The sequence below is a fragment of the Chelmon rostratus genome, chromosome 24, assembly GCF_017976325.1.
Source record: "Chelmon rostratus isolate fCheRos1 chromosome 24, fCheRos1.pri, whole genome shotgun sequence".
Classification (NCBI taxonomy): Eukaryota; Metazoa; Chordata; class Actinopteri; order Chaetodontiformes; family Chaetodontidae; genus Chelmon; species Chelmon rostratus.
The window spans coordinates 9,969,930-10,243,840 of NC_055681.1; the positions used below are offsets into that span (position 1 = coordinate 9,969,930).

Genomic DNA, 273,911 nt, shown 5'->3' on the forward strand with positions numbered 1-273,911 from the left:
ATAATAACAAATGCACAGAGATGAGAGCAGCGTCAGATTGCAGTTGTCAATACAATGCAAAGCTCGTGGAATAATGTGATCTACAGTATGTTGTGCGACTCATTCAGTCGTTATGCATTCACCCTGTGCTCGCTCTGTATTATTGTTCATTGGGGAGCTATAAAAAGTGCCGTGTCAGGAACAGAAGCAGCTTATCTAATGGCTTTGCTCTGCTTTAAAGGGAAATGCACACACTTCCATTCGTCACAATTATAGGTTTCAGATGGGGAGAAGATTTCGACTGGGGCACTTCAGGGGCGATGTGTGTGATTTTTATCACGACGGAATGAGCCACACATCACCCGGCTTTCGCCATAATGGTTCGAATTGGGCCCTTCCCTCCCAGCATGCCTTGCGAGGGACTGAGTCAGCCGATGTGCAGGATGAAGCACGACCAGCAGATGGCAGCGTTTCACTTTGAAAATCCTGAGGTGGCCAGTTTTCTCCCTGCATCTTCTAATTGGAGGCCGGAAACTGCTCAGATTCAGTGTTGCACCCTTTTATTCTGATTATAAGACAAACATTACACATTATAATATAGAAGCTGATGTTTGCTGCTTCGCTGTTTTTTGATTTGTTCAATCAAGACATGAAAGCAGCGGAGGAGTCTGCTTTGATAAGCCAGCTGCAACCACGATCAAATCGATATCCGACCTCAGCACACACGCATCGATACTATCGTGAAATAATAAATGATTCAAGATGGAGCCGCTCTTGCAGGAAGTAGCAGTAAATTGGGCTTGGTAAGTGATCAGCGATCCATGACTTGCATCTTTCACACACACACACACACACGCACAGCATGCACAGGCAATTATGCCATGCTGAACCATGGTGAGTTCAGAATTACTCCAAAACTGGGTTAACAGCTGCCTGCCTCCACTCTCCAAATGCTTTCAGCTCTCTCTCTCTCTCTCTCACACACACACACACACACAGACTGCCTCCACTGCCACCTATCCATGCACAGACAATTGGCCTGGTTCTTCGAGTGGAAGACATGTCACACAGGGCGCAGAGCTCAGAGCTCCAAGTAACAAGGCCCTGTGGGACATGGAGGGGCATGGTATACCTGCCAGAGTGAGTAATACTCTTCACCAGTAAGTGTGTGTGTGTGCAGGCAGAGGAAGAAACAAAACATCTGTGCGTGTGCACGTGCGCTCGTCTCCGCTTTCCCCCCCTCGTCACATGCTTTTGTTCAGGGAGCTTATTACGCTGTGACACTGTAATGAAGTGAAAATGATTTCATTTGGGGCGAAAAGTCCCGCAGCTTAGGAGCTCCCCCCTTTCTCGCAGACACACACTCGTGCACCATATGGCAACATGTCGGCTCAGATGAAAACGTCTTGCGGCCCTCCGTGTTCACATGGGCACCGATGATGAGGATGTAGCTTCATGTTATAGCCATGATGGAAGAAAAACACGACGGCTATAGGGAACATCGTGCTTTCTGTCGTTCAGTACGAGGCGTACACACATGTGGTGCAGCGGGGCGCAGCTGCTCAGCTCATCCACCACGACTTATTTCACTTGTGGGGGGAAAAAAATGCAGTTTTCTTTACATTTGGCTGCTGCATTCTGGACCCTGAGGGAAAGGTTGCACATAATGGAGATCAAAAGTACAATCACAGCAATGTAATATTTGACACACAGTAAGTTACATAATGTTGAAGTTGAAGGGAACCACACTGGACTGGACCAAGTTGGCAGACATGGCATTTAGGTGTCACATGTCGCATTTCCCTTTTACCTAAAGGAGTAATTTGATATCTTGTGCATGAGTGCATCTCTCCAAGACATTGAGCAGCACAGTTGCTGGTAGGTAGACTAAGCTCGCTGTCTCTCCTTGTCTCCAGTCTTAATGCTAAGCTAAACCAACCTGCTGCATCCTCCACTTTCATATTTGAGAGCGGCGGTATCGATCTCCTCATCTGACTCTCTGCAAAACTGCAAGTAAGCGCATTTCCCGAAATGTCGAAGAATTCCTTCGACTGCGCCAGGGCAAGCGCGCATTAATTAATGTCACCGTGTGCGTGAATGGGCTGACTTGGCCAAACGGCTGGCACGTGGACGCGTGAGCGCCACGACCGCGGCCTTTTCCGGGTCATTTCAAGGGTCAGAAATCAGCCGCGTTACCTCCCGTTTTATTTGACTGCACATTTCTCTCGGTCGGGCCTGAAGCCTGGCATTTTGGAGCTGCAGCATGAAAAATGAGACGGTCCAGCAGGATCGTGGCTCCAACCTTTGTAGTGAACAGAAGTATTTCTTAGGGGGGGAAAAAAGGGGATTTCCACAAACTTTTCTGAATTATTTAAATAAGTCCTCACTCATGTAACATGATGCATATGGGAGTCTTCAAATTATGCAATTATGCAGATTTTACTGGGAGTAGCTGCAAGCAAACCTCAGCTAGAGAGCTCGACAGTGTTTGTTATGAGTCACAGTATTACATTCCTAAATAGTTCAAGAGCATATATATATATACATGAATATATACAGTTCAGCTGCACTCACCTGCAATATTAAGGAAATAAATGTACTTTTTTGCAACCAAACTGTGACCAGCTTTTCATCATTCAAGAGGAGCATTTCCAGGCTAATTAACACTGTCTGGCTGTATTTTAAGATTCTTCCCCAAGTGCCTTTGGTTTTTCTTTCCTCTCCAATGCTGTTGCTTTGATCGCAGCAAAATAAGTAAATGGCTGCACTGTGGGCAGAGCGCTCTGAGGCTGGGGGAGGGGAGAGGGGGAAGGATTGTTTATCTGCCTTCAAACATGCTAGAAAAAAAAGGGTTTTTTTTAGACACCTTTTAGATGACAAACTCTTAAATATATTCGCATGATCGTGAGGAATGACAGCCGCGTCTTCTATCTGTGCCAGTTGTTAGCGTGATGCCGCCGTAAGTGCACTAAGGTCAAACAACAATCAGGCCGAGAGGGTTTTCAAAGTGTTTCTCAATGCTTCGTCTCTCCTGATTTAGTCTCATTCTAAAACGAGGCCGGGCCGATGCAGTCTCTGAGTGGAATAAGGAGACGTATTGATTGTTGTTTCAAGGTTTTACGGGAGACGGCAGAGTTATGGCGGTTGGGGCTGCGTCGGCTCCCCGCCAGGAAAAGGGATCCGGGCATCGTCAGCAATCTATGCCGCTGCTCCATAAACAAAGTGAGCCGGGTGGTTTGCTTTTTTTTTTTTTTTCTTTTCTGCAAACAAATCCTCTCACTCTCCCCACACACACACACTCTCACAGGACTGAGGAATCACATTACCATAAATGTGGTTTTATTAATAATAACAGTATCTCTTTTAATGAACATTGCAGATACATAATAGAAAATAAATCAGAAACAGGAGAGACGTCGTCTCAAGAGTCGTGAAAGTGCCTGGAATAATTCTGTGCTATATATTGTCATTATTCATCATCATCATCGTTATCATCATCATCATCGTGGTTATCGTCAAGCCAAGTCGCCAGAAATTCTCAATTCATCATGAAACTAAAATGTGTGTCGCCCCGCCGAGAAAATGCAAACATTTGTATTCACACGGCCTCCCGAAGCCGGCGCGCCGATGCCAGACTCCTGTCAAAATCTCATCGATTCTGCTGTTCACCTCCAGCCAGGATTAGTATTTCTGCTTTGAGAGGCCTTGTGAATAATGACCACTGGCTTCATGAATATGGCTCGATTGTCTTCATCTTCGTCACGTTTTTTTTTTTGTCTTGATTATATTTACACGCCGCCACGTCGTAGAGCACAACACACTCCTCCGCTCAGAAATGGTGCTCTTGAATGCATCTTGCCATATCTTACTTTTCTTCGGGGGGTAAGGCCTGATTGAGGTGGATAAAAACAAGCCTGGCTTTAATGATCTATTGATTGATAGGTCCCCGCGTGAAGAGGGCTGTTCCTCCAAAATTCTAATCTGTCAGCTGACGGCAAACACTTTGAAGCTTGACACCGTTTCTAAAACCCCAGGCCTGTTCTGAAGTCTTCTGTAAGAGCAAGATCAGAAAGCAATAACTGGAGGTTGCAAGAAGATAAAGGGGGAAAGACACGATTCCTCATTTATTGTTTACAAGTTCCTCACTTTGCATATTTTATGGCACTAAATGAAACACCTCCACGTTATGAGATGCTGCAGGTGTTTTTAGTATGAGGTTAGTCGCTTGAAAAACAAATAATATGGCACAGCTGCAGGAGGAGTGAGTGCCTTCGCGGGTCTCAGTGGATGTGTGAGAATAGCTCTTGTTTCGTATGATTCGATGAAATCGCGGCGAGCGCGACGGGCGCTTCCCTCGGAGAAGAAAAGACCGGTTTGTGAATGGAGGATGGTTCGCTGTGGCTTGCTTTGGTCTAACTCGCTCTAACTAGCATCTCTATTGTATAGTTACATATACTCCAGGATCTCATTTGCATTTTAAAATACTTTCTTGCCACTTTGAAGCAGTATTACATCTTATTTGGAAGGATTTCATTCTAAAAGGCTATTATTTTGAGGACTACACGCCCCGTGATGATTACTGGTCAGTAGGTCAAAAATATAATTGATTACATCCTCTAAAATGTTACTTCTTCATATTAATAACTAAACATTAATAACATTTCAAGTTCGACATGAAGTCAGCAACTGTTTTAAGGTGTTTCAGATGTTTTCAGACTCATTTTGGAATGAAACTCTTCGTCATTATGATGGTTTTAGTTGACTCAAAGTGTTCATGACCGCGATGTGAAAGCCCTATTATATAGAGTGGACCTCAACTGGCAAATCATTTCCATTGACAAGGGGGATGGCAAAGAAATAACAGAGCTGTCGTTGAAGAGGAAATGAAGAACAGAGATAATGGTTTAGCCCTGGACAGCCTTGTTTGGTCCTACAGAGGAAACCAGGTACAGTAAATGCTTCAGGTGACACTGCACGTCAAGGCTCCTCCGCCTGTGCTGACATCATCGATGGCGTAGCTCCGTCCTTGTGGAATCAACTGCGAATCGGCGGCCACGAAAAGCCCGCCGAGCTGCAGCCGGTCGTGGTGCGTTCGAAATGTCAAAACTCCTTTTTTTTCTCCTTTGATGATGAAAACACAAAACTTTTTTTCTTGCAGTATAAGGGTAAGACATTTAGTGAATGACCTATCGATTTTTGTGAGCTGTGCAATTCCACATAACAAAAAACATTTTTTAAAATCATATTTCCCCAATTCCTTCTCGCAGAAACTTCATAGGTATAACTTCTTGAAGCAAACATCCCTCGGTTACAAAAATAGACTTTTCTTTTTTCATAAAATAATACACATAATTAATTTTCGGTGATATATTCATCTGTTAAGGTAAAGAGCAAGGCTGTTTTTTTTTTTAAAGTAAATGTTATGTGAGAGAAACAGAGACGTGAGGCCTAGCACCATATTCTTCATATCCCCCTTCACAGATAGGACTTTTCCAGTGTTGGGGAGTAACTAGGTACATGTAACTGCCTTATGTCATTACATTACTGAGAAAAATATGCAATTAAATTACAGTTATTCAAAATGTTGGCCATTACAACGGGGTTACATCTGCATATATTCTTTTCAGTGAAAGCTTATATGTAGAATATAACATCCATCCTGCCGCTTTGTGTCTCCTCGCCGTGTAGGAATGCCTTCTTTTGGCGGATTTCTCAGCAAAGCTGGGACAAACGCGTGAGTGCAACGCCATCGAGGGTAGGATGGCTTACGGGGAGCCGCCTCCACGTCGGGTAGTGTGGGCTGGGCAGTGCGCGCTCGACTCTCGAGCGCAGGTTTTTGATTGGTTCTCCCGTTTGAATTTGCGCCGCCTCTCGTCTGCCGATCGTGCGGAATCGGCGTCGAGTATTGCGGTGAGGTGTTCGGCTTTCCTGCCCAGTTTAAAACATTTGTTAGAAAAGTAATCAAAAAGAAATCAAATGTATTTAGTTACTTTGATAAAGTAATTCAAATGGTTACATTGCTTGTTACATTTTTGACAACTAGTAACCTATTACATTTGAAAAGTAACCTTCCCAACACTGGACTGTTCTGAAAGCATTGGAATATGATCAATTTGGAAAACCCATCTTTTCTCAGCTCTCTGGACGCCATATTTTGCATATTCTGGTTGAGTCCAGATTCTCAACCCCTACAGCAGCCGGCGGAGCTGAAACTCCCAGAAATCCCAACCGCATCGTCCTCGTCTCCCAAAGGCTGCCGCCTCTGCCCCGGCCCGCCCGCCCCTCCCCGAAAAAAACAAACAAACAAACAACCCAAAAGCTTTATAAACTACACCGGCCAACAAATGAAGATAAAGGTAACAACGGTTTATCCAAAACATCGCACAGGCCATTGCTTCACTTTTGTACAAACTCAACCAAAAGAAAACAAACGGAAAAATAAAAGAGTCCCAACTGATGTTAAAACATAAAAAGAAACGAGTCCCAAACACTGATGCTACAAAGAATTAGAAAAAACGTATGTACAGGACCCTGTATTCCTTGACCTTCTGGGTAAATGATCGTAGGTGTTGGCTTGTGTTACGTGAGTGTTTGTACAGGCATACAAAAAAAGTTCTCCTTGCTTCTTTTTTCGTCGTTCAGTTTCAATAAAAGCTCTGACTGGACCAAAAAAACAAACAAACAAACTAAAAATCTGCCACCACCTCCATCACCAACGTGTCCTGTTTGTCTGACGCCCCGCCCTGTCCTCCCCCCGCCCTCCCCCGGTGTTTCCTGGTGCAAATTCAACAGCAGCAAGTAGCTTAGTGCCATTCAGGTCCATCTGGCTCCGGTGCATTCAGGGTCCAAGTGCCAGCGGTGAGTCCTCCCTGTGACGGACGTCGCGTGGAGCCACAGTCTATCCCGCCCGGCACCGTCTCTGTCACCAGATGACGCTGGATATACTGGTCTCCCTGGGCAGCAGCGGCAGCATGGCGTTGTTGCCGTGGGCCTCCTCCAGGCTCTGCTGCCGCGGCGACTTGGACTGTGGCCGCTGGCCGTTGATGAGCGTCATGGGGATGTTGCAGTAGGTGTGCTGGTTGCCGAGCGAGGAGAGCGGCGGGAGCGTGCCGCCGGGCGGCAGGTCGTAGTCGTAGCTACGGTAATAGTGTTTCTGCCTCATCTGGGTGTGGCAGGAGTTGTGGAAGGTCGAGCGCAAGTCCGGGTGTGCCGTCGCCATGGCGGTGGAGGTGGCCGCCGCCATGGAGATTGCAGAGACGGTCTGGAGCTCGCTGAAGGGGCCCTGCTCGCTGACGTCCAGCACCTGCTCGTGGGAGATGCTCAGGGGCTCCATGCGCTTGAAGGGCATCTCGTAGAGCAGCTGCTTCCAGAACTTGGAGTTGAGCTTGTTGCTGGACGGCCCGCGCCACTTGATGACCGTCAGCATCTTGATGGTGTGTTTGAGGGCCTCCACCTCCTGGTAGTTCATGATGCCGCGCAGCTCGGCGCACTCGATCAGGATGACCTTGATCTCGCCGGTCACCAGCATGTTGCGCAGCCTCGTCTCCAGCTCAAAGATGCTCCAGCCCCTCCGCACGACGTAGCTGGGCGTCATGACGATGATGAGGCGCTTGCTCTGGTCCACGCAGCGCGCTACGTCCTCGATGTAAGCTAAATACACACACAAAGATAGAAAACTTGGCATAAATGGCAGTACAAATGGAAAGCGTACTCTCTGTCTGTCTGATGTATTCCTACTTGCTTGAATATATATTTACTAGATCACTTTAACTGGACATGAAAGTACACAGAGCTAGTGGCTGATGGAAATATGATGAAACATATCACACCAGCTGTTTGAAAGAACTCTCTTGGCCTCATAGCGACTGCCAACCAAACTACTCCCTTAAATCAAAGTTTCAAACAACCAAACCCAATGAATTTTAGATGGACAAAGATTTTTTTTTAAAATAAAGATGGAGGCCCTTTCATTTAAACATCGGACGATTTACTCCACAGCCTGGCACGAGGATACTGATACATAAAATGAAGAAGAAGCAAATATCTTATCGCATATTCTGACTTAACTGAACATCTAAAGCCTGTGCGGCGTTTCATGCCACAAAGTCTTCGTACAGAACAAAACAAGATGAAGGGGATCAATTGGTTTTAAGATGACAATGAACGGAAAACACTCGAAAGCCAAAACAATTTTAACACCTGATTCTAAACACCTGAAGATAAGATAAGCTGCAGTTTACAGTAAATACAGTATTGTGCTCACGTCCCTAATGAGGAGCTCAGCTGCTTGTGTGATAATGAACGTGATTAACTGTTTCCCCGGGCCTGTCCTGGGTGTCAGGAGGGGGAGGGAAGTGTGTGTGTGTGCGTGTGCGTGCGTGCGCTAATGCCTGCTCTTAGCCTTTCTTAGCAGAGACAAAGACTGAGTGGCTCCTCGACAGCGGCGAGCCAGGATTAACTGGGCTTCAATTCGCAATCAAAGTTTATGACCCTCGCGTGTGTGTGTGTGTGTGTGTGAGGACAAATTTCTATTTTCCTTCCTCCCTGTCTCCTTAAGTCAAGACACTGTGTGTGTGTGTGTGTGTGTGTGTGTGTGTGTCCACTCTCTCCTGCTCTCCATATGTCTGAGAATGAACCCGCCTTTCTGCCTGATGCTTCACCGTGAGAGAGACCTGATTAGCGTAAATTCGGAGGTGGCGTCATGCTTTACTTCATCACGACAAGCCGATCTCTTCGCCGTTCGGTAATTGGTCCTCATGCAGCAATTCGTCACAATGCGTCCCCGAAGCCAAAACTCCCCCGTAGGCTCCGTGCCTGTTCGGTTTAGGCCAAACCAATCAGGCAAAAACAAGTTTCTCTTTTATCTGATCATGAATAAAACAAACGGGAATGGGTAGATTGATACTATATAATTAGCTAATGAGTCATAGTTTCATTTTATGTTTTGAACTGATTAAACTGAAAGTAAATCTGGCCTCTCGGGGTCCGCTCTGGTAACACTTTATCGTTTTATGGATTCCTCCTTTCAGAGACCTCACAAGCTTTACAATCAAAGAGTTGAATGTGTAATTGATTCGGGTCGACATAAAAACAAAATCAACACTAAATTATATGAGGCAGAAAATCGCTGTTGCCCTGCTCTCAAACGTGTTAAAAGGGAAAAGCCCATTGTGACAGCTAATCAAGACATTTTGGAGGCCAGAAATTCCAGCTTCCCACTAAAACCATGACAATCTTGTTAGCAACGCATTCTCCCATATTTCATCTCTGGTTTTCACCAGTAACCCACCAGCTTCCAGCTGCTGGCACCTTCAGTAACCGCACTCTGTTGTCGCCTTTGTTGTTGTGACATTTCGCTTACAACCCCCCTGAGCCGCCACGCAACAGCCTGAAAAGTCATCAGGAAATTCACGCCGCCGCCGCCTGTCAGTCACGACTCGCGCCTCTGTCATCCCTGACTGGGCCTTCGTGGGATTTTTAGAGGCTGTGCTTCCACCCGGAAAGTTGTGACGATTGCAAGACGCCATGAAACATCTTGAATATATTTCTGGGACTGACAATCTGTGGTTGTGATACAGTAAATCCCTTGCATCAAATTTCCCAAGCTGAATACATGAAAAAAAAAAAAAATATTAAAACATCGTGTAATTTTTGTTTTTACAAAGGCTTGTTTAGTTGTAATAATGGCTTCATAAATGAGGAATGTTCCACAACATGGCAACCCCCAGACCATTATCTTATTAACCAGCCATACAGCCATTAGTAACAACTTACAAACCCTTACATACCCTTCATTATGACTTATTACAAAGTGTCACCAGAATCAATTTCTACTTTACTGATTTGGAAATCAGTATCAGTGTGTGTGTGTCGGCGTGAGCGTTAAAAATCTGGGGAAAAAGAAAGTACCTCTAAGTAGTCTTGTGTCATCCTGGAAATGATCATTGGTGAAACCTAAACATAGATATTGGCATTCAAAGTATGATCAAAAGATTTGCAGAAAAGCATTGAAACAAAAAAAAAAACAAAAAAAAAAAACAGTTTTGTCAATGTGGGGACATGGCTCTGGCATAAACTGTGTTTCTCCAACTGGCGGCCCACTGGCGATTGTGAGACGGTAATCGCGCCGACCAGTTTATTCCAGTTTAATATGGGACATGCAGCATAAAAAAGACAAGGAAAAGCCTTTTTATTTATGTGGCAGGAGTTCAGCCAGGTTGTTTTCTCCTATACGTTTCAAAAAATACACACTGAGTGTACACTCGACATGCGAGGAATCTATCAGAGTGGTGAGGCGTTAAAAATAGCCCATCATACTGTGGAATAACACTTATCAGCAGCTCGGGAGACGGATCGTTGACACATGTTGAAACCCCAAATGGCCAAACGGTGTTTATCTATAGCCGTGGATTATGCTTTATTGCATCAACTTTTGAGATGCTAATGCATTCCCAGTGGGAACGCCATGTTTATGCATAGACACAATAAGCCGGCGAGCTGGAATAGTGACAGACGCACTTTAGATTCCTCTCAATCCTTGCATTTTTATGCCATCTTTCCCATATTACAACAGTCCCCCCGCATCGAGCACATAATCACAGCAAGGGATTCAGTTTATAACCTTGGCACAATGCCACTGAGGAGGAACATAATTAGTAATGGCGGCATGTGCGGCAAGACGGGGCAGATGCAAGTATTCAAATGGAGGCTAATAACATAATGATATTATCAAACTCATCTGTGCGATGGGTTAATCAAAGATAAGCACGGGCCATGTGAGACGCTCCGTTAGAAATATACTGTGGCAAAACATGCATTGATATCCATGCATAAAGAGCTTTTTTTTTTTTTTTTTTTTTTGATTGTACAGCTGACATCATTGCACAGCAGCATGCAGAGGTACGGTTTGTATGGAGCTGGATCGGGAACATGGGCTGTGATAATGGGGTCGGTCCTTTCCGCCAGTTATGCTGCATATGTAAAACAGGCTTTTATGCCTCCCACTGGCTTCACACAGTGTAGATAATGCACTGTAAATACTGAACTTGAGCACATAAAGAACCAGCTAATAAGTCCAGACGTGTTCCGGCGCATGAGTACTTTTCAAATTACAACGTGCAGGTTTTCATTATTCCCCATTCACGGCTGCAGGGACCGAGCGGCTGCTAAAGAGCAGTTGCTGAACATTTTATACAATGGAGAGCAAGTTAAACTATGTTTGGAAGTAGTGAAGGGAAGCCTCCTTTCAGTGAAATGTGAGGTGGAGGTGGTCTGCTTCAGGGTGGTTTAATCCATCACAATGTGCCATATTTTCTGCTTTGTGTGAAAGAATGGAGAGTTAAGAACGGGACAACGATCCTGCTGGTACAGTACTTGAGTTAATGTATTTAAGTTACTTTCCTTTGCTTGTAAACTCATAAAAAAAATCCCAATTAAGTTACTCTCACTCAAGCATGACTTATCTACTGATCTATTCACATGCAGCGTCTATTATATTGTCTCTTCCTCAAAGCTATCGGTCAGGTGATTGGAAACGATCCGGCTCGTGAAGCACTGGTACATCTAATCTGTTGCTCTTCAGCTTCTCCTTCATATACGGCCTCCCTGCACAGCATGTGCTCTACTGCAGGGAGGAGCCATGAAAACAAAGCCAAACTGAACTTCAGGGGTTCTTCAGAGGCGCTGCTGAGAACACGGGGATACTTGGAAGACCCAGAAATATTCTGACAATGACCTGAGGTTCCTTGAGTAGCCACATGAATGAAAGCCATGAGTGGAACCGTTGTTTGGAGGATTTTAGCAGTGGTTCCCAACCTTTTTTGTCAGGTGAACGTGTGCTCAGTTGAACTGCACATGCACTAAGTTTAAGGTTTTTTTTATTAGTTAAGATACTCTGCAATCTTTCCCGGCACAGTGAAGCAAATAGCCGCACACTGCTGTCTTGCTCCCGGGCTTTACCTTCGCAAAACAACGCCCATGCAGATTTATAGAAGAGAGGGAGCAAGACAGCTTTGTGCTGAGACCAACACATGCAAAAAATGTGTCGCTGTGTGTGCACCTCCGATCTGCAGCAGTACCTCTGGCATACAACTACCCCCGGTTGGGAATCACTGCTTTTACGACTGCAACTCTTAAAAGATGTGCAACTGTTGGAATTGTTGCATGTTTGTCTCAGGGTAATGAGATGTCTGTTGCCATGTTCCATAATTGCACCTTTCCCACCGTTATAAGCAGGTCAAGATCAGTGGAGACTGTTATCAGCAGCTGTGCTCAATTAACTACTGAAATGAAGGCAACAATGCAAAAACATGACTGTTTTGTTTCCTATTCTTTTCCGCACAACTTAAACTGAAGAACCCCCAAATGCCGGCTGATCCCCGTCACTTCAGCCGGTGGTTAGAAAAAGCTCTTTCCACGATGATCGGATTAAAAAACGGTGATGGTCTCACAGGTCTGTTTCACGCCACAACACAAAATGCAGGAACAGAAAAGCCACAAACAAGGCATGTCACCACTGCACTGACAACACGAGCAACACCAAGCGACACAACATTCGACACAACTTGACATCGCCGTGAGAGAGAGAGCTTACTTCCTGTGGGGATCAAGTCCCTGTCTGGAATGAAGAGTTTATACCCATAATGCTTCTCCAGCACGTCGGGGAGGATCTCCAGGGCAAAACGCTCCTCCTCTCGGGTCTCCTGGCTCCACTGGTCCGGGTCCACTTTGGTGTAGGACAAGTAAGCGTCGTAGTCCTTGTTATCTGCAGGTAGAGGGGAGAAGTGGGGGGGGCAGATATGGAGATGGATGAAATATCATTGCTTCTATTATCTACCAGGCACACCAGCGAGGTTTGTTAGCAGACTCTTAATGGTCCTCAGATCCTTCAAACCCTTTCATTTAGTTTTATAACCCCTGCTATCAAGCAGGTGCAGAGAGAGAAAATAAAGCCTCGCTCCGAACTGAAGAAATGAAAGTCTGCTCCCTTGAACACTTGCATCACTTCATGTACGGGCATTAAAAGGCTCCCAAAACCGCTCCGCTTCAATTAAATGCATATAGGTTTTATGATTTGGACATAATGTTTCCTGCTTTGGTCAGCAAAGTTATGCGCTGCTGTGCCCCAGATGCTCACAATCTATTTTCATACTGTTGCACAGAGAGCTATTCATTCAGCGGGGGAGTTCATCGAGACAGGGCGCCTCCATTACACTGACCTCCGGGCACCTCTGCCCATCTGAGTGCTTTTCATTACAGCTCCGTCCCCGCTGACGAATAATGTTACCTTGATAGCTACTTTGCCCACTGCGGGCAAAACAAATTAGGCTCCAGCCTGAGCTAAATGCCCGACGCCGCCCGCTCGGCCGAGTGCGCGGCGCGGCCCCATCACCCACACCAAAGCTCTGATTGATGACTGATTTGAGAGGGCCGAGTGCACACGGACAGCGAGAAGTGAGGGACGCACTTTAATGCTTCTTCTTGAGGCGGAGCGCTTCTGGCGGGTGGAGATGGAAGACGTGCGAGCGCGATATCCCAGAGCTAGGAGATAAAAGCTTCTGGCTGCTGCAGCAACAGATCAAGACTCAAGTCTGACGGAACAACCCGACTACTTCATCAATTAGAGCGAATTGGTCCTTCAGGGCGTTTTTTTTTTTTTTTATTATTTGACATTTTTTGGTAATTTTGCCGAACTGGCCCTTTAAAATCACAAACATACTGATCTGCCATCAAATCAGATGCAGTATGTCATATTTTCGGGGTCACATTCATCAAAAACCAAAATATCGGATTCTGTGTGCTTCTTTATTCACTAAAACCCTGATATCTGTGCCACGCAGGCAGGGAAACATCTGAACAGGGACTCTTTGAGGTAAACTCAGCAGAGACGGCTCCTGCCTCGGTTACCACGCTACAGCGGCCACCTGCGGTGCAAGAGCCGCGAGGTGGCGTTTAACCCGTCAAGACACCGGAGAAGAAGAGCGCTGAGGATGAGAGAGTCGGGTCAGAAAAAATCAGAGGAGCAGACGGGATTCAAGAGGGGGGATTTGGGGATCAGTTCTCGGTACAGTGTCTCGTTTTTGAAGCCTTTAATATCCTCTCCATTTTCCACTCCTGCCTCTGTCGGGGCTGTGACACTGTCAACAAGATTCACTCACTTCCCGGTGGGTAATCTTGATATTTGGCAAGTGCTCACCACTCTTACACGACACCATGTAATTAATCTAACTCATTTTTCCAAGGCGCAATTCATTTGAAAGCATCAGGGACATGTAAAAATAATTGAAACGTAACCTCACTCAGTCTAACTAACTCTGAGGGCTTACAGTGTATTCTGCTTCACGGTGACATAAATCTCCCTCTCTGTGTTTTTTTTTTTCTCTGGGAGCTTTTAAACGGAGGCTGCGGAGGCAGATGATTCACTTGTCTGTAGTGAGACAACAGCGAGGAGGGAGAGGGTGGATCTCGAAGGCGGGATGACCCTCTCCTCTTGCGTCTCGAGGAGTCGCTCCACGCCAGAGATCGGCGAGGAGCGACTCCTCGCACCCACGGAAACTGCATCCTGAGCTCTTCCGTCCCACACGCCAACCGCGAAGGGAGCGGCTGCACTGGAGGGGCGTTGGGGGGGGGGGGGGGGGGGGGGGGGGGGGGGGGGGGGGGTTGTGATGTATGCATTTGCATACAGAGTCCACAGTTACATTGTGAACTCTTGAACTTGCGGTGGAGAGCACCGTGAGAGTTGGAGGCGTAATCTCTGGGATATCTCTGGGCTCCATTGCATTTAATGGAGAGTAGATTACAGGTAACACACATACTTAACTCTGAAGCTACAGAGGCGCATGGGGTGGACTGCTAATGAGCAGCTGAGCACTCGTTTTTTTTTTTTTTCTCCATAATTTAATTTAGCCAGAGGAAAGTGGCTTTGCATCAGACAGTAGAAAGCAGGCTCTCTTGTTGGTTTTTTAGGTGCACAAAGCTAATGGTGGTCAACTCTCATTGAAATGAATGGGGTACACTGAATATTAGAAACATCTTTCAGCACAATGTAATTCAACGACAGCCATCAAAATGACCATAAACATAAACTGAACATTATAGTTAGTTGTAGCTAGGTGTAACTGATACACCGCCATGCATGCACAGGGCTGCGTTTGATCATTCTTTGCATTGTCTATTAATTCTTGAGTCAATTGTCTACATGCAAGCAAACCAGTCAACATATTGGAGATTAAAGTGTTCAACAATAAATAAATGGTGAATGTTAACTCTGGATTAAATGGAGCTCTTCTTTCAAGGAAACTCACATTTTCTCTGTAATTAGAACCAAATTACAAAGGTTGTTCTAGAAACAGCCCAAAACTCAAAGGTGCTCAGTTTGGAGGAATATTAAAGAGAGAAAAGCAGCAAAAAAATAAAAAATCAATGAAGGTTTGGCTTTTCCGCTTGATAAATGCCTGAAACATCAATCGATGAATGGACTCTTTTCAGCACCTGGTATTTTTCCTATCTGAACATAAACTGCGTCCACGTGCTGATCTGCGACGATCAATGTTTCACCCACACAGGAGCCACTTAGTGTAAACTGTGCACCCTGCCTTTTATTAAATCTGACAAAATCACCTGGCAGAAACACAAAAGCGCTTGACCTTCTGATTGCAATCGAGCTACCTCGTGACGTCTACCCCTGCGTCCGAAATGTGCAAATTCAACGGGCTGCATTACAGTTTCCGTGCATGCGAGACGGAGGAACGGTTAATGCTCGGCGTGGCCAAACTGCACCGAAGGCAGACGGAGCCTCATAATTCCACGCCACGCTGACATTCGTATTAATGGCGAGAGTGTTGATGAGTTCCCACCTCCTTGACAAGCTCGCTCGGCTGTTGTCATCATGAAGCCTATTATTGATTCCTCTGACACCCACACAATGTGACAACTGAGCGGTCTTTAACTAAATTGCGCCGCTGACAAATAGCTGACAGCCCCTCCTATTGTTACGTAAAGCTTACAATTTTACATCTGGCAGAAGAGGGAGGCAGACGCTCAATTAGTTGTTCCGAGTGGCCACAATGAAACACAAGCACTTTCTTGGCAGTCTGTGTAGATTTATGTTTGGAGGGGGGGATCTGTGTGCATCCGAGACACCGGCTTAAGGGCTTTATTAATGAAAAATGTGTGTGTGCAGCTATACAACTATATCTTACATGCAGCCCCTTCTCCCTGTCAGTGCAGCGGTTACCATAGAGATGGGATCTCGGTTAACCACCTCCTGCCAGCTCTCAGCGACTGTTTTGTCTCTGCTCAACTGGCAACCGTTTCCAGTTTGCTCGCTCCCACACATTCACCTGCGGTGCGCCGTCGCTGGGAGGACTCGCGGGCTGCAGGTGCGAGCGCGTGCCGGAGGTGGCCGCGCAGCGATCGAATCGACCGCGCCGTGGAGGAAAGCATCAGGGGTCTCCTGAGAGCCTCCAGAGGCAGCGTACTGTGTCTTATTGAACCTGATCCCCTTATACTGGAGAACAAATTGAAAATCTGTTTCTCTCTTCAAGCACTCACTCGGGTGGCACAATTAAAGGAGACAATCGCTGTTTGGCATTAAGTTCAAGGCCCGACATTTTATTTTTCCTCCCCTTTTCCAACGCAACTGCCTCTGGGCCATCCATTACCGCAAAGCTCCCCTTTTCCAGGGCCGGAAGCCCAACGCAGCCGGAGGTAATGACTTTCAGCTAAACGTCTGATGTAGCAGCCGTCGCAGTTAAGCAGAGCTGGAAGCGTGTGAGGAGAGGAGCAGGGAATGGAAGACTTTCTACCGTTTCACGCTCATAGCTCTCTCGCTGTCTCTCTTTCGGCTACGTACAGTCCCTCAGCCCCTCTGAACTAATCTCATTCCTCCTGAATCCGCTGCTGCGCTGGTACTTGAGAGACTCATTACGGGGGAATCAAATTAAAACTTGCTCCTTGTCTCAGTTTGATGCATTCTCAAACCAAGACTCATCCACCAGGCCCAATCAGGGCTGTTCTTTTTTTTTTTTTCATTTGCTATTGCTGATGGGGCCTCAGAGTTAATGTTTTTGTCTGGCACAGGGACCGTGTTTTGATTCGCTTTATAGAAAGTGTTCAGCAGAGTGCATTATCCTTTCACTCTCGCACCGGCTCCTGTGCAGTTTGCTTGCAGGTGCATAGGAATCCATCAACGGTAGACACATACATGTGCAGAATCCCAACCCAGCCCCTCTAACTCTTAACCAGAGTTTGTAATGGAGTGTTGTCCAAGTTTAGCGTGTAAAAGAAAGTTACTGGATTTAGCAGAGTTGGGCCAAGTTTTCACCAAAACTTCCACTGCAGCCTCCTCATGATTCTACTGTTTACTCTGTACAACAGAGAACAAAATAACTGTCAGCGTGAAAGCGTTCCAGAGTTGGAAAATTGTGCTCAAATAGGACTTCCTTCCTCCTCCGTTCACCTGCAGCAAGATGCTCAAAATAAATGAAAACCGGCAGCTTGTGCGGGTGCAACAACTAAACAGGAGGGTCTGCCTCACTGTGTACCACTGCCTTTCCCTTATTCACCCCCAACTCTGTTGCAGCGTAACAAAACAGTAATGAGTGATCAATAGTGCGGCGTGTCTTCTGTGAGTGGCCGGTAATGACGGCATTGTGGACTAACTGTGCTGACAGTGGTCTTCAGATTTGCGGGTCTTTTTGAAGCGATTGTCTGGAAAAATGGCTCGACTCGAATGGATTGTGATTGAAGCCATTGCCGCTTGATTCAGAGGTGCTGACGGCAACGCGTGATGGCTTTCTGCTATTACACTCCATTGTAGCAGGAAATATACAGGCGGGATGGAATAATATAAACACCTCAGAGCAAAGCACTTAGACTCTCCAGTGCCTGCATTTTGCTCCTAATGTGCTTCATATTAAGTCAAACGCAGGTTTGCAGACATCTGGCAATCAGCAAGTTTACTCAGCAAGAAATTTGTGCAACGCACAACCCAAAGAACAGCAGGTGCATCGGTCAGTTACACAGCAATAACATCATAACCAGGGCATATACTGTGCAGCAAATGTGGCACATTTACAGCTTGACAAATGCTTTTAACTATAATACATTCATGTTATTTTGTTTGCCTGTGGTTTTGCTGGTTCCGTCCAAAGACGGAGAAAAATGCACAGCTACCACATGTACCCTGAAGTACAAAGCGCATCACCAGCAGCTGCTGTATTCACAGTGTTTTAGTGATCAAGGCGGCATTTTTCTTTTAAAGCTAAACTTGGCAACCTTGCCTGTCGGGGGCTCTGAAACGCAGCGAGAGGGAACTGTTTGAAAACCTGAACTTCATTACCAAAAAAAAAAGTCCTGCATCGTGATGTCAGGAAACAGCACCCAGCATGAGCGGCTTCGCGAGGCTGCCTTGTGATTAGCTTCCACGAGGATGCAAATATGACAAGAAAAGGAAGCACATCAAAGAATGGCGAGTCCTTTGCAGCTGTTTAGGAGACAGTTTACGGAATATTTTGCATTACATTTTCTGATTTGGCTCTTCCAGCGGGTTGAGAAGACTCCCTGAAATTGACAACAGAGTTTCTGAGCAAGGAACGATGGGAGGCTCTTTTCTGTGTCATTGCGACAGATAAAACAGGTGCATATTTACATAAAAATCGTGCCACATGCAGCTTTACGGTATGAAAAATAGCCCAGGTGTTTTCTGAGTAAAAATAAATATGCACGCAGAGCAGCACTGATACTGCTCAGGCTTGGGATTTGATTCCTTCGGAGGACAGAAAGGATGCTTTCACAGCAGTGGAAGGCGCTTTAGAAATCATCGCTAAATGCTAAACACTGCGGTGTCACAGATTCTGGAAGATTGTAACGGTGAAAAGCAAATTCCGTCTTTTACCCTGATCTCATCTTACCTCCATCTATGTCCTCACTGCCAAAGTGGTTCCTGTAGAAGAGCATCAGCTCGATCCTGTAGCACTTGTACAGCGTCACCAGGCAGATCAGCAGCAGCAGGATGGCCCCCAGACCTCCGGCCAGCTCCACCGTGTACATCAGCTCCGCTAATGTGGCGAGAGTGAGGGAAGAAACAAGGAACAGTTCAAGTGGTGTCAGGTAACTCGCCAATCACATAAAGCCCTCAGTGTGAAAAAGGCCGTGGTATGGGCTGGGATTTCAATATTTGGTTGAATAGTCTTACTGCAGCTATCTGACGCTGTGAGACTGAATTCACTCTTGTTGCAATTACGCCTCACACTCTTTCTTGCTCTTATTTCTCAGCTCTTGTGTGCATTAAAGTCAAAGTCCAGGTTGCAGCGTGCACCATTGCAAAATCTGTCCCCAGAACATCAATACGTGTGAAATAAAGCATAATGCGGTCACAATGGATAAGAAAAAGTTGCACTGCTGTATAGGCTTATATGCGTCTGTGGCTGTATCCATTCAGGGCGTGTTGGCATTTTTCTTGCTTTTCCCCTTCATCTCTTCATGTCGCTCATACTCTCATTGTGGCTGGATTGTATCCAGTTGACCGGAGTGAAAGCGCAACCACTTCCATACCTGTCACTTACTGCCTCCTGGCTTGATTGGACAATAAAAAAAAAAATCACACTGAGGTTACCGGTGCAACAACGGCATGTGACAGATCAAACCACCACACTTATGATGATCATTCACATGTGTGTACGGCGGCAGCGAGGTACAAGGCGAGGGAAAGCTCCAGGCTGTTAGCTGAACCGCCTGTTCGTCGACAGGTCGAAGCGGTCCGCTCTCCCCCGCCATCCGTCATCGTTGCAGCCTGATGTGAACTCGTAAAAAACATCAGTGGGAGCTAAATTCAAGGGACTGTGGGACTTCGCTGTTGATATTTCAGTTTCACGCCACAGATTAGTCTAAATCGTGTTACTTGCGGACCTTTCTACAAACACCACAAGACAAGACTATTAAGTAGAAGCCAGACTAGTGGTGTTATTGAGGAGGATGAAAGGTGATATTTTACACTACAGGACAATAGACTCAACCATGAAGCGTCCATGGTCTAGTAGCCTAACTTTCCTTGAGAGCCGTTTGCTTTGTTTTTTCATGATCTCGTCTCTTTTTCAAGGCTTTTTTGTCTTCTTCTTCTGTTTTTTTTAACAGCGCTTTCTGTCGGATGTCACTCCATCTTTTGCAGTTCAACATTTCCCCCTCGGCTACGCCTCGCAAAATCTGGGTGGTCAGCCTTCATTGGCTGACTAATGGACAACAGTAAAAGGCTGGAATCGCCGCAGTGCCGCACATACACACACACACACATAAACATGGACGGAGAGGACTCGCGCGCATCACCATCCATCACCAATGCACATTTAACCTCGTTGGAGTGCGCGATGCCCATTCCGTTGCGGCGGCCATCAGGCTGACAGCTCCCATGATGAAAGATGATGTTCTACAGAGCTAACGAGCGTGGCCCGCGCCGCTTCATCACGCCTGTCTGGGCGACGACCTTCAGCCAAAGCTGCGGACGGACGGACGGGCACGTACGCAAACAAAAGAGCAGATGAACACAGGTTTAACCGTCGGGCCCCTGCCCACCTCCTCCTCTCTCACTTCCTGGGAATCATCCTGAACTAGTTTACTTTTCTGAGAGAGGTGTTGCGTCTAACGAGCACAGCGAGGAGCTGCATCCGAGCAACTCCCTCCCTTCCTCCTCGCTGTCCTCTCCACCTCTGCTCTGCCCTCTCGCCCCAGTGAACACCGCTCCTCTCCTCAGATATCTGGACAGTATAACGAGCCAGCTGCTCCTCAAGCAGCGGAGATTACGGCGGAGGAGGCCAATTCCTCTCTGCCTGGCATCCATATTGTGGCGATGCTGCAGCGGGACGGATTAAGACAAATTAGCTCCTGACGACGAGAAGGCTGGATTTGATGGAGCCACATGGCATCGGGCGATTCATCACCCCTTGCTCTTCCTCTATTTCTGTATCTCTCTCCTCTCTGTCGTCTCGGGAGGGAGACGAAAAGACAGATGAGGAAAAGGCAGAGTAGGGCTTGGATGGTAAAATAAAACAGGAGAACTGCAGTGAGAATTGTGGAAGCTGAGTTTTCTTGCTGCTTTCCATGTTCACAAATCAACAATCGTGTCTATACTGTACAGGCAGCTGTCTGCTCCTGCTGATGTTGCTGCTGCTGTTATGAGAGAAAAAAAAGATAAAATCTTTGGATATGCTGCTGCTGAAAAAAAGTTGGTCACTTGGAGAACCACAACTTCTTTGCCGCAAGAAGCTGCACAAAAAGTGGAAATAAGGCCGTGCTAACTTTACACACGAGTGAAGACATATTCTGATTGATGCCGCGCTGCGACGACCAATTTCGTTTGAAGTGTCGTGTGCTCGCTTTCACAAGCGAGGAAGACTTTTGAACCGTTTTGAACGGCAGTGTAAACACTGGCTGGCCTCGTGCTGCACAACACACCATGGATGCAGCAAATAAAAAAACATGGGAACCGGTTGATTTCTCGTAGACCCGCAATGCTGCGAGGACCAGGCTAATCTTCTCCGGTTTATTCTGAGATTCGACTGTGCGGCATAAACCCCTTTAATATAGCAAATGGAGGGGAACTGGGCTGCCATCAAAGCTGGATCCAAAGCCGCGAGCTTAAAAGTGAGGAAAAATATCTTACTATGTAAATGTATTCAACACTGACAACTTTAAGGATGCAGGGAGCCCCCCCCCCCCCTCCCCGCCCGTTCCTCTCCCCCCTGCCTCACTAAAACATAAAAAAAAAATCTCACTTATATAACCACACAGGAAAGTGTGCATCTCTATTTGAAATCAGCACAGAATCAACTTTCAAACAGCCATTCTCAGTGAGGCGAAATCAGAGGAGAAACTCAAAAATGTTTGCTGTAATAAAAAGACATGGCGGAGCGGGAAGGGCAACAGTAGCCGACGATGGACGATGAGGATGTGTGTGTGGACGTGTGTCACTCGCGGTGTGGGGACACAGGTCTGCTTACAGACTCACGTTGCCGGGACTCGCCTTCCTTATGGGGACAATGTCAATCATTACATTTCAGGATGAAGACGGGTTCAGGTTAGGGTTGGATAGTAGTCATTATGGCTGAGTAGTAACACTGTGTGTGTGTGTGTGTGTGTGTGTGTTTGGGGGGTTCACTGACAGGCAGTCAAATAGCTTGTCTGGCATCACACCAAAGGCTGCCTCTCTCTCCAAAAGCGCTCTTTCTTTCTTTTCTGTGCAAACTAATACTTCCTCGGGCTGAGGTGGATGAATGGACTTTCTGCACTATCTACAATACTGTCCCATTTTTTTCCCCTCCCCGAGGCGAGAAACAACTGGTCAATTCCCACAGTCCCACTAGTTGTTCTTCTTTGTACTCCATAAATTGCTGCTGAGAGATTCACTCTGTTGTCAGAGCAAAGGCCTGTGGTATTAAATGGTGTTTTTCACCTCCAAAGCTGTAACATACCATTATTAAATATCAAGGCTTCTATATCCATCAGTTAGATTCATGGTAAAACACTGCACATGCTTTAAACAACGTTTTTTTTTGTTTTTTTTATCGAGCAAATGAACCTTCGTGCTTGTTTGTGGGCTCGCCTCACCTTTCTTGGTGAGCTGGATGCTGGCCTGTCGTCGCCCGTTGCCGTTCTCCACGTAGCAGGAGTAGTTGCCCAGGTCGCTCTCCTCCAGACAGTCGATGGTCAGAGAGATGGAGACTTCCTGCTCCCCCAGGTGCTCCCGGATTGTCCTGCAGGGGGTGGCAGAGAGCACAGGAGAGGGGATGCATGCATGTTGGTGCTGGTTGGTGCAAATGAAACATTAACATTACCAGAAGGGTCTGCACTGAGTGCCAAAGAGAGGCCTGGCTTAGCAAGTGTTAATGCGGTCATGAAGTGAATAACACATTTACCATTAACTTCAAAAGGGGACAAGTGTGTGGTGTTTACAGCTTGGTGTGCTGCCCCTTGCCACTACATGTTCCACTCACCAGTCTCCGCTTGCTGCCAGGCAGGTAACTTTTTCAGAGCAGGTCATTAAATCAAAACAATGAGTTAAAAGAGACCACTATGCTCCAAAGACCTCAGTAGAGCTAAGTGGGACTGCAGGGTTGGGCGTCGCGGAAGTGATCAATGCTTGTTTCAATATGAAGCTCTAAAATAAAACAGAAAACCACTCTGAAGTTAAAATAATCTGCTTTGTGCAGTTTGATTTGGACCCAGACAGATCAGAAAACACTGGAAATATGTGGTGTAAATGAAAGGAGGATTTGCTCCTTTGAGCTTGAGCTAAAGCTGCTGAACATGAAGTTTCTGACGGTGGATGGAGGCCATCGATTAATCAGGAAAGGCTGACTGCTGCCTCAATGTTTGCTCAAAGCTGTTTCGAGTTTATGAGTCTTCATAAGTCAAACAATACCAACATACATAGAAGCTATTTGGTTTTACGTTACGCTTGAACACCGACATGACTTCAAACAGCCCAACTGCCTCATTACTGACTGTGATGGTGTACATCAAAGTAGCCTCTGACTGCCTTCGTTGAAGAAGCCTGATTGGGATGAGAGAAAAAGCACGTACGCCAGAGCGATCACGCTCAGAACATCAGAGAACGTAAAGTCAGTTTTTCTATTTTGCAGTCAGGTATGCTGTGCGACTACGGATTCCAAATAACAATGTCAGATCAAATTTTTCTGAATCTGTACCAAGAAATAAATAAATAAATAAATAAACTAAAGAAAACAATAACTCTAGACTGCAGGCAGCCAAAAAAAAAAAAAGTCATAAGGAGAGAGTATTGACTCAAATAAAATATGGATTTTTCTTCCAAAAAAAAAGTTTGCCCCAAGGAAATTTGAGTTGTGTCTACAGTATGCATCCAAAAATCCATAAATCATGACCTTGGAATCATAAACTTCCATCTGGGAGGAGTGCAATTCTGAGACACTGGCGCTGACATTTTCTGGGTAAAACTACTTTGCACTTTATGCCTTTACACCTTCCTTTCTCCAATCATAAATATGCAGATAGCTCCATCAGACAGATCCTTAGTTCAGGCTCTACGATCTGCTGACATGTGCGGCAGCTTTTTCTTTTCAGATGTAACTTTTTAGCTCATCAGTCAAACAAAAGTACATAACAAAGGTGGGAGGCGACAGGCTGTGACTGACAGGACGCCGGGATCATATGTGTCATGACAGATTTCCCCCACGAAAAATACTCCTTTGTTGACTCACTGAGGTTCTTGATGTCTATTGGTTGTGACATGTTGGTACAGGGATAATAGGGTGACTGTCATGATGCACTACAGCACCGACCTATCACACAACATTTGCCACGAGGGTTAGTGAGAGAGAAAAAAAAAACCTCTTTTGATGTTTTTGTTCCATGGAATTCAACTACTTTCAAGAAATCTAAACTTCCACGACTACAACACATGCAAAAGCCACTGCTTTGACTATCTGATCACAGTGACTGTCCTGGATGGACACTTGCTGCTTATATTCCTTCACTGGATACTTGGCAGGGCACTGTGTTCATTAGCAAAAATGGATTTAGCAGGTTCATTATCGGTGATTCCTCATTTAAATAAGCAGGAAGAACAGCATCAAGCTGTAGCTAACTGGCTTCAATGAAATACGCTGACAGCACTAATAAGCCATCAGGAGGCGGTGGCACCCAAACCCTCAAAATGTCAAGAATATCCCTTCAACGCTTTAGAACAAATGAAGTACTTCTCAACAAAACTTTTCCTGGCAACTCTTTAAGAATCTGTGGTGAAAGGTTAAGCCTTTTTCATCTTAAAACTTAGACAGCGTGGCTTCTGTCAGACTAGGTTTTTTGAATTTTCTTAAAACTGCGAACGGATACAGCTGACCTGACAGGGAGTTTGTTTCAGCGTTGAAACCCAAACGCTGAAGTTCCTGCGCAGTACAAAGCAGATGGAGCAAAACTCTTAATGCGCTGATTGAAGTTGAGGTGTGGATCAATGACAACAAAGTTGGCTTTTAGCCTCCGAGAGGACAGGTACTACTCGAAATCCAGAACTGAAAACAGGACTGACCCCAAGATGGCATGTTGCCGTGACGTTGCGTATGTGTCACGCTTTTTCTCCATCCGGGACTTCCTCACATTTTGCTTATTTGTCTATTGGTAATATACGATCGGGAGTCTGCACAAGGTGTTTTATTTTGAAAGACTCTCTATGCCGTTTTTGTATCTGATGATCTGACAATGTCGTCCGTCATAGATGACATTAATGCGAACATTGGCACGCTAACATGCTAAGACAATGACAATACTGCTGATGATTCATGTTTATGATGTTAGTTTAGCGTGTTAGCATGCTAATGTTTGTGAACAGCTGAGGCTGATGAGGTAAATTAAATGTAATCAATCAAGTTAGGAGTTACTCAGTAGCCTGTAAAAGGAGTGCAGACGTAGCAACAATGCCTCAGAATCAGCTAATGCCAGACAGACCCAGTCCTACTAGCTTGGTTAAAGCATTTGCAAGAAACCCACATGACGAGAGGAGAACAACAGGAAAACAATGACGGTTAAAACAGCTGAATCTCTCCTGCTGGGCTGCTGTGCAAAAGCCGGAGTGATGTATGAGCAGATAATCTTTTTCAGATTACAAAAATTGCAGCTGTTTCAAAGCCGCGTTTAATGATGCATGGGGCTAATAGCGCGAAAAGGTACGAGTGCCACTTGGGCATTCATCTGCTGCCTGCCGTGGGGCATCTGAATATGAAAACTCGTCTAATTCTTGCTGATCAATGAACAGACTAAACAGAGCGGATTGTGAAGTGCTGGGGAGATAAAGGCAAACAACAATACAACCACGGCTGCCATGGCAATATCTTACATTGGCTTTACTAAGTGCTGCTGATAATTGGTATCCCACATAGAAAATAACACACTAACACAGTCAAATTTCTTTTACTGACCATGCACAATAAAGACCCATTAGAGGTAATCATTTTGTAGGTATACGGACTGCGTGCTACATAAAACTAAATATTTTAAGTTGGTTTTCTGCAGGGAAGCACAAAGGTTACTTCCTGGGTTAAAGATGTGTATGAATATGTGTGTGAGAGGGACATTAATTTAGCCTCTTTTCGTAATTCCTGTGAGCTTTTCAAACACTCATCCTTCTCCATTGTGCTGCCAGTCATGCAAAGACACAGGGCTGCGCAAGGTTGGGCTATAGATCCGTGCTGATGGCTTTTTAAAGAGGTGGCATCCATGTGTGACTCAACATAGACTGTAGGTGTTGGCAAAGGGGGAAAAAAAAATCGATCTTTGTTTACAAAAAGAGTCACATCCATCATACTTGTTAGTGGAAGTTTTTGAGTGGTGGAATGCATGTGTTTGCGCATACGAGTGAGGATTTATGCGTGTGAGAGCGATAAACAGGAGCTGGAGAAAGCATGTGTTCCTGCAAAAGAGGAACCACGAAGCGTGAACGCACCCACGCAAGCATCTGACAGGTGGTGCGCGTAAAGGTCGAGGGCAGCGGTAAACTGGTGCTGCGTAGCTGGATGGAGATGAAAGTGCGCCGGGATCCTTGATGCTGTACACAGCGAGGAGGCAACACGATGACTCACTGAGATGCTCAAGGCAACACACGGGCACACACCTCTTGGCAATCTTGAGAAACATCCTGGCATCTGAGGTCGGTGTTGTGACTTCACGTGGTAACATAACCAAAGATCCAAGATCAGTCTCGCTGGAAATCCTCTGGGTGTATAAGCTGTTTCCTCATTTGGGCAAATTCAAGAAAGGCAGACCAGGATTCAGCTGAAGTGTAGCAGGGATGAAAACACCCTGCTCTGTAGCTGAAGGGCATAATATTACAGCAAGATTATTCACTTCAAACATGAACAAACAGCTCACGTGATCCTGAAACCTATGAGTCGCCCCAAAACGCCTTTTTTGAACGTGCTACAGCAGGAAATAGGATTCTATTGTTGCCTCGAAACAATGCAGTGACAGTCTCTCCGAGCAGCCTCAACGTGACAGCTGAACTTTTGAACTGCACCATGTTGTCATGCTTTGCTTCAGTTCTACATGCCTCCCTCGCTGTTGCTTGTTATAATGTATTTGCTTGCTGTCGACACCTCCCCTGACTACACCCAAAAGGTAGATTTGAGCTAGATCAGAGCAGACACTCTTGCAAACTGGTCCAGTTTTCAATACAGCTTTTCAAAGATGAGCCATGTGTCTCACTTAAACAGCAGACTGCCAAAAATGTTAAAGTACTCTCTGGTCCTCGAGGACTCCTGCTTTTATGATACATTTATCCTCTGACCTTCCGACCTTCCATGCACCCCAAGGGGACTTATTGGGTCTGGCGGATAGGGACCACCCCAGAAAACACTGAGGGGAATATATCCACACTACCGCCTGGAAATGCATGAACAAGCGCTTGGGGCGCCGGACAAATATGGTTTAGAGAAGGATGTCCAGACTGCTGTGCTTACCCCCGTTGTTCCGTGACCCCGACCTGAAAAGAAAGTGGATAAATGGAAAATGGGCATGCTGAGAATACCATGTGTTGCTCAAAGTAAAGGTCAGGGTGGGTAAACTGAGGAGGAAAACTGGCAGTACAGTGGAGTAGGAGATGCTTAGCTTTATGCTAAGCTAAGCTAAGCAGCTGCTGGCTCCACCTTCTTATGTGCTGCGTAGGCATGAAAGTGGGAAACAGGAATAGTGAGATAAAGGCTCACTCCACAAAGATTAAAAACCTCAATAGTTTTACTGTCTATGATTATTTGTCACTGTGGCATCAATGTAAGACTGCAAACTGCTAAGAAGTACTGGGTTTGCAGGGCTAATAGGCAGTGGAAGCATTGCCGGACTCTGTAAGTACCCTGATTTCCCGTGAATATATCTGTAAGGGAATTAATTAGAGCTAGAAAATGAAATTTTACATTTGAACTGCTGCTCAAAAGGGTGCTGCATGGCCATGCACCAGGGACCGAAACTTCCACTGCTGCTCGACTTCAGCAGCACGGCCTTTGTGGCTGTTTTCCACGCTGCGACTTCACCTCCGAGATCCATGAAGTCTTGTTCTGCAGCCACAGAAATTTTATATCAGCCCCGGAATCTCAGCGGTGAAACATTGTGCCAAAAGCTCCATTTCATGTATTACAGGCAGCCCTTCAGGGAATACTCCTGTGTGATTAATTTCCATTTCAAAGCTAAAAGCTCACGGAATGATGTCAGGGAGTGGGTTTGAAGTGGTGCACATTCAAATGGGAGCCAAAAAAATAAAATAAATAAAAACACACGGGGAGACAGTATCATGCGGTGGCGCACAATAAAAATCTGCGTTTGAATGAGCTGTGGGCACGCCGGCCTCCTCGCTTCTGCCCCTGCACACACATGAACACACACGCTCTTTCAAAGTAGCTCAGGGTCACAGTTTGGATCTCTGGGCTAGTTACGTCATTGGACGATCATATGAAAGCAGCGCTTCGAACTGCGTGTAACACACTCCTCAGTATCCTCTCTTCTCATCTCTATTATACCACCAGCCCGATGCCGCCACCTGTCGCCCCCTCCAACTCCACCACCCCCCGAAATCCTGTAGGCTCTAATTGGCCTGGTGTCCTTCACAACAGAGAGCGGTGCTGAGAGCTGGACGGAGCGCTAATAGAGACATCTCGAAATGCCAGGTCACCGACTGGGCTGCTAGCTCTCCACCCAGCCTTGTCACGCTGCTTACAGTTAACCTTTTCATTAGACGGCATTTGTCGACAACAGGGGTTTCCTGGTTCCAAGACTTCCAGGGGTTTGTCAAAGGAAGTTCAGTGGGTCTGAACATGAAAGGGTGTGCGAATGTGTGTGTATTACAGTCCACACACTTACAAAAATATCTATCTGTAAAAATATCTGGATGCTGGTCATTGTTAACAGTCTGATCAGCTATTGGACTTTCAAACTCGACAACAGCTCAATATAACTGCTAATCTCTATGAGCAGATATCCACATTCATATGCAAAGAAATTAAGAAGAGGCTAAATCATCGTCAGATAGCAGCCAGTTGTTTCCGAGATAGCATTTTGGGCAATGTGTTGCAATCACAGCCCGTTCAAACGTGATTGGACAATAGTACTCGGAATACAAATGGAAACCAGGATGCTTCCAAGACCAAAATCTTGTACCTACATGTTCTGAATTCACTGGGTGGCTTTTACTGTGAAGGCATCATAGGAAATGCAATGAATTTGCATTGTAATTGTATTTGCTTCACAAAGTAGCTGCTCTAGAGTGCTTGCTGCACCAAATTCCATCTACTTAATTTGAAGGTACTAATAACTTTTCTTCTCTTAGATGACTGTTTTACCCAGTTTACAAAGCATCATATTTTCTAACTTAGTCCTGAGGTATCTAATCATGCAGCTCAGTTGTATTAACCCATGTTTGGGATATCTGCAAGTGAACAATGGAATTTAATTTGCAATGCTTAAAATCCTGAAAAACAGCATTTCTGTGCCGACGAGTCTGGATGATACACATGCATCTCTGGGAACAGCTGGACTTTCTGCCTGAACCGAGGTCTGCGGACACAGTACATTTGTTCTGGAAAAAGATATCGCTCATACATTTCTTCAATGCAGCCACTGCAGCGCAAACAGTACTCTCACAGACATCCGGACAAAGAAACCAAAACCACTCGATTCCACTAACCCGGGGACACTTTCTCATGATTTTGTTCCCTTAGTTGTTGCATTTGATACCCTTCCTCCACATTATTTTCTGAGATCCCTTGATGACAACAACAAAAATGTAAAAAACACATTCTTGAGGAACAAGAATTTCCTTTTCAATCTTAAAACTCAACAAAAGAGTATTTGTTGCTCTCATCTTTGTCCCAGCATCTGGGAGACGGTGACCACACCGCCGCACTAATACGCGGCAGCTTGGTTACTTTATGTTAATTTCGAAGCGACACCTTTCCCACGCGGACGTCTGTCCAGGTATGTATTTTGTTTATTTTTTGATTTGATTTTTCTAATCCTCTTTTCTTCGGAAGTCTCTTGCCTTCGCTGTGCTCCCACTTCATCCGCAAGCAGACCATAATCAACCTGTCTGCGTGGATGAGGGATGAACACAATACATAACAAACTGTGCTGGTGCTGGTGTGTTTTTGATCAGAGAGGGTTAATCGGTTGTTATCTACCACTAGCAGGAGTATCAGGAGTTTCACACATGTATTGTCATGATGATCACAGCTGATTATGCACTGACATGAAATTTAATATAGACACTCATTTCCATTAATGAAGAATTCTAATGACTTTGGTGGTTCCTTAACTTTTCTAATCTAGGTCAGATTTTTCATTTGTCCAGTACTTTGGTTTTGTGGCTATAAACAAAACTAATGACATTTCCATCAGCTTCAGCTAGTCTTGTTCATCTCTGTTTGAATTCCATAAATTATAATTGCTCTTGGTTAGTGCAGCTGAAGAGAAGCAGGAAAGAGAGAGAGAGGGGGAGAGGGAGCAGTAAAAGGCCCTGGGCTGGACTCAAATCCGGGCCACTGCAGCAAGGACACAGCCCGAGAACATGGGTCGCATGCTTGAGCAGGTGGGCCGCCGCGGCGCCCCAGTTTGCTCACGGTTAATTTTCATTTAATCAATATAAATATTCTGGATGAGTTCCACATGTCGCGCACTTTGTCCTTCTCTTCTTCCGCTTTTTCCAATATGATCTGAATGTGGCGCGAGCCAAAGCAAAGAGCCCCCACTCTCAGAAAACACTTGTCATTCAGCCAAGTGCTGAATGCAAAGTTGGAATAACCTGAAGCTGTTTTCTGCACAGTCTGGCTTCTCCTGCTCGACATTTCTTGACTTTTCTCCACACGAAGCATCGCTGCTTCAACCACAAAAGAAAAATTCTACTTATTGCAGAGTTCAATAAACTAGAGATCACATGTTTTATATAGCATATATAGCATAGAGAACACAATATAAACTTGTGTTGTTTTTCCTATAACACTTGAACGCATCATGACCTAAAGCGACAAAAGCTCCTCTTTAAAAAATCTGCTTCCTACCAGCCAATTAGACGGCGCTGCTGGATGGTCAACCAGCTTCAGGCAGTGTGTGTGTCTGGCCGTCAGGTTTTCATCCGATTTTGGAGTAAACAGACTGTTTCCAGTGATGGGGGTGAGCCAAAAGATGGAGGTCACCCAAATGGAAATGGTGGAAAACACGGACATTCAATTGGAGATTCCATCTGCTGTTATTGCCTCCGCTCATATTTCCGTGCACAGTAATCACTGATCACTGGTGGAGCGATGCTTGAACTGTGCATATATATTGTGCATGATAAAGAATGCATAGCTATCTACATTATTAAACAGCCACATAAAACATTCATGAAAATCTTTTAAATGATGGCTTGGAAATGAAAAGTTCCTTTTATTGTTCTGTCTGTTGATGTGTGGCCACACAGTTGTGCTAACTGGGTTTAAATAGGTGTTTACTAGTTCAGCCCCGGGGTCATTTACTGCATTTGAAGTACCTCATAAATTTGTTGTAACGTGTTGTTCGAGCTCTTCAGTAACATTAACACGTTTAGAAAATATAAGTATATGAGTATGCCATAGATTTGTCTTATAAATCCCAATCGCCATGGATTAATTAAACCCAAGATCAGCTCAGGTCTGACGCTGGAAGTCTTACTTGATGTCACTCTCCTGGACCCGCTCCTCATCCAGATCCTCGATGAACTTCTCCCCCTTCATCCAGTAGATAAGTGGACTCATGTCTCCGCTGTATCCAAAGAAAGCTCTGCACGTCAGGTTGACAGGACTTCCTGTTGAGGCAAGAGACAGGAAGCGGGAAGAATGTTAGTGGTTTTCATCTCTCACTCATAAATAGCCAGATTTTGTCATCAGTTCCCATGAAGTGATTGTAAAGGGCAACACACACCAGCCACATATGATGCACCCATTGTTTTCTGTAGCACTCCTCACACCCTCACAGATGCATGTTGATGCATTAAGATGCACTATTCTCGCATTTCCCAGCATCACCGAGACGGGAAGTCACCTTGTGGGTTTTGCACCACCATTGAAATCCGCTGTCTTAAATAATTTTTATGGTATAAATAAACAGATGAAAGCTGCGCCGCAAACACTTTTTCCCCCCTTGTGTTATTCCAGCAGCATCCAAGTGGCGTTCGCTGGACGACAGGTGTTGCCTGAAACTTACCTGGCCTGCACGCGGCCAGCTGCAGACGGAAGATCAAAAAAATAAAACATCACAACATCTGTAGTTTTCCACCGTGCCCTCAGGTGGTGGACATCTGGTCAGATCTGATGCTGAATCAGTTAGCACCAGCCCTGAACACCAAGCCTTACATGTGCTTTGTGTTATTACAACAACATTTTATACCCCTCCAAACCTCCATAACGGCCTCCTTGATTGCATCACTTCTGAAAACAGTCCCTCACTCTCCAGAGGTGCCATCTCGAAACACCCCAGACCCTTTTTTTCACTCCCTGACGGCCTCTTTAACTTTAAAACACTCTCTTGAACCCTCTTTTGCGGCAACTTCTCGGCACGGCTGCACCTTCATAAAAGCTCTTGTACTCCTCAGCCGCCCCATTCTCTGTCAGGCTCTACTTTTAAATTTCAATCACTATGTTCTGCAGGAAGTACTTTGGAAAAGTGCAAAAGTACAAAAAAACACACAAAAGCACGGCACAGCTTTTAAGGACGGTGATTTGTACATTTATAGCTGATGTAAAAAAATACTCAATTCAAACTGATTTCTCCCTTTTCTGTGCACACTAAGTAGGAGTTCAAATTGCACATGATCAACTCAATTATACTTGCAGACCCTGACGAGTATTTCTTGTGAAATAAGTCAGGGTCCACTGAGCTGGACCGTGATTAGTCAACCCTCATTCCACAAACTACACAGATGCTATGCACATTGCTTTCAGTGCGCATGTGACCTCGGAACACATATAGATGGAGATAAAAAAAGGGAGATATTTCAAAAAGAAAATGGTTGAAAATCTGCACATTCTGATCCAAGCATGCATGTAAAGAAGCAGGATTTTTCAGGCTGCATTCATTTTACAGTTAGCAGACCCAGAGCAATATTAGCATTCATGTGTTCCACTATTTACTCTGTATTTAGCTGTTGTTTGGTCTTCACTGACTTCTGTCCATTTGGTGCTGGGCAGTTGAGCAGTGAGACTGATGCAAAACATGAAAGTTGCAGGCAATTTCTTCATTTGATCCATCGCTTTGGCAAAATTACTGATCAGTGCAGCTTTAAAGTTTGCATAGAATCTCTGTCACCCACGTCCCACACATGCTGCAGCTTTAATTAGCTAAAATGTTGATTCTGGTGGCAGTACTAGCTGAAGCTGAGGCGGCTGCAACAGAAGCACTGAAAGAAATCCCAGCTAGCAAACGCAAGACTGCAAGAAGACTGAAAAAAGTGGAAGAGAAAGACTATAAAGACATTCGAGGTCATCTTTCTGTACTAGAATGTAGTGTGATGTACAGATAGGCGTCCTGTGATGATGAGAACTGTGAGAACAGAGGGGAAAAGTGCACAGACAACACATATCAACAGACGAGCCCCCTGCCTGAACATCAGCGGGGGTCCTCCTCACCGCTCGGCTCGTTTTAAACACACATCCTATGTGACTGCAGACAGATAAACCTCTTTTAAACCTGTCTTCTCTCTCTGCCGTGGATTAGAGGCCTCTCGTTCTTATCGCATGCACGCCGCAGCCGACGGCGCATCCACGAGTGTGTGGCCTGCGCTGCGACTGGCTCACTGAGGGGAATAAAAGAAGCATATCATCAAAGCCTGGGAATGACTCTGATCCATTAAAAAAAAAAAAAAAAAAAAAGCTGGGGATGATCAAGGGGGCTCCGCCAGTTGTGCGTCCAGGAAGGCAAAAAAGGTGATTCAGCATCTCTTCATTAGCACTCCTTGCTCATTGGCCCTGTGGCGAGGACTCAGAAGTCTGTGAGATGGGAGATAACTGTGGCGTATAATTGGGGACTTGCTAGTTCAAAGATAATAGGGATTTTATTTTACCAAGGCCTGCTCTAATTTGGCCCTCTAGTGCAGTCTAGCAAGCTCAGATGATAGCGAGAACGTTAACAGGGAAAAAAGGCCCTGAGTTAGAGGACGGTTTTGCATTTTGTCTCATGGCTGAAGCAAAATATTGCCCACAGCTGAGAGACAAGGGGTGTGTGTGTGTCTGTGTGCGTGAGGGAGTAAGAGGTAAAGTGTTTTGAGGATACTTGGATCTGTCCGGGACCACACGCACGCACGCACATACAGATATTGCTGTACTTCCCACATTGCTATACTTCCCACTTCCACCAGGGGTCCCTGTGGTGCTGCAAAGCAGGAGGGCCGGTGTGCAGGAGGAGCACATAAAACAACAAACAACAAAAAAAAAAACCCAAAACACACCATTTTGACAGGTGCAGACAACAGTAAAAGGAAACACGGATCTTTTTGTGTGCCACCTTTGATGTCAAGAGGCTTCACCCGTGGATCCGAACAGCATGTTGTGTTGTAGCACTGACAGCTCCACTGCCGTGCCGACAACAGCCGCGGTGTCACTCTCCGAGACTTATTCCACGGGCCTCTTCGTGCATATGACTGCATATCGTTCCCTTAACGACGTCGTGCTAATTTGTGCCGGCTTTGCTGCGAGCAGCTAAGCCTGCGCGGACAGAGGATGCGTGCTCAGTCTGGGAAATGCACCAACAGCCATGCAGGGATTTAAGTGCACAGATTCAAATCCCAACCTCTGGTCTTGGTCAGGGGGGTAAAGTGAGTCTTAATGCGATTGTCTCCTCTCTCTTATCTCCCTTCGCCTCTAAAGCATCTCTCTCAGTAGCTGGGGCTGCAGGACGGAGACGTCAGCAAAGATTCCCGTGGCTAAGCAGACAGACTGGAAGCTATGAAATCGTGAAGCACCGCAGAGGAGCGGAAAGCGAGGGGAAAGGGAGGCAGAGGAGGACAGAGAGTGCAGGCATGTGCGCATTTCTGCATCTGTGTGCATGTGAGTGAGATGTAGGCGAGCGTGAGAGAAAGAGGGCGTATGTTCACGTCAGCGTGGACGTGAAGGAGAAGAAAACTGGGCAGGGGAATCACAAACATGGGAGAGAGCGAACCATTCTTCATGGGGGATTGAAAGACTTCCCACACAGAGTGAATGGAGCATCCCATCGCCCTTGTGCATTGAAGATTACATAGATTACAGATCAGCACATCCGTATGCAGTCCGTGCACCATCCATGTCGAGTTAATCTACCGTGTTTCCCATTCAGATCCAAACAATCCAGCTCTTGAGTGGGGAAACCTTTCTTTCGTTTTTTTTTTTCTCTTTTATGCTTTTAACAGCCTTGAATAAATTAAGCCCTGCAGCGAGCGGGAATAATACTTCAGAGGGAAGAGACTAAGCTTTTCAGAGTTTTTTGGGAAAGGGCATTTGCAATCGTAACAGGAACGAGGACACAAATAGCTTCTGTTTAATGTTTTTGCTGAGATGCGGAGCATTGGAGCTCGCAATTAACGACAAATCATGCTGCACAAGAACAGCACACTATCTAAATTATTGGTTATCTGTGAGCAAATTTGAGTTCTCTGCAAGCTGCCTTTTACACTATATTGATATTAATGGAGGCCGATGGCTGCGAGGAAGATTGAGCAAGACAAACGCATGAAAATCTAAAGACACCGATTTAAGATTTAAAGTTCACTCTTGCAGCTGACAAAAACAATCTTGCTGCTTCTGTTCTGGAGCTCACAATCATATCAAACGGGTGAGAGGTCCGTTAAGTGCTCAGAAAGATGGAAATCTGAATCTGCAACTCCATGACAACTGGGCAAATCTGCTGAGGAAGACTGTGTGGCATGATCAAAAGCTCCAACACAGCAACTACATGGACCTGGTGAGATTTAGTCAGACAGGGAATCTATAGCAAACAGCAGTGAAGCTGTCCTGGAGGCTCACGGTGCTCCAAAACCTGACTGGGGCACTTTATTTGGGGATACATTGAATCTGTGTGTACTCCTAAATTGTATCAAGGTAGAATGTCAAAGGTATTTCTTCAATCATAAAAGGCCTCAGCCTTTTTGCTTTGGACAAGCTAAACAACACATGCTTTTAAAGTGCAACCCAAACCTCTCTGCAAAATGCCAGAATGACATTTCGGTCACTTCTGGCATTGGTGGAAAACTCCTCTTTTCCGCCTTCATCCAGCCGAAATGATATTCCCTCTGCTCTCTAATTAGTCCTTCCTTTAATGCAACAGTCTGGGCTCCGCATAAAAGGACTTGAAGATTGCCCCGTAGCTTGTGATCAGCGGGACAGCGGGCGACTGATCTGGACCGAGAAGAAGCCCAGGAATCGAATCAGTAGATAATGTGATTGTCGACGGCGAAAAGGGTGGTTTCCCAGATTCAGCGGGGCATCTGGGCAGCGTGAAGCGATTCCAGAAAACACTTGTTGTGAGCTCTGAATGAGAGTGTGCGTTATCTTCATCGTCGGCTCCGCGACTTCCAGGCATTGAAGGGTTACACGAGTAATGAAGCAATGCAACTGCAGAGGCTGGGTTGCATCGGCATTGCCAGACGCGGATGTTTAACTGTCTCTCTATTCAGAATTCACTTTGTTTTGTTGATTACAGCCCTTCCAATCATGGATTGTAAGGCAGCCCCCCTCCCCCCCTTGCATATGGTCAATCTCCTTTCATTCATACTTGGCACTGCACCTCATGATTGCTAAGCAGGCAAACTGCTGCCACGGCCCCTCTTGATTTATGCAGGTAAAGCAGTATTTAAAGCGTATTTCTGAATTGTGCAAGCATGTTAATTAACATGCGGCAATCAAATGCTCAACAACGTGTTGTGAAATCACGCTGCAAATGATATAAGGGAGTCCTGTTGAATATTACAGGGCTGTAGGAGACAAGCAGGCTGGGGGGGTTCGGTGAATAGCAAGCCCAATTTGAGCCCTGTGGAACAGAGCATGACATTTGCAAAGATCAACACCCACTCTTTGCATTGATGTTCTCATAACACAATGTTCCTCAGCACAAAAGCACGCCCTATTATTGCCGCCCAATCCAGCGGGGAATCGTTACCAATGTTAAACCTCGTGTTGCTTATAATCTTTGCGTGGAGAAGTCACAGTTGAATTCTCCGAATGAAAAGCTAATTGGACATTAATGAAACACTTAAAGGGTACTTTGGAAAACATTAGACAAATGCCAGGTTGAATGGAGGTTATAGCACAATGTGAAAGCTTTGTGTGCTGCGCCCTGTTGTGTCTTCACTGGTTGTTGTTCTGCATCACTTGTTTCTCGTGTGTCCTGGTGGTCTCTCATCCACCGTCTTACTGATCCAAGTCTATGTCCTGAGACAAAGAAATGGCTGGATCTGGATCTGAATCTTGGATGCAGGTGCAGCTTCCCTCACAGTGTGAAGACAAGCTTTGGATACCAACAGGTCCTGGAAGCTGATTGGGCTCTGCTGCAAGGCTATGCAGACAGAAGAGGGACTCCTGGCGGGCTGATTGCGGAATGACAAAAGCCATCTAATGAATTGCTAAGCAGCACCATGCAGTTTAGCTACTGATGGAGGGCCGGAGAGCTGGGGGGGAAGTGGAAAATGTAGTGGAGAGAGAAGCAAAAGAGACGTAGAGAAAGAAAGAGACTGATTGCTCTGAATAGCAGGCTCCTCGAGGCCTTGCTGGGTCACCTTTGAAGCGTGCCCGCACCCCCAACAGTCCCATTTCCTAGCTGAAGCTCCCCGTGGTTCGATGCTCAGATTGGGCCCACTTTAGCAATACTTCCAATGAGTTTTTCCCTTAACTATCATCCAGGAGAGCTGAAGTATTTTCCACCTCTGGCGTGCTACATGGCTGCAGACCACCTCTACTCCTGTGAAAAGGAGGTTTCCTGCTCGAGGAAGTCTCAGTCTCCATCCAGCCTCGCTCACGTACACTCGAATTTGCTTGTTAGTGATGAAATGTTGTGACTCATGGCAGGAGCACGGCTGACTTTCACGGGCTGCCGAAACTACCAAATGCTATTTCTGGCCCCAGTCTGGCTCATTCGTGACAAATTCCAGCAGTGTGGAATTGTGTTACTCACACCAACGCATGCTAAAACAGGTCAATGCACTCCCAGCGAAGGGAGTATACGAAAAATCTCAGCTTACATTTCAGATGCTGCGGATGGAGTTGCCTTCATGCTGGGGTCAGATGACGCAGTGTCAGTGCAGGATTGACCTGATGCATGGTCATCAGGACTGAAAATGACTGTCAGGCACCACAACTGCACAAAGGAGCCACACTGGGTTCAGGATACGTTAGGAGGCCTGATGGAAAGATTATCATGCAAGTTTTCTCTTTGGGGCATTTTATATCTTTAACAGTGAATGACCTGACAGGAAATGAGAGAAAAAAGGCACAACAACCATTGCAAAACTATGGGCATTAATCTGCTGCAGTAATGGTCTCCATTTGGAACTTGGCTGGAGTGATTTGCTCCCATCCAACCATAAAAGCACAAGTGAGCTCGGGCATGGTGGCTCGCTGTTGGCGTTCCAAAACGACCCCAGCTGTGGACAGGCCTGTAAAGCTTCTCCACGCTATAACCAAGGGGGCATCCGTCATGTTGAAACAGGGACCGAACGGCTGCCGCAAAGTCGGAAGAGACACAATTCACTCTGAGCAACATCCCTGTACAAAACACTGTAGGTTCACATGTTCAGGGGTTCACCAAATCGATTGATGGACCCTATTGCGGCAGAGTGGCCCCTGTCTCCGAAGCCATCAGTAAAAAGAATCTAGTCCCTAAATGGTCCAGTGGAGCAAAGTCACCAGCCAAGATCAAGACAGCTTTCTGTGCTCAGTGAGCGAGAGAGAGAGAGGAGCGAGCACTGCTATATCCATACTCTCTCCTGGGGAGTCTGTGTAATGAAAACAGGACACAGCAGAGTGGTTGGGACTGTAGGTGCTTTTCCCAGCGTTTCAGCAGGGCGCCGTGTTGGATATCTGCAGCGCATGTGAGCCGAATGAACGGGGAAGTCAGGAAACCTGAGTGAGGCGGCGACCTGAAGGGAATGAGTGGAGCGGGTTCGGGGAAAGCTACTGTTACTGATCACCACGAATCAAGCCGGGGGGAGAAAAAAAGGGGAGGCAGGCATTTGAGCTGGTTTGGAAATCATTGCATCACATTTCTCTAGGGGGACGCGGGAAAAGTAGAGAACTGGGTTTACACGGTGTGGCTGTGGCACTCCAGTGGTGGCGACGCATGTTCCCTCAAAAACATGTGGAGATGAGATGCATCAAACTCCCCTTGAATTTTTTCCCCCCAGTTCCAGACGTGCGCGAAAAGCCAAAAGCCTGCTTTGCCTGCAAGCTTTTCAAAGGGATTTCGAGCGAGGCGGCTGCACGTAGATTTTAAAGCAGGTATGCAGCAGCAAATGGTGATTTTAATTATTGATAAAAGCGGCACTGATATTTTTTTCATGTTTACAAAGAATCAAATGAATGTGTAATGTGAAATGCGTCGCCTGCTGTGACAAACATCAATATCACACGACTCTGCGCTCCTCTGCGGAGTCGTTCGAACCTCCTCCTCGGGTCATTATTTTGGTTTCATCCGCTCGCCGGCCTCGCATTCGCCGGCTCCTTCAGCAAAAAGCTCTGATAAACCCACGGCGCGCCACATGTCCGCCAGCAAACAGCGGACAGACAAAACGAGCAGCTAGCTGTTGAACAAAGTCAAACTCAGCGAGCTGAAGACCAAACGAAAAGCCGGAAGGTCTGTCTGTCTTACGCTCCTCCACGTCTGCTGGGTGTGTCAACATGCAACCGTTTGTGTTTTCATGCTTGTTCTGCACTTCCTTTGCCCCAAAGTGGCAAAAACAAAGAAAAACAGTCATAGCAGCTTTATCTGTCGACAGTAATTCTGATTAACTGATTAATTGTGTATAAAATAGTGAAAACATGAACAAAAGTTGGCTTTTTCTGTCAATTTCGGTCTTGTTTGACTTACTGTTTCAGTGGTTTATAGGTACATTGTCAAACAGCATATCAGCTTTTTTGAGTGCTCCATTTATCTGCGTCCCTCTTCATTGTTCATTCTTTTTTCCGAATTGCGCCTCACCTCCTCCCGCCGTCGTCTCCTCCCTCACCTTTCTCCCGCCTCTCTCGCGCCTTGCAGCGTGTCTTCTGAGAGCCTCGCGCATAAACAGGTTTCTGTAATGAGCGTGCGAAGCAGGACGGGGAGAAACAATGGGACTGTGTGACAGAGGGGCCGCGAGGAAGAAGAGACTCCGCAGGAAGGACGCTGAGGGAAAGGTTAAAGCTCTGGTGGGAGCAGGCGTCATCTACACGGCGTCCTGCTGCTTTCTCCCTGTCCGTCATGTTCACAGGAAAACACAGTGTGAGATGTCTGCCTTTGTGTGTGTGTGTGTGTGTGTGTGTGTGTGTGTGTCTGAGTGGCACTCTGGTGGTTCAGGATATGTGGGCTGATTTGTGTCACCTCTGCTTCTGTCCTTCCAATTTGCATGAACACGTGGAGGTAATTAAATTCATGTTCACATGTACAAAGAGGGCATTTTGGGCCATTCGGGTACCGTCTTGTTCCAAGTCTGGCAACAATGTAAAACTGATAATGTGTATTTAATAAATACATGATGAGAGAACATGCTTAAAAACCCTCCACGCATCCAGCTGGATAAATTACCATAAGATTGACATGAGCGTCTGGGGACGACAAAATGTCACCATGATAGGAAATATCTGCCGTGAAAAAAAGGCGACACGAATTCTCCTTGGAGGGGGCGGGCGCTGACACGACTGGTTGAATGGTGCCTTTGCAAAAGAAAAGATTTTAATGTTGTAAGGTCGGGGGTGGGGGGGGGGGTGGGGGGGTGGGGATTGTTGAATGTCAGATCGCCACCAGAATGAAATCAGAACCTTGTGAACGGCTACCTTGAGCAAATAACCTTTGAGGCGCACTCTCCAATGACCTGATATACGGGGAATCACATTTAACGCCAGTCAGAAAGAATAAACCCTCGGAGTCCATAGCTCACCCTCTGATTATTCAGAAATACATCTCAGCTTGGACTGTGGATAATCGAATTGATTTCCTCGTTCCCACCCACGACTCCTTGCTGCAGTATATTTTCCTTATTAAGCACTCTGGTGGTCCGACCACTCTCTTGCACGGTTTGTGCTGCAAGCAGCGGACGGCGTGCACGCACAGATGGTGGAATAAAGCAATTAGACGGGACACTTTGACAATTTTGAGAACACGAAATTATCCTAATTTCTTGTAATCTTGTTTCGTGAAACATTACGTGCGGAAATGTGGTTTGATTTTGACTGAGGGGAGCCTGCTGCGACGCCATTTAATTTAAAAGTTCTTCCTTATCAGGGCGAGCATCTCTCTAATCCAAGGCCGCTCCTCTCTGATCCTCTGTGCCAGACTGAGAACACACGAGCCAGACTGCTGGAGCCCCGAATCTGTGGTGTCCTGATGGCTGTGAAGTTTGCATGCACCGCTACCAAGCCGTCGCTTTATTATCCCCACTCTTCCCTCCTAAAGGTGACATTTGTCTAACTGTTCAATCCAACCAAACACAGTGCAGCAGTTTGGGACCTATTCAGCTTTATAGTCCCGCTTTACAGTAGGTGTGCGCTGAATTTTGAATTCAGATAAGAAATGGCACGTCTTGGAACTGCTGCGCACTGAACCCCCCTCGCCATCCATTTAATTAAAAACAATACAATAAATTACAAGCAGTGCTATCAAGAAGTGGGAGGGAGGGAGTGAGAAGAGGAAGTAACTGGAGGCAAAGTAAATTATGACCTGATGCCGGAAAACATTATAAAAGGGGGGATATCATGGTGTGCGCATAAATTAAAGTGTGCAAGTGCTGATCTGTCAATCATGCGCTGTTCCCTGAATGCAACAGTGGGGGGCTGGGAATTAACATGCAGCCATATTTCATGGTTTATGTCATGCTTTAAAGACCACAAAAATGCAGATTTGTGCTTACATGATGAACAAGACGTTTCCGAACATACGTGGTCTGGCCCAGTGGAAAAACACACAGTGACCTTTCAGTGATGGAATTATAAGATACAAGAGGCAGAGTAATGAAGATGTGGTCTGATATGAAAGGAAAATCACCCCCGCAGTGCCCAAAATTGCAAAAAGCATGTCTTTTTAACACAGTGACGTGATCCACGCTCGTCACCGAAAGCCCTTTATCGCTGTTTGCAGCCACCACGTTTCCCCACCAAAACAGACTGACAAACATCTGTTGTAATCTGTAAACCAGCAGGCACATTAGGAGCTTTTGGGCTTATTCGCTTCATCCACTGTTCGACTAGTAGCTCCTCTACTGTACAGACTTAAGCAGCGCTCCCAAATCCACCGTGTGATCGGCGCTCAGCGATAATCCGCAAAATATCGCAAATGCTGTATCAGCCCGATTTCCAATAAAATCAGAAATAATGCAACATATCAGATGCTCTGTACATGCCCTTATAATCCATTCAGATGAGGCTTTGAGGCAGAGTGAAATGAGCAAAAAATATTTTTTTTCAATTTCGGCTGAAGGTGTTTAAGTGTTATGTGCTAGAATGAAAGGGAATTAAACATAAATCTCAGTCATAAAAAGTCATGCAATCTTATGAAAACAGTTGCAGAATGTCTTCTGTGGCTCTGGAGGTGCTTCATCAAGTCTGCAGTTGCATTATGGGAGTTGTGGGATCCAGCATTTTCGGAGCTTGAGCCATACTGGGGAATAAAAGTCATCTAGTTTAAAACTCTGTCTCAAGCAAGTGCCAAACTTTATGAAAGTGCAATACATTTGGAAGGAAACTGGATGTTCTCATGACAATAGTTAAATAAAAGTATGTGATATCATCAATGATATCGGAGCCAATACTAATAATCCCAAGTTCCAGCACCAATAAAATGCTTTTTGGATATCCTAGTTTGTGGAACATAAACATATTTGAACCTGTTTTCCTGATGACAAATATGCAAAAGTGCAAAATGCATCAGTTTAAAATAATTAAATTCCACCTAATAAAAGTTTCCTGAATTTCCTGAAGTTAGGAAGTAAAGTTTTGCCACTTGTTGACACATTTAGTCCTGCACAGAATCACAAGTCCAACACTCGGCCCTAAAAATAAGTGAAAAGCAAGAAGAGTGCAAGCTGACATGAGCGTCTGGGAATGACTTGAGTCACTGTTCATGAGTATTATGACAAAAGTGTGTGTGTGCGTGCGTGCGTGCATGTGTGTGGCGCAGGAGGGGTGGGGGCGCACGCGGGCAGCATACTGATGAGTTCCCAGCATGCGCCGATCAAATTACACCACCTGCCTCTCTTCCCCCTCGCTTGTCTTTCAGTCAATCTCGCCTGTTGGCCCTCCGCTACCTCGCTTCGCTCTCTGCAGGTAAACAACTCGGCTGTTCCACAGAGTGATGCTTCTGACCGGCTGCTGCCACAGTATTTGAATTCTTGATGACCTCGGGGCCTTGCCTCGACTGGAGGATAGCTATCAGATGCACCTCGGTGGATGTTCTCAATCAGACATACAGCGGCTTAAACATACTCCCCTGCTCTTTCTATACTTTCTATTCCTGTTAGCCAGAAAACGACGTGGACCTGTATCCTCTTATTTTCGGGAGAAACTGTGTCTGGAAGCTTCTGGATCGCAACAAGTCGCATTTTAAATGAAAACTTTAAAAACCGTCTCTGCTCACTCAGTCTGACCATTTCATTTTCATCTCGGTCATCTCTGTCCTGATATCTAACGGAACTAAAAGTGTTTGATATTAAGTAATTAAGACAGGATGAAATTTTTAAAAAGTCATTAGAATAAATAAATAAATATATAATGTGAGCATGAATGAATGAGAACTTGAAATGTTTTACTATCCTCATTCTTTTCACAGCAGCAGAGCTCACTGCAAGTCAGTTTCATGTCATTGCAGCAGGTTTTATTTCAAAACGTCCTTTTTTTTTTCAATATAAGAACACACTGTATTATTTTGCATTGTTGAAGCGGAGCCCCTGCAGAAGTTCGAGACCCCCCCTGCCCCCCTGAGGCTGCGGGGGTATATACTTTAAAACCCAGCTGCTAGTGCCACTGGCGCACCTCGTTCACATCACTTAGACGAAGCGACTCAGGGATGATGTAAATTAAACCTCATGAAGAGAATAAAGCAAAGTGAGACGAAGGGAGATTAAACAAGACTGAGGGTCTGCAGCGATGCTAGCGGCTCTGTGAGGCTGAGCTAAATGCTAACGTCAGAATACCAGCATGCTCACAATCACAATAAAACTGATGTTTGCAGGTAAATTGTTTATAATGTGAACCATCTTCGTTTAATGTGTGCTAATTAGCAACACAAAGTTAGCATCTAACGCCTCGCTGAAGGCTCTTTGCTGAATGCGATGTGAGCCGAATAAACAAGTGAAATGTGCGTCTGTTCCCCGCTTGACTTGAAAACTTTTTTTCTTTTTTTGGAAAATGCTCACAAAAGTTTGGAGGATTTCTCATCGGGGAACCATCTGTACCATCTGGATCTTGTAGATGTTGAGATATTTCACTGGATAAACAAAAATGTTGACCTTCTGTTGGCACTGGATGAAAAGCGAAGGGGATCAGCAAAATCAGTGCACTTAATCCTCTGGACACTGACTGTTGGGATAAAATTTCACCGTAAGCCATCCAATAGTTTTTTTGGGATATTGTAGTCGGTGGACCGGGCGAGCGTGCCACCAATGTTGCCATCCCTTGAGCCAGAGCGGCTGACAAACTAGACTTTACTCTCCTCCTCTAAAAGAGAAGTGAAAGAAGGAGGGATGGAGCGAGACAGACTGAGTTAACGCAATAGATCGATCAAGAGAGTGAGACAGCCTGAGTGAGAGAAGAAAGAGAATCCATAAAACACAGATTATGCTTCCTAAACCGGTCGAAAGAAGAATCTTTAATATCAGTTGCTGTGCGATAACACTGACGTGCAGAGCGGAGGCAGACTCCTGCCGAGTCTGGGACACCGAGGTGTTGCTCTGAATGCCGATTGGCTCGGAGCGGGGCTGGACAGCGGGGTCGAGGTCAACCGCTTTCAGGGGCGAGGCGCAGCGGGGCTGCTTGACCCGGAGGTGGAGGCAGAGATGAGGTGGAGTCAGGGCGCAGGAGGAAAGTAAGTGGGCACAGCTGTTCCAGTGGCTGCACTGCGGGATTTTTTTTTGTTTTTTTTTTAAGATGGAGCGAGGTAGATCATGCGTCACCTCTTCAGGGGTCTGTCGCATTGACGGCCTCAACTAATGGTTTTTTAAAAATCATTTAATCTCTAGTCTAGTCTGTAAAATGTCAAAAAAAATATTCACTTTATAGTGCTCCTGAACAAGGAGAAAAGCCCACTTGTGAAGCAGGAACAAGCGAATATTTGCCATCTTTGCTTTAAAATTGACTAAACAACCAATTATCAAAATTCATTTTCTGACAAGTGATTAACTAATGGAGCCACAAATTGTTTCAGCACTAATTGCACCTCTCTTGCTTAAGCAAATGATTATAAAGGTTAATAAAAAACACCCCAAAGCTGATAATGTGGGCACTGAATGAAATTATAATAATAATAATAATAATGAAAACAAACAAACCTGCAAACACCCAATGTGTTACAGTCCTGTTACTGGGCGGCGACCTTTCAATGCTGCGAGCTAATAAGCTGCATGTGAAAAGAAGAGGCACCTTTGAAGGCATCAAAAGGACAATGTACAAGCATCGAAAACAAGAGGCTAAACTAGCATGGTGCAGCCCTGATCTGAGGCGGGGGGGTGGGTGACTGGGGGCTGGGGGTTAATCTGAGGCTGGGCAGTGAGGCAGTAATGCCAGAGCTCATGGGGAATTACTGCGGAGATTTGGAGGAAATCTGCTGGCAGCAATTTCCCTGTCGCTTTTATTAGCCTAGATGTGCAATTTGCTGCCGGCTGCTTTAATATGACAGGCTACGTCTTGCTCGTGTTTTTAACCCCGCACACGCACGCACGCACACACATGCACAAGCCGGGTGGTGAGTCAAGTTTAGAGATGCGCGGAGAGAGAAAGGAAAATGTGTCACTGTATGTTTGTTATGTAACCCAATCTGATACTGTACTCCCCCCCACAGGGCAGTTCCTCATGTGCTTGCCCTGCAGTTCACAGGTCACACACTGGGATTAAGTGTCTTGCTTAAGGGCACTTGAGCAGGGTGAACTCTTGTTTTTAGCCCCTGATCCACACACGGCCTCTCTGCTTTGTTTCGGCTGCCAGGCATCACAACCTGTTTGTGTGTGTGTGGTGACAAATCGTATCTGTACCGACCCATATACCCCTCACCTCCCCTTAGGATGCATGCACACATCAAAGCATCCCCCAGGCAACATGCTATACGTGCACCTAAGCACATATTGTCTGTTTTCCCGTCACACTGTCTCTGTCCAGGCCCACAGGCCATCTGCTGTTTAGTATGTAAAGGATACGGAGGTGACCGACGCTGAACGTGCAGAGGGGAGCTGAAAACATACTCTCACAGCTGATTGTAAGACATCATGTCCAAAACGGAGGGGAAAAAAAGCAGCAGGGTAACCAGGTGCGACTGTTCCTGCAATAATATTCAGGACCTGCTGACTTGCTTAAACATTACTTGTAGGAAAGTCAATAGCTTCAGATAGAGAAGCATGCTGGAGCTTAATTACTAAGTATTGTGTCTTGCTGAGTGCTTCAAATTAAGTTTGTTTCATTCAAAGCAAACACTGAGCGCAGTGAATTATTACAGCGTGTGAAGACGTGAACGCACAGAGGGTGCAAAGCACATGCGCCGCACCCTCGTTCTGATTGCCGCATCTCATTAGGCGAGCAGGCAAACAGCAACGAAACCCGGCGAGCCCCCTGCGTTCGCCTCTTATTGCTGAGGGGGAAGCCGGGGACGCTCGGCGGGGCTGAGGGAGCGTCGCGCGGGAGCCGTGCGAGGACGAGTGGGAGAGAAGGTGGGAGGAAGAGGAGCTGTTTCAATCAACAGCGGCTTTGGGTTCTGATCCCGAGTCGGAGTCGGCGCGAGTAAGTGCAGATAGAAAGACGGGGAACGGTAAAGACGACACACATGAAAGTTTTAGCCGGATCATGTATTTACATTCTCTGCTCGCTGCCATTCAAATACTACAAAATCTCTGCTGGCTTCATATGTGACTCTTAAGATTTGGGGTTATATTGGTTGGATTTTGTCAAAATAAGTAACCAGTGTACAAAACTGCTGTGTGAGTTGTATAAGAGGGAATCGCTATGTGGTCATGAAGTCACATGTGGTCGAGGCAATAACAGGTGAAGCTCTGACCGTGATGCACGTGTGCGGCTCTGCAATAAAGCCAAACCTGGGGCCAAACATCCTAACCGGCCCCCAGCATTGGGCCCCCAGGCCATAGCATTCAGGCGTCGGTCCAACAGCTCTGGACTGACTTCATGAGGACGCCTCCGACATCTCAAACCGTGTGTGTTTGTGTCGACGCATTCACATTCACATTCACATCCACATGCATCCTGCCCAAGTCTGAGTCTTCAGGAGCGTGCTGCTCCGCGGGGTAGTGTCTGATGCGACCACACATCTTTGGGACCCAACGAAACATTCAACAAGCAAGCTGTCTAAATCAGAGGGAACCAATTAAGAAAGCAATGGGTGGTAAACACAGTCAAAGGCAACATGGCTGCCATCGAAACCCATCTTCAAGGCAGAATTCTTGAATACCTAAAAAAGAATTTGCTGTTTGTTTTTTTTGATACGCAGACAAGAATCACACTGTGTGTGTGTGTGTGTGTGTGTGTGTGTGTGCGTGTGTTGACACACTGGAGGAAGCATCCGACTGGATTTTAACAAACAGCAGTTGCTGAGAGGATGTTTCCCGCTGTGACGAGCCTCTTGTTTTTTTGCGCAGATTTCACACACGCCGGTTGTTGAATCTGAATATGTACGAGGAGGCAAGCTGGATTCCAGTGGAGCAAGACACACACACACACAGCTGCGTGCATGATTCTGATTTTCTCTGTGGACGAGGCGAAGTGAAAAATCAGAATTCGCTGTTCAGGTGTGTATTATACAGAGAGTTTAATAACAGAAATGGTGGTTTTGTTAAATACTTTGCTTAATGCACAGGCTGCTGCACTGGTGCAGGAAAATAATACCTCTAATGGCTGCCAAGGGATTCAACGGTTGAAAATGTTCCAATAAAGTGATGATTTTGCCATTCTCTCTTTCTATAATGGAAAAAGGTGAGACTTTGTTCACATGCTCAGTCACGCAGATCCAGTTATTCACTCTCCTCTGTGGACGGTATTTTTCTGTTCTGAGGTAAAGCCCCTGAGGGACATTGCACAGGAAAGTGCCTGTTTGGCATTCTTTGGTCAAAAATGTGGCGTTAGAGGGGGAAGAAAAAAAAAAGGAGCATCACAGAAGAGGTGGCATACCTTGAGGGACAGAGCTAATGAAGCAGGTAATGAATGAACCTGCTTCCTAAAACATCAGCTAGCACAGCTGGAGCGTAATGGACTGCAAAAACAAATGAGTCACTCATCAGGTAGGCTGTGTCTCGCCCACCGATGTTGTTGGCGTAACGACCAGAAACTATTAGTGTCCAACTCATTATAAAAGAAGACAAACAACTCTTTGACAAATAGAAGCAAAGGGGCGGGTGATTATGAAGCGGTTGCAGACCTTTTTTTTTGGATGGAAATGGAAAAAAATGAGTCATTTTTGCAATCATGTTCTTGGAGAAATTGGAGTGAGTCAAACCTGCATTGGTGTGCTATCTGAATGGGCCAATGTGTGTGTGTGCGTGTGTGTGTGTGCGTGCTGGCACTCCATCGGGATCCTCCAGACCTGGTTCTCCACACGAGCTGCCATTGGTCGTTTAAGGCTAATTCTTGAATCAGTATTATGTTTAGGGAATAAATAGAGTTTATTCAAGTCATGCAAACAAATTTTATGCAATACTACTACACTTCCCATAATGCAACTCCATAGCAGCTTCTCCTCCAGAGCCACTAAAGACGGTTTTTCTCCCCAAGATCGAGAACATATGTTTGTAACATGTTTGTAGTAATACAAACATGCAGTGCGTGTATCTGAATACATGCAGTTACTCTCCTAGCAGCCAGGCCGATTCATCACAGGTGAAACGGAGTGGCATGTCGCCTCCCTACTGGCCCGGTCCTGTTGTCCTCTGGTGTCCCGCTGCCCCCGCTCTTGGCCAGATACGGCTCACCCGCCTGCTCCCCTTCTGGCCCCAGTTATGCCCCATCAAGCTGGGGAGCCACAGCGAGGGGCCTGGACCTCCAACACCCCTGCCTGAAGGATATGTGTGTGTGTATAGCTGTGGACCTTAAGGGCGTTTCCGCGTCTATCAGCACAGCCCCCGCTGAGGGTGACACCTGCGAATAACAGTTTAATAGCTGAGTTATGTCTCTGGCCTCCTCCCTGGCTGTGCAGGGGCGGCCTGGTGGGGCATGAGGCAATTGAAAAGCCTTTTCTCTCTTTAGTGTAATCACGCGGACGTGTCCATACACACACATGTACACTGTAGGTGTTTTTTTTTTGTACATACAAACACACTGATGTGAGCTGATAAAACAGTCAGGAGGCTGTAAAACTGGGGCAGAAGAGCCAGCCGACGAATGGGCTTATACGTCATATATCTTCAAACTCCACCTGCTCCTAATGCTAATGTTTCCCCTTCCATTACAGGGATGTGTGGGAATCATACCGTGCAGTACAGTGCAGTCTCAAGCTGTGCAACGCCTGCAGACGAAACAGCTTCATTGTGGCGGTGAACATCCCGGGCTGGAGCAGAAAACCGCTCCTGCCTGCGCCGAATATTGATTCTGCAATCTGATGAAGTGTTTCTATTCATAGAGCCCTCTGATTATCCGCCCAATGACATTATCAAACAGCCTAAGTCAACCGGACTCAAATTCAAGAGATGCTGGAGGATAAATATTTAAAAGTGTGAAATTAGAGATTTTCAACGGTAAATTGGCCACAGAGGCGCGCGCAGCTGAGCAGAGGCAGGTTTGCTCCTGTTTAGTTTCTGCTTGCATCTGTGTCTCCGACCGGGCCGACCTCATAAATAAGCATTTTTAGCCAATGCACATGCAGCAGATATTTTATCTGTGAGTACACAAAGTTTAAATTGCCCTTTCTGTCAGCGTGTGAAACTTTGTTGGGGGGATTTTAACTGGTCCCGAAGATACAGAACACCGAGCGCTCCTCAGAGAACCGGGGGGGATCAGTGAAGATGTTACAGCGAACCTGCTCGGAGGCTGAATGAAAGTAATGAAAACCTAAACCGCATGTTATGAAATCTAAAAAACACACCGACTCTTCTCAGCGACTGAGAAAACGATTACCTCGAATCAAATCTCCGGCAGAGTTCCTGTCTTTAAGAAAATAAAAGGCATCTGCCACCTCCTTCCCACATAAAATCTCTCCCATTACGGAGATAATATTCTACTTGATTGATCCAGTCTCTCTCTTGCCCCACATCAATAGATACTGTGTGTAATTCTCCTCGTTAACTCCAGTGATCTTGAAGTGATGCTGCAGCCAAAGTCTTCCAACTGCTCCCCTGACTCCATTCCTGAGGACTGAGAGGAGCTTTTGCTGCCTTTCAAACCAAACATCCTGTAATAAACGTGCAACTGTGGGTGAACTCTGTGCGGCAGTTTGACATGTTAACCACATATACTTTTTTTATTGTTTGCAGGGAGCTTTATTTTGAAAGCCTAACTTGATTGAGAAGTTCCTGAGTCAAACTGATAACCAGGACAAGAAAATGTGTGCACATCACTCCTGTGACAAGACAACCACGGGAAACTGGGCTTTCAACAATGGAGAAGTAGAAGAAGAAATAATAGCAATGATAATAAAAAAAAACATGCTTTCTTCGCTCCCAGAACAATGCATAATCAGCTGTAACATATTACTCATACATATTAACCACTGGCTATAAACTGAAGAGACCCCTCAGCTCATCAGGAGTCAGGTCTCATGACTGTACTTACAACAGAAGCTGAATCAGTTAAAGCTGCATTTAACCGTTACAGTCGTCGTCTCTGGAACAAACTGCGTGATGATATAATGATGTCTTGCACAGCAAATGCAATACTTCACTTTCTCATTTTGTGCATATTTGTGTGCACGCTGTATGTATATTTAGCTGTGCTGTTTTCTGTGTGGGTCAGCGGGAGCTTTCAGACCAAAACCTTCTCGTGTGGTTCAGACTAACCTTGCTGCAATTTGCTGCTTGCCTCAGTTTGTAAAATAGGAAGTCTGGCGGTGTGGCGTTCTGCTTGCGGCTCGAGGTTACATTACCAGCTACTAACATAACAGAGCTGTGTGGAGGTGAACCGCTGGCGGTCGAGTTGCATCATGCAGGCAGTAGCTTTTCACAACAAAGACGAATGCAGGGAATAGAAAAGAAATGTCTGGTTCTGTCACATCAATTCTTATACTTCTGACAATGTTAAAGGAGTGCAATGCGTAAGTGACAGAGGACTCTCAAAACTTGAACTTCAGACCAAACAAAAACATCAGGACTCCTTGAAAAGCAAAGGTCCTAGTTTGGTCTCAGCACTGGCAAATGAGGCAACGACCCACCCCCTCAGCCTCAGAAGGCTCAATAACAACAACATAAGCGTGTCCATATCGCCGCTTTCTCTGGCATAAAAGCTCTGGCAGAGAGCTGGGATGAAGCGCTCGTGCAGTCAGAGAGAGAGAGAGACCAAAGCTCTGAGGCTGCTGTTTCAAAATCAAACAATACTAACCAGAACACTCATATAAGAATGTAGCATGAATGAATACCGCTGAATTACGCTTCCTCGCGTAATCCCGCACCAACTTCGACTGACCGTGGGAGGCCAACAGAAATGCTACAAGCTGTCCTAAACAGTCGGTGGGATGTGACTTATTAGTGCGTTTGTCCTAAGCCGCGCTCCTCCCTGCCTCACATGTTGATCTGTGAGGATTTACCCCTGAAGTCCAGCTTTGTGACGAGGATTAGCTTGAATTAATAATAATGAGAGTGTGACTCATCTTGCTGCGCGCAGGATAATGGGCTCTCTGGCATTTGCCTGCATGATTTCGGCTTTCTCAAGCAGTCAGACAGACATCGGCGTGCGGACTAAAGAGACAGAATGCTGGGCTCACCCATCTTCCGCTTTGCATGGAAAGAATATCCATCCAGCGGCCTAATTATTACTGACAGATGGATGGCAGGGTCACAGCAGATGCACCCACTTAGTACTAAAACCACCACTGCACCAATTGATCTTGATGTTCTTGTAATGTTAAAACCTTAGAGGGCTGAAATGAGAGTGGCAGCAGTGAATAATGGCGGCGGAGAGAGAGAGGGGAGCAGATAGCACGCTGGCCGAGCAGACTAATTAGCAGGGAGAGAATGAGTAAACTGGAGGAATGAAATGGGTTTGATAGCTAATCACAAAATCTTGTGATTTCCAGCGAGCGATAATAACCCTTGGTGATTTCTCCAAGCTGCGCGTTCCTTCCATGGAAGACAGAGAGGGGAAGCAGTGGGAGTGCTTCTTTGCATCTGTCAGCCGTGGGAGCTGAGTGGCGTTCATCCTCCCCTCCGCTTTCACCGGCCTGGTCAGTAAATCACAGCCTCTTTCTTTCTTTTTTTTTTTTTTTTTTTGCCTTTCCTGCCTTCTGCTGAGGTCAGCTCAGAGCGGTCCAGACGTAAGGAGGAGGCATCCATCACCTTTTTATACGTCCAAAGCCTCGGCCGCTTAATGCAGCCTGAGATAGAGCAGAAGACAATCCAATCAGCCGGCTGAGATCCAATCCCGCCACGTTCCCGTGATTCCGCTATTTTCGGAGGGGAAAATGCAGAGAGTTGCAGAAAGGGGGCTTTTGGAAGACAAGAAAAGAAAAAAAAAAAGAAGATGCAGAGACAAAAACAGTAGCTGCGCACTGCCTGGGTCGATACATTTGGGATAGATAGAGGTAAGTATGGGCAAGCCGAGCACAATGTTTGTTGAGAGGGAAATAATTTCCCAGGAGAGCGTCCTTTAAAGTGACTGTGATTCAAAATAAACAGAAAACTGATGAGCGCTCTCATCACGTCTTGGTGGAGAATTCCCCTCGCATCAGGAAGTGGAGCAAGATAAATTTAGGAGCTGTTTTCTGGAAACAGCCTCTCGGGACTAATAAGACGTTCTCAGAAAGAGAATTAATGTCCGCTGCATTGTCCCCCTCATCCTTCAGATGTGTGCGCACTGTCAAAACAGGGAGCGGGAGAGTCGCTGTAAACAGATTAGAGACAATGGCGGACGGCCGACATTACGCCCCAGTGCCGAAAAGAGCCTATTAACCTCAGTTTGGATGCCAGGAAAGCGGGAGATAATCTAGTGCCTCACCAATTTTTAAACCTTCAAATCCTCACACACCCGATGGCGACCTAACCTCAGCTTGGTTGTCCAAAACTGAGTGGTGGTGGTGCAGGCAGCTTGGGGCTGATCCAACAGATAAGGACAAGATCTGGGAGGATAAACTGGTGCATGGCAGCCCCCTCCAAACCCTCCTCCAAACTCCGCCTGTATTACCTGGCCATTAAGTTGTTGCCAAGGTATTGCACAAGCTATAAAGGTTGTTGCCAAGACAACCTGACACAGATTGAGTAATGCGGGTGGTGCATGACTCCAAGGAGGTTTACAACAAAGCAAGTCTTGAGTTTCAATGCATAAATCTTTTAAAACACACGTGTCTGTCGTGAATGTGTGTGTGCCGAAGACACAGGAAGGACAATTGAGTTAATTGGACACACTTTTAAGTCTTCAGACGGCTTAATGTTTGCCGTGTCACGCAGGTCACCGTCAATTATGATGGCCTTTAGTTTTTCAATTTGTTTTCCTCCTGGCATTGCAGCTCCGCCCGCTCCTGCAGCCACCTGTTGGTTTGCAGCACTGCTAAAGGCCAAAAAAGTGACATCCAACGCGTGAATCATCCATTCCCTGCGACGGCTAGCGAGCAGCATTTTTAAAAAGCATCCACCAGGTTTATATGAGATCAAACCGCGCCGCTGCTCCGCTCGCTGAATCACCATCCGTTCGCCAACTCTGACTTTCAGAGAGTAGGAGTCGAGGAGTGGAGTGTTTGGCCGCTGACTCTACATCCATAATGAAAGGCTCCAGAAACAAACCAACACAACAAAGCTGATATGATAATCATCATTTTGGATTTTTTTTTTTTTGGTCCTTTCTTTCATCTTAAAAACGGAGCGTGAGCAGGCACGGAGAGGCAGCGTTCGCCCGCATGCACTTGTTTGTATTCTGCCGCAAGGACGCATTAAGATTCAAATCATGTCTCCCTCCCATCTTGATAAATGGAAAGAGTCTGCAAAAACTTCCCTAAATGGCCCTCTGGCATGGCTGGGGAATAAATTGAGCTAATCAAGGGTGGCCTCACAATCACTGCATCCACAAAGTAATCAAAGAGTTGAAAAGGAAACACACTGCGCATGTAGATGTGGGGGTGTGAGTGGATGTGTGTCGGAGCGAGTTTCAAAATATCTCCTCATCTGGGCACTAAAAGCCACTTCGGAGCATTGGGGCCATAATTGGTGTTTTCCCTCCATTCATTGTACATGTGCGTTGTCACGGCGCATAACAGCCTCTCCGTCACGGGCGTACGGACGCGGCGGGCACGCTGGGCGAGTGTCTACATTAATAACCGCCTCATTCAGTTGACGGGTCGCTCAGGGCGACCCCGGAGAAATGCAGATGTGCGCAGCCGCGGCAAAGATGCACAGCGAACTAAATGTTGACCCTCGATAAAAATTTGCTGTTCTGCTCAAAACGGCTCCTTCATGTCAAGATCCAAAACCTCGGCGGACGCAGACAAATGACAGAACGGGGGGATGACTTTGCAAAGTCCCGGTTAGCTTAACCCCCCCCCCCCTCCTTCCCCACATGGTTTTATTCTGAAATGAAACAAGGCCAAATAACAATCTATTCCTCTGGGCCTGATGACCGTGGAATAAATCCTGGGATTTGGGCAAAACAGCGCACCTGCTTTCCTTGCTAATGGGCACACTCGCACTCCCTCCAAAAAGTGTTTCCTGCAGCCAATTTAGTCGCCGGCGAGGATATTCTCAGAGGTGGCTATCGCAGCAAACAAGCAGCGAGTGTGTGTGTGTCTCTTGACCGGCTCCCCCTGTGGAGAAGACCACTCGGCCGAGCCGCTGTTCTTTTCTACCAGCCTGGGTCCGGTCCCAGGGGCGTCGCTACAGAAAACTAGGCTGGAAAGGCAAATTCCGCACAGATCCCACCTGATCATCTCATACATTTTGAGCTCGCAGCTCGGAGCGGCACTTAAGCTTGAAAGTCTGCTTTATCTGCAGGCACGGACTCACTTTTAACACCCTGCTGGTGTTTAAAACGCCACTTATTAAGCTTGTGTCTCTGTTGCTTACGCTCATTTCCTCCAAACAAAGCCTTTTCCTAACGAGCACAAAAAGCAGCAGCCTAAAGGTAAAGCACTCTCTAAAGGTGAGCCGGGTCTAAACACACATGAGAACACATTAAATCTGTGAGCAGGCATTTTCCACATAACCAGAGGCAGCCCTGTCCATTATCATTCAAAGGTTCGGCTGCTCTTAAGTGCCAGCTTGTGCCAGCATTACAATTTCGCACGCTCGCTCCAGCGCATTTCAATGCCCTTACTTACCACCAATGTTAAGCATCGACTAAATATGTAAGTCACCTTCTCAACTGTCATCAAAAAACAATCAGTTCCACTAAACCAACAGGCAGCGTTCAGCTGCCGCATAATGAAAATGTGACATTGAAGTCTGATGTGGGAAAAGTCGGAGGAAACTGAACCAAATCGAACTGTCTATAGGAAGGACGAATGCAAATGTCTAATTTGAAATGGAAAGTATGCTCCACCTGCAACCTCCAAATCTCGCTCACGGAAGAAAGGGAAATGTTTAAGAGCTTTCCCTTAACCACTCTTCATCAAATACTCTTAACATACCAAAGGGCGCAGATGGATCGAGTCAGGCTGACATCCTGCGAGACGCAAGGACACAAGTTTCTGCAGGTAGCGCTAAGGTAGCGGCCTAAGTGCTCAGCCAGGCTGCTGTAACAGCCGCCGGTGAGCCGGTGTAATGGCTCCATGACGGGAACATAATCCCTCTGTTTGTAGCAACACAAGGGTGTTTCATGAATACGTCAGACCGGAAACAACTCTCTCGTCCTCTCCGCTTCCCCCCGTGAAGAGCTCTCGTCAGAGGCCTGCTGGATGAAGGGAACTGAAGCGAGGGAAATAGGCTTGCGTTTGGGAGGGAATTACACAGATATCCTGGATATCCAGAGCGCAGAGGGCAACTGAATCTGTGTTGGGATTAAACGCGACATACCTTCACAAATCTCCTCTGAATGTAGCAGGACTCCAGATATACCCGCTTTTTTTTCAAGTGCAGATGGATAATTTGCCTGTTCAGGACATTATATATTGTGTTTTCATACCTGGGTGCAATCATAGATGGTCAGACAGGAGGAAATAGAACTTCCTGTCTGTTGCTCAGCATTACTCAGCTGGGAAAATGAACACGGTATTAGATGCCGTTGAAAAGACAAGACAGCGATGGGCACACACAAGCGCCACTGACCAGGTTCGATTGTTCGCGCTCCTCGCCTCCGCTCCCTCCCTCCGCTTCATCCCCCTTTCACCGGCGCCCGACACATCTTATCTCTGCCGACCCATGCCTCCCCGGCTCGCACGCCGCCGCCTCTCCTGTTAAGAGGTGGGACCGCTGTGAGTGAGCGGGCCCTTCCTCTGCGCGGCGCTGATAGAGCCTTAATCTGAGGACTGATGCTCGGGAAGAGTCTGATTAAAAGGGGAGCGGTGAGAAAGAGGCAGGGCCTTATCACGGCGAGTGAAAGCATCTTAACTCTCTGGGCTAATTGGCCGGGGAGCGAGCGGCCAGCTGCTGGGCAGAGATTGGGTCACCTGATGGCTCCCCTTTCACGCTGTCGCTGGGTGTACTTTTACGCACTCTCTCCCTCGAGTTTGCTCCCATTTAATGAACTCGGCCTTGTGATCCGCCGAGCTCTCTCCAAGCTGGGCTGACTGTGCTCCGGTGAACCACCACATGGGGAGAACCTGGTCAGCCAGAAGTCATTTTTTGAAACCCCAAACTCAAACGGGGCTATAGCGCAACAACACTTGGTAAAAGGATTAATTAAGCTTAACAATGCCTTGTTTGCAGAGGAACACTTCCTCATGACGCCCACTTGATACTGGCGATAATTTATAACATGTCCAAACCTTCAGGTCTCGTGACAGTGTTGGTTTGAACAAGAACTAGGGCAAGAAATTAATTACATCTTTTGGGTTGGGGGCATCTCCAAGCAACCTAGAAGCTAGGCCTCGATGCAGCAGCAAGTACTCAGCATGAGAGAAATAATAAATGACAGTGTGAGACATAAGAAAGCATGAGTGCATTTTCTATGCTTTATATATGCATGCTCATCAAGACAAGAGTGAATTTCTTACTTTGTCCATTTTAGTCCCTGAGGGAAGGTTAGATTTGCACAAAAGTCCAATTTAAATAAAACGTAACCTGACTTGACTAATAGGTTATGTTAATTGGTATTTATGGTAATTGGACTCCTTCTGTGTTCCTTAATCTATGTAAATTTCACTGAGATATGGGAAAAGACAGGGACTACATTCCTTACAATCTCTCCAACCCTTGTACTTTACATTGTTACTTTCTGGCAGCTCGTGTATAATTAGGCCTTAAAAGGAGCGTTTTGGACATAAAATGAAATAGCTTAAACCTCAAATGAGGCGAGGAGCTCTGCTCTACATGTTACCAGTACAAGATGTCTGTTGGATAAATCCTGGTCCCTTGTCATCACCCCTCTTCACTGCCCCCCCCCCAACCCCACCATCTCCAAACTGCTTGCATTAGCATAAAACTCTTGTCAGACAGCGTGTGGGATTGAGCACAAGTGTGATCGGAGAAGGAGGGCTCCTCGAAAAAAAAAAAAACAGTGAAAAGGAAGAGTGCTAGACTAGCACCGAGTCTGGGGGGGGGGACTCATTTCCCCAACTCAGATCTGCACCACAAGCAGAATGAATGTGAAGCCCTTAAACGTGCCAAGTTCAAGGCCATTTCAATATTCGCTCTTCAGCAAATCTAATACCTGTGACATTAAAATAAAGCTGCTTTCGCCGGATTTGCGCTCTAGTTTCGCTGATAAGATCAACAGGCCAAGGCAACACTTGAATACTGACAGAGAAAATTGGCTGCCAGTGCACTTCAGATCCACATGGAAGCGAGACCAGGCGCTCAGTCCCCTTGTGCACGCGATTTTGAGCAGAAAATCACTGTGAAAGTCTCGAACGGGGAGCTGATTGCTAAGATTTTTGCGTTATCAGAGGTGATATAAAAGCACTTGTCAGCTGTTCCACAAAACAGTGAGATGCGGGGATATGATGACAAACGTATGAGCCGACTATCTTGGGGATCATTACTGACATATGAGAACCTCCGAGGTGCGAAGCCACATGTGCTGCACCCAGGAAGGGTTGGCTCACTTTGTTCTTACAGCAGGTGATGTGAGGTGTCGTGCTCAGTGGGGATAAGGAAATGAAAGGACATCTTTACGTTAAGCGCTGACGTGGAGTTCTTCTTCGGGGGGGTGGGTGCGTTGAGACGAACTCCAGCAATTCCCCCCGGTCAAAGCCGAAAAAGTGCAAATCAGCAGAAAAATCCAGAAGAAGACATCAAAGATGAGACTGTCAGATTTCTGTGATTTAACAAGCGCACTGCTGCATGTAGCCGCTCGCTAAACCTGAGTGATAGCTGGAGAGTAAGAATAATGAAAGCACGCGGGTATCCACAGAGGGTTACACGGCCGCTCTGTATGCACAGAGGCACTCAGTGCTCACAAGCGGGATCATCCGACATCACACTCACATTGAGCAGCATATATATGCAGAGCTTCCTCAGTGGTGAAGCTAATTGAGTCTACAAAGAGAAAAGCATACATTTACACACAAGCATGCTCTTCATCGATTCCTGATGAACATATCAAAAAATAACACCGGTGTGATTGAAGAGAACAAATAATATCGGCTCCTGTCAGAGCCCGCAGCTTCAGATGAGGTGACAGTGAGCGAGGCGCTCTCCAAAATGCCTCTGCTGTTCAAAGTTTGCAGTTTTTCTGCCCCGAGGCGCACTGAATCACTACGCTGGAAGGTCACAGCGTCTGCCAGCGCAGGTAAAAGGTTGCCATCGGATTCAAAGTTTTCATCTTCAAAATGTCAACTTTTCCAGGATTTATGAAAAGAAAAAGAAGAGGGGAAAAAAAACAACCTGACACCAAAGGAGATGTGGAACGACGTTATTTGCGACACATAGTTTCAATGAGACCTTCGGTCGCAGCACGTCCTGAGGGCATTAAAGGACTACCTAAAAAGTCAGTTGAAGAATTTGTAACCGATCTTCATTGCAATTTCTGCAATAACTCCAGGATTTATCTACTGCATGCATTCAGTGTTTTTATTCAAGGACACTTCAACTTAATGTACTACTACTGGCAGCTGCAAGACAGTAACTGATGATATATTTCAGTTATCTCTACTCATTCATGGGGAGGATTCATATTTTGGTGTCTGAGAATTGAGAGCTTGCTGCCAAATAACAACAAACCTTTATTATGCCAGAAGCCACTAAATTTGCATTGTTATATTCACCCCCACCCCCCCGCAGGTTTGCCGTAACAAAGCCGAGAGAGGCGAGAAAGCTGAAGCTGGAGATTCCCAGCAGCACTTGAATACACCGCGTCGGGAAACATGTCATATTCGTCTGCACACGCAGCCGTAGAATAATCCCGCAACAGGGACAAAAATAGAAGACGTCTCTCCCTGCAGGCATGTTGGTGCGTGACTCGTGGGGTGAAGGTGGCTGGCTCAAGCAAATCTGGCGATTTTTCGCTCGTCCGACAAGAGAACAACTTTCTTGCGCCGCACGGGCCTCCGGTCAGGGCAGATGGGCGCCCACCCACAGTCTGCTGCTGCTGGACGTTCCTGTCTGTTAAAAAGGAGTTTTTTCTCGCCACTGTCACTAAGCGCTTGCTCATTGTTGGGTCTGGTGCTTTATAAATAAAACTGACTTGACTCTGACATCCTGATACCGCTCATTCAAACTATTCCGCTTCTTTCTTGATTTAACTTATAATGACATCCGAGACCCAGCGTAACCAAGCACCCTGGCTGGCTCTTAACAAATGACATTATGACGCCTTGGCGAGTTCGCCTTCGCGGCGTTCTGATCCACCGTGACACGAAGCCATGGTTTATGCAACAGTGAGTGAAGAACCGGCCCCGGTCAAACGCGCGTCTTTTGCGCTTTGCCGGGCGAGGGGAGACGAGCTGCGAGAATTAGACGGGCAGAGACGCTGAAAGAGGCAGACATTAAGAATTAGAGGTACACAGAAGCTGAGCGAGACAGAAAGAGAGGGAGAGAGCGCGAGGCTTTGCGTGGTGTAAATCACTGGGCCTGAAGCATGGTGCCAGGCCTGCCAAGCAGCTGTTTGGTATGCAGTGTGTAAAGCCTGTTCTCTATCGGAGCTGACATCCCGGGCAGAGGAATTATGATGAGAGATGATTGTATCATGACTGTAATTGTAAATGTAAATCCTGCGGCGCGGCCACCCTCTTTTTGTGCATAACGATGAGTTGCCCAAACAAAATTTACATTCCACTTCATATCATGCAGCGACTGCATTACTTTGACAAACAATAACCATTGACAAATGAATAACATAAAAGGAGATGATTAACTCCAGAAAAGCAATCTGGGTGGATAATTTACGCCGCGTGCACGTGCTGAAGCTTCCCCAGGCAGCACTTGTTTTTTTTTTCTGCGGCTGTATGTGCATTGCTATGGCAGCAAAGATTTATATTGTGTATGGTTAGTGCGCAGGAGGCCCACACGTTCACTTATCTCTGTCATCAGAGCACTTTGTGCTTCAGCCGCGCATTAACAAATGCTACAGTGCGGCCAGCAAACTTAAAATATCTGAAGTTTTAGTCCATTTAAAACTAAATGCCACATGTGTGATTGAACAGCTGCTGATTTCTGTCATTATCTAAAAAAAACAAACAAAAAAAAAAAGCAGCAAATATGTGCCACAGTAATTAGAGCGGCGTAATCACTGGTTTATGGTGATTATACACAGACAGAATAGAAGGTGTATGGTCTATCGCCTTCTCTATGGGACTCCAGAGGCATCCATCTCATGCAGGCAGTGCAGGGAGACTCGACGCTGCATTGATACAACAACCGCAATTAGCATACACAAATAGCTGTGTGCTGCTCCTCATTTTTCATCAGCTAAAGAGGTAAACGAGCGCAACAAAGTTGCCTCAAATTAGCCTAATTAAAGAAGCTAATTGATCCGACTTCTCTTTACACTGGTCTTCCTGTCTGTGGAGGTTTGCACACAACTAAACATACATGCTGGACTTGGAGGCCCGTGTTTTTCCAAGCACCTCAGAAACACGGCGAGGAATCGTGTGTTAAAAGGTGAGTGCACAGCGCCTAACCATGGCCGCAGCTTCTGTTTCATCCTCTCTCTCTTTTGCCACATCTGACAGCAACACAACACAGCAGAGGTACATGGAATCTAATTCATGCTGCTCGCAGTATTAAAAAATGACATTTGAAAGATTTCTCCCTAGAAACAAAATCCAACTGCGATTCATTTCAATTGCGTTCCATTTTTAACCAAAAAGGAAACAAAAATTATCAAGATGTAATGAGGTGGCATCAGGAAACCCGGATCATGTGTGCAAGGTGAGAAAATGTTTTGAGTTCTGACTCTTTCGGTCAACTTCAGCCTATAAATGAGAACAAACTATTGTTACCACTGTTCAGACTGCAGCCAATAAGAGCACACCACGACAGACAAAATCTGCAAATTGGTGCAAAATAACAGCATTTGCAAACTGCTATTTGCCAAGCTGAAGGCTTGAGTGTGCTCAGTTAACTGAAACACAGCCTTTTCTTGGCTCTAGCTAACTAATTAGCCAATAAGCTAATTTATGATGCTGCTATCCAATGATAAATGATGTGTGCGAAAAGCATAGAAATTTAATGTGGATTTTCATTTTGGGTTTGATGACATGACAAGTTGAACATTTGGAAAAAAACTCAAAAAAAATCTCACTGTGTCACTCGAAGCCTGCTACCTATCAGACACCACAGTCCAAAAAGAGACCCCTTCCATTTTCTCCACTTTACTTTCTGCCCATATCCCCTCCCAATGATGTGATTGGCAGCTCTGGTTTAATCTGCGACCCAGAGTCCAATTACATGGAAGGGGTGTGAAGTATATGAGTCCGATTACGGGCCCATCTTCCCAGAAATAAGGACTCTGTCACCGGGGAGCTGTGGGCCTCACAGAACCAGCCAAGCCTGGCCGCAAACGAGAGTGGTATTCTCTCCTCTGTCACTTCTCATTGTTGTGAAGCAGCTGCTCCGCATGTGAGCAAAGTAACCTGCAAAGGGGCAGCGTAGCAGAAAATGCAAAGACGTAGTCCAGCATTTACATTGATCAAACGCATACGCATGTGCGCTGACATGCAAAAGCAAAAACACAAACACAAACGCTGTTTTTTTTCCTCAAGAGACGTGCACGACTGCACATGCATGCATATTTGGACATTAAGCAGCCTATTTTTAAACATTAATAAACTAAATTCCAGAGGAGTTCCGCCTCACATCCCCAAAACACAACACTAACATCAATAATGCAGATCCCATCACACCGGTTAGTCTTATCTACTTATAGAAGACGAAGCCCATAGCATACTGCACCAAGAATGCTAAAAAGCAATTATTGCCCTCAGCTGTGGCGAGCACCAAATTAATGAGGGAGAGTGATACAAGGGAGGTTTGGGTAAAAAATCTGCAGGATAATTTGTTTAGAGCGCGGGGGAAAAAAAAAAAAGTTCCAAGAGTCGAGTTAATTGTATTCTTCTGGTAAAGTTGGGAAAGTGCAAAGGTAAGAGTGCCCCTGGTAGAAAGAGACCCAAATCTGAACGTGCACAGCTCTTTTTAGGACCGCAGCATTCATTCTCTTCGTAATTTGCATACAAATTATATTGTTTCACTCAATTACGCAAGAAAGTTTTTTTTTTTTTTTAAGAGATGCATGATGAAGCTGCAAAATATGTCTTCATTTGAGTGATGTGAGGATGGAAAAAATATGTAGTTCTGGACTTTAATGTGCAAACAAGTTTGCATGCTCCGCCGCGGTGTTTGGGAACGTTTTCTTCTCCTCTGCACAACATGATAACGATTGCGCTCCCCTTCTTGCTGACACAGGAGTCAACCTCTCCACAGCGAGAGTGCCTCCCATGGTGTGGTACCACTGGGGCCAGAGGAGGCTGACTTTCAAGAGGGGGCATCAAGTCAGGGCTAAAGCCTTCTCCGGGTCCCCTGGCTCTGAAGCTTAGGCTGCACGCGCATGTCAGCGCATGAGCGAGCGAGTGTTCATGTGGGAGGGGTGTGCATTGAAAGGTCAAGAATCAGCCCACGTCCTCCCTCAGAAGGAGGAGAGGAGAACAGAGGAGAGCTGGGCGCTGGGTGTGCGTGGGCGACTGTATAAATCCTGTAAGCAGCACGACTGTTCTCAAACTTATTTATCTGCAATAAACGTGTACATAACGTCGATGTGCATTCATTAGTTTTCACAGCTGGAAAAAAGATACTGACATTTGACATGGTTGTATATAGGAGTGATTAAAAAAAACAGTGTCCTACCACCATTAGAATAAAAACAACAGAGAAGCTTCAATGAGGACCGCATGGTTCCAATAATGGAACATGGGAGTCCATTCTCTCAAAAAAATAATGCAATTCGAGGCCCATGTAGTAGCCTTTTACAGAGCCTCTTCATCATTGGATGGAGTTAGTGGGAGACAACAGAGCAGACTGCATCCATTGATGAACACCATAACATAATCACACTTTTTTTTTTTAGCTGTTTCCAATAATTATCTTTCACATTTGACACTTCTAATAAGTTGACATACGGCTCTAAATACAAATGTTTGGAAGTCTGGTGATGTTCTGTGTTTATTTACAATGATCAGCAATGCCTTTTTTAATTCTAACAAGTGCTGTCGGTGTTGCCAAACCTTGATATAGCTCATTCCTGTGTGCCACAGATCTCCAATGTCCAACAACCATTAAACACATCATTCTAACCACTCTGGAAAGTTAACGGCCCATCGTGGTTTTAGTTTTCACAGTAATCTCCACTGCACAGAGGTGATCTCAATGTCAACTCTCAGCATTGCTAGAAAACACGATGGGTGCAAGGTGAAGATTGCTTTTGCGATGTAGCGATATTAAAACTCCACTTTTGTTCAAAGCGGCACTTTCCGGCAACATCCGCATCTCTGCAGACGTGCCGTGCTGCGCTGCCTCCCGTCTTGAAAGCAAACGCCGCCATTACAATAATCTACTTTCTTCGGAGCAACTTTGTTTTCTCGACTGCGCCGTAATCTCTGCAAACCAGACTCCCACTGTATATCAATGCCACCCTGCATTACCCCTGACACTCAACGGTGCTGTGGTAAAACATGAAATATTGCCTCATAAAGGTCTTATCAGCCAGACAAGTGGACCTAAGAGTTCCAGACGAGTGCGCTTAAAGGCTCATGGTGAGTTTAAAGGATTTAATGATGTCTGGCCTTAGAATAATTTCAGATGGATGCAGGCTGCAAGACTCTTTGGTAAGCAATTAAACACTCTGGCTTGCCCTCCAGTACAGTTGCCAGGTAACACTTATTAACAAATGTCAAACAAATACAAAAACATGCTTCTCTCATAAGATCATGTCTTGAGTCAACAGCAGATTAAAATTAGGGGGGCTTCAGTGTTTTAACTCAATTTCAATCCAGGCTGTGGCGATGAGAAGCCTCAGCTGCCATCTCGCCTCACACATGAGACTGCTTCCAGTGGCAGAATTCGGTCTCATTAAACAGTGGACAGCGAGCTCGGCTCCTGCTGTCCAACCGCTCGCTGTTGACCTGTCCTCTAAATCAGCTTTTATTCGTGTGGACTTTCCCAATAATCGCTAATGCTTGTTTCTCCCATGCCTTACCTCCCACTTCCCCACTCACCAGGCACTATTCAATCAATTCACCGTGAGGCAAATTAAAAAAGAAACACAATTACTACTCACCGGGGTGATGTTCACTTCTGCTAATGCTTTGCTTTAATCCTGCACGTATCTGCCCGCGACAGCCACGGCATAAAGTCACACAGATATGGAGATTTTCTTTCTCTCCCGCCAATATTCTTTCCTGCTGAAACGCCTCAGCAGTGACGTTACAGCTGCGATACTGCAAGGTGAATGAAATTACAAAAGCTGCGACGAAATCTTCTCCTGTGTTGTATAATTAAGACTGACACGCCACCCTTTGTGTGCTCCTTTCTAAAGAGAAAACAAGTTCTGCTCGAGCTCTGGCCTCGGGCTGCCAACATCAACAGTGTGACGGATAAGCAGGTTGACAATCCTTGGTACTACAAAGCATCATCAAATGAGACCTTGATCAGTTTTTAACGCTGCTGAAACTCCTATCATAGGCAAGGGGCTCTCATATAAGAAAATGATGGACCAGGTGGAGGCAAAAATGGCTCCACTAGCACTATCTAATTACCCTTATGCTGCTTAACAGAGCAAAGCTACTCTTTGTAGTCACTTAAAGTGACAACATGTAAGTTCTGCATCGCCGTTACATTGACTGGGCAAGCGAGCGGAACGGGACCACAGGCAGGAAATAGAATGCAGAATTATTCCTCGTATGATTAGGCGTCTTTGGATACATATTTGCACCCCCACAGTCCTTTTCATGGCATGACTGCAAAGTTAAAATCCATTTCACGTTTACAGTGGCCCATCATTTTTTTTTGCTTTGAGCTGAATTGACACTGTGCGACGTCTGTACAATCTCATCAGCTCCCAAAATTGCTTGACCCACAACCTACTGAAATTGCAAACAAGCTCCCGTCTGCACACATGCCGTCTGCGGACAACTGCTGCAACACCTACGGTATAATCTGTTAATTGGAAATACTTTTGTTTGCCCGCTATCTCCAAAAAAAGGTTATTACAACAATCGAGGGCTAAATTATTGGTCTGGCCGAACCCAGTGAGCCCTTTGCGCGCCTTATTGTTCGAGAGACCGCTGTGTAATCAGCTCCTGTGTGGATTCATTCATTGTCGCTGTATCTGTGCTCCATAATAAGAACTTCGGCCATATTCACTATGCTGCTGCAGCAGCGTTTGTGAAGGAACCAAAAAGGGCTATCCAAAAAACTGGGTCACTTTGAAGTTCCACATTTCCAAAGCACTAACAATCTACTTAGACCATAACTTCAACACATTTTTTCCTCCAAGTACACCAGTGGATATTAAAGTTTCTCTTTTTCTTGTGCCTAAAAGCAACCAGTGTTGACCAAATGCATTCACATCAATATGGATTTCCTTCAAACACCTCGGGTCTTGAAGGGAGGAGGAAGTCAAAAATGTACAGTGGGGGACTTTTGACTGGGAGAAGACTGGGAAAAATTCAGTGTGGTTTTCAATACAATATTCAACAAAGGCACGAGTGGCAGCTGTCGCAACTTCATAGTGTTGAGGACAGCAGGGTAAACCTCAATAAATCTCCCATACATCTTTTTTGATTATAAGGTGCTAAATACTATGAAATTAGCAAAATGCTCAAACCACTGAAAAATGCACACAGCCTGTATGCAGAAACAATAGTAGCTGTGCCTTTAAATGAGCCATCAGGACTTCCGTAAAGTTGTGATGTCACAATGAAGCAGCAACCGCCCTCAACACACCCAAACGGACGTGAGGACGTGGTTGCAAAAACATTAGCAGAGCTGATGCTGTAATCCAGTGGTTGGTGCCTGTTCAGTCCTGTGAGGGCTGACCAATCACAGCAGGGGCTTTTCCAGAGGGGGGCCTTAAAGGGACAGTCACAAGAAATGAGTGTTTTAGGTACAGGGTGAATAGAGGTGCCGCAACAGGGGAAAGTATGAGAAAAATAAAGTGTTTTTTGAACATCAAGTATGTAAACAATTTCTAGTAGACATGCAATTAAAGTATGAACCCGATAATAAGCATAATACAGGACCTTTGAATGTAAACTGCACTGCTGTCACTGCTTTTAATGAGGAAAACAAGTCTACCAGCCCTCACCTACGATTGCACAGGGCCCTTGAACATACTGCATGTCCCTCAACTGCTGCAGTGGGGTAAATGGAAAACACTGTCGGAGACTTGGCTTGTAAAAGTCAGTTCCCATGTGCGAAGGTGTACAACAATGAATATGAAGCAGGATGCTCTGAAAAAGGACAGGCTGAATACAGAATTGCAAGTCGGCTCAGGAATCAATGACGCTCTTTTGGCCTTGCCATTAAACAGAATACAAGAGGAGACAGATTTGTCAAATTTGAGGCAACAAAGCACATATTTTTCAATAACTAAAAAAATTGGGTAAAATTCCACCACATATTATGTGCCCATTATTTGGTGGAATACACCTCATAACATACAGGAGCATGTGAAGCAGTGATGGACAAACAAGACTACAAAAATTTGAGTGAATCATAACAACAAGCCTCTGTACTTTTATTTCATAAAACGAGCCCAGAGTATCAGATCAAATTACACATGGTTCCTACAGTGGGCAGACCGACCTCGGGGACTGCTGCACCCTTATCACTATGAATTACTGTTATACTGTAATGCAACTGTAAAGTGTGGACTGCATTAGAAGGGGAAGCCATGAATGAGCCATTCCCCCCTGGGCTGAAAGATTATAACCCCGTTGCTAAACCCAGGGATAATCAGATTTTTCTGTCCTTGGGTGTACTCTGCTCGATAGAAAAGTCCTTCAAATTCTGTCAATCTCTACCTGTGGCTATAGAGAATTCAACAGAGTTGTCACAGCCCACCATAACTGCTGCCATTGAACCGCACTGTGGCATTGTGTGTTTATGATGTTGAGGTTTGACAGGAAAGAAGCGACTTGCAATTTCACTGGTTGACTCTGTAACAGAGAAGCTTTCAAGAGAACAAATGAGAAGAAGGAAAGTTACAGCCAAAATGATAGAAGTCCAGTTTTGGATGATAAGGAAAAAGATGGCAACAATGTTAGCAACATGTTAGCATTAGCTGTGTGAGGGTGAATTTTGGACTCACATTCATCATGTGGCCAGAAACACTCCATGCAAATGCTAAAGTCTCTGCATGTTGCTGGATGTGCAATTGTGTGCTAACGGTAGCAACTTCATTAGCCGAAGTGTTGTGTTTCCAGCTTGCTCTGGACTCCTCAGTGGCCACAAGGAAATCAATGGATGCAGGATTAAATTTTCAAATCCTACTCTTCAGCATGGGTTGTGATGTGTGGGGCTGCTTCAGTGTCAAAACCAATCAAAAGTGAAGCCTATGGGGGATTTTGGTTTTGTTGCTCCTGCACGAGCAAAGCCAAACCACTGCATACTGTATCTTTAAAAAGCACAGTGAAACTCAGCTTTCTTTGGCTCACTCTTGATTTTCAGACATATGTTTGATTTATAAACTCACTTTATATTGATTCTTGTTGTCTGTCTGCTGTATAGATTAATATACAAAGAAGGTTTGTCCCTGCATTAATAGTGCAGGGTTTGTGATAGAAAAGAGTCAACTTTTTCCCAAGTCTTGGGGTTGTTGACTCTCCTGATTGTGTATTTATGTTTTGTATATTACAGTCAGTGAGTTATGACCTTGATCCAAAGCTGAGCCTCAATCTCCATTTGCCTTGTCGGAGGAGGACCCGCGGAGCATGCAACTGACCTGGATGCTAAACGGAGCGCTAAATCTGAAATGATGTACATTTAAAAAAAAAAAAGGCGACGTATCAAGAGGCCCACCAACATGCGCCGAAAGAGAGGGAGAGTGAGTCGACTCCAAAAAAAGGAGAATAAGCAATGAAAATAGACCTGCCTTTGCATGTTGGCGTTAAAACAGACATTCCTCTCTACCCAGTCCAATGTGAGTTAGAGCTATTTGTCCCAGGTTAGTGGATGATTTACCCGGCACGCCTCGCACTGACAGCTGAAACCTTGATCTTACAAGATCGCACACATGTCCCAGGAGGTCTTGGCGAGTATCATAACAACACTGATGACTAGATCAATCTCAATCAATACCCATAACGAGCCTCCTCAAGGTCCCATCATTTGATTGTCGCCCATATTCATCTTCGGCGTGAACCCATCGCCGCAAGTTTTCCTGCGTGCTTGATGGATGCTGAACTCCCTCCCTCCTATCGCTCTCTAAATCAGTCGCTGTTGTGTCCTTGTGACGCTCGCACCCGCCCGAGCACCTTGAATCGATAACCTTGGCTGTGTTTTAGCAAAAGTCACGGAGACTGTAATGATGCTTAACAGCCCATTAAGGTGATGGAGACCTCCAGTGTGGTGTGGGTGGCATGTCAGGGGCGAGCCGTGGCGCTGAACACCAAAGCGAGGTCACGTTCACAGAGGCACAATGTACTTCACAATACATACATTTGTAATTTCAGATTTATTTACACCTGATTGTGCAGCTATGAGGTAAAAGCAGGAGAGTTACATCTTAAAAGAAGAAATAGGGAGAAGATGGACACTTCTCTAATATCTGCAATTACGTTAATTGCAGCGCAAAATAGGGACTCCTTTCTCTGCATACACACAAGGTGGTTATGACGTATATTTAGCAATTCATGAAAGCACTCCTGTTTCCCAGCTACAGTGCCTAACAACTGACTACGTTTCTTTGGTCTTCGCTCCATTGTTTCGCGACCTCAGTTGAATAAGACGCCTTTCCTCCATTGTTTGCCGATGCAGTGAAATTGATTAACATTGAGCTATAATTGCATCAAAGATTTGGAGACAAACATTGGGCGCCATTATCTTTCGCACCGAGTGGCAAAATGGAGCCGTAATTGCTATCAGCCGGTTCGGAAAACAACGCGCCTAAATCCGGCGGAAGCGCAGGCCATTAGGTTGCACGCGCGTTTGCACTTGCATGTGTAATTGATGATTACCCCTTGCTGATCAAAAGAGACTGAATGTCGCAGCAGATGGCAATAACGGAGGAGGTGGAAGAGGTGGGAGGGGGTGTGAGCCAGGCTGCATAAAAGCCAAAGAAAGAGAGCAAATATAAGGTTAAGAGCAGGAATAGTTCAGTGAAGGTTCATGCATGTCAAACAATATGATTTGTTAGCTCAGTGTGAATTAACCTGGTTGTTAGAAATCACTTGGCTGCCAAGATAATCCCTGACATAATAATTCAGTGTCCATATGTTTTTGCAGAAATTCACAAGAGGCGACTTCTAAGTCCTGCTTCACTTGTTTGCATTGTGCGCTGGCTGGGTTTGAGTGCTGCAGCAAGAATGTGTGCTTAATTTAGACTAAATCGCTTCACTTTAGGCTGCACTTGTGCATGCATCCAGACGTGCACACACACACACACGTACATATGTACATTAATATACACAACGCACACACTCTGAGATTACACAACACAACACTCAACTAATCCCACATGACACGAATACATCTGGCCGACAGGCAGATTTCACAGCCTTCAAAAGCCTCACTGGTGGGGAGGGGGGCACTACAGCACGCAGACCTTGGATGTTCCTTTGAGTCTTAGCAGCCAAGTAACACACACTGTAAATAGCACCCATTTATTTCCAGTCAACACACTGTGTGGGTCAAGACTCTGCACAGCATAAACCAGACATTATACAACTGGCTGACGACTGTCAGCAAGGAGATGTGAATTGGGGGGGGGTTTGAGTGCAGATATGTCTCAGAAGTGCACATGCCTTTCTGCACACAAACACGTATACACAGATATACAAAGACAAACACACTCAAGCAGTCTACTGTGCCACTCTTTGCCTTTATGCAGGTTGACACACTCATTTCGCTGCTTCAGGCCCTGACCGCATTTCACTACTGGGAAAAAAAAAAAATCTCCATGGCAACAGCTTCTGCAGTTTGTAGGTTGTAATGCGTGTGATGACATCATCCGGACATCATCCAACAACACAGATCAGAGGTACCTGCTGATGCGCATCCCCACGCCAGTCAATCAAAACCTCATGTGCCCTCAGACAAAAAGGCGAGGAAATCCACCGCAGAAAGGAGATATCAGCCCTCCGCAACAACAGCCGACATGTTCGCGAGATGAATCATGCAATGAGGCATTTAGCGTGGTGTGCCAGATGTTAAAAGAAGCTTCTCTTTTCATACAAACATTTACCATCAAAAGAGGAATTAAATGAGTGTCAGCACTCGGCACAGAGGCATGCCAGAGGCTGGCCTTATGTTCTGCTGAAAGGGGAGTGCTTTATTTAAGTCCTCATCAGACAAAATCCATTTTCATACAAGCAAACTGTTCCTTCTGTATTTAAAGCTCCACGAAGGAAAGTCTGACCACTAGTGGGCAGAGAGACTCCAAAAACGAACTCCACAATTGTCTCGACATATCCAGCAGACACTGAAAAACTTGCATACCTGGCACACTTGTGCATACCTGGGCTGCCCCATTAACAACAAATCATCGCTTTTCACTTTGAAGCAGTGGAAACAAGTTGTAAGTACAAGACATGTTGACATATGGCCTATTTTAGATATGGCTCAACTATTAGCAAGAACAGTCGCCTGAATAAAGGCAGGAAGTAATTTATCTGCTTTGTAACCACATGGTTTCCTGTGAATTATGCATGAATTTACAAGACAGACTGGCTGTTTTCCAGTGTAGGAAACACTTTACCCTACAACAGGTGCACTCATTCCTTTCACCTGAAGGAAATCATCACAGTCAGGAGGACAGCAGTCACATTACAGGCACACGTGGAGCGTAACTGTTGTCAAATGCCACCGGAGACAGTGAAAGAGAAACTATGAATGCCTGTGAGAAAGGAGCCACAAAGGCTGTTAACGATGGGAAAGGCAGTAAAGGGAACGCTACACAAAAGGGAGCAAGGATAAAACGTTGGGAGAGTTGAGATGAGAAGAGTGAAATATGGCAGGGAGGGAAGACAGATAGAGAGATGCCACAAGCATGAACAGATGGCTGAGGAGGGAGTCGGAAAGAGCGAGAAAGGGAGAGAGGGAGCGGGAGAACGACAGGCAGACAGAGAGAGAGAGAGAGAGAGAGAAAATCTGGATCAGGCTGAAAAAGGCCTCGAGTTCACTTTGGGGAATGCTGTAAGTAGGACAGGCAAAACTTAAATTCCAAAAAATGAGACCCAAAAATAACCCAAAGGAGAACAAACCACAGAAGCCTGGGAGCTATGTTAGATGGTCAGTCAAAACAGAGCCGCCTCTCCCGCTTTGAAGAACCGTCCTCTCTTTAGGATTCTACCTGAGGATGAGCAGGAAAAGGAGGGGGGGGGCTGGAATCTTAATGGCAATCCATGCAATTTCAGCTATGATGGAAAAATGATAAACAGGGACAGTCCTGATGCAAATTCAGTCTCCTAAAGGAGGCAGACTCATCCATATGGATGCACAGGTGCAGCTATAGCATGTGCTGTGTATCAGTGGTTCCCACCCATTCTCCTGAAGGGACCCCTGACTAAGTGACACATTTCATGGATATTTCACACTATATTTAATGCATCACAATCATAACATGGAGCTGATAAACTTTATGCTTCACCCAAATGGTGAATGGAATAACTGCAGGGAGTTTATGTAAAATGATTATTTCCTGTGAAAACGTTTTGTGAAAAAGTTTTCCGGATATTTTATGCAATTTTGTGTCTGTATCAAGCATTTTTTTTATTATTCTTAACAAGCACACAGGCATAATAGGCTTCTTTTGACAAGTGCAGTGTTTTCTCCTCCCTGACACTTGCTCTGTTAGCTCTTTGGGGGCTTTTCTAATGCAGGATGAGGTTGTTCAGCAGAGTGAAGGCTCTGTGAATGTAGCTTGTGCTCAGGTCTTCAACATGCCCCTATCCTGTCCTGTTTTTTTCTTTTTAATTTTGCTGAATAGTGCTGAGATCATTCTGTGATGCATTGGCGACCCCTAGTTGGGGTTGCCAGGTTGGGAACCTGTGCTGTGTTGTGCACAAGAATGGAAAGAATCTGCTCCACCTTTTTGCATCCGGCCAGTAAAGGAACAGTCCCAATTCTTTCCCTCATGCTCAAGGCGATGGCAATATACAGTAAGAGCAAGTCATTAACTCAACAATTCCTTTATATCGTTTAATTCCTGAGAACCCCATTTGAGCATAAGAAATGATGTGACTCATTAAGTGGGTTGAACCAATACCATTATATTGTAATATGAAACCAGCCCCCATGGCCGATATAAAGCGGGCCTGTGGCGGCCGTCTACCCTTCTCCACTAAACTCTGTGCTTTCCCTATCTCTTCTGAGTGTGCTCCACACACTGCTCCATTATGCAATCTCTAACCCAGTGATCTCACTCATGCACACACACACATCTTCACGCGCAAAGCACCCCAGGAGGTAGCGTGCATTGGTATTCTCCACCAGAAGTGGGATGAGAGTGGAGCGGCTGGCAGACTGACAGCTGTTGGATGAGCGGAGATACACGGCATTATACTCCCGGAGAGAAACGGCACGGAGATGTGAAGATGCGACGCCGCCTCGTACGTATGCAGCCGTCTCAATTAAGGCGGAAACCCTGCAGAACCCCCGCGAACGACGGCACGATCCAATTCGTTTCCGTGTTTACCGTCCGTGCCTTTGGGGATGTGTTGGCTCTGCCTTTCACCTGATGAGTCATCCCCTTCTGTGGATAGAAAATGAAAAAAATGACGTCGTGTTTGAGCGCAATATGATGTACGCCCTTGATTTGTATGCCCTCCGGAGAAAGAAGATGTACTTGTTGCAAGATGTGGTTCCTTTGATGTGTGCAGTACACGGAGGCTTCTCTTGGTTCGTTTCGGTGCTTTATTCTCAGCAAAAGTTCAAAATGTCAGATCACTATAGATGCATGTTGATATTAGAGTTACTTTGTCCAAAGTCCACCTTAAATCAGAATTAATTCAGTCAGTCTCTTTGAATGGGAACAACTCTTACCCAAGGCCAAACAGTGACAATCAAATCGTCAAGCCTGCGCAGGATTTACATGCGGCTGATTCATTGCTATTGAACTGCTGTATATTCATTTCAATTTCACAACACTTGCAGTCAGTTCTGGTCAAAGGTCTATGCTTATGAACACGACCACGAGAGCACGTTAATGTTTTAAGCCAGTGGAGCTTTGGCACTGAGCTGCCGGCAGTCAAGCCTTCACCCCGGCAAAACCTTCCACCCCTAACTCCAACCCTCTTTTTTTCTCCAGCATGACTGACGTTTAGCTGACATCATTACCCACCTTTGGAAAATAAGCAGTAACATTAGCTGGTAAAGGCCAAGTTCAGATGGTAACAATCATGACAGCCCGTCAGAATGTGTCCACTGGACATCCTGTCTGACAGGGAAAAATCAATACAGCAAAAGCCATAACCTATTGTCAGATTCTGACAAATTCTGTGAAGTGTGTGTGTGTGTGTGTGTGCATGTGTGTGTGTGTGTGTGTGTGATATCTGGCTTCTTCTCAGTCAGCTGTCAGACATGCTACCTTCAGGTTTTGTCGGAAACACGGGACTGAATGGTACAGATTGAAACATGCCTCAACCAAGAACAACGCATCCATCCTGTACAAACACGTATGCATGCATGTGGCCTGTGTTTCAGGTCAGATTTAATGCATTCATTGCAGCACCTTTCCTTTCGAACTAACCAGCGCAGAATGAACTCAAAGCGACAGTGCCGCACCGTAAAAATGACAAGATATATCTGTGACTGCTTTTTAATGATTTAAATCTACAATAGGCACTAATGCACTCGAAGCTGAGTGCCGCAGCCAGTGAGAAAATATTGAGAGACAGACTAGCGCATTGTTGGTTTCTTTTTTCTTCTAACTCGAACTGCTGTTGGTTGAAATCTGCAGCTCATACAGGACAAATCCTACAGGGAACTATACAAAGTGTTATATGAAGCCATAAAAGGAAACCTGTGATGCAGGTTGTATACAGTATATACAGATTAAGCACGCACGGAACAGCTGCCTCATTTAAGGGAAAAATACATAATAAGGCGCAATAGACATAGACCAGACCCCCTCAGGTCTCTGTGCCTGTGCCCTGCAGTCTGGCTCTCCTTTCTCAACAATGAATCCATGTGTACACGTGACATTTTATTTTCTTGCTGCAAAGGCCATCAATTCAGGTTGGCGCAATCATCATCATCTGTTCGAACAGTGGAACTGGCACTGCATCCACACCGATAAAAATCAATTTTTTGACATAACTCTATCTCTATTAATATCCTACTGCTTTGGGTAAGGTCACTGTACACTGATGCCTCACACTGACATCCCATGTCAACAGAAAATAGGTTAAGGATGGTAAGATACTACTTCATTCTCATCTCAACAACTAATGCGCGAAGTGATTCTGTTGTTTATCAGTCTGGGTAAGTAGCTAAATATAGCGTTCCTCTATTATTCTCAATTCTATGCTGGAATGAGTCCAATATGCAGAAATTGGACTCAGATATATTTAATGGAGTTTTCTGCAGGACACTGATTATAATGTAAACTGTATTTAATGGTGACTAATGAACTATAAGCTCCGACTGAACAAACACTCGGAGCAGAAATTAACATAAATTATTGTCTCTGCCGGTCTTGCGGCAGCCACGTATGTAGCATCAAGAGAAAAGCATCAAACGTTGCCAGCGTGAACATCAGTTGGCAAATCGGCGGCCGCTCGTCAACAGCGCGGCTCCGGCGCTGCCGCGGTTTGTCAGGAGAGACAGATAGGGCGAGAGGGAGCAACACGACGGCCGAGGGCGGCTGAGGACGCACGATTTACATTTGTGACAAAGGAGAGGTGGATGCAACGCTGTTTATCTGAGTGCATTCGCTGCATCGATGAACGGAAGCAGAAGCGGGAGAAGAAATGTGTGTGTGTGTGTGTGTGTTAGTGTGAGTATGTGTATACAAGGGCAGCAGGTACAGTAGTTAAAGCAGTAACACAACTGCCCCCATGGCTCCTAGTCACTCTTGCTGTGCTTTTTCCCTTTATACACATTAAAAAGAGTGCACACACACACACACACACACACACGCACACACACACACACACATAAAAAAATCCTAAACACATAGTGGCACACAGAGTCATGCAGGCATATTGTGACTGTCTCTCTCTCTCTCTCTCTCACACACACACACACACACACACACACGTGCACACACACACACACGCACTCCCCCCTTGCCTCTTCCTTTATTAGTTGATGAGTCATGGCTCTGGGTCTTCTAAACTGGGACAATCCACACACTGAACACACACACACAGCTTATACAATACAGCACCACAGACACACCTACATGCACACACAGAATACGCTCCCATACACACACACGCATACACACACACACACACACACACAGAGGGGTGACTTGGCAGCAGCTAACTTCACAGCCTGGGGACTCTGAAGCTGCCTGGTGTTGATAGGTTAGTGCTGTTTTTCTTTCACACATCCAAAAAACTGAGAGCGCTAAATATCAGTGCCACCTGCTTCTTCCGTGAAATGGGCTAATTAAGTTTATCCGGGGAAAACCTCACTTATCTCCACTGCCGACCACTGAGCGGAGACAGCTGATTGATTGCGCAAATGGACTTCAACTCAGCATCAGGAGGCGGACCCAATATTTAGGTGTAAATGTAAAAAAATGCATTTCCCCGGTGGCATCAATACAGTCCGAATTTTGCCTCGGTGATGCTTTTCCTCTCGAATTTGATTTATTTATGATGCTTTGATGCCGCTTTGAATTCATAATCTGTCTGTCTGTGCAAAAGCAAGACCACAGTAAGACGGCTCGGCCAAGTCCGACACCTCGCTGCCAAATAAACGAGACATTCGCCGGTGTAGCTTTGGAGCGCAAGCGCTGGCTTTCACGCTTTTTTAGCGAAGTTGCACTGGGCACTTTCGCACTTTGACAGCCCCAAGTGGCAGCGAGAGATAAATGTTTGAAAAGTTGAGGGGACTTCATTACCAAGAAAATATGCACACTCCTAAATCTTTAAGTTTTCTCTTCTTAGCGGCTGCTCGGGGAGGAGATGGGGAAGAAAAAAGCCTTTGGCAGTGCACTGAGCCATCGTTCTGGTGAGTTTGGTTTCTCTGTGTCGTCGCTCTTTGACTGCTGGATTGGGGGAATGTTTTGTATTTCGCTCCCGAGTTCTGATCTGTCAAACTCTGTGTGCGGATTCCCTGACAGCGCCCACACTCAACAGCCCAGTGTTGATCCAAATTGATAAATAAAGCAAATTTATTGCATTTAAGTTCACACAAAGAGCTGATTGGTGCATTTTTCTTTATCTTGAGCACTAATATATACATGATATGCATATACATACACAAGCACATGAAGAGGTAGAGAGAATGAGTCCTCCTGCATGTTTTTCTGTATCTGTGTCCACGTGCAAGGAAGTCAACCTTCCCCAGTCACACAAACATGGCGCCGATCCTCCGGCAAAGCAGCGTGTAAAGCAGCCAATCACGGCTGAAGACTGGCAGAAGAAGAGTGAATACTTGGACGGACCTCATGTGACTGTCACCGTGAAAGCGACCTTATGCCTGACCTTTACCGAGGAGCTCTATTTGCCTGCGCTTACCCACACCGCCGTGAGGGAGCTCAGACGGTCACGTGATTCCACGTGGTCGTCTTGTGTTTTTATGGCTTGTGCGTGGTTTGACATTTCACAGTGGACCTGTCAGGGGCATGTTAAACACCTGAAGACACTGCATGTGGTGGACAATAGAAAAAAAGGCCCAATCCAGTCCTGTTTGGGACAATTCAATTGAAAACTAAAAGAAAATTGGGATAAATCTGTTGGTGCCTTTTGAATAGCTGCAGCGACTGATGGACCAGGGACCCGCCGATGCACGAGACCTCTCAAAGCCACTCTGTCTTAACTACGTCAGAGTCATAATTGAAATCAATATAAACCCTCTGTCACTGCATGGAAGGCTGCTCAGTATCTTCTATCTGGCCTGTGGTTGGCAGGGAGAATGAATAGTCTGGAGTGTGTTTGCTAAAGAAGAGAGGGAGGCTTCCATGTTCCGGTTAGCCTGAGTCTCAGAGATTAAATCCGAGCGCTGCCAAGGCAGCTGGCACGGCGGCTGTGGTTTCTCTCAGCAGGCGCCGGGAAAAGAAACAAACTCTTTCCACAATAAAATATTTTCTGGGCACTTTGGTTTCATTGTTGGGAACATTTCGGTCCCGTCCAAAAGCGATAGGTTGAACTGTGAAGTTCACGTTGGCAAGTGCGTCTTGTGACTCTCACCCAGAATGCTCGGGGAGGAACTGCCTGGTGGTAAGCTACGTCCCAACTGCACGCTGATCTGCGTGCTAGAGTCTTTTCCATCCATTAATGTTTAAAGCATTGATCATATATATAACAATTATCATTTATATAACCTTTTGAATCACTATATGCCAGCCAGAGCTTTTATATATATATAGGGTGGAGTTAAACTGATTGTATTTCCCCAATGATGGAGGCAGTTTACAGTTTAGAGTCACAGTTTTTTGAGGGGAATGTCCACTTTAAAGCTGCCGCTTCTGATCCTGGATTAAAAAAAAAAAAAAAAAAAGATTTAATATTGAGCCACACACCGATCGGACAGCTCTCCACATTTGTACATATCTTTTAAAATAGCTCCAAATACAGAATTTGATTGCCAAAACGCAGCACGACTCTGGAAATAAACTGTTTCTCTCACCTTTGGAACGAAAAAAACACATTGAAATGAAATCTATCCTTTATTCACTGTAACTTTCTCACACCCACGATTCATCAGACTGGCCTTGCACTAGCCAGGCAGGTTCAAATATTTACAATACAAATGCTGATCCAGAGCCTATATTACTCCAATTAGTATTTCTGATGTAGATATATGAGAACAGAAACAATTAAGTGGTTAAAAAAAACCATGAATGACACAATAATTGCTAATAAACAGTAGAAACGTCGTCATGTTGCATATCAGGAGGCTGTACAGATGACGCAGCGTTACTCTCTACTGTATTATATTGTTTTATTCTATTCTGGTCCACAGAGGTCAGGGCCTATCTGAGCGTGTCATAATCCCTCCCACTGCTGAGGAGAAAAATACCGCCTCTCTACCCAAGGTATAGAAAGGTGTTGCCTGACTCACAGCGGTTATGAGACAAATATCCGCAACGTTTCTATCTGACACTTTCATATTCCCTGTTGCATGACCGCCCACGGACCAAGCGAAGGGGCCGCAACTGTAGATACAACGGGCGGACGCGGAGCGGGCGAACGCCGTATATGTGTGGAGAAAGACAAACATGACCAGACCAGATTGCTTCAGCACATATAACTCCCTGGAGGCGGCAGTGTGAGGTGGTAAAAGCTGCATAAGACCTTTGTGTCTGTGTGTGTGTGAGTGTGAAGGCTGAGCGTTTGTTGGCGTTACTGCTTGTTTGAAGAATATTGCATTTTGCTTGTATGTGCACTAATCTGTGTGTGTGTGTGCAGCAGCTGTATCATGACATCATACTGTAGATCCGTGTTCTCATGTGTTCTTATGTGTCACTTCCCAAAGTTTGCTGCCACTGCCTTCTCCCTCCCCTCCCGGCCGTGATCCTGGCCCACTAGCTCTCTGGCCTGACATCAGAGGCCGCTCTATCTCTCCCTGTCTCAAACACACACATGCAAACACACACAGCATGTACACAATCAGAAGTTGGCCCAAAAGACCACTGTGAGACCAAAGACAGTGCAGGGGGAGCGACGCCAAACCAAGGTCACGCTCCGGGCGGAGAGGAGACACTGTCATCTCTGTCCAACCTGGATGCACATTCGCATAAATGCAGCCAGAAGGAAACCAATATAGCCACCTGTTTGGCTGGAAATTAAAAAAAGGGGCAATTAGTTCAACCAGGCAACACACATGCGCTGCCAAGGGGATGACGAGGTGGAGAAAGTTTGCAGGGTTTGCATTTTGGCTGTGGGTTCTGCTGCAGAGTTGGCTCCGCGGGAGGTGCGGATAAATTCTTGAAAAATAAAAATTCAGGCCACAGCACTGCTCTCGTGGCATTCAGGGGCAAAAAAGCTCGACAAAATCCACGGACGGAGAGGAGAAATGCCTCAAACGACCTCAGATATTAGACAGAAAAGGTTTCCCTCGAGTTGCTGCAGCAAATTAATGTTTCCTCTGCCTGCTAGCGGCTGAAGTTTGTGAATAGCGGCTCACAAAAGAGCAAGGTGGCACCGGCCATGTTCGGGTTAAACTGAAGGCTAATCTAATGGCTGTAAAAGTCGATGTGCTAAACTGCCACACTAAAAGGTGAGTTTAATTCTAAAGCAGGTGGCTCTTGCGTACCAAGCTGTCACACAGTGCCGAACAAGTCGCCGAGCGAGGCTTCCTGCTGTCGGTAGTCCATATGCCGGTGCTTGAGTCGAGTTGACTATCAGACGATGTGTATCGGCGCTGCAGTGCAGAAGCTACTGGTACATGACAGCACTGGAAAGAGCACGAGAAAACAGAGAGGAGGCAGTGTGTGCGTGGGTGGAGGAGGAGGAGGAGTGTTTTCAGCTTTAGATTCCAGCCTGGGTTTGAAGCGCACAGCTGCTGATGGAGAAACAGCTGGACGGGAGCAGCGCAGACTGAGCTCTGTTAATACGTTGTGCTGCGGAAGCCGAGGAGAAGGGTGTCAGAGAAGGGCTAGACGAGGCGAAACGAGAAGATAAACTTTAAAGTTGTGCTAAAACAAACCCAACAGCACCAGAGTCGCAATCACAGAACAAGCGCCTGAAGGGGCTGTTGTACTGAAACATAAGGTCCAGCAGCTCTGACAGCCTGAGCAGCTAGTGCACAGATGTTGAAACCTTTAAATGTGGTGAACTGTAGTTTATAGCATAATCTAAAGAAGAAGATGGAAGTCAAAATGCCAGCAGGACTGCAGCAGTATCTCACTTATAAACTCATGCAACAACACTGTAGCTGTTCTTGCCCAGTGTTCAAAACTCACCCTTTAATTTGAACTTTTTTGCAGCTTTTGCCGAGAAATGAGTTGAGAATATCTCGTACAACCTGCTACATGCTGTCATTGTAATGCTGCTGAAACGGCAATAAAGCAACAAAGCATATCTATCTGATTTAATTACACACCTAAATGTCTTTGAACTCACCAAGAGCGCATCGGCTGCTGCTTTATCGGCCTACCTTTGGGCTGCCCTGTATACCGATGAATCAGCCCACATTCATACTGGATGATTCTGCAGTGCACAGTTTAGGTTGTTCAGCGTGGGTACGTGGCACCGCAGAATTTCTTGTGTTCAGTCCAACAATCCAAAAGTTTCATTTTTGTTGAACTACAACCACAACCTTTCCAGAACTTTAACCACATTTTAGCTGCTGTGCGCAAACGCTGCAAAGAGAAAGTGTTTTAAAACCACAGCATTGGCATTGAAAATTTCAAAATGTCATTGAAAGTAAGCTTCCTGACACACAAAGATGCTCTTCGCTCAGATCTCTTGACCTTTGCGAACTATCTTTTTATCGTTTCACGCCCTGATCTTGTATGAGGTGGCTGGTGGCCCTCCGTCGACGGTTTCATAATCTATTGATTTGCGAGACGGTACAAGTCTGACGAAGGCAGAAGGTCTTGTGACCTTCCCGAGGGCCTACATGCAGGTGCGAGGCAGGAACGCTTTCTCCCTTAAACATAAAAATAGAAAACAACAAAGCAGACTTTCTCTAAACTACATGCCAAAGCCCAATTTATGATTAATAGGTCTACCCAGAGACGGGAAGCATTGCTGGCACAGACAAGAGGCAGTATATCTTAATACTCAAGTGCCTTGGCCGGCTCTTGATGCTATTTTCTGCTAAGGAGAGCAAATGCCTTCAGCCATTTTTCCTCTTGGTTTGCAGAGACAGGCACAGGGCTGCAGGTGGGAGCCGCTGACAGGAAGCAGAGCTGGGGGGGTCAATGTGGGATGATAGCTTGCCTTTTCAGGTCAATCTCCATCGGAAAGGTGAACCTGGTATCGGCCCTGCGGTCACACTCTGGCGAGCTTCCTCAGCTGTTGGGGGGAAAATGATCCTCCTTTGGTCCAGTGGGCCAATCGGGCGTCGTGAAGCACTTGTACAGACAGTCCACCTCATTAACGAACTTATGTAAAACACTAATGGGAGCGTTTCTTTACCAAGAATCCCTTCCAATCACCACCAGCGACCCCCCCTCACACTCTAATACGACAGTCAGGATTTATGGCTTGGCGCTGCAGGGCATATTAACCATTTGGGACAGTGCGCCGTCTTGTATCCACTTTCATCTGTAATAACTCAAGGTAAGACGCCATCATATTTCATCCCCTCTGTGAATCTTAAATGATCTCGCTCACTTTTTCTCCCCTGCTCCAACTCTTCGCCCAAACTCCCTCCACCTTCATTTCTCTCTCATTCTCTAGCCTCCTCTCTCTTCATCTTTATCGCGCTCTGTCTTCCTGTCCCTCCAGGGCCCCGGCGCTCGTGGAGACTTGCCAGGAATGCAGATAGGATCACTCGCAGATGTACAATAACTTGAGGGGAATAAATAATGCCCTAATTGAGAGAAATGATGTAATATTGATCCGGGGGCCTCTCAACCTTTGGCATCGCTGAAGCGTTCTGCCGAGTCTGTGACATTTAGAGGGATGAATGGTGTGCATGTGAGAGCGAGTGTGTGTGATGCTGGGTAGAGGTGTTGCTGGAGCCGTGCTTTGTGAGACTAAAATGTACATCGTGGTTTCATGAGCTCAAAAGCTTGAAACTCCCCGAGAGCGAGCCTGACCACGATGCTTCCCTTCCTGCAAAATGCACCGAATACAACGCAGAGCTGCTACATCGCACGGGGTGGTGCGAGATGGTCGGAGATGCGTTTAATTGCAAACTTGAGTGGGATATTATCAGTGCGTGCCGTCTGTACCTGTGCCATAAAGGCTGGTGAGTGGCTTTAACGCTCGAGTCTGGTTCCAGGCCGCCTTTGGGGTTGAAGTGAAAACAAACACAAGCAGCCTCATCGAAATTCTGCACGCATCCAAGCCAAATTGTGTGGGTTTGAGGTTCAAATGTTTTATGTTTTCATTTCAAAGTTATTTTTATTGTACCGTTATGTAAATTAGGCCAAATAATTCTCATCCACGTCCTTCGCTGCAGACCCTTGGGTGCCTTTGCACCTAGCCTATCTGGTGCCTTTGCTGGTTTGGTTCTGTTTGTTTAGACTGATATAATGCTGGTGCAGAGTAAATCGCCTGACGAAGAAGGCCTTCTCCGCCCAGTTCCAAACAAATATGTGGCTCGCAAACTAAACAAAGCAAACACAGGATTTCATGAGTAGATGTGATTTTAGCATCTACTCAAAAGCTTAATCACTATAATATCCAACTTAAGATCAGAGATCAGACAGCACTATATAAGGAATGTATATATTTATGCCAGGTCATCTGGTTACCATGGTAATACCTACACACATCAGCGCGAGCATGGGGTCACCTGTCAATTCCACTGTCAGCCCTGCCGGCCTTGTCAAAACATGTCAGATTTTTGCATCTCGACATACATTGCGTTTATTCCTCTTCTTTCTTTTTCATCTGTTCTGAAATCCTTTCCATCCTTCCAGCTTGTCCTTTAGTGTTTTCTGCTCTATTTCTGATTTGATGCATTATGTAGAGCACTTTAAACTGCCTGCTTGAAATGTGCTTAAGTTGAGCTACAAAGTGGGTAGCTGTCATCTGACGACTACACAGGATGTAACAAGTGAGAAAAACAAAAAACATCAATAAACCCTCATGTGATCATTATGTCTTCCTGACGCATCCTTTCTCCGGGGGCCTCTTGGTATTTACCTTGAGCATGATCTATCACACTTGTCTACTTATCTGTGCCACGGGTTGCCTTCATTGCACAGCAAGACATCGATGCTAATCATTAGATATTGAAAATGGTACCCGGATCAATGCGAGGAGATCCTAAACATCACACCATCAGGAGATCAAATCCATACAGCTACAGGGAGAAATCTGCTCCGGGGTAATGGGAAGATCGACATTCATAGACGGTAAAGTCAAGTAAAGGTTATTCATTTCAAAACCATCTGTTGGACTGAGTTTCAACCACATTCGAGCAGTCTGGTGAAAGTTGACATTTTGTCTGTTGTCGGCATGCAGTTCATCATTTCTTTCATCATTTACTTCCAGAAGGATCTGAATTCATCAAGTCTCTCCGTTTAGATTTTGAGCTTAATGTGAGGCTTTCAATGTCATTTCAGAGCAAACTGGAGTCCAGGCAGCCTGACATGCACCAGAACAACAGTACATCAATGTGGCTAACCTCATCATTACATAAGGACCGCAAATTATAATTTGTTGTGCCGGCCGACTCCGAGTCGATTCAGGATAATGATGGTTTTGTTCTGAGGTGTCCTCTGTTCATATCATTAGACAATAGAACCCCTTCCAATGAGCGACTGAAGAACAATTTCCCGTTTTATACTGTTATTATTCACCAACCGACAAATGAGGAAGCCCAACCTCTGAGAGGAGAGCAGCCTGTCAGACTGCTGCAGAGAGGCAGCGTGGAACAATGAGGCATTCTGAGAGGAACTGATACCGATTTCCAAACTATGTAATTAAAAGAATGGCTTTTGTATTGCTTGGTAGCGGTTCAAAATCCATCAGAAACATGTTTGTCAGCATGTGTGTACCACTAACATGATATAAAATCGGCATTTCTTTACTAATTTATTCGTAATCTCTACTAATTCTGTTCTCATAATCCCAAAACTGAATGATGCCAGAATGGTGGCCAAAGGTATATGGACACCCAAATATTACACCCATGTGTGACTGCTGCTGATTTCAAAATAAAAAAAACGCTGATATAGCAGCCCCGACACTTGCAGGAACCTGCAGGGATTTGCCCCCAATCAGCCGCAACACGATTGGCCACTGACGCTGGGCGATAAGGTCAGCGCTCAAGTGTGCTAAAGTCAAGACCATGACTTTGTGGCCCTGGCTTCGTGCATGGGGGGGCGCTGCATGCTGCAGCATTAAGATTTAACTTTGTTGGGAGTCAAGGTGTACATGAAAAACAGCCCCAGACTGTACCATAAATATGTGGAGGGGGGGAGGGGCACATACCTTTGGCCACACAATTATGGCTGCAAGTACAGCATATGCAATAATAAAAATTAGATAACCTCAAGACAAGCAGCCATCATCTAGTTTTGGTGTTGATTAAGGAGCAAAATTCGACTTTTTGTCACAAACTTGACGGATATTTGGGTCATATTCCTATACTTTGATAAGTTTGATTACACACATATATTCTGCTAATAGTTAGATTACATGCATGTGCTTACATTAATGATAGTTGGATCCTGATATGTTGATCTTATTCATATTTTCTGCTGATGGATTGTGTGACTGAATAATCAACAGAAATTCTACTTCTCCTGGTTAAGTTTTTCCTTTATTATTCAAAGAAGTGATGTAGACGAGGAGTGATTCTTTGTATGCAAAATATATCTAAGGCCAGTGTGACCTAGAACAGGAGGTTTTGACATAGAGGCCTGGCATGGGAGACATCTTGGGGCCCTCTACTTAAGATAGAACAGGTTGGCGTCAGGGATAAGGGTGTCTCTAGATTTGTCCTTGCAAACAGGTTGCTGCGGTGACGTTGGATTCTCGAAGATGAGCAAGCAGAGGAGAGAGAGAGCGCCCGACGGCAACGAGGAGGAGCCTACGACTGTTTCAGCATTTCCTCATGTTCTGTCTATAAAAATACTGGGTCAGGGAGAGGTAGTGTGTCAGACTGACCCAACTCTGTTGTGGATCAGGGAAAGGTTAAGCTCTGTAACCTGGTACATTCTATTGATGTTAGAATAAAACTGATTTTTTTGGACTCAACATCTTCTCCTATTGCTTCATTAAAAGAACCCAGAAGATCAGAGAGATTTTTTGAGAGCAGCTTAAATGGAGGCGGTGTATGTGTGACCTTTGACCGTTCACAACTTGTTGCCGCGACAGTGCCCATTTTTGACTGCAAACAACAAATTCACCCCTATCCCCTGAAGGGTCCCAAGAGGCATTGTGGGAAACAAAGCAAATCACTGAGGCGCAAGGACATAAAAAGACAAGGCCCTTTTGGTTAAAGTGAACACACCAAAATAATCAATGCAATAACTCTGACACAGAACAACTCTTGAGATGGTGCACTGCACTGTATGGCTCCTCGAGGTAAAGCTGAGAAATGAATTACGGAGGAATTTACCAAAGAGGCTCAGACATCACCGCCTTGTTTTCTCTCCGCCGCAATTTCAGAAAACTCGCTGCGGTGTCGTAATGTCAAGTGTCAGGGGATGAGGTGTGATATCCCGGGGAAGGAGGCAGTTGAAAGGGCTTGAAGTTTTAACAGCCAATCAAGATCACAGGGGAACTTGCTTGGTATTCCCAGAATGAACATCACAAACAGAGCGCCACAACGGTCGCAAATTCAATCTAACACGAAATAAAATGTCAGGATGGGCGGGCGAGGGGGGCCGCGAGTGGCACGTCGGCCCTGCATAGCAAACAGCATTAAAACAAATCAAACCTGGCAGCGGAATGAAGGCGGAAGAAGCAGGTTTTTGCCTGGAACTTGGTTTGAATCCCTGGCTGGGTCGCGTTCAAGAGCTCAGAAGTGGCTTTTTTTTTTTTTGCGCATTCAATCGTTCACCGGGGAAAACGCAAAAAACGCCGGCGTGCATTTCGGAACAAGTCACCCCGTTGTCAAAGTGTTTACAAATCGCCCACATTAGCACTGGACTAGAAACAGACTTGAGCTGCAGTTAGTCTGCTCACTGCAGTCAATTATTCTCCATCTGCGCAAGGCAGAGTGAACGCAGGGTGCATCGAACTGTCAGACTGAATTACAGACCCAAACTGCATCCGATCTGTCCCAGCAGTGGAAAGACATGCCCGCTGAGAAGTGTGCATCTCTGCAACCAGTTTTAATCAAGCATTTTTAACATCATCAGTCATAACTGAGCAAACACATCCATTTGGAGACAAATAAGGGAGGGAGGAGGGGGCGTGGATGCTGATTAACTAGGGCCACCCATTTCCAGATCCCTCTGTTCTGCCTGTTCATCCCTCGAGTTCCACAACAAGAGCTCGAAGAGCGCCTCTCCACGTTCGCTCCTCTTGTCCTCTCCCTCTCACCTGCCTAATTAGCTGTCAGCCCGAGCCATTTGCGATTCCATATTTCTTCGGAGAACGAATATTAAAATTCAGGCAAAACTGCCACAACCCTCAAAGGATGTGCCGCGTTTGACTGGGCTCTCTGCGGATGACAAGAGCATGCTAGCCAAACACTGAGAGGAAGTGATAGGGGCTTGTACAGCTAGAGAATCAAATAGATGTTCATATATTATGTACACAGAGCTGCTGACTCCGTGTGGAATATCAATGAGTGCAGAGGTGGAGTGCAAAAAAAAAAAAAAAAACACAGTTCCTATTAATCCTCATGCACCGAAAATCAAAATCAAGATGAAAATTCAATCTGATAGAGTTACTGAAGCTAAGGGGATGAATGTCTCGAAAACTCAGTAGACTGAAAATCCCAGCTAAAAGTACTTTTACAAAACAGTCCAAATCAACCCCAAAACAAGAAAAGCAACATGTTTCTTTTCTTTGTACCAATACGTGCTGTTCTCTCAGCTATAATGGGTTTTGAAACTCACCATCATCCGCTATGAAACACTTAATCAGATGAGAAAAAAAAAAGCTTTTATCCGTCATCAATTTAAAGCCACGATGATTTGCGCCTATTTTCTGATTGCCACCTTTTACCTCTGCGAGCCAGTTGTGTTCATCGCCCGTGACAAATTTACTTCAAAGGAAGCCTTCATCATGACCCATTTTCCGTTCCACCAACAGCTGAGCTCTCGCCCAATAAGGCACAAAGCGGGAATTTTCCCATGAGAACCCTGTGCATCAAAAGCTGGTAAGGCAGACGAGGCAGAGCCTGAAATGCAGGCGATCATTTGAAGTAACCCTAACATCATAAACTTGAAGGCAATGCGCGGGACGGATGTATGGTTTCTCAGAAGTGCCACTTCGATTCATTACTGACTCATTACCACGCTGCCCAACATCACCAAGATCAGTGATCAGTGTGATGATAATGAAGAAGCACTCCTGAGGAGAGGAGGAGGAGAAGCAGCAGACGTGGCTTTCATACCCACTGAAAGGTTGACAAATGTGTCGAGTGACTCATCCTGTTTTTCTTCTATCGTGCTGAAACCTCAAGGTCCATTCACAAAAGAGGGCAGGCCTGATTGAGAATCTCGCACTGAGCGCTGTTCAGTTCCGTGAAAATGAGGCTCATCGGAAGGTGCGGGAGGTCAGCGCGGCCCAACGCTATTCATTGCAGTCCATACACTTGCACTGGTGGGAGCAGAAACCGAACCTCTCAAAACCTGCGCAAGTGGAATCAAAAACATCTGCGTGACGAGACACCAGCAGGTGGTGCAGCATGTTTCTAGAACTGAGCAGAAAAACTAAATTCAGAGTTGCAGAACAGCAACCTGCCACGAGTGTCACATAGCAAAAGGTGACATGAATTCAAATAATATGACAGTCACATGGCACATTCAGCATAATCTATATTTCCGCAGCCGTAATTCCATTAGCACAACAACAGAGTCATGCTAACCAATCTGCCGAGTCTCCCTTTGTAACAGAAATACGGTTTTCACCACATTACCTCCCGTCGCTTCCACATCGCCATTGTTTCGCTCGGATCTCAGCGACTCTCGGCGGAGCGCGACACCTCCGGCAGATGTCTCGCATTAAGGGCCTGCTCGGAGAGGAGGCGTTATTCAACTTAAGCTGCTGAGAGCCCTTTGTGCAAGGTATTCGCGCGGGAAGTGTTGAGTAGCTTAACGGCGATGAGGAAAACGGCAAAGCGGGAGCGATTAAGCGGCCCTCGGAAACAGTGCGTCTTTCAATGAGAGGAACGAGGAGCGGCGGAGGGGGGTGAGCGCGACACGAGCGCGTTGCTGCGCTGATAGAATTAGCGCCGATTATCCTGAAACTATCAAGACAACAGGTGAACACAGGGGACATGTTAAATTTGTGGTACCAACAAATTAAAATAGGAGCACATCAGAGAACAGGGAAGACTGTATATCTAGAAAAACTGCAATAATAAGACTCATAATACCATTTGACCCAAAAATGTCCAACATGTGTGCACAGCAAGGAAGAAACTGACATATATCGGTCAAAACAAAGCCGCAGTTAAGTGGAACAGGACCTACTTTGAAATGGCTTTGATTGACTAATCTAGAAATTTGAAGCGATGCCATTGCGGCACCACACGTTCCATCAGCGGACAGAAAACACAGCCATCAGCGCGGGGGGAGGAAGCACGTTCCCTTACCTATTGCCATCTCGATGACGCTCACTTGGCTCTCCGATGGGAAGAGGATTTTTGGCGGCTTGTCCGTCAGGGGAGCTGCGAAAAGACAAACAGAGGGAGAGGGAGAGCACATTAATTTCCACATCTGTCTCCCCCGTGGACAGTGGGAGTATGATTTATTCATTAAAGACCCCAATAAAGGCCGCATTAAAGCAGGAACAAACGCATGGAAATATAATATTTAAAGAGTGGACAGAGAAAACAGGGATGCATTACTATGACTCAGAATCACCCATTCGAAGCTTTAAACATCAATGCACATGCTTTCAAAGCAGCAGCTGCTTCAATACGACTGCCATTCATGCCTTGCAAAAATGACTGTGTTAAATGATGATATGGCTTCGACGTGGACTGCAACGGAAGCGGCGCTGCATATATATACAGCAGCTGTGCAACTAGTCAACCATTCCTGAATCTACAGCACACCCTCAGGTGAACATCTTTCACAGCTGCAGTGGGCATGGGAAGGTTATGGGCTGCTGCAGGAGATGCAGCGCTTTCAGCTGTGCACAGCTCCTGTGACGGGAAAATGGGAGTGTCTTGAAATGCTCGAAAAGGGCCGAATGAGCGTGCATTCGAATGCTCAAATGGATAAAAACAAGGCAGAAACAAAACCTTTTGGTACGTGTTGTCAAATTGGTCAGCCACAAGTGAGGTTTTGATTTAAAAGTCCCTTCTAAAACACACTAACTCCAATTAGACAGCTGCCGGGTAACAAAAGACATGCACTTAGAGGCTCCTCATTATAATGGCTCCCTAATTGGTTCTAGTCTTCAAAGTGGCATCAGAAAGGGTTTTCTATCTCCGCATGCTTGGAAATACACGGAGGGACGAGGCTTGTTTCAGTACAAATGACTTGCGGTTTGACTGGAGTGGTGATCGATGAGCTGAACCTTGGGGAAAAAAAAAAAAAGGCGAGTTTCAGTGAGAGGAGCGACAGTGGACGGAGGGAGGTTTGCTCGAGTTCACGCTGAGCCGGGCTCCTCCACACTGCAGCTCTCCGGTGGTATGACTCACCACAGAAGCGAGTGTTAGCCACAGTCGCGCGCTGATAATTGACTGTTTTGCTAAAAAAGCCTTCCAGCTAGTTATCATCCCGACAGCTGCAGATTAACAGAGCAGACTCCAGTTTTTCTGGATCTCTCTTTTCCTCATCTTCCATTTAGATATTCGGTCGATTGTGTCATATGTGGCAGCTGGGAGTTTTATGATGCCACAGCAAGACCCTTGAAATTCACTTTTCTGCTGCTGAGCTGGATTTTGTAGGTGAGACTCTCTCTTGACGAGTCCAGTTAAAGACAGTTAAACAGTCAACGACAGGCCTCAGTTGTGTTTTTCCGATGCCAGCAAAATTGTGTGCACAGGAAGGCTCAATCTTTTAGGTCTACCTGCAGGTTTACATTTGCACTTAAACTTGCACAACGAGTCCGCTAAACTAAATGAAAAGTGGGGGAAGTAAGTGTACAACACCTTGATCATTTCTTCATTGAACATATTTCTGATGCATTTAATAAAAAGGTGTGAGAAATTTGAATGACGCAGAAAAAATCTAGGGAGCACGGTAAGAAAAAGCTTGATTGATTCCTGTGCTAATTAGGATCAGCGGGGTTAGTGCATATCGGTAGGACATAACTTCCACTCTTTGAAAAAGGGCTGTCCACCTCTGACTGCAAGTAAACAAACAAACTTTTGGCTGATCAACACCTTTGCAACACCAATGATCAGCAACACAGCAATGGCACTGGTTACGAACAGATTTCTCAACTCCGAAATGTCCCTAAAAGCACCACTGAGGCCATTTTCTGCATGTTAAAGGAGCATCATCGACTGAGCACACACAGGAGCTCCTGGCTGGATTTCAGGTTTAAGGGTGGTGAGAAGAGTTCCACTGGAACAGAGCTCCAGCTCCTTGTAGGAAACGGGACACGAGTGATGGTCTCCTGGGTCAAAGTCACACCATTTGCTGACCCATCCATCGTCGTTACACTGCTTCTGCATGGTCTCTAGAAGTTCTCGACAGGTAAGCCTAAACATAGGCCAGTTCAGGCATTTCTCGAAGCTCCGCTTGCAACGAAGAAGCACAAATGACTTGATTGGCTTGATGTATTTTTAGACACTGTGTAATCAGCGAAAGACGTCGAGACTTTCAGCCTTGCAGACAAACAAACCGCTTTTAAAAGCATCACAGAGAAACGGCGAGCAGACACGTCTGATGAGCAAATCAACTCAAAATGTCAAACGCTGTTGGTGAAATATTTCAAAACACTTGGACCGTGTGCAGCGTGCAGATATCTTGCCCTCAGCCTTCCTCTGTTGGCACCAGCTTTTGGCTCATTTCAAAGGTACTCAACCAAAGATGCAACTCCTTCCATGGCGTCCACTCACTCGTGCTTGCGTAATAATGATGATATTGTGTTCCGAGTAAGATTCCTACAAAAAGTGCACCCCTATGCCAGAGAAATGGTTTGGGCTGGAAGGTTGCACTGGAGGGAGATGAAGGGGGTGAACAGATTTTTGTTAATTTCTGCTTTTCCACATAATGACTACAACACAAATGCACTTCTACTGTACAGTCAATATAAGTTCTGCAGTTTCAAGTCTAACATATTAAATGCGACGTCACCTGTTGCATGTTGGTATGGGCAAATGATCCGTTCCCTCTCAATCTCAAGGCAGAGGTGCGCTAACTAGGTGTTGCACATTAAATAGCTGTCCATTGCATAAGGTAAGCTGAGGATGCAGGCTATATAATGTAGATTTAGTGTAAAATAACACTCGTTTGTAGCAACGTGGTGTTTAAAATACAGCAAGCTTTGTGATCGCCATCCTGAGATCTGGTCAGATTTATGTTGCCGTGTGAGACAGTATTGAATGCACATATGTCCATGCACTGTGCTTGACCTGCAATGTGAACGAGGATTGTGGCAAGAGCCTTATCGGGTTGCAGACAGGAAGCTGTTCATGAGGGTGCATCAATCACTCATAATCACTCATGGCCTGTTGTATGCTGCGATTGCGGGTATGTTGATGCTAATTATTATTATTATTCAGTTATTTCTATCGATGCTGCATTCTTTAGTGTGCCTTACCGTCTGCTCAACGACGTGGTGCGATAATCATAATAATATTGTAAAATACACATACTGGGACAGGATATCAATTAGGAAAGCACTGGAGGAGCGCTGTGTGTCCTGTGGGCTCTTTATCAAGCCACAACAGCATCAGTGGCAACACTAATGAAAGGACGCTTCCATCATTCTAATGTCCAATCAATTGACAGAAAAAGCCATAACGTGGTCTCAGATAAAGGATTGGAAATTTATGAAGAGGTGCAGGCTGAAAGCGGGAAAAATAAGCGCCTATGTGAGCTCATTAATTACAAATTCAAAAAAAAAAAAAAAAGCGAATTATGCCCTTCCCTGTGCTTGCCGTGTTTCAGCGCTGTGTAAAGAAATCTCATTACCTTAATTACCTTTCTCTTGATGAAATATGCTTAGATTATATTGTTTCATTAGGATTTGAAAAGAAAAGCAAGTTTTTCCACTCTGACGGTTTTCCGCAAGACAATGCTGGATTTGAAGGGAGAAAATGGTGCACGGGCAGCGACGTGGCTGCGTGTATTTATAGCAACATGAAGAGAGGACTCAGCTGGGGATACGAGCATCAAACATGGAGCAGCTCATTGCTCATACTGCTGAAGTGAGTTTAAGTCAAAAAATACATATTTGCATTCATGATAAAGCAGTCTTAATCCTTCTAAAAATTATATAAAACAGAATCATTGTGATCCACACTTTTTTTTAGTGTGGAATGGACATTTTAATCACTCCCTCTGCTCAACTGCTGAGATTTGATTGACCAAGAGTTATGAATTATAGAGAAGCAGCTGCCTTTGGTAGCACCTGGAGGTAAGAAAGCGTGATAGTGTTTGAAGTCGCACAACCGACTGCCAGGATGTTAAAACCAGGAAAATGGAAAACGTGGCACAGGTTGAAAATAACCTGAAAGCTGAGGAGCTGCTCCTTGCAGTGGCGTGCACAGACTTTTTGAAGGGCAGGGGTGAAAAGGACTTCACTTGAGCACGCATTTTGGCGTCCCAGATAGCACTTTAACACGCGTTTTGGCATCCAAGAGGGCACTTTAGCACGCGTTTTGGCGTCCAAGAGGGCACTTTAGCACGCGTTTTGGCATCCAAGAGGGCACTTTAGCACGTGTTTTGGCGTCCAAGAGGACACTTTAGCACGCGTTTTGGCATCCAATAGGGCACTTTAGCACGCGTTTTGGCGTCCAAGAGGGCACTTTAGCACACGTTTTGGCTCCCAAGAGGGCAGTTTAATGCGCGTTTTGGCTCCCAGGGGGCAGCTTAGCATGCATTTTTGGCTTCCAAGAGGGCACTTTAGTGCACGTTTTGGCTCCCAGGGGGCACTTTAATGCGCGTTTTGGCTCCCAGGTGGCACTTTAGCACGCGTTTTTCAACAATTGGGCCACAAGGGGGGGCAGTCGCCCCCCCCTCTGTGCACGCGACTGGCTCCTTGCAACTGCTATACCCCGGATACCAGTACATGGCAACTGCACAGCACGTTCATATTCAACAAACCAACCGGCCTCTGCTACTTTAAAAAAAATGTGTCTCCTTCACAGTCAATCGATTCCATTTCAGAAACTCAAAATAACATATTGCTCAGAGAGGAAAACTGTTGTTCATCAAGCCTTCCATGTCTCGTGTGAGCAGCAGATGTGTTATATGCTGTCAGAACTGCACGTAAAAGCGCGTGCATGAGGGAAAAACCAGCAAATACACCAAATAAACGTGCAGCACGAGTTCAGCTACGTGTGCAGACTCAATCTTGACGTATAGCATACATGATTACGTCATATAGATGCTCTCCTGTTATTTCACAGGGATGTGTGTGAGCAGAACGATGTGTGTGCGGTCGCAGTTAAACTTTCGAATTGAGCGATATTTGCATATTCGCAGATTAAGGAATCTTTTACTGGATGATTGAACTTTTTCATGGAAAAACCATATCAGACACAAATTATTATTCAAAGCAGAGTTTGCATATGTTTGAAAACATGCCTGAATGGGTTCTTTAATTTCCTTCCTTGTAATGTATTATTTTTTTTGCTTGTTTGGTTGTTTTTGCACCATGTCACCAACTTGAAACGTCCTTTGCGCGCGACAGTTTCCAGCTCCAGAATTTCACAGGAGCAGGATTACTCGATTGAGTCTCAAATAAAAGGGCACGACACAATGTTCACTGAGCGAACCTCACTTACTCTAACCTGAGGAGATGAGTGTATTTTAAGAACAAAAAAAAAAAAAAAAAAAAGTCGTACCTGGACAGGTACCAAGAACATGACAACTCTCCCTCATTCAAATGTGAATCCTTGCTTTGATTTGCTGGTTGCACCGAGCCAGATGAAGGTGAAATCCCAAAGTTAGACTGTAATCAGAGTTCTGGCACATTCTTTAAAAAGCTCATTTCGAAGCTCCACGTAACAACGCAGGCGAAGGCTGTCTAACTCTTCATCCGAATCAAGGGCACGCCGCTGATACGCCGTTCATCAGCGGGATCCCACGATGCTGGAAGGCGCGCAAACACACACATCCACAGACGGACGCACGCATTCCAGATGCATTAGTGAAGCTGGCTGGTATTCAACTACAAAACCACTATTCTGTGGTGGGTTATTATGAGTGGGAGTGGGCAGGCTTTTTCGCTGAGGGGCTAGCAACACATTCAGCCTGACCTGCTTCCCTACACACGAACACACAGAGTACAAGCACTTCACACACACACACACACACACGTAAACACTGAAGAGCCTGACGTCGGCATCAGCTGGGGAGAAAAATCTTTAAAGTGTCCCTCACAGGCCCTGTGATCTGCTCTCGCTGTGATCACATGATGATGGATGGGGAGACGGAGTAATGAAACAGAAAAAAAAAGGACCTCGTTCTCTCCCATTAACTCCACCATCTCCTTCTCTCCGTCTCTGCCCCGGTCCGTCTGTCTGTCTGTCGCCGGCCGCACGCCTTTGTCGCTCTGTCCGTCTATGTCTGTCGCTCTCGGGGGTGAGGGAGAGGGAAGATGAAAAGGGCGGGGGAAGGGAGGGAGGGAGGTAGAGGGCTGTGGTCCTCTGTTCACACCTCATTAAAGACCACTTCAGCAGACATAGATTAAGAGGAGTAGCGTGTGCGCCCCTGTGTGCGGGAGCATGAGATCGTTAAAGGAAAGATGCGCTGTAAGTTCCACGGGAGAAAATAAATGAAAGCTGTTTTAGAGCAAGTTGAGAGGCAAACCTTGTTAGTCGCAGACATGTCAAAAAAAAAAAAAAAAGAAAAGAAAGAAATGGTTTGGTGCAGACTCCTGCCACCTTACAAGCAACATATTAAACTCTGTTAAGTTTCTGATTCAGTCTCTTGAGATCAGAAAGCAGGATCGGACTGATCAGAATCAGTGACTCATTAAAATGCTAATGTGCGCATACGTTCATGAATATAGAACACACATGTGATCAACTGGAGCCATGGCCGAATTAACTTGAGGGGCCAAGAGCACTTTTTTTTTTATGGCCGCAGCTGACCCTGAGTCAAAACCTGGGTTGTTTGGGCTCCTGGGGGTCTGGGATCTGAGGGGAATTGCCTAATTGGCAAGCCAGCCTGGATAAATTATAAAAAAAAAAACTGACATGCTGCTGAATGACAAGTCAGTTTGCGAAGCAGTCGCAGGGAGATCACGAGTTGAAGCTAAAAACACGACCAGCGATCCCCTGAGTTCGACACCTGAGTTTGCCTGACCCATCCATCCACACCACCTCCACATGTAGACTTTCCCGCTCTTCATACTACGTCACCTGACTTCCTCCTTTCCTTCAGTCGTAATAACGATCACAAAAATGCATCGTGATAAACTGCTTGCACGATGACTTATTGGGCTGTTTTTCTGTCGAGGAGAGGCTGAAATTAGAACAGCAACATTACAAGAGTACAGCGGTTTAAATCAGATGATGTCTGAAAACCAGTCCCAGTGCTGTTTTGTTTGCGCATCTATTTCCCAACGTCAGAAAAACATGAAGGAAGATGCGCAGCAGTGAGTGGGACGCTGCAAAAAAAGACGGCTGCAACAGCTGATGGCCTTTAAATGTCCCTTTTTTTCAAACACAATTCGTCATTTCAGTATAAGTGCGGAAACCGCCCCGGCTGAGACCTGATATATTAGCAGATATGTCATTCAAGTGAATCTGACAGACAGCGGAGGGCTCCAGGACGTTAATGTGTTGGGCGCTTTGGCAAGGATGTCTTCAGACTGGACGTGAGCCGAAGGGAGCTCCTGAGCACTGGGAAGGGGGGGAAATTTGTCAGCAGCTGTCAGGGACTGTTAAAGTTTTGAAAAAGTAACTGGCGTCCTCCGGGCACCGGGGATAAATGGACCACGATCCCACATATCCAGCAAATTGAACTCACTAAGCCACTTTGTCAAATACAGTTTCTACAAGTAGATAATATAACCTCTTGATAATCAAAAGGCAGTTAAATTACTATAAAAACACTTTCAGGGAACAATAATTGAGCCATTTTCTGGAATTAAATGCGATTAGTTACTGCACATTACTACATCCTGTACTTACTGTGCTGCTTTTGGAAGTATGTTGTATTTTTGAGAGGCTGTCATCAAGTACTTACAAGCTTTTAGTGTGTACTTTTCCTTTTCATGGCGAAACATACAGGTCAATAGACTGGAAAAATGCCATTATAAATTCTTAATGGGACCTCAGCTGAAGGAAAAGTGGTTTCATTACCACACAACGCGACCGGTGCAATGTTCCCTCGGCGAACAGGTTTCATAAACAGCAGTGGCTGCAGAGAAAATGTGCAGAACAGCTCGGAGTCCACGAGTGCAATGACGGCGCTGTGCCATACCGGACATACCTGATGAGGGAGATGGAGTTAGATTCCTTCAGAATCCCAGAATGCTTTGATAGCAGCAGTGCAGGTGGTCAATTGCTCACCCTGTAGGTCTTCAGCTTCTAGGCTAACATGCTGTGCAGGGGAGATACCATGATGACCAAACCCCTCTGAAACAGCCAGATCTGCACAGATGTGTCACGGAACAAAAGCTTGTCACCCGCTTGTGACCCTCCCGCTCCGCCTCCTGCCACAGCTCCGTCGGCTTCACATCGGCACACTGTTATCGGAGTAAACTGAATCCGCTGTCATGTTCCTGGAGCCGTCCAGAGGTGACGAGCGCTCTGTGACATGGCAGGTTGCGCTGCTGGAAGTATCCATTTACTGTGCCCGCAAAGCACAGTGAGCAATATTATGAGTAAGATGCGGCTTTCAAATATGGCTCAGCGGGCTTTGAGGCGCCTAACGTAGGCCCGGAAAAGTCTCTTCACATTATTACATTGCAGGCAACAATGCAGGATGCTTTCATGGATTCATGTTTCAAAATTTGTCCTGCAATGCCACGTTTTCTTCGCCTCAATTGTCTAGCTGTGCCCACATGTTCCCCTGCACACCTCTGACCTCGGCTTCACCCACAGGACTGCTGCTGGACATTGTACCGACTAAAAACACCACAGTCATTCTGCTGATGCTGCAACCACCACATCGGGCACCAACGGTCCATCGAGTCTAATATGCAGCCTAAACTGTAACTGAACTGTGTCCTTTGTTTAGTTGCAGCCACTCTTCATGATGGATATCTTTCAAAGGATAAATCTTGCAACTGAAAGACGATGCTTGTTAAAAATGAGCTATATGCTCCGGGAGACTGCGGGAAAGCGCTGGAAAATACGCTATCGGAAAAAAATTAACCCTAAAGAAATTCCGAGGACACTTGTTGAAAAATACCAATATAGAAACCCTGAGCAGAACACAATAACGGTGTATTTTCTTATATTTTCTTATTGAAAATGGTGTTGTTTTAGAAGATCCATCAAAACAATTGAATATAAGATGGGACGATGCATTCAGGGGAAATCACATAAATCATATAAGTGCAGGCATTGGGAATAGCTGGAGTGACTTCACTCTCCAGCTGAAAAATAAAGGCACGCCACATAATTACTCACAATGGTCATATAGTGTGTGGCGCAATGAGGTCTTCGTTGTAATGAGACGTCTCTTTGAATCTGTCACGGACTTGTTGAACCGCGAGCGCCTGCAAACATTTGCAGCGCTGAACAAAAACTGCCCGCACGTGGATCATGCGCGCCTAATCATGCGCGGCCGAGAAAGAGTTGCCTGTTAATTAGAGAGGCCTGTACTCATTACTCACCTGTTTCCTCGGCGGGGGCCGCCCGCCTCAGAAACATGTTATTCGCTCGCTGATAAAGAGGGAAGAGGGAGGGTGGTGTGTTCGGAGGCGCCTGGGCCTGAAATATCCCAGAGGGGAGGAGTTGAGGATGAGTCAGAGAGGAAGGAGATGGTGCTGGAAAAGAAGCGGAGCTGGGGTGCGGATGGAGTGGGAGAATGAGCTGAGAGGAGAAAAACGGACGGAGAAAGAAAGCCGATGGGAAACATCAACATGTAAAGACGCTAATTGCTGCTTCTTAAACAACAGGGGGCAAACACGTGTGTGTGTGTGTGTGTGTTGGGGTGAAGTTTGGGTCATTGCTGGAGCGTGAACGGAAAAAGCGGGCCGGGTCAACACGCGTACTTGCACCTTGCCGGCAGCTTCCTTGCTGAGTGCCATCCCATCATAGCTGCGGGCCTCGTATCTGAAGCGGTCGTGTCAAAGCAGGGTGGGTAAACGTTATCAGCTGACTTTGCTGTGCAGGATGTCTAAAACAGATGTTTCCACAGTCAGAACATGTTGTGAGTGTTTGGGGATGGGAAAACGATGCTCAAAAATGATTTACAGCCGACAGTTTTGTGCTACATGAATCATTTGGCCCCTGATTGGATCACCCAATCTGACATACGACAACTAGACTGTATTAAAAGACACTGATTTGTATCATCACACACACATGTGCTTCCTCCTCGGTTTGAAAAAGAGATGCTCGTTTGAGACGAGTCCTTGCAGGGGTCCTAAATCACATGCGATTACATGACACCTGGCTGAGCTGGTCCTTTACAGCATCAGGAATCAGTTGCGAGAACATGTGACTTTTGACTGCAGGCTTAAATGCCAGCTGGCCTTCAGGAAAGATGACACGGCAGCAGGAGTGACGCTGAACTCTCCGTGCAGGTGATCAAACAGTCTGGATGACCGAGCTCTTTATGTGGAATCCAACATTTTCGCTTGAAATAGATTAAATAAAGTGCTCCAACAGACCAAATTACACACAACATGCAGAAAAATAATTTAAAGAAGCTCTAAAAAAGAACTATGTTGTCCTTTAAACCTCCTAATAGCTCATCTTTAGAATGTCTCTGGTGTGAAAACGGACTCAGGAGATGGTCGTCCCATGCTCCGGAGCGCTAAACCGTGTTAACACGCAGGTTTCTGCTTTTTGTGCTGCCTGCAAAACGCACCGACATCCCGGAAAGCTTTTTCCTCGGCAGGGGAACTGTGTTCCTGCTGCATAAAAACAACAGACAACCGAGCGAATTAAGACAAAAAAAAAAAAAAAAAAAAAGAAGCCCAGAATGGTAGAAATTATGTACAGTCATAGAAAATTCATGAAGGGGTTGGTGCACAGAATAGTCAGCTTGACAGCTTCCAGGACGGATTTATAAAAATAAAAAAAAATAGGAAAAGATGGAGTTAAACCACTTGTAGAAAGCAGATCTCCCTCCATGAGCATGAATATGCTTGAGAACCTAATACAGACGCCGGCAGTTTCTGTGAGGCAGAGTCGAGGAAAAATGTACTATTGATTCATACACTTTCTTCCATATACTGCGTTCTCAGCAAGCATTGCTCGCCGTTTGTCTTCGCTTTAAATTTAACCACTTGACAGGCAATACCTATGTACTTCCCTGTAATTAAAAAGTGAATTAATCTTGAGCACTGGCTGTCATAAATTCCCCCATTTTTCCCCACAGCCTGCTTTCCGGTTCCCCTCAATAAATATATTCGGAGCAATCAATAGGGGTATTTCTATGTATATATCGCTGTGGGAATCAGCTTGGCAGGTTGCCTTTGGCGGCGCTACACTTCCTGCTCTGCCCGTGTTATCCTTCAAAATGGCCGTTCTGCATGAGGCGTTCCGCTGCTGCTGAGGGGACGGCGGGAGCGGCGAGCGTGGGACTCTTTGGCTGGAATTCGCTTGAGGAAAAAAAGTTGAAGAAACAAAACGGCGAAAAATAGACTCCCGGCGCCCGTCTGGGCAGGAGCCCACCAGAGGAAGAGGGACGGGAGAAGAAACGCCGCTAATGTGACAAGTTCTGCTTACTTGAACATTTGAAATAAAAAGTGAAAGAAAGTTGCAATTAGGCAGATGTGTAAACCGTGGCTGTGTGCTGTAATTAATCATGATTGCGTTAATTACACTTTGTTTTTGCCATAATGAGGACAAAAAAAAAAAGGACGAACAGCAGAGGAAAATATAGAAAATGAAGGATCTTATGCCAAATGACACCGCCGCCTCACAGTTGCAATATTGAGATTTCATTGCTGTGGATATTAAAAATGCCAATTCTCTCCCCGCGGCAAATAAGTTCTCTCTCATTCCAGCTACCCCAGCACAGTGAATTATTTCTCTGCTCCGTCTGTAAAAACTTCTCTTTTAAGTCCATTATTTCTCTATTTTCCATAAGCAAAGCCGTGTCTGATACAATCTTTTAATTAAGATTTTACAAGTTGCTTCCTCCAGCTCAAAAAATGATTTTTTTTTTTTTTTTTTTTTTTTTAGTGCTACAGCACGCTTCCCAAGGACAAATTATAATATCTTTGTTTGGCTTGGCAGATCACTCATCTTGCAGATCTCATCTCACGGCGAGGACTACTTTTTTTTTTTTTTTATTTACACCGCACTGCAGGAAGTTCATATCACACACACAGTATAATGAGCATCCCTATAACCATCTATTGTTTAGAGGGACGGTGCTTCATAAAGTTGTTGTTGGTGGAATCGCACATTACAACTTTGATTGCAGATACCAGCTGGGCTGAAGTCGACTTCTGAGCTGTCTGCGTTGCGCCCGGTTTGAAGCACAAACCAAACCCTGGACAACATTCACATCAATTTTTTCCATTCAGTCGCAGCCCAATCAGAGTGATAGTGGGTGATGATGGGTCATTGTGCTCTTAGAAATCACAACAGAATAAGTTAGAGTTTATTTTGTGACTTAATTACAAGAAAATACTGACTATTCGGGGTTTGGATGCAATTGGCACTAAGTCACCATGTGCTGTTCAGTCAGTATCATGTGTTTCATGCTATATTTTTTGCTAATATGCTAATGCTAATATTATTTCCATGTTCCATGTTCAGTACAATTTGGTACTCACACATGCATGCATGTTTCTATTGTTATACTTAGTGCTCTTCTCGACTCTTATATGTTTAAATGTACTGAATTTCTACTTTTTAATGTTTAATTCACGCCTCCTTATAAACCACCTTTGCTTCTTCCTGTTAACTGTTATTTGGTTAGAGTTTCATTGCCCCAATTTGACCCACTGTTGCAGCTGAAGAGATGAAAACGGAATAAATGAAATTGTACGCTTTCATAGTACAATATGACGACTTTTTCTGCTTTTACTCACAATTACTAGTGTAAAAAAAGAAGTAGAACAAGATGAAATACATCTTTTTGGGAAATTATTTCAGTGCAACTTGAAGTTTTTTGCATGATCAAGAAAAACATGAGACATTGCTGCACCTGAAAAGAAAATTCCTTGAGAATAATCAACTGGCAAAAAGACTGTGTTCATTAATAGAGCATGGAGCACATGGGAAATTATTCATGGGGCAAGAGTACAAGATATCGCTAATGCCAAGTTAGCTTCAACTATTCATCAAAGACGACTGTACTAATCTTGTTGCAATGCCAAATCTTTTCCCTCTTGCGACACAATACATGCACTTTGTGTGTCTATAGTTCATATAATTCACACTGTGCATATACTGTACAAGAGGGTTGGTATTAAGGACTTTGTCAGTGCTCACACAAGCCACCTCCAGCTTGTCAGCCTGAGTGCCAGTTATCAGCATGTGTCAGCTTAACTGGCAGTCGCCACTGTTATGAGCTTTTAAAGCAAAACTGATAAAAACTTGTTTCATGTGGCAGAGGGAGTCGTCTGCAAACTCACAGCAAACACTCAAACATGGCGAAACAGCAGCGGCTGCTGCAACCGTGGCGGGCGGATGTTGAAGCCAGTGGGGGTGGTGCCTTCAAACGCAGCTTCTCTAAAGCCAGGAGCTGCTAATTTTCTTGGTTCTGGATATCGTTTGTATCCATTTTGATGGCGCTTAGTCGTTGGAAACAAGCCAACGTTTTATCAAGATGATTCAGACCTCTTTATTTAGCGGACAAACCAAGTGCGACCTTCCAAAATCAGCAATAACACCTCAGAGATTAACTACAGATAACAACAAAGAGACCAATATTTTAACAAGATGGAACTATTCTCCAACATCTGTCAGCTGTTAATCTCAATTCTTCTTGGTGGCAATATCCAAACACTTTCTTACATGATGGGCAAATTAGGACTGGGGTGATATTGCCCCCCACTGGAATCTGACTGTCCAACCTTGGCGACCCCGTACCACATTCATATTATGTTAGGTAATTGGCTTGTCATCGTTAATGGAGGAAAAACATGTTGGCCCAGTGAGAAAGGACCTGAGTTCAAAGTTGGTTGTCAGCCTCCAACTGAAGCAATTACTTTGAAACGTTTGCAAGACACTTTGCAAAAAGCAAAATAGATCCCAATCATACTCAACCCTTGAAAAAAGTGGTCCAATATCCCTCTCTGCACAGTTTACACTTTGATTACAGCAATCTATCCACCCCTTGTGTGTTAGCCACCACTGTTTAAAATCCATACTGCGCTTCAGGGCATGCTTAAACGTGACGGTGATGCAATAGCTACTAGGTGCAGATAAGTGTTATTGCTTTAATAGTCTGTACCTTAGTAATACAACACAGTCTGCAACAGTTTCTCTGCAGCCCGCTGAGCAAATCCAACCAAACTGGACTCGAACAAACACGTTTCCCTCCCAATGTTCAACAAACCGGGTTGATCAAATATTGGCGTTTGACTTTAACCACTGCGAGGTTTGATTGCTGATGCCCGAACTGATTTCAGCCGATGTCTTTGGCGCTCAGCTCGGCGCTCAAACATCCTTTGGAATGTGCACTGAGTGGAGCGCAAACCCCCTGCATTATTCATCAAAGCTGCCTCCGACATACCTCTGGAAAGAAGAAAATATGATTAAACCAGTGGGCTTAAGCACTTCCATAAACAAGGATATGATCGTCTTTAATAATAAAAAGCTCTCAAATGGATGTTGCATAAGCAAAAGAAAAAAAAAAAGAAATCCTTGGCCAGGCGATCGGCGAGGAGGCTCGCATCTCAGAGGTGGCATGACATCATCATCTCCTGAAAAGCAGCCAGACCCTGCTGGTCCCCTCAGCAGCGATTTTAGCGTGAGCGATACAGTGCTGCATTCATTATTCTGTGCAGCTGAATCTGCGCCTCAAATGCGACACACTGACCCTTCTCCTCTCAGGATATTCTAACAGCCTTGTGCAATATGACTAATAAACTTGACAGAATCATTGTGATCTGTGCAGTGCGAGCTGAGCAGATAGCGCCTCTTTCATCTCTCTCTCAGCCTTGTACCCTTCCTCTCGCTCAACCTTTCTTATCACAAACACGCACATCTGACCTTCCACGCAGCCCTCGGGTGCTGAGGACCGTCATGTGAACCCGGGCTGTCATTGACATCCTCTTGCATCACCATCGCGAGCTGGAAATGACACCGCGACCCCGGCAGGTGCGTGATTGCGATCGAGCAGCGACGCAAGGAGAGGCTATGACCATGGGATATCAACTGGTTTGCCTCCGTCTCAGTCAGTCGCTGCCAGTGCACAATGCGCTGCAGTGCAGAGGTCTCAATGGTTCCACGTGCTTCCTGGTGACCAAGATCTGAGTCCTCCTCATTAAATAACAACATATGTTGCATCTTGCATGCCTGCTAGGACCACAAGCAGGAGCATATTCTGATCTACTGACCCCTACTGGCAGAACAACATCACCTATCTGATGTTTTGGTGACCCATCCATCAATCAGGACTTCCCTGAGCTCTACTAAGCTCCTTTGCAGCCACACTTGTAAATTCTGGATGTGACACAGAGTCTCCGACATTTCCACACGACACAAAACCCACTCATCTGACAGCTCTGCCCCCGACGTACCCCAACTCCACCTCCGGCCTCCAGCCAACTTGTCCCCTTAGTTCTGGTTAAACCCCATGCCGCAAGCTACTAAGCGCTCCCTTGTGTGAGTCAGTGACCCCCCCACGCCCCCAACACGCAGCCTGAACCCCTCCAAAACACAGAGGCTCCTTTTCCCTTCATGAAAACAAAACAGTTGACATGGAGGCTTCTCAACAATCTATTTATTATTTGTCCTGATCACCCATTCATTGCGCTCGCCAACCAGAATGAGCCCCCTAACTTGAACTTTATTCCAGCCTCCTCCTCCTCAGCTTGTTGCCAGTGGCCTGTTTAATTCCTGCTTGGTGCCATTTCTGCACAGTGGCCCCCTATTGCCGAGCTATGAATCCCTTCTCCCAGCTCCGCCGCCGTGCCTCCCATGCCCCTTCCTTCTCCCCTCCCCCACCGCCTCCCCCTCTTCCTTCCTCTCAACCCTTGTGCCAGTGGCCCTGCAAATCTCCGGAGGCAGGCAGTGCCAAACGTTCCAGCTGTTTAAACAGGTCAGCGGTTGGTGCCGTGTGCCAGCAGGGGTAGCTTTGCCATTGTGGTGCCCTACATCGCTGGTTTGTGCTCACCTCCCCCTGAATCCGTTGTCCCCGAGGGAGCTGCGGGGCCCAAGCGGTACCAGTGCTCAGCTGAGAGATGCCACAGCCCCCCTTTGTTGTTTCCGACTTTTGCATTGTTGAAAAGAAAAAAGGCTTTGAGGCTTGATGAAAACAATCAGAGCTGTGTCACAACAGCATTAAAATACGTTAATTTGAGCTGGCGGCGTAAAACCACAGAGTGTGCAAAATGTTAGGTCAGACTGCTCTTTCCACGAACTATAATGATCCAGGTGAGAGCTGCGAACCTTTATTGATTTCACCTTCTAAATCTACTACAGTCATTCAGATGTGCTTTGCATAGATGAGGGGGAAGAGGGAGAGACATTTATGCAACATTCAAGCATGTGGAAAACTGACACTCGGGTTCTGCAGAAAGAAAATAATGGAGGGTAACTCATTACAGTGCAAGCGAGCCATTTCTGACATTTTTCTTCACAAAACCACATTGTTATTCCACAATGGCATGCAGTCAGAACAGTGGAAGAGTGGGGGAGTTCTGCACCCTGCATTTATTCCACTTTCTGTTCCATTCAGTTCAAGATTTTAAAGGACCCCTTAAAATTTGGAGTTGAAAAAAAAAAAAAACCCTCCTGCACACTGTCAAAATGCTTTTTAAAATATATTTTCCCTCTGTAACAAGACGGTCAGGTTATGCTAACCTGACTGATGGACTATTTTTTTTTTATATATATATATATATCTGTGATAAAAAAAGGACAGTTTGCAGACTTCACAAAGTCAGACGCTAAAATATCTTAAAGGTCAAAGCAACGGCCAAATTTTTATGTTATTACAGTGATGTCCTGTAAGCTGATGCATTGAAGGGCTTTAATAATGCGAACAGAGTCCAACTCAGTTTGATCAGAGCAGTCTGACATGCACTCTGGAAATGTAATGTCGGTGGAGAGCTGAAGATCGGCTCACTGAGATGCAATTTGCTCGATCTTTTCATTGCTGAGTTACAGTCACTCATTAAAAGACGACCCGATGCCCTCTGAGGCTCCAATTGCTTTTCTTTCTGTTAAAAAAAGCTGTTGCACCGGCGTAGAAAGGGCTAAAAGCTATGTAGTAGCAAAAAGATACAATCACACATGTCTTGGGCATTTGCACAAATGCATTAGAAGGATGCGAGCATATAAAAAGACTTGCCGTCCTGTATTTCCCTGCACATGCATGGTCTCTGAGGGAGATGCATACAAGCATTGTACAGCATGTTTTCCAGTAGCATGCAGCAACCCCTGCAGGCTAATTAGCACAGAACACCACTGCATTCATTCATGTTGTGGGAAAAAAGAAATTCATGGAATATATCACACAATGCATAAGCAATCAGGGCTGTGGGCACGTAGATGCCTGCTGCTGGAAACAAGGCCGAAGAGCGCTGAATTTGCGGGCCAGGGCACCAACACAATGAGCTAGAAGAGGCTAAAAAACTCAGCAGGGCTGAGACAAGCGCAAAATATTGATGAGCGCAGCTTTAGCCGCAGAAATGGCAGATTCGAGACGGCTCGCGTAACTCATTTTTGTAAGTCACTGACAAATTGAAGACAACACAAGCAGCTTTTGAATGTGACCAAGGGGGGCAGTCGGAGCTAATGAAAGGTCGACCCCTGTATATATTGCAAGAGATAGTTCATTGAAATTACGACCTAATTTAGACGTGCTCCAGATCTGTCACAGAGGGAGCTGAGATGTATTAAAGCTAGCTCTGTAAGCCCACAACTCCATGCGAGTTGAATGTGAATTAAGCATATTTGAAGTAGACGAGTGACTCCTCATTGAGCATATGGGGGTGGCTCCTCGCTCTCCCTCTATCTCTCTCACACACTCCTCCTCTCTCTAGCTCTCTTTCATAGCTCTGCAGGTGGCAAACACATTTCGCCCACAGACGCAGCTGACCAGCCACCTCTTTCCCCCTCGCGGACCTGAGCCGCTCGCCCACAGACATCCCGCATCAAAGTTAATTTCCGGGCTTGTTCAGATGATCGAGCAGTGTGCGAGCGGGGTCTCGGCTCTGCTGACCTGTGTGATGAGGCCGACCGCTGCGCACGGCGGACCCTGACGCCGGCGCGGCCAATCAGCACGGCGGGCGCGCAGGAGTGCTTGTGTTTGCGATTTTGCTCAAATCCTTGGCTTGATGGCTTCGCCGCCGCCGAGCGCCGCAGCCTCGCTCCTTCGGGCCGAATCGCAAGATCGGGATCTCACAATTTCAATCAATACGCCGCCTGCACATTCCGTCCAACTCATATATGTGGTAATGATCGCTCACGGTGGGCATTGACGGCTGTTTCAGCCGGAGTGCAGGATTTTAATTGGCTGCTTTAGCTGTCAAGGAGTGCAGGGACCTTTGATTTGGCCAGACTGTCACACAGCGAGCCTTAATTGGCCTGCGGACAAAACATGAGGGGAACACATTACTCGAAGTGCTCATGCATGAGCCATTGTGATTCATTACAGAGACATTGCAATCTGAAACGCCATTAAACGCAAAATGCCATTAAACTTGAAAATAAACGAGGACCCGATTGTGTTATGAAGCTCTTAAGTACTCATCGCTAAGACGTATGCGTCTCTTGCTCTTCAGTCATTTTGTTTACCGTGTTGCAGCGAAAGAGTGGGAAGAGGAAAAAGCCGCGGGAAAATAAAAGAGAAGAGAAAACAGGATGGAGGACTGAAGGTAAACAGCTTCTGCAGACGTTTGCCCATTGCAAAGAACAGCGTAGTCTCCTCTAATAATACGAATGCACACGTCAGCAAGCGGCGGACGGCCTCCGCTCGGAGTTACCTGAATGCAACTTGTTGACAGGACATGACCTCACCTGTGGAACAAACAGTGCCGAAGCAACGGCAGCAGGCTACGGCCTCCGTCTTTATTATTGCTGTTGTGTTATTTTCTTTCCACGAGGGGAAGGAAAGAAAAGCTGCAGGCACAAAGAGAGCCCGGAAAGTTCCGTCCCTCACAGCTCCTGTGTTGCAGCCATTACCTGTGCGAGGCCAATAAACAACAGATTTCATCTCTGCTGAAGATTTCTTCCCTCCATGCTTGGCTGGTTACTACGGGGATAAATGGGAACATGCAGTATACGGCCTGTATGCACTATACTGTGCCGTCACAGAGCTGACACCTAAATGCACAGAGAAAAACATAAATCATTCTTTAATTATAACTTCTTCGGCTCACTTCAGCCACTTCTGAGGTGCTAACTCTCACGCTGGCAGGAAAATGGCTCTGAACCGTCTCCCCCGTCACCCGTCCGCCCCCATTATTTTCCTCTCACTCTGTCACTGTAAACTCCCTGTCTTTACTCTTTCTCGAGAAACATTGTGCTAACTCATAAATAAATAAAAAGCCTTCGCAACGCTGCAAATATGCCCCGAGTCATTGTTCTGCCCCGTCCCCTCCCCTCCTTTTAAACTTCAACATAAGCCCGCTTTAGTGCCATTAAAATAACTTGTCATGACAGCGTAGCCTGGGAGCAGCGCAATCAATTTCCATTACATCAAGGCCCAACTGGGCATCGCCACTGAACTAAGTGCTGGTAAGCAATCTCCCCGACCGAGGGCTTGTGTGGTGGCGGGTCTCTGCGTGAGTGTGCGCTGCATTGAGGGTGTGTGTCACTGTGTGAAGGGAGTGAGGGGATTTAGTTGACTAACACAATCTTTCATTTTCCTTCATAAGTTCCATGCCTTACCAGTAGAATTTAGTTTTATTCCCCCTGTTCTATTCATAGGGCCTGTTTTGTCTTTAGAAAACATTGTAGTCACATTCTAAGTAAGGAAACAAGCCTAATTTTCCATCATAACATCTTGTGAAATCATCACCAGCTGAACAATTCGGCCTCGTCTCGGTGCAGCGAAGTCTCTCCCTGAAGTGATTTCGAATGCACCTTTTGTAAAAAGACCAATCTGCAACTAATTAACATCGGAGTAATTTATGCCACAAAATTGATTTTTGCTCACTATAAATTATGCAAGAGGCCCATCCAGCGTCCCTTCCCACCTCCCTATCTCTCTGGTGGAATCAGCGGATTGACGTGTGGCTGAAGTGTCCTTGATGGGGCATTTCTACAAACTGTCAGAGATAGGAGAGGCAGGAAAGGAGGGAGAGAATATCTTCAAGGCTGCAGACACATGTTCTCGTGGCCTTGACGGGAGCTATAAATCACTCAGAATCAACATAACAGCAAGTACAGACACTTAAACGCAGCATTTAGGTCAGAAAAACACGTCAAAATGCGGATTTTCCCGAAAATCTGAAAGCAACAAGGATTTCTGCTTTTCCGCACCTCTTACTTTCACCCCTTGCTCCATCCCCACTGTGGTGTGGAATTACATTTAGCACAGATTTTCACATCTCCAAAGCAGAGGCACTAAGTGAGTGCTAATTAGGAGAGCGAAGGCATTAATTATGTAACACGTCATCTTAATTAGCAATCCCAGATGTACGTCGTGTCAGAGGAGCATTTGTAAGCACAGTTTGCTAATTGATAGATATTTGACAAGATGTATGACAGCAGCCCGCTGCAAAGGTGACAGTCGGTGTGGGGAACCTGAATCAGCGGGAATAACAATGAACTTCTTTGTGGGCAAATCATTTTAAGTTGGGAACAATTACTTCTTTCTCCATTGTTCATGCTGGGATTTTTTTTTACTTGCAGTGCAGGATGTACTTTCATTTCAGACTTATCTCTTCTTGTAGGTGGTTTTCAAGCAACATTCATCAAAAGCATCAGTGTACCTGTCAAATCATGAGGAAATAGCTGCCCACTGTCAGCAATTAGGGCCCATAAGCTCTTGATCCTACTTTCATGCAGGGGGATTATTGTCAGGCATTCTGTCTTCCTCTTAAAAAAAAAAAAAATAGAAAAAAAAAGCCAAATCAATGTGGTGCAATAGCAGCACAGGCCCCGGACCACCTGACCTTTTTGCATCTTTGCACCATCTGTTCAAACCAGCATCACATCTGTTGCTCGGCTTCACCTGCTCCACGAAGACCTCGTCTCTTAGGCGAAGAGGTTTTTGTAAATGTTCACTCGAAACAGGTCTGGCGTCTGATTTCCGTCGGCAGGCTGATTTAATCACGCGTTCAGACCGGCGCGAGCGACGCGCCAGGAGGACGCAAACAATGAGGGCTAACCGGGCCATTTTGGGCATCCATGAGCATCAAGGGCAAAAGGATCTGGCAAATGTGGAGTATGGTGTGGTGCTGGGTGTGGCGATGAATGCTTCTGAAGAACTGTGCTAATCATGCATGACAAAAAAGTGTCAAAATAAGAAGAGAAACCAGGCTGAAACCAAGTAAAAGGAGGCCAGCGCTAACGTTCCTCCACACTGAAACCCACACTGGACATTGGACATGGACGATTCTGCTCAATCCTACATTCTTGTGGCATTTGTGGCACATACACACACCTCAAAACACACGCACTCTTTACTGCGTGTTAAGCCACGCACCAGTTGATGTGTGTCAATTGTGCACTGCTGAACCGCCCCACAGCATTTCGAGGGATCCCGGGGCTTCGTCGTGTACCATGCGCTCAAGTGATAAGAAAAATGGCATTCAGAAAGCCTGGGCTGCTTCTGTAACACACGCAATAATGATGCCACTGTTGCCAAAACTGTGAGTGAAGCAAGGGAGACAAAGCTCAGTCAGTTTACTGTAAATGACCGAATCATAAACTTCATGGTACCTCCCATGCAGTGCACTGGGTATAAAAGCACCTAACAAACATGCTAAATGCATGTCAGTGACAGAAAACTCCAACATGTGCAGCATGAGGACATCTTTGCAAAAGCAATCATTTGTTTTCCCCATTCCTGATCTGCTCAGCTACACAACCCTAACTGTCCAGATACTTAGCACTAAAAATGCATTAAATCCTCCAGTCCACCCTTGCTCGGCCCGTGTCCTAAATCTTGTGACAAAAACGCCAAGGGAGATAGTCCTTTGTTTGCTTAAAACAGCATTTGTGCCCAGAAAGTGCCACCTCATCAAACAGGGGGACACTGATCAAAGTCATCTCACCTTGTGGAAAGCCGGCCAAGTCAAACTAATTCCTGGAGCTCTTCCTCGGCTGTTTGTTCACGGGGCTCGGATCCGCGAGGCCCGGCCAAAAAAGCAAACAAAACAAAAACACATGCGCGCGCGCGCACACACACACACACACACACACACACACACAAGCATCCAGGAAAAATGTTGCCAATTACCTGTCACTTTCACAGGAGCAAACAATATCACACAAACACTGTAGATGGCTGCGGGATATCGAGGGAACAGGTGGAGGGAGATAGCTTTCGAGAAGCTAGTATCCATTCATTCTTTATCCAGGGATTCACGACTAAATCATAATGCTAAAACCTCCTTTTCGTGCGGTTTTATATGCATACATTTCAGTAAAATTACAGCCTGTGATGATACACAGTAACCAAGTAACCACTCCAGCTTGGGATGGGCAGATATTCGCTCTCGTGTTTCGCCCACTTCCTCCCCTGCTGCAAGCCCTGCAATCACATCTCCTGTGTGCTGCTCCTTTGATGGCGCCAGCAGGTGGAAGCCCGTCGGGATGCTGAGTGTGCAGTGCAGTGCACACGGTTGCCGCCGCTGGATTGATCAGAGCGAAGGGTTGCGTTGACTTGCCAGGGTTGGGTGGCGGTGGCAGGGGAACAGTGGAGCGCACGGGCTGCCAAATCGTGGCGGGGGACAGCCGGGGGCATCGCCGAGATGCGCATGGGAGTTATGGCAAACAGCTGGATGCAGTGGAGAACTGCAGCACGGGCGGGGAGAACTGGAATACGTGGAAAATCTACAGAGCAAAAGCACCGAAGGAACGCTTGGATACAAGGCTTGTAAATTCAAATCAGCTGGAACGAAGCCTCTTAGCAACAAGTTAATAGATATTTTTTTAAAAAAAAGATAAATAAGTGCTATTGCATAAATATACAGTCATGTGATGAAATAATGATCCCAGCAGAAGGAACCAAGCAACAGTAGCTGCTTTGCCCAAATATACATCATGGGAGCATTTACTGGATCATTTCCTATGCAGCATGTAGCTCAGAGTCCCTGCATGGTTTCTGTTTGACCGTTTTTAATGACAATAAGTCATGCAGGCGTGCCTGCCTGCTCCTGCAGTGTCAGCTACGTAAAAGGAAAACTTTGGATGCGAGCCTAAAGTATCACAGGGACATTGTCTGTCGCTTCTGACTGTACAAACAAGTGACTTGCTGTCTCTAGCTGTGCGTGGCTGCATAGCGTCTGACATTATAGTCTAAATAAATTTCAATATGTCATTGTTTGGGGGTTTTTTTGGGCAAAGTTTTGAGCTCATGCTATTTCTAATTAACTTTAACCTTAGCTCCCACAGCTGCAATTATCTGCTGCTGCTACTGCTGGTCGGACAACACAAGCAATTTGAAGGCGTCCTCAGCCTCTGGGGAGTGAGTTGCTGAAACTTTACAGACAAATATCAGATCATTGGAATGAGGAAAAAAAAAAGCTGTAATCATCACAAGGATAAGCGTTCTTGGTGATTGAGAAAAAAAGGTAAAAAGTGAGTGATCCACATTGAAACACACTGATCATCCACGAAGCAGCTTTGTCACAGATTTCTCCGGCTGAGGCGCCCCCAGCAGAATAAAGCCGCACCAGAAAACGCTTCATCTAAAAATACGCCCGGCTCATCAGCCTAAATCACAAATAAGAGCCGCAGCGGCGGGGAGCGCTCATTCCCCACCGTAAATGAGACCCAATTATGTCATAAACCCAAATTAAAACTCTGACATGTGGTGTGGTCAGTGGTGGGAAGCGACTAATGAAATGAAGCCGGGTGAAAACGCAGAACTTCCGTGTTAATGGTGGTGAATGAGTGAGCTGGTGCGTGACGCCTCTGTGAAAATAACTTGCAACCTCTGGCCTTTCGAGCCATTAAGAAAATAAAGCGGCGGTCACGTGACCTTTAGGTAATGAATTCCACCACGTTGTTTCAAAGATTTGCCATTTGGGCTCTCAAAAGAGCAAAGTGGAAGGTTTCACTGTTTTCTTCCATTACTCTTAGCTGTGCTGTTTCTACAAGGTAAGAGTCCACTGCTAAAGCTCTCTCTGCTGACCTCTGCTGTTTGTCTCTGTCACAGTGGGGGTCAAGGACAGTTTATTAAAAGGAAAAAAGCCAGAGGAAGAGACTGCTTGGAAAAGACATCCACTTGTATTGAACAGAAACAATAAATGTCGTTGGTGTGGATTTGGGGACTTTTTTTCAGTCCATGGATATGACTGTAAGATAGAACTCAGGTTGCAATTTCGAACAGTAAATCCAGTAATGTCCTTTTTCAACGAGGCCTTCAATTTGGCGCCAAAGTCCAGTATACAGTCGAAATGGTTGAAGGAGAAGACGAAGAAGACAGAAAAAGCCACTGCCAAAGCCCTCCTTGAGACTCCATTATTGGCTGGAAAGGAAAGCCTCAGGTTCTGCCTTTCACCTGATTGATATTTGGTCTTGACTGGGGTGTGAGAGTGTGGCAGTGTGACAAATGGCGAGACAGGGCAGAAAAGGGACGTGATAAAAAAGACGTTTTCAGATTTGGCATTTTGTTTATTTTGCACACTCCTGCTGTTTGCTTTAATTTAGTGCATTTTTTTTTCAAAGACAGACAAGCACCCTCATCCAGTACTCCATTTGAGAAAATAAGCAGCAGGGCGCATGAAAAAAAGCCAAATAAAATCCAGCTGATCAAGAGCTCTTCACTTAGGCTCAAGTGCATTTCATAACAGACTTCCTCCTTGCAGAGAATCTGCACGGTGACAGTAAACTATGCATCTCACTGATGACCATCCTTCCTTCTTTCCATCCAGGTTCACCATTTATCGCTCTGTCACTCATTTCTATCATGTTTTTTTCCATCTCAAGCTCCCAGCACTTACAGCATAAATAAATAAGCAGATTAAATAACACACACAAAAACTAAAAACAAGCGAAGTACATTCAAACATAAAGGTGCTGTCTAATGCACTACTGAATATAGATTGTTTGCATTTTCTTTTGAGGGTAAACATAATGCTATAATCAATATTTTCTATTAACCATGGGTCAAATGTGTATGTGGAAAAGGCTGCTCAGTGACCCACAAGAGCTTTTTAGCATCTTTAACTTTTTTTTTTTTTTTTTTTTTTTTTGGTTTGTATAACTCTCACTGCTCTCATCATTATTTCCAGACCCAGCAGGAAGCTGTTTTCAGCCAAAAAGCTCTTAAAAACCCACTGGACGCTACCTGCTCAGCAACAAATAGCAAGTTAGAAAACAAGCTGGTGAATATAGTGGAGCATTTAAGTGCTAAAGAGCCAGTCAGAGTGTTAATGGAAGCGTACATATTGGACTTACATTTGAGGATGCTAATTCCTCTGCAAGTTCCCCTTTTTTTTGCTTAAAAGGTGATAATATGTCAGCGTGCAGCTTCTGGGTTGTTTCTGCTGCCCCCAAGTGGCCATAAAATGAACGTAAACGCATTCATGCAGCTACTGTTATAATTTTAATGCACTTTTCCTTTTGGAAAGAATATTCCTGGCGTATTTCAAATGCAGCTCAGCAACCTTTTATCAGCTGGCAAAAACAGTAGTTATAGTCATGAGAGACAGCTATTTTTGTGCAAATTACTGAGCAAATGCAATTATGGAAATACCATTAAAAAAGCCAAATAATTCTAGCAGCTCCATCACCCACACTGTTAATATGGGTCTGCCCATTCAATATGCTTTAGTAAGTGCAGTGTGAGCTTTACAGTCTGGCAGGCACGCACTCTTACACACAAACATATTGTGTCATTGAATGCTTCCCTCCCCCACAGTTTCCCATCACGCTATTCTATGTATCATCAAAAGAGATGAAAACAAGCCTGGTCCAAGCAGCCGCGGAGAGGCAGAAGGTTAGAGAAGCACTGTGAGGCGCTCGTGCCGCCTCTCCCGAAAAACTGAACCAATCACTGAGACCCGCCAGATGCCTTCGAGACAACCTGCACGAATTTGCATCTATCGGCTGCAGCACGAACACGAAACACAAAACGGCAGCTTTAAGTTTAGCAAGTTAACGAAGCCCTGCTGCAATGAATAATTCTCACTCTTGAGGATTCAGAGTCGAAATGCACCACCAGCCACAGCGGGAGGCGATGAATTCGAATCACAGCGGAGTTACGGAATAATGACAAGCTTCATGTTTATTTATGAGCGTGTTCTCTAATAAACTGACAAAATATCAAAGGTAATGAAATAATAAAAAAAAAGATGCAAAAAAAAAAAGTATAAACCTCATCAAACACCTGCTGATTGCACGGCGTCTGAAATTCAAAAGAAAAGGATCACTTTCCGAATAGACTCTGTGCACCGTCTTCACTTTGGCCAGATTAATTATCTTCCATCAATTAAAGGAGCAATTATATCCCAGCCGTCTTCATATGCTAACGAGTCAACTCAGGGATGAGACTGGAAATTGATAATGGCCACCAAATGGTGCTGGCAGGAGATACACTTTGCAGAATAGAGGCATAAGAGAGGCGGCGGTGTCATATTGAGCCGAGGAGGTAAACAGTTTATTAGGATTAACAAGGACATAGAGGCCCTGTTAACATTTTAGTGTTCACCAAATGAGTTCATACTGTGCACCATTTAATACCGGAGTGATTTAAACTCTTCCTCTCACCGCCGCCACCAGAACAAATGCCACGTTTATTTTTACTCAGCAAAACTGAAGTCATTCAGCGGCTCCAGGAGAACAATGGACCCGGCCGAAGTATGAAAAGATCAATATGTTTCAGCTTCACCGGCATTCATCACGGTGACAGGATCGCATATATTATTGGTAATGACAGCCACGATGCGCCAGGTCAGGAAGGAAGGAGACAATGATTCCAAAGAAAGCAAAGCAAAGTCTAGCCCCCAGTCTGTGATGCTCACATTGGAGGAACGTGTGGTTGTGAGAGGCTGCGCTACTGTTTTTTTGACAAGCGACTTGACAGGAAGCAGGAAGCTGGGTGGGAGATCAGTGCCAGCCGGACCCACTGCACGCATTTACACCCTGCATTAACATGCAAGATTTTCAGACAGAGAGCACATTAATACCATACCATGATGGCACCTGTCTACCATAACTGAACATTATCTCACCCAAAACATGCTGAAACGTGCAGTTTTCTGATGCTAATTCATCATGATGACTAAATGCGGTGTGAAAAGTATCTTTAAAGTAATGGCCACATTTTCTTCTTTATTGCACTCAGCGAACAATTTGTTTCTGAGTTTGTCCTCATCCTTGTAACGTTCCAAAAACGGTCAATGTGAAAGCCACAAGCAGTCTTGTTCTGTTCTCAAAAATCCATGTTCTAAGCTTGCACTGCGTTTCTGTTCTCCTTGATTGTCGACATTCGCAGAAAACAGCCTCTAGCGCACAAATGCACAGCAGAAAACACGTATCAAGGGAAAGGTTCCGACATCGTTCAAGAGCAGTGGTGGAGCTGAGGAGGCAAAACACTTCCTTTCCTCTCCAAGCCGGTCGAGTCGCTGTGCAATAATGCTCAGTGGTAAGCAGGACACCGAAATAGAACGGCGCTATCCAGCAAGAAGCCAGACTGTCGGAATGAGCTTTGCAAGGAGAATGACTTAAAGCCACAAAGCTGGTGGAGTATCACATCCGTCTATTTAAAACGCTCAGTCTCGGAGGACATGACAAATATCAACTGAGTGCATCAGTCAGTTTAAGGAGGAGGGTAGAGGCATTTTCGGGATTGTTTTCCACCTCTCAGGCTGCGCGCTTATTTACACACTCTTGCTACGTGCCCTCCTCTTCCGAACACACCTCACAGTGCGCCGATTCAAAACAAGAAAAGCAGGTTAACAGCATCAGTCCCAGCTCATTAGCGACGCTGACAGTCTATTTCACACACCAAAGTTGCTGCTCCCCCGTATATCTATTTCATCGCCGCTCCTTTATTCTGCGGTGTTTCATCGAAGACATCAAACGGCGCACCTCACAAAGAAGTCGTAAAACTCCAAATTTCATTTAAAAATGAATGTCGCCTGCAATTACCCAGCGAGGGGGCTCATTATGATTTTAGCGGCGCTCATTATAATCAAATGGGATCTGACCTTTAGTCCCGCTGCACCGCTGTGAGAGGGCCTGTAGGCCGCTGATAAAGAGGAGAGCGGCAAGGGTTGGGACGGCGAGTTGGATTCATCTGTGGGAGGTTGATGAAAATATTACATAAAGGTTCATGTATGCTTATTCCGTAATCTGAAAAAGACAGAATCCCAGAGAGGTAGGTCAGGCCTGAACCACCGATCCCTCTTTGGAAGCCACTTTCCACTGCAGGAGTGTGATTGCAATGTAATGTGACATAATGTTTAACCACTATGACATGAACAGCAATTTCAAGCCAACTTTTAACACTCTGCACCACAAAAGTTTACCAAACAGCACATAAAAGAAGACATTCTGTCAGACCTTTTGCATTTTCAATGGCCTATTTCCCAAATTTCCCACCTCACAAGTTCCCACAAAAGGACAAATAAACATGGTGTTTAGTCTATTATAGGTAACGGCTCACTCTGAGTTAGTGGAGCATTTTTTTTAGCTTTTCTGATGCTGTGTTATACTCCCTTTTAATTGCATACTTCGTCTGCATAATGGGGATAAATGGCGGACAATTTCCTCAACAAGTGAACCCTAGAACGCTTGTTATTGTGATTAATTGTGAAAATCAGGCAAACCAGAGTGTTTTGCACGAGTCGTGAGAATTACAACGGCTGAGGACGAAATCAGCGAAAGTGGATATCCTGCAGACTGACAGGGCGTTGTGTGTTTAATTGTGGTGCTTTTCAGGTGTGTGGGACTAAAAAGTGATTGCAGCCACTTCATGGAGGCTGGCGGAGGAGCTCTTTCCAAGAGTGAAACCTCCTTCCTTGCAGGGACGTGATGTGTTTTCGTGCGCGCAGAGGTGGCAACAGCGGACAGAAATAGAACAGATCAAAATAATTGGGTAGCTAGCATGATGAGTGCAGCCACCGCGGCAGCACAGAAGGAAACACCATGCACACACAAAAAAAAACTTCAACGGAAAACAGAAGAATAAAAGCATAAATCCAAAACTCAGAGGGAAGCAATTCTGCCTGAAAGGAAAGCAACCAAGCCAAAAAGCAGAGGGAACGCTGGCATTGGTCTCCTAAGATGAAAAGCACTCCAAGTTCAGAAAGAACAATGAGAACTCGTGTTAAACTTTTCTTACCTTGAGCCAAAATTGCATCTCACAGTCAATTTTGGTTGAAGTTATATATTTGCATCTGTGCATCATAAAACATAAAAAGCATACCAATAAACTACTGTACCCCTATGCAACCTGCTACTTCGGTGGATTATTTTAAAGAGCCATTTTCTTTATAAAAACTATGATAAATTATAGGACTGAAATTCTGCCAAAAAAAAAAGCAATCACTTCCTTTTCTTTCACACACTGACAACTCTTAAATCAAACCATCAAATACACTTGCAGCTGCCCACCCATTTCCTAAACCGCTGCTGGATTCTGAAGGCTGGAGCCTGTCCCAGCATGCACTGGGCGAGAGGCAGGGTAAATCCTGGAAAGGTTGCCAGTCGGTGAAAGAAGCGAGAAAAAAAAAAAAGACACTCCTTCACACCTACGGGCCGGCTGGATGTGGGAGACAACCCACACAGACACAGGTGGAGGAGCATATTTCTTTCTAAAAAATCATAAATGTCGCTTCGACTGCCGTTGCCAATCATCAGTCATCTTTTGCCCCCTGTTTTGAAATGCTGAATGTCTGCAAAGTAGATAGAGAGATACGGACGGTTCCCCCCCGGGATGACATTTCGAGACTGCTGAGAAAATGATTTATGGCTTCGCTCGGCCTTCGCCGGAGTCTGTCTTTGTGTCTTTAAAGGGACTATAAAGTGTAATCAGGTGGCAGTTAACAGCAAACACTTTGTCTGAACCTCACACCCACAACGTGCGCTGGCAGCCGCGCTAACAGCCCAGCGATCCGTCGAAAACCCCTCCGCCTCTCTCTGTTTGCCGTCATGTGCACTTGTCCGAAGCAGCGGGACACTTTTAAATGACCTTTTACAACCGGCAGATAATGGGACGGATTCGTAACGTATTTGATCATTTTAAAATGCCGCTGGTGCTGTTTCTGTTTCTCTGGGGGTTCAATATGTTAAAGTAACAGGAAGCATCACTCATCTAGAACTAATTCCAACCTAAAAAAATAAAGGTGCGTATAATTAAGTGGTATGTTTTGTGTTCTCCCTGTCCATAGTGTCTGTTGTGTGAACCTTGGCTTTGACAGTGTCAGTGGCAAACAAAATCTGTCACCCACTTTAGATTCAGGCTTAACCCTCCTGTTGTCTTCAGGTCAATTTTGACCCGTTTTCAAGTGTTTGCATATCAAACTATGGTTTTCTTTCATATAATTGCTTGAAAATGACATGGACTGTTCCATACTATGCTCTTTGCAAGTAAAATTAATTATGACTATATTCTTTGAATTATGTGTGTTTTATTAAAATTTATAGCATCTGTGGTCTTCCCGGTCAAATTTGACCCGGCCACAAGTGGTATAATGGATCACACTATTGTGCTTTCCAGTACAATAAACACACACACACACACACACACACACACACACACACACACACACACACACACACGCACACACACACATTTATACTTCATGCATTAAAAACAGTCAAACCACAGCGGGTCAATTTTGACCCAGGAGGACAACAGGTAAGACTATTTGCTGCCATTAAAAAAATTTACATTATTTCAAAACAGTGTCCTGACTAAACTTTGACATATGCCAGTCTGTGATAATACATCAATTTATGTGCCTCAGATCATAACCATAGTCAAAATAATCAGAATTTCTCTTTTTTTTTTAATCAAAAATGAAGTGAAATTTTTTATAAATTACATCTATTATATCATACATTACAAAAATAAGTGTAAAATATATGTTGATGTGTTGGAAACAAGTTGACTAAAAAGGTTCAACACAGAATTTGATGACTATTTTATACTTCATGCTTTACAAGCAGTCAAACCAGACTGGGTCAATTTTGACCCGGGAAGACAAAAGGTGCATAGTAGATGGGAAGACAATACGAGGGTTATATTTCAGCAGCCTTAAGAAAAAGTGCTGTAGTGGCTTTGTTCGAATTCCTCTACTTAGCAATTAAAGCAGCCGAAACGTAGCAGAGACCGCCATTGACCGCGACGCTTCGGCAAAAAGGTGCAGGGATCAGCTTTAAAAACGACAACCTGGAGCCACATTTGACAGCGTGAGAAGCGCGACCTGCGGAGGGCGGTCGCCAGGCGGCGTGCAAATGAGCAGCAATGAGGATGCCAGCCTTTTGTGGAAACACCTTTGCTTTGCAGTGCATTAAATATGCATGTATATCAGCGCACGCTAACTGTACCTCTTCCCGTAAATCTCTTCCAGTAAATGCCAGTGTTTTAACATCTCAACACAAGGAAGCAGAGATGGTGCAATCAAAGAATTTGCAGCATTTAGGAAACGTAGGTTGCTCCTTACCTGTGACGGACAGCTCAGTCGTCCTCCGCACCACAAAGTTCCCAAACTGCAGCTCGCAGGTGTAATTCCCAATGTCATCTTCCCGTACTTCCTTGATGGACAGACTGTGCCTCCTCCTCTCTATAGTTTGTCTCCACTGCTTTGGCTTGCATTCCTTTATTTCAAACACAGGAACAGACCACGGGGATAGGGAATGTTAGCATAAGCAACACCGTGTCACTGTTGGCATTCAAGTGCAACTAATGTTTGAAATCAGCAAGAAACAAGCTTCTACTCGCACGCCTCTAATCGCTACCAGCAGAGACGAGACTTTACATTTTGTCTTATCTTTGAGCATATTGAATGAAAACAAGCCAAGTCCATAGAGAGCCTCTTGTTACTGAGCATCCTTTGATAAAGAACTACAACAGCTTTCCACACAGTTACATCAATATACAAACTCTCAAATTATGCCAGATTTCCCTCCACAGACACAAATACTGTTTTAAATGGTGATTTATTGGATTGAATTGCTGAATTATGCACTATATTTACAGCACAGTATCTGCTGCTGCTAATTAGTTGTAAAGAATGTAACTTGCAGGAGACAGGGCTTAAAAAGGAAGCTACTTTAGCAAAGCTGTCACAAAACTACCAAAAATAACACTTTTAAGAGGTTGAATCATATATTAGATTTGCTATTCCTTCAGAAAAGCAGGCATGAGTTTGTCTTATCTTTGCATACACGGAGGAGTGCCTGTCGGAGTTAAATATTTAGGAACAATTCATCTCTTTTGAAGTCACGTGGGGGAGAGGATGGAATGTATCTATGACGACCAGCGGAGGAGCAGAGGTGGAGAGGAGCCGTGTGGCCGTGTGAGAGATGTGATGGTAGGTAACAGGGGGAACATAAATTGCACATGTATGTTCAGCCACGTGCCTGTTCCCCCTCTGTTGAGGTACCTAACACATTGATCTGGTGTCTAAAGCTGGAAACACTGCAGTTCGTTAATTGGCCAGAGAGAGCAGCCAGAGTCGTCTCGTTGTCTGCGCCCTCACAGAGCTCGCCCTTTTGTTGCAATAAACAAACACATGCAGAGAAGAGGGAAAAATGAAGCGTTCGGCGCGCTCTGTTGTGTTTGTGCTGTTGCGAGGGTAAATGTCCAGTATTTGCTGTCGGCTGGGTGCCGTTCAAGATCAAGAAAAGGCTCGTCTCACGGTACGGGTCTCAAAAAAGTGTTTGGTGCCAAATTGTTGGAAAGCTATTGGCGACAACTGCTGATACTAAATCAAATATTATATTTTGACAGATTAATATGAATTTCCACATGCACTCAGGTGACTCTTTGAGGGTTGAGAACTCCCATTCTATATTTCCACAGCATACAGTCACGTAGGTGGTGAGTATGAAGGACTGTAAGTATTGACTTCGAGAGACAGCCAAGTCCTTTCTTTGCTTTTGGGCCACAGAACACCTGAGGCAAAGGAAACTGGGGCACCGTGGGTTTGGTTTGTGGTCCAAGACAGGCCTCCAAGAATTCAATCAGCCCCCACTGACAAAGCAGGAGCCAATAACTGGAGGGTGTGGAGCCCACAGCCATTAGCCGCTCTTTTAATTTGATTCAGTGGGAAACCGAAGACGCATTGTGGCCACCTAATCCAGCACGCTTCCGGCCCCCGAGCGGCCTCCTAACAGCTCTGTCAAAGTGGCCTGTCGGGCACGGGAGGTCTGACCGGGCCGGTCGCACTGTGGGCGCCACAACTCTCCGCGAGGAGGGAGAGAAAGTTTGAATTCGGGATCGACTTATTTTCGCCTGTTACATATTCATTTTGTTGATGCTTTTAGTTTCACAAGCCGGAGAGGAGATGATACTTGAAGCTAATTAGATCTGAATATAGCTGACCTTAACTGGGTTATTCCTCAAACACATGAACGAATCTCCTGTGAAGTAGCTTTTCAATTTTAATTGAAAAGGTTCCATTTCTAGAAATGTGCATGATGGCTTTCAGGTATCAGACAGAAGCCTTTGTTTTGCTACATCTGGCACCTCTTCATTTATAAAAGATATTAAATCAGTGGCTATTTGTGGGAACCGCAAATAAAAAGGGCGTCTCTTACCTTGTACCACACAATCTCGAGCTCCTCTCCCGGCTGTACATAACCCTCAATGCCTGGACAGGTGATGTCTTTGCTTTTGCTCAGCTCCGCCTTCTCAAAGTACCTCATCTTGGAGTTGTAGCAGAGGTCTGTATCGTTCTCCGCCACTGTGAGAGACATGGACACCTTCATGCAGTATGTGGAGTTCCTGCAAAAGTACAAAGTTCACGAATCAGCGGCGGGAAGATGCAAGCAGATACAGTTCCATGTGAAATCCGTGTGTGTACGTATATATATATATATGTAAGGTACACATGTGTGTATAAGCAGGGACACAGGCAGTAATATGGAGCACCAGCTCTGCATGTCAGCAGCACTTGAAGATTGATTGAGCCTTTTGTTATGTGTCATGTGTTCGGCAGATACAGTTCGAGCTAGCAGAAAATTACTTGCTACAATTGATGTACTGTAGCCGCTCCAGTCATACACATAAAGAAGAGAATTTATAACGCGAGCGAGAGGGGGCGTAAAATGCAAGATTACTTGTGATGTTTGGAGACTACATGCTTGCCTGGGCTCGCAGATACTGGTGAATATTCATCCACGGCGGGATAAACATTTCATTTCACCGCCCGGTGCTGCGGGATGCCTTCGGTGGATATGTGCCGCCCTGAACGCTTGTCTCGTAGATACTAAAACCAATCTGAGCCGAGCGTTGTTGCGTGTGCGCGGATCCTTGCAGGGGATCCTGATCGGATCTGCAGAAAGGGCCGTGCGCCGCGGACACAGGAGGGGGAAAAGGCACGGCTGCTGCGCGCTAGCCTGTTCGGTTCATTAAAGGAACAGTGATTTTGAGATTGGATCTGCTGCTTGAGTAATTCTTAACAGAACATGGGAATCAATGAAAACATTGATTTGCTGTGAAAGTTGCGCCATATGAAGGAGGGAAACAGAAGCAAAGGTCCTTGATGATCAATGAATTCAATAGGAGCACCTTTTCTTTGCCCAAACTGGCTAATAAGACTGTCACAATTGACAAGTACTCCGGCCTGACTGCAGCAAATCCCTTCTGGTTAAAAGACCAAACAAATTGGCAGTGTTTAGGAAAATCTCATTGCTAATTTTCCAACTAAAGCTGGTTACACAAATTGAGCTGAACCAACAAACAATTACAAACATGTTAAATCCTTACATAATTGCGCAGCATTAACTGCCTGGTGGATTAGCACAACACACACTGGTCTTTGCTACAGTGTCGGCAAACAATCCCTCGGCCCTCGAAGTGGCCGGCGGCGGCACCGGCGTGCCTTTTTTTTTTTTTTTTTTCTCGTGACGCCCGGATGCAAATGTGACATGATGTGGAGATTATCCCAGACAACTCCTACCAGATGGACACCTGTGCAAATGAGATCCCACGGGTGCGCTCTCTTTCCCTGTTAAATATTCTGGGCAGCGCTGATAAACTCGCCCGCTGGAGGAGAGAGAGAGAGAGAGAGAGAGGGGGAATTGTGTCATCTGCTCCGCATGAGTGATCGATGGTGTGGGCCAACACTTTGTCCTACGATGTCTTTCCAACATTTCACATCCATCACGCTGCTTTTTGAGCCCGAGGAGCCGGGTGATCTTTTGACTATTCACTCAGCAGGCATAATATTCATAAAGCCCAATCCAAAGAGCGGGGCAGGAGAGTGATCCTGCTGCTGCACGCTCCAGAGGCTCCACTGTTTTCCACGCGCTGAGCACTCACCGCGTACTGCAGATGCAGTGATAACAAGCCCGGTAATACCGCGGCATTAATGGGCGAGGGTGTCTGTCAAAAGTGCCAAACTGAAGGGGATATGCAATGTCGTGGCAATGATAGATAGCATCCTCAATACATCAGCTGAGAGGAGTGCAGGGCTGACAACTGCTGCATACAGCTGGAGGGCAGGCAGAGGACTTGAGCTGCAATGTGCGACAAGCACGGTGAAATTATGTGCAATGGTCAGGGAGGAGTTAAGCACCTTGCTGTAAGGATCATGATTGGCATACTGTGGAAAAAAAAAAAACAGCAGTTTCTACTTATTACAAGATGCTCCTGGGATTTAGCATTGGTTATATTTGCTGGTTAATTTTGAGATTTTTGCAGCGTTCGCTACTTTCAGATTTAGTGCTGTCCTAACCAGAACCATCCGCCATCTAATCCATGTTTTTCTTTCATTCTATCGTCTGTCAATGCATCTGCCCCACCAGGGGTTGAAACCAGACGGAACCTGCCCTTTAACTCGGCAACCGTTCGCTCTGATATTAAATAATAGGCAGCAGAATTGATTTGAAATTCTCCCGAGTATCCACAGCACCTGGGGGGGAAGTAATGAACTAACTTAATGAATCTCTTAATTAAAATAACTCCTCTCTAATAGAAACTGGATGATGAAATAATTGCCGATCGCTCATTACAGCTTACTTTTCGGCGAACAATGGCGTTCTCTGAGAATCGTCTCAGGGTAAAGGCACGCATCACAAGGCGGGAGGTCCGAAGGTTGATCGAAGGTTGCCTCGCCATAATATTATTGCAGGTCAGTGAAATAAACCCACCACAGACATTAACCCTGCAGAGATTTAATACAGCACATTGACCTGCTGGACTCAGAACACCATGAGCATTTCAAAAGGGATGGCCGAGCTTTATCTGAATGCAGATGTCATGCAGAAGGTGCTTGGTTTGGTTCGCAGCACTGGGAACCAACTTATAACTTTAGCAATAGCAACAGCTTAAAAACTAGCCTAGCGTTGCTGCTAATTGTAAGTGAATTCTACAGGTTAAACTCAGCCTCAGCTAAAGGAAGGAGTCCTAACTGGCACCAAAACAGGCCTTTCAAATCACAGGAAGAAACATGGGCAGTAACAGAACTTCTCTTTTTAATATCACCTCTGCAATCAGATGCCCCAGCCCCAACAGGACATGTCATAGTCAGCCACATGTATGGATGCAGATGGATGGATGGATTTTCATGAAAGAAACTACATTTTTTTTTTTTTTTTTTGGACCAAGTAGCGCACATCAGAAACAAACACAACTATCAGACCAGGCAGGCCAGTTGGGGATAATTCTTACCAACTAGACTGAGGACGAATCTCAAATCTGCTGTAATTTACAGCATTTACATTGCAGAATGGACCCAAATGTGGCTACTTGTATGTTAAACGTGTGATTTCTGTGTCAGGCCCCGGGAAGACCAGCTGACATCATGGCGTCAGGTAATGGGGATCCTATCTTAGGTTCAAATCTGGCTGCTGAAGGCCACTGCATACGACTCACATTGCTTTCCGACTCAAACCATCGACTCTTAATGCTCCTAATTGCGTCAGCGTTTACCTGAGATCAGATCTGAATGTCAAACGAGAGTACGTCAGGACGTGGAGGGCAGATGCAAAGCCGGCCAAGATCCTTCCCGGGAGAGCACATACGCGGCGGTTAATGCAGCCTGGCATGATTGGATGTGCCACGTCCTTTTAGTGACGGATGCAGCGATGGCTTTGGACAGCCAGGAAAAAGTGTGGTCGACATCAAATAGCGGCTGAGAGCAGGATGGGTCCAAGCTCAAACTGGCACGAGGCTGAGGAAAGTCCGAGGGGTCTGAAAAGTGGTCTTCACGCTGAGCTGGAGACGCAGACAGGACACAGGTGTGAACCTACATCGGCCCCCAGGACTACCTCGCCTGTCCACCGAGCCAAAGATTAACCCACATCGAGATAGTGTCGGCCCAGTTATCCTAAATCAGTATTTTATTGTCCCTGCATTATTTATGGGGAGAGCGAAGGTCATAGTGAGCAGTGGGAAGAGTGGGGCGCCCACCTGTAGCGCCCGCTCATAACTCACCTGTCAACTCTTGCACCAAGCCCGGGATGATTAAGCACCCTGGCTACCCAAATCTGACTGTGGGCCAACTTGCTCCTACTTAGCCTCTGTCTAAGAGTGTGGCACTTGTCTGCCATGCTGGAACAATCGACTCCTGCCTCAATTATAACCCATCCACCTCTCCTCCCTCCCTCTCTCCCTCCGCTTGCGGTTTGTCTCCGTCCCTGCCTCCGCTCGCCCTTTTCCCCCTCGTCTTGATGTACACATTTTTCAGGGAGGAACGCGCACGCCTCTGTGGATTATTTAGCTTCGCCACGCTGTGAAAAACACGTGCTTGCGCCAGACGACACAACTTGCCTCCACAAATATGAGCATGCACCTGCAAACGCTAAATAAAGATAGACACAGAAGTAGGGCTCAAAGAATAGCCTCACATTCACAGATTATTTTCTATGAAAATATGAAATCATGGAAAGTAATAGCAGACAAATATAACTGATTATAAAACTCGGTTCACATTGTGCACACATTTCCATTATTCCACCCTTTTTTAGATTAAAAAAAAAAACGGGAAGCAGATCAGAATATTTCTTATTGTGCTGCAAACAGACTATTTTTTTTTTTATCCAGATGGTTAGAAGATGGATGATTCTGCTGAACAGGGGTAAATGTTGTTTAACAATCTGGGTTTGGATTTATTGTTCAGAAAAACAGATGCTAAGATTTGTGACTTCAATGTAATGGTAATAGATGAGAGGCATAAATCAGGGCTGGTGCGAGCATAGACTTTAATGTAACAGAACTAAGATGAATTATTGTTTTTATTCTGTATTTTCATTGCAATTGCTCGAAACCAATGGAAGCCCCTGAAGGAACCAACACTGTTGAAACTCCTGCTCGACAAAAACACAACGCAGTAGATATACATACCGCTCCGAAAGCAATCATCTCATCCCAAAAACCTACATTAGCCCAAGAACTTATTCCCTATCAAGCCTGAGAGTTCCTCCAAGCCTCCCCTGGAGTTGTGTGTCTCAAACTGACAGCAGCGCTTCTTGTGTGCAAACGCATTAGTCAGTCATTTCCCACTCGATGCCTTCGGGGAACTCATTTTCCATTCCACGACACCCTCAACTCATCGTTATGCTAGTAACCTGATTTCATAACAAGCATAAACAATTTGTCTCCACTGTATTCTCTCCTAACTCCGTCATGACCTTATTCATTGGTTCGTGGGCCATCTGGGTGTAATGTATGAGCAGCCATACGGCTATGCATATCAAACGCAAAGCGTCTCCTGCAGTGCCGCTGCCGGAATGGGGCTGTTGCACTGAGGGTCAAACAGCCTTCCAGAAGCTTGCGTGGTGCAGCTTTACCGGTGGCTAACTAGCCGGCTAAGAAGATGCAACTTGCAAATAAAACAACCTTTTCGTTCCCACTTAGAGCTTCTTTTTTTTTGCTGAGAACAGTTGCCGCGGATGACGTCATGAGAGCGGTGAGTTCAAAGCTCTGCAAGGCCGAGGGAAGCTGCAGATTCAGGTGATAATTCTCTGTCGGTTCATCACTGCAGATGACCCCTATCACACAGCCACACCGTCTTCTCACTGTTTTTTGACATATTTTTTTCGAAAAATACCAATTATGGCCATTGTAAAGGGTGGTGTTTACGCTTGGCAGGCAGCAGTTGGCTCATATTTTGCAGCAAAAGGTTGTTAAAGGTATGAGCAGAGAATCTTTGTCTGCTAATTTTGAGATTTTTGATTATGGGTGTGCAAGTTTTTTTGATTGTGTTGGAGATATATCAGGAAATAAGCTAAAAAAAAAGTTGTTTTTGACTGATTTCAATGCAGAATGTTAATTCTGTACAGAGCGACAGTTTGTAGCAACATTAGATTTTGAAAAATAAATGAAAAAACAGCCCAAAGGTGATAATTCCTCATCAAATGCATACACAGAATCACCCCTTTCCTATTCTGCCCTCACCCTCAGGATTCAGGCGAGCTGTGAGTTCTCTCCTATATCACAGTTTGACTGATAGCTGCGGTATTGCGGATGTCTCGCTTGGAGCTCCGGCATTCACAATCCAGGGGGAGAGAGGGAGGGGAGGCGGGGTGGGAGGGTGGGGGAAGCGGAGGAAAAGTTGGCTGTGGTGCCAAAGTGATTGTGCTTGGGGAATGGTATTTCTGACATTTGTCTGGCAGATAAAAACCACCATCAGATATGAGGAAGAGAAGGTCAGTGTCCCTGCTATCAGATAGCAATGGTTTGGCATCTTGTTTGATGACTTCCTCCGCTCAGCGTGGACCAGGGGAGCCAAGAGGCGGGATATGTGGGGAGGCGACGCTGAGGATATGACTGAATCAAATCTGTGGAAATAGTTAACCTGGATGCTATTTTGCACACCCTGGCATGTTAAAAAAATGAACTAAAATGCCAAAAAAGGCCTTTGTGTGCTGCCTGAGTGTCTAAAATAAACAGAAGATGCTGAAAATAAACAAATAAAATCGCCCATATGTGACCTTCTGCTCAATTGTCCTGGTTAGTCATGCAGATTGTGATTACTGATCTCAGACTCGAGGTTTCGCAGAAAAAAAAAGGGAAAAAAAATACATCCACAGCCAACCTTCTTCCCCTTTGCTCCCTGTAGCCAGGAGCCATTTGAGCTCGGCTTAATCAAATGGAATCGAGCATGGGACAAATGTCCAATCAGAGGGAGCGTGAAGGGCATGCACTGAAATCGGGTGAGGCCGTAATGCAGGCACACGGAGGATTACGCTTACATTCCAATTTCTCCAAAGGGTGCCCCGCGTACATCAAAATGAGCACATGCAGGGATGGTTAAAATCAGGAATGTCGGCCACTTTTGCCGAGCAATTGAATAAATACGCCAAATACCCACTCAGCATATTCGCTGTTTGATTCAGTCCATAAAATCCCCTTTTACAGAATGACACATCTGTAATTTAAGAATATTTCTTCCATGTTTAGTTTTCAGTGTTAAAAGAGAACCACTCTTTATTTTCCTTTGCAAAATCCATCATATTTGTAATTGGCACATAAAGGAGATCTTAGATTTGGCGTCCAGGTTGTGATTATAACCAGAAAATGACTACCGCAGCAAGAAACACGACTTTGCAGTTTGGGCTTCAGCTTCTGTGGCTTATAAAAAAAAAAAACAGTGTTTCTGCCAACTCTAAACGATCCGCCTGGAAATGAAAGAAGAGGAAGCGCTAATGTTGATCTTGTCTTTTACTTTGAATAATTCAGCGTTGTGTCTTCCTCACATTGACAGCGCAGGCCAATACGCCTGCCTGCTCCTTCAAGAATATATTAAGTGTCAGCCAGCGTTATGGAACGGAGCCGCTCCTCTGAACATCTGCAGATTTAGGTTAATTCGAAAGCTGAAATGTCCGAGTTAAGTGGAAACAAGCACTACAGTGAGAGCGGGGGCTTCACAGGTGAATTATAATGGTGCCGTGTGAGGCTTAAATACACTGGAGCTGCGGTTATACAAGCAGTGAACGAGTTTCTGAGCAGAGAAATGAAACAAAAGCAGAGAATGCAGAGTTGTTTTTTGTGGCTATAGTTTGATTCATGTTATAATCATGTTTTCTGGCTCTGAAAGCACACATTCAGCCTCTCGCTCTAGCCTTTATTTGTTACATCTGTTACCAATACAGCACTTCACACGCTGAAGACACTGATGTGCTATAATGCACACACTGAAAAAAAAACAAAACTCATGTGCACCCTGTTTTCAAGTTTCTGATCCTTTGCTATAATATTTCTGGAATGAAAGAGTTTGAATGTGGATCAGCCCTCTGATTTAAAAGCAAACAAATTAAAGCATTTTGAATGCATTCAATTCCCATTTGAGCGCTATGATGATGATGAAAGTCTGTTACCAGCCAGCATCTGGCCCCAAAATGGTTCCACGTGCACCCTCTGCCTTGACACCGCCATTGTGGCGTCAGACGTCCAGGGAGGATATCTGGCCAAGTTCACACCGCCGCATCACACGGCTGAATAAAGCGTGGCGTGAAAGGTGGACTGAGCCCAAACAGCAGCCCATACATCATCAGACAATGGCTGCTGGAAAACAGCTCCTGCTAAACCGCACAGAGCCAACTAAAAGGCTGTCCAAACACTGTGTCGACAGAGCGGCCTCTCTATACAGGTGTAAAGAATACTGAATATAGGGGAGCATCATCAATAACCCCTGGCTGGAGGATGGAGCAGCTTGGCAAATCTATATCACGCAATTATCTAAAACCCCACCTGGGCACTGTGAATAACCGCTGCCAGAGATTTGGCACCAACTCTCCCGTAACTTCTTAAAGCAGGAATGTGGAGGATGCTCTTTTCTCCCATCAGTCATTGCTGTGGCGTATCTGTGCTGCACTACTTTCTTGCAGCGCAGTACCGTGCTAGCGGTCAGGCGCCCGGGGACGGCGTTGTTGGTTTGTCATTCTGGTTCAGGCTGTATGTCTCAACAAGCATTGTGTAGATTGAATTTTACTGTAATGGCACCATGAGGTTAAAGCTTTCAGTCGTCCATTAAAATATCTCTTCATCCACTTGATGGATTGGAATTTGGCACGAGCATTCATGGCTCCAAGCGACCCTGCAGGTAAAACTGCAAAATTTGTTCCATACTTTGGTTTATGGCCAAATAATGTCAGCCTGTTTTCTACAAAGAAGCAAACATCAGCGTGCTAACATCATGCTTTTTTTCTAAACGTATGAAGGGTAGCAAAACCTCATCATTTGATGAGTGAATGCATTTATTATCACGAAAATTATGTTATCTATGCTTCAATAACTTCCTATTTCTTAGTAAAACTACCTAAAAAGGAAAAAAAAAAAAAAAAAACAGATCATTTGAGGAGAATGCCATACATTGTTGGATTATTCCTTTCACTGTGACTCCAAAACCTCATCAATATGTGCCCCGGCGCTGCACAGCACTTAGAAATAAACTCCATTAATAAACATCCATCAGGGCGCCATTGTTATAGCCCTCCTCGCCGAAGCCATTCCAGGGCGCAACAGCTAACTGATTGTCTCCTGCCAGGTAGCTTATAACACAAACACCATCCTTATATTATACATCATCCATAACCCCTGGCAGCACAAACCGTCCCTGCCGCTCCTTAGTCTAGCGTCTCTCATTGGCTTTGACAGCTGGGCTGGATCAATTGGACAGGCCCTGACTCAGGCTGAATGACAGAGTGTTCCAGACGGCCCATTCTGACTGTCACTTCCCTGAGAGAGATCACCAGCCACTCCTGCCCACGAATACTAACACAGTCAACATGGCTGCGGGCGGGGACGGGCGGGAAGCGCTTTTTTAATGCGTGTGCGTTTGTGTGCGCGCGGGTGCCAGGTGAGGCGCGGCGGTCCGGGCTCGAATAAGCGAACGGACGCACGCGCATGCACGCTCGCTCCTTCGTTATCTTCCCCTCCCGTTGTCCTTTGCTGGTGACAGCCCGGGCATCGCAGGACATGCAGGGAACCCATTTATAAGCCCGGAACGGTGGCAGCATACCAACACCGCTGAAAAGGGTCAAAGGTGAAACATTAGCTACCTGCCAAGAAATGGGATCCTCCCTGCGCCGCTACATCTGTCCTTAATCTGACACTGTAATCCCTGCTCTTTCCGCTGCAATCGATGCGCTGTGGATGTGCCTGTTTTGCCATTTGGATGCCTATAACTGCAGAATGTATGTGTGGTGCATGCTTCTGCTAGGGTGAGAGGCAAGGTCTCTTTATGTGTTGATTCAGCTGCTCAGAGCCTGTTATCTGTTGTGAAGCTATTTAAGAAAGATTCTGGCATTTAAAGATCAACTAATAATTACAGCACAATTGCCTAGTTTGACCTGCTGCTGTCATATTACAGACAGTCTAACTCAGGTTAGATGTTCTGGCAAACTGGCATCACAGAATTTAATATTTCCTGAACAGATTCCAGAAGGTTCCAGTGGAGCAACAACTAACCGCATGTGCGTTAGATCAGAAGCTGCACGGACTTTAAACTCTGCGCAGAGGGGGAGGCGACTGAACTTCATGAGACTGAGGTGACTGTCAGGTGAGCTGTGGCTCTGCGCTGAAACCTCGACGAGCCGGATTGTAAAATAATACCCAGTCACTTACAGCACATTGCACCATTTCAGCGCTGACACACGTGATGCAGGCGGCCCCGATTCTAGTCGATGGGAATCTTAACTGAACACGTGCGCGCTCGGGATCCATCCAAATCGCGTGCTCTGAGATCACTGGTGAACCGTTTCCAACATTCACTCCATGTTTTTCCTTTATCTTCTCGTGATTACTAAAAAGACCGGCTTTTACCCGGCTGTCTCTGCTGTCAGCTAGGTAAAAAAAAACAGCAGGAATTAGCAACTTTGTAATGCAAATAAGGCTTACAGAGACACTCGCAGCAGCGCCGGGGACTAAGCGGTGTCCTCCGAGTACCCGGATGGCCTGCGCGCACGTGGATGTGTGTGCGTTTTCCGTCTCCACACTCCGCCGCTGCAGATGTTTTTGCTCTGCACACTCCAGAGCTCCTTGGGGTGCAACATCTGAGACACCTCGATTTGACACGACGCTGCTCATCTTCTCCCTTCCACACCCGTGCCATGCGCTATGTGGCGATCCCTCCCGTCATGTGTTCATAATGCATGCGGAGCTGAGTGTGCGCATGCACGCGCGCGCGCGTGTGTGTGCGCGACAGTCGGAGAGACAGGCGCGCATGCTCAGAAGGCTGAGGGTGCGCATGTGCACCTGCTTTTCCATACATATTGGAGTTCCTGTCAGTAGCAATGACTTTCAGGGGAGTGGAGAGCTGTCACGTTGGTGTGTGCTGTCTGTGTGTGTGCGTGTGTGTGTGTGTGTGTGTGTGCTCCCGTATGACGATGCTCTCCAACTCCCTTAAGTGCAACTGAGCAAACACACAAAGATGCGAGGAGTGCAGGCACACTGCTGTATGCATGTTGCAGGAGGCTGGAGGGCCACAAGTGGAAAGTCACAGGGCATAATGTAAAACATGAAACAAGGGGAAAAAAGAGCATTTGTATGCATTTGTTTGTCAGAGCATAACGAAGAAAGAAAGAAAGAAATGACAAACAGCAGCAAAAAAAATCTACCCTACAAGCACCTTAATGTCACATTTAATCTGCCGTTTTAAACAAACGACAACCTGTGCTGCTCTGAGATCGCTCGACTTCACAGCGCTCCCACGAAATCTTGAAACAAGGAACAAACAAGGCAAGTCGACTCAAACGCTATTAATAACATGCCTCTTGATTAAGAAAGCGCTTGGAAGTACATGATTTGAATTGGAAATAATTGTGTTTATCTGCGCCCTGTTAGCACATTTCCCCCAGCTGCTTTTCCCGACTCAGAAACTTTTCGGCGAACTGCAAAACTTATTGAGATGTTTGTGCTTTTTTTTTTTTCTTTTTTTTCCCCCCCTTCCTCGCAGTGCAGATGCGTCTCCGTCGTCTGTATTGTGCCACATGGTGTTCAAGCTGCTCGCGAAGCCGACTTCCATTACACTTCACAGGGCTTTCTTTCACAGGGGCGGCACACGCTGACACGGATGCCTGTAGATGTGCTGCTCATGTGACATTTGCTGTGTCTGTATATTTGTCAGCCTGGCAGTAATAGTGGCTCAGGTAGAACAATGCAGTTCCATTGGCCTGGGTGAATTACAAAATAAATCCAACTGAAATTTGTTCATGAGAAAAAATATGCAATTGCAGTTGGAAACGTTGGTGATTACAAAGAGCTAGAATATAGTAACATTCATTCTGTTGCTTTGCATCTTTTTGCTTTCTTTTGGCATCTTTTTTGGGTCAGCAAAGCCGTTTGGACACATTTGAGTGTGACACCTTCAAGGTTCAGGTGGCTGACAAGGAGCTGACTCTACGTCTGAATGGGCCCAAAGTTTGACTCACGTCTGCCAATCAAATCAATGCACATCGCTCCGGGCGACCTGAGTGCCACACCGTTGGACCAGGACGCCTTTCAGCGCTGGAAACTCTACAATGTTTTCCCTGCTCAATCAGAGAAGCCTGTTTACCGGCGATCAACACCAAAACGCTTGATTTTTTTTTTTTAAATTGCAGTTTACTTGGAGTCATTGATTCGGGACAACAGAATTCCGCTCAACAATAACACACCGGCCTCCAAGTGTCATGGCGGTAAACTGGCAGCAGCGCCGTGGCAGTGTGTGTTCACTGGCTGTGGGTGTATTATGAATATTCTGCCTACACCGCGAAGCTTTGCCTAGTGCAATAACACCTGTGACAGACGACTGGCAGACAAATGTTTTCCCTGGTATCTGGAGAGCTTGCGGACAGGACTGCCAGTCCTTATAACAACGATGCCATATGAGACTCATATCACAAGCTCACAGTTCATTGGATGCGGCAGAATGTATGTTGCTATGTGATATTGTTGGTGCAGCACATTTATTTACGATGCCTTCATCTACACAACCAACACTATACTGTATATCAATTCAAACTATAATAAGTGTGAATAAAGTCACAAAATACAATAAATTACAGAATTTAAAGAAAATATATGTCAACAATTTGTGATGTTTGAAACTAACTTGCATTATATTCATGTTCCCTATGGGGATATTGTACAATTATTATGCAAGGCTTGAAATGAGGAAATCTGGAACGTTAGTCATCTCACCATACTCTATTTTTTTTTCCTATTCATTAGCGAGGATTTGTTGACAGCGTTTCCCACCTGCATGCATTTTTAATGCAGCCTGTTCAATGACATCCATGTTGAACACATCCCCTGCCGCTTCGCGACAGAGAAGCATCGTCGGTGACAAATTTTCCTTTTGTACGTGCTGGAAAATGTCCATAGACGGACTTAGGATTTAGAAATGTTCATATATCTATATTATTCAACTGGAGGTTGATAAAAGTAGTGCCTGGCTTAATCCACACACACTCACCACAATGATTCTTGAGTAGGGAAATGGTAAATGATGACAAAATCGATCACAAAAGACGGCAAAAGGATCATTTCTAGATGTTGTCTGAGGACAAGAACTTCAGCATTCTTGGATGCACCAGTCTCTATCAGTACTTGAGACAACAACGTCATGGGAGCCCATAGCGACGGGGATTGAATTGTTTCAACATGCTCAAGTATGAAATGCATCCAGTGAGAGATGATTTCTTGTTGTTGCTGTGATTCATTTGTTACACCGCTGAGCGCTCTAATTCCCTGGGCCCCTTCATGTTTCAAAAGGGTGACGATCCTCAAGCAAACACGCCGCCAAGAGCCTAATCCAAATGTAATATGTTAACATATGCCAGCGCCGATCATCTATAGGACCCACGCCGCTGAGACAAAAGAGGAGAGCAATCCTCTGAGTTGGCAGCGGCGGCTGGAAATTGAAATGAGTCACGTCGCTGCAACGTGGTTGAATCCATTCCTGCAATTTGTAACGCCGTGTCAACGCTCGGGCGGCAAATGGGGAGGATGTGACAAAAGCAAATGCGGCCGCAAACGTCACACTGGAGGCATTTTAAGGTTAATAGCTTACACTTTAAAAGCAACAGTTCAAGCGTTATCGCTGCAGAAGCACTTTGGAGTAGCTCTCTTTAACTTCTGGCCTTTGAATAACATCCTGTGACGTATCCAGGTATCTAAGATCTTTTCTGCCATGTATAGATTCAGTTTTAGTCCATAGGCGGCACGAGGAGGCAATCAAAAGTCTGCTTCCTTTAGAGCATTACTCTGTCACTCATCTGGACTGAGCGCTGGCCTTATTATTGTGGCTCCGCTCAACAGAACTCACAGTATATGCTAATACGGGGCTATAAATCATTGTAATTTGATGGTCCCGTGTGGTCAGTTCTGATGCATTGCTATGCACTTGACCTAAACATGTGACACACACACACACACATGCGCGTGCACACACTCCAGTCACCTAATCCTCCCAAGCCTTCAAAGCAGGCCCTTCCCCCGTTAAAAGCTACCGTATGCTGCTGTACGGACCTGACTAATGAGCCAGTCAAGAGAAAACGCCCTTTACCTACAAGGTTAATAAGTTATTACTATATAATAAAGCATGTGAAGCTCACGCATGATTCACATTATCGAGCTTATTTCTTCAACTTAACTGATGCAAAACTGACAATCAATGCCTTGGATGAAAAGGGTGTGTGGCAACCAGGACAAGACCACTTTCACCAAAGCACCAATGGCAGACAGAGAACGTTAGCAACTAGCAGGTCGACAGAGTGGAGCATCTAGCCAGCTAAAGAGCAAGATATTCTCCTGAGGAGCTGGTGGAGACCAAAACAGAGCAAATCCGAGGCCAGAAACACGACTCAGAATGCATGCTGCTTTTGTTCCACGTATAAATATCCAAATATCTGAGTTTCTTGAGTTGTGATGGACAAAACAAGCAGTTTGAAGATGTCATTACTGGATGTTTTCCTCATTATGTCCTTACTGATTGACAACCAGTGATGCTAAACATGGTGATATTTAAAAACAATCCATCGACATGCAATCACATCATGGTCTTACTGTGTGTGTGTGCGTGTTCTATAACACTGTGTAGGTCTGAACACCCCCTGCAGCGTCGGATGCTTTGATTAACACTGGAAATCAGTGGAGCTGATTGTAGCGTCAGCGCTGGCATTGTAGATAAAGGTCAGAGCTGTAAATATTCCATTTGAGTGGCAAATACTTAGAGTTGGAAATAAACATGCCTGTCCTTGCTTCATAATGCAAAAGAAAAAAAAAAACACCGTAATAACCTGCAGAAAGCAACTATGGGCAAGAATAGGCCAAAGAAATGCCCGCAGAGAGAAATCCTGTGCGATTGAAAAGTACTCTGCATTTGGAACCATTGTTATTTCTCTCCATGATGGGCAAATAAGTGTTGCCCCTTAATTTGGTTCTGAATGATGGAGACTGGCGACAAAGCAACACCGCTTGTCCAAATCAAATCTCACGGCTCTACTTTCTGCATGATTACACAATAACTCTGAGCTGACCGATTGTCTACCTCCAGAAAATGCTGCCAACGTCGCTGAATAGAGCCATGAGAATTGTTGGACTGGTGCTGCCCGGTTCCATTCACGGTGGCCGCCGCAGCAAAGGGGAGGCTGCTAATGGTGATGAATAGTAATGGCCGAAACCTCTTAGAACTGAGCTTGTGAAACACAGGGAAACCGATGCTGAATGCAACCGCTCAAGAGTACATTATTCACCCTGTTTTTGTCGGTGTAACAAGTGTCCGAAATCGTTTGTGTTCAGGCTGAAATGCGCAGGGCGCTGAGGAATTTCCTGAATTCTAAAAAGATTACACTCCGATCTATCAGGGAGATTTGTTTCAAAGCTCCCCTCGTCCTGCGAACGAGGGATTGTTATGGGCTCCGAGACGGCGGCTCTGCCTTTTCTTTCTGACTGGCCACAGACAACCTCCACGTTGATGAAAGCCTCTGCCAATACGAGCCAGGAAGCCAGAAATTTCCCCACGTTATAGAACTCATAAATCAAGCAATTGTCTCCCTCCACCATCAAGCAAGTGGGAAAGAGAGATAGCATGAGCCCCTGTTTTTTTAATTCTTTTTATCTTACCTGCCTTTTACCTTTCCTCAATCTCCTCGTGTTGAATTACTGTCTATTCTCTCTCATCTCACTGCTCGCTCTTTCACGTTTTCAAAAAGACGGACTTCTGAGGGCCGAAGACTTATGGATTTACCAATTGCGCCTAATGGCTTACTGTCCCCCAGAGGGGAATAAAGAAATAATTTGGCATATAAAGGGAAGCAAAGGGGCCTTACACTGTTAGATGATGCTCTGTGGACCAAGGACCAGTGCTCTTTTGGCCGGAGATGAGAGGCTTCATTAGAAATCAACAGGGGAGGACTTTAACATAGCTTTACTCATGCCCGCAGGGCTCCAGAAAACGTTATTTACCCCCGCCTTTTTACTGACAGGCTGCTGGCAAAACAACTTCAAAACGCTGGAAGGGTTTCTGATGGACGCTCGCTCCAGTTGAAGGGGAAAAACAACAAAAACGACAATTTGCATTTGATAGCAGCTAAGAGCGCAGTATGCAGTGTGTCTCTAGGTAGTGCTCGTCAATAAAAACGACAGGAACTTACCTTAATACGCAGGAATAGTACCCCACATCGTCCAGCTCCGCGGGTCGGAACCATATGGCGTCCTCCTCCTTGCTCATCCTTGTGCCGTCAAAACTGATGGGCTCCTCGAAGTCCCCGTGTCCTGCACTTTTGTACCACATAAGGCTAAGTCCGGCGCTCTGTGCATGGGTGTAGTTGGCCCGTATGTATCCATAGAATAAAGCACACTGAATCCGTACAGGTTCCCCCACAAGCACCTTGTATTTCAGGTAGTCCACTGACCAATCCATGCAGCCCTCCACTGAAAGAAAAGCACACAGAAAAAAAAGGCGAATTAAGCAGGAGCCCAGGAGAGGAGATTTGTAATCATGAAAAGGGTGTGTGGCAACCAGGACAAGACCACTTTCAGCGCTGGCATCGGTCTGTCTGTTCATGTGCTCTGCCAGCAGTGCTTGTAGGCTATCACAATCAATCAAGGCGCTCTTTTCCTCCGTGCGGCGCCGATCTCGAAAATGTCCCCTTTTTGTGTTTCACAAGAACATGCAAACCAAATGAGGCCATTAGGACGGAGGACGCGCACAAGGCCAGGATCAAGTTGCCCGAGCAACAGCCCGTTTTCCGTCTTCGGCTGAGCTGCCCCTCTGGAGGGAGAGAACTAATCATTTTTTTCATGGCAGAGCAGCCCTCAAAATGTCTGTGCACGGCCCTGATTGGTCCATAAAACACACCTTTAACACATGACTTCCTGTATGAATTCACAGCAAAGAGAGCAAGCAGGTATCCTCACAATGTTTAAACATGTTGAAGCATTAATGTTGAAAGTTGAACTGAGCTCTCAACACATCAGCTGCTGCCATCACTGTCCCCTGCCCGCCCCGGCCTTCACCTCCAAACACGACTGTATTTGTATTTGACCCGTTTGTCACCTTCTCATGCATAAATTGACAGTCTACTGGCAATGAACTGTGCATAAGCTCCATGAATACACCTTTAAATGGCGGTAATGGCACTCATCTACATTTTTCTTGAGAAAAATTAGAAACTGCTGTAAGTCTGCCTTCTTAAAGCTTCCCGACAATCGTCGGGTCTCAAACTGCTCTCAGTCACTTAAATGGAAAAAGTGACTCGTCTCATATCGCCGTTGCACGCGGCAAGGCTGAGCAATTGGGGTCTCCCTGTTAAAACATGCAATAAAGCCCACCAACTGTCAGTCAAACAAGTTTCAAAGATCGAATAATGACTGCATTATTCATGCACTGCAGGCAAAGGGATGGCTGGGACTATTTTTCCTCCCATCTTCGGGTGTATGTATATGAAATTCATGAGAAATACCAAATATTAAATTGACACTTAATCCTTATCAAATTCTCACACGCCAGTGAAAACTCACAAAGGCAACACAAAACTCCTCCATCCCTGATTGAGATTTTAACGCAGAGTGATTTGCGGAAAAAAGGCACAGCCAGCAACACATTTGGGTGTTTTTTTAATCACGGGGTTCACACAGGAACGGGACGAAAACGAGTGAGGTTTACGACAAAATGGCTTCATGGGCACAGTTGACCATAACGACGGTGAATGCTGATTATATCTACATAACTGCCCTCACTTTCACTGTGATTCTTCAGTGCAGATCGCTTTTATACTCTTTATCCCAGCACCGCAGCTCAGGATAACATGAGGAGATTCTGTGATTGTCTCTTAAAACTCAATGACTTGATTAATGTAAATGAAAAAACAGATATATGGAGCAGATATATCAGCTTAAATGGGCTTTAGCTACCACTTATCGTCCAACATGGGCCCATGCCGAATCCAAAACAACCCTCTGCCTGCTCCATCTTCCTTTATCCGCTTTTTCCCTTCCTGTTCCCGACATCCTCTTTTCCCTCGCTTCACCTCGCCGCATCACTCTTCCTTTAAAAACAGCTGGCGAGCACAGCTGCCGCGGACTCAACAGGCTTCGCTAATTGAGCCTCTATAAATGTTTTATTTACCAAAGAAGCGTCTCGGCCGCCAATCAGCGAGGTGGGTGCGTGCGGCGGTCGCTGGGGGTAGCCAGGGGAGGGGCGTTGGCGGGGAATTGATTTAACCATGCTGATTTATGTTATTGCATTGTATCGTGTGGAACTGTGAAGGTCATGCTGTGAGCGGGCGCAACGGCACTCGTGGGTGCTTTAGAAGCTGGAGAAAAGATGAAAAAAAGGAAAAAGCATGCTCAAACACTCGAAGTGGTGATGAATGAAGACAAATGCACCAGGCTACCAAAAACCCGCAAGTTGAATTCATCAAAAATTGCGAGGAGAAATCCATCGCTGAGGAAAAGAAGCTAATTTCTGCACTCAAAGTATCAAGCCTCAATAGACCAGAATGCAATAGTACATGACAAGGTGCCACAACTGTGGTTGTATTTTGATATATGTGGTTCATTCCAGTGTGTGCCAGGACGAGGAGGCGATTGGTTCCCTGCTCCTGTCTCCCGCTGGTGATTGGCTCCCTGAAGACAGCAGCTCACTGCACAGTAAAAAGCCAGGATGGTGGTGCATGAAGTGATATCCTGTTCTGAACGGGTGTTTTTGGAGCGTTCCACAACTTTCTCAGTCTTTTGTTGCTCCTTGTTTGAAACATGTCGCTGCATCAAATTCAGGATCAACATACATTTACAATAATCAATGAAACTGATGAGGAGAGACATTATACACATTGTCCTAATACTGCATGTCAAAAAGGATTAGTAAATGATCACATTTTATATTTCTATTTTAACTTTTCACTTCAAGTGGAGCCTTTGCTGGACTGACGGCTCCACTCCTGTAATACGGGTGTGCTCAGTTTTTTTTAGGTGTACATTTGTTACCTTCCAGGTGAGATTTGCTCTGTTGTCATTCCGTTCAAGTTCAATCAAGCTCCATGTATTTCTCTCATCCTAAATTGTGAATAATTGAAGTGTTGCCATGTTCAGTAGTCTGTCTTTGAGGCTGCTTGTGACTTGGGGAAGATGGGGCTCTCTCATGCGGCGTCTCGGCCACCCCTTGACTGGAAATAGCACATTTGAGCAAATGCTATCCAACGAACTTCCCATTGTTGCTTCGAGTACTTGCAACTGCAACTAAAAACCATTCCAAAATTACAATTTCCCAAAACACAATACAAATAGCTTGTTTTGAGGCTGCACAAATGGACAAAACAATTACCCTTGGGGCCCCAAACTCAAGGGCCTCGATAGCTCTTGAAGGGTTTCTTGAAATGGTAAATGTCTTTAAGCTGACCTGATCTTGAGGCTCTTTCCTGAAGAGCATGTGTTTCATCTAATTTTGAAATCAGAAACTTAAGCTCTTCCATTTACCGCAATGTGGAAAAGAAAATGAAGAAAATCCTCGAACCAGACGACGTTCTGAGCTTTTTCTCCATAAATAACAGTTGGTGATTAATTTTCTGTTTATTAACTAACCACTAATCGCTTTAATCTATGTTCCCTTGAGGTCGTTGAAAGGTTTTCTGGGAAATACAGGAAATCAGTTGAGCAGATGAAGTAGGTCAGAGAAAAATTGGCATAACAACAGATAAAATGCAGCACTTTAAAATAAAACTGGGCCAGCAATTTACCAAGAATTCAAAACTATAAGAGCTCGTAGTATTTGAGGGCGAACACCTCCTTTAAGTGCACTGAATATGCCACGAGGCGTGCAATTGCCCTGTTAGGCAGATTTGACAGCTCATTTTACCTGCAGCAGCCGTGCCAAGTCTGCAGCGCCTTTCCTGCGCCAAACTGATCCGAAATCAGCAATAATAAGTCCCTGTCTTCATTTAACGAGACTGAGAATGCTGCGTTCAGATGCAACACCCTGACATCACCCTGGAAACCTCTTTTCCATTCGTTCAATTAAGCGGGTCCTCCCAGGGGCAAGACAATGAAAAAAAAAACACCTAATTTATAGAAAGGATAAAGATCTACAAACAAAATGAAGCAAATACACACGCTGGCTAACCGACGCCACAGTCCTTTCACTGCGATTAAGTCACACTGTTGCTATGGCAACAAAGGGTCAACCCCCGCTTATCGAGAACTTGCTAATTAGTTTGTGGACGATAATAACTTGAAGGCTTAAGGTAAGACACACAGCCAAGATGGTTTCACTTCTAATCATGTGTCCTAATTGAGACTCTGAAGTGTTTTGCTCTCACAGCTAATAAAAGCAGCAGCGGAGTGGAAAAGGTCATACGAGTAGGTTGGCACAAACGGAACAGGATTAGTTCGGAAACAAAGCGCGCACCGCGCTCAGGCTAGTGTTTCGCTTCTCCTCGGTGAACACACACATTGAAAGACATTCGAAGACAGGGCCTCACCTGACCCAGCTATGTAACTCTACGTCTATTAATTCTGGATGAACACCAGAGCGGCTGGAAGAAAATAAACCTTTCTGCACTGTAGAGAGGTGATTTCCGTTTTTTTTTTTCTCCAGAAGACAAAATTTCTCTAAATTCTCTCCAAAAACAAAACCTATTATTGCAGGAAAAACAAGACTGGGAGCAGAGTCAGCTCGTGTGGTGAAGTGCATGCTAGGTCAAGAAGCAAAAACTCACAGCCGCCTACCGTGCGCAATCTGCATGCAGTCCGTGCAACCAGCTGCTGCAGTGATTGCGTGTTAGTTTGTAGTAACTTCATTCAGTGCAACTCAGTACAGGAATATGTACCATAAGAGCACAATATGTGACATGAAAAATAGCCTAAATCATGTCGGATCCGTGCCCCTCACCCCTCAGCAAATGATCAGATGACCAACTGAACCAGCGGACCATTTAACTAGTCTTTGCACCCTTAACGTCTTCTGGTGGCCCCGTCAGAAAAGAAACAGTAAAATTTCCTCACAAGTGCTTTCACCAGGAAAAGCACAGCGAATGCATCACTGCCCGGCATCAGACAGCCGAGCTCTGTCATTGCCTTTCCCATGAGCACCGCAAACAAACACTTGTCCACTCATTTTTTATCTTTTTTTTTTTAGTTTGCAGCTAAATATTTTCCCTCTAAGTGGCGAAAAAGAATGTCAGAATGGGAGCCGTTCTACTGTTGCTACCACAGTACAGTATATTATATCATGCAAAATAGTGCAAATCTGTCAGCATATGCTTAAATGTGAATATTACAATCTCTGGACTAAATAATTAAATTACATCCATATTAGTATGCATCTGATATAAAAAAAAAGACAAATGAAAAAATGAAAAGTGATAAAAAGTGAAATGGATGATTACTGCTGAAAACATATGCAACATGTGAAAGTGGGTCTCCTCCGCAGTGAAATTACTGTCAGATAAAAGATGCTTTTTAAACCACCCGGAGGCGTTCGATTATTGCAGAGCTTTGAAAATATCCTCAGTTTAACTGAGAAGTTAAAGGAAAAAAAAAATAAAAGCGCCAAAAATCCTAAATTAATTTCCCTTTAAGGGTGAACTCCAGCCCAACTGTTTCAAAGGGCCTGCTGTATTTATCTCCAATACCGCCATGAGGAGCCTGCCAGCGCCAATATCTGTTATCTTCCACCTATTCTCAAATTGCCCGTTTCAGACTTTTGACAGCGGGTTATCGTTCATTTCAGTAAGAGAGGGTGGGGATTCTGCATAATCTGTTGGCAGGAAACAAACATGGTACAAAGCCTAATTGAACTCGATTAACATTTCCCTGCTCACCAGATTTCCATTCTGCTGGATCACAATTGGTGAGGGAATTGGCCAATCTGCTGAGTGATAATAACAACTCCGGCAGCTCTTCGGCGCCTGGGACCATCGGGCGCGAGCAGCGTTTCACGGCTCCGCTGCACGTGACCCGGAAGCAAAAAGGGGGTAATTCCTGAGTGTGTCCGGCGTCCAGCACTTGTCCGTCAGCTGGAAAAAGCGGGAGCCGGTGACAGTCAGCTGTCATGGTTTGCCAAATGATCACAGCGTTGAAAGCGGGGTTTAATAGAGGCTAACACCACGTCGAAACGGGGTCTTTGAGCCATATCCCGATTTAACCACGCCATTAAGCAAAGGCAAGGCCGTTTGTCAGGCCTGCCTTGTTTTTATGTTTGTCATGTTTGTCTCGTTCGTCCAACTGCGTAAAAGACTGAGGCCTCTTTTATAAAAAGGCTCCACGGATGGTGAGCTATATGAGGATGGAAAAAAAACAGGTAATTGGCTGCATAGATGCATTTTCTCAGTATTAGAATGGATTTGTTAAAGTTATCACCCAAGGTTTAAATGCAAATATGGACCACAGTGTACATCAATATCAAGGTCAGGCCAAAGAAGACTTTTACAAAGGAGGTCTTTTGAGTCTTACAGCTAATTATACTTTCAAAATAGAAACCTATACCATTATTCAAAGCATTCCCTCTCACTGAATTCCTTGTGTTAATTTTACCCTCTTAACAGCCTCAAGGCATTTCCCACTTATCTACTGAAGTTGTTTTTCTGAATTTAAAATGCATTCTGATGCATATAGTTTTTTTCCCTCTCCTATTTAAGTGCAGCTTCTTCACGTTGGATATGTAGGGCAGCGTATGCTGAAATATATTCAAAAAATAAATCTTGTGTGCAGAAACGATGCAGCACAGGCGTGGCCGAGATGCTAGTAAAGATGCATTGAAAAAACCAAGCAGGATGCATTTCTGGTTTAAAGGGCACCACAATAAAGCGAAGCAAATGTTATGTCATCGTGTTCCAGCTACGTTTTACTGTCTCTTGGGAAGGAGCGTGCGCTCGTCCTGCAGAGGAGGTGATCAGCTCATAAATTGGGTTACAGGTCTGCTGAGGGGTAATCGTATGCAGATTGAGTCAGGTCACCACCGAGACTCCCACAAAGTGTATGTTCTCCCATAAGCACTCAAGGAGATGGTTCACCACCATTTTTCTCCATAAAAAGCTCCAGCGTAATTCAATCACAAAGGCGTGCATACATTAGGGCCGGGGCTGATTGGATAAACACACAAGCCTTCGTACACACACCTACACACACACACAATCCATGAGGTGACGCGACATCAACCTTTACTTGCCCTCATGAAGTGTAGTGTCTTAGCTGGCCCGGCTCCAGGGTCCCTAAAGGAACTTATCAACTTCACAGCCACTTTTGCTCGGGGGGGGGGGGGGGGGCGGCCGGGGAGAGGACGCCTCGGAATCTTGACCTGCCATTTTCCACCTTGTGAAAGCGCTGTCGCAGCAGAGTGGGTCTCAATTAAGAGGAATACAGCTCTGATGTGTGGGAAAGGTAACCTCTCGGCCGTCGGCGTGCAGGGGGAGATTACCTGTGATTGAAGTACCTCCAGCAGGTTGAAAAAGAGAATGAGTCATCAGCCAATAAAGCAATCAGCCGCGGCCATCTGCATGTGAGAGCATGCTCTCACGCACGCATACACACAACATAGGACCTCTGGAACAGTAAGAAAGACTCAGGTCTTGAGCTTGAGCAGAAAATAATCTATTTCCAGAACTGCAGGAGGGAAATAAAGGGCTGCTCACTGTGGGCGTAATGGCACTGCAACAATAAGGAACTACAAACGCTAAAACTGGAGTTATGGGCCATATGGTGACATAAAGGAGACTCTCAAACCACCTGGATGTGCACGGTAGTCTATAAATACAGTATATAGAGAGGCAGTGCAGAGAATGCCAAAGCAACATTTTCAATTTCCTTCTGAGAGCGGGAGGAAAAGATCAACCTGCACGTCATCTGTGGAGCTGGAGTAAGTCCACGTTTTAGCTTAGCTTAGCGTAAAAACAGCAGGCAGGTGCAGACAGCAGACGCTGTCCGAAGTGATAAAACGTGCCTACAAACTCCTCAAAAGCTGACTGATTCGCTAAATACGGCTCACTAACTGTACCACGCAACCTGAGCTGTGGCCGAATGCTACGCTTAACTAGAAAATGCAATCATTTCGGCGTGAAGGCAGGCAGCGGCGCAAGTGAGTAACAATTCAGCTCAGTTTGAGATTCAATATCGGCGACATTGGCGCATCAGGCATTCTGTAGCACCACCCTCTGCGCAGGTCAGGGCGATAATAATCACGTCAATAACCACGGCTAATGAAGTATGGTTCATCAGCATACCTGCCGACCTCGAGGCAAATCCCCAGGCGCCGCACCGGCATGTCAGGGGACATTCCCAATTAGATTCATGATTTCGCTGACTGCAACCTGATTTGTGGCTCCGTAGTTCAAGGCAAACAACAGCTCATGTAGCTCCCAAACAAACCCCACATTGGTCAAATGCATTTGGGAGAGAAAACAAAGATGGACGGTGAAATTACAACCCGAAATAACTTCTGTATATCTTCCTGATTCAGCGTTGACTCACCACATATGACCGCGCATTCAGCTTTTTTGTGCAGCGAGTGTTTACTGCAGAAGCAGCCAGATGAGCAAAGCCCTGAGTTTGTTTGTTTCATCTGGCGAAGCCGCCTGCTCGGGCGCAACCGGCGTGTTTGTCTGACTCCCCGTGCTCGTTGCCCCCCGTCGGACCAACTTTTTCGCGTCTTCCAAATCCAACGACAACAACAACTATTCCTTCAGAGTCAAACTAAAAAAAGACCCCGGCATTAGCATAATTCCGTCTTGTTTTCAGCGATGACAAAAATGTAGGATTTAATGGAGATGACAAGATTGATATTTTTGCAGGGTGACTCCAGCTGCCCGGCTTATTTCATGATTGCAGTGACATTTACCTCCTATCCTCCTACCCGCTCCTCACAAGCAGATAAAACAGCTCTATCTCTCCCCGTCTCGCCTGCACTTTCCTCTCATGGCACTTCATCTTCATTTGCCGTTTGTCTCTCCATGCCCAACGCCTCTCTTCCTTGACAGCCACCGGGCTGTCATTTATATGCAAATGCTCATATGTGATTGGGCGAGAAAAAAAAACAAACAAACGTTGCCCCCAATCTTGTCTGCTTCCCCCCCTCTGTATCAGGCACGGCTCCCCTGATTTAACACGGCCACCAGCAAGAGTGACGCCTGCTGTCTCCAATCATGGGTTAAACGCTGACGGGGACAAGGAGCGCAGAGCTGACTTCGCCAGGAGGGACCCTTGCAGAAAAGAGAATAGGGAAAGAGGCGCAGGGGAACATAAACACACATGCAGGTGCAGGCAGGTCGGACTTGTTCGGCAGAAATGATTCAGACCCATGCACCAAATCATCCATTTCAGCATTTTTTTCCAAATCAATTTTGTCATACCATAAAATTCTTCTGATCTTGTCCTCAAATGTGTGCGCACTCATTTCAAAGTTGCAGGAAGCAGCCTCTAACATTTCCTAAATTTCACCAAAATCGTTTGGCTGACATTTGTGACTGAAATGCACCAAAAAATAAGAGACAGACACTGAATTTAACTTGAATTCCAAATACGAGAGCCTGTAGTCTTTGCGCAGGCGCAACACAGCATCAGAGGACGCGGTTCTATGTATTTCAGATGCAGGTTTCTGCAAGTAACACTTCACACAAATCTGGCTCTGGCATGTCTTTGTCCTCATTTACACTTGTGAGGGTAGCACTCTTTGCGGCTGTCACCGCTCCGGCTAACTCCCCAAATCTCCTGCTCGTTTAAAAAGGGAAACGCAAAAGCCCATTTTGCGAGAGGGCTGTTTAATGGGAAGGATCGTCTAGACAACGGGCATTTAAAACAGGAAATGTACAAGCTTTCATTGAGTGGTTATCGACTGAATCCCTGCTCTGCAAACTGGCAACACAGTCGGAAAACATTACACATGAAACATCCTCTAAATATTACTTTAATAGATGTTTCCCTAATTTCATCCCATTCAGTGCGTTATGAGGGTGCAGAATAGCAAGCAAACTCCTAAACTGCACGTGAGTAGAACTGCAGCCAACTGCATAGAAGCAGAAGCACATTTCTCTTCAAAGCAGTATGTAAATCAGCCTGTTTGACTCTACATAGGTGATTAGGCTTGTTTTGCCTTTCATGCTCAGCAGCGCTTCCATCAAATTTGTCATCCAGTGCTCGTCCACGTCCAAATCTGACAAAGTGTCTGATGGTCCCATCGGCGTGAGAATCTGTGATGACTCCTCGTCTGACTTTAAAGGGGTGATTATGTCTCGGGAACAGCTTTTTGATTCTCCTGGGCAATCAAACTACGAAAATCTTCTCCGATCCATATGTTTAGTCCCAGTTCGCGCCTATTTCGGGGGAACATTTGACAGGGAGCAGATGTAAGAGTGATCCTATTATGGCTGGGGTGTCTTCTCCAGAGAGAGCACTATATAATCAGAGAATCATCCTTCTGCTCCCCACGGCGCCAGTAATCCTCTCATCTAACAAACAGACAAACAGCCTTGGGAGGCGTGGAGACACACAACATAAACAATACTGACTCCTGAAAAAACACCCGAGTGCTGCATTGCAGGCATGACTGCGCACATAGGACGAGAGCGTGGATAAGACGGGTTTCTTTCTGTTTTTTTTTTTTTTTTTTTCCAACAAACTCTCACCCACCCACACAGGTACAAAATACACAGCAAGAACACACACACAGAGCGGGCCACACAATCCGCGCTGCCTCCGCTGGCAGCTGTGTCAGCCTGTTATTCTGTGCTGTATCATGGCGGTGTGGGTGCACTAAGCCGGTGACTCAGACCCTCGCCGGTCCACTACAGACACCGACACACCATTTGGGCGTTGTGCTCCGGTGCCCCCGCGAAATGAGCGCCAGCGAAAATAGAGCGCGCCCAGATGGATAGAGAGCCTTGTCACATCAGCCTCTGCGCCAGCCGTCTGTGAAATGATAAGATGGTGAGAATATGTAACAAAGCAAGCGGCGGGCGCCGTCCTGATGGGCGCTGGTGTCGGCTCTCATACGTCAACTCTGACCTTATTTTTTGTCTCTCATTTTTTCCCACACTGTTAACTACCAGGGCATCGTCTCTTTCTTGCTTTTTTTTTTTTTTTTTTGCCTTTGTGCTCCTCTCCGTCTCTCTCGCCTCTATCTCCGAGCTATTCAGTCCTTGTGCAGAGGAGTGGGAGGGTGAGGGGAGGTTGAGTCGGCAGTTCAAAGAGAGAAGGAGAAAATTATGATGGAGGAATGATTCAAGCTGCAGATCAGCGAGGACAGCGAGGACAGCGAGGACAGCGAGGACAGCGAGGGCCCCCCCCCCCCCCCCGAAAAGCCACGCAAGGGTGTCGGGGCTGTAAATCACTGCGCAATCGCCAATCATTCAGCAAGAGTGGACGGTGGCTGTGTTTGGGCACGTCCTCAAGGTCAAGTGTAGTAACAGGAATATTGAAAGGAAATCAGAGTTGAGGCTGCAGAATGAGCCGTTTCTGCCTGGCAACCACAAGCTGCACATTCGCACACGCTGTAAAAACACACACGAACATGGCTGCATATCTAAACTGCACAGCAAGGCCTGCACACACACACACACACACTCACACAGGCAGCCAGGGATCCGGGGAAACCTAGTGGCCTGGAACAAGAGTAGAGCCAGAGCTTCCCATTAGAGGACATTACTGTCAAACACTGGAACGAAAACCTGCTGTACACTGATTACCAACCTACCTCCCGCTACAATTCAATTACAAACTAGATAATATGATGCACTGCACTCATTCTCTGTGACAGTGACATGGGGAAGTGAGGACAGCTGGCTGAGAGGTTTCCTGAAAATGCTTATGCCTGTTTTCTTTCACATTTCTGCACCAGAGGGGGGCATTTTTGGCTTCGTCTATTTGCTTTGATTGAATTTGGCTTGCCTCGCGGCCCAGGAGGGTGAGTCGCAAGATTCCCACCTTAAGGATGCAAAAGGTGACAAAGAGGATATTAAAATGAGCCGTTTTGCTTGCTTGTTGATTCCTGTTAAAGTTGGACCAAGGTCGGGTTTTTTCCGTCAGCCTGGGGCATCATAAAACGGACGAAAGCTGCTATTAAAAAATAAATAGCTGGAGTTGAATCCAGTCATCAGCAGCAAGTTTTTCTGCACAAGCTTCCCATCTTGCCCAAAAAATCCAGTGCATATTTTATTGAAGCTTTGAGTGACACAATATTTGTTTGCAGTAAAAGGGCCAAGAAACAAAATGTGAAGCGGTGCTTTGGAGATTAAACGCCTGTTGACACTTTAAATAAATGCACGAAACTGAAAACAAGCGAAATTCTCTCTCCCAAATGGCAATTTCAATAAAAATCTAATTTTAATCGTATCTAATCGTCTGCAGCCGCCTTTATATCAGCTGTTTTGGGGTGCCTGGTGATGCAGGATGCCGCTAATGCCCTGTGCAGGTGCTCCAATGAACTCTAGTTTGGAGTGTGGGAAGCCAGTGAGGGATCACTACACCAGCAGGCTGCCTGTGTGGTGGTGGGTGGAATCTGGAGAAGGAAGCGTTGACTTCTGGGCTTCGTACGCCCTTGAAAGCAACATGGCGGGGGCATCACTGCTCTCTTGCACGCTGCCGGGCCGCGGCGTGAGGAGGCTCCGCTCCTTCCAGAACACTAATCAGCAGAGAATGCGGGGCCATTAGCAGACCTGGCCGGCCCTGCCACAAGTCAATCATTTCCAATTTTCTCTCCACACTGAAGATGACTAACAGTCTGAAACGAGCCTTTTTAAAACAATTGTACCTTTGGGAGGAGATTCTCCTGACATTACAGCTCCAATTATAGAGCAGACTGTGGAGGGAAGCAGGTCTGCAAATCACATATTAACTTATTCATACTGTAAATCGAGAAAGGCAAACCGGCCTTTATTGTACCAGTCAAGCTGCCAGCCTTCAGATAATGAATTATGTCAATGTAAACTGTTCCAAAGTCTCTCCAAAACAGACTAACCAACCTAAAGCAAGTACAATATAGTAGAAAGAAATGAAAAAGAACATGATTTTAATTTCCCCTTTATAAAGAAAATTCAAAATGAATAATATTAAAACGCTGCAAATCGTGAGGACTAGTATTTAGGTCAGAAATAACGAGGAAACCAATTAAATAAGTGAAAATGGTCATTTAGAGCAACTTTTTAGTTACATAACCATGCAGGCTTACACACACACACACACACACACACACACAGCTATATGTTCCACTCAATGCACAAATACCAATTCCCCTCCGCCAACTGGCTGATAACAAGCAGTTCATTTTCCTGATTCGAAACAAACCAGCCTCTTCTGCTCCAATTAGAAGCTTAGGAAGAATTCCGTCGCCACGTGCTGCACCCCCATCTCCTCCACCCACAGTTCAGGCATGGGTGGAGGTAGAGCAGCTGTGGCTGCTCAAGAGCATGACAGTTTAAAAAAAAAAAAAAGATGTATTCATCCACGGTGTCAGCAAATTATAACCTTAATGCAAATTGAATTTACACTAAATCCACCTGGAGTCGCCTTGGAGGAAGAGAAGGGGGAAAAAAAGGGAGTAAAGAAGAGCCAGAGAAGGGAAAAAAGCCAAGAAAATGAAAATGGAGATTCTGGCACCATGAGCATGCATTTGCATATACATAATTAATTAAACCGGGGTTCGCCGCTTGAGATGGATGACCGTCTGAGGGGAAACCGGGGAGCTACTGAAAGTAGAACAGTAATCAAAGGTTAAAGGAAAGGTGATTCTTCTTTAGGGAAGGGAATAATCGCCACAGATTCGACTCACTGACTCATCAATGTTGATGTTTACACATGCATGCTGCATCATCTGTGCTCCAGCCCCCTCCCCACCCATAGACATAAATGAACGTCAATTAGTGCCACTCACTCGCTCAGTTAGCTCGACAACGGCAAAACAAAACTCAAAACTAATCTGCCGCCCTCCGGTAAAAAACACGGGCTTGTTAGCGAGAATCCGAAGTTGGGGCGAGGTAACAATGGGGTAATTCAATATAAACAAAACCATCCGCAGAGGTGGTTGAGTACACTGAATTAATGCAATTGTTCCTCGGCTGTTTTCGACTGGCTCTCTCATTCGGTAAGTGCTCCCACTGCAGCCGCTGAGTGTGGGCACGCAGAGAAGGGAGGCCTTTGAAGGCGTCACCAGCTTCCATCAGCAGAGGGGTTTAAAAAAAAAAAAGAGCTGATTTCCTTCCAAATACGCTGGTTTAGGTTATAGTAGCTGCAGGAAAATGTTGCGGCGTTGCAGAGAACTACGAGTCGCCTCCAAGCAAGCGACACGCAGCAACTAATCAAGGTGATGAGTCATTGTGGAAGGGTTTTTTTTTTGTTTTTTTTTACAGCCGAAGCACTTTCAAGAACACACAGAGCGACTTACAATCTGATTTTTTAATGTGGCGAGAAAGAGCGACGGCATCTTATGATCTAAACGCCACTCAACTGTTGAGAATGCTGAAATACGGCAGCTCTGCAGAAAGGCCTCCCTTTCTGATCAAGAACAGCAGATGAGCACTGCAGACGGGGGGACATTATGACATAATCTGCTGAATACGTGCGCACAAAACGCAACCACGAAGCCATGGGGGCAAAAAATCAATTCCAAAACTCATTATTGGAAATGTTGGGAAATGAAATTTCCCCCTTCGTCTTTTCGCATTGCGTGGTCGTTTTTATTTCCTTCTGCAGTTTTTTTTTTATTCCAAAACGTCCTTTTGCCACAGTCTTCACCGCACAAGGACATATTCAGAGGTTATCTGCCAATCAAGACAAAAAGAGTCAAGTTTTGTGATTGGCTGAGCAGACAGCCAGTTAAATCTTCTATATTCCGCCTGTATTTATCCGTCTGGTTATTTCATTGATTTCAATGCCTTGTTTTAACACCGATTTGATAGGAAGTTCTGGTTGTGGCAGAGCTGTGGGATTTTTTTCAAAGGTGTTATTTACTTTCCAAAAGGCTCAATTTCAAACTTCACCCTTTTTTCTTCTTTTTTTTTTTTTTCAGAAAAGATGCACTCAGTCACTGCTGTCCTCTAAGAAACTCCAGGCCTTGAAACAGCCAGGCTGACCAACAATGACAAGGCTGTTCTGGCACTGGAGACTGCTCACCAGATGGTTGCACAAACATCCTCTGACCTCGCTGTACAAAGAAGCTGTGTGCATCCACAAAACAAACGTGGGAGGGGAAAGTTGCACTTTCCTTCTGCGGCGGGTGAAGTGAAGGCGGAACAGCGGAAATGCAGCCACTCGGACCTCTTTGTGCCCTTCAGCAGATAATGCTGGAGGGTGTGGGGGGGGTCAAGGTAAAACAACTCCAACTACAGTGCATCTGTGCAATCGCAGCACTGGATAAAAAGCAGAAGCTTCTGATATTGATTAAACACTAAAACCAGTATTTCCAGCATATCAATCAAACCTGTCCAGCTCTGCTGTAAAGCCATCAACAATAAGTTATGCTGACCTGGATTGCAACATATTTTTGATATCACTGACATGAAGAGTCTTTTTTCCCCCTTTTTTTAATCTGCTTCTGTCTCATTTATCCTCCCCTGGCTGTCCCTCCACCAGTAATCAAGGATAATCAAGGAGGCAGCGCCCTTGGTTGGACTCAAGACAAAAAAAAAAGAAAAAAACATTAAAAAGGCTTTAAGCTGTAAGAGAGCTACGAGAAAAGAAAAAAAAAACCTCCAATTACCCTTCTGAGATGAAGGGGGTGTCTTAAAGAAATTGAATTAGATTTTTCTTGCCGTTAAGAGGCTAAAGAGGTCGGATGTAATGAAAAAAGATGGTCACCGTTCAAATTTTGACAGAGCATCAATCGAGCGCTCGCTCAAACTTTTTGACGGAGAGAGTCGTCGTTTCTTAAACCGCGCTGGCGTTGAGCGTCGCCTCCAATTAAAAGTGCGTCTCTGCTGCAGACAGTGAGCACGCTCGCGTTCATGTTCACACCGCCAGGAGCTTTTGAACTGCAAACAAAAGCCGCCGCTGGGTGATCACTGCAGGTGTCAGTCACACCTTCGTCATCTCCCTTTTTTTCCCCTGTCAATCTATTTGAGTTAACAGTGAGTGCAAATGAATCGTGGCGGGCAAGTTGTCGTGTCCCTTTTCCCTCTGCAGAGGAAATTAGAATATGAAATGCAGCGTCAGTACTTTAAGGCGGTCTTTTTAAAAAAAAAAAAAAAAAAACTTCCACTCTGGCAGGAAGTTGCAGCATGCAGTCCCATCATGTGAACGCTGCCTCTTTTTTCCCAGTGCTGCGGCATTGAGAGCGAAAACATCAAACGATTCTCAGTTCCAGTCTTATTTCCTGCTTCGGCGTCCTTGAGCGAGACGCGGAGCTGATGTGTTGTGGCCAGCCCTGACCTCTGACCTCTGTTTGATGGGACGCGAGCAAATCAAGGACCCCAAACCGCAAGGCAAAAGGAGAAGAAAAATGAACCTCAAAGTTTGTTATTTGACAAAAGGCCTCTGTCGTTTGTCATCCCTCCCGTCCTTCTATCTCGCTCCGTCTCTGCCATCTTGCTCAGCTGCACGTTATCTAATAAAGCAGAAATGCCATAAAAATAACCTTAAAAACCCTTCAGCCTGCCAAATTCTGACACTGGCGCAATTGAGATGCCATCATAAATTCTGAAGTCTGTGATTCTTTTATAGACAGTATGGGAAGAGGTGAGCTAAATGGATGAGAGAGACGGCTGCCAGTAACGTATGAAAGGGAGGGAGAGGAAAAGAAGGGGGAGGAAAAGGAGAGGAAAGAAGAAACAAATGCAGGGTAGAGGGAGAGGGAGTGTGTGCGAGTGTGTGGAGGGGGGAGAGGGGAGAGGAAGAGACAGACGAAAACAGACTCCAAGACCGGCTGAGAGCCCATCTCCTGACTGCGTGCATATTAATGCAGCACTGCGGAAATCCAGCCAGCCAGGCAGCCGCCAAGGTCACCAGAGATTACCAGGACCATGACTAAACAGGCTGGCCAACGATTACCGCCTGCACCCTCCTCCCCTCTTCCAGCCCCAACGTCCCTCGTCGCCTCTCTCGAACCGCATCCCATCCGGGTCCTGGCTCGATCCGGCGGCCGATCGCCAATCGGCCAACGAGTGGCCTATTTTTTCGTTGAGAGTGGGCAGAATGCATGAATTTTGATCAGGGTGCACGTAACGCCAGGGGTTGTGATGATGTAACGGGACAGACGTTCTTGCCTCCTCTCCCCCAGCGCTTCCCAGCAGCGTGGGCGGGGACGACGGAGCGGAAGGAGGCGGCGGCGTCGATTGATTACTTTCGCCACCAATCGCACATGAGCCTCTGTCCGCCCCCAGAGCCCTGCTCCCGTCCCCTCCATTAAACAAGCTGTGTCATTAACGGGCTATTTTAGGCCAAGGCGCTCCACGAAGCGCTCGCCGAGCCCGCTCATCTGAGGAGCCAGTTGGGGGAATACACACATATCTGTCATGAAGCATCGTGGGAAGAGGTGCTGGCAACAGATGGTGGTCACACGCCATATGTGAGCTTCCAGAGAGACACACGCACGGTTGCAGACGTACTTGGCGGCACCTTTATATCCTCAAAAAAAAAAAAAACCTACTGACATGCTAACTCTGACAGGAGCGATGCTTTATAATGGCTCAATGTCCACACACACACACACACAAACAGCTTCCAGTTTCTTTAGGCACACGACTCCCTTTCGATTAACAACCAAAGTTTCCTGCGGAGGCTGGATATACGGCCCCTCGCTGAGCGACTACGACACAATCGATGCCACACTTTGATGATCGTCTAATGAAAGCAGTAAACATGCAGATTAGAGACTGTCAGCGGCCTTTCTAAACGTCTCTCCTCCTCCCACTTTATGTACAATCCACTATTTAGGAAACCATCGGGAATAATAGATTACAAGATAAACAGCACCGTTTGTCAGCGTAGCAGAAAACTCATTTCTGGCTTATTTATCTTTTTAATACTTTGCTGGAAACTAAAGAAAACAATGTCGGACTAGTTGCTGCTGATGTGCAGTTTGCTTCATCAGGACCTTCTGTCGCAATTAATGACACATTTTTGCAGCACATGTGGAACTAATAATAACAAATGAAGATTTTGGACAGTTTTCTCTGCAGTTTAAGCCGGTCCGGTTTAGTGCTCATCGAAGGCTGGAACCGTGAATAGCGGTCTTCATGAGCCGGAGCCGTAAGAAAAAAGGCAAGTGATAGAGCATTCATGCCGACTTGCCGGTGGTGAGAATGCGGTTCGGGAAAAACAAAAATGGAAACAAACGTGACGTCGGACAGGAAGAAGTGAAAATAAATAAAGGTGTCTGTGTTGATTGTACTTGTCGGGTGTGTGGGGTCAACATTTTTGTGGCTGCTTCCAACCTGCAGAGATTAATTTATTCTTTTGGTAACACTTTATATTTAGGTTCATATTACAGTGATCCCTCGCTAAAACGCGGTTTACTTTTCACGGTTTCGCTACTTCACGGATTTGCATCGTGCATTGTGTTCTGCATTCTGATTGGCTAAAAAGTCACTCCGCTTCTTCTTACATACACGTGCGTAAAACAGCTTGCCAAATTTACATTACGTACGTGCAAATTTCGAGTTTCTCCAAAACCTATAATGTCGACAAAACGCTCTGGACCGACAAAAGCACCTGCGGCAGGGCCCAAAAGGCAGCGGAAGCTGCGGAAAAAAAAGAGCAACAACAACTGCCTATCAAGTTCTTCTCCCAAACAAACACACCTGCACCGCGGGCTTCAAAAGAAGAAAACACTGCAGAGCGGAGTCAGGATGCAGCGGCTCAGTCTGAAGAGCAGTGATATACACCTGAGTCACTATTTGTCCGACTGTACTTTGTATTTTTTCAGAATCATTTTTAATTTTCTCCCGTTTAATCCAATTACTCGGGTCGCGGTGGGCGGTGCTAATCTCCACAATTTGAAGCCTTCTGTTCACATTGATGACTAAAATTATTATTTGACAGTACAGTTCAGAAGTTATTTTTTTGAAAAAAAATGTTTTGAAAGTACTTTTATTTGTGAACCAAATGCTTGAGCCTGTAAAATGGTTTGTTCTTTCTTTTCAATGTATAATAGAGTATTTAATTGCATAATTGTAAAAAAAAAAAAAGGTTTCTACTTCATGGTTTTTGCCTATCACGGGTTCTTTTTGGAACGTAACCCCCGCAAAAAACAAGGGTATACTGTATCACCATTAACTAGCTGCTTATTAGCATGTAAATTGTAGCTTATTGGCTCCATATTGGCACTTGATCTGAAGTACAAGGCCAGTTTTTCCCAGAGTTTTCCCTCAATGACCACCCAATTACTACTTATTGATATTAAAGAAGGAAGCTGTTTACGATCTAACCCAAATCTGCAGACTAAGGCATTAAAAAGTGCTTTATAATGAATAAGAGAGCTAAAATGCTGCTGATATACATGCCAAATAAGCAGCTAGTTAGTGGTAAAAATGTGCACCTTTTGGCACAGCGGCACCATTATGATGGTCCATGTGAGCCGCTTGCATTGTGTTGCATTTTTGGGTCAGCAGGCCAATTTCCGTTTTTGATTTTCAGCGAGAAACATGACTGATTTTATTGAATTCAAATTCAGCAACGCGCCATTTTTTCTTCCTCAAATAAGTTTCCCGCCGGGGCATGATGACTGTAATGAGGTCCTGCAGTACATTTCAATTTCATTTCTTATCCCTTGAACCTTGTAAACAGCTTCTCAGATCAACACATTGACAAGTAGAGCCGGCGGTAATGACTTCTCTCTTTTTTTTTATTGGAATTAATCGGTCTTGCAGAATGTTGGAGGAGATAATTAACTGGTGCTTTCATCTTCATTTTAACTGGCATGTTCATTAACGTATTTGCCTTATCCGGTAAGAAAAGAGGCCTAATGTTTCTGTTAATGAAAATAATCAAATAAATTACTTGGACCAGAAGCAATCAAGTTGAGGCAAGGTTCTGGCAGGGTGACAGGTATCAGGGCGCAGGGAGCCAGCTTCATTAGCTGGAATAGGGCAATCATGTAAAGCTCATGCAGGTGGCACGGATGTAATGATCATGATAATGTCAGCTGGCAAATAATAAAATAAACAGGTCCCACAGGCGAGGCTACCACCACTTTATCACTCCTGTCTTCATTACTTCCTGTTTATTTTCAGAAAATCATTGCTTTTTCAGTGGCTACAGCACTGACACTGTGCAGCACCGCGTGTCCTAGACAGCGACAACGCCTCAACTTTTCAGGAAAACAGGGGCTGCTCTTTCACATTAAATATTCCTGAGAGGCGATTTACAACCCGCGAGGAAGCGACGGGACTCTTGGGCACCTGAAAGAAGTCACGCTGACTCCGTGTCAGACCTCGTCAGATGACTTATCTACCCTCGGTGCTTGCCCAAAACCCAATATTTGGGTAATGGAGCCCAGCTGTCAAAGATGCTTAATCTGTCTGTCAGGAAGGCGGATATATTCTTAGAAAGGAGAACATATTTTCCTTATCTATCCCACGAGTAGCTCCTATATCTCTGCTCAGGCAGTCAGAACAGTATTTGACATATCATATTCAAATAATAAGGATGGTTCGATAGTGAGATGGATAGCTGGGCAGATGTTTGGAAAAAGAATACAGAATGGACGGGACTTCTCAGTAATTTTAACAAATGTATATGTTCATGCCGATTTTTGTCTAGGATTTAATGTTCCGACATGTCAAACTTTGTTTTTTTTTTTTGAAAAAGCTGCTATTTATGCAGCCCGAGTTCAAGAATATCAAATCAAAAAAAGAACAAAACTACAGAAACTGCAGATTTTTAAAGCATTTTGAAAAAAAAAAAAAGGCTGGCATTATTTCATATTTTCCTACATATCAATAAATTCCAGAAAAAAACCCAACAAACAACACGTTAGTCCACCTTTCAGTACCTTTCTGACTTCTCTCCCCTGTCTCTGGCACTCTGCCGCAAGCCCATTCCTTCCCGCTGGCTAAATAAATCTTTAAAAGTTGCTCACAAATATAAAGGAAGGAAAGGCTCAGCTGCTTCCCAAACCAGCTGGGCACCGTAGTATTTAGCAAACACCGCTCAGGTGAGAGTAAACAGTGTATTTGTCGGGAACTATTTCCCGCTGCGGATCGATACGCGTTCGGTGCCCTCTTAGCATTTGCAGCAGCAGGACGGCGCGTGTGGGATAGACTCAAAATAAACTACAGTGCCCATGGTCATTGTAATGACGGAACATGTCACCCAGTGGAACAGTGTGGCTCACTGATGTGTTTTTAACAGCTGTTGGACAACAATGGGGCTCTGCAGCACAGAGGAATGAGCTATATTACAACACAACCTTTACCATTGAGTCCTGACAGGGATTTGGGAATGAGGAAATCCCTCATACAGGAAAATCTTCAATCTAAGGTCCTTCCTTGACACCTGTGCAGCATACATACAGCTCTTTTTGCTGCAGATACATTCTGCAAAAAGTGTTACATGAAAGGCATCATTTGCATATTAGCTTGTTCCACTTGCAAAAGCTCTTAGCGCAAACTGAAAAGTTTGCATCCAGCTTGGTGGGTTCCTTGTCGCACTTTGAGATCGCTTTTCGTACGATGGCGCTGGTTTATAGCTTCATCCTCCCCCCTCTCTCGCGTCCCTCCCTCCTCTCCTCTCCTCTCCTCTCCATGGCTGTACACATTATTTGTATATCAGCCGCTGAGGAGCTGTTTCTCCGGTGGCAGCGGTTGTCGCCCTGGAGTATTCTTGTCTGGCATCACGACACAACTCGGGGATCAGAGAGCCGAGCACTGTGCCTCTTAATGGGAAGATCTCCCCCCACAGGCTCCTCTACCGCATGCATTCTCTCCTGCTTTCATTTAATCCTCTCTCCTCGCCGGCTCCTCTTAGTTTCCCCTCCTCTCCTCTTTCCTCTTCCTTCCTTCCTCCATCCTCCTGCAATCCTCTCTCTGTCGTTCCTCCTCCTCCTCTCCAGTCCTCTCCATCTCTCCGAAACCTCTCTTAACTTTTATCCCCCACCCCTCCCCTTCTATCTCTTTTTCTGCTCTCTTCCTCTCGTGTGCTTGTTTTGAACACACCAGAACCAGGACATGGGTCTCTGGGGGTCCCGGGGCTTCTTATATAACATTATAAAAAATTCACACATTGCATGTTCTTATTACAGGGAAGATGAAGAAAAAAGAGGGAGGAGAATGTGGTTGATGGGGGGGTGGGGGCTGCAACCACAAATTAAAAATAACTTAGGAGTGTTGAGAAGAGTGGTGGAGAGGGGGGTACAAGTACAAAACAGCCTTCAGTGCCATTTTGGCAGCCGGGATGTTGAATCCTGCCACCACGCATGATCAAAAACAAGCTAGCCAGCCTATAAACCGCCAGTGAATTACAGCACAGGAGGGGAGAAATGCTGCACAATTCCTTCTCACATCCACCACCACATCTACATAATGTGTACCGTGTTGCACGGCCAAACTCATTTCTTCCCTATATTACTCCTCCGGTGGAGGTTTCCTCATGAAAAAACAATACAATTACCGCTAAATTGACGCCTGTCACGCCGCGGCCTTCCTTCCACATGATCAATCATCAGAGGGGAGTTATTGTGGAAGCGACGAGGATTCCGGTGCCTAATGGCGCACCGCTTACAATTTCCCCCTCGTCAACAGAAATGAAAGGCGTTCCAAACAAATATCAAAACAAAGTCGAGCTTCCCATTCACGAGGCGACTCATTTTTTTCCCGCTCGCCACAACAAGTTGAATGGAAATTGCACCAACAATGGAGCCGTTGGTCATTTTCTTTTTTGTGCAGGCGTGTAATATCGCTGATTTAAAAGCCATAAAAGCCTGTTTACCACTGCTATTCACAGATCATCTGCAGAGCATGAATTATTAATCGACCAGAGTGTCTCCTTCCCTTTTTTCCCCCCCTTCCTCTCTCGCTGTTTAAAACACCATTCCGTAATGTCACGCCGAGGCATTAGTCATTACTCAACTACCTGCTGGGGAGCGGAGGACTCTGGGTAGGAACGTTCAGTGTGAGCCGACGCTGCCAAATCATTTGACTCTAATGAACATCTGCAAGGTCAAGTCAAATAAGATGGAGAGAGAGCGAGAGAGAGGAAAAAAGCCAGGCGGCCGTGATGCTGAATTGTTTTCTTTCCCTGCCCGCTTCACTGTGTCTTTCTTCGGCTCAGCACGCACACAAGTAAAACACTCACACCATCACATCACCCCCTGTTCTTGTCGTCTTCGTCAATCCCTGGATTTTTTTTGTCTCTTGGGCAGAGTTAAAGCTCTGCCTCGCTCTGAATGTGGCCTAGCATGGTTGTTTCTTAGCAATGGAGCCCTTATGTCTGCAATGTTAATGAGGAATTATCAGAAATTAATTAAGATTAAAAAAGGTCCCAAGGTGAAGGACTTGCTTATTACAGTGCCATGTAAATCTCCTATAATCCGCGAGCGCGAGGGCGAGCCAAACGCTGCGAAAACTGTGAAAAACGCGCTGCAGGGCTGCACTGTTTCGCTCCCGTGCAGGCTCGCATAGTGTACATGCAAAAGCCACTGAGCCCAGTCGGCAGTGCAGGACACGCACACAATGGAGAATATATACTGTATTTAAGGCCAGCTGTTGCTTCCTGCAGCAGTGAGACGTGCAGCTGAGAAAAAGGAGAGGCAGCTATGGGACGATGGGACGGGCCCCCGTCTTCTGCTAATGAACAGGTGAGGAAAAACAGCGCCGGCGCTGGATTACACGGTGTCACGCAGGGCCACAAATCCCGCATTAGCGATCCATCCTGCGCCGTGTGCCGATTTTGTCGTGGACGAACGCCAGTGACACGTTTTCCAGCCGCCTTCCCGCTTGTGTCATTTGCTGCTCCGGGGCGTTGCGCCTTTCACCGAGCCAAAAAAAAAAAAAAAAAAAGGTCACAGCATTACAGTAGACTGACGACCTCTTCGCGCAGGGCTTTTTAACTAAACAAACGCACGCTGGGCTTCACGTCGAGGGCTTTCCTTCTAAAGTGGGGTTGTCATTATTCAAAGGTGAAGAAACCTGCTGCGTTGCCACAATGGACGGCAGCTCAAGGTTAATCAGCGCATGAGAAAAAGTGGCCCTCCTTTTTCTTCCCGACCGGCGGCGCATTATGTGGTAGTCACCAGCGGAGCGATGTGACAGTTTACATCAAACATCTCTGTCTCGCCCATTATGCATCTCTGGGGCACGGGCCAAGTCCTTGTTGAGATCTGGATGCCCGACACGGAGCCGACAGCAGCTCGGGCTCCGATCACACAACAGAGCCATCTCTCGCAGACGCATGCACACACACTGACACAGCAGTATTCTGCGTAATGAATAAGAAATGAAAGCATGAACTGCTGGCTGGCTGGCCTCTAAAAAGTTCAGCATCAAAGTCATCTGCTCCTGGCTTTTTTTCTTTTTCTTTTTTGCAGACACTCTTCTTGCTTTCGCCCTCCTTGTTTCTCGCGAGGAAGACGTTTTATTGATGCTGACAAAACGCCTCAACGTAGGAGTGTCCCAGCAGGTGGACGAAGGAAGTTTAGCATCCAAGATCCGTCCGGCGGTGTGTGCCTATGGATGGCTCCAGCATGAGGGGACGGCTACATCAGAGATTTTAACAAAACAACACAAAAAAAACCCACCATAATCCAGACATTTAGATTGAGTTACAGTGTTTTCTTGTGATTAAACTAATACATGGATTGCAAGAACTGCATATGCTAATTGCATATCATGCAATTAGCATGACAAACCTCAAAATAGACTGTTTTTGTCCACCAAATATTTGACCTCCTTGACGCTCTTCCTTTTTTTTTGTGAGGCTGGATGTCCCGCATAACAAAGCAATGACATCAAAGTGCAACAAACAGGAAGTTGCGAAACTTCATTGCACTGCATGGCACATATTCTGCACATTTTCCACACGCTAACCCGCCACTCCGACACCCCCAAAGCCAATAAGGCTTCCATTATGAAGAGAAAGCATTCTGTGGAGCCGGGTAATACCAGAGCGAGGCATGTTAAGCCTGTTTCTAAAATGGCTGAAAGAAATGTGCTTTTTCTTCTTCTTCTTCTTCTTCTTCTCTCCCTCAGTCCTGTTTTAGGAAGCAATCTAGCGTTTAGAAATTTGCATTTCCTTGCAGGAGAGACTCATTAATTCGGAATGATTGTGGAAACTGTGCCATTTGTTCCACTCTTGTGACTTTTAATGCACCAGAGAAACGGGGTTGTAGCACAGGGGAATGATAATCTGAAACCACACTGTAATTCTCTGGTTCGAACAAAAAGAAAAAAAACCCCCAAAAACTCAAGCTGCTGCACACCGGCAAACGTGCACGCCTGCCTGATGGGAGCGACACAGATCGTTAATGCATTTACGAGGCCACTTTTCAGTCATTTCACACAGTTCAAAGCTTCACACACCTTTCAGCGACGTATGGACATCACTGATATGTTTACTGATCAATTCCATTTCAGGGAATTGATCCGTTAATAGGCAGAAAAAATGTCAGATGAAACCTAATCAACCACTCCTAATGACGACTGACATGATTTGAGTTTTGACGACATTAACTGTGCTCCAATTTGCAGAATGAGCCGCAGAAAGGAAATCCATACGATGGACTTGAGGAATGCACCTGTGAAAAGTGGACCAGCATTTCGCTCTGTACAATGGACTCGTTATTCCCGTTATACACAGTGTAGTCACAAAGCAGCAGGCCAGTGACACGCTTTTCAACTTAGTGGCTCTTAGCTTTAATATGAGGGTGTTTACATCCATATGAGACAAATGGTGCCCAAGTCAAAAAGTAGGATACTTTAGTGTATTAGAAATATAATCTATATAAAAGTACAGAAAAGTCATTATAAGCATGTTTACTTTTTGTGCTTAATTTAAAGCATGTTTCAAAAAGCATGCTTTATTTTCCCTTCATTTTAAGTATATTTAAGTACATTTACAACACAGCTCAATTAAATTGAACTGTATTGTATACAAGTGTGTTTTGAATGCTCATGAATCGTGATCTTCACTGGTGTGCTTCAGTATGCTTCATGTTTATGCAAACATGCAATTTTGCATCGTTCATCAAATCAAGTGGTACATAAGGACTACTCGAGCACACTTGAGTACACTTGAAAGCGGCAAAAATAGCACAAAGTGTACTTGGTGCATTCTTCAAAAATAATCTTTTAAGAATAACTTTTTTTTCACCTGGGTGCAGCAATTTCCGCTCGTTTTAAGACAGCTCACCAGTTTTAGGGGAGAGGAAGTAGTTGGACAAGTGGACCCAAACTTCAGTGATTCTAGTGTCTAATGTTTGAGACATCAGCAGACTCCTGGTATCTATTCTGTCTTGTTTTTTGCTTTCAGTCCAGCCTTCAGCAGTTAAACGCATCATGAGTTGGATCGAGGTCAGGTGGCTGCAGACAAACATGGATCTCAGTGCCCTCAAATTCACCACAGAGTCATTGTTTCATGACACAAGGATGCTGGAGTGCACGGGCAAAACAATGATATCACCGTCTTCTTACTTTGTGCTTGGCTTGCACGGTGTGTGCGTCTTAATGGCGGAAACGCAGACGGAAGAAACTTGGCCAAAAGCAGCAAAGCGTGTCACATACAGCAGGCATGCACGCTGTACAGTCCCCGAACTGCAGAGCTTTGAATTTCAGCCAACAGTAACCATTTAATCTGAGGTGTCATCAAAGCAAAGCGAGGAGCCGGAGAGGCCACACAGCATCTGTATCCAACCAATTTACCCACAAAGCTACCTGAGCCGAAAATAGCCCAGTGAGGCAGATTTTGCTGCTTAACTACACAAAATAGAATATTCAACATATCGTTTTTTTGATATAGGCGGCAAGTTATCAAATTACCCTGCCAGCCTCACTGTATTTTAACTCACTGAATATTATACAGCGAGGCAAATAGAATAATGCGTCCGTTTATATTCAAGTCAAGGGGAGCAAAAGCGATTTATTCACGCTGCATGAAAGCAACCCAAAGTCTCTTTGAATCCAGGAGACAAGGATGCTTTTTTAAAAGCTGTCGAAATTATAACAATGACTGTGTACTAAGTTGGGCATTTTCGAAGTCTATGAAAACTTCATGTGTAAAAGAAACAGGCACTACATTCGCGGGGGCTTGAAAAGGGTGCAAACCACAGCAACATAGAGCCATTCTCCCTTCAGATCCATCCAAAAGATAGTGAATTACGGTTCTGTTCAGACCCTCTGTGATTGGTCAAGGCGAAAATGAAGGTGAAAAAAAAATCAAAGGTCAGCCTTGCACACTGGGATGAAGCTTAAAAAGACATGAAAAAAAAAACAGCAACAGAGTGAAGCTTGTACAGTCAGATTTCTGCTGTACGTAACACAGATAGAGTTTGAAAACACAGCAGGATTTCAGCACTCTGTCTTGGCCCTGATCCATAATTTAACTAAGAGCCGATTCAGAGCACAACTTAAGAACTCTGTATACACTTTTATTATTGGAACACAGAATAAAAGGATGTTTTCTCCCTCGTGTTAAAAAACGCTGAATGAAGTTTTGCTCCGTCGTTAAAATTCTGTTTTTGTGGAGTCGACAAAACGGCCTGGCGCTTCTCATTCACTCGCCAGCCGGCGACGCAGAGAGGGAGGCTGTGCGCGACGGCGGAGGACCCAGCTCCGAATACAATCATCACTGACAAAAATCCACAGAACCACAGCGCAGCCGTCACGCGGCGCATTAGAACGGCAAACAGACGCTTGCACCATCTTAAGTAAAAGTGCTGATTCAATCCGCCCTTCCAGAATTGTTTTCTGCCAACTCTGCAGGTGTGCGAACGATTCTCTTCTTTTTTTTTTTTTCTAGGCCATTTAAATGAATCAGTGTCATGCATGGCTGGCGCCATCAAGACTCGATGAATACTTTTTGCACATGAAAAGCGAAGGTGGGGAAGAGGCGGCGGTGAATCCATTAGCCTTGCTATGTCTCACTGGCTCCATTGTTTTATTCTGTTTCCTGGCAGCAGAGGATTCACCTCCGCGGTGCCGCCGCACAGAGGAGAGCGGAGGCGAATGGAAAGCGTGAGCCCGGGCCACACACGGATCCAAGCGGGAAAGGACATGGCCACACGGCGAGGAGCTGATCATTGGTTGTGTGTGTGTGTGTGTTGGGACGGTTTGGGATGTACGTATTGTAAACTGGAATTCTTGCCGGGGGATTTAGCTCACTGTGACCTCAGACCAAGCAAAGAACCTGAAATAACAAAGAAAAAAAGCAAATTTTCATCTATTATGAATGAGTACAAGCTTCCTATAGCTTTCCAATTTGATATAAATCATTTCAAACATTCGTCTGTGCAGCCCAGTGTCACTAAGAATGACTCTGCATTCATATTGGATGATTCTGCGGTGCATAATTTAGATCCAGCCAATGCTCCGTGCCAATGCAGAATGGCGTGACCTTTGTGTAGTTAAGTGGAGAGTGAGGCCGTGGCAGTCAAGGTGGTGGAAGGGCGTATCGCCGACCCAGATATCATGCAGACCAGATTCTCTGTCCCATCATAATCTAAATAGACATGGAAATAAACGGATCTTGTTTTTCTTATTTAACCATAACAACGACCTTTCCCCTACCCAGAACCATCTGTTTAAACATAGTGAATTTGCTACACTTGCAGTTTTCCCTCATCTGCTTTGTATATTTCCACGCAAAAATATTGTAGAAGGCAACTGTTTTTAACTCACTGTCGATAGAAGACATATTGTCATTCATTGGAATCTGGGGATTCTGCAGAATCGACAAATATCAAAATTGTTTTCAAGCGACACAGTTGAAATCAGTTGCGTTTTGAAATGTTCAAATTGGGGTCGGTGGGTAAAATGTAGCACCCAGGTTGACCAATACTGGAATTTCCCTGAGAGGACAAACTGATTACACGATTTCCAGAAGTCCTAATTCTAATTAAGAAATATAGTACTTCATCAAAAAAAAAAATCTGCTTTTAAAACCTGCTTTACTCAATGTGATATAGAGCAGCTTTAAGCTTGTTTTACCTTCGGCACCTCAGGTCTGATCAATCAGCCTCTATATCACAAGCTGCTCAAAACCGAAGGCCTCAGATCAGGATCCATATCGAGGGTTCCCCGATTTTCAACTGAAGCCGAATTCATCCGTAACCAGCGGCGCTTTCCTCGAGGCAAAATTAAACAGAGCACTCGCAGGTGTCGGCACAAGGTGCAGCAGTGGAACGCCTGTGAGTGAATCTGCAATTCAACACCAACGGCATTCACGCCCTGCCCTCCGACTGTGAGCGCCGCCATTAACAAGAGAATTGGTAAGAAAGCTCTGCGCTGATGCATCGGGGCAGCTTTGTCCTCGCGCCCGCTGTGACAGGCTTTAAGGAGGCCCTCTTGACATTTATACTCAAATGAAACACTGATTGCAAATAATGGCATTAGAGTCACACGCGGATCTGAGTTGGACAAAGTTAATGATAGCAACGAGGGGTAGTGTATGCTAGCGGAGCGCTGGGGACTTCAAAATGTCAGAGAATCAGAGAAGAAAGTGGCTGGTTGATAAATATCAGGGAAAAAAAAGTCAAAGAGATAATGAGAAATATTCAAATTAACATACTTCCACAAAGATGACACTTGTAGCGATTCATTCGATTATGAAGTTAATGCGAGACGAGACAATCAAAGCCGTTCATCATTAAAGATGTGTGATTAAATTAATTTCTCCGTCACGAGCCGCGCAGGGGAGTAATGGCGCAGTGCGGCTCTTCGTTTGAGCGTTGTCCTCTAGCGCCGCGCTCGCTAATCTATTCAGCCGTTTGCTGGGGACGGGGTTTAACAAAACGAAGGCCTGATGGGAAGCAACAGTCAAGGCGTGCGGAGCGAGGGAATGGTCGGCCAGAGTGATGAACTCCCCGGGTCAGGTGGCATCAAAGTGAGCATTGATCACTCTGCTGTATGGATCCGTGTAATCAAGCTGGTGTCTTTGCTTAATACACCTATTTGTCCAAACAACATTGCTGATGTCTATAAAAAGGCAGGAAGTAATAAGCAACTCTGCAATGCTGTATGCACACACACACACACACACACCGGCCATTGCCAAACCTTAAATGAGGCCTGCAATCCGACACACTGGGCTTTACTGCTCAAGACTGCAGCTACAGGATGGGTGTCGCAGTCCTAAATGAGTCCAAGTGCCCAAATGGGAAAACTGTGGGTCCTAAATGAGGCATTACTAAAAGAATTTGGATTCCTCCCACTGCACACACAGAGGCTGGAAAATAATATTTTATTTAGAGTTTAATTGCAGCTTGTGGCCCTCAGTGCCCCATCAGACGAACTATAATGGAATCTAATATGATCGTAATGGTTACTGTCTTCACTCGGCTTCTCTGCATGATCCTGGAGCATATGGCACCGCGAGCATTTGTCCTTTTTCCTCTTACAGAAGAACGTGACGCCTTGCACGCCACTGAGTGGGACACACACGAGACAGATGCATTGTTCAGCCTTTCAGATTAGGCTCGTACCCAAAGCAGCACGCGGTGAAATATCGATTTATGCAAGATAAGGAACTTCAAATGCTTTAATGGCTTGATGCCGGCCGCCGGGGCTGATTGTAGCCATTCCAGGCAAGGCTTGTGATTCCACCAGAAGCGCAGCAGCGTGTTTCAGAAGCATCTAAGAAGCAGATCCCCATTTAAAGTACGCGCCAGGTCTATTTTTGCTGGAAGCCACGTCAAGCTGCACCAAGCAGATTGGAGCCAAACGGACAAAAGAAGCAGCATCGAAAAATCCGGTCAATTTTCAAAATAAAACACCCTGTGCAGACAGCTTATCTGACTGCATTGCCTATTTACGCATGGCAGAAGCACAAACACTGAAAAACAGAAGGAAAAATGACCAAACCGCATCGCAGTGTACCATAAAGGGCCCAAGTGTCATATCAACAGCAGCAATGTCTGCAGAAGTGAAAAATATTCTTGGGAATGCATATAAAAACGAGTGAATTAGCATTAAATCTTTTGTGTTAGCACAAAGGTCAAAGATGCTGTACTATTCTGCAGCACAGCTAAAGGTCATGTTTTCTTTGGCGAGTAACACAGGCATTTATTTGTGGCCTACAAGTTGTACAACACGCCGGCAATCTTTTCAAGTTATTATGTCGTGAGGAAATTGAACAAGATGTGAAAACATTATGCTAGATTGAGAACTCCTCCCATTTCATGAACTTTTCAAAATGCAACCTGAGCATTTGTACCTGCATTTGTGTCCCCTTGGTCATTGGCTGGCTGGTGGAACCGTGAGCCTGCGGTGATAGGTGAGTCCATCCTGCAAATAAATGGCCAAAATTGCTCCAGCACCAAGAAAAACCAAGTGGTTTCTCCGCTCATTATAGCATGTCTGACTGTGAAGCCCTCAAGTTCCACTCACATCAGGATTTGTCATGGGGCTGGTGGCCACTGGCTTCACTTCCTGCTGCAGTTGTGAAGAATTCACATCACAAGAGCAGCCTTTGACTTCACCCTTTGTTAGCGTGGAAAGAGTTTGAATATAAAGGAGAAAATAGCGAACCGGGACCCTGACGGCCGAGTCGGGACCTCGACAAAAGCGTCCCGCGCTCATCAAAAGGTCAACATTTCAAACATGACATGAAAAGTGTTGTTTTGGCATCGCCATTTTTAAAGGGAGCCCGATCCATTTTATTCACAGAGGGAAAAGATAACAATGCCAAGAGACAAAACCGCCCTAGAAGTGATTGTCAGGAGGAGGGAGGCATGTGGCAAATGACATGACACTTCCAAAGGCATGCTGGCGGAGACAACAAATCCACCCACATCTTTATCTGTGATCAAAGGAAAGATTTATGATCTCTGCATTTGTGGCACACCCTCCCTCCCCTTACTCCCCCGCCTCCTCGCACATTAACCCTCCATGTTCGGGCTATCAGAATGAATTTGCCAGGCGACATTTTTGACCCTCCACCAGCGCGAGGATGAAATTTCCCCAGAGTGACACTTTCATCAGGCCACTTACTGTCTTGACCTTCTGCAACTTTGCCCTTTCTGTGGTATAAACATGGCTAATGCGCGTTAGCCTCAGAGTGATGGGAACGCAGGGCATATGTCGGAGTCACAGCTCGTCTTGCTCTCGTCTCTGGACTGACAGACAGCCGGCAGGCCGGATGGATGGTAGCGCTGGCTGAGACAGCGACGGGTTCACTAGGTTGGTGATACTCAAAGGAACAGCTGTGGAGCATATTGAGCTAGCTGACATCCTTGATCTGTACGCGCTCCCTGATCACCGTGATCGGACGCTGGGTTTGCCCGGAGAGTTTGGGAATGAGCTGCTATCAGAAATCCTCAGGCGATGACACACAGATACAAACATGGCCCGTTTTTTTTTGTGACTCATAACTCCTGCACACAATGCAGTGACTACTCTCAAGCCATGTCACAGACTTGCACATGCAGAGTGGTGAACAGCTCAGCCAAGGGATGACCTGTCCAAGTTGTCTCATTTGGACATCAGAGGCTTACAAATGCTGCATCACAAAAAAAAACCAGACATGATAGTAAGCTTTCTGCTCCATTGATCATCAGCTGAGTCTCATAAGCCCCTTGAATGTTCCAACGTCTAATTAAGAGCACAACAAAACACCACACCGAAGCAACAGAATAGCTTGTCAGTGGCTTCCAAAACACATACTCCTGTTGGGACATTTCTATTTTCCCCACTAAACTTGCACTTATGCTTTCCCAGGCAGTCACAGTTGCAGCCATTCACAAATCCTGATGCCACAATGTCATCATTCTGCCCATCTTCCTTGATGCAATTGGTCTTGGGTGCCCCTCTTTAAACATCATTGCACCACGATGATCTGCCGGATGTTCAGCACCAGAGGGGGTCCGCCTTTCACCTGCTGACACTACTCCATGGCACCTATCTTCTGGACTGCAGGAGAGAACTTGGTCTTATTATTTATCTGCATGGGCCTATGTGTGATGAATACGCTCTGCACTGATGCAGTCTGAGGGCCGAAAATCTTTCTATGTTGCTAATCACTTTCCATCTCTCACTGCTCATTTGTAATACCCACATGACCATTATAAATGACTCATATGAGCTTGTTCTTAACTGCCATCCCTGTGTTTAAGGTCCGGTTAAGTTTAGGCAATTAAACCTACCTCTTCATATATTAAATATACTTAATTCTTAATTCTGCCCTTGTTTGCGTTGAGGGTTATGAACACAAAAAAGATTAGAAAGAGTAAACATGAAAGCTAAAGAAACACATTCAGAAGCAGCACATTACCCTCAACAGGGTCCTTAAACCCACTTTACTGGAACATCTCACTGCACACACAGTATGCTATCACTGTTGTTTGAGAGCTGCCCTTTTCCCTGGTGGACAGAATAGCTTATCAGCAAGAAATGCATTAGCGCAGCTAATAAACTACTCGCCTGCAAGAAACTTGGAGTGACACTCTGCTGCCACTTTCTAAACTTTATTTAAGCGGGCAGGTTGACTAACAACACACTTTCATTCACAGTGACAGCCTGGCAGAGTTTCCGCAGAGAGAGAGCAAGGTGTCCACTACTGCTGCAGCTTTTCACTATCGGCCACTGGGGTTAAATGCCTTGCCCAAGAGCGCTTTGGATGTATAATTGCCTGAGGTATGGAGGGAGCGTGCAGCATGAGTTTCAGTTCTTGCTTGCAGATTTCGTCTCCTGCTTTGGGGATTTGAAAAAGCTACTCTTTTAACCACAAATACACTTCCCTTTCCATTAGACTATCGCTGCCCCAAAACTTCATATTGGTTTTCTAGCAGACTGGAACCAATCTGCACGACGGGAAGCCTTCCCCAAAGCTGGCGCCAGACTATCTCCGTCTCACAAACAGCTCAACGGGCCTCTATTTGTGCCTCCGTTTCTATTCTGCTGCTGCAATTGCATGTTTTCGTGAGCAGGTGATACATGATGTGTCCGCATATGGAAAATAAATTCACAGCAGGCATCTGCTGGGATTATCCAAATCGCATGATTGTACTATACATACAAGACCATGTGTTTATGAAACAAAAATATACCATAAATAGTGCAGAAAATGCATTGTATGAGAGCAACATAACTGGGGCTCACTGCACGATTTCTTTTACCAATGGCTCCTGGTGGCCCCTCAGTGTCGCTCTCCCTGGACGAACAACCATTTCACAAACACGACCAAGGCACCGCTGAAAGCATCCTGACCAGCTGTGTCACTGTGTGGTACGGCAGCTGTGCCGCCTCCAACCGCAAGACTCTGCAGCGCACAGCGAATGCAGCTGGAAAGATCCTTGGTGCCGCACCGCCCTCCCTCACGTCCACAACACCCGGCTTACCCACACAGCAATCAGCATCGTGGGCGACTCAACCCATCCCTCGCACAGCCTCCTCAACCATCTGGGAGAAGATGCTGGAGCCTCTGCGCGAGCTCCACCAGACTGAGTCACAGCTTCATCCGCCAGGCTGTCAGAATGCTGAACTCTCTCCCCTCTCTCCCACCTCTCCCCTCTGCCCTCCAAAAGACCGGACTGTAAGCCCCCCACCGCCTCTCCTCATCACACACACACACACACACACACCCATATCCAGCATCAGCCACTTCATATAAAGAGACTATAAAATACAATCTGCTGCTTCCTCTATGGACTCACGGTATTTGCACAATGACACTTTTTAAATGTCTCAATACCCTTCAGTAGTTTTGCACCCCTGTATTTCTTTTCAAACACTTTATTGTCGGACTGTTCTTGTTTTTTTTACTTTTGTATTTTTGCACACACTGTTGGACTATGAGAAACATTATCTCGACCCCTCTGTACATCCTGTGCAGGTGACTTTGATCTGCTTGCATGTTTTGTGTGTAAGTCACAAGAAAGAGATGGATGAAGGGCTTTTATCTCCTTCAGATGCCGTAGCTACAGTATGGTTACTTTAAACCATCCTGCCTCCATTTGTCCCTTCTCCTGCGAAGACAACAACGTGAAGCTAAAAGGGATGCCAGCTTTCTCTTGCAGTATGCAACACGTGTCTATTATGTAATGCTTTAATGCAGAACACACATGCTGCATGGGTTGATTTCCCCTCTGGCCAATCAATAAAGGATTATCTTCATCGATCAAGACTGTGCGTGAGAGGATATGTAGCATATCTCGCATTAAAACAAACACAATGTGGTGGCGCAGGGACACACGTGCAAAAAGGACACAGATTGAAGTGTAAAAGAGGTTTGTAAGTTAATACTGATGTTGCTGAGTTAGCTAGATGTATTGGCTGTGTCAAGGCAACTATTCCCCATCTGAGAGAGTATACTGCACAGAGAAGTAACAATGAGTTACTTTAAATCAGCAGTGCAGGTTGTCAGTGAGTCTGAATGGACAGAAACTCAGGCGTAGAGGAAGGGACTGAGGCTCGGTGGCTGTATTTCAAAATAAACATTTGACAGATTGGAGTTTGAGCTTGTTTCAACATTTCTCAGAGGCAGGGCCGCTCTGGAGGATGAAATGATCTGAACGCATCCGTTGAACCTTGCTGAGGAAAAAAAAAAGGAGGTGCAAAGTCAGCTCACCGGCAAACGCGGATGTCCAGGTAAACTGACGTCAGGGTGACAAAATCAAAACAGCAGTTTAGAGGCTTTGTTGCATTTCGGTTTTTCCATCAGTCTGGCTGACGAAGGTGAGAAAAGCTGCTGCAGATCAATCGAGGTTCACCACTAAAAGCCACAGAATGGTTACTGCAGAACAAAGGAGAGAGATTAACCAGCAGCAGACACTGCCTCCTTCCCCTCGGTCTCAGTGCTCAGCCTGCAGTTGCAAAGCATTGAGTCCTTTTAAGGAATGATTCCTCTACAGGTCTGTCTAGAATTCATTATAGACGGCGTGAACATTCCTTTATATTTGGTTCATGGGGGCAGTTGACAACCCTGCAAATGGAGCCTGCGTGATACTGAAAGAGCACAAGTGTGATTTCCAGCAACCTTTTCCAGCAAGAATGCTCTGTGGTGAAGTCTGAAGACCTACAGCGTATCCACGGTGACTTCTCGACGATGCAAAGCACGAGGATAGAAGTGAAAATAGAAAATAGAAAACAACAAGGAACGAGCCCCAAATGCAAGTTAGTCGCTGCTTGTGCTGCTTTAGCACAGATTCAAGCTGCTGCCAGCTCAAATATAGACTTTGGATGCTGTCAGAGCATGTTTGTTCCTTTCATAGAATGCACTACAGCCATATCACCATGGCAACAAATTGCCTTATAACACTAAATATAAAAACTTCAGACTCTCTGAATATTTCTGTTAAAAGTCTGTAGAGAATAAGGGGGAAAAAACTCTTTCCAGAGCCAAAAAAACAAGAGGGAAACCAACAAGAATAGATTTGAATTCATTTAATTAAAGCGTGCAATTCAACTGCAGACTTAAGAGCTTGATTGAAAAGTGACTGTGAGAGCGTGCCTGGGTGCTGCCTGTGGTTATTTTTCTGACAAGTTCCTATCCCTCCACATGGTAACACTAACAAACAGGCAATCTTTTTGCAAGAGCATGGCAAGAATCTTGGGTCAAATCTATATATATATATTTATATAAGTTGTGATGTGAAAGGGTTAACCTGACTGAGGGCTGTGGGCGAGCTGTGGTTTAAAGTGGCCCATGGAGAGCTAAGTGCTGAAGGGAGAGCTTAGTGCGAGCATATCAGGTCAAGATGGCTAACCGAGACTGTCAGTGGAGCGACTGCGCATGTCTCGTCTGTGTTCACGGATGCATTAGTGCAACTCAGATTGCGTTAAGTGTGTGACTGCCACGGCAAAGCAAATGTGTGACTGTCATTTGGACAGCTGAGACCCGCCGCGTCCTGATGTTTGCACAGCCGCCCACTCAAATATGTCTGCAGAGCCATGTGGAAGCCGCTCAAAGCGCAGAGAGAAAATATTCAAGGAAAATGTCTTCCACGGGTAATGATCCCTGCTTGTTTAGCAGCTCAGAAGCTCTGGAAGACACACTCGCACAAATCTACAAATATGTGTGTTTTTCAGGGGGACGTAAAAAAGCACAAATGCAGAAACAGCAATTGGGAACAAGTGAGCCTTTACTCACCTAAAGTGTGGCTTTGAAGCGTTTGCAGGCAGTTGAGGGGAGGTTATCATTTTCCTCCAGTGCCTCGCAAGCAAGGAGTCCTGTGTTTTCACTCTTCTCTTATCTGACATCTATATACTTCATTATCTGACACCTGCAGCTGCTCGTCGCCTTGAAGAAAGTGAGCCGTTCAAGAAAATGAACATTTCTGACTCGAGGCCATTTAGGAAGCAATCACAGTGAGCAAAAATGGACCACTGACCCCTTTAGCTTAATCCAAAGAGGTTAATGCATTAGAGATGGAACATTTCCAAGTGCTAAAATGCAAGTGCATTTTATTGAAGATTTACTTCCTTTGCACACTTAAACACACTATCCCCAACACCTCAAGACTTAGTTGTCCAAATTTTGAAATGAGAGCTGTGTCCACAGGATAATTCCACCATAAAACTTTTGCGAACAGTATAGACTTTGACTTCCTACTTCAACATTCACATGGACTCACACTCAAAACATGAAATACTATTTACAGACAGGTGATGCATCAAACAACCTAAATAAATCAGTGGGAACATAACTGAATGCAACATGTGACATAGATGAGGATGCTGAGGAGGCCAGTGTGTCAAAGGAGCAGAGACATGCAGTCAGTGTGACCTGTGAGGAAGTGTGACATGAAGTCAAACCCTCCAAGCAATGGTCGCCCAACGTCTTACATCTTGGTTCCATTCTGGCCGCGACACGGCCGCCGGAGCTGATCGCCGCCATTCTAGCCATTGCCTGTGATTCCACCTGCAGCACGTTTCATAAGTGTGCCGGAAGCGGCTCCCCACTACGGAATCGGCGTCAAGCTGCACAGAGCAGTTTGAGCGGGACGGGAAGTCTAACACAGGAATGGCAGACAGCATCTGACTGACTTTCAAAATAAAACATCCTGTGGAGATTCCTGATCATAAAAGCAGATGAAAACGCAAAAAACTGCATAGCCTATTTATCAGAGGTAGAAGCACATAAATCAATGGACAGGTGGAGTTTAAATGCCATAGCAAACTGAAAGCTGATAGTGCATCCATGTTGTGTTCAGAACTTGTTTCTGCCACCCCCCAGTGGCTAAATCAATGATATATTTCAGGTTTAAGAGGAAAAAAAGCTAATTTGCACAAAGTTCATCGTCTGCACAGTTCATCATTGCCGCCTCCTTGAATGGGCGCAAAATGAAGGATGAAACAGCCTTTCAGGCTGTCAACAACTTTGCTGACACATTAAGTGTACATTCAGAGTGAGTTTAAGCCTCCATCCACAGCAGCCTTGGAAGACCACTCAAGAAACATTTCCATTACCGGAGAGAGCAGCAGGGCACGCTGGGGGGGATCGCTGAGGCAGGAATGTATATTGAATCAATAGAGGTCTGCACAGTGCAGTGAGGACAAACATACAGTTGGGCTCTGCAGGGTCCGCGACTGGCGGCGAGCACATAACTGCAATGGTCTCCCATGTTTAACCTACAGAAACAGGGGGAGGGGCAGGGGACGCAGTCAGGTGGAAAAGGAGTGTGCGCAAAGGATGGGGTCGCAGAGAAGGCCAGGTGGCACAAACTGCACGACACGCAAAGGGTGTCGGGACAGGAAACGCACACAGACAAAGATACACAGGGCAGAGAGCAAACCGGGCCAAGGGGGAAGCCTTGCTGTGATTGGCCGAGAGAGGAACAAACGTATGCCCTGTCCCTGAAAGCGGGGCGGCTTTGGCGACTGGAGCCTCCACGCCAGCGGCGGCAGATGAAGGAGCAGGGGGGGAGCGCTGGAGCTGTCAGCCACATATACAGCTCTTTGTGCCACTGGGAAAAGGCCGATTTGTCACTAGGAAACAAGGCTGTGCACAAGATTCGAGTTCTGAACGCGCAAATGTACAAAACATCCACAGAATGCACTGTGTTAGAGCCTTGAAAGGCCCATAGAAAAGCCATTTCCCTTTCAATTCCATGTTTATTTCACCGGCTGCTGTCAAATTTGCCAGGAGATACTGCTCTCAGACTCACGGGCTTTTCTTCATGGGAAGATGTCAAGTATTATCTTTCACACTGTGGTGATCATTTGAGTTGTGCTGCAGTGAGTCATCTCCATGCACACTGATATCCTCACGCAATTTAGGGCACTCTGGTATTCTGTTTGCTGACTTCGCCTGCATTCCCAACAATGCTCAGGAGTTTAGAGCCGAAATTATGAAAGACCCAAAAATGACGAGCTGTGAAATGCTGATTTTGGCGAAAATATGGACGCACGTCATCGCTTTCTTTGGTTGTCTCCTGCAGCCCAAGCAAGTCAAGGCTCAGATTTACAAATATTGTTTTAATGCAGGCAGAGATTAGCCCTTCAGTCTTACACTGTTGGATATTATCAGCACTGTTTAACACATTCAAGGACTGTATTGCAACTTCTCTCCATCTTTGACAACACTTTAAGATTTAGCCTGACTGTCTTGTGCTCAGCTGTGGGTTATACTTCGCGTGTGGGTGGACGGAGCAGCAGCGATAGCAGGAGTGGAGGAGGAGAGGTTCTCTCTGCTCGAGAAAAGGTGAGGGGTGGCGACGCCGCATTCTGGAATTTTCAGCCCACCGTCGGTGAAGAAACCGGTGCCGCATCTGCCACATCTGTCGTGGATTCCTGCAAAATGCTGCAAAGCCTCTTTGGATTCTGAGCTGAAAACGCTTGTGCTGTCAGTTCTTATTGTGGCTTCGCTGGAAATATCTGGACATAACGTTGTGTTGCCTGCGTTGCCGCTTATCTACAGAGAGAAGAAAGCTGCACAGCTGCCACAGTGGAATCAGAGATGCAGTGGGCATCAACAGTTCATCTGCTACAAGTTCTCCTTCATTAAACCCGCTGCAGACAACGTTCCAGAGCTATTTTGGGTCAACAGAAGTTTTCAGTCAATCCAGAGCCAACAGCCTTCCTGCTACTCATTATTCAACAACTTATAGCCAAAACCCACAAAGCAATATTATTAATCCTGAGGAGGAGGCTAATTTATTATCCCTGGCATGTACAGATAATTAAGCAGGGGGGTGGATGGGATTTTGAGCGTGCTCACTTGTTGCCGCCTCACATGTCTTGGCATCACTCCCAACACTTTGAGTTGATGTCAGAATACAGTTACTCACTCAATAACCCACCTTCTGCTCCCGTGGGAAGCGCTAATCTGCATTACACAATATCACGGTTGCAATGAGGCGCCTTCTAAAACCGATGCCTTCAATCTGTGGCGTTTCAAAGAAAATCCCCTATTTCTGGACGCCGGCGCTCACAGCTAACAGCGGCGTGTACAGTATATGAATCCGTCCGTGCGCCCATGTTAAGCTTTCATTTAATTCCACTTCTGCCACTTAAACTAACCTTCAAATTTCATTCAAGCGGTGGAGAGTCCCTCTTTCAGCATAAAGAGGAAATAAAACCTGGTCTTGTTAGAAATCGTACTGGTCATTCAGGCTGAAAAGGGCAATCCGCAAGTTTGTCTAGTGAGGTCAACAAGTAGAGCGCTGAAGTGAAGTGTCAAACAAATCCAGCGGTGGCCAAAACACTTGGCATATTTAAGAGGTTTCAGCTGTTTTTGTTGAATTGGCCATTAAAATAGCCATAAAACAAATGAAATATCTACACAGTCATCATTATGCTCTATAAACCATAGAACAGAGCCATCATAGGAAGATTTAGGTCATTGTCCTTCAAAAAACAAGCCTGTTTCTCCGTCAATGTCACACAATCATGTTCCTGCACAGAAGAAGACACAACACTTGTGTAATCATTGCCAGGTGTGATCGTGGTTAAATAGATGGCGATGCATGAGCCTCAGGACACAGCTGTGTGATTCTTTTGAATGTGCAAGGCCGAGCCTGCTCATTAAGTGATTGGTAACATCAGGGTTTTCTCACTGAGGGAAAACCACCGATGGGGTCTAGGTTCTAGAAGTAGTCTTGAAGCACATGTTGCCCTTTGAACATGGTTAAGGTGAAGCACGGACAAGTGAGCAACAGGTTTTTTTTTGATGCTGGCTGGAGCAAAGCCAAGCTTGTGAGATGCCGTCTGAGCACTGTTAAGTACACTTTAGACCGCCATGATACCACCAATTCACAAGTGAAGCATCTCAAAATTCTCAGTCTTAAGGACCGAAGAAAGACCTCACGAGACCTGCGTGACGAGATCAACAACACAGTGACGACTGGTGAAACAGTATATTCGAGAACTGTGTAGCAGCAAAGAATGGACAAAGGAAGATTGGTGTAAAGTGTTGAACAGTTTGGCAACGACGAGTGTATGTTTGACAGAGGGAGAGGGACAGATATGAAAAGGAGTGTCTCTTGCCAACAATTAAACACAAAGGGGGTTGTATTAAGGTATGGGGTGCCATTTCAGCCTCAGGAACAGGTGACTTGGTGAAAATTGATGGCATCATGGATAAGAAAGTATACCACAACGTTCTGGTGAGGCAAAAAAAGGGATAATATTTTCAGATCTGTCAGGTGCTCTGCAAACAAATAAAAAATTTAGATATATACACCCTTAATGTGTGTGTGTGTGTGTCGTTGCATGACACGTGCAACTGCAAAAGCTTTCGTAAAAATAGCTCAGACAGTCATCGTACAGCATGCCTGTGGAGGCCCGCTATTGGCTGATGAACCGTAGTTCATCTTTTGCATCGTATTTGGGCGTCAGTGCTTGAAAATCACACTCAGACCCTCTCAGAAGTTATCCTCTTTGTACAAAGTGTCCGCATCAGTCTGACTTTCCGCTGCTGAAGTTGAGGATGTTTCAAACACGCTGGCCCTGATTTCAGCCGCTGACATTCGATCCTCATGGGAAAACACGGGCTAATTTCTATCTCAATAAAGACAGCGAGTGGGCGCAGTGCAGCACAGTTCAATATTATCGGATAACAGTGTCTGCTGAGAAAACACCGCCAACATCCTTCACAACAGCTTTAAGGTTTCCATTGTGCCTTTGTTTCCCATGCTGAGGTATCATAGGAATCCTATCACTGTCAGTGGACATGCTGGCAGTATGTCGGGTGCAATGCGGCCTGCCTGGGGGGACACTGACTTCCCTACAGCCGTTCCCTGTCACAGTATCCTATAATTGGCCCCCTGCTTCTCCACGTAGAGTGCGTCAGTGCAGTGTGTGTGTTGGCGCGCGTCCTCGTGGGCTCGCCTGTCGAGCTCCGGGATGACGCACGGATCCACGGGCGCCGAGGAGCCCCGAACTGCTATGAAGACATTCTGTCAGCTTAGAGGCGCTGGGAACTGCTGAGATAGTTCAATCTGCGAGCTTTTTCACAAGGTTAAAGTTGGGGATTTTCGGGAGGGATGTGCCGTATCTGATCGCGACGGAATAGTGCAGAAATAATGGATGTATGCCGTGGAAACGCACCGCAGGGAGTGAGATTTGGCCACAATGGCGGAAATGTGATACAGAGGAACAATCCTTCGCTATCAGGAGGAAATGTGGGCTGCAATGCCGAATGAAACAGTTCATGCAAAAGTCGTGGCTGTAATTTGAGGCGGGTGTTTTTTCGAGCGGGACATGGCCGGGAATGTGAGGGGCAGGGCTTTGCCTCCGTGGAGACAGAAAAAAACACAGCGGGCAGAATTCAGGCTGGATTCAAAAGTGTGTTTTCCGAAAACACAAACAGCCCATTAAGCCCCAACCAAGAACAATACTCCGGCGCATTACGGCCTCCGAAGCGGCTGAGAGACTCAGCTGTGAATCCACACAAGCCTGACCACATGACACACATGGCTCCCAACGCGACCACGTTCAGCCGATGGGGGCGGGAATTAGAGGGTCGCTCACCATATGATGTTCCCATTCCGAATTTAACGCTTCTATCCTCTCAGCCCTGCAAAACACTTTCAAATGAAGAAAGGAAGAAAAAAAAAAAACTCTGTGGTTGAATTGATGTGCAACCCGTGGCAGGAGATTGAAGTGGTCAGCTAATTCAAATAAAAGGTTGGGAACCACTTCAAGGTGCACATGGAACAATGCGCAACAGCTGCTGGTGAGCAAGTTTGCCAAAATACCAAACGCAGCGGTTGCTAATGAACTTAAACGTCTCACATCTATCTATCTGCCTGCATCCACCTCATCTAAAGGGACATTTTCAGGCTTTAGAGCATCTGTGATCCACGATTGTCACTAAAACTAAAGCGAAGACGCGAGCCTTTGTAATTAGCTCCAACCATATCAGCGTCTACTGCATGAGGTTAATGGCTGATTATGGAGATGAGATAGCTAGCAGCTACGTCTGTAGTTCTTAAAGCCTATTAAATGCAGCGACAGATGAGGGGAATGTGTATTAGCTCGCCTCCCACCAGCGAGCGACCAAGATAATTTAGCGCGATGTTGCTAATAAAACCACAATCCTCTTTGAGAAACATACTTTTGCGCCTACACCTCCATGTTTCCCTGCACCTATCGGCCCCGCTCTCTGTCCCTCTCCTCTCTCCAGCTCTCTTGGGGTCAAACAGTGGAGGTGCTGCTCCTGTTGACAAGTGAGGCCTGGGGGAGATGGTGGTAGCTAGTGAAGACCTGTGATGTGTCCGTCCTCTGGAGAGGTGAGTCTGACAGTGAGAGGACCTATAAGCGGAGGTGCTGTCAGATTATGCAGCAGCCCTGAGGCACAATGCATTGAGTGGGTGGGGTGGGGGGAAGTAAGTGTGGTGGTACATGTTCAATGATAACTGATATTTGTGCTGAGCTGCTGCAAAAAAGGAGGATTTTAAGCATATAGGCATGCAGAATGTGTCCTTGGTATGAAAATATGAACTTTTTTTGGGAAAAAAAAGGTTTCCTCTTAGAGAGAGAGACAGAGAGAGGGGGGGGGGGGGGGGGGGGGGGGGGGGGGGGGGCAAACATGTGCACATATGTTTAAATGTGTGTGCAACAAGGAGAGCCAAGGACAATGAGAAACCTTGGAGTGCACAAAGCCAGAGCAAGACAGAGTGAGTCATCACAACACTAAAACTTTACAATACCTCAATCTGTCCCGGTAAGCACATCAAGTCATAATTTTAACGGGACTGTCAGCACGGCGGCATCGGGTTAGTGAGGTCGATGCAAAATTTAATTAAGAAGAGCGTCACTGTTATGAAGAACACCGCTCGCCTCGGTGTCAGGGCTGCAAAATGCGAATTAGTAGTAATCTTTTTTGATAGCGATGACTTACATTAAGATGATAAAGACGGGCGGCGGCAGCGCGAGCCTGTCTTCCTGATTTCAGTCCGTGAGCAAGAAACCTTTAAACAACCAGCGCTTCAGCTCCCGCGCATGAGTCTACAATGTAATGTGTTGCTGTGTTATAAGCAGAGTTTAAATAATACCAACAAAGCAGGAGGGGGAATTATTCTCCAGCATTTTATTTGTTTCTTTTGTGTGTACTGTTCGGAAGTTACTCACACGCAAGACTAGCTTCAAGAAAAGCATGTTTTTGTGACTGAAGCCTTGTTATTATTCTGCAATAACCAACTCCATGATGAATGTGAAACCTACTCGGCGGCATTAAATCTACAAATTAGCTTTGTCTTTCATTTCTGGCTTATTGGAAGAACACAAAGTGTCAATAAAAAAAAAGCCAGAAATGGAGAACAACAAATCATGATGGTTTGATTCAGAGATGATCAATGAAAAAAAAAAAATTCTGAACTACAAATTCCAAGATAAGCCATCAATAATTCACTGAGTTACATCAGCTATTCCCATTTCTAGGCTTCAAAAGTTTCTGGATCCTGCTGTTGACCTTATTCAACTTTTTCAGACAGCTGATGTTTGGAGTAGTTAAAACGAGCTGTTTCGAAAGGAATGAAAGTTTCATTGAAGTGTTTTCATGTCTTATCGGCGGCAGCCATATCCATTGCCTGCTGGTGCAGTCCTGTGGGCAGCTCCTTAAGGTTCACAGGCTAATCTCTCGCACCCAAAAGTGCCACTGCGCCGCTGAACCTGCCACTGAGCACTCCCACGACTCTCCAATCACACAAGAGACCCAGCGCCCGACAGGCATTAAAACCCCACCTGAATAAAGACATGATTCAATTTGTCAAGTGGCGTTTTAATGTATCTAGGCATAATTTTCTGATATAAGATATATCGTGTTATTATATTGTTTGTTTGCATGCATTTTCACAAATAGCACCAGGCTTTCTTTCTTGGATTTCATGGCTAAGCTGCCTCTTTTTCTCTGCCTGACTGCAAGAACACAACAAGAGAGACTTCTAATTAGCTAATGCAGGTTAAGAGGACTGATTTATATGATCTTTAATGCACTGTCAATCATCGGCGGCGGCAGTGTTCGGAGCGTGCACGAGGCGGGTGGGGACGTGTGAGAGAGAAGCGGGGGAGCAGGCGAGGGGAGGGGAGGATGCAGGATGTGTGCAAACAAGCTGAGAAAGTGTGGGAGGCGAGGGGGAGAGAGGAATGGAGACTCTGAGAGGCAAAACTAAGAGTGGAAAGCGAGGGGGTGAGAGTAGAAGCAAAAAAAAATAGGGGTGCAGAGCCATAGCAGAGATTACAGATTCGCACGCAACCACTCTTTTCAGCTGACACAGGAGAAAAGCTCCACTGTAGATTCGCATAACGAGACCACTGGACCATCATTAAAATCCAGAGGCCGCAAGACAAACCGAGCCCCACCTGACTGTCGGCTGTTGTTGCCCCCCAGAGAAACGCGCCTTGTTGAACCTGCTCCTCTTCTGTCAGCACTTTCATAAATAATTCACCGAGCACTCTGGGGCAAGAGAGCCACAGAGTGCGCAGCACTCCTCCCCTGTCTTCCTCCGCATTATTTTATTGCCCCGTGCTCATTTGCATGGCTTGAGGAGGCCGCAGGCCGCGGGTCATCGGGGCTGTCCGCTCAGAGGGAGTTTGAACGGCGTTGGGTGGAGGCGACGCCGCGTCCCGCGCTGCAGGAGGTTCGTGACGTGAGAGCGGAAAAGCAGGAGGTGAGAGCGTGATGAAGACTAAAGCACCGCAAACAGCAGGGATGTGTTTTAGAATACCCACGAGTCCTCGCCGCCATTACCTCCGTCTCTCACACTTCCTCACAGGTTGCGCAGAGGTCCCTGCTCGCTGCCTCATCTGCATAATCAGCCCTTAACGGCGGCATCAGACACTTGTTAAAGTGACACTGAGGCCGTTAAGACAACCTCTACTGCTTCAGGAAGTGCTAAAAGGGGCCTTGTTGAATGAGAGAAAAAAAAAAAAGCAGTGTGGATGTTAACAATGGCAAATCTGAACGGCTGCTATTAACCGCATTTTCATTCTTCTTATACTTGCTGTGACATTTTGACAAATTGATCAAAACTGTTAGGCATCAGACAGGAGGTAAGATGCATTCGGGGAGCGGGCGTTTGTTTTCGCGGCATCTCAAGAACCATGAAGGTTAGACACAGTATTTATCCGTGATGTGACAGCGCGACAACGGCGTCGTCCGGATCCTTTTTTCTAATTTGTTGTTGCGCGAGATAAAGAGAGATGTGCAGAGGTGGAAAGGGAGACGGAAACCTCCGCGAAGCAACACGCCCTCACTCATCACCCCTCGCACTTTTCAGGCGAGTCAGAAAAAGTCACATCGCGGTAAGATTAAAAAGCATTTCCACCCTTGGTCCTGATACTGATACTCGCAGCAACAAGTGCTTGCGACAACAAATGTAAAACAAATGCGACGATATTCTCTCATTCAGCTCTGCAAGGTCCACGCAAGGTACAACAGCGCCTGGGCCACTTCACAGGCACCTTTTTTTTCCAGGTTCCTGGAAAAGTTCTTACAGTCGAAAAGTATCTTGCGCAAATATACATAGACGATAAAATGCAGCCCCTGAGGAAGTCAAATCCAAAGCTACACATGCAGAAACTCTCGGTAAACTCGGGGTAAATTGCCACTTACTGCCAAACAAATATTAGCTTTCTCCGCCTGCTAAATCTGCTCCGTATCTGCTTGCCTCCACATCCACAGAGAGGAAAATGATTGAGTGGCTTTCCAATGCAGTGGTCTGAGAGAAGACAGTACACACAATGAGCTGTGGTTGAGGTTTGCCAAGCATCACATCAAAAAAAAAAAAAAAACGAGTCCTGCGCCTGCACAGCACCTACACCTCCACCACAGCGCCCATGTTACTGTCACATGATACTGTGTGACCAGAAACAATCACAAATCTACGCTTCAGCATGTCATTTCTCAGAAAACAGTGCGTCGGCGCTCCAGTTGAGAGTTTGGCGACCCGTTTACCCGGGAACATTTTCGGCACTTCAGCTCTGCAGCAAGTGCGTGTCAGCTTCAGTTTTATCGTTTACCAATCTGCTCTGCGGAAACTGGGTCATGTGGAGCAAGAGCGGCTTTATCAGATGAGAAAGTTACTGAACCGTCCGTCCTCGCTGTCCTTTTTCCTCCCAGAATGCACCTCTCTGGGTTTCTTTTTTTTTTCTACATCACAGCAGCCCCTCTGCACACATCCTTCAATCTCTCCTCCCCGCTGACCCACCCACCGCCACCCCTCTCCCCTCTTATCTCCTCCACTCCCTCGCCCACCGCCTTCATTCTGACGGCCTGAAGGAAAGAAAATCGTCCTCAGTTCAGCCATTTTTCCAACAGTGGACACGTGTTCGACCTTTTCGGTGGCGTGTGCGGCTTTTCCAACAGCCTGGTGCAAACTGTGGAACGATGCAAAGGTTCCAGATTCAAAACTGTTTGGAGCGGCCATAATTACAAACATGTCTGATCTGAACACGACCCTGGTGAAGCTTATCACACTTTGACTGGCTCCTGCTGTAGATGCTGAAAGACAGTTGTTCATTAATTGTCTGGTGCATGCCCTTTTTCAGACTTGATTAAGTGCAGTAAAGTGTTTTTTTTTTTGCAGTAAATCAACAGATAAATGTAACCTGGTGGCAAATGGCAATCTTCTCCATGTTCTCATTTGTGATTTTACAACCTTGGTTCCAAAAACCTAAAACAATCATTGCATACAGATAATGATTTTACAAAGTGTGTTGTAATATCTTTTTTACAATCATGTGCAGCTAAAAGTATGTGGACACCTCATCATTACAGCCACACTGGTGGCTGAACATCCCCTTCGAAAGCCTTGGGCATTCATCTGCTGCTAACAACCTCTACTGGGAAGGCTTTCCTCAAGAGTTTCCGCGGCCTGGTTGCAGGGATTTGCTGTCATTCAGCCACGAGACCTTTACCGAGGTCGGCCGCTGACGTCCGCAGTTAAAACCTGGCTCACGGTCGGCGTTCTAGCTCATCGCAAAGGATGTCGGACGGGGTTTGAGGTGAGCGCTCTGCGCAGATCGGCTAATTTGTTCCTCACCAAACGGGTAAAAAGCAATCCACACCTTTCCAAAATCATTGCCGGAAAGCTGGGAGCACACTCATAGCTTACATGTCACCGCACAGCCATGAAAACCAGCCAGATGTACACAAAAAATGTGTGTCCTGTACCAGCTAACACCTGAATAAGGCTGTTTTCTGCGATGGCTCATCAAAGCGTTCTTGACATCATCACGTGATGCACTGAACATGAGAAAAGACGAGCAGATCATGTCTAATTTTCCGTGCCATCTAATATCTGGAACAACAGAAGGCCCATTAGGCACAACGCAGACTAATTCAATCGCAGTATATGATGAAGTGAGACACCATTTAAGACGGAGGAGACGGAAATTATGAGCATTTACATCTATTTCAGCTGAACAATCAGATTTGCCCGCCCCTCCGGCGCTGTTTCAGCGCACTTACAAAAGAAATTAAAAAATCCCTCGGTGTAATCAAAAACGACTTATTTCTACAAAACTTTATGTTTGTGTGCTCTCGGAGTGAGAGGCGCACTGTGATGTTTCTACGCTGACATTTGCATATTCGGAGTAGCTCCCTTTGATGATCATTCATCAAATTGATGAATGGTTGTCATATTACGCCTGATTTGTGCAGACGCCCGGCTGCAACAGCTTCTTTACAGCAGCGACTGTTCGGTGAGAGGTGGGGGGGGGGTGAAACCAAGCCAAGCTGGTGACTGAAAGGTAATTAGTATCTTGGTGTTCTGTGTATTACAAGGGTAAACTATGCTTCAGCTGCTAATGATGAGTGAAGAAGACACAATTCCTTTGCTGAGCTGCTAATAAGCTGGAACAAGGAAGAGAATTAAACCAAAAAAGTGAGGAATGAGAGGAGTTTGCAAGTCAGACCACCGGTGCTTCTGCCCTCGAGAGTAATTCAAGAACTTCATACTAACAAGGTCGAAACGCAGATACACAGCACCACTCCCCCTTCCAGGTCTTATTACAGTAATGCATTTCGACAACTAGCCTCGTTTCTCCAATATGAGCTCATATATCCCTGTAGCTGAAGCCCCAGAGAGCCATCGCAGTTTACCACGTTGGGTCCGATTCCTTCAAAGAACCACACAGTGTCCTCTCTTATCAGCCTCATATTTTTCCTACTATAGCGTCACCCAATCCCGCGCTAGCAAACCGTCCCGTTTGCTGTCAGGTCAGAGGTCCGCAGAGGCGGCAAAACATCTCCGTGGCGAAAAACCAGACAAACGGCAACTGGGATTCGGCCCGATTTCATGGCAGAGCAGAGGTGACTGACAACTTGTGAGATTCGTCCCCGGCGCATGCTAATGGAGGCTTGGAATATGGCAAAGAAATGAATTGGGTCTCACAGGGCTCATGTTTTTTCTTTTTTTTTTTTTGGCAAATTGCTTTGAACTATTCTTAAAAGAAAATCCCTCAAGTCGTGCTGTGAATATTTGCTGTGGCATCAATGGTCTTACTCAAGTGCACTGTAAGTGCGTTTCCATGCGCCTGTTTTGATGTGCTTTTTTTGAATTTGCGAGGATGGGGGCACGCTAGGATTTTGTGGCTTACAATTGAATGTAAATTCATTTGCTCAATACTGCAAAAATGTTCTCTCTTTGCGCTTGACAGTTCCCTCCTGACCTCAAGACGGCAGCAGCTGGCAAAACACCACAAACTCAAGGCCCCCTGACGAGCTTATTCTGGAGCTTTTGACTTGCATTTGCGGATTTAAGCTAACACGGATGAAAAGTCCAACAGGTTTTTTGAACATTTGAACATCTGATTTTTATGCAAACTCAATCTGCTGCAAAAACCATGTGATGCAGCCAGAAGCTTGAGTTGGGATTGTTAATTCATGAATGCATGCTAACAAAAACGCATATTATGTTTGTCGCGTCAGGTTTGCAGGAGACGTGCAGGTGTTCTTTTGGGTGCGTAATCTTGCTCTGCCCTCTTAAGAATTTCCACACCATTTTATTTACCACCTCTTTGGAAATCCAAGCTGGGGCTGCAACACTGAAAGGAAACGCAACCGCGGCGAGTGTGTTTGCTCAGAAAGCATTTTGAGATGACTTAATAGATAAAACCTCCAGTTCACTGACTGCCACTGCTCTCAAATGTCTCTGTCAAAACAATTCCATTAGTTCAGCAAAAGGAAGGAAGAAAAAAAACAACAACCGCTTCAGGGCTGTTTAGAACTTTAGATTATTTCTGGACAACTGGACTGTTTTTGCCCAAGGGGTGGAAAATCCTTCAGGTGAATCCCTGATCCTCCTTATCTCTTCTCTTAGCCTCTCCAACCAGGTCTTATCGCCTCGTGGACAGTAATTAACAGGAATTACACAGAGCCCCTATCTGCTGAGCCCACGTCGTTACCGCAAAGAGCCCTTTCCTATTTTCGGGCCTGTCTGCCGGGAGATTACCGCTGGAGGAAGGGCTCCTCGATCAGGAGGCGCCACACGGAGACACACACTGTTGTGCTCCACGGCTTCGGTCACTTGTGCAGATAAAGGCCAAGGTGGGCGCACGGCTCATTCCAGTGATGTCTTGCAAGCTGTGCTCACACACAAATACAAGAACCCCGAATAAGAAGGTGTGCAGTGAATCTTCTCCTTCATCTAAAAACAATTTCTCTTAAATAAGAGGTTGTTAAGACTAACTTACACCGACTACACCTCACTGTTAAGGAGATATTGGCAGAGTTAGCAAATGTAAAAATGATGGCTTCAGGGAAAATGGAGGTTTGTGAGCTGTATAATTGCATGACTTCCAACTGTGTTGCACCGTTAATAGAAACGGAACCTTTAGCTTAGAACCAAATGGTGCAGATTTACCCACGTCATCATTTACACTCACAATTGCAGCAAAAAAAAAAAAAAAACGGATGAAAAGATGGACAATGATCCACAGCACATCTCTTCCACGCTCTCATTTCTCTCTCATGCTCAGAAAAAAAAGAGAAAAAAATCCCTGCACACTCTAAATGTTTAACAGGATCCTTGAGAAAAGCCTCTCCACTTCTGTTTCCGTGGCAACTGGCATGCATTGGATTTGATGACATCTCCTGATCGCCCACTTACTTTGCACTAAAAACGCTCTGCCAGTGAACTTAGCCGATGCCATTTGCCTCGCAGAAAGATGACGCCGCCTTTCCCGCAGTGGAGAGGGGGGGGCGGGAAGGAGGGGGGGGGGGGCTTTCCATTTGGCAAACAAGCTAAACATTTTTATCAGATCTGTGCTGAGGTTAAAAGAGGATGTTATTTCAGAGCACCAGTGACCAGTTCTTTAAATAATGTGGAAAGGAAATGGATTTAGGGATCCGATCTGTCTAACTTTGAAGAATTCAACATGACAGGCCTAACAAGGCCTTTATAATTCATGCTCTGCTGAGCGCCTGTGGTGAGACTTGTATACCTCACCTACCTGTGTGATCAGGGGCGACTGAGCTCCACCTCAAAGCGGCAAACTCATTTGAGAGAAATGGCCAAACTCTGTCCTCATCCGGACCATCTAGTTAACGTTTTTGTCGAACAATGTCCCCATACCTCGCACTTTCATTCTCTCCCTTAATTAACATAGACGGGCAGCCAGACAGCTCCGGAGGCCAGAACCCGTAGCAGGACCGCTCGCTGTCACCTTGTTACCACCTTAATGGGTTCAGACGAGGTCCCCGTGACACAGGAGAGAGGGGAAATGAATTCATGAGGAGCCCGGCCTTGCGTACTTTGCCTTTGTCTCCCTTTGCCCTTCCTCCCTTCCCACTAGCCCACCTACGCAGCCTTTTTTTAAACTGCTGGCACCGCGCGACTGAGAGAACATATTCAACATAATCACGCTGCACGCACCAGCAACCCGATGCACAATTCATTCAGCTTCATTAAAACCACACACACGTGCGCTGACAGCAAATTAACAAACTCATTCCTAGAGTGTCCATTAAAATCTATTCATTAACTCTGAGCCACATTTCATCCGCTATTGGTTTTGTTTGTGTTTACAACTCAACAATAAAAATGCAAATACTCAAAAAGTGGTCGGGGGGAAGTCGGCGGCGGCCCGCGATCGCTTGTTTAAACATCCGCTCAAGTGATACTACCTTCGACAGCCAAAGGACTGCGGAGGCAGGCCCCTCTGTCAAAGAGCTGGATGTCATGCATGTGAGCAAGAGGCAAGACACTGCGCTGTCAACCCAATTAGGCTGCTCGGGCACACACTGACTCCATTCTGCAGGCCTGAAAGAGGTCAAGGAACATATAAACTCAGCCATTTCCCCAGCTAGGCAAGACTGAAAGGCAGGATTGTTCTTTATGCTTAAGCCATTAAGGCTGGATGTACACACAAAACCTCTGCGGGGAAAAATGTCTCCATATTGGCCAATTAGGAGAGGGAACAACATGTGTGAGGAGAGATAATTGTCACGTCTTCCTTTTAAGTTGAAAAAAAAATTTCGACAACTTCTCAAGGCCGCTAATTTTTGTCAGAGCGAGTTTTCAAACCTGGGATGCGAACGGCTCGTCCTTCGGCGGCACAGGCCGAGGGAGCGCCTTCGTTGTTCGGCGCGCTAATTTGTTTGTTTAATCCAATTGTTTGGTGGCTCTATTCTGCAGATTTCTCTATTTCCTTTATCCCACAGTCAATAATCCTTAACCCCCTTCTGAGCCAGTCGGAGAAGCCATTAATACCCACAGGGTTGTCAGCCTCCGAGCAAATGTACTCTGATCAATTGTACACGGTCAGCATGGATGTTTGATTGGATAATCTGCGCCTCACTGTCTCCCACGTGTGTGTGTGTGTGTGTGTGTGTGTGAGTGTGTGTCTGCACAGAATCAATAAATCCAAACAACAGATGTACATGTTGCTTGAGTGCTGATTTAATAAGTGTGGTGAGCTTTCGATCTGAATTGAATATACTTCATTTCAGAATAAGCAAATAGCTGCCTTGACGGACTTTGTTTGGGAAAGCGTGAGCAGGGGGGGTCTCTCTACACGTTCCACTGGATTTGGGGTCGCTGAACAAACGTGCCTGGAGGAGGCTGAGAACCTCGAGGTGGTGCTCTGGATGCGGGCTCGGACCCATCATTCGCTCCCCCGAGGAGCTTCCCGAACGCTCTGACGCAGCAACAACTGCAGAGGTATCCCGCACGCCAAAATGAGGTCATTCAAATCACCCAATTATAGCTGTTGACACCGCGTGCGCATTGTATAGCTCGAATGCCGGGATCACAATTCCATGATATCAAATGTTCCCTAATCCTTCCTCCTCCCCTCCGCACTGGAGATCAAAAGAAATGCTGGAATTGCCTCCCATGGCATGGTTTTCTGACAGTGTAATACCGAAGTCATTTACCCAGCCGCGTTTGGCTTTTTGCTTCGAATTGCAGAGATGTAGCTCTCGTATTTTGTTTGATGTGCCTGAGCCATGCATGGGGAGTCTTTTAAAATACCGATGCAGCTCAAATGAAATACTGACACATGCCTTTTGACTTAAATTAATAACACTGAGTCATGTCGCTGAAACGCCGTATTTTTCCTGCACGGAGCAGCTGGAATTTGGACTGGAAGCTGGAATTTTAAGTCTTTATGCAACATGGATGAGCTTTAATAAGAGGGAAGCATTCCTTGGTGTGTTCAGTGCATCCATATTCCCTTTCTTGCTGAAACGGTTAAGTCTGATCCTGAGAAGGGGGAAAAAAAAAAAAAAAGGTGTCAACGGTTAGAATCACCTCCTGGTAGAAATAACTCCCATGCCAAACAGTTTCCTTCCAAAGCTAATCTCCCATTTGCATATTAAAGGCAATGAAAGACACATACAGAACCATAATCCTTAGCTGTCCTTGTGTTTTTCAAGACCAGGCACTTGGTGCACAAAAAAAGTGACAGAGAGCCTTAGAGAGCATTGCGAACAGCAAAAGGAGGCCCTGCAAAAGCCTATATCACACGATTAAAAAAAAAAGAAATCGCTGAGGGTGGCATGCACATTAAACATTATAATCAGGCCATATTTGAATTTCAATGCCGAGCAAATGAATGGCGCTGGAATGGGATTTGGATACTTCTTTTTCGGAGCTGAACTGAGTGTTTCAGGGCTGGAACTGGAGGGGGGGGTGACTTGTCAAAAACGAAAATGGCATTACCATAAACCGGATCGCTTTGTTATCGCCTACCGAGCTGCGACGTCATTAAACCTGCACCGATAAACACGCTGTAGGTCGCCGGCAAATCCAGCGGCTTAATGATTACCGATAATTAATCACCACCATCTCTTGTAATTGAAAGGTGCGGAGAAAATTGAAAGGTCCGCGCCCTCGTAAAAAGGGGTGTTAAGACTTCATCAAGCCATTTGATCTGTATCTTCTGATTTGATGGGAAGCGATAGCATCTCCACCACTCATTAGTCTGTGTGAATGGGGGGGGGGGGACAAAAAAAAACATCTTTTGTCAAACAGCAGCTAGCAGACTTAGAGTTAAGCTACGGGCCTCATTACACACGCTCCGAGGCTAACACTTCATGAACTTAATTAGCTGCCTGAACAGTACATTTTTAGACAGCAATTTATTTTAAGTGTTTTTGATGCCGGATGATGTATGAGGGGGGTGGGGTGGGGTTGGCGAGAGGCCGAGCGGAGCGTAAACGGTTTAATTGCTCTGCGGCGGGATCGCGCACTCAACGCCGGAGAAGGTCGCGGAGAAATTTCTGCCCCCGCTCTGGAGGGCGGCACGATGCGAGGGGACGTGGCGCGTTGCTTGGCTACCGGCAGGATGCAGAGATGCGGCGCCCGGTAACACCTGTGGTGCCTCTGAGTTAGCTGAGGATGCTAACAGAGCCCTGACGCTGTTCAGATGCCGCAGTGTCATAATGAAGGCAGCATTTATAGCACCTGAAGACTGAAGAGGCTCTCCACACGTCTCCTCTCTCTTTAACTCCTCTTTTCAGCCCTGAGACTGAAATCTTCCATGTTCTCAAATGTCTTTTATTTATGTTTCACAGGTTAATAGAATCTAATCGTTTAAAGGGCCACCAGGGCCGTAAAAGCATTTCATGGCTGTTTGATCTGCAGCTGAGAACTTTCCACATTTATTATATGTCATATAAAAGGAAATTAATGAAAGACACTTCTTGTAAATTACAGATGATGATGCCCCCTCATGCCTCGCTGAGAAATATGCACTCTTAATGCAGCACCCCTGTACACGCACGTTTGTTTCATGGATGCAGAGGGGCCGTGGGAGAGGCTGTGCAGCCATGCGCCGCGCTGCAGTTGGCCAATAAGAGACCGGAGAGTGGCTTATCCCTGGGAGGAGGCCTTGGAGACGACAGCGAGCTTAATTGATATGTAGAATTTATTGATCATTGCACTGCAGGGAAATCAGCTGCCATCTTCCGACATTTTTGGGGCCCTGGAGGACCATAAATACGAGGTCTTAAATATTTCAACCACGCGCCACATCAAACGCAAGCAATAAACATGACAGGAATTATGTGACGGAGCTCCACTGTAAATTATGCCAAATGAAATTACAAGGCATGCTTACAGGGACTAGTTGAGCTGAATCGTGAACAGCGGATTTTTAAAAGCAAATTTGGTGCGTCTTAATTAAGCTAGAATTTCTCTCCCCAAACAATAGGCACTTTAGCTTTGGTTGAAATGACATACTTTCCTAAGGGGGGAACACCAGGTAATTCCCTGCTAATTATAATAAAAATGCTAAGCAGTGGGATTTGAATGGGACCTGCTTGTATCTTCAGAACAGTGGTGAGAAAAGCAACCAGGGCCTGGAGAATAGACTCTACCTGGTTTGTTTCCAAAACTCCTGCAGTGCGTCAGTCTCCTGCAACCAACAAAGGCGCACTCCTCAGCGAGCGAGCTTACATCCTTTTTCCCTTACAAAAAAAAAAAGCCCCAAACTTGGCAGGATTCCCTTGAGACCTGCAAAGATTCGCTGTGCCTCTGCTTGTTGCAGAAATAGGTTGATTGTGCTTTGACCAATCCCAGTTTGACCAAAAAAGAAAGGGAAAACGAAAGGAAAAGAAATGTACAAAGGGAACAAGAGAGTAGTGTTTTTTTTGTTTTCAGCTGTGATTGAGCGACGGGGAGACTGTTGAACACAGTGAGAGGGGATGTGTTCAAACTTTCCAATAGAGGAGCATTGAAAAAGGCCACACGCTGAGTGCCTGGCTGACGCGACAGAGCCTGACAGCCTCATCAAATGCTATGTTGTTGGGAGACTTCCTGCATTCACAGAGCTTCACCTCTCGAGCCGCCGCGGCCTCATTGTGCGGAATGGGCTAATTAAAAATCGCAGTTCATGCGGTTTCTTTCACCGCGGCGACACTGAGGGCTGGAAAAGGCCACAAACTTCCCATCCAGTGACATTATCAGCCATCCGAGTTTTTCTCGTCCGCTCCTAACAAGCAAATTATTTGTTTACAAGGTCAAACAGGAGCAATAAATCCAACAGTTTTCCCGCTTATCCTCACTTTGACTGACAACATATGTTCATGAGATGCTATTTATGCCTGAAATTTGCATCCGCGCCTGAATGCATCATCTTAATACGCACCATTCAGGCATTGAACGCATCCCTCTAAAGACCTATTCATCGACTCTAAAACTGGGCTTAGATACTGTGTTTCTTGAATCACAAAACAATGCAGAAAACAGCAAAAAGAGCAAAAAAAATCAGACTGATTGCAATGGAAACGCTGGAATATCTCACCCTCGGTGGCAAGCTCCTGGAAAAAAAAAAGATTCAAACGGGATGAATAAAAGTATTGAAGTTCTCCGCGGGAGCTTATTAATGACAAGTAGTGAAAGAATTTAATGAACGTTGGCTTTGAGGATCCTTTTTGTTGTGCCAACACTCGGGTGAGGTGATATTTCTGGGACGAAAAATATCCCACGAGCCATTTAATTACATAATAAAGGCACTTTAAGGGTAAATCCACTCCCTCACTCTTGGTTTGCTGAAAAACATCCTCGTGACTGGAATGCACAGTTGTCTGGACGTCCCTGCTCAGTTTTGGAATAAGATCGCATTAGAAAGCTATAGCGTCTGCAGTATAAATCTTTCAATTGATTTACTTCCAGTGCATGGACAGAACCTCCTCAATCCTATATATATATATGTTGTTATGGCAACAAAACACTGCATATTAACTATTGTGCGTGCAGCAGTGACAGTTGCGTGGGGGAAAAAAAACGAAAGAAACAAATGAAAATCTCATCTTTCGTCCCGAGCCATCAATCAAGAGAAGTGATCCCTGAGTAAAGTAAGAAGTCGTTGGTTATACAACGCAGTCTGTTGAACACAGACGGCTAAAACAGGAAAGCACTGCAGAATACATTCAAATATAACAGTAGATGCTTCTTTTCTTTCAAGTTTTGTACCTAAAATGTAATTCTGCATGCAAATATCAGGAGCGATTCTTGAGAAATGTATGTTTTTTTTATGCTTTAGGTTGGTTGTGCTTCTAAAATCCCTCTACTGTAAGTCTGAAAACCAGCAGGTGAAGTGCAAGGCCACTTATAGAGGCTGATGAAGTTGGAAAATGACAAGAGACAGTGTTGCCATGCAAATCGATGATCTCCCCTCAGAAATCAAAGCTAACCGAGTTGCACTGGCCCAAAACAAAGTTAACGCCTCAATCAATAGAAAGCCAATGTACTCCAGGAGTCTCAACACTGGAAAGGAAAAACACAAAGAAGGATCGAATGGCTCAGAGATTGCAAAGGCTGGGACAAGTGGAAATCAAATTACCTGTTTGTCTGATTTCCACAAATGACGAGGGGGGGGGGGCGTCTTTTTTTAACAGGAGGAGGGGCCTGCTCTCACTTCTCCAGCGCGCTCTTTCATCGAGGAGGGATGTGAGCTATCATTTAGCCCCATCCTGCTCCACTCGAACTGCACAGGTGTGTAATTTAAAGGCAAAGCGTAGAATCTGGCCTCCACTCTGCGTATTAGGAGAGGTGGTATTTTCAAATTAGATGCACAAACAGAAATCACAGATGCTGCTGCTGCAAAAAAAAAAAACGTGTCCTTACATGAATTAAAGCAGGTTTTCGGTTAAACAGCCTCACGGTTTGAACCAGTTAGAATCTAATGGTGATTATGGCATTAGGCATGTGTGTATTGCTTTAATTATTCTGTGACATGCATCTGACTCCTCTGTGATCCCTTCTGGCCTGCAGGAGAGAGTCGCCGATCAATGGAAGCAATAACCATCGCTTTTTTCTACGTGCAGGAGGTTGAGGGAAGGTGCTAGGTGAAACGCAAAGACAGGAGGAGCAGCGTCGCTGTGATAACAAATGCATGAAAACTGTGCTAAGATTGCTCGACAGACGTTGCAGGCGAAGAGCGATGTGCAATGAGGGGGAGTACCCACGAGGATTAATCATGCGGCGCAGCCCCAGGTTGAAATGTGTGATATTTTTGGTTACAGTCCCATCACCGCCTCCAGGCCGTTTGCATAGCGCCGACAAACTCCAGCTTCATTTCTCCCCGTTGATCAGCTTTGTGAGAGCCAAGCAGTCAAAAGGAATTAAAATCCAGGACTAGTGTTGATGTCTAAATTACCCAAACCCGACTACAAATGTTGCTTATTTACATTTCATTTGTCTTTCCAATGTGAAGTTTCTGTTTCCTCTAAAGTCCTCTTCTTCAAACCTGAGAGCCAGATTTTCTTAAATTAAGCAGTGGCCAGCCTTCTCCGTGTTTAAATCCTCTTTCGGACTAAAGCTCATTATCATCCACACATATAATCTCTCAAATTGGTACCAAATGCCCCAGCTGGTAAAGTGGGCTGCATAATTTGCTAAGGGAGCCTGAAATGAACGCATTATCTTTCAGAGAGAAATATTAAAAGTGGAGATACTGTATTTAACGGTGAAGGCCTGCAGACGGTCGAGGTTCCAGGACAATGAACAGATAGAGGGAAGCACAACACAAGGAGACGGCAAGAAAATCGAAGTATTTGTATATATTTCACATCTCAGTCCTTCAGTTTTCAGCTCAAAGTTTGAGAATGTTATATTTTATGGCTTTGAAAAAGTAACACAAATAAGTCTTACTTTCGGAAAAAAAAGCTTTCTTAGTTGATTAAAGCAACAATTACTTCTACTGGGAGTTAATAAATTAGAATTCTTTAAAAGGGGCAGAGAAAACAGACATTTTCGTAAGCTGCCAAAGTGAAAGACGCAATAATAAAAAGTGTGTGGCTCAAAATGCCACCAAATATCACAGCGACGGGCAAAAAGTGAGCAGAACTGTGGGTTTTTGTCGCAGTGAAAGCTTTTTTTCAATGGCGACAAGTCGAGAGCATTTACAGCAAAGGGGACGTGGAACGACACCCGGATTTATGCCGCCACAAAATCAATAAAAATGCAAGCAAGAAAATGCCACCCTGCTCGTATCGCCACATCTTGAAAGCCTCAAATGACTGTGTTTCTGTCAGATTGCATGAGACACATCAACACCTACTCTATGTATTTCATTAGCCACGTGTGTGTAACATAACATCCAATGAGCGAGGCAGCAAAAGAAGACTGGCTTTAAAAACAGCCGAAGCAGCAATCACTGTGGCTGACACCAACGTTTGAAGAGTAACTTAACATAAACTGCACAATCAGGCAAACATATAGTTTATTATGAACTGACTTAAGCACTACTGAGTGTTAATTGCAACTGCAGTTCTTTTTTTACACAGAAAATTGAAGCATTTTGTCCTCTAGACCAAAAAGCAAATCAGTGTGCAGTCCCTCTATTGGCCACTAAATGCATGTCTCCATAATGTATTCGACTTGATGTCTATCACTACTAAATTACATACATATCATAGCTAAGTGAGCACGCTTGGAGGCATAGCTGTTTGATTGACAGGTGTCTGAACCTATTAGCTCCACCCGCACATCCACCCCACTTGCCAAATCTGGATTTCAGTAAACCCAAATCCAATCATCCCAAAGGCTTTCACACGCCTGACATTACCTCCTGTGAGCGCCTTAAAATGTGTCAAACAAATCACAACAGCTGCAATCGGACGCATCTTGGGTGCACGCGCAGGAGCAATGACAGCGCGCTTGATCTTTCGACATCTCAACCTATAGCGACAAGCCGGCTGCGGCCCTCCACACCCTCTCCTGGCATTTTTCTCAATTGCCGCGGTGTTGTAACATTATTACAGGTCAGGAAGCAGGCCGCGGAGAGACTATTCCGCTCATAAATCAGGTGATTGATTGTTATCCATCGCGCACGGACGACCGTGGCATGTGTCCCCAACCCGGAACACATATCCATAGTAACCTCAGTTGTCAAGAGGCCTATATGTGGCGCACTTGTTGAGTCGCTTCCCCCTCTCTCTCTCTCTCTTCCCACGGAGCGGCGGGAGGGAAAAACGACTCCATGTGGCGAGCCATTTCATTTCTAATATCATGTGTGTGATCAATCTCCTCCCGCAATGAACGGGCGGTGCAGTGGAGGCAATCATTCAACATTTGTGGCAGGTATGTGGTATTGACCGAGGGAAGATGAACCGCCGGTATTCACGCATGTGTGCCTGTGTGTGTGTGTGACGGAGAGGGAGGCAGAGAGGGAGAGAGGTGGGATTTCAGCGACGGGTTTTCAATCTCAGCTGACGGTTTGCTGAATTTGTCGGGGAAACATTTTTAAACTTCATTTGGAGCTGTTGTCGGTGGCGGCCTCGAGCGCCGCAGCTGATCTGCATTAACATCAGCGCAGATTCGTTTGTTTGGCCTTGCAGGAATCATCTCCGTCATCATTCCCTCGTGTAAAAAAAGTGCCCCTTCCCTCCCTCAAACTTCTCGCTGACAGCTTCCTGCCACATTTAACGTCCTTTAATATCAATTACAAAGTCAAGTGGCTCGCCATAATTGAATTTGCGCCACGCGCCGACGTCCCCTGTTAGGAATCGCTGTCTTGTCCAATTAAGAGGAGCCTTATTATTGGCCAAATTGCGAGTTGCCCCGTTAATGCGGGGGGAGGACTCCATCCTTTAACTGACGTATTAATGTTGACATCCTCCCAGAGTTGTGCGTCGCAACGGGTGTGAAGACTGTAAATTTTACTGACTGTCAGGATGTCCTTGATTCTTCTTCCTGCAATAGCGGCAAGAAGTCGGCGAAGAGATGGGAAAATATATGTTGTGGACCTACTGTGGCGGCAGTAGATAAATACACGGGGAGAGACGGATGATGAGCGGCTGCTCTCTAATAGGAACCAAGGTCTTGTTGCGGTGCCGTGTTTTATTTACAGCTCCTCTTCATCAGAGTGACACGCCGGGGCCCTCGGACCATCCTTAATAGAAACTACAGTCAGGGAAGAGACTCTGCGCCCCATTTCCACATGGGAACACATGCCGGAGACCAGCGTCTTCTATATGCATGAAGAATGGAATGATGCGTTCACTGTGAGTGAGTGTTATGGGTAATATATTGCTGGAATTACTGGGAGACCGTGGAAAGGTAAGCATCATCTGTCTGAGGACTCATCAATGTCTGGCGATGAAATGGGGACTAATGACTGTACAGCAGAGGGGAGGACAGAGGCTGAATTTGTCTCAATCAATGTCAAGGAATGTGATTGGGAATCTACAACTGTCATCAGTGTTCACTGGGCGGGACATGTGTTAACAGTTTTGTTAAGGGGTGATTTCAGTGGATATAAAATAGAGATGCGCCGCAGCAAGGAAACTTTAAATGCTGAGGCGACCGATTGGTGGAGCAAAAAAGCTGAAAAGCTGCTTGTTTTTGGAAAAGGACGATTGTTCTGAATGGATGGAGCTATTGTCCCCGCTGTGTCCACAGGGGTAAGCGGTCCGCAGCTGACAGTGATGCTGTCCCCGGGTTTCCTCATAGTAAATCAACCATGAACAATAAAAACTCTTCTCAGCCCCTTTTTTAAAATTATTATTATTGTTTTTTTAGCGCGCTAACTGCTTAACTGCTCTGTTGATTTGGGACATAAAACAGAATCTTTTGGCTTCCGTCGCAAGCCAGGTGAAAATCAGGCACAGGCTCAGAGGAAATTGGCCGAATGTTATTGAAAGTTTTGCCAAAAAAATAAAGAAAGCCACTTCGTTCGAGAGCTTAAATGTCGGCCTTGTGACCCCCCCCGCCCGGAAAAGACAGCAGGCCCAATCCTCAAAACAGCAAGTGTGTCGTCAACACGCTGTAAAACTGCTCCTAAGCGTGTGGCGTCACGGTAAATCCCCGGGGATAACAGAATCTCCTGATTCCTGGGAAATACGGGACTCTGCGTGGAGTACAACTGAATACCAAAGATAAGAAGACACAGCAGAGTTCACGGTGTAATGCAGATGAACGGTAATGAAATATTTTCCGAGTGCTGCTACAGTATTAAGGGAATGTTCTGTTTGGTTGCTTTCGCAATGTGTGTGTGTGTGTGCCCTCGTTTCTCTCCATTCTGTATTCAGTGCTGCCAAGAGTCATCCTCAGTAACCTCTGAAGCTCCTTCTCACTCTGATTGTAATCCATGTTCGGAGGTGAGAAGAAGAATAAATGCATAGTTATTAATTCAGAGAGTCGAAAGTGAGACCTTCCGTGAACTCGTGAGTTTCTGTTTCGTATCAGATAAAAACTGCAGCTGTGTGGCGCACAGAAAGAGGATTCTGCTCTCTTCAGCTCCCTGCCAAGTAACCAAACAGGCGTATTTCGGGATTTCTCACACGGCTCCTCCAAGCATCTATTGTGCAGTGTGGCACAAGTGGCTAACAAGGGAGCCGATTGTGGGTTTAATACAATAATAGCACCACAACCCATTTTGAGCGAACAGGACCTTTTTTTTTTCTTTTTTGATCAACTGAGGAGAGCAAGTGGAATAGAAATAGACAAAGAAAGCAAGGCTTTGTCTGTGGATCACTCGAATCCAAAAAAAATCCAGAATCTTTGATCAAAACCTCCAAATTGGTATTTTTCTCGCAGGTTTTTAGCTTTAAACGTTATTCAATTTCAAGGTCACTTTTCAAGCTATATGTAGGAGCTGCCATGGACAACCAAGCAAATCACTGTTAAGTGTGAAGGTCAGTTTGACAGCATTTGTGTCACTCGTTCACATTTCCCACCCGGGAATGGAGCCCTCCAGTCTTTAGACCTCTGCCATAGTCCCTGCTATAAGCAGCATGCAAGATTAAAGTTCCTCACAAGCCATCTTTGCATTTCTAGATGCATTTTGTGACGTATTCACACAGACAGATCGCCATACAGCGACCGCAGCATCACACAGACACATGCAGTGCCACTCAACTGAAGGAAATCTCTGAGAGCTCCAGTAAATCAGGTCCATTTGAGCGTCAACAAAGAGCAAGGAGATCATTTCTGCATTTATTTGATCACAAACAGCAATTTCTACACGGACAATAGCTTCAATAAACCACAATGCAATGCAGCACACAAGACGCCTTGTGTCAAATAAACGGCACTGGAGCTCAAACGCAAAATAACTCCTGGAATTATCATGGACTGAGCATCGCCAACTGATAGCGCACAACAATGTAAGGGCGTCCGAGAGAGGGGTTTTTCTCCAGCATCTGACTTGATGTGCTGTATTAAGCAGAAATATACGTAATTATTCTGTTCGGCCAACCATTCAGGCCGTATCAGCATTCTAACAAAGAGGAACCACGGCAGAGGACAAATGGATAGATCCTCCTGCTTATGCACGCCGAGGATTAGTGTGGCAGATATGCATTGTATGTTTTTGCACTGTTCCACCCCGAGTACAAATGCAGACAAAGCATTACTCACACACGGGTGTTTTGAATTTAATCATCTGCAGATAAAGAGCGGTGCGCATGCAGCACGGTGCAGGGGCTCCCGGAGTTTGTTTGTGTGCCCAGTGGAAGGGAAGGGGAGGGAGGCGGTGGATTCATTGTCCCTGAGGGAGGCAATCAAGTCATTTAATTTCCTTTAATGGGTTGACGCTTTCAGGTTTGATCGTCTACAGTGAGTTTCTCTTAAACGTAATGAATAACACTTCATCTTTACTCAGTTTGGAGCTGTTTGTCTTATTAGAGATTCAATCGATCAATTTCGGCTGGATCCAAATATTTCTCCTGAAGAAACTGGAGACAAAAAGCAAGATTGTTCATTTGGCGCCGATATGGAAAATACAAACGTTGCAAGTAAAACCTTTACAGCTGCATGACCCAACAAAGTGAATATCACTTGGAAGCCACACTGCAGGTGACGTTTGGGGTTTTGAAATGAGACAAGCAGATGGATTTTATCCAATCTGCAATAAAAAAAAATGACCAAATGAGCCACAAAAGGCTTATCTCATAAACAGAGGAACTTTAAACCCTGAAAAACTGCTGCTTTGAAAATATACCTGCTATGGCATCGGGATACTCACCTTCCCGCCCCCGACGTTCCTTCCCATTCCATAAAAATGAAAGCAGTGCAATTTCAAACTGGCTTTCATTGCCCAGAATCCCTTTTACAATGGCGCTCTCACTTGCAACCGACGTGGCTTCTAATAAAGCCGTACAAGCTAAAAGAGCAGGAACAAAGGACGGAGGCCTGGCTCGGATTGGGGTGTTCATTTATCAGTGGACACGTTTCAAATCCTTGCCTCAGGCAATGGCTCGTGAAGCATCGGCGGAGATAACCCGTAGGGACTTCTGCTGGAAAAGCAGAAAGCCCTCTGATGAGCCGTGGGCCATTCCCGCACCTGTGTCTAATAGCATGGGTAAAAGCCCAGATGCAAGCAGCCGCTGGGTAGTAAAAAAAAAAAATCATTAAAAAAAACAGATTGGCAAAAGACTTACTTTATGTTTCATGTTAGCCAATGTGGATTGTTCCTCTAGCTTGCATCTGCTGCATCCTTCTGTGGAAGGTCATTATTTTTGAGTCTGGAGAGCGACGCAGTATGAGTGCCAGGGCCGCGTAAACACTTACATTCTTACAAAAGCCACAGCTGCATCCTTAAATGAAAGAAAATCGCTCCCATACTGAGCTTCTCCATTTATTCACTCACTCACTAGGTTAACCTTTGCACCTGGGGGGCCGAACAGGCATGGGAGTGTTTAAACACATCACTGACTCGCCTCAACAGACCAACCCGGAGACCAACGCTGATCATCTGAGCATGTGCATCACTGCTGAGATTCATGAAGTTTATGTGATCACTCGTTATCTAACAAAGAGGTTAAACTGTTCTTATAATCTTCTGCAGTGGATTAAAACAAGATGATACCACCAGTTGATCTGCAGGGACCGACAATTAATTAATTAATTAATTCCATCATCACTCACAAAACCCCAAATCGAATAACCGAGTGGAAATAACACTGGGCAGCCCTGTTTTTCATCAAGTCCATAAGGCCATGTGATCCCCTTCACTGTTGACTGAAACATGGTTCGTGCTTTTCAAGCAAAAAGCCCTGAAATCTTGGCAGGTTCCAGGGAATCAAAAATGCACTAATGAACGCAGTGGTAGATGTTAATTTGCAGGATGGTAAAATACATTTTGTTTTTCAGGGCTGTCTGTCATCAGAACAAAGGGTAGAAACAGGAGTTGCGGTAAAAACTTACCTGAGCCTCTCTTCGACACCACTTTCAGGCAATGGACCACAACGGCATGAAGCAGGATCACAAGAGGAATGGGCGTTTTCATTTTTCACGAGTCCTGCAAGGAAGCAAAACCTTGAGTTATTCTTCCGCACCGGCACCGGCTGTGGACACACCGAATCCATCCAAAACATCACAAAAAAGAGGAGCTAATGATTTTTGCAGGAGATGCTTGATTAAAGCTCACACACAATAAAAGTTCTGAGCCAATAATTGCAGAACTTTTACAGGACCCCTATGTGTAAATACTGTTCTCCGAAGAGTTTGTCTGCCTCTGCTTTATTTATACCAGTGACTCTTCAGGGACTGACTGTACAATCACGAGGAGGCTGTTGATGATACTAATGTCGAGAAGCATCTCTGTCAAGGCAAACCCGGCTCTGCGGCTTTGTCAACTACCTACAACATGAATACAACTTCTTTCCCAGCCAGCGTGACATAATCAGGTGCCCACTTATATCAGGATGTGTCTCTGTTAAGGTGCACGGTGACGATAATGGGAATAACATCACTCCTGCACTGATGTCAGACAAACGCAGGGAGTTTAAAAGGGATGAACACAAAATCAGAACAGATAGGCAGTACTTTGGGATACTTTTAAGAGCAATTTGTGATCAAATAAGGAAAAAACAAGATGGCTGCAAGATAAATTGGCCCGCCTGTGGGTTGATCAATATTAGCTGATCACATATTATTAGTATTGGCTTGTACGATGGTTGATAATAACAAAAAGCTGCAATGCAAAAATTTTAATCTCAAAATGTTATTCCATGACAAGCCGTGCAGTTATTGAACAGTAATGTGTTGCAATGTGTTATAAGTCATAACAGCACAGGTTGGAGTGGTTTATCTAGCCTGCGCCACAGCCACATGCTAACGACTGAAACCCAGACATTGTTCACTCATATTTTTGGGCAATACAAGCTTAAAGTTATAACTCAGACAAATATCAGTTTCCTCACCAACGAGGTGACAGCAGCAATTACTCAGAAAGAGAATCGTGCTTTATATGATAATAATGCACATCCTATTTCTCGAATGCACTCCAACAAATAATGCTCACTGGATTCAAACCCTATCTACTATAAATAAAGACTGGTATAAAGTTCATTAAAGGTGATGTTTATTCAGATATTGCCCACAGCTAACAGTATTCTGCCATGTGACTGGTTAATTCTTTTTGCTGCTCTTTTCCTTGCTTGAGGCAAAAGAGCCCTCGCTGTTCCGCCGCGACAAGATGTCCATGTACGTAGGCTACAAGAGCGCTTCCATTGACATTTCAGTCACGACAAAGATGCTTCACATAGATTCCACAAAGCTGCATCAGAAGGCCTTTGAGGGGAAACCCTAAAAAGCCACAATAACCCTTGAGACACTCACAGAGGCATGCGAAACTGGCCAGCAGCCAAAGATGGCGACATTGCTGTGTTCTCCTCGTCAAAGGCCTATTGTTGTCAGCCCTTGCCGCCTGCAACCAATGCCACCTCAGAAAAAGCTACACGCCACCACACAAAAATCTTATCTTTTTAATTAGTTTTCCATGTTGGGCGACAGTGTGCAACATTAGCACAAAAGCTGCGGTTTCTTTCTTTGGTTTGAACACTGAGGAAACGACTGAATCACCAGTTCTGCTCGGTCTCCATCCGGCTCACAGTGATATTCTGGAATGCTAGGCATCAAAGCAAACACTTATTATCACTGAAAAGGTTAAAAACGTGCTCTTGCAATGCAGGGTAATTAATTTTTTTTTTGTTGGTCCCAACTATACTGATGAGCAAATACAGTAAGTCATCTCCTATTGGGTACATTGATCACGCACTATTGCTTGCATGTGTGCAGAGAGTTGAAATAGTGGATTATGGGATTAAACATATTCACGAGCGACATATGAAAACATGACATAGTGCTCTGCTATAAGCTTGAGTGCAGTTGCTAAGAGGAAAGCCGCTTCCAAGGACAGTGCTCTCACTGTTATGTGTTTTCTTGCACCAAGGTTCATTATGATGTTTCTTTATTCCACACACACACACACACGAAAAATAGAAAAAACAAATAAACACTATATGCAATATTGCAGGTTCTCAATAATGTTTATTGAATAGCTGGTACAATGTAAAATGCCACTGCCAATTCATGACGGTGCACATGGCTGTACACTGTATATAAAGACATATATCGAAAAGAGCAAGATAATTTTGGAAAATGGAAAGAAAAAGAAGAAAAAGTTACTGTGTGGAACATCACATGCTACAGTAAACAGTATGGCCCTCCAATAAGGCTCCATGTTTAATTGTGATTTGAAAAGAGGAATAACCTGCAGCAACATTCAGATGCCTGCAACTAATGATTATTTTGATTATTGATGAATCTACAGAACCTGCTGAAATGTATCTAATAATAATTTGCTCGATAAAAAGTAGAAATTGGCCATCTCACTTTGCTAAAGCCCAAGGCGACGTCTTCAAATTAAGATTAATTTTCTGGCATTTGACTCATTGTTTCAGCTCTGGTTCACTATTGTCTGGTGCCAGATGTGGAACAGAGGTAGGTGAGATGAGTGGTGTCTGTGGGTGGGGGTTTGATAAGTCCAGAAATTTTCAGTTGGCCCTCAGCGGAAGTTTGAGGGAACCCGGACGACCCAGTGCTTGTATTTAGGAGTATTTTGTGGAGGCGAGCCAACCGATCCAAACTGTCACTGGTCTGCAAGTGAGGAAGTCCAGAATCCAATTACAGCAGGGAGAATTCAAAAGACTGCTGAGCTTGTCAAACAACATTCAGACGAAGGTGCTGTTATTTTGAAGGTATGAGAGCTCAGTGGAGATGATACCCCGCGGATTCCCTTGCACCAAATGCAATCCAGTTGGGGATCTTTGACATGCTGCACAACAGGCTCATAACAATGGCGGTGAAGGCCACAGGTGGGTGATCGTCAAGGCGGGACGTTGCAGATTTCTAATAGAGAATGGCTGGCGTTTTATCGGGAGTGAGGAGCTTTCCCGCAAGAGTGGCATGTCGAACATGTTGGTTCAGACATGGCGGGCACACAAGCTTCACATTCACCCTCTGCAGGGTCCTCCTCGCGTCTGCTGCATGCACCAGTGCCAGGTCCTGTGAGGGAAGGGGAGGCTGCTTTAATGGCAGGCTCTATTTAGGAGATCAAAGGAAGCATTAAAGGTGTTGAGCTAATCTGGCAGCCACGCACGTATTGATGTGGGCATTCCTGCCTTTGTACTACACGACTGCCCGCCACATGTCTATTTTGCTGTTATTGTCGTCGAAGAGCCTTTCCGGGCGGTCCACCGTCTCGCTCCTGTGGTGTTACACACTTCTACCGACTCATCTGAAAGCTGCTTTTTTGGCTCTGGATAAGACCCTCGCCCCAGTGACTTAGTCTTTGTCATCACAGCATGATCAGCTGATTCATGATGAAACCGTTGATGCACATCCCTCCCTCCCTTTGTTGGTATGGTGATTCTCTGGGCTACAACACATCAGTTATAACAACCGAGTTTGCTGATGACTTGAGCCTCTTAATCTGTAAGCTGGCAAGAAAATAAAGGCGAGTTGTTCAAGATGGAGGTGGAGAGGGCTTGTAGCCACCAGGAATGTTTGAAGACACGTTGCAGGAATCAATGAGATGGATCATCATGTATCATGTCAGCGTTTGTCCAAATCCAATAAATATGATGGTTAAATCTGAGAAAGTGTTTCGTCTTTGATTGAAGATGGCCACCTGTCTGGAGAAACACGCCGCTAAAGGGCTTATCAAGGTCAAACACTCAGTGTTATCGGTGATCATGAAAAGGGTATCAATGTATTATTGTCGCTATCGTCTCACTTCTTGGCACATGGTTATTAGCTAGTGAGAAGTGAAAGATTCAGAGCGGCTGTCAAACTGTCAGAGATATGATCAGGAACACAATAGAGCAGAAAAAAAAGCAAGAAGAGTTATCCCCCTTCAACGAATGAACGGATGCTGGATGTCCAAAGAAATATGAAATCTTGGTGAGGAAAAAAAAAAAACATCCTCCCTTAAAAAAAATCCCACAATGAAAGCTTATCCTGTCAAGCATCTCATCGGGCGCCATTCTTTAAAGAAAAGCTCATCCGAAAGGTGCTGTCACCTGCCTCTCATCCTTTGATTGTTTTCTTCCTCAAGCACTCACTTTCTCCCCGCCCCGACAGTGTTTCCTCCTCAGCGGATTCATCCAAAATTCAATTACTTTCGAGGAGGGTTTCGGCAAGAGAAATGGGCCACTCGCTCGACGCTCTCGGGGGCTCGGAGTTGGCCCCGAGGAATGCATCTTCCTCTCGCGTGCGCACGCGGGCAATTTCAGCAATCGACGGCCGAGCCAGGTGGATATCGAGATGATGATTTACACAGATCCCTCGTTTCGAGTCTCTCTTGCGCCGTCACGCACTTTTTCGGCCCATGTTCAATTCTGAACCACTGATCATACGTGATACTTCTGGATGACTGTTCATATCTCTGTAGGATGCTACCAATGGAAACAGACAGCAAGAAGCAATAACAGACTTCTGCCACATGTTCGGAAAGCGTTTCAGTTCTATATCTTGGTGTTGCGATTCAAGCTGGGTGTCAAACTTTGACATTTGTTAGTCTTGAGTCTTGATCTCTCGCTGCGCCCCTGATTTTGACTAATTCTGGTCTGATCTGTTACATGCCTTGAATCACACATGCAGATTGGATCTTATAAATAACTAGAACTGCAACACTCTCAGCTGCAGCATGAGCATACACCTTCTCTGTGTCTACCCCCTTCCCCCCAAACCACCTCTCTCCTCCACGACACCCCTCTGCCCTCTCCCTCCTACCGGAAAATTGATATGTACTCTGCTTGGTGAGTTATTAACATTTCTATTTGTGAGGAACACTTTTCAAGCCCTTACACCCTTGGCTGACGCACACACACGCCCACACGAGTCTGTGCTCTCCTCGCTGAATTATTCCATTTTAGATTATCTAATAACCCTGCAACCGCAAGCCTCCATGTTCTTGACGTGCACGCAGGAGGCGAGAGAGGGCTGAGGGTGCTTCTCGGGTGCAGTCGCCATCTTTAAACAAGTTCAACAGCGCAAATGTCTTGAAAGGCACACGCTTTGTGTGGCAACATGACGCAAGAGCGTATTTTCACTTCATCTTCATGTCATTTCAGAAACTGCTTTGGGAACAGTTCTTTGAATTGACGCCACCTGAGTTTAAAATGTGACGGTCTTGGTGGTCACGCATCCAGCCACAGTGCGCCGCCACATCTCTCTTCATGCTGCTGCAAAATTATTAATCACAGTAGTCATAGCTGTGACAAAGCACATGGTCCTAATGCTGATTCAAAGCCTTCTTCACAATTGTGGGAACATAATGCTGGCGGAGAAATAGTATTTATCTAGTAACTTCAATTTTTGAGCTACAAAAAAGGTCAAAGTCGAGGAATGACTTCAAAAACAGATCAGAATCAGACTTGACTATAAACATATAACCATGTGAATTTGGACATTTTAGTTGTTTGTAGTTCAACGTCCTCAATGTCGCAGGTAACTGCCACTGGTAAACAACTAACAGGCAACTTGAGCTCGGCCACATCATGTAGCCTGTGCCCGGTCAAATTCTTCAACTTTTACAAATTTATGTCAATGTGTCGACTATGGGAATGCTGACAGAACAAACGACCAAACAGTGAGCTTGTATTAGCTTGCCATTTGACCCCGACAGTTGGTAAGCCATGCAGAAGTGACAGAAACTGCTCACTGGAAATGAAATATGGCAGAAACAGTATATAATGCATGATTTAGATTTTTTGGTCTAACAAAATCCACTTTTAACAAATTCAGTGGATGATCACAAACGTACACGCGCACACCTGTGAACACACATAAACTGTCTTTGCAGTCACGTCCAAGCCTTTGTCCCATTACCTGAGCTGCCTGCTAACGAGGCTCTTCACCCCGCCCGGCTGTCGGGGAAATAAGGATGACATTAAATGGACGGAGCGCTCTCTTTGGCTATTCCAGGCCAGGGCTATGAGAGGGCCTGCTGGAATCACTGAGAGGAAGGGGTGAAAGGGGAGGAGAGGATGGATGAACGCTGGAAAGGACAAGGAGACGGAGAAAATGAGGCGGTGTCGTGAGCTGGTGCCAAGCAGCAGAGCGCTGAAGCACACAGAGAAGCTAATAACTGGGGGATCGTCTGGTGACTGGAGATCCTTCTGTAAACTATCCATATGTTGACATCCTTGTAATTAACATCTGCGTTCCACTGAGATGACTGTCTCTATACAAGTGAACTGATGTGATTTAAAAGATTAAACCAATTTTAGCAGCTCCAGAGCAAATTTTCAAGTCTTAATAGATGTTGATTTTTCAAAACACAGACAATTATTGGGGTTGTCAAATAGTTTGTTCGCTCGCAGCTGCCATGGGCACTAAAGCTGCTATTCAAACTGTCGAAAAGTTTTAAATCATCTCCAGCGAATATGGATTTATAGCAGAAGACCAGAGTGATGATTCACACGCTGTTAAAATATTGCTACACCGCAGATCATTTAGCGGTCTTTGAAAGGATGCTATCAGCCTCAAAACACATTTTTTCTTCCAAACATAAGCAATCAATTTCCCAGATCCATGTAGCTGAGATTTTTTTTCCCACCTTTTTATACTATCAGAGCAGCCGCTGCACTCTTATTTGGTGGAAGAGAGAAGTATCAGGCTCATCCAACAACTTGCAGCAGCAATGTGAGGAGATCTGCTTCGATTGATTTGGATTCGCTCTTTCTCAAAGTTACTTGTGTAACAGAATCCAGGAAGTCGGTTAAGTGCGTGTCCTCCCCCACCCCCTGCCCTCCTCCCCGGGCTTGATCTGCACTGCTGGTGTCAATCAAAGCCTCAAACGCGATCGCAGTTCAAGGTATGAAATGGGATTCACCTCGAGAGGAAGCACGCTACACGAGCGGCTGAATGACACTTGTAAAAACCTCGTGCCGCAGGGTTATCTGAACATTAGCTGCATCTAACTATAGCAGCAGTAGGTGTTCTTCAGAGAAACCTTCCCGACGCTCAACAAAATGGAAATCCATCAAGCCGAGGCGGCGGCTTCCGCTGGCAACCGCGAGATGTTCACGGGCTGGAGCGTTCCTCTCTGTGCCGCCGTCACACAAAAAACTCCGGCACACATTTTTTACTCGGCGCCTAAATTTAAATCTGTGACACCGAGACTGATCTGCTGCGGAAGCGCCGAGTCTCGGGCTAACTCCACAGTATGCTAATGCTATTCATCGGAGAGCATCAAAGTCTTCAAGGAGATCTGACTTTAAGAAAGTTAAAAAAAAGGCACTGCATAATTTACACTACAACAGTGGGGAAAGATTGCATTGGCAGTTCTCCAACTGGAGGAAGGGCCCCCTAGGGGTGGCACAGAGCCACTGCAGTTGACCCTGCATTGAATGCATATATTTATGAAGGGAAAATAAAAAAAAACCTTTATTTCACTGAAATTCACCTTGGGCCCTTTTTTATTAGTTGATTCCCCTAAAATTGTTAAAAATTGTGCGGTATTGGGTATGGAGATGCACTACAACAGAGCAGCTTTTTATAGATTGCACCAAAACAAAATAAGCAGCCGATAAGCGCCTTAATGTTCTGAAACCAGAAATATGTAGAAAGTAAAGGGAACACGCAAATGAGAAATAATGCCCCGGTTTGCCAGATCACTTGAGCTGGATTCACTGTCTCGTCTAAGCAGTAGAGCTGTGGGCTGATTTAAGGCGGAATGAAAGAGGATTGTCAGATTATTAACACAAGTTAATAAACGCCTACCCTGCAGCAACTATCATCATTAAGGCTGCTAAACATTTATCTTGCTGATTTTTCCTTATCAAATCGACCACGAGGAGGGATCGGCCTCAGCCAAAAAAAAAGCAGGGCCAACGCACAATGCAGCCAAAAGCAACAAAACAAACAGGGCCTCTGAGCGAATAATAAAAACCTTTCTTTGAACAGACAATGCGCTTGAATTTGCACAGTCAGTCTATCTGACTTCTTGTTGAGGTTGCACGCTGCTTGAAAGTATTTCAGCTTTCATCATTGATGAATGCATCGTCCTAACAATAATGATGGATGTGCCGCATGCGTTCAGATTATTTGATCGGAATGTACAGTGTGCTGTGTTGCGGCAGGCGCTTTGTTTTTTGCTGGTGAAATTCAAACCAGAGCAAAGCATGCATCTCCTCAAAGGACAGTTGCACAAACAGCACCCAGCAAATAACTGTGTACATTTTCTCTATATATATATTTAGATATATTCAGGGAAGTACACTGCAAAAGTAGACACACACACAAACCTGTCAATGTGCAAGCTATTTGTCTTCACTGCGCCTTTCCTCTGTTAACGTTCCTCACGTGTTTGAACCAAACAGCCCCGCAAGCAAAAATAAACTTAAGTGCTAAGGTGGGCAGACATGCTGTAGTTACCGCTGAGAGCTTAACGGCGCAATGCAAATAAGCTCTCACACAATAACGGACGACCCACATCTCCATGCGAGGCAGCCGAGATTCAATATCGTCGGACAAGGAGTGCTGCGTCCCCAGGCCCTTCTTGTAAAGTGGCCCATAAATCAAGAACCCTGTTGAGAGCCGGTCTCTGTTGGTCTGGTCCAGCAGGGGGAAGGGGGGGTGCTGGGAAAACGGCGCACCAGTAGCCGTCTCAGCTGTGATGCAAAGCGTGCCTCAGCAGCATAAAATTATCACCATCATTAGCCGAACTGGGGATTGGATTATTACTGGAATTGTTAGGTTTGGATATATAGATGACGCCGAGGCTCGGAGTGTTCAGCCATGCATGTAACTGAGCTGGGTCAAGCTGCAGATATTTATTAATGTTGGTTTATATTTCACATAAGGAGTGCTGGGGAAAATGGGGCCATTTGGAGAAAAGCAAAGTCAACTGAGCAACATAACCACCTAAAATCCACTTTACGGCGATGCACTGGATCTGCATCTGCTGATCTGTCAAACTCAGGTATGAGAGACCTCCATTCCATACATCTGTTCTATACATAGAGTAACACACCTACACAGCCACTCAGTCTGACAACAGCAAATGCACATTCGCCCGTCCTGCTATCCATGGATTTTACAGTCAAACGCAATGGCGTGAAGTAAATTTAGTGCACTTGGTGGCAAATGGGGAGTCATTCTGGACACTGTGTCAGGCCCATGTTGTAGCAGAGGCAGGCTGAGCGCTAGCTGTAAATACTATGTCGCCCCGGGTCTCATGCGAAACAGCTGACGACAAATGAACTGTTAATGAAGCTGCTGCTTGATTTCACTCACTATTAATCACTTGACGTCATTGTTCTATTTCAGATCCGGCCTGGCTCAGATGAGGGGGTATGAAATTGGTGTGCGTTCACGGACACGTACGGTGTTCCCATTGAAGTCGATGCTGTGTGTAACACTACGAGCATTTTCTTTTTCAGCGAATACTGAAAAGCCTTCACTGAGACCTCACCATCTTCCATTGGCTTGTAAAAGGCTCCGCTGAATTCCCTGAATATCTCAACACCAGCCACTTAGAATACAGGTCAAAATGTGAATAGAGATTGGTGGTTGTGATAGTGTTTTGATAACATTAGGGGGCTGTGCTCTTTGTGCAGCTAGCCGGGAAATGCATTCGCCTGCACATTAATGTATTCTGGGCCTCCCCTTTCTTTTTCTTTTTTTTTTTACCCCCACCCAAGCAGCATTTTGTGCATTTTTTTTTTATCTCCACACCAACGTATGGAATGTCACAACAAAGCCTTCATGAATGAGTAAGCACAGATCGGATGGAGAGAGGAGGGGAAATGGGAGGAAAAATAGCTCATTTTGCTTCCCCTGGCATGCAATTTCCATCCTCTATCCACATCTCTCTAAAAGCTATCTAAAACACATCAACTTCATCTTTCTGGGCTGGATGGGCCTCAGAGGATCACCTCCAGACATGGCACGATGATAGCAGGGCTGCAAAAGAAAGGATGAAAATGATAATTCTGCCCTCTTGCTTGTAGCAATGGGCTTCTCATTTTACTGCTGATTAAAAAGGGGAAAAATTTCATTTTCAACGTCGCCTGCCCCTAGCAAAGAAAAATACTGTATATTGAGGTAATTGATCATGCCTCAGATGGCTGTTTCATCAGAGGAAGTGCAACACGAGTATTTCATCACCTCATTCTTCATTTTAGTCGCGTTGCAATTGACCGACGTTAAAGCTCCGGGGCGTCCTACACTGTGGCTGACCTCGAGTCCTTTTATTTTCTGCTGTAACAAATGGGAAAATAATGCGCTTTCAAATTGCATTTGATTCTGGTCAACTTTGTGCTTTGATCCCCCCGGAGACGCACACATACATTACACAGAGTAGCTCATGCAGGGTTGTTTTTTTTTTTAAAGAGCAATGTAAAGAGACAGCTGGAAGTGATGCCATTCCCATCCTTTTATTGTGGACAGCAATGCCATTACATGCAGGGAGTAAATAAAGCTAGCATAGCAGCACACTCCGCTCAGCCCATCCATACATGAAGGCATTCAGATCAAGGTCTCAAAAATAAGTGGCCCATGAAAATGATTTGCAAGGAAGACCATTCTTTTTGATACCTCTCCAGTGAATGGCAATGGGGAGGGGTGCGCACAGAGAGCTCAAGGGCCACGGAATGAATGGGGTGGGCGGGGGGGGGGGGGGGCATTTTGAAGGCCAATTATTTTTCAGTGCAGCCTTAGCCTCCAATCAGCGAGTGATCGCGGTTGCTGTGGCTCTCTGAAACGGACACAACGCTCGAGTTTCCTATTTCTGCAGGGAACAGACGAGAGAACAAAGCAAGCTTTTTCCGTTGAACTCCTGATCTGAGCGCTTGGGCCGATATGGGTTTTTCACTGGCCGATACTTGGTGAGCGGGGCGGCTCATGGCTGATACATAATGCCGATATCATGCTGCTGTTTTGTTGCATCTGATAAAATAAAACTTTTAAATAACACTGACATATGGGACAAAATTGAACTTAGCCAATGTTAACGTTATTGTCTGTTCAGTAGATCTGCACTCTGTCGGCATAAACTACATTAATGTCTACAGATAACTAAAAAAAAGTTTAAGTGCACTAAAACAGCCGCATTCATCAACAGATAGAAGCATCACTCTGTTCTTGAGAGAGGAAGAAAATGTGTCAAATATGAAATGAATAAACAATGTTCATGCACACAGGAGCACCCAACACAGTCTCTTTGTTTTGTCCCAGTGAGAATTTCTTTAACACGACTGAATTATTCACTCACACGCAGCAATACGTGTGCAAATAAAAAATGTGCATCGTCTCTGACGTGGGTTTGCAGACGTTTGTTTGTCAAGCTTGTTGATTTGCAACATTAGCCACAATGGTTCACTCTAGCCAGAGGAGTTAAAGAGAGATCAAATGGTCTATAGAGAACGGCAGACCAGAGATCTGCAGACAAATTTGTTTCAGCTCACAGGATATATGGTCGTATCACCCTTCCTGAGGGTAATTCATGAAAATTATGATTTTCATTGTCAGGTGGCCTGTCCACTATTCCTTTACCGAATCGATTCACAGCTATTTAGATCATGAAAAGTCCAAAAAACAAAAAAAATGTGAAAAATGCTCAGCACAACTTCTGAGAAACTCGAGCAAATGTCCACAAAAACTGCTCGTTCCAAAAGCCAGAGGCAAATCCTCATGTCAGAAGCAGGGTGCAGGAAACGTTGGGCCTTTTTGCTCTACTCGAAACACCTAAAGCCAAATTATCAACATTTTTTTCCAAGATTTCTGTCCAGTGAGTAATTCTTGAATCAACTAACTGGCTAAGTCTAGCACTACGTCATTCAACACAAATATTTAAAACTCTGCTGCTGTTCTGCTGCTAATCATTCTTTAGAATATTTTTCCATGCTGGGCCACAAATTTGCTTTATTCATTAAAAAGTGGTTCCCATCCGGTCACAAGATAAATGGCACAGTAACATGCTCCTGCTACACAATATTATCTTTATTTTTCTTGTGAAATAACAGAATTTTACCTCTTCAGGCCTCTCAAAAACACAGACAGGTCACAAGTAGACCCTGCTTTAAAGAAAGGTCTGTTACTGTCAGCTGGCACTTTAGCTAAGCTAAAACAATGAAAGGAAAGTTGCAACTGAAAGGACTTTTTAAGTAAAGCCTGCAAGCGCACAGATAGATTGAAATTTTGGCATTCACCCGCAGCAGTCATGATTCCTCTTTGTATGGGCGAGGCTACGCGCCCAGACATATCGTAATCTACCTGATCTACCATACTTGTCAATTCATGACATGATGGCTGCAACAAAAATAAATAGCTTTGAATCAGATCGATGCCCAATGATTGCGATGGAAAATGGAACAAGGCACGGGGAAAGAGGAATCTCATCTTCGCGGGAATTGGATTTTGAGAAGATTTAACTGAGAGCGCGTCTGTTGTGCACCTAAGTCCGCCGCTTCTAATGCTCGGATTGCACAACAGTCGATACGTCAGCAAAAGCGGCGGCGGCGGGAGGGGATGGAGGGTGCTCGGGATGGAGTGCCACTTTTGGCACACATGCGTGTACCATAAACCCGCATGCTGGATCACCTCTCAGTATTTCCATTTCCCTTTGAGTCTTATAATGTAATCTAATAGACATGATTAAGGTGGCCGCCTCTCAACTTCCTCTCCAACATTCCTCCTCACAAATCCTCATCAATTGCCTCAATCACTCCTCACACAGAGCCAATATTCCACGGTGAGACAGCCCTGATTTCCCACCGTATTAATGAACTCTTGCATTTGAAAGCCTTTGACTGCGCGCCCCTTGATTGCAAAGCCAAGGCCAATAGGCCTCGGTGACAGCTCCCTGAAAATTAAACGTATCAATCAAGGGAAAAAAGCTTGTGATGCCTTCAGATCCGTCTGTGTACCGGAGAGAGAGGGAGGAAGCTGAATGGGGGTCAAGCTGGCTTCGCAAATGCTTGTCATGCTGTGTTTTAGTGCAAGATGAGTGGGGTTTGCCTCATGAGATGGGAAAAATAACAGTAAATCTCAATATTATGAGCATTTTCTGACTGTCAGTACATTCTATGACACGTCATAATGTTGCAAGCACCATATATAACAATAACTCATTGTGCTGAGGGGCAAGTGTGCAGTTTTGATGTTCAAATGCAGAAATTCAACTTCTGGGCAGCATTCAAACACGCTGAGGTGGACCACTCTAAAATAAAGCCGCCATTGAAATAATGACGATCATTGGTGCACTAACATGCCCTTTAAACCTACACGATTCATCACGGCGCAGAGGGGGAATGCAATGCCGCTGGGTAAACTTGACCAGCGTAAAAAAAAAAAAAGTGCCAATGCTGAATGACATAATCTCTGTCTAAATCAATTTCTGTGTGAGAGCACTCGACTCAGCTCAATATGTAGCTGCAGGGCGTCTGTTAAGTGGCCACCGCCACTTACCTATTAATTCATGTGCTGCTTTCTGCTCCTCCAGCAAAATCTTAACCCCAGATGCTGGAGATGAAGCGAAGTAAAAAAAAAAAAAAAAGATTTAAAAAAATAGCATAAGCCGGGAAGATCTCACCTCAAGCGGAGAGCGGCAAGAAGAAATTGGAGTGGAAAGATTTAGAGCAGAGCATGATGCAAGTGGGCTGTGGAGCGGTTGAAATAGGGAGCAAATCTCACTGTTGACAAACTAAGGAAAGTGTATGTGATTAATGAGGGTGCTGGCTGGATGGAAGGCTTACACCACCTGTGGGCCTTGGCCTCTGGAGGTGGGGGTCTGTCATGGATTTACAAAAAGGCAGCACTGAAGAAGCATCTCTGCATCTTGATAAAATGGTGAGATGCCACTTGCGAGGCTAAGGCACATTCTGTGACTCATCTGTAGCAGGCGAGGAAGAAGTTTTTATCCCCCTCTTTTTTAAAGCCAGCTCCTGCTCTAACTTTGCATCCACCACTGCCTGACTCTCATATATGTTGGACCAGCAGTCCCCTGTCTGGTCAGGGCCAGAGTGGAGCTCGAACATCCGCCCGGACAACCGCAGGCCATCATCCATTCAAGCAAGGGAAGGATGCAGGAGAGAGGAGAGGAAATACTGAGGAGAGGCGCACAGAGAGCTGACTCGCCAAGCGATCGCTCAGCAGAAATAATTTGAAATAACTAAGCTCCTGGTTCTGCCTCCCCTCCTCCTGGCGCGCGCGCTTTGGAGGGGGTGCGCGCGCGCGCTTCAGAAGGGCGACGCGCACATGTGCATCAATTCGCATCCACCCGCCGTTGCACGCATTCGCGCTACCACGCGCGCACATGTGCAAGCCCACACTGCTGACGCACGGGAGCGACATGCAAATACGCACAGCGTTACACAATTAACGTCGACAGAAAATAATGCGTAAAATGAGCAGCTCGTGTCCTGTGGCACGCTGCGGCCGCTCTGCTTGGATAATTGGGTTTTAGAAAAGAATATAGAAGACTACAGCAGTCCGCTTCGGTGTCGTGCTGCAGCAGCGGACACTTTGTCCGCAACTAAAGCGACAAGAGCGACAAGGAGACAGGTTCGCTCCAAATGCGCATTTAAGCGGCGCATATTAGGCGATCATGGATTCGCTTGGTAAAGCGCGTCGATGTGTGATACAGATCTGTGCACAGGCAACGCCAGCGCGATCCAGATGAGCCAAAACTGCTTCAAACATGCCCGCAGAAGGCAGCGCGAGCAGCGAACCAACTTTGGAAAGGCTGAGGCGGAGGGAAAAAAATGAATGTAACTTACCGACAAGCAGTTTCCAAAGGATAGCGTACACTCTGCTGTCAGTTCCGATAGCCCCGCACCATCACGGTGTATCAGAATCTGTTCGGGTCGACAGAGTAAAAGCGGTAACGTTCTCAAAAACGAGGAATCCCAGCTATGAAATAGTCCACGACTCCCGACAAAAAAACAAGAAGAAGAAAAAAAAAAACGCAGCGTCTATTCCCAAATTACATATTGCCAGCATTGACTGGCGCAAGTCAGAGCACAAAAACACCTGCAGCCGGTCACTTTGAAACAGCAGGAGAGAAGGAAACGAAGAAAATCCTGATGGTCATCAAGGAGAATCGACAGAATCAGTGACGGGCTGGATCGGAGGAGGCAATTAGTCTGATTATCCTGAAAAATCAGTTGCTCGGCCGCTCGCAGCCGCGCAGCCCCGCCAGGTGAGCACCGCGTTAAGCAGGACTGCACGAGCGCAAATTTCCAAAGTGATGTGCAGAAATAGACACATCGGACGCCGTCTCTCTCTCTCTCTCTCTCTCTCTCTCTCTCTCTCTCTCTCAGTGCCGCTGTGTCAGAGCGAGATGCGTCAAGTGCGCACAAGTCTGCCAAAGCAGCGCAGGATGGAAGCGGATTTAACGTCAAAATAAAAGCACACCATTCGCCAAAGTGTCCATTTAAAGGCAGCATCACTTGAGTACACAGGACATCTGCACTAGGCTGGTGTATTCTCTTGCCAGCGTTCTCCATATTTCATGGGTTCCTTCTCGATTTTGTTGGTATTCTTGGCTGTATTTTCCCGGATGGCTTTTGTTTTGAAGACCTCACACGCGCGGTTTCCTCATTTTGTCCGGCTTGGCACTGGTCACGGTACGAACGCGCGCGCCACAGCCTGCGTTCCTCTGGAGTTTCCATCCCCTGCATGGCGCACCGACTGAAACCTTCCCAACAGGCGCACATGAGGAAACCGTCCCTCTCATGCGCACGTTTCGAGAAATGAATTTTGCGACGTCGGAATGACTTTGACTGGCTTCTGCTGATTAGAGCAGAGCGCTGGAGAGAGTGCAGGCAGCACAGTGGAGCTCAAGTTTGAGGATAGACGCACTGCCGCCCAATGGAAATAACAGAAACGGTCTGAAATGCACAGTAGAGAATATTCTCAACAAGCTTCACAAGTTGCTTTAGGAAAATACACATCCATGTTTTTTTGTTTTCTCTTCTGAAGGTCATGAAAAACATCTGAAAGCAGAACTCAGTGCTCGATTGTCCAAACAAATAATAATAATAATCACAGAACATAAATAATGACATATTTGCATCAGTTTGTCACTTGGCCCTGTTTAAGATCAATATTGCGCACAAACCAGATGTTTCTGCTTCTGCTAAGCTTCTGAAAATGATCATGCTTTTATTTTGGAACACATGAACATGGATTCTGCAGTGACAAAGCCGTCTCTATTGAGAAATGTGAAGGGTTTTTTTGTCTTTAAAACAGACCTAAAGGTGAGCGGGCATAGTTCACACCACCGCGCAGTATATCCACATCTGACACCGGTGTTCATGCCACTGAATCAACATTTATCACCATCTTTCTCATGCTCAATATCAACGCCGCACGTGAAGATGAATGTGACCAGTCCAGTGGAAGGCCTGAAAGGATTTCAATCTGCACAGTCCAGGTATTACCAGTATTTATGAGGAGCCTAACCAAGGACTCACACCACTCCACCAGGCAAGAGACGAACTCCTGAATGGCAAAAGATGATGAATTGATAGAAAGGCTGCCTTCCTTTTTCCCTGAGCTGGAAAGGTGTGATACAGATTAAGGGCAAGTAGGTAAGCGGGCCCCCCCGTCAGTCAGCCTGGACCGTAAAAAAAAGGGAATCGTTTAATTTCCCTCTCACTGGGCTACCCCTGTCAAGACTTTGGCCTCTGGCACAGCGTTTCTGTGCTGCGAATTTCGATGAGGGGAGGGCTTTGAGTAGGAGAAAAAAACCACCCTCCTCGGACTGAAAATGTGCACTTGTGAGCTCTCTTTGTCGTGCGCGGACCCTGACGTGAATAGAGGCTCCTTAATGAGCGAAGAAGTGGACAAACAGGCATTGATTCCCCCCCTCTCTCTCTGGTGTTGTCGTCCGCAAATGGCCTCAACTCAATCAACCGGTTAGTGTGCAACTTTGAGGACAGCTGTCTCGTGACGGTTGATTGGGTTTTTTTTTTTTTTTTCGCCCTCAAGCATTCGCATTTTTAGGAGGATTTGGGCGCAAGCCTGGAAGAGCAGCGGTTCGTCGTTCGCACAAATCCGCCGACATGATGTAACGTTCAAAATTCATGGGCATATCTTCCATATCTCACATGTGCCGGGATGTAAAATCCTGCAGCCCCTTTGTAGCACATTTTGGATTGTTCGGCTGTGCTCCCCTACGCGTTAATGATTTCATGAATCACTCCGAAAACCCAATTTCTAAACTCAAAAAGACATCAAAACAAGGCTGTTTTCTAACCTTCTGAGAAGCTGACAATTTAGGAATCCATTTCCACTTGAAAGCCGCGGTATGAAGCTTTACACTGCTCCAATTAAAAATGACACACTTACTGATGCACTGTGTGGAAAACATGTCATCCGCTCTTAAAAAATGATTAAGTGCATGAAGGTGAACCCCAGTTTGTGAAATGTGGATTTTTCTAAAAAATGGAATAATAAACTGTTGTGATGCTTCGTTTTGAACCATTCATTTGAGATGAAGGTTGTCTGGAACATGTGGAGAATTTCTTGATTTAGCTGCAGCAAAAAACAGAATCTTCAACTTTTAATTTAAGGAAAATAAAAACAGTGCAGCGTTCTGTGCAAGGATAAAAAAAAAAGCAGAGCATCTCAGTCAGATCTCGAAGGGGAGCATCTTAAAAGGACAACCTGCGGACAGTCGTTAAATCTGTTCAAAATGGTGCGAGAGATGAGGAGGAGTGTTCTTCAAGCGTCTGATTTAATGACTCAAACAGCTGGGCTTCTCAAAACATCTGCAGGCCTGAGATTGTCTCCGATCACATGAGCAAGAAGTATTGATTGGCGACGAAAAACAATGCTGAAACATTGGTAACTGACGAAGCTCTGTGAAACATCCTTTTAAGGTGATTGCTCAATTCTGATTGGCTGAGTCGTGTGAAAAACACCAACTTCACATGTGAAGAGTAAAGGTGCATCTTTATCCTCCTGTGGCCTCTTTGGCTGGTCAGAGAAAACGGCACTGACAGAATGTGCCGCCTACGCGAAGCTTTGAAGTTCATCCCCTCGCGCTCTCACCACGGCGGCCTCTAACTGACACATGGAAGCCTCTAGTGGTCACGTTTCAACAGCGGAGTCAGCAATCTAATTACAAATCCAACATCTCGTGAAGAAGTCCTGCACTCATTATGTAAAATACGCTCAATCTGTCTCTAAAAAGAGCAGTAAATGGAGATTTTGGTCACTTATGTTGTGCCACGTGTGGTATAGCATGATTAATTGTCTATCAAAGTCAAACCATAGTGAGATTTTTAGCAACAAGTCATGCACACTACTATATATGACTACTATACATATATAAAACCCTTTACAGGGGGAAAAATGGAGGAAACTACGATGGAATTGCCATAAAAATTAAGTGAGAATACACAAGAATTCAAATTGCATACAGTGCAGTGCACTGGGCAGCAAACAGGAAGTGCTTTCGGACAGTTCATGCTGCATACGGTTTTGGATTTTCACAAGTTTGTTCAGTATATCTGCAAAAGCTTCATCAGCTTCAGCCTCATTGTTTGGCCCCAGCATGACAGTTTATATTTAAGAATGTTGGATAGCTAAGCAGTAAGAAACAACACTGACTTTCTCAGAGTTATTTCCAATGGAATGACATTCGTCTCGGTTTGCTGCGCTTAGGAAGAAGCCACTGCAGCAAACTGTGAAAGGCACAGCCATATGTTCCCGCCCCACATCCTCCGCCGCATATCTCAACCTCAGGAGTGAGAATCAGACATTGCTTTGCGAGATGGACTGTTTTCACAGAAGGCTACAAATTTAATTGGGGTAATGAGGTCACTGGAGGAAGCCCGGATACCCTTCTCCAATTACTGCCTACCAAACGGAGAGAGACAACAGGGCCGAGTGGAAAACATCTCGACGTGACAAAGTTATTATAGCGGACCACGCGGATTAACAAAGCGTGACCCTTCCTATTAAACCAATAATGTATGTTTGAATTTGTCCCTGTGCTTGAATTATGGCCCAGGATGCAGTGGGAGCAAAGACATCAGACAAAAACGTCATTTTCATCCGAACACACACGCTGCATCCTCAGAATCTTCTCACAACAGGGCTGTGTGATTTGGAGCCAAAACGCTTTCACATGGATAATTCTCGACGATCCGAGGGCGCAACCTCTCTGGAGGAGATGGTGCGTGTGTTTTTCGGGGTGATGTCATCGCACGGCTGACGCATAATTCACTGCTCACCTCCACGTCAGTTCACCTCCCCGGAGAAGATTTAATGGGATGCGACTTGACGTAAATTTGAATGTGATAAACACAGTCCGCAGTGCTCCTGCTGAGGTGCGTGTTTTGGAAATTCATGGGGAGCCGTGGCACCACTGTTGAAAAATGATTCATCTTAAAGGCCTTTGTTTTGCCGCTATAATGCTGCATAAATATATCTTTTCGAGGACAACAATGCAAATGTGAGTAAGCGATTCTTATCAGTCAAAAGGGAGCTACTGGACGTGACGGCAGTGCAGCTCCACTTTCACTCTGCTGCCCACAGATCAGTTTTAAGTGCAGTCGGAGCGCCAAGTGGGGTGCGTACTCTGCCTGGATGCCATGTCACATTCAGCATGTGAGGGAAAGCGACGCACTGGATGTTGCAAAGTCACAACGAACCCCTGCCGCGTCAAACAAAGAGCGACCAGACAATTTGCGCGTGATGGACATTGATTTCTCTGACGGCAGAAATCTTCGTGTCATGCCAGCTGCGTGAGTCCTTTATTTCGTGCCGCGTGGCGCATTCGACTGGGGGAGCGAGGCATTCGAACAAGCGCTGTTTTTTTGTGCTGTTTTGTTCAGGCTTTTGTGGCGCTTGCTGACTATTACAAGGAAAATGTTGGTTTGGTTTTGCCTCTGTTATGTCGGGCCCGTGGCAAACATCTTAAAAATAGTGATAAAGACGCACGTTCAGTGGTCTGCAGCAAAATCCCACCTGGGCCTTTTTTCCCCTCTCTAACAGTATTCTTTCCAGCCTTATGCAAGTAAGAGAAAGTCACTGAAGTGAGTACCTGCTTTCCTAAAATAAATAGTTGCACGCTCTAGCAGAGGTAAGTCTGGTTGCAGGTATTTTTATCGCTCCTCTGGCCTACATCTGACAGCTCGAAACGGTTATTCTTGTCACGGAGCCACTATTTACTCTTCGTGCGTTTTTGCTTTTGAACTTGTCTGAGAGGCCTTGTCTCACCTGCCCCCCAAAAAACGTACATAAGGAAGAAATTTGGGGCAAAATGCCCATCTTGTACTCCACCAAATAGCTGAACTGGAATGTAAAAAAGTGAAAAGTGAACCGCAGAGCTGTTCAGAAGGAGAACATGCTCGGAAAACAAAAGGAGAAAAGCTATTTTGCAGGTACAAGGCAGCTGTAGTCAGTCACACATGCAAAGTCTGGCACCGCAAAATCATCAAATGACAAATTTAGTGCCCATATTCAGCTTTTCTTACAGTTCCTTCCCAGGTACGGCCTTTCATGCTTTGCCCAAGATACAGACACTTAATTCCAATTTGCTCTTACCCAAACTCCAGTGTGACCTTTGTTTACAAGCCGGGGTGCACTTCTAATTGGGCTGCATGAACCTAATCAAGCCAATTACAGAAATAGAGTCTTTTACTTGACAGTTCAGACTAAAGAAAACAAACCGACGCGTTGGCAGAGCCCCGCTGGGCCCTCCAATCCTACCCGCATCCCACCCACCTCAACCCCAGTCTCTGCACGGTGGCATGAAAGGTCTACGAGCAGCTGAGAGATAGCTGCTGTGCTTAGCTGGAAAATGATGAAAGCGCTTTCTTTGACTGCAAGTGTTTGAAGATCTCTCTACAGATCTTTACCTTCTACAGAGGCGTACAAGCTTTAGAGTAAAAGGATGGGATGAAGAGTGCCGGCAGTGTGAGCGACCTGCTAACCTCAGAACCTCATGGTGAGTGTGCTAAAAGACTGGCCTCTTTGTCTGCCACATTAGGCATGTTACATAATTGGCTTCAGTTGCACAACCTGATCCACACTTTAATACTTTTTGTAGCCAATCAAAATCAAAATCAATTAAAAGGTGTTGGAAGTCAATATCTTGCTGATGGGTTGAGTATAATTATTGTGTCTGCCATGTCACAGATACATTTAAAATGATTTTTTACATTGATACATTTTGACGAGTGATTTAAAAGATGTCACTGATTCTGCAAGCGTCAAATCCTCAGGTCAGGGGTTCCGAGCTGAGGGGCCTTCACAGCGAAAGCCGGCCACCTTTGGTCTTGACCCGGGACTCAGGATCAGCCAGCAGAGCCCTAGATCCCGAGGATCAGAGACTACTCCCCGGTTCATGGGGCGGCAGCAATTCAGCAATGTAGCTGGGAGCTAAACCATGAAGCGCTTTAAAGATGATCAGTGAAATCTTAAAACCAACTCTAAAACTGGCTGGTAGCCAGTGAATAGAGGCTAAAACTGTGCTAAACTGTCTCCTAGTGTTTGTTTAAAGCTAAGCTGTTGCATTTTAAACTAACTGAAGGCGTGAGACATCTTTTTGGCTCAACCTTGAACACAATGAGTTACAATTATCGAGCCGTGGTGAAATAACGGCATCAAGATCAGGCCAAGAGAGAAAAGACATGATCTTTGCGATGCTCCTTAATTGAGGGGAGCATGATAGAAGAACTTTTGCAATTTGTTTTTCAAAATAAAGGTCACTGTCAAATATCACACCCAGGTTTCTGGCTGCAGGTCTCATATTTGAAGACAAGGATCCAAGATGTTTCTGTCAAATAGGGATGCTTGGGGGACCAAAGGGAGTAATTTCCAATTTGCTTTTGTTTAATGAAGATAATAGAACATCCAGCACTTTATTTTTGACAGGCAGAATAACAGATCATTAACATTGCCTTATTCACTGGTCTTTAATGGAACATAAATCAGTGTCATCTGCATGACAATGGTACTGAATTTTGTGTTTGTTTGTGATATGTCCCTGTGGCACGCAGAACAACACAGGGCCGAGGATAGAGCCGTTTCTGTGCCCTCTGCAAAAGCAGTCTCTCCAGACTCCTTCACATCTCTTTATAATCAAAAATAGGTTATATAATATCATAATAATGCAACATTATATCATTAATATCAAGAAGAGAGACAAATTCAAGTTTTCAACATGCACATTTAGAAGTCGAACAAGCTTGAAATGGTTGTTAAGACGAGTCCTTTTACGGTGCCTTTCCTGCTATTTGGTCTGCATTCCAGTTGGGGCTCATCAAGCAGAATTAGAGTAAGTATTGAAATGCAGGATATGTCAAATCTCGATGGTTGGCCAGAAACAATGCAGGCCATCTGGAGCATGAAATCAGAGTCACTGTAACCAGTTTTTAGAAAAATCTTCAAAGAAATAAAAGAAACAAGAAATGCCCAATTTAAAAACTGAAGGAGGTTAAATGGACTTGTTAAAGGAAATGTCGCATATCATTACTTTTACAATTTGGGTCACAACTTCAAAGCCAATGGAATGTGAATGCACCAGGTCTGATCCATCCGCAATGTCCTGCATGTTCCCTTGAAATGTTTAGGGGGTAATTGAGTGATATGAATAATAAGTTATTCCCGGTGAGCTCTGTTTGGCTTTGTAGTGGTAACCAGGCTATCCAGGCCTTGCACTTTGATTTATGAATGATGCATCAAGAGGTCCAATGAAAATATTCAGCACCCTGGAACAAAAAGGCCCCGTGCCTTCATTTGGATATCGCGCTTCACTTAATTAATGGAGAGATACCCAGGTGGTCCTCGTGTGCTTGATGTCAAACCTTAGATCGTATTTGAAAATGTGCACCTCAAGATGAAACAAGAAATATTCATTAACACTGACGAGGAAAGAAGGAGCTGCGAGTGGAGTGCTTAATACGGATTCAGGTTCATTTTGGGCCGCTGTAAATGGGCAACGTTCCCAGTGACAAACAATAAAAGCCCTGTTGGTACAGGATTAGAATAATGTGGGCATCTCATGTTGCTAATAAATGACCATTTAACTGCTGTTTCCTAAAATGCAAAATGCCTCCCACACAGCTGGCAGGAGAGCTTGATCTCACCACATCGCTTGCTGCTGCTCAGTGGGCCTCGACGTGCAGGAGTGCCATGCTCTCATCTGAGGGTGTGAGGTATAGGATGGTCCAATTTAAGATATTATGCAGGGCATCTATTGCCCCGGTGAGACTGTCAAAGATGAGTGAGAGCCACTGGTTTGTGCTGGCATAAGAATGGGCAGGCCGGTACATTGCTTTATCTATTTTGGGAATGCCTTGCTGGAAAATCATTCTGCTCTGAAATAGTATCTACAACGTAAGAGGTTCTTGTCTTCAGAGCCAAATTCTGTATATAAATGCTATCAGCTATGGATGCTGGCCACTCCTAAGTGACTCTTCTTAAGTGGAAGGAGGAAAGCTCATTTTTTTTCTTGCGATGGATGACTATCTGGTCTCAATATATACAAAGAGAGCAGCCAGCCTTCTCAAAGAGGCAATAAGGAACTTGCTGGGATTGCATGGAAATACTTGAATTGTGGTGTCTGCTTGATTTGATTATTTGTGATTTACTAATGATCCCGTGAACTGATTTATGCCACCTCTCCAACTCCCCGGTCTAACAAAGTAATGAACGGAAACCCACGGAAGAAGCCGAGGAACTGGGGAGGAAGTCAGTAGCTGGAAGCCTCCTGCCTCAGAAAAACAATGGTGTATCTGTTTACAGTGCAGCCAAACAAACAGATGTTTTAATGAAGAAGTCAGTCCATAATTTTTGCAGCACGCTATGAGTAGCCACTCTGAACAACCCATTGCAACAAGAGCACTGGCATGCATGTTAACATGTGGCCATACAGAATACATTTCAGCCGCGCTAGAAGTCAGTTGCGAAATCCAACACCTTTGTGTGTGCGTGCAGAGAAAATTCTTTTTTCCAATTGACTTCCGTGCAGCTGTTTCGGCGTGTAACAGGCGTCCAAGCAAGTGCACGTCTCGGATCTTCCACATTTACTTTACCACTCAGCCTTCGTGTTGGCAAAGAGCAGGCGCCACCATTTATTTAAGAGCTCGTCAGAAAGCCTTCCTATACTCAACAATGAGCAAACCCACAACCTGTGCCTTGTCTCCATTAATTACAGCTTACACAACGCGGCGAACGATAAAACATTATTCTAAAATTATTCTGCAAGGTTGAGCACAAAACATTCCCTCCTCTGAACTGCGCGGCCGTGTTTTTGTTCTTCCCTTTAATGGGGTCTCGGTTCATTTGGACTTGAAGCTCATACATTTCTAATGGGAGCTTTTTATGTTGCTTGCAAACCCTCGACTAAAACAGAATGCATCTGCACTAAAAAGCGCTTCTGAAAAGTTCTACAAACTGGTGAAGCCACTCTGGACTCGAGCGTTGTCTTCACAACTCGATTTGAGGGGAAAATTTGAATTTTGAATGCCGTTATTTTCTCTGTCTGACCATATTATTGATTCATCGGCATGAATGACTAAAATCTGAAGCCAAAGTGATTAATAATCATACAGAAATATGTGAATTTGGAGGGAATGGCCTCTAAAAGGAATCCTTGCCAACGCAACGCGGTTGTTTCAACCAGCTGCCCTTGAAATAGGCAGATCGAGCCTTCAATAGTAGAACAAAGCTTTTTACCACAATTCCCAGGGCTATGATTACGGATAAGACTTCCCTCAGGCAATTCCGAGTGAAGGGCAGATGAGGAATAGAAACCTAGCATGTGGTCTAACTGTGGGCCAACTAACTGGTTACAAAGCCCGATCCAAAAGCATGATTTCTCTGTGTACATATGGTGAAATATATTCATACACAAATACGCAGAGAGACTGACAGATCGTGTTTGCGGCGCTCGCGCCTTATCCTCCAAATCGAGGACGACTCTATTCATCACTTTGTGGCAGCTCTTGGCAGAAAATGGCGATCGGTCTCTGATGGCATGTAACAGAGCTTTGGAGAGCCATCACGCTAAAGGCCAGGTTTGTTTGAAGTTCGCTTTGCAATGCATCAGTGGGGATGACCTAGATTTCCTATCTCGCGCTCCTCCAAGAGTGCAGGGAGAGACAGCCTCGTTTCAGCCCTTTCCGTCTTCTAACTGTGTCAGCTCGCCTGTAAACATTTGGCACAGAGTCACATCACTGCGTCTCCCCGCTCCCCTGCAGACGACTCCCCGTTCCTGGTGTCAACTCTTGACTCCCCGCGCGTTTGTCCCCCGGGATGGAGGTGGAGGGCTGAGCAGCAGCTAAGCTGAATGTGCGCCGGCGATGCAAAAACAAACGCGCGGTGGCAAATGCATGCATTTAACTCTCCTGCGAGCGTGCATCATCATTTGTCTGATCTCGACACTTTTTTCTTTTTTTTGTCTTTTTGGAAAAAAAAAATCATTTGGATTAGAAGATGTCTCCCGAGATTGTGCAAAGAAAAACGAGACTACTGAAAGAAGCATCTGGAATAATGCTGTGGAGATTTGGGTCATCGTGTTCCTGTTTTTTTGGCTGCAGCCGCGCACCCCGCCTGAACTTCTTGCAGGCTTAGATCATGTGAGTTCTGACCCATGAAACTCCACACAGGCTGAACCCCAGGTGCCCCCTGTGCTCAGCAGCATGGCCTGTCTGCTCGCCTGTCTGCAAGTCATCTTCCCTCTCGCCCATCCATCTGCTTTCTTGGCGTATTTGACTCACCGCCTGACGACAAAAATAAAAAGAAATGAACAAACTGCAAAAAAAAAAAGAGGGAGAGGAAACTCACACTTTTGGGAGCCGGCCTTGTGCCTTTGAGGTACGATGTTTATTTTGATCGTATCTAAAAGCGGCGACCGAGAAAGCGGCAGGCATTAGCCAGCCATCTCTCCCTCCCTTCCTCGCATCCTCCCCACACACCCACGGGGGACAGTCGTCAGTGCAGAGCACGCTGGAGTGAAGGCACAAGAACAACGCTGAAAAACTGCTTCAGCTCAACAGCCGACTCAACAAGCCAGAAAGAGTGTGTGGCACGTTTTTAATTATGCATGCTGCACAGCGTTACATAGCCCTGCCAGTCAGGGAAATTGCGCCTTCTTTGCTATTTCTGCTCGAGGCTTTTATTGGTTTCCTAGGTGACCATGTAATCTGACATCATTAGACAATTATAGTATGATATCCAGTTGCAGGTGCCTCCTGTATCCTGCCACGCCGACTGCCACTGCCACCTCTCACTGTGAGGTCATTTTCACGTTTGAACAACTCCGTCAGACCTCAAGATGCCAGTGAAAAACAGTGTCTCTGGAGTGCAGCGAATTAATGTTCTTTCATGGAAAATCAGCCGCACACTGTAGCCTTGTGTGTGGGTTTGGATTTTGGCTTGGGTCCTGGCTATTTCGCTCGTTCGACTCTGCTTCTTAATATCCTCTGTGTGCAACAGCAGCAGGTGCAAATATGAAAGAACACCGGAACATGATGCATTGCTCAGCTTCCTCACAGCAAATGAAGAAGCGCTAATAAAAAATTCTGTAAAGTAATAAAGTCTGACTTATAATCTGTCCGGGTTCTTTACACTGAACGCTCCCAAGTCAACGAGGACTCTGCGGTTCTGTTCGCTTTTTTTCCTGTTTGGTGCTGTGAAGGATTTTCTCTGAAATCTGAACCTGTGGCTCACGTTTCAATCAGTTTCTCATGTTGAGACTTCTTCAGCCCAGTCTCCCTGGGAAAAACACTCATATTGGACAGTTCTGCAGCACATGACTCATGTTGAAAGTCCTGTGCCAGTGAATTAAGCAGCACAAGTGGGGGAAATTAAATTTAAACTGCTGTCAGTTTTTTTTTTTTTTTTTTCTATTTAACAGCCACTGTAAAGTCTTGGCTTGACTTGTTTTGCAACAAATGGGTGCCGCATCAAACTACGTGAACCCAGTGAATCTCTCAAACGCAGGTGTGTAAATTCTGGTGGGTGGGATCGTTGGAAGTGTGCTTCCCTTATTTCAACCGTATCAGGCCTGACATCTTGTAAATATAAGGGTGCACCGCTACTTGTAATTACCCCATCTTTCCGCTGCTGTCACAGCAAGACTTTGCCTGTCGGAAGTGTCTGTCCTGCACATGTGTATATATGACAAGCAGATGAGAAACCTGGTTATGCATATGCATGGCCAGGAAATCTAGCTGGGGAAATCAGGTTTTCCTAATCCCAGATGGCAGTTATAGAAACCAGGTTTCTTGTTTAAGACATTTAAGATTATTTCACGTTGTTAAGATTTGGCCAAACATACTTTCTTCAGGTTAAGGAACGGTTAAAATAACCCAAAATCTAGGCTCTGTTGGTATAGCAGGTGACAGAATGAGAGGTTTTGTAGTGCTACAACAATGTCACACTACTTCCACCTTTGCTACTCAGAAACAGACTGCATCAAGGCTTCTATGCCACTTTGCATCCGGTGAAGTACTTCACTTGTACAGTTTACATGTTTCTTTTCATGTTTCAAAGTCTCGCCCTCCTCCAGTAATCAGGGCTGTCGATGCATAAGAATCGAGTGTAAAATAAGCAGCACGCTGGAGAAAGTGACGGAATCCCTCTTTTCGCCGGCTTCCACCAATCGCAAAAAGCCTGCACAATGCTGACCTTTGGCTTCCAAAGATGATTGTCAGGCTGAGGGGGAGATGAAACGCCGCAAAATGTTTTGAAGTGTTTTCTGTGCCTGTGGCCGTTCGGTGGAGGGGACCTCCAGTTTTGGCGGGAACGGCCTTTGATAAATAAAAAGAAAGAAAAAAATCATACGGATGAAAAGGTGATGATGAAATATGCCGTTTAAGAAAAGCTCAACACCTGAAGTGCACCCATGATTTCTTTTTATAATAAATATAACGTCATTTGATCCATCTGTTCGGGAAAACGCATTTACCGTGGGGACGCCAGCAAGATATGAGTCAGTCTGAGGATTATGGGCATGTCTTCAAATAATGTGAGAGTTTGTTGAAGGTCTGGCTGAGTTTGCCAAAATTATCCTCCTACAGGATTTATTATTGATGGAAACCAATGCTCGTTTCTGTCGCTCGACTGTAATTATCAGCACAAAATCCTCAAATGTGAAAAAAAAAAGATGATCCACATGAGAGGCGCAAAGTCGGGCCTTTCAGTTTTAATGGGTATCAGATTTTGAGGCTATCCGATAGAAGATCAGGGAGAGGAAGGCCGTGTCTTATCTGGGCTTGATTACGACACATTTTCTGTTGAAAGATTCAGCCTTTTCTGCATGAACATCGTCTGACTCCGGCACAAACGGGAATGAAATATTTAGCTGGATGTCTCTGCGGAGACTTTCCTCCCGCTTAACAAGCTACATCACCGCGCGGCAGCTTCTCTCTCGCGAAATTTCGCGCTGACCAGTTCGAAAGCGACAACGCTCCAGACTTTGCAAAACGGGAATAATTATTTCCCTTTCGACCGATTCCCACAGATATTCTGACAGCTGTGGGGTGCAGCGATCAGCAATGCAGAGTGTGCTGCTGCATTAGACCCTTGGGCCTCCAGCAGACCCTCTGATATAACCTCCCCTTTGAAACAGCACGGGTGGATCAGTGCAAGCGTTATTGAACTGAAGGGCAGCTGAATTTGATTCCTGTCCACAGTCCATTCAATCTTCACTACAACACAGCAGAATAACAGGTTTGTGTGATCCAGCTTTCTTTCATGTGCACGCCCTTTATGTACAAGGAGAAGGCAAACCAACAGGAAGCAACAACGCCAATAAGAGCCTAAAAAAAGGACGGTTAAATTATATATCGAGTGTAACGTAGTCTGATCCTGCTCTTCAGGGAATGCTACCAACTAGAGTACTACCAGCACTAGAAATAGTCCACAAAGCAGGGTTCAGGGTAGGTCAACTACAACAGCTGGGTTAGGGGTAAAGAGTTAAAAAGGCAAACATTAATTGCAGGTCTGTGAAGGGATATAAATGGCGGTCTTCCCCGTGAAAGTCAGACACCCTGCACGCCCATACATCAGCCCCACCTCCCCGCCTTTGCTGCCTCGCTATGTAAAGGCCACTCCACTTCCTGCGCTGGCACTTGAAGCACATTTTGAGGTGCAGGATCACCCAGTGCGGCCACAATTCCACCAGGGATCACCCCAGAATGCTCGTCCTTCGATCGAAGCCGGGAAATGTCACATTCGGCAAAAGCTGGGACGCATTCTCCCCTCTTGCAAATGAAAGTTTGAAAAAGAAACGCATCCCTGCTTCATTCGACAGCCTCACGCGGCCTGGTCTGACCGCTAGCTTCGAGTCGCTGATGTAAGCTTATGCAACAACATGCAGAAATAACTTCATTTCATCCAAATTAGCATACAATAGCCCCCTTTATTGTATTTAGGCAAATGCAGATGAAGCAGCATTAATATATTCCAAAATCATGCCCTTAATGTATGCATGTAGAAATGTGAGTACAGCTTTAAGTACCTGCACTTAATTGCTTCTGATCAGCTGAAGTTTGTTTGCGAGCAGCATATTTTTTTAAAACCCAGCCGGCAGAACGGCGTTAAATTTGCTGTGCTCATAAAAACGGCCATGAAGAAGAAACCTGGTGACTTTTATGCCTCCATGACATTTCATAAGCACCACTATCAAGTCAAGCCTCATGTCTTTACGTACTGTAGCTTCCCCGCACTTCACCCAGTTACTAAAAAGTCATGGCTAAGTGGTTTCTTCCAGTCTGCTGGGACAAAAGCGTCACCCCGCATCCACCTTTGTGTCATGTTTTTGTTGAATTGTGCCCGGTAAAAAGTGTGCCACGAATAAGGATGGAGACATTTTTTCAGTGGGCACACAGTCGTGAATTTTATACAGATGAGTGGAACAAAAAACCTTCCAGCACTACAGATACTAATCACACCTGTCATTTGATTCAGACAAATGTGTTTGAGGCCAGGGTACCTCCAGCAGCTCTTTTTAACCTTTGAAAAAGCTTTTAGTTGGCTCCGCTGCCATCCATCAACAGGCGATTTTCTGTTCCTGAAATTAAATACATGTAAATGCCCGGTGCTTTTTAAATGAAGCAGGAGAATGTCTTGATGGAGACGGCTGACTGACGTGCAGCCAGGAGTCAAAAAACGGTTCGCTCGGCTTCAATCGCATGACAGACGGGGTTGGCGCTTTGTTTCCAGGCGGACGAAATCAATACTCCATGAGCGGAAACTGCATTTCATAAAGTAATTGGAGCCACCTTTAATATAGTGGACACAGAGCCAGACACAGCTGAGAAATGTCTTGGTTACTGATATCACGAGGGCTCGGCTGCTGCGTGCCCACGACATGTGTGCAGCATTTGGGAACTGAACTGGGAGTACTGCAGCTACCTGTGCAGCATATAAATTAGGTGCTTTGCCTTTCTGTGGGTAATTAGGTGACACAAATACTGTATAATATGTGTAAGAATGTGGAAAATACCACAGAAAAAAGCTTCAGCTCTTTGGCACAGCCTCAGTGTAACATGGGCAGTGGGCCACGGTCTGAAGAGGACTGAATGTTGACAGTTCAGTGATGTGATGAGTAAAAAAAAATAACCTCATACAATTTCTGCAAGCGAGACAATTTGAAGCTATTAATGAGCTACCTTCCTCAAAACAACATCTAAAATGTGATTAAGCTGAATGAATATTGATCAAATCCAGATGATCCCACGTTGCTCGGACTCCTGCGGGGAGTCGCGGGTTTGGTGCGGGGCCAAGTCGCCGCCCGTGGATCCCGCTTTCAGCACAGTCTCGGCTGGAGCCTTCTGAGGCTTTTGTTATCTTTATTGTCATTTTGCTGACGCGATTCCCAGCTCAGCACAGGTACACAGATACGGATTTGCGGACAACAAAGAGTCCTTACAAAGCAATACCGGCTGCAGGAGTTCACAAGGCGGGGGTGGGGGGTGGGGGGCTCTCTAATGATTTAGTATCGGAAAAGTTTTTCACACCTGTTTTGGAACTCAATTAAATGTTCAAGTCAGACCAATAATCTTAATTCATCCCAGCAGGGCAATATTCACATCAGGCGTAACACATACAGAGAAAAACACATCTAATATATATATATATAATAGCACCACAAGCAGTTCCTTTATTTTATAGAGAGCACGGCTTAATTTGGGAGCAGCAGCGATAGTTTTGATGTCCCTTAATTCAATGCCGAGTGTGTGCTGTCATCTCCTCACACACGCCCACACACATACTCATGCACGTGTTTGCCTCCGGACTGGTTAAGGTGGATGCTGCAACGGGCGTTGAGTGGAGGGAATTAAGAGGAGGCGAATGGACAAATTCTCGAGAGCCGTGCCTCTTCTGTGGATTATAATGAGAGCAATTAGAAGGAAATTGCTTTTTTTTTTTTTTTAATTTAATGAGAAGTCTTGATTTCAGTGGAACGTTTCTGCGCATTGATCGCTGCAGCTCCACAGACATACGGCACAATGACTTGCTGCTGTGTCATACACTGTCAGCTTTGTATACACAGATGCAGAACTAAATACTCACAGGCCGTGCATGCAGAAATCAGGCTTTTATTTTTCTAGGATCTTCTTCAAATATCTCAAAATAGAGTAGAAAGTACTAAGGGGGGGGCTCGTGGAGGCAGTCTGAGTGGCATGATGCAGAGGACAGTGCCATGGGTCTTTGAGCCAGATGATGTATTGGACAATGCTTGAATGTGAGGTTCTACTTCAAATAATTCCTGAGATCCTGAGATACATGTGCCCTTTTTTTCATTACCACTGCAAACCAAATTGGAATTTGTTTCTTTTTTTTGCTTGCAAGCAAGATGTATATTTGGAATTACAGAGTCACATTTTGGAAAGATAACCTCCTGTGATTAGTTGATTAGATTCTGGTGAGGCTCCAGAACAGGGACTTTCACCAATATATATTTGTTTAATGCTAATCAGCGCTGTATTCTTTCCAAACATTGATTTGTTGGAGCTTTGTAACCCCAATTCCTAAAAAAAAAAGTTTGGGCGCTGTGTAAAACTGAAATAAAAAAAAAATACAATCATTTGGAAACAAACTGTGTTTACAGGCAACGGTTGAACAAAGTGTTCCTGAGCCCATGCAGTAACATCCTTTATACAATCATGTGTTCACAATGTGGTGAACCTCGCTCCATCTTCGCTTGTGAACGAATGAACCTGTTTACCTGTGGAATGTTCCAAACAGGTGCTTTTGGAGCGTTCCACAACTTTCCTAGTCTTTTCAATAAAGGTCAAACATTCAATGTATTGAAAAGTGAGAGCCTGGCAAAGGATATGGGGTAAGCAAACTGTCACATTCTATATTGTTTGGTTTACACAGCATCCAAACTTTTTAGGAATCAGAAAATCAGCAAATCTGGAAGGATTTTAACTCCGGATGGTGCCCTCTGGTGTATGATGCTAATCCTCTCTGTCTCTCTCTGTTCGATACTTGAAGCACATCACTGATCACAATACAGCAAGACAGGAGTCCCAAAGGAATGTTAGATGGTGTAATATGCACGCTGCATATTGCGGCATGGAGCCAAGAAAGCAGTGTTCTGCCACGTTTGCCATTCAATCCCCAATCTGATCCATGTAAATAAGATGTTGTAGCAGTGAGGACTGCTGGCTGAAGCGAGGTTACAGGTAAAGACGCAATGTATGAGATCAGGGACAGTTTCTTTGGTTGAAAGTAGTTCCAGTGAAAGCTCTTCACAGCACGTTCTGTGCATCCATTGTGTCTGGAAAGAGATGTAAAACTAATGTTCTCTTCAGCATTCTGAAAGGAAGCTGTGTTTTTTGACTGTTGTTTTTGTGTGCATGTGTGTGCATGTGGAAAATGAAGAAGCGTTCATCCTGTGGTTTGAAGCGCGCACACTGTTGGTGTGTGGAACCAATTATCGGCAGTATAAGCAAGTTGTGCGTGAGAAATGTGGCAACAAGTGAAACGCTTCGATACCGACTTCAAAGTGTGAAGCATGCAACCTTGAGACGTTTGCCCATGATCAGCATCTGAAGTCCCCTGTGGTGCCAGATGAGATCTTACATGGAAACCTCTGTCAGATGAAACAGGACACGAGTGTGGAGCAGAATCTCAGGAGGGCACTTGCTGTGAACTCATAGTAACAAGCTACATTATACCTTATACTGAAGGACTGAGGCTTGGCTGTAGCCATGAAAAATGAAGGAACATTACGGCAGTAATCTCGCAGATTACCACTTAAATGTGGACTCCAGTGAAAAATATTAACCTTTGAGCTGTGTGAAACCGTAGTCTTAATGGATGTTATTACAGAGCTCCTTAAAATGCAGTTTAATTTGCACTCCCTCATATTCTAATCAGCGGAATAATCACAAATCTATGCAGATGTGCCTGCTGATTAAAAGCATTTTTCAGTGCGGTTCAAATTGACCCGCTAATAACAGCTACCTGCCCTTCATGAAATTCCTGAGAAAGAACATGGGCGCGAATCAAAAGAGTCAGATCGGGGGAAAATATCTAATCAATAAAATATCTTATCATCTATGCACTGGAAAGCGATGCACTCCCACTGATAGCCTAACAAGCGACTGAGCGAGGTGGAAAATAGCGGGATGCTACATCAGAGCTGAAGTTGAAAAGGGGTAGAGGGGGAAAAAAAAACTGAGTGGGTGGGAAATCACATAGATCACCGCCGATGAAAGAGGAGAAACCATGGAGGAGAAAAACGGATGCACGACACCTGGGATGAAATATGTCTCCTACGCGCTTTATCAAAAGCACCTCCGGGTATCTGACAGGTGGCACTATCTCGGCTGTTACTGGGAAATACTGCTTCACATGTTAGCCCTGTCCACTAGAAAAAATGCCCGTCTTACGTAGTTTATATGTGACATTGTGAAAAATTGTGGATGGTGACAGCGGCGAAGCCCACAACCCATTATCGGCTGGAGACAAAAGATGCCCAAAATGCCTCAAACACGACAAAGAAACGTGCAACACGTCCAACCAAGGCCAAACACTTTCAACGGCCAACAAACCACCCTGACCTCCTCTGGAAGAGCTTTTGTGACTCTAAAACATAGAGGTTAGTTTGAGTATTTGAACAAATGACCCATGCTATTCTTCTGGTGAGGACTATCTCCTCATGAGAGCTAACCCTACCCATGCACGATTAGCTCGAGATGTGAGGATTTGACAGCTGTGCACAATACCATCAGTTCATCTGCACGTGGAATAATGTATGTGGCAGCTTAGCCTCTTTATTTTCTGCAAAACATTACTCAAAAGTGGACATCCAGCCTGTTAAAAGCAACATGCATGGGGGCGTCTATTTCATGGATTTTCCCTCCATCCCGGCCACCTCCATGAAGGGCACATTTACTTTTCATTTCCTCTTTCCAGATATCATTCGGATAATGTCTTTGTTGGAAGTGTCCAAGGGCGAAGTGGAAATACGTGACCCCCTCTCCTCTTCTTCAATGGAGGGTTGAGCTCCAGCACTGCTGCCAGTGTCAGATGCCAGCATTGATAAAGCCAGAGGCAAGATGGCAACTGTCCACCCTGGAGCCTGCATTTTAAAACTGCTCCCGCCTGCAGCCCTCAGATGGGCACTAACTGCACAGAAGAACACTGTCTGAGCGAGCCCTGAAGTCAGTTTTTCTCTTCTTGAGGTTCAATTTCACCTCATTTTTTAAACGACGCGACACCGTGTTGTCCATTGCAGATCAACGTGACGTCTTTCCTGTGAAAAAAGTCAAAATGCTGGTTTTCAGAGTCTCCGTTTTAATTTATTTCAGCCTTATCGGCGCTGCTTTCAGGCAAGGCACACACTGTCAAAGCGAACATTTACGGCGCAACAAATAAAGCCATTAGATGTCATAGACCTCAACACCAATCCAGTCACACACGAGTCACTCGGTAAACACCCCGAACGCACCCTCGAGCCATGTTCCGCGGTCTCCTCCAATCTCGAGATTGCAGATTCTTTATCTGCACAGAAACACCTGGGACTGCGCCCTCGACAGAGTGCGGCAGCTGCAGCGGGGACTGTTTTCTGAGTTTGCCAGTGCTGAACATGTAATTCGGTTGGCAAAGACAATTAAAAGACAATGCTGCGGGAGGAAAGCGATGCCACGCTTTTCTGACGCTGAAACGCACCTGCAGACAATTACAGCCGAACTCAGCCGCCCAGCGTGTGAGGCTGAAGTGTGATGTAGCGGTGCAGCCAGCGCTAATTATCGGTGAGGTCACTGAAACATCGTCCGAACAGGCTGCTGCTTCACCTCCTCCGACTCAACCCGTGCTTTTCTGGCAGCTCGAATCGTTTCCCTTCAAGATTTTAAAGCGCTGACCTCAAAAACTCGCAACCCGCACTCAAAGAACTTTTTTTCCCACTTTGAGGACTTGCTGTAATAAAGTTAATGTGGAACTTCCCTCTGGCACTGTGCCATCTGCCATTGAAACAGCAGCAATTAAACTCCAACCGCTAAGCCCACCCCGGAGGTTTGAAAGTTAGCCGTTAACGATCGGCTTGCTGTTCATTCTGATACAAGCTTTCCAAAAACTATTGTCACTCTTCAAATCTGCAAACAATTACTTCACTATGAGTGAACCTTTGTACTATCACTGCAAGTCACTCAGTCTTCACGGAGGAAGGTTAGCATGGTGAGTGAGCACTTCTGTACGATCACGCCTGTCAGATTTAAATTTGTTTCCTGTTGCTGTGACAGTTAGGCTGGTGTGTGTCTCAGTCCGCATCTTATAACTTCATCAAGTTGGAGGGGTCTGGTAATAGCTGTGGTCCATGATGCCCCAGCGCACATGCAGGAGGACCTTGGTGCGTCCCACAGGGCTGGATTCTGGGCCCATTTTATTTTATTCATTTTTGTCTATAAGCTGCAGCGTCACAAGCTAACTGGGGATTTCTGCAACAATGCTGCTGGTGAGCGCAAACTGCGGCTGCAATGAGGTGGCAGTCATATCTGCATCGGTCTGTAAAATCAGCCAATGAAGATGCCAGCGAATCAAAGGAGGATCACGCTCTTTTCTCCTCCGTGCAAATTTTTTTTCCTGTCATATAGGTCTGCAGCTACAGGGAGTCTCTCACACTGAGTGTGTGGGAAACAACACACACATGTAAGTGTGTGTGTGTGTTGTGGGAAGGGAGAGGACTGCTTCCACTTTGAACTCTTCACAACGATGGCCAACCGAAGCTGTGATCTATAATTTATCCGCCAGGAGACCTGTGTGTGCGCAAAGTGTGAAGAGAGTGCAAGTGCGCGCTTGTGTGTGTGTGTGTGTGCGTGTAGGTGAGTGAGTGACAGCGCGTGCGAAAGGGAGGAGCCTTGTAAGCCATGCCAGTTGCGACTGATGAGAAGAAAGTAAACCAACTGTTTAGTGACAAGTAGAAACAGAAACACTATTTGTCCATAGTATGTGGGGGGTTGGTGTGTGTGTGTGTGTGAGAGAGAGAGAGAGTGCAGCACAAACGAAATGAACATTTTCAGAATTCCTTTAGGATTAAAGATGGACATTAGCAAGGGGAAAAACTAATTAATCTCAGTTTAAAATTGGATAATTAGGACAGAGAAAAGTCAGAATTAATCAGTCTGAAATAGGCCTGAATTAACTTCAAATCAGGGAGACAAACCTGGGGAAGAGAGACAGCCTGCGTGTAAACTGGGTGAGGGAGGGTCTTACAGAGGACGTTATCAAGCTGCACAACAGGAAGTGTCACGATGCACCAGTACATCTTCACATCTGCTGCATCAATATATATATATATTTTGTTTACGTGTCTCTTTCGAGTCCCTTAAACTGTATGGAATGAATCCATGCAACATTCAGGAAACATTACTTTCAGAGACAAAATGATTCCAGAGGATATTTTGTGAGGGTTCTGCAGCACACTGGCACACTGTAGGTTTCGGGGTGATACCCAGCCGCATGCATGTCATTCTCTGAGCTGACCTCTGTTCAAGTTGCTTCAAACAATCTGATTCCTGCACTGAAATTTAATATGAAACTATTTCCAAGCCTTTTTTCGGAAAAAAGCAAGATATTCAAACTCGCTCCCATGTTTGTGATTTTACTCTTAAAGCCGGAGAAGTTTTGTGCTTCCTCTCATTCCTCAGCTGCGATTCGCCGCATAATTCAGAGACAAAAACACGAAGCCGGCTTTGATCGCGCGGCGAAACTTAAAAAGCCGCTCTGGACGAGATTACACACAGAAGTGTTATCATCCTGCATCAAAAAGCGCGGCTTCCTTGAGGCCGGCGGATTCCCCCCCCCCCCCACCTCCCCGAATGAATTTCTGGTCACAGAGATAATCTCATCTCTGCCCACGGGAGGCGATAAATTGAAACTTCGTCAAAACCAAACTCTTAAGCAAGAGTGAGCCGCTGAGTCCAGCCGCACCACATCCAGGCCGCTTTTGTTTACTGCCACGTCGTTGCATTTCGAGGCATTAAAAGTTACATTCTTATGCACCGGAGATGCCAAAATTTGAAATTGCTTCGCGCACACATCCGAGGATTCAGCAGGGCAGTGAAAGGTGTGACAAATTAAACAGATTAGTTGTAACTACAACATATATTGTTTAATGCAATTTGTTCTGCATAAATTTGTTGGAGATGTGTTTGAGTGTCTTTTGTCTGTTTTCTCTTATCTCCGACTCGCAGACATAATTACCCGTGTGGGTCCATGTGGAGCGTGCAACACTGAGAGGTGGTGCGCCACTTGTGCTGGTAATTATTTTGTACTTCAGCGAGCTTGTAGACAGCCCACTGAAAATGTAAGCAGCATCCGTGATGACAAAGCGTCAGCAATGGGCTGCTCTGGGCTGATTACAGAGTCGTAGACTGTAAGATGGATTAAGCGGAGAGGGGGAACATTAGCCATCTTGACATAAAGGTCAACTTTGTGCTTACAGTTGGATGAGTCACATTTTCTTTCAGCCGGCTGTATGTTTGACTTTAATCAAGGAATCCCATCGGTTCAAATGAGAGTGTTTGGATAAGGAATAAAAGCAGCAGCACTTGAATAATTCCCATTTTCGATGAAGGACGCTAAATACATACACATGCAGTGGATGTACGTTAGAGGATCTGAAAATAAGGGCTGTAAATTAAAGCTGGATTTTTCCCTTAGAGTTTATACTTAGTTGAGAGATTGGAACTGACATGCTCTTAAAGTAACTATGAGCGATTTTGCTTGTTATCTTAATAATTACAAGGTAAGTAGGTCAAAGTACGTATTTATAAGTACGTGAATGCCACTTGTCTTGTTTCCCTCCAAGGTTTTCAATGCACATGACTATTTATTCTCCAAAGCAACCAGAGGGAACTGACTGGTCGACTATATTAACATCAGAAATGAAGATATTCTATGAAAAGTAAATGTTCATATTTGCATTACAAGTGAGAAGTGTGTAGAATTAAGTCAGCACATCAGTTAAATGCCACTATGGTTATTACTGTCATTAGCATGCATGTAGGCTAACTCGGTGTGTGTCCAGCGCTGTGACACCTTTCCACTCTCTGTTGACAGTGTTTTCATTGTCGCAGGAGAGATGCAGGACACGCGCTTTTCATTTCTCTGACTGTATGGAAATGAGATGAGGAGGTGTTAAAATGAGAGTCTCGCAGGTAGAGCGCGGACTCGCCATGGGTTCAGTGCGGGGCGGCTGCTCTGCAGGTGTGCTAGACTGCACTGTAACTAGGCGGAGGCCATGAATAATGCGTCTCATAACTGCAGCGGGGTGGAGTAATGCCTGCAAAACTAATGTATGGTGCAACGACTGAGCTAAATTTCCCTCTGTGCAACGCTGTTGCTCTATTGCTGTCAAGCAGACAACATAACTTTAACGACCAGGCACAATTCAGCCAACTATTTGCACTTCTTTTAAAAAGTTAAATAATTTCACTTGATTTTATGGATCCTATGAAATCTATTTTTACCAATATTTTATTATCTGAGGCTGTGATTTGGTGCTTCTTATCCTTATTCTACTCTATTTCTACCTACTTTTTAATATCTTATAATGTGGTTTTATGTCTTGTCTTTTTTATTTTCATCCTGATTATCTTTATCAAGTGGGGTTTATCCTCCATTGGACTTGGCGCATGTGATTTTTTTCTTTTAAAGCAAAAAAAAAAAAAGATGCAAAAGAGGTGGAAAATTTCAGGTTTCGACAACAGACGTGCATGAAACGTGACTAAAACATCCACTGGACCTGGACCTGGACATGCAGTGGATGGAAACAAGCGTCCATTCCCATTTTAATTTGCAGATCTTCTGGAAATTTGGTGAAACTTTGCGCCGCATTCGCATGGGAGCCTTCCGTCTCTTTTCCTCTCTCCTAACAATCCACGTCCCTCATAACGAGATGCTTTACTCAGGCGAAGGCCTCAGAGCTGGCTGGTCCTGCTGAGCTCTGCATGGAGGCCAGGTGTCATCGCTTTACACTAGCGCTCGGAGACAAGACCCCTCACTGTCACCAGCTGCTCCCCTCTACTCTCCATCCTTCTTGTCTTTCTCCCTCCTCCAATCTCCCTCCTTCCTCTCCTTTACTCTTGTTTGTGTCTGGTGCTCTTTTCGTTGCCTCTAATCTTTCCCTCCCGCTGTTTTCATGTGTTTCTCCCTCGCCCGGCTGCTGTTGAGGATTGCAGGCTCACTCGGCAAAACGCTGCGTTTGATGGGGTAGGAATTAAACAAACGGCGAAAGCATTCGCTGACATGGGTTGTGCATTCAGCGTGGTGGGCTAAAGGTCAAGGCTGACACATTTTAAAAGTTTTTTTGGGCGACTGAAAACCTGTGAGAACTTCCTCAGACGAGTCCCCCAGATCCCGAAACTTGCTTTGAACAATTATTAATTACAAGCTGTCACTGTCACATGTCCATGGGGTGGTGGAATTATTAGGTAATGAGGTATTGTCAACAGTGAAAAGAGGATACTGGATGAAACATTGTGCGCTTGTTGACAACTGATTATGGTAATTAGAAGAAACTACACAAGATTCACTTAAAACAAAAGTTCTGCAATCTGTTGCACCAATTCAAACTCTTACCTTCACTGTTTTATTGTCTTACAGTGACAGCGACAAACGCTACAAACAAATAGCATCAAAAGAAGAGCAGGAGTGCATTGTATGCGTGCTAATCACTGTTCGGAGCGGCTTTCAGCTTTTAAGACACGTTACCTGCAGAACCTGCCAAATGAGGGCTGCTAATTTCGCCCAAAGATCCGTCTGATCGCTCAAAACATCCGGTCATTACAAGCTTAGCGCCGATGGAGCTGAGGAACGCGTCAGAATCGCGCTAAACTGGACGCCGAAGATGATTTGGGCAACGCTGCGAGCTGCTTTTTTCCTTTTTTTCCACAGATTCAATAATCATGTCGAACATGATGCTAAAGCTCAGAAAACATCTCAGATCTTGGTGATATTTGCACAGTCGAGCTGTGATCGATCGATGCATCCACACCTCTCATTCTATCATCTCTTCCTCCGGCCTCTTGCTGTTGGAATCACGCCTGGCGGTATATCAGCACCAGTCTGCAGTCATCAAGCTGTAAGCCCCACCGATGATTTACTTGCTGGGCTTGTTAAATACTGGGCTTCTAATCAGTGTTGCCAGCTGGTGTCGGACGGACACGCCGTGCGGGAAGAGCCTGGGTGAAGAGGTGAAATGAGGTGGACTGAAATGACACGCGCGCCATGTTTGTTTTCCCCCGCTCTCTTGATATAACGTTTATTTGTGTGGTTCATTATCATGTGGAGTCACAACAGATTTTACAGGCTCACAGCAGCATTGCTGGCTAACTGGACTCCAGGGAAAAGCTCAATTTAAAACCACAGTGTGCTGCTCATAATCGAGTCGATGCATAGATTCGATTCATGTTTTGAGCTGAGCCCTCACTTCTGCCGCTTTTCCTCCTCCACGCTGCCGGCTGCACTTCCTCCTCAGGCCGGATGGGTCCGCCTATGGAAGCAGGCCTGGTGACATGGAGCCGTCTGCGGGCTTTAGCCGGCTAAACGGCTCACAGGAGAAAATCGAAACCGACCTTATTACATGACTGAAAAACTCGAATGCAGATCAAGTTCTGGAATTCGTGACTCGATTTCGCATTGGTAAAAGAATTCTGTCCGATTCTTATGTGAATTGATTTTTTCCCCCCCGTCAGCCCGAACAAAAAGATGTTTTATGACAGACATCCGTGGATGAAGAGGGTTTTGATTGATTTCTCTTGCCTTAAATAAGTTACAGTCCCCGACTTGAGAATTTTATTGAGCAGACAGGGAGGAAGCAAGGCAGGAATAGCAGATTTTTCTCTGTTACCACCTCAGTTTGTGACCAAGACTCCAAACACATGCATTTTCACATTAAAAAATAAATAAAAATTGTGCATGTGCAGCTTTAAAGTCAACAACAGTCGCTTTCTGTCATCTTTCTGACTCTGCTGGTGCGGCTTATTCCCAGCTCTGCTTTTTCTTCGTGTATGCTGCACGTCTTGGAAAACAAAGAGACCCAGGCAGTTCTTGAAACACCTCCTCTCACATCCGCCTTGTGACCTTCTCTCCTTGACCGCGGTGGCTTTGCTCAGACGGAAGTGACACGACCATCCGGATTTCAATCAATTCAAATCAGCGTGGACGGCGAGCCTGCCGGCGGTGTTATGATTTCATTTGTGAACAGCTCCGATGAGGAGCTTTTCTGTGCCGTACGTAACAAAGTGACGCCCCGGGGCCGAAATTATCCTCAAATTGTCAGGAAGGGCAAGCTCGGGATAAATCAGCCTAAATCTCCAGTGATTGTCATGGGGGTTTGCATCGGTGCATCACTGCAGAGCCCATACATTCCACATACGACTCGCTTGGATGTTGCTCACTTTTGGCTCAGTCGGCTCATCCGCGGGAGCTCTTGGCTCATCACTTCCTTGCATTTTATGTCTGCCGTGAAAATAATTGATTCCCCGAAGACAAGGGGACCAGTGGCTGTCCACTTTCACATTAAAGCTCCGACTCGATCAAGTGTCAAGCGGCGGCGGGACCCGCTTTGAAAGCGAACCTTTGAACGCGGGCTGCTCGAGGCTTTGGGCCCGCTCTGCCGAAACGTAAAGCTAGCGCTCGTGCTCGTCCGGCCCGGCTGAGACGCAGAGCGTGATGCATGAAAAGAAGAAGGGCGCCGCCGCATCTTTCCCTCCTCTCAGCCGCCGATACTGACTGCGATCAGCGTGAAGCCGAATCATTGCAGCGCGGGCCTCACATCTCACTGTGTGCTCCGCGTGGGCGGCTTCCTACACCAAAGACGATATGAAATTTGGCTTTGTCAAAAATTGAAAATTAGAATACATTTGATATGTCTGCCTTTGCCTTCAGCGCATTCTGTACAATTGATGTGAAACACTGAGGAAGGTGTGTGGGCAGCACATGTCTTCTTCCACTGTTGCAGTAATTTGTTCTGAAAACATGGAAACCCCATTTCCATGTTTGGTCCTCACCTCAGTAAACAAAGGAAAAGTGCTGTGCTTCAGCTAATTGTTTATAATAACCTACAGCACATATTAGCATTTTAATTAGATATGGAGCATTTTTTTTAGCTTTTTTTCAGGACTCTTCTGCTCAGTTAATAAGCAATAATTACAGCACCTTACCATTATACGTTAATTTTACTCGTCATTTAATCAGTGATTAAAAAATACTACCAAAACGAAGCATTTCCCTCCCTCCTCGCCTGTTTTAATTCCATTGTTCACACAATTATTTCCGCGCCTGAGCCCCTCCAGTCTCAATAACAGTGGCTTTGATGAATATGAATCCCCCCCGCTCCGATCCTTTCATTGTGGCTCCATCTTGGCCACTAAAAATATTCACCTCATAACTACAGGTGGAGATGTGGCACAATGGCTTTCATTATCCCTGATATAAAAAAAACAAGCTGTATTTGCCCACACTGACCGGAGTAAAATTCTAATTTGATTATTTCCCCATTCTGCCAGGAGCAGCGGCATATTAAACCTCCTGTGTCTGATCACGCAGGAAACAGGTGTGAGCACTTTTCAATGAACTGACACTGGGGGGGGGGGCACCTAGCCCTCTATAAATAACAACTACAAATTCTCTTGACTCAAGGACAGCCACACAGTAAAATGTGAGCGATTGGGGTTTGATCAGATAGTGGAGGTTGGAATAGTTTTTCTGGCGAGGTTGCCATCCGAAGTGGGCAGAAAGCCCCCACGACGCAGGGGCAAAGGAGATTATATTTGTTTTACTGAAACATCATTGTTCCCAGTCGATTCAAAATACACTCGGCTAGATGGAGATGTGCTCCAAAAAGCTCCGGATTATCGGCACCATTTGCTCAGGCCCTGTTTGCACAAACCCTCTGCTGTGTTTGGTGTGGACAAGCCTCCGTTCGCACAGAGAGTGGAAGCAGAACTCACAGCGAGAGCCAGTCCAGGCGGGCGGAAATGAACACGTCCTTCACGGCTCCTGACGTCAGGCTTTTTGGATTCTTCAATTCTTTTGCTATTTAGAGCCACCAGCATGCATTAGCTGCCTTGTGTAGCTCCTAATGCTGCTGAGCACTTATCTTTCCCACGACAATGATTCTGCAGAGTCCCAGAGGAGCATTGCCGCGACTTCTGCACCCTCCTGAAGTAGTTTTTACATCCCCTGTCTAGTGCCTCTTTCCATTACTTTGCAAAAAGCAATTGCTTATCAGCATGAGTGCAACCAGAGTAAACATCATGTTTACATGCCTGCTTACAAAGCTGTACTGTGCTTTTATCCGAGAACAGTGCATTTACAGTAAATTACACGGCCTTGTGCACCATAATGGCGAGTGAGAAGCTGAATATGGGGTTTAGACTTTGACGTCTTCTCAAATTGAAAATAGCTGAAAGGAGTAATAAGCAAACAGCGGCAGACTGTGCGTTTTGACTCAAATGAACAAACACGGATGGGAATAGAATCAAGCTGTTCCGTGTGAGAAGTATTCAGCACGACAGTTGGGTGGACAGCTCAGGGTTTTCTGTTAGCCCCGAAAAATGCAATCGAGTTAGATCAACCCGGGAAAGAAGCTAGGCCGGCCCTGACATCTTCCAGTGAGGAAAGATGTCGTTCTATAGAATCTAGTCAAAACGGAATCCGCCATCTCGTCCAAATGCGGCTCCTCTGGCTCCAAAAAACCAAGATGGCAACAGCCATCATGCTTCAGAGCCGTAACTGTGGTGCAGATGCATTGCATGCCTGGTTATGTAATTAAAAAGCATGTATTTCAAGCAGAGATAGACACAAATGTGGCCAATAGCCCAAACGGAGCGCTAACAAACCCACTGTTGCGAAATCAGAAATGGATATCTGAATCCGCCATAAGCCCTGAGAGCTCCCTCACTCTGCAGCAGATAATTATGATGCTTTTATTCTGCTCGCTGTTCTCTTCCCGACCGTTATTAATCCATTTTAGAGAGAGGAGACATCATGACAGATGGGATACTTCTCCTGCTCATGTCCTCCCACTTCGATTGCGGAGACCCATCCATACCGCCCAGGGGGCCATATGCGCTGTGCTCCTCCTTGAAGGAGTGCAGGGAAGGGGCATGGAGACACGCCAGCTCGCTGCGGCCCCGTTTTCCGACACGATGCAGAACATGCCAAACACAGGCTTTGTCACTATTCGGCACAATTAACCGAGGGTCTCTTAACGTGGCTTCAGTTTAGGTTCCAGATTAGATTTCTGTCAGGGACGCAGAATCGATCATCTCATTTTGCACTGCATCCAAATGAAATATCATTTTCACGTTTTTTAGACAGAAGAGCAGGTTTACGAACTGAGTTACTGTTCCCAGTAAACAAATAGCAGGATCTTGCATTAAAGCGCAGTGAATGACGCCGGGCTGACCTCAGCCCTGACAGGCACCGCAGGGCTCCACTGCTAAAAAGTGCCCGCTGGCAAGACTCCAGGGCTCCTCTCTCATGTCAGAAAGAGCTTTTATGGAACATTTCCAGCATCATTGCCATTTCTATTCCTCAAAAGACCTCAATGGCCACCTCCGCTCACAAGTGCAACCCCTGAGTGCTGCTATTGAAAGGCTAGTCGCCCAGGTTAGCTGGTGCCTCTAATGTGGAATATCTTAGGCTGAAGTGGAAAGTGAGCCGGTGAATTTGCATCAGTCTACGGGGGGGCTCGGTCTCCGCGGGAGGCCCACGCTCTGCATGCTGCAGCCTTCGTTTCTTGTCGAACATCAAGACAGATTGGAGGAAAGTAAGGAGGTCAAAGCTGTGGCAAAATGGGACAAAAATGCTAAATCTGCTTCGAGCACATTCCACTGAAATCTTGCAATTGTCAATGAACGCATTCCTTTAATCTATCCTGCCCAGCAAAAGATCACATTCCATTTCAGAAGAGCTGCAAGTTCAACGCTTTAGAAGGGAAATGCAGCGCCCATCGCTGATTTAAAGCCCAGCATCCAAAACCAGACTCACATAAATGACCCTCGGTGGCTTTTCCAGTCTCACTTCATCAGGAGTGATATGAGCAAACTGATCCAGTCAGCTGGGCCCGCTGTGTTAGATGCCGTTCCAATTGCCTCCAATCTAGTTCCCTTTTGTAGAGCATGTACCGCCTCTGGCATTTGGAATCCATCCACCACTCAGAATAAATGAAATAACACACTAATAACACCCAAACAAAACCAACACGTACTCTATTATTGTGACTTTTTCGAGTGATCGACACAGATTTGTGAATGATATGACACAAATTCTAATAAAATAGAGACTTGTGCAGATACAGTGAGTAAGGAACTGGTTCCATTTTTTATTTATTTATTTTTTTGGTCCGGAAGGTGACAGTTATGTAAATGCAGCGTCCTAATCTGTCAGTAGCACTCCTCCAGGATTGATATTTTGACAGCATGACAGACTTGAGCCTTCTATTTTTGGGAGATGGCTTCAACTGTCACAAACACTGCCTTGCATCAGGAGAGAGATTATGTTTCCGGGCGTATTCATATTTCAGCTTTAAGTTTTTTTGAGGGACCGGAGGAAATGACTTTCATCCACTGGTTCAGGGCTGCAGCGAAAGATTATTGCCATTTTCATTGGCTTTGTTTTGTCCAATCAACAGTCCAAAATCTAAATGTCCTCAATTTACAATCAAAACAGACAAAAACTGCAAATCCTCACATTTGGTTCAAATGTCCATTGGTTATTGGTATAAAGTTATTATTTAAGGTTCAAATAAACATGTTCACCATATTTTGCATGCATATTCATGAGCATGTAAATTAAGGCATAATGCATGTACTGTTTCCACGTCAGCATTTGGAAAAACCTCCACCAATGTACCATTACTTCCAGCAGGGCGATCATTTCCAGCCAGTTTTATGTTCCACTCTTTTCAAAAGTACCATAACAGGCAATACAAATGGCCTCATTTCCAAGTGCACAACACCCCCTGCAAGTTTAACAATTAATGCAATGCTCTTGACAAACTACCCGCTTGATGAACTTCAGGCAGAGGTGCAGCTTCAGAAGCAACTTACAGAACAGTTCTGCAAAATGGATCACGCACACTCAGACGTCAGTCAGTGCTTTTAGCGCGAACGGGTCCGACACTGCAGCAGCGGAAGACGTTTTCATGTCACTGCCTTTCACACTGTACATATCCAGGGGCAGCTCACATGTGCTGCGGCAGCTTCGATGTTCCTGGAGGCGGCAGGCATCTGACCCAGTGATGGCCCTTATTCTCCCTAGCAGATGCAGAGAGTGCAATTACAGCTCACACAATTACTGCTCCTCGCGGTGCACAGCAGGCCGCTGGGTTCAGATTCTGTCGAGCGCGGCGCTCGGAAAAAGAAAAAAAAAAAATCTCCAGAGCTCTGCTGAAATGGAGGAATCCTCTTCGGGGGCCCTTTAAGCTGTCAAATTGGAAAATAATGCATTGGAACCCACTGGAGGTGACATGGAGATTTCATTTCGTGATTGACAGCAGCGTATGTGTCGTCAGCGCAGCATTATTTACAGTTAGCATAAAAAAGTTATTTGTCCATTTGACTTTTCATCAGAGTGAATACCACTCTGGATTCCTGCAGCAGACTCATTTAAATGAGGAAATTCACTTTGACGATAAATCTAAAATTCTCCTCTCATTGAGCTTTGAGGGATTCGGGGCTATTTTGGGCTTTTATGGCCTGGCTCTCAGGTGGAAAATACTCTGGAGGAATGAGGGTTTTCTCCTATATTATTAATCAAACCAACAATGCATCCAAAGAAGCCACTGGCACAGAATGTACTTTTTTGCCCCTCGACGACACTCTGCTGACCAATTTCCCATCACTTGCTCTGACTCACCCCGTTTTGAAGAAGCAGCACAATGACTTTATTACCGCGGCACAGGCAGACGGGGACTCATAAAGCTGACGGGTGTGATAACTCGTCCCCTACCTTGTCATGGCTCGGAGAGGAGGATGGAACAAAGGTGTGATGGAGAAGGGCACGAAGCCGCCGTCCCGCCGTGTGCTCAATGGGTTTTCCCAGTGACACCCTGTCGCCACAGATTTAAAGAGTGAGGGGAAGGCCCAGACAGTGACGGGTGATGGAGTGGCGGAGATGCACACAGGGCCGATGTACCTCAGTGTTTATGTCTCGCTGTGCACAGCTCCTAAGAGCAGTTTGTTCTCTTGGCTGAGGCACTTTTAATGGCTCGGGGTGAGAAGGGCATCTGTGCTCTCTGGTTTCATTTAAACCTTCTGGAGATAGATCGGTGAAGTGCACAACTTTTTTTTTTTTTTTTTTCCAGAAAAGCTCATCTTTAATACTATTAATATTAAAACATATCATCAATATTTAGTGTGGGCACCCATCTTCACCAGCTGAGTTACTCAAACAAAACATGCTCTCCACCTTCCCTCAGGTTTGATCTGATATTCAGCACTGTGAAAAGAAAGCTCTACATGCAAAGGTAATAAAAAGAGCAACCTTTGTTCTGCAAAGCCAAATGATTAGATAATGATATACTGGTATTTATGAAAGAAAAACATTTGCAGAGCAAAATCTAGATCTATCGCTGCTGTTGTGAAGGTTCGGTCAAGCTTAGGTAAATAAATTTGGTAACCCTTGTGTGGTCTTCGGGTCAAATTGACCCGTTTCAAATTTTTACAAGAATAAAAATGTGACAAGTATACATTTGTTCTACCTGAAACTCCATGGCCTTAGCTTAATTTCGGTGATAAACATGTACAAATAAAAAAAATTAATTGAGCACACTTGCTACTATACCCCACACGTTTACATCCTTTATATGGTATTCGGGTCATTTTGACCTGCATACATAGATGTGCACACACTCAGCACAGAGAAGCTGTCTGATCTAATTTTCCTGCTCTTTTGACACTGTGTCAGGTTGTTTAGAGCATTATTTTGTAACATTTGATTGACAGAATGCCATCAAAGGCACTGTTCATCAGGTGGAGGGGACAAAAGGTATAAATACCTCTACTTCACAGTACAACCTTCCACTCTCAATATGACCAAAGATTCAGCAGTCAGAGGGCTTTAGAGCTCATACTTGAAGAGAGCCAGGCATACAGCAATGGGTAAAGAGGAAAATGTCTCAGAATATGAAGACAATTTAGACATAAATTCTGATTCTGAGAGTGAATATGAAGATGACCAGGAACATACACCACAAAGAGCTCCAGACGAAGCACTACAGGGAGCTGCTGGAGCAGCCCAAGAGCCAGCCACTGGAATAGGCCCACAGACATCTTTGTCAAAAAATGGAAAGATTGAATGGTCTTCATCCCCAACAAGTTGCCAGCAATCCGCTCTTTCTGGGACTTGTGGGTGGACCGGCTTCCCTGCCTTTACAACCCTGGGCCCAGTGTAACAGTGGATGAACGACTTGTGGGGTTTAGAGGCCGCTGCCCTTTCAGGCAATATATGCCCTCAAAACCAGCAAGGTATGGCATCAAAATCTGGGATGCCTGTGATGCTGTTGCATCTTATGCACATGCAGATTTATACAGGGAAGCCAGAAAGAGGAGCTGCTGAAAGAAACCAGGGAACACGAGTGGTGCTAGATATGTCACAAGGCCTAAGTGGTCACAACATTACCTGTGACAACTTTTTCACGTCGTGCAACCTGAGACAGGAGCTTCTCGAAAGAAAGCTGACAATGGTTGGAACAATCCACAAAAATAGGAAGGAGGAGTAGACAACCTCGACAAGCTGCTGGCCTGCTACAGCTGTCAAAGAAGAACACTGCGATGGCCACTTGTGGCATGCATACTGCTAAGTTTTGTGATGCATGTGTTTTGGAAAGAGGTATGGTATTATTTTACTCACCAACACCCTTTGTTGCAAGGATAATGCCTCACTTGTTCATTTGCATTTTATGAGATAAAAGTGATTGTTAAAATTCACGTTCATGAGAGTTTTTTAAAAAAAAATGTTGATGAAAATATTATCTCTTTTCTTTTCTTTAGAGGTATGAATGATTTGACAGTAACAGTGGATAGTAAAATTCCAAAAAACAAATCAAACTTCCATTTTTAATTGTGTTCTCATAGGGGTGATGCAATAACTAAACATATATGTTGTCTCTATTATTTCTCTTTGGAGATTAATAAAGTATCTTTCTATCAATCTATCTATCTGAAATTGAGATAAAGGTCATGTCTGTTAATGGGTTATGAAGTTAAATTTTGATTTGTACTTGGCTTTTAACACCAAAAATATGTCCCGGGTCAATTTGACCCGAGGGATACCATAGGGTCCAAAATGCGAAGACCACACAATTAAGGTTCTGGAAAGATCTCAGTCATGCTAAAAAAAAACAAAAAAAAAACAAAAAACAAAAAAACACTGGCTGTTGGAAGGAGACCGATTGTGAACCTCAGCCTCCCATGTGAAATCACACGCCTTGCTGACCCACCCATCCACCTGGAACTGATCCACAGAGAGAACGGCCATTATTCACATGACCACAAGAGGGCGCTTGTCAAAAAAACACAACAACAGGGAGCATGAAGTTTTTCAACAAGCTGTGGCGAGGACAGTCTGAAATTAAGGCAGTCAAAGGAGCGTTGCGCACAGTTTTCTAGCTGTTTTGCGCTCAGTTTCAGTATCTTTATTAGTTCTGCTTCTGGTGTTCTTCCTGGTTTCGCCATTTCTTCGTGCCCGTGCTTTTCATTTTCAGCTTTATTGTCAAAGAAGCAAAAACACTGAACGCTGTCAGTCGGATTTCCTAACCTGAAGCGGCTGTCGGCGAGCCATCCTGGTGTGCACCAACGTTGCAGTCATTGTCTTGGCTCCAAGTCGTCATGTGCACTATGACCTAAAATGATCATCTATTTCACTGCTGAATAAACTTATGATGCTTGATGACGTTTATTGAAATATAGCACATGTGATGATGAATAGGACTAACCAATGCCAGTCTGTGAAATGGTGTCTGCCTGGAGGAGAACACAGAGGTTTGACTCATATCTGGCTGTGGAGGTAGAAATAAGGCTTGTGCATGTGCAAACAATTCAATTAGCAAGCTTTCAAAATCATGCATTTGCACAATTTCATTAGAACAGTGTCCCTGCATATTTCCCTGCTGGTGCATAAAGAGTTCTTGTCTCGAAGCAAAACAGTTTTGTTTGTCTGGTCCCATGAACAGCGTGAAGCACAATGCCCAATAAAACTTCCACTGTTATTCCCCAACAACTCAGACTATTGATTCTGAGCCTGAATAGCTGTCTGCTGAGATAAATATGAATAAACTTGTGCAGCATGTGTGATTTTGGTAAAAGCCTCCGACTCACAGGTCAGAGCATTCTGAACAGCCGAGCAGTTTAAGGGGTCATCGCTGGTGGGAGGCTATCATCTCATTCACGGCTCTGCAAGTCCGCTCGGGGGGATCGTCGACCTCTGCGCTGACACAAACTTATTGCTGGTGTAAATCACGCTGCAGCCACACACTGCTCCTGCCCTTTCGCCATGAATATTTTAACAAGTATACATACATACATACCACGCTGCCTTCCACAGCGTAGACTCCTGCCTGAAGTACAGTTAATTATGCCTTTGTCGCAGGAAGGGCTGCTTTGGACATCTTCTGTATATCCAGACGCCTTCTGCACAATCATTTGAAAAGAAATGAGAAAATATCCAAAAGCTGCTTCACGCACTTCCCCGAGGTTACCGGGGACACAGGAGTGACGGGGTGTATCCACGCTAATGCATCTCTGCTCACAGACAGATGACACACCTCCAGACCTATCTGTTCATTTACCTCCACAATCAAGATTCACGGCTCTATTTTCCGCCGCCCTGTTTGCCAGAGGTGCTCTGTTTTCCTCAGTGTTAAATGAATTAAATGGGCGGGCGGCCAAAAGCGCTGCTCATTCCACACACCAGATATAGCAGCGTGTCTGCGTCTCGGGAATGTATGGACAGGAATTTGGAGTGGGTTCGCACGTTGCCTGCGGCTGAGTCAAAGCGATGGATTTTGGTTTCAGAGCTGTGCACCATGACATCTATTTTTACAGGTCAAGCTGTGTTAATGTCATGATAACAGTAAAAAAATATATATAGAAAATACCAACACTGGCTTTAAGTTGTAATTACCAGGAGCGTTACTTTTAAATGCCAGTGCAGATTCCACACTTGGGTGCAAGGAAAAAAAAAGTCGCTGAAGAATGTCACAGAGATGAGCGCAGTTGCCGTGCCAAATGGACGGCAACGAGCCCCGTGCCTGCGAAACGGTGGCCGGCAGACAGCCGGGGCTCGGCTCCGCACGGCTGGCCCCGGCGGCGGCGGCATACGGAGGCATGGCGCCGGCCAGGTGGCTCTTACATCTGGCCCATTAGCTCCCAACCACTGCAGTGGCTCTCCACACCACCGAGAGCCTGTTGAAATAATATCATCAGGACCTGCGAGCGCTGTTTGCCGCTTTGCCCGTTGTCGCCTGCTTAGAGCCGCGAGTCACGGAAGCGCCTGAATCTGACCTGTCAAGCTTTGAGGCCGGGGCCGGCCCTGAGTGGAATATCTTGCAAAAGAGGACGCTGCACTGTTGAATTTGTGCAGGCGTCAGGTAAATGCAGTCGGGATTTGACCCAATTAATGTAATTTAATATCACTGGACAGTTTTAAGTGATACGGCGGAACTCCAGCACGTATCTTTATGGGTTTTTAAGAGTAAAGGTGCTGTCTGTGCTGTGAGCTCAGGCGTATTTGTCACTCAGGATGTCGCAGCAGTTTAAATAATAGATGTGTTTGTCTGGGGCGCGTCTGTCTCTCGCGAGTTTCGTGTCCCTGTCAGGTCACGGTAGTTAACGCGAGCAAAGCAGCGCAGGTCTTTGGCCTTTACTTTCCGGTCTCCAGTCCCCTGACTCTCAGGGATAAACCCTCGCCTCCGAAAGCATGCCTCTTGCCCTGAGCACTGCACCAAGTGACACATTCTATCCATCAACTGCTGTGCTGCGACATGCGAAGGGGGGAGAAAAAAAAAATGCAGGGATGGCAAATTTTTCATGCATACGGTATTTGGGCTACAGAACATCCGCCTACGTTAACCCAGGAGAGAGGAAGACGTGTGTGTGTGTGGAGGGGAAGGAGGGGGTTTGAAGATGGATTACCGGATCACGTCACGTGAAAAGAGGCTGCTACGAGCGAGCGGCAATTTCAGGAGGAGGCCCTCAGAGCGAGCAGAGGGGGGGGGGGGGGGGGGGGGATCCAGACGCTCATTTGAGCACGAAGAGTTTATTTTCATGTCAACTCGAGAACACTATGTATTAGTGCTGTCAAATACTTTAGACCTCAAGCTAAAAGCCACTCTGCTTTCTCATAAATAAGAATAAAAAGAGATGTCATGGCCCTTAAATTTGAAATTATAGAGCCGCTGACATATTCACAGATAAGTGGCGACTTTTTGCTTTCTCCTTTTCGTTTTTAGCGATCAATTTTCTCGCACCAGGCCACATTTGGCGCTTTAAAAATCCTCGCTTCAGCGCCGTGTTTTATGGGCGCAGTTCTATTGAGCGAGAAATTAAATGCATAATTCAGGGTTGAACGGGCTGCCCGATTCGTTTCACAAAAGGGGGACGCGGGCCAAAGGAAAAGCAAACGGCAATCTGCCGATTGTTCCTTAATTCATCACGAGCGATCCAGCAGTGATGAAGAAGGCAGGCTTGAAATGTTGCTCTAGTTTTCTCCTGCTGGCAACTAGTCTGTGCAAAAAAAAAAAAAAAAAACAAATACAAATTTTTTAAACTGCTTTTTTGTCCTTAAATGACAAGGGCTTGCTGATGTAGTTGCTCCTAAATAAAGAAAGAGCAGCGTAATGAATGCCCGATCGCGCTCTTGCCAAAAACTGCATTACAGTGCTCCTAATGGCTTCCCTTGTCTGAATCAAACTATCTGCAGACGTGCTCCCGGCAAGAGTGAATTAAACCCCCGGAGAGGAATTGTGGGAGGGAACAGGGGAGTGGGAGGGAGAAGAAGAAAAAAAAAAAAAAAGACTCAGCGGATACACGACCCCATTCACAAACCAGGGGCAGGGGCAGCCGTTATCATAAGCTTTTTAAAACTAACGACAATTCAACACATTCAAGCTTAGCAGCTTTCACTCAGCAGCGCTTTTTCACCTCAAGGACGGCGTGAGGGAACGTGCAAAGATGCTCTATTTTACAATTACATCGCTCTGGAATTTTACCAAAACTGCCACTGCAACATCATGTCCTTAAAAGCCTAGTTGAATGGATGAGGAGATATATAACCATGCTAGTTCTGCTCGTGGCACAATAGTTTCATCAGGCTTCCTAATAGTGGGTGGACTTCGCGTTGGGAGCATGAATAATGAAAAGAGTGCTTGCTTTCCTCATGTGAAAGAACTATGGACCGACTCAGCAGGATATTTCAAATGCAAAGGTTAGCAAAATGCAGCCGAGAGAGCTTCAATTCAAAGGTTCTTATCTGACCTTCCAATTATCTTCTATTATCTATGATCCCACGATAGGTTTTGTTTAAAATTTGATCACTTAGGGCTTTATGTTGCTCAAATTAAGAGAAAGTTCCATAATATCAAAGCTTAAAATCATAGCTCCCATCATTTAGTCAACACTGTGGAGTCCTTCACTTGCATCATCACCCAGGACCTCAAGTGGGAGCTGAACACCAAGACAACCCAGCGGAGGGCACGCCTCCTGCGGGCAGCTGAGGAACCGCAACCTGCCGAAGACTGTGATGGCGCGTTTCTGCACCGCCAACGGCTGCTCCGCCCTCGCCTCCTCCATCCATCACCATCTGGTGCACTGCCGCCACTGCCAAGGACGAGGGCAGACCGCGGCGTATCATTCGCTCCGTCGAGAAGGTGATCGGCCGCAATCTGCCGTCCCTCCAGGACCCGCACACCTCCGGGACCCTGAGGCGTGCAGGTGAGACCGGGGCCGACCCCTCCCAGCCCGGACACAAACTTTTTGAGCCTGCTCGCCTCCGGCTGGGCCAAAGCCTCCCACCGCTAGAGCTGTTTCACTCCACCTGCAGCTGGCCTCATCAATGAGACCTGCACTGACACTGATGGGCCACATGAACACACATCTCTTGGAATCCATCATGCACACTGCAAATATTCTTTAAACAGCAGTTTATTTCCCCACTTTCTTTTCTACCTTTAAAGTCACAACCTCTCAGATTTATTGACCCTTTAGAAGGTCCAAGACTCCAAGTTGGAAACCATTGTCTCATGCACACAGCCTGCATAAATTATTCATCTTAAATCTGCTTGCATAGTAAATTGGGTTCCCCTATGCTGCACGGTAAATACATTTCTGATGACCAGGCAACTAACTCTAGCAACTTTTAAAACAATTTCTGGCAGTACAAAGCATCAAAATATTTAAATGAGAGAATCAAACACCTCTTGAATAAACTGTATGTATCTTACTGCTCACTAAGGCATAGTGGCTCCCAGTCAGACCTGATTCCGGAGCACTGTTCAGCTCTCCCGACCAGGTTGCACACTCTGCTAGTTTATTTGAATGCAGGACTCGAGCGGTGCAAAGGAAAGAAGAGCTTAAAATGCGTGGGCACACTTTAAATTGGATGATGTGGAAGATTTTAAATAACCTTGCGTGGCCTTGGTGTTGCTGTCTCTCCCTCCGGCTCCGTCCTGATTTGGGCTTCTCAGTGCTTTTCCATTGTGTGATAACTGCGCGCCGTATATTTGCGTATATTTTAAATTTACTTTTTTTTTTTGACTGATGGAGATCAGCGCCCTGCACTTCAGCGGCACCAAGCTTATTAAAGTTAGACTTCAATATGCTGTATCTCGTGGCTTCTTTTTTGGAGTTAAGGCACCGTGTCTTGGGTGTCTGTCTGTTAGAGAGGAGTACAGCACTGAGCCCTCAGATCTTTTTTTTTCACATACAAATAATTAGTTTTGGGAGGGCAGAGCATCAGTGGCGGTGTTTCTATAATACAGAGACAATAGCACACTGGGAAAGCTGCGAGGCAGAGGAGGAAGAATGTGGCGAAAGGATGTTCGAGGTTGATGATGTGATGGGAGAGTTTTTTCACCCGACGAGTGGGAAGAACTGGCGAGGAGACGGCGATGCATTCAAAGGCCATCTCTGCCAGAGCCCTGTGGTTTGTCATTGGAGTCAGACAACTCCTGCAAGCTCAGCAAGTCGAGCCCCTGCAGCTCATTACAGCTCACCGGACCACTCTAGTTTGTCCACTGAGTCAGACTCCTGTAGCTCATCCTTTACGGTCGGCCCATTGTTTAAAAAATGTCACCTGAAAATACACTTGAGCACTCCTGAGCTGCGACAGCAACGCAAAGAATTGAACAAGCCTTTCTGCTGGGTCCATATTGTGAGTCCTCTGGGAGCTGGATCACTCCTCCATCTCCCACTTCATTAACTTTTCTTACATATGAAGCCCAACTTGCAGCCCCACAGGAGCATTAACTCACCAAATGCATGTACAGTAGCTTGCTCAGGTCAAGTGCTGAAACAGCAGAGGGCGGGGGTTCTGATTCCTCGCTTGCAACATCATCACTTCCTGTGATGGATAAGAACAGTTGAATTGAACGGATGGCAAAGACTTTTTTTCCTCTCAAATTTCAACAGCGAAATGAAGAAGCCCAAAGTTTCTCACCTTCCAGCGTGGAGAGTCTCACCGGACTGCTGAGGCGTCCTTGACTTCTGTGGAACCCAAAAATAAAACCATCAGCATACATGTACATGTTTTCATCTCACAGAGCCTTATGGCAACATCAAAGCCCGGTAATAGAGGTCTGCACAGGGCGGGCAGGCGGGCTCTGTCCCGCCGGACCGCCGGCAGATGTGGCAAAGATTTTACTTCTCCTTTCTCCCGCTTGTAATGAGCCGGACAGACTCCTGTTCATACACTGAAGCACCAAACTGCCATTTGTAAACACCTGTCACACTCAAACAGCTTTTATTGGAACCTTTTTTTTTTTTTTTTCAATCAAAAACCATTCTGTGAAAGGTGAACGGCGCACGGCGCAGATGACAGATTGCGAGCTGGCTGGCGGGCGGGCTCGGTGCAGTGGATTGCAGGGGCCCAACGCGTGCTGCAGGAAATCCTGCAGATGTGGCCAGCTGTGCACGGGGGAGGCACTGCGCTCTTGAAAAGATGGCGCAGATCTATCGCTGAAAACTTTGTCAAAAAGAATAAATCTAAATGTGATCAACATGCCATTTTTTTTTATTATTTTTAAAAGATTTTCTCAATAGAAATAAATGTCAAACCATCAAGTTCTACACCTCTGCAAACCTCTTTTGAATTTTTTTCTTCAAAATAAAAAAACATAATTTAAGCATTTATTCCATTTCTATTATATCAAATATTCCACTGCTAAAATGACAAGTATTTGACCCAATAAAGCATATTTATACAGGGCTCCTTTAACATTTATTTATGGGACTGCAAAAAAAGGCAAGAAATACTCAGCAATATTCAACATAATGAAGGAGAAACACTGCAGCCAGTTAGCTTGAGTGGCAGAGTGGAAAAGGTTGAAAGACAGTTTACTTGATCATTGGGCAGGCTTACAGTTGGCACCACCGAGGCAGGATCAGGCAGTCAGTTGTCAAACAAATTGACAGGCAGGGCCAAAATCCAGCAATGCTACATAAACAGGCCTTCAAGGTAAATAAGATTCACACTCTGGGACAATGTGACAAAAGGTTCTGCAGGAGAAGCCACCTCCATCGACTGGTGAAGCTAACGGGCTAACAAGGTGCAGCTGTGCAGGCAGGTGGCAGGTAACACAAGCGGTCATGTGATTTGAGGGAGCAGGCAAACTCACTGAGGGCGCACGGTGGACAGGAGAGGTACTGCATTCTCTGAAATTTAAGTCGCCTTGAGGAATATGCACAACATTTACGCCCAAATTCATCTTCAGATAAAGCCCCTCCGCACCCATGATACACCTGCACAGGTGTTTTCACTCACTCTGTCTGTTAAGACCTCCTGCATGGGGATGACTGTGCTTGACTGACATCTCTATCACATACTTTTAACAGCCAGCTTTAACCAGAGCGGAGGTCGAATCAACCAGGTGTGTGGGTGTGCAGGGCAGGTGGAGCAGCAAACTCCCATTTCATGATTCCTTTGCAGATCACTTAAATTGCATCAACATCTGGCACGATTCGTTTTCTTGTCTAATAAATGAAAGCTTATAGAGGCGATAAAGAAGAAAAACAAAACTAAAACCAAGTGAGCTGAAGTCTGGCCTGCTGTATTGTTTGACGGAGGCGATTGTTCACATTGGTGTGAAAGTGAATTTTCAGCAGGCACTTAATTACAGGCTGCAGCCTAGATGTATGTGTAATTGTAGTGCAATTACGATTCCCAGACTATAAATGACCGGCTGTTGATGATTTGGTTTAACCTGAAAGGCAACCTGAGAATGGCAAGAAATAACACCTCACAACAAACAAATGTGACTCAAGTTTCATTTTAAAACATATCGCTACGGGGGGTGTGAATGCTGCATGTAAAAGGCATAACCACGTCTTACTTTACCAAACAATTTCAGCCAGTTGGCATTCATGAAGAACGCACAAATGCATTAAATCATGAATGTCAGAAACGTGCACATTGAATACATTTGCTCCTGCTTAAGTTCATGTTCATCACCGCTGTGGTCAAACATTTGTACAGCCAATTGGAGAGCGGCATCAATAGCACGGGGCAAAAAATCCCAGTGAGCGCTCACCAATATTAATTTTGTGTATGCGTCACTGTGACCTCATTCTGACCTTCTGAACAGAAACCCAGGACAATGTGGGACACAGGCACTGTTTCCTCCCAAAAGTGTTCCACCTAATCCCGCCCTACTGTGCTGTGATTGGCTAGGACTATTGTGCCGTGATTGGCTAGCACTCACAGGACTTTGGGGGTTCATGTCCTTTGTGAAAACAATTATTACACTTTACAGAAGTTGTGAAATCACCGCTAGTTATTTTAATAACAGTCACTGAGTAGTGGCCGGCCAATAGAGGGCGCCCCACCAACCACAAAGCTTAATTTAAGGGTTGGCAAGCTTAAGAAATTTCTATTTAACATTTTAAATGAGCATCCAATACAATAAAAATGTTTTTAAAAAAAGTGTAGACAGGTTATCAATAAGAAAAATAGAAAATGAAAGACTTGGTGGCCTCAGACGTCACTGCGGCTGTGGCTCAGGAGGTAGAGCGCCATTGGTCCAGTCCAGCAGATGGCGACAACGTTTTCTTTTATCTGTTTTTTCGAGAATCCCTCTGCTTAGTGAGATGAAGTTGCAAAGCTGAGCTGCCGGATGGAGCGTGTTTGTTTTTCTCATTCGGTTAAGTAAGTTTACCTTTTTGGAGGCAAAGCTCAGTGCGCCAAGCCAGACAACAATATTGCTTGCTTGAGCAGAAACCCTCGGTGCCAGGCGTTTTTGATCTGGACCCTATTTCCTTGTGATGAAAGAGCGCCAGATGCCAAATGAATGCCCCTCTCAGATGTGAATTGAAGATTTCATTAAATCACTGTCACAAGTCACTAAACTTCCTGCAAAATTCCTACATCCTGCAGAAATCGTTTGAAAATCAGCCAACACTTAGATCCTGTGAATATTGAAAAAAGATGCAACTTAAAAACCCTCCTTTTCAGGAATTTCCAGTGATCTGGAGTCAGATCCCCCCGAAAAAGCAGCTTGAAGCATGTAAATCTCACTCCCAGCAGAACACATCTGATCAAGTTTGCTCTGCGTGTTTGTTTTGACGCTGTTTTGCCGAAACAACAGAGCAGCGGGGGGTCGTGGTGATTAAGGAGACCGCCCTTAAACTGGAGGATGCCGTGCTCCAGCCCCCATGTTGGCGAGCATCTGTCCGGAAGTTGCTTGTCGCCGAGCAACGCGTCGAGCCCCCCCGCCCACGCAAGGGAGGGGGTCTGTTCTTCTTTTCTGTTCTCGCCACCTGAGGAGGTTGTTCCAGCCCAGCCTCACAAAGCCTCCTCCTCTTTTGCGGTCCACCCAGACTGCATTTCCAAAGGGATAACTCAGCAACACATTTTTCTCATTAAAAGGAAACCCTGGATCGCTATAGTAACCGCATCCGCAGCATCATCATGCCAAACCGTCCACCTGAGACAGCTTTGCCTGCATAATTAGAAGCTCTCCTCTAATGTCCAAATCATAAACTTGGGGCTTAAAAATCAGGCTGATCTGACAGCGAAAAGAGTGATGGCGGCTTGTTAATTCATAATCACCCTGAATTAATGATTGAGTGAGACTGAGAGGCACGGGGCATATGGAATAGAGAGGGCTGCAGATGCTCCCCAGCGCCTGGGGGCTTCCAGGAATGGGAGCAACTCGGTGCCTTGTCACACACAAACGCGCCTGTGTGCGTGCCCATAAGCATAAACACACACACACACAGGCTATTCCAACATGAAAACATCTCTGATAAGGAAGTGGTTTCAGTTTTATTCAGCATTCAGACCACATCAGACAATGTTTTTTCAGTTTAAATCTCAGCGGTTTGGATGCTGACAGCCGGAGGGAACTTAAATAATGAAAAAGACATATTTACTCATCCCCAGACAGTAAATTGCAGAGGGAATGCTTGAAAGAAGGTCCTCTCCCTCCCTTCCACTCCTTCCCCTCGTCTTGACACTGCTGAACATATCAATTAACCAAAAAAAAAGCAAAGTTTATCCTTGAATAGATTTTTGCCAATTTACCTAAAGTGCTCTCTGCTCGTGCTACTCAGCCATTCGCTCCATATCTTGAAAACTGCATCGCAGCGCGGTAAACAGGCGCCACAAGTGTGGGCCACAAATTGAAACGAAAGCTGCCTCCTTCGGCGCCTCGAGCAAAAGCGGAGGGTTTATTTTCCTTTGACCAAAAGGATTATCTGGACAAGCCACAAAGAAATCTCCGCGGATTCATTCCTCGGTCTAAGAATATTGCACGTCCAATCTTCTGACATACAATATAGCCAAGGGATGCTGAAATAAGTGTCCAGACTGTGGCACTGTGAACAGCGTCGAACTGTCTGCTATCAATGTGTACAGCTGGCACAGAAGAAGGAGAAAACCCCTCAGCCCATAACAAAAAGGCTGGGAATGCATGCCTGGCTGGGGGTTTTAGCCAAAATGAAAGATTGCAACCCAAAGAAATGGCGAGAATGTTTCTTTTTTTTTCTATATTATTTATGCTCAGAGAATCAGGTACGGATTGATGACTGCTGGCTATTTCTACTTCAAAGTGTGGACTTGTCGTTAGTGTATCAGCTCATCGCAAAGAAAGTCCGGGAGACATCCGCGATTCAAAGCAGCGCTCGAAAGAAATGCTCGAGTGGAACCACAGTTTGTCGCTTGATGTGTATTTTGATCTGTAATGCACAGGTTGTTTTTTTTTTTTTTTTAATGATGTCTTTGCCTCTGAGTTTGACACTACAAACAGCTCTAGATACTACAATACCCATGAGCCATAGCTTCTTTTGTTAGGATAAACATTTTGCGACACCTAACAGGATCAATACTGTGCATTCCAATTTTATGCTAATTTGACCCAAAATTGAAAGGTGAACTGCAGTTTTTCACTGAAAACCTCTAAAAACAACCCTGCGCTGTAACTGCTCAGCACCTAACAGCAGACAGACGCAGTCGCGAGACGAGTCGGTGGAAATATTGGACCATTCAGCGGCTAAAGAGACAGATAGTTCCCCTCAGGGGTCGGTGGAGACCAAAACCAGAGCTAACAGAGCAAATACTGGACTGCTACATCACACGAGCTGATTCATGGAGGCCACACAGGCATTCGAGTCACTAAATTAAATGAGCGATGGCCGGTCTGATGGTGGGGCTAAGCAACATGTCCTGGGTTGGCGGTATCATGCCAACTGAGTTCAGTCCCACCGCCAGATAGATGATGAGCTGGGGGGAGAGGGGACAGCTTTTCATAGTATATTGTGGAGCCCAAGCCCGACAGATGCGAGGTGGCTACCAGTTTCACCATCTGCAACGCCGCGAGCAAGCCAGCGAGAGCAGGTTGTCCAGATAAAATAACGCTCTCATCCCCGTCCTGTGGAACGACTCGGCCCGAGTCACGCCTAACAACGTCTGCTCATATCACTTAGTGTGATTATTCTCTTTCATGATGACATTTAAATGCATAAATAACATGGGCTGTTTGGTTCTGCGGTGACTGTCTCTGTCGCGATCCTTCCTGTGATGTTGTCAGACACCTGGAATCACAGTCTGAGCCTGTCAGCGGCAAGTGGGCGCCCAAAAACCCCGAAGGGATTCCAATGCGGCCTGTTCATCCACTGCAGTGCTCCAACTTGACACTCAACCAATTTCAAAAAATTGCAAGTCACTTGGATGCAAAACGTGGGAAAATAGGGTCCACAGGTGGTATTTGACCGAAATGAATCAAACTACCAGATGTTATCTGAAGCAGCTGCGTGTTCTCTGTTTCAAGCCCAGCCAAGGCTCAGAAATGTCCCAACTAGATGCCCACAATGACTACTCCCACTTCTCTATGGTGTCTAAGGGAGTAGTGTGTAGTATGCGTATGTTCTGTACTTGAGATTGCAAGTATCACCATGGACAGTAATTGGACGCTACTGCAACACAGCACAAAGCTCTTACCCACTTCAGACTCACAGAGCTGCTGACTCCCTCCACGCCGCGACTCCCCATTAAACTTCGAATACGAAGCACGATCGCGGTGACTCATGTCTGGGTTTTTTTACGCCTCGGAATCAGCTCCGGCCTCTGACTCAAACAAACTGAGGTTCGTGGGGGAGGGAATTTTCGCCCAGGCTGATTGGGGGAGAGCGCTGAATGAGAGAGCAGAGGGCAGAGATTTGTGAATGAGGCAATCTTCCTGATTGAACTCGGGCTAAGCTTCATTTGGCTGCTATTGAGACAGAATAATGGAGACTCGACATGTGAATTCATGCTTAAACGTGCAGTTTGAGCCCGTGGGTATTTGAGGGCTAATTCAGTGTTTTACCACTTTAACCGAACTTGCTTTTGGCTCGACTGATGACAAAACTGGCTGAGAGACACAAAATGAATGCGGCCACTCATTCGAGTCAACATGTGACTCAGCAAACAGCTTTATGACTGCACCTCTGTGTCACTTCCCAAACACAGAGCCCCTGTCAGGAACAGGAAAACGCTGCTTTTTGCACCGGAAGCCCGTCTGATGGGAAGTTGCCGCTTTCAGATTGAGGCGCCCCGTGATTGGCAGTATTGGTTTCGCTTTCAGGTGCTCTCCTGGGTATTTTTCAGCTCCTATAAAAGAGTCCAGCCTTTAATGAGTTCCTTGCAGTCTAATTAATTAAATTTCGTTTTTTACATGACAGTAATGGGTTTGTCTGGATGTTTTGAGCTCTGAAACGTGCTCATTTTACAGGTCCTCATGGAGGCCTGGATTCAGCTACTGTATTTGAGGGTCACTTCTCTGACTCGCCGTGGTGCACTTAAATCAGCAGACGTCAGAGCGTCTCCTTTCACTCTCCTCTCCTCTACTGACTCCACCATTATCACCCTGCCTGGCGGCAGCTGTGGGAAATGCCGCATTCACACCGTGTCGGCACAACGGGAAAAACACTAAACCCCCCATTATTTTAACTCGGGAGCATTATTCCGAGACTGAATCGGCTGCATTAGCTTTACTGGCTGTTACGCAGTCGTTCGTCCACGTTTGATGATGCCACATGAGAGCTATTATAGGAATAAGCAGAAGATTGATGCGAAAATGCTTTTCTTATCTGGCTGCTTATGATTATGTTCTATATAATGCGACGTGGATGCAGCAATCGCATTCAGTCTCTGCCACTTAGCGGTCTCTCGTCGCTCAGACGGCCCTGAAATCATCCTCGCATTAGAATTCGCATTCAGAAAACTCATCTCTGGCTCCTTCCCGCCTGCCACAGAGCAGGCAGTGAAGAGTTTGTTAACTCCACAACTCCAACTCGCTGCTGTGTTAATATTAGGATCCTTTTTTAAAAAAAAAGTGTTGAGGTTTTTTTCTGGGCTAGGCCACCCTGACTAAAATAGGATGGCCTTCATCTTAATAGAATAAGGTCTCAGATGTTGGCTAAGAATATTAGCTCCTGCCTGTGATGCTCTAGTCTTGCAGGAGATGTCCCCCGCCCCCCAGCTTGTCTGTTTGATGATACTTTTCCGACCATATTGCAACATATGTATCTGCACAGGGCCCGGGTCACCAGCATGGAGAGAGCTACTTGCCCTGAATATTTAACAGTTGCTTTCTCACAGTGAAAGTAACTCAGTGAAGTTTCAAACAGCAAAAAGAAAAAAAACATATATATATGTGCAAGCTGGGATCAGCAACAATTCCACGCCCACGGGAAAGGACAAAAGGTGGAGGTGATTAACATCTGACAGCCAGCAGACTACCAGGCTATATATGGCTCACATAACAAGATCAATTGAGGGCAATCTTTTGTCTCAACTGACTCTTTTCTTATTGTGCTTTCAGCCAGATGAAGATTTGATGGAGGACCAATGGCAGCACGCATTCGTCCATCATGCTCAGCTCAAAGATACAGATCTCGGATTTGGTTTAGCATTGAAAGTAAAAAGAAAAAAGGAAATAAGGCACAAACCCTTCAGTTACCCTTCAGATCTAACTCTGTGACTTAATGGGTGATGAGCTAAGGAGGCAGTTAAGCTCATCGTGGTTTGGTAAAAGAGAGAAGCCTGAATTCAAAAGGTATGCAGTTGTATTTATCTGTTTAAAACAGGAAGTAAGTAGGGACTGCACACACCTGCAGGAAGGTTTTGGGCTGACGGTGGCCGGTTGGTAGATCTTAACATGTCGCCCAACCCTGCTGCATGCCATGAAATAACTGCTTGTTTCTCTATGAAGTGACCCCAATAAAAGTTTGCTAAACGCGGAGCAAAGAGGTTACCAAAGAATCATAAATACTGACTTGTAATTCCCATGCAACGGCTTTTCTTTTATTAAAGAAAGAAAGATTCTGCTCTTTTTTTCGCTCATCTTCGGGGAGGCAATAACACGTTCAGGTCACTTTAGTGGATGTAGCAATAATAGGTGGCTCTATAATTCACATTATATTACAAACAGACACCCACGTCGCCAGATAAGCTCCATCTTTCAAGAGCCAACTCTACAGCATGGACTTAGGCGGAAAAGCCACTTAACCCAGAACAGGCTGTGGGAATAAGAGATAGGACTCTGTCAATCTGGGAGGTATTTGTATTTGGATTCATTCATAGATCCCTTTGTATTACAGGAGGGATGTCACGAAGTTTCTTTTAAGACACACTGTGAACATACTACCTGTCTTTCAACTTGAACATCACGTGTTATAAGACTACACGCTGTGAAACGCCGCCGTCCTCCGGCTTTAAAGAGCAGAATCTATGCTTTCAGGAAGTTTGAGGATTATTGAGTGTGCGTTCGTGGATAATGTATGGAAATTAAATCCATCACAGGGGGAGTCTTTTTAATTATTTAATTAGTTTCTGGCCCCAGGGGGAGATAGATATACCTACGTAACATTCTCAAGTCATAATAGTGAAATCCCTAAAAAGGTTCTGCAGAAGCGTACCCTCACCTTCGAGAGAAGACGTCATTTGCACGCCCACAAAATGTAAAGGAAGCATAAACGTGTGGTGGTTTTAAGTCCCCCCATAATCTGGATTTCCATTCTCGAAGGTTGCCTCATGTATCTACCTGTAAGCTTGGTGAGCCTCATGCAGACACAGTTACAGGTGTGTTCAGTGAGACGCTGCTGAGCAAACTTCCCTGAGCTTCCTGCTCATTCCCTGGACTTGGCCGATGGACGATGCCAATCCCTGAGTGAATGAGCGGTTTGTGAGATCCATGGCGGTGATGTGGGTCTCTTAGATTTCAGCCCCTTCACTCCTCTTGCTATAGCTCTCGGTTTTACAGGACGTTTCACTCAGTCCTTGACATTTGCTCGTTTTCTCTTTTCATTGATCAGACAAACGCTCTGCTGCCGCTACTGCAGCTGCTTCATTTTGAGAAGCGGCTGATTGATGCCACTCGTCCCGGCTCATTATTATACAAGGGCGTGCTGGCCGTTCCTCTCTGAGAACGGGAAATATCAAAATGCACCTAAGCGCTCCTTCCGAGGGGTAAACCCACAAGAGGCATGAGACCAAAGCTGCACCTCAGTGGTTGTTTGGCTTGTTTTCTCGCTGCCATCCCTGCTCGCCTCTGAACACAGATGGAGATTCATCTGTTGCCTGTTCCCCCTTGACTCGTTTTCCTTTTCTATTCCCACCCCCCCTCCCCCCCAAGAGCCTGTCTGCCAGTCGAAGCCCTGTACCTCACCGTGTGCTTATCAGACAGTTTATCCTTTTCCTGTGGGCGCCGTCCTCCATCTGTGGCTGTGACAGCCAATCGCCACGCCGAGGGTCCATTCCAAGCCGTGATTTAGACACACGGCCTTGCCAGCGCTGCTCGATCAGCCCCCTCTTCCCCCTCTCTCATGTGAATTTTTCACACGCAAGGTCCCTGCACTCCATTCCCTCACACACAAACACACACACACATACAGTTTAACCCATGCATGAAAGCAGGCCCATTTACGAACCCCTTCCCTTCCTTACATCTCCTCGCGCCTTTACACCCACAGATAATCACAATAAACATGTCAGCAACATCCTGCACCAGACAGAGAGTGAGTATGCTGTATTAAATCCAAAGTGGTGGAAAGATAGGAAGGCACTAATGAATAGGCCCTGTGTTTACATTCCTCAGCGTTTGGGCTTTCTCCCTTAATAGCAGGGCTGCAGTCGTATCGCTCAGCACTTGCAAACATCCTCAAGAGGTATCTTCGTTAATATTTTACTCAGGAGAGATAGTAAATAACAAGCGAGGCATTTCCAGAGAGCAAGTGCAAACACAACGCAGCAAGAGAGAGGTAGGAAGAGGCAGAGGGATGGAGAGAGAGAGAGGACGGCTGTCTCCAGGGTGTCAGCCACAATTGCTTTCTCATTTTTAACTTGTCAAGTCGGCTTTATCTGTTTTATCACCGATGGAGCTCGAAAGGCACCAAAAGGCTAAGACAGCTTGACAGGGCAAATATGGCTGTTGCAAATTTGGACGGGGCGGGCGAGAGGAGATAAATCAGAGGATGAGAAATCAGCCCGTTCCCCTGCCCCTCAAAGGGAAGCGAAAAGGTGCAAAACAGGAAGTGAGCGAAGGAGGAGTCCCCGCCCGGGCGGCGCAGGTGTCTTCGGGAACCTTGCCGTTCAGCAAGGTGCGAGGGAATTGAAAAGGCGGCGTCGCAACTGCACAACCGCGCCAAAAAAAATCCTCCGAGCCGGATTCAACGCGTCAGCTCCTTTGCGGCACACAAATGGAAATAAATAAATAAAGTGAAAATCGAGCCAAGGTTGGAGTGCGCCTCCCGTCCCAGCACAGCAGGTGAGCGAGAGATAAACATTTGTGCAAAGTCGGCCGGGTCTAGTCGAGCGGCTGCGACTCCTGGTTCATTTGCAGTTGCCAGCGATGTGTTAAATGGCCATCTGCGATGGGGTGAGAGCCCCTGTAATGACTTCCTGTCTGGGAAGGAAGACTGGCGTGTAGGGAGGGCTGAGACACACAATCCGTTTGGAAACATGAAAGGTGCAGTTGGGAGCGGAAAAAAAAAACAGTGGATGAATTCACAAAGTGAGTTAAAATTGACTTCTCTTAGCTTTTAACAAATCTTCTCCACGACATGCCACCAAAAATCTGAATCTGCAGACTGCAACAGCATGTTTAAGTCCATGTTTTGGTTGTGAAAGCACAAATATGCCACCATGAGAGGACTATGCATGTGATGATTTTGTACATTTACAGTACAGCTACTTTTTATGCCTTTAAATGCATGCAATGCATTCAAATTATTAAATCCAAGAAGTACAGCCAGTTGCAGATTGTAAAAGATCTACCACAAATTAAAAGCAGCAGGCACGTACACGTTAACATGTCCAAATATCTGCAACATCAGCAACAGGAAGATGCTGTATGATCGAGGATGTTTTATGTTTCTGTCGCATCTCCTGAATTTGATGGAAGCCAGTTTGAGTGTTTTGGCATTCAAATTTGCATAATCTCATTCCCAGTTGCTTCTTTTAACTTTAAACTTAGACTTAGTTTGAACTACTTTATGTCGTATATTATGCATACTAGTTAAAAAACTGATCGCATGTTGGAGTGGTAGTGCAGTATCATACAATGGAGATATTCAGGTAATAATAATAATAATAAAACAGAGAGAGAGAAATAAAGGAAAAAGAAAGAAAAGAACATCAGGCACAGAAAATGCTATAAGAATAGAGACATAAAAGAAGAAATGAATAGACGTTATGAAAATATTATTCAAATGCCAGTCTGTGTATGTGGGCTATTAAAAGCTTTTTAAGCTCAGGCCCTGACTCATCTGATCTGATATTGAGGACGCAGCGTTGGAGCCCAGAAGAGCAACCTTCGATCCTCTGATCTGGCAGGTTTAGAGCTCTGAAATGTAAAGCGAAGCCAGACCATACAGGGATTTGAAAGCAACTGAAAGAAATTCAAAACGAATTCTGCAGCAGATGCACTGGAGTGATGTGTTTCCGAGAAGTCTTGCATTCTGAACGCGCAACTCCTGCATTGTTCTGGCAAGTAAAATATTGACTTAGATAGTATAAATGTGCATATATACATCATATATACACTAGCACCCAGATCAAATCCAATTGTGCAGGAGTGAATAAGCTCTTAATGCCATATAACATAGAGTTTACATCATCTAGAATCAGTTAGGCTTCATTTTCTTCATATGTGAGACATCTCAGCTGTCATAAACAAACACAGCAGATGCTCGACTGCATTGCTATTTGTGTGTCCATTCCAGCGAGCCCCTGACACGCGGAAGGTCTCCCCCTCAGAGGGCATTTTGCTGCCGCATAATTGCCCGTAATCATCTTTTCACCCGGCTTGCTGTGTAATTTTATGGCTTGACAGCTCTCTACTT

At 45.5% G+C, this 273,911-nt stretch overlaps 1 protein-coding gene across 1 annotated transcript; it reads right to left on the bottom strand.

Annotated features, from left to right (window-relative positions):
• Positions 1-6,901: 6,901 nt before the first annotated feature.
• On the bottom strand, positions 6,902-205,381 carry LOC121627413 (interleukin-1 receptor accessory protein-like 1). The gene is made up of 11 exons (XM_041966310.1): positions 205,300-205,381; positions 139,415-139,694; positions 123,431-123,617; positions 121,333-121,486; positions 89,750-89,824; positions 31,672-31,804; positions 22,579-22,724; positions 18,891-19,037; positions 12,572-12,742; positions 9,889-9,933; positions 6,902-7,629 (listed from the first exon to the last, which is right to left on the bottom strand). Exons 1-11 carry the CDS (start codon positions 205,379-205,381, stop codon positions 6,902-6,904), a joined length of 2,148 nt encoding a protein of 715 aa, XP_041822244.1.
• Positions 205,382-273,911: the final 68,530 nt, after the last annotated feature.

Excerpts from the sequence above, each read along its gene's own strand:
- LOC121627413 (XM_041966310.1), bottom strand. The coding sequence starts at position 205,381 with ATGAAAACGCCCATTCCTCTTGTGATCCTGCTTCATGCCGTTGTGGTC. Across the intron at positions 139,695-205,299 it reads GGTGTCGAAGAGAGGCTCAG|TGGAGGGCTGCATGGATTGG; the intron begins GTAAGTTTTTAC and ends CTTTTCTTTCAG. Across the intron at positions 22,725-31,671 it reads GTCCAGGAGAGTGACATCAA|GACAATCCGGGAGCACCTGG; the intron begins GTAAGACTTCCA and ends CACCCCCTGCAG.